Source organism: Lissotriton vulgaris, chromosome 3_1 (genome assembly GCF_964263255.1).
Source record: "Lissotriton vulgaris chromosome 3_1, aLisVul1.2, whole genome shotgun sequence".
NCBI classification, from domain to species: domain Eukaryota; kingdom Metazoa; phylum Chordata; class Amphibia; order Caudata; family Salamandridae; genus Lissotriton; species Lissotriton vulgaris.
This window is the reverse complement of record NC_141689.1, coordinates 204273698-204562055: the sequence shown is the minus strand read 5'-3', so window position 1 is coordinate 204562055 and position 288358 is coordinate 204273698. Positions and strand designations below refer to the sequence as shown.

The 288358-nt window shown below is 44.3% G+C and overlaps 1 non-coding gene across 1 annotated transcript; it reads left to right on the top strand.

The window, feature by feature from the left end:
* The first annotated feature begins 149505 nt into the window (after positions 1–149505).
* LOC147726216 (U6 spliceosomal RNA) lies at positions 149506–149612 on the top strand. The gene has a single exon (XR_015309690.1). It is a non-coding gene; the product is annotated as a U6 spliceosomal RNA (small nuclear RNA).
* The last annotated feature ends 138746 nt before the right edge of the window (positions 149613–288358 follow it).

Sequence of the window (288358 nt, the reverse complement as noted above, 5' to 3'; positions counted from 1 at the left end):
TCCATGTAAGCATGCAAGCAGCATGTTATCTATTTGCTAAAAAAATAATGTTCGCAATAGCACAGAACAGGAAACATAATAATAGTATAATCAGCTACTCACCAAGCCCCGTGACCTCAACACCTAGCAGGTCATGCTCCCGGTCCAGAATGTCGGACCACCGGTGCGTCAATTGGTTATGGGTGCGCCGAACCCCAGAGCAGCAAAACACTCCACAGCGCACCCTCGCCAACTTCTGGTGATGCTCTTGGAGCCCATACCCGGACCCAGACCTCCCGCCTGCTGCCAGGGTTAGGGGAAGGTGGCGCTTGGTGAAAGAAAACAGTGCAGCCACCTCCGCCTCACCGAATAAGGCCCATGGCTGCACCCCTTGTGGGCGTCACTTTCTGTAAGGAAGGCAATCCTCAGCCTCTTCCCCTGGCCCTTAGTTTTTTAAGGCTCTTCGCCATAGTTCTGGGTAGGCGGGCGGAAAAGAAAATGTAGGAAGTAAGAAAGTAATAAAATTTAAAAAAAGCAAGTAAGAGAAAAAGAGTGAAAAAAGCACTAAAAATCACACAGAAAGTAGAAAATACAAAAAATATACAATCAGGAATAGAGAGGGATAGATAAAAGAAAAGATCATAAAAAAGTTTCAAGAAACAAAGGATTGAAAAGGTATAAGGAGGATAGAAAAACAGGCCAAGAACCATAACAAAAAGTGAAAATCAAGATGGCCGTGCCCATTGGCGACTGTGTGGTAAAGAGTGCGTGACATTTCCCTCTGACCACGCAATAAGCATCCCTGAATACTCAATACATGTTCCCGAATGTCAAAAATGCATCGTGAACAGCTGGAATAAGCAACTCCGCTTGCTCGCGGAATTCCACGTAGCTTGCAGAGTCTTTTTGCAACTTCGCGGAGTTCCACATAGTGCGGCTATTGGAACTCTGCTCATGCTTACTTTCTGCTCATTTCTGACCTCTATTCTGCCTCCTTTTGCTTGTTTTTCACCTTTATCTTGCCTCTTGCTACTCATTTCTGACCTCAATTTACCTCTTTCTGCTTGTTATAGACCTTTAATCTGCCTCTGTATGCTTGTTTCTGATTATGCCTCCCTCTGCTCATAGCAGGCCTTTATTGTGCCTCTTTCTCCTCACTTCATACATGGACCAGGGTGGAGGTCCCCAGGTCCATGTATGGCTCCAGGAGGGCAGCTTTGTGTTTCCCCAGTTGTGTTTTGCATGGGATGCCCTGGGGATGGGGTGGTCCCCTGGGTCAATAACAGCCCGGGGGGGGGGGGGGGGGGACCGGCCCTTTTCCACTCTTGGCAAAATCAAATTGGTGGTGGTCCCCAGAGCTGGCAGATTGCAAGGCTAACCTATTTTCTGTTATGTAGCCCTGGGTAGGGACTCAAGCAATCCACGTGGCCTCCCAACAATGTGTGATTGCTCGGGGGTTTTGGTGGTCCCTGGTGCACATTGAACCCGATGGAGGGTGGCCTGTGTGTCCCCTCCTTTTATATTAATACAGCCACAAGGAGATTGTGGCCCCCAGTCTCAACGAGCCTCAGGAGGGGTGCCCATGCACACCCGCCTTTTATTAAAAAATGCCCCCAGAACGTAGTCCTCCTGGGAGGTCTTTTGACGACAACCTCAGGACATCATGTTGGTTTTTAAAAAATGTTTTTTGCCTTGAATTCATGAATGTCACAAATTGGTGGCAATTAAAAAAAATGCTTTTATGCCATTGTGGGGTTCCAGGGGAACGCCAAACCAAGGCTTGGGTGTCAGAGTATTCCTAGCCTGTCCGATTTTCTTTTTTATTGGTACTCGGCTGAATAGTCGCCAGTAGGTAATTATAGTTAGGATTTTTTTCAATGCAAAATCTCAAAATTCTATTGTGAATAACTTTGGCGTCGGTTGACGAATCTGCCTGAAAATTTCCTCAAATTTGCCTCGTCAAGCTCCGGTCCTTCCCCGAAAGTTTAGGGGGATTCGTGAAGTGGGGGCCGAGATAAAAGGGGGTCCCAAAACGTGTTTTCCCCATGTTAATTTCCATAGGGCGGTCAAACTCACTTTTAGCCCGAATGGCTAAATGGATTTCCACCAAACTTGGCAGAATTGTAGGGACTGGTAGCCCGATGTGCCTTTGCTATGTCTCAAGATATGTGCTCCAGTTGATTTTGAGTGATTTAATTTCAATAAAATATATATATCTATGGCAGCGCCCCGGTACGCGCACTGGGGAGCAATCTGGACGCGCTACGCGAGGTGCGCACGGAAAGCTGATTGGCTCTCGGGTGTCTGTAAACATTTGAAACAGTCCGGACCGGCCGCCATCTTGTGTCTCGGTAGGATAGAGACACAAGAGGTGGAAAAAAAGGGGGAAATGACCATAAGGGGGCAGGGATAGACCCCCCTGACCCCCTAGGTTTGATGTGGGGGAGCACTCGGTACGCGCACCGGGGAGCGGACCAGGGAGCAGACCATGGGAAGAAAAGAACAACAGAGTTTTAAAAAAATTTAGCCTTTTCTTATAAATTGGAGGTAGTTCTAAAAAGAACTGTTTTTTTTCTTCTTTTTGTTGTTTTATGTTTTTTTATTGTTTTTTTAAACATTTTTAACTTTTTGGGGGTTTTCTGAACAGTTTTATATTTTTTTTGTATTTTTCATGGGGAGAATTGAAAAAACAGGGAATTGAAAATGGCTCAACTGGAGCAGAAAAAAAAAGAAAATAAATAATTAGGGTTTATTGGGGCATTTGTGGTTGTCCCCAGCAAGGACGATGAGCTTTACGCTCTGTTCTCCGTAGGAGATGGTCTTCCCACAATACTTACAGGTTATTCGGAAATCCGCAAACCGTGGCTGAATGCAAGGCATCGTCTCTCTTGCTTCTTGTCCCGACGGAGTGCGTTGCTTTCTTTTGGAGGAGGTGCTTGTAGTTTGGGGAGGGTTTCTGGCCAGTTCCCTCATCTCTGCAGCAGAATAGTTGATTGGATGCTTGCGCTGCATGTGTCTAATCATTGTGTTGTTTCCGAATGAATATTTTTTATTAGGGTTCCCCCTAGAAAATTCCATGCCACAGATTAGGCAAGTCACCTTGGCTGCATTTAGTTTGTTCTTCCCCTCTGGGATCGAAAAAAAAATTCCCATATAATGTGTGGTCTTGGCTGGTATGGGGTATTGTGTTCTTCAAGCCATCTTCTCCTCCCCCTCCTCCTCCTCCTCTTCCTCTTCCTCCTCTTGTTGACCACCAATGTAATCTTGTGGTGGTCCTCTTGGTGGTTGTGGTGGTGGTGTTGGCGCAGATGCACCAGCTGCTGCTGCTACTGAAGCCATTATATAGATCAAAAAGGTACAGAGAGGTACAAACAGGTCTTCCTAAGTCAAAGGACAAAGTCAGAATAAGGAAAAAAGGTGGGGTCTTTCATCATTTGGAAAAAAAAAATTCCTGAACAAATGAGAGGTGTTATTTTCAGCTCACAAGACCAGGGATTTCATCATTATGAAACCAAAACTGTTCTGTACCAATAAAAAGTGTTATTTTCAGGTCCCATGACCGACGAGCTTACGCGGCGCGCCCCCGGGCGCGTCGGATGTTTACGTTGCGCGATCGTATTCGCTCGAGTGCTTCCGGGTGCGCTTACGCCGTGCATATCACGTGGACGCGGCCACGTGATACGTCACAATCATGTTTTTGTTCGCGACATTGGCGCTAACGGGATGCTTCCCGGTTCGCTCACCGGGGTGCTTCAAACGACTACGCTCTCCGGGCGCTCACCGGGGCGCGCCCCGCGAGCGCTCCATGGTAAAAAAAAAAAATAATTGTTTAAAATAAAATAAAATATAGGATTAATTGATTTTCAAAAATATTACATTTAATAGCTATAGACATTTGCTATTAACCACATTTTGAAATTAAAAAAAAAACATAGGTTTGGGGCATTATATATAGTTAGGAATTAGCATTTAAAAAACCTATGAAATTCACTGAAAAAACCATAGGTTTCACACCAATAAACTGACACAAACGGCCCCCGCGAGCCGCGAGTGCTTTTCTCCTGTGGATGGAAATCTAGGTATGGATATTGGAGCGGTAATGGATATGCGGGTGCACCCTCGCATCGTCAGAACCCGCCTGAGAGTGCCTCGCATTGGTGTTTTGTGAGCGGCAATATATATATATATATATATATATATATATATATATTCCAGCTCCGTTGCACCAGTTATCCGGGTCACTCGCAGACGGGTGCCTCTCGTGGTGGCGCTCCACGTTAATAAATTCCAGCTCCGAGTTTCTCTCGTTGTTAGCAGAAAGAAAATCCGGCACTCACAGGGGAAGTGTTCAGGTTGATTTTAATCAGAAACACTCAGCAATCTGCTGAGTGTTTCTGATTAAAATCAACCTGAACACTTCCCCTGTGAGTGCCGGATTTTCTTTCTGCTAACAACGAGAGAAACTCGGAGCTGGAATATATATATATATATATATATATATATATATATATATATATATATATATATATATATATATATATATATATATATATATATATATATATATATATATATATATATATATATGTATATATATATATATATATATATATATATATATATATATGTTCCAAAAAGTTCCAAGTAACGGTGCTCTCAGCCCACAAATCCACGCAACACCTCTCAAAGCTCCAAGGGTGTTTATTTAAACCAACAACATGTTTCGGCTGCGGACAGCCTTGTTCACGTTAGTTTTCAATGTGGACAGTTTCCGGTAAATAAAGTTTCATTTCATCATCATAGAAACAGGACTTGGTGATACATAGCATGAAATTATAAAGTAACCACATTTAAATAGTCATGTGCATGACCCTCCCATACTGTATTATGTCAGGTAAGGTTCAACTCATATTGTAACGATAATACACACCGAGGGGCAGAGGACGAGCGAGAGGAAGAGGCGGAAGAGGAACAACCGGGGGAAGAGGCTTTTCCAGAGGTGGGAACAAAGACAAGGCAACGGGAGAGGCAAGAAACATCGTCACACGATCCAAGAGAGGCCAATGAACAATGAAGAAATGGTAAACAAAACAGTGATTAATTTATCTAAAAGAAACATTTCATACCTAGAGAAATCCACTCTTAGTTTAGGCCTTTCATTTTGTCCATCCATGCCATTTGACTTTTGCACTACACGCATTGATATTTTTAAGTTTATTCGTAAACTCAAATTAAAAAAATGGCACAAGTTGAAAAGATTGAATCACAAATATGAGAAGCGAGGTCACAGCTCTACCATCAGAGATGATAATCTGTTGATTAGTGATGTGGACAGTATAATTAATATCATCACTCTTGATCAAGGCCTATCAGCCGATGAGGATGAAACCAACTTGGGATCAAACACACAGATGCTCAAGGAAGCTGTCTTTGTGACCGATGATAGTACATTATCAGGTTTCAAACCCAGATCAACTTTCATCCCTACCATGCCGCATGATAATCTCGATACCTTCAATGACTGTGTCAATAAACAAATCCGCACACAGAGGAACAAAAAAGGTAGAGGAGCAATGAGAGAACAAAACCTCAGTACACAAGAAAGAAAAGCCCTGACTTCCCTAATGGATGACAAAACCATTGTCATCCGTCCAGCTGATAAAGGAGGGAACATAGTTATCATGGACCGTGAGATGTATGCAAGAGAAGCCCTAAGACAATTGAGTGATACAAAATACTATACCACGACCACCTATGATCTCTATAACAAAAGCATATTGACCTTATGGGAGAAACTAATTGAATGGAAAGACCAGGGCATTTTAGAATGGGAAGAGTTTAGGTACCTAAAAAATGACCACCCAATATTACCGGTCCTATCTCTTCTTCCTAAGCTCCACAAAGACACTACCAACCCTCCTGGAAGACCCATTGTGTCCTCGAGGGGGTGTGTTTCGGAACATGTTTCCAAATATGTGGATTTCTTCCTTAGAGACTGGGTACAAGAACTTCCCAGTTATATTAAGGACACAAAAGATTTTTTGAAAAAATTGTCACTGGTCCAGTGGAAGGAAAACAATCTTTTAATAACTATGGATGTACAATCATTATATACGATAATTGACCACAAACAAGGTTTACATGCCTGCGCCACTTTTCTAGCCGGGCGTCCTCTACGGTTTAGAGAACATAGCAAAATGTTATTGGACATGATGTCGTATTGCCTATGTAACAATTACTTTGTTTTTGATGGTATCCTATACAGACAGACAACTGGGACGGCGATGGGTTCATGCTTTGCTCCCAGTTTTGCGAACCTCTTTTTGGGCTACTGGGAGCAAAGCATCAATTCAGACCCTAATCTCAGGTCCTATTGGCCACTCGTGGATACATGGTGGAGATACATCGACGATCTCTTTGTGATCTGGAGTGGCTCCCCCGAAATGGCTAACGAGTTTGTTAACAAACTCAACATCAATGATCACAACATTGTACTCACGAGTAACATCAGCAAGAGTAGTGCAGAATACCTGGATGTTAAAGTTGAGGTGATCCAAGGTACACTACAAACCTGCCTATTTAGAAAATCTACTGCAGGCAACAGTGTACTGCATGCCCTGAGTAGTCATCCAGAAACGCTTAAATGGAGCATCCCCTTTGGTGAACTACTCAGGGCAAAAAGAAACTGCAGCACAGATCAGGGTTACGAACAGACCAGCCGTGATATGATGGCAAGATTTAAAGAGAGAGGTTACCCTGCCTGGGTGATTAAAAAAGCCAAAGCACGGGCAGATGGTATCCCTAGAGCAGACACGCTAGTTGACAGAGACAAGGAAACTGAGACTGACAGTGAGGAGGATCAGACACGTCTCATTCTCACCTACAACACCGAGTCTAAACAAATTCGCAAAATTGTCTCTCAAAATTGGAACATCCTCACTGCTGACAGTGTGATCGGTGAGGATCTATCCAATACGCCTCGTATCACCTACAGGAAAGGCAAGTCCCTGCGGGATATGTTGGTGAAAAGTGATATCACTGTTTACCCCAAATCCCAGAGTTTTGGCCTATTGGGATTCTTCCCTTGTGGCCACTGTAAGGCCTGCAGAAACAGTTTCCACAAAAAATCAGTCACATACAATGGAATAACGAGAAAACTGACACAATTTCTGACATGCAGCACCGACTATGTCATATATGTCATTGTCTGCCCTTGCGGGTTATGGTATATCGGTAGTAGTACCAAACAAGCTAAACATCGTGTGCTTGAACACTACCGTGCCATAGCCAACAAAAACGAAAAATACCCTGTGGCAAGACACTTTGCCGAAACTCATTTCTCCAATCCAGCTGTAATGAGCTTCCATATATTGGAACAGATTGAGAGAAGTCCTCGGGGGGGAGACAGGACACTGAACCTTAGACAAAAAGAGTCCAAATGTATCATTGAATTCCAGACCAAGACACCGGGGGGCCTTAACCAGGATGAAGAGCTAGCAGTCCACGTTAAAGCATGAGCACTATTATCTGTGTTAGCTTCCCCGTAGTTATTTGCAAACATCAGGCTTCTTCCATGATTGAGTATGCGATGTTTATTTATTATGATGTTTTGAGTGAGTCTTTTTAATTGTTGAAACAAATTTATTGAGCACTGAACTTTGGCAATTTATGTTTTTTTGCTTTACAGATTTGGTTCCACTAAGAACACGACTGCAAATTAATAATCTCACGTCCTTCTAATATGGACACACTTCTATGGGAGCACCTCACTTCCTTCTCTTCACTTGGCATCTAGACAGTTTCCGTTAAGGTAGGCCCCACCAATGGGGGCTACCACACTTTGGACTTGGTTACATGTTGCCTTCCGTATGGGAATTTGTTGGAATTCATGTGTCGGGACACTTGTCAGGCACAATGCATCATACCCTTTTGTTCCATTACTCCGTGTATTTTACAAACATAGTCCCCTGATCAGAATGCGTCCAGTGCGCACCACACTTTTGTGCCTTGCATCCTTGAAGTAGAACGCAGGTAACACTTGTTTCCTCACAGTTCTTATCTTGTGCAGCTCTTTGCGAGCCCGAGATGTAGTGGGAACGGGCATAATATTACCACCCATGACACGTTGTATCTCCGACAACACGATTAGCTTGTTGTCTGACACCCATGTCAGCCACGTTCTATATCACACACTTACGCGATTGGGCCATGCCAGTGTATCTGGGAAAGCCATCTCTTACTTTCCAGGCTGTACATCCCGGCAGCCCGATTGATTTGTGAAACACTGGTTTCACGCTAGGTTCCCATAGCAACCTGTAGTTCCGCGCTGCCGTTTAAACTACCATCATGGCGGCAGAACTCGGGCTGGGGTGCATTCACTTCAATATGCATGTCCAGCTCAGGGGCACTCTAAACATACTCTGTTCTCCTGTGTATTCAACAGTAGAGTCTTTTGTATTTATTTTCATATTTTGCAACTAACATTTATGCACGATGAAAATGTATCTATTTTATCGTTACAATATGAGTTGAACCTTACCTGACATAATACAGTATGGGAGGGTCATGCACATGACTATTTAAATGTGGTTACTTTATAATTTCATGCTATGTATCACCAAGTCCTGTTTCTATGATGATGAAATGAAACTTTATTTACCGGAAACTGTCCACATTGAAAACTAACGTGAACAAGGCTGTCCGCAGCCGAATCATGTTGTTGGTTTAAATAAACACCCTTGGAGCTTTGAGAGGTGTTGCGTGGATTTGTGGGCTGAGAGCACCGTTACTTGGAACTTTTTGGAACATTTACTTCACCGGCAAGCTCGGCCGGCGTTGGTGCCACTTCCCGCGGGGCCGCCGTCAGCGTTCGAGCTGACTTTGGGAATATATATATATATATATATATTATATATATATATATATATATATATATATATATATATATATATATATATATATATATATATATATATATATATATATATATATATTTATGTGATCAAGGCTTTGGAAGGCTGAAACGTGTCATGGTGGACGTGCAATGCAAAGCAATTAATAAACTCACCTTGCACTTTCAACTGGGTCGGTTCTTGTCTGATTCCTGTAATTTGGGACTGTTGGGTTTCGTATGGGGAAGTTCTTCGGTATATATATATATATATATATATATTATTTTTTTATTGACTCAGTTCTACCTCTGAAAAGAGGGGGAAATAGGGACGCTAAATTGCGCCTATTGGAAACTAGATTTATCCTTGAGTTCAACACTAAGAATCCTGGAGGTTTAAATGCTAACGATGATTTATACAAATGCCTCTAGTTAATGTTAACCTGTTTTTAAACACATTATATTTACTGTATATTAACTCCACATATCACTTTTGAAAAATTGTGGGTTTCTGATGAGTTCCCCCAGAAAGGGTTTCGACTCATTTAAATTTGACTCTGCAGCCTGCTGTAAACTGTAGTATGTTTTTAATGTTAGCACTAGCACTTATCACTCAATCACATTCTTTGATCTGCAGTAACCTTAAAAGGGTAAATCATCAGTGCGTCATTATATTGGATTTATGAGCTTGTGCTGTAGTGGATTATGCCCACTTGGGCACTATTTTCTTAACAATGTAACCTACACTTGACTCTCGAAATGAGATAACTCTGGGTTTTTAAGGTATTTACGAAAATAGTATGTTGTACATAGAGTGTATTAACTTACAGGCACATGATGAAAGAATTTTTGTCTAGATTAAAGTGTATATATATGAAAGAAATTTTTGAAGTGGAGTTGGAAATTTTAAATAGTGTATATATATGAATTTATTTATTTATATGCATTTTTTTGAGTTCATACATCCCTCAATTTATCATCTATATGCTTTAGAACCCGTAGGGAACCATGCCCTTTATCCTTCACCAGTTCAGTGTAGTATGTTTTCACTGTTTATTAAATGTTACCAGCACAGCTGTATCCATTTAGGCACTTGCACTTTAAATTCCCTTGTTTGTGTCCATGGCACGCTATGTGATCAAGCCTCTTTTGAGAGATTTTATTGTGAGTGATGAAAGGTTATACTAGTCTACAATAAGGTGTAGCAGATTGTTACGTGGATGATGTCATCAGTGATGCCATCAGTGATGTCATTTGAGATGTCATTAGTGATGTCATCAGTGGTGTCACTGACCATGTCATGAATGATGTAATATGTGACATCATCAGCAGTTGATTGCTGGCACGCAAATTATAGTTAGTACAACTAACTATAACAGAGGAATTTCAATGGTTTTGTACGGGTGAAATGTCCTGCTAACTATAACACCCCTAAAACCTATGTTTTTTTCAGTGAATTTCTAGAGTTTTTTAAATGCAATTTTTTTTAAGTGTTTATTATGTTAGTATATGTGTGAAAAGTGTATATATTTTTGTAATTTATTGTAAGTAATTAATTTTATGTTATTTAATTATTGTGTAATTTAATTCTGTAGCGGGTTGTGGGATTTTAGGGGAATCGGGTGGGAAGTAATTTAATTATAATTAATGAAATATGTTAATTAATTAATTGGTATTTATTTAAAATAAATTGTTAATTAATTGTTAATTGGTAATTAATTAATTCTTAATTGATAATTATTTTTTATTAATTGATTAATTCATAATTATGTGAATTAAATAATTTATTTTCTGTAGCGGGTCGTGGGTTTATAGGGGAATAGGGTGGGAAGTAATTTAATTGTAATTAAATAAATATGTTAATTAATTAATCAATATTTATTTTGATTAAATTGTTATTTAATTTTTAATTGGTAATTAATTAATTCTTAAATTATTGTTTTTTATTAATTGATTAATTGATAATTATGTGAATAATTTTAATTTATTTTCTGTAGCAGGTTGTGGGTTTATAGGGGAATTGGTTGAGAAGTAATTTAATTATGATTAATTAAATATATTAATTAATTATTTGGTATTTATTTTGATTAAATTGTTAATTATTTTTAATTGGTAATTAATGAATTCTTAAATGATTATTTTTAATCAATTGATTAAATGATAATTATGTGAATAATATTAATTGATTTTCTGTAGCGGGTTGTAGGTTTATAGGGGAATAGGGTGGGAAGGAATTTAATTATAATGAATTAAATATGTTAATTAATTTATTGGTATTTATTTAGAACAAATTGTTAATTACTTTTTAATTGATTATTAATTAATTCCTAATTGATAATTATATTTTAATAATTGATTAATTGAAAATTATGTGAATAATATTATTTTATTTTCACTAGAGTGTGAATAGTAAAATGTACCCCTTTGCTATCCAACGCTTTCCCTACTGTTGCACTCTCTGGAGTGGGAATATTCATTTTTACCCCTACGCTATCCAACGCTTTCCCTACTGTTGCACTCTCTGGAATGGGAATATTAATTTTCACCCCTACGCTATCCAACGCTTTCCCTAATATTGCACTCTCACGAGTGGGAATAGTAATTTTTACCCCTACGCTATCCAACGCTTTCCCTACTGTTGCACTCTCTGGAGTGGGAATAGTAAATTTTATCCCTACGCTATCCAACGCTGTCCCTACTGTTGCACTCTCTGCAGTGGGAATAGTAATTTTTACCCCTACACTATCCAACGCTTTCCCTACTGTTGCACTCTCTGGAGTAGGAATAGTAATTGTTACCCCTACGCTATCCAACGCTTTCCCTAATGTTGCACTCTCTGGAGTGGGAATAGTAATGTTTACCCCTAAGCTATCCAACGCTTTCCCTATTGTTGCACTCCCTGGAGTGGGAATAGTAATTTTTACGCCTGCGCTATCCAACGCTTTCCCTACTGTTGCACTCTCTGGAGTGGGAATAGTAATTTTTACCCCTATGCTATCCAACGCTTTCCCTACTGTTGCACTCTCTGGAGTGGGAATAGTAATTTTTACCCCTACACTATCCAACGCTTTCCCTACTGTTGCACTCTCTGGAGTGGGAATAGTAGTTTTTAACCCTACGCTATCCAACGCTTTCCCTACTGTTGCACTCTTTGGAGTGGGAATAGTAATTTTTACCCCTGTGCGATCCAACGCTTTCCTTACTGTTGCACTCTCTGGAGTGGGAATAGTAATTTTTACCCCATGCTATCCAACGCTTTCCCTACTGTTGCACTCTCTGGAGTGGGAATAGTACGTTTTTACCCCTGCGCTATCCAACGCTTTCCCTACTGTTGCACTATCTGGAGTGGGAATAGTCATTTTTACCCCTACGCTATCCAACGCTTTTCCTACTGTTGCACTCTCTGGAGTGGGAATAGTAATATTTACTCCTACGCTATCCAACGCTTTCCCTACTGTTGCACTCTCTGGGTGGGAATAGTAATTTTTACCCCTACGCTATCCAACGCTTTCCCTACTGTTGCACTCTCTGGAGTGGGAATAGTAATTTTTACCCCTACGCTATCCAACGCTTTCCCTACTGATGCACTCCTTGGAGTGGGAATAGTAATTTTTACCCCTACGCTATCCAACGCTTTCCCTCCTGTTGCACATCCAGGAGTGGGAATAGTAATTTTTACACCTCCGCTATCCTACTGTAATAATATTGTGTATTTTTTATTAATATTGTGTTAATATATATGTTTTAACAGCTATGATAGTATTTAATTTTTTTATAAGTTAAATTAGTTATTGAATAATTTTAAGGTAATTTAAGTATTTTTAAGTATTTTTAGCTATTTATTTTTAATATTTTTTTAATTTTATAATAATTTTCAGAAATTCAATATTTTTATAATGCATATATATATATAAACGATATTTTGGGGTCGATATTTCGGTACTTACCTGTTTGTAGATAGGAAGTCGATATTTTGGAATCTATATTTTGGGTAGTCTATATTTTGTCCCTCGATATTTAGTCAGAGATCCCCTGTAAACAGTTGAGTGAAAGCGTTTTGGTTACATTGGTGATTTTTAGGAAATAATATTGCATTTTAAAAGTTGACACAAACTTTTCACATAGAATCACCAATGTTATCCTATGGGAGGAAATTCACTTAGCAGGTAAGTAGTGTTATTGTTACTTTTTCTTACTCAGTGGTGGATCCTGGATGCAGCACTGGTGCATCTCCTGTAAACAGTTGAAAGAATTAAGTTATACAGGTTATTTTTAAGGAATATTTGTAGTTTGTGAAAATTGAGACTTTTTTGGTGAAAACCTATGGAATGAAATACAAGTTACTGGTAAGTACGGTTAGAATTACTTTTAGGGTCAGTACTGGGCTAAAAGATGCATCACTAGGGGTTCTCTCCTGATAACAGGTGAGTAAATTGGAATTCGTTGTTCGGATGATTTTAGGTTAATATTTTAAAGTTCCAAAACTCCAAATTTAGAAGAATTTCCAAGTGAAACCAGTCAACGTTAGACTATGGAAGGAAATTCAAGTTGCTGGTAAGTACAGTTAGAATTACTTCTCAGGATAAGTTCTGGGCTCAAAGATGTAGCACTGAGGTCTCTCCTGATAACAGGTGAGTAAATCGGAATTCATAGTTCGGCTGATTTTAGAGGAATATTTTACTTCCGGCCCTTTACCCCTAGAAACCCCACAACCCTCACACAAAATTATTTACACAATTGCCATAAAATAGTTTACAATTAATTAATTAATATTTATAATCAAATAATTATTGATTAATTCAACATCAATTAATTCCCACCCTTTACCCCAATAAACCGCCAACCTGCACCTAAAATTTATTACACAATTTCTATATTTAAGTCTCAATTAATTAATTAATACTAATTACCAACTTATTTTTAATTCATTAAAAATAAATTACTATTTCCCCTTTACCCCTATAAACCCCGCAACCTACCCCTTAAAGAATTCCACAATTACCAGAATGAATTAGCATTTAATTAATTAATATTAATTTACAATTAATTCATAATAAATTACTCCCCATAATTAACACTATACAATCTCACTTAAATAAATATGAATACATACAAAATAATCCTTAATTTATTATAATTAAATTACCTGCCACCCTTTTCCCCTATAAACCCACAACACGCTACAGAACTAAAAAATACAACATTTTATAAAAATAAAATTGAAAAACTTAACACATATCTTAAAAAACATAAACAACTCTATACAAAAACTACATCACATACATTTAAAATATATACTAACATACATAGCACTAATTACAAAATCGATGTTTTAAACAACTATTTTTTTCCAAATGATAATAATGACTTCTATATTTTTATAAACTATATGTTTTACCTTAAAATCGATATTCTTGACCACAATATTCTTGCTGTTGATATTTCTAACTCACGGTATTTAGGACTCGATATTTCTGTAGTTCGACATTTCCAACTCGATATTCTGTCTGCACACCCACCTGCCTGGCATATTCCTCCACCCGCATGCAAATTCCTCCCGCCACATTACTATGGTGGGTGGACCCCGGACGGAAAAGCTGTTAATATGGTGGCGATGTCTGGTAGACACTACCATCCATATTAGTATGCATGTGGGGACATGGGGGACGTAGCAGACCTCCAGGGATTTGGGGGTGTGGGGGTTGCACATGGGGGGTACCTATGGTACCCCCCTGAATTTAAATGTACAATGGGGCAGGCATCACACGGTGCCTGTCAAGTTGTGCATTGAAATGCACAACTTCCTTTTGTGGCATTGCGGTGAGCGGTGCTTTCAGCACCGCCCGCTGCAATGTAAAAAGTGCGGGATGCGCCCGCAAGTGTGGAAGGCGCATCCTAATTGTAGGTGCGGGACCACCACACACATTGCGGGTGGTCCCGTTTCTCGGGGCTGTGTCCACCCTGGGCTCACGAAGCACACTTTAGGAGTGACTTAGTAACATAGAAAAATAGGATTACCTAAATGGCAAATGCACACCTTCTTCCCAATTCCTACTGTAGTGTTTTTAAAATGCATCACAACCACAGTACATTATTTCTCTTGGCAGCTATATAATTGTGTTATATAAGATGTTTAACTACCATAACATTGGTGTTTTTGTGGTCTCGCAGAAAAAATAAACAGACCAATTGGGTGAAAAAACGATTTTGCTTATAACATTCAGAGGGCATAAGACCTAGAAGTTGCAGTGTGTGTGGAGTCCTACAAACAGCAACTCTGGGGTCCAGCAAATGATGAAAATACTGGGGGGCTTATTTACAAGCCCCATGCACCACTTTTGGGTCACTTTCAACATGGGATAAATGCACAAAAAGTGGCGCAAGTGGCTTGTAAATATGCCCTTGTGTGTCTATGCAGGAAAGGCAAATTAGCTTCAGCCATCAAACCATGGAGTTAAACAACTGTGGCAGTTTAAGAAAAGCAGCAGATTTCATTTATGTCTGAACAAATGCACAATGCCTCTGTTGTAACTGTCAGGTGGGCCACTTCTACAGCACAATAGCATTGTCAAACGTACAAGCATATACACTTAGCAAGATACATGTGAGGCATGTTTGTGGCAATGAAAATGTTTTCATGCATATGTTGTGGCACTAATATCGGATTTAGTAATTCTGACATTTTTATAGATTAAAAGAAGTATTTTGTTTAGTAAGTTATACATGCCACAGTGTTTCTCGTCAAACGTTTGAACATAATATATAGGCAGAGTTTGCTTGCATCATGATTGTTTAAGCAGTGGCGGATTTTTGTTGACAGATTCTTAAATAACACGCATCTTACAAATTGCTTAAATCACATCTGCGGGTGTTTCTTCACTTCGCTTATCTGGGTTAAAATGAATTCCCAAGCTAATTTACAAAATATACATACTCATGCCGTGTATGCACTGCCTGCACATTTGACAGTGACTAACAGCATCCTGCTACATACAATTCCCATAGTGATAAATCATTCGTTGGTGTAAATGTTGTAAATAATGTGATTGCGAAAATGCCAGGCGACAGCAAAACAGCAGAAAAGTGACTTACCAGATGCAGAGTGTACGCAGTGCTGTGCAATAAAACAAATATATGGTGCTTTCCTCCAGGAAAAGCATTGATGTTAGAGATAGCTATTATTAGGGAAAGAAGTCTTGGCAGTATGCACGCAACTGACAACATTCTCCCCGTGTTCTGAGTTTTTGTGTAAAAAGGTGTAACTTAAGGTTCAACTAAATTTGTGCAAATATGTACATCATCACTAAATAGCTTTACACCACTGAAATATTTACATAATTCACGAAGCTTCAGCTAATCTTTCCTATGACAAGTCTTGTGCAAAAATGTTCTCTATACCAGTAAAACTAGAAATATTAGTGAGATTTGTATGTACTAAATTACACATCATTTTTGCTTGCAGATGACTGTTACGAGTGACTTTTGAATCCAATGTATGCCCTCCAATTACATTTCCATACAATAAATGGTTAACGAATTTTTCAAATAATTCTGCATACTTTTTGTAACTTTTCATATTTTTGAAAATTAATCACAATTTTACATAGAAGAGCCAGTGCTTAATTTGAGCCAGTGGTTTCCGGCTCTCAAAACCGGCACTTATAACAGTCTACCACATGGTGGGGTTGATTGTCTAATTGATCATGTGCACAACAACAGTTGTTTATTAATTCAATATACAATTAAAATGACTAACACCTCCCACCCACGCCATTCTTACGGCTTTCAAGGTCTGGAATTAACTGGACTGTCACACTTGTAGGAGTGTGTTGGTTAGTAGTTGTGATGGTACTGTTGTTGGCAGCGCCGACAGGGGTAATGAATAGTGCAGTCTGGCACCAATTTTTCACACAAATTAAGCTCTGCCGTCGACTCACCAGTGTTGACAGATTTTACTTTCAGGTTATACACAGATTTTCATATTGGATGAATTCTAGAGAGATACCTTACCAGTCAGTCAGTCAAAAAGAACGTTTATGTAGCCCAATTGGTCCTTAAACACATAAAAACATCCATAAATACAACGCCTTGTTAATGTTATTTAAAATGAGAGTGTGTATATATATATATATATATGATAAAACCTAACATAAAATTCAGAATTATAGGACTCGTTTATTGTTCCATCTTTCTGTGCAAAATGCAATTTATCTTATAAATATCTAAAAGAGACTTAATTTCTATAAACCTTTGAAGACTTTTTTAGCTTTGAGCATAACCCTCCCAATAGCGCATGCTATGTTGAAATTGCACATTTCAATTAACAGTTCTACAGGTTGTGCAAGATTTTTGATACCATACTTTACAAACATTGGGCGTAGGAACATTTTCCTTGCATGACCGACCTTTAGGCAGTCCAATAATATGTGCAAAATGTCACTTACAGTGCCCGGATTACAGGTACACTTCCCTTTTGAATTAATCATAGCTCTTTTTACACCATCATTAGCATAACAAGGATTGATGCCATCCCTTAACCATAGTAATTTATTTCTGAGCCAACGATTGGAAAGAACAGCTATATAGGGGAACTGTTGTCATTTTGCCATGAGTTAACCATAAAACAGATAGATTTTTTAACCACAAGATATTGTCAGTCATGATCTCGAGATATTTCTTTCCCCAATGCCCTGCGTTCCCTCTTAGCAGCCTCAATTCTTTACATGTTGTGAGCATGACTAGTCTCTCATGCCTCTACAAGTCTTTATTATGGTTTTGCTCACCCCCTTTACCCACTTGAATTCACTCTGAAGTATCCAATTTTTGCACCACTCTGATATTTTGCGCTCCTCCCCGCAGCCCAGGGGCTGCCAGAATATTAATAGTGCATTGCGTGCCATTATATACCATGATATCATTCCGGTCTCCAATCTTACCACCTGGATCATTTAAGACCTGGGTAGTGACAGTAGGTTGTTCAAGCATTCCCCTCTTCAACGTCTTACTAATTTTTACCACTTTCATATAAGAATTCTGCTCCACATTGAAACTGGGGTGGTATCATAGCCACATAGGCTTTTGGAAAAGGTCTATCCAACATTTCTCCATAATCTTTATAAAAAACATTCAGCCCACTAACAGAAGCAGGTGCCCTCATTCTCCAATCATCCAAATGTGTATGCCATTTTAGGTATTTCTTAAGCTACATACTTGTATTCGTTACTCATTTCCAACTTCGTTGAGTCCAAAAGCCAACAAAATGTTGTCATTTGTTTACCAACCTCAAAACCTTCTTTTTTTCCATGTTCACCACAAGTTTTTGGAGGCTACAATGTTCACAAAACTCATTCAGCTTTCTTTGCAGACCTATCCCAGTTTGGTTATGGATTACAAGGTTGTCTGCTAGGTAGGCATGCAATGTGTTTCCCAACCAGCTTTGGGTAGGCACCCCACGCTGCGCCCAGACCTGACACTAAGTCTGCTATGAACAGGGAGAAAAGTAAGGGGGCCAACATGCACCTTTGTGTTAACCAGTTTCCGATTGAAAATCACCTGGGCCCAAATATAGCTAACGCAAGGAGACTTTTGGAGATGCCGCTCCTAGTCAACGTCTCTTACAATCGTTTCCGGTCCACCAAATCGAAGGCTGCCTGGAAGTCAATGAAGCAGGTGAACAAACCACCCCCCTGCTCCATAGACCTCCGTGCAATGGGCCCGAAGGCAAAACAATGGTCAGCTGTAGAGTGGTTCTCCTTAAAATCCCCCTTTTTTGGTGGGCACAATCTGATTAACTTCTGCCCATTCCTTGAGTCTTTCCAAAATTATTTTTACTAATTTATTTTTCTACTACATGCAGTAGGTTAATTAATCTGTACCTCTTTGCGGCTTATATGTCACCTGTTTATGGATTGGTCTGATAATATCCCGTCACCAGACATTAGGTATATGCCCTGAGCCAAGTACCAACAAATATTTGTGAAAAAAATTATGCCCACCAATTGGGCTGGGTCTTTATAATCACTGCTAGGAGGTTATCTGGGCCAGCTGCTCGGGTCAGAGTTAGTTTAGCTATAATGCATTTTACATTGCTGGCTGTAAAAAGGGCCTTAATGTCATCCTCAGTGCCTAGCAAGATGGTAATTCTTAGCCTTGCTGGTTCTACACATTCCCCATAACTTTGTCTCAGGTACACCTCCAAAGAGTATTCCATCACCACACAATTCAGAGCTTTCTTGGACCAGCTTCCAAAACCTTGTTATATTTTTCGATTCTATTGCTGCCAATAAATTTCCCCAGGAGCTCTCTTTATGCATTCTATTTTTATTCCTGATGACCATTTTCATATTTTTTCCTTAGCTTCTGAAGGTAGTGGAGCATTTATAATTCATATTCTCCTGAGTCGTCTTTCCCCTATTCTCATACTTGCTTTTAATTTTCGACATTCCTCATTAAACCTGTACTTCACTTTTCTCTGGTTTCTCTACTCCTACATTCACCAGAACTATTCCTTTTTATTTTGTCCCTTAAGCACTCAACTAATTGGCTAATTTTATTTTCAAACCATCCAATATTATTAGTGTTGGGGGCAAGGCAGACAATTTTTCCAAATGCACCTCTGACATTCGAGTTGTGAACCGCATAGGATGGTCCATTTGTATGGGGATGACTATATCACTTTGTTTATTATTTGTCCCCACTATTTTCAATTTTAATGGGAAGTGATCACTTCCCTCAGCTCTTTCCACCTCAAAACCCCTTTTTTATATGAAAGTTCCAAGCATGCAGAAAAATATATTCTATAGGGCATAGTTGATGGCCTATCTTAAAAGTACGGTTGGCCAGTGGATCTGCCTCCGTCCTTCCAATGTACAAACTGAGCCCATTGAGTCCACAATATTGGATAGAGCCATGTCTCGCGCTGCCACATGAACCGTACCAGATATCTTACCAGTGTACATGAGACTGATGTTTGCTGTACTATGTGCCTTTTTGTTCTTGAGCAAGAGTGTTACTACAACTAGAAGTCTCCAGGCCATCCTAATAGAGAGAAAGCAGAGCTGGTGCTCGACTTTGAGGGCATCTACAGTGTCTGTATCAAAACACTCGCAGAGGAGCCAGGGAAGACTCAGACCATGCGACAGGTCCTAATTGCTTTGTGTAAATGCATTGGGGATGAGGGTATGCATTGTGGGGACAAGAGAAGGTGTGTGAAGGATAGGATCACTAAGAAACAGGGCCCAGATCACACATCGGACACAAGGCTATGGAGTGGCATATCATCAAAACAATGCATTCCCATTGACCTCATGGACTGTCTGCACTAGAGCACTAGTAGCCACATATTTAAAATATAACCATGCCAGAAAGAGAACGTATGCCAACCACTCACAAGGGGCCTTCTCCCTCCTGCCGAACCACATCTCCAGATCGAAGCAACAGTATCATATTTCAACAATAAATCATGTTGCTCTCCCAAGCTCTATTAGGGAGATTTACTAAGATTTTGTGCCTTGCAAATTGGCACAAAATCTGTTTTTCTCAATTTACTTTCCAGCGCTAAACTTGCTTAGCACTGGAATAAACAGAAAAGTAACGCAAAGCAACGCATGGTCCTGCTTCGCAATAATTTATGCCGTGGGGGCATGCAAAGGGTGGTGAATGGAAGTTCCCATGTAACCACCCAAGGTTTCTCACACTAAACCAAATTTACTAAATAAAGTGAACAGGAGTTAGTGAGAGAAAACTGTGCCCTTTCAAAGTAGGGGTCAGGAAGGAGAAATGCTTTCATTTCCAGCAGCACTGATGGTGCCATCCACTTACGTAGCCCTTTAAACATGTCTCAGACCTGCCACTGCAGAGTCTTCGTGTGCAGTTTTAAACTGCCATGTCGACCTGACAAGTTAATAATCTTGCCCGGCTCAAACCTTCCTTTTACGTCACCCCTAAAGTAGGCACTGACCAGCCCAAGGGCAGTTTGTAATGTATTTAAAAAGTTGGAGATGTACTTTTAAATTATACATTGCCTGGTAGTGAACAACTCTTATAATAATGTTTCACTACTGCAAGGCCTATCTCTCACATAGGATAACATTTGGATTACCTTATTACATTTTACAATTGGGAAGTGATTGGACCCTGAAGTTTGGTGTCTCTGGAATCACAATATAAAATCACAACTTAGGGTGCTTCCTGTTTAAAGACTCAGGGATTTCAAAATTGTACCCCCTCCTTCTGTGCCTGGTCCACTGGAACGGATCCAGGTGCTTGCTCATGCTTCGTGGGGGCGCGGGAATAGCTGTTGATGTAAGCCGAGTGAGGACAGAATATTTGTTAAGGAGGCTACCTCCACATCTAAAGGCTTGTCCATATAGAGGTTAAAGTTTGTGCAATGTAGAGATGTAAGAAATAATCAATGTATTTTGGTTTATTTTCCAATAGATGACACAGTCGGTCTACCCGGGGGTGCTCCCACCAATCAATGTTAAAATGCTCAATCAGATTTTTAGACACTGCTTCATAACATTCCTGTTTGTTAAGTTGATGCATCCCCTTCTTCATATAATCCTCTGCAGATAGAATCATAACATTGGCACCATTGTCAGACTAAGGGATGACAATGCTGTGGTACTCCTGCAATGTTCTTAATTACATTAATGAATAGGATTCTGCTATCAGTCTTTATGTGGAGTACCAAGATTTGTATTCATGAAAAGACAGAACCACTGTATATTTGCAACAAGTCAATTTAATGATTATACGTTTCAAGATGGGTGAGCTGTTTACATGCTAGGAGGATAGTATTTCAACTATTTTCGATGTTGATGTAATATAGACTTAAAAAGCTGCTAGTAGCCAAACCTACCCAAAACTGATTAAAGAGCATGACGCCGAAACACGGTGGTTAAATATTTTAGCATGTCTGCATGAATAAATGGAGTATTACTCTTTAACTGGTGTTTGAGTCATTGGTGCACCAGAGTGTGTGTTTCCAAACGTGGTGTGGACTGGAAGATGAGTGCATATATATATATTTGATGTGAACAAGGGCGCCTGAGCCCGAAACGCGTCATCTGTTGACTGCTGCTAGGTTAAAATAAAACATCTTGCCTGAGAACAGAAGCGGTTCGTGTCTCTTTCTTCGCCGCCGAGGCTTTGGTGGAGGTGGAAGGAGAAAACCTGTTTGCGATATATTTATATATATATATCTATGTAATATATTTCAACTCCCCAACACAGATGTTGGTGTGCTGCCAAATCACTGTTGGTGCTACTGTGCGAGGTGTTGGCCCAGCCTCATATGTTTAAAATATCTCTTCATTCTTGCAAAGAAGAGAGCAGCACTCCGAAATTGAAGATCTTATGGTGGTGTTATCCAGAAAGAAACATCAACGTCATTTGTCGATTTGCAACCTTGTTCACGACGCTGAATGCCATTTTTTGACATACATTTATAGTGTCACATGATATGTGTGCTCAACATAGAAAAAGGAACAAAGTGGGTCAGCTCAAATCATTATTGTCCCCATCTGTAAACATTTTCATAGAAGTAAATTCATTACGGTAAACTCTTCATCTTAAAGTGCATATAGCGATAAAAAAACAAATCAAAACCAGATATTTTTAAATTTCTTTCCCATGACTTAGCAATTATTACACATTTCGGAAAACTAGACACCCGGAGGAGTCCAGCGATGTATGGCTTGCATAGGATCCCCCAACATTTTCTTACCCACAATCCCCTGCAAATCTCAAATATAGCTTAAAAAACAAATTTTTCTCAAACTTATGTGTTGGAAAATTCTGGAATCTGCATGGATACATATATTTCCTACCACCCAGCATTCTCCCAGGTTTCCTGATAAAAACAGTACCTCACTCACATGGGTGGGTCAAGTACCTGTAACAGGCAAGGGCCCAAAACATATTGATGAGACATCAAAATTACCTACCACAAAACAACCTAGTTTTGCAAGGGGGGGTCACCTGGGTTTTTGGCCCCGGGCTGGGCACCCATCTTGGGAAACTAACAAACCAATACATCATGTTTGACATGCTTTACTAAAATATGATGCATCATTAGGCCATTTATGAATGGATCAGTATGTATAAATATTGTTAGCAATAATCCTAAATTCAATTTGTACTACATGCTTAGGCAAAGAGAAAAAATGCATGTCTACCAAATTTGTTATTGATGTCATGTTCTATTGTCCCTCTTTTTATTGACTGAAAATGGAAAATATTTAAATTCATTTTTGCATAAAAAATATATATTTTATCTGGTCACACATTGTTTATTTAGCATAGGCCCACTTTTTACTCATTTCCTAAATGTATATTCACACATAAATGGCACAAATGACTGTTTTTTCAAATGTCATTTTCTATAAAGAAGCTATAAAGAAACCTTGAAGGATCTACACAAATGACCACTTGCTGAATTCAGAATGTTGTCAACTTTTCTAAAATGCATAGCTTTCTAGGATCCATTATTGCTTTCCTACCCATCTCTGCCATTAACTGGAAGAAGGTTGAATGCACAAAAAATAGCACAAATCGGCTATGTCCCAGTAAAATGCCAAAACTGTGTAAAAAAATGTTGGTTTTATGACACAAGTATGTCAGTCCCTGAAAGCTGGGTACATTGTGATTTCAACACCACAAAACCTCTGTTTAGCTGTATTTTGGCTAATATCTGGGTCCCCTCCAAGGGAATGCACAAGCCCTCGGTACCTTTTGAAGGGTGTTACCCAGATACCGGTCCCAGGATGCTTGTTTCTGGGTCAGGGAAGACCTGGCTTGGCAGGTCGGGCTGGCCTGTTCCCATGAGGCACAGGGTCAGACTGATTTGCAAATAGCTGGGTCTGAACTGAGGTGGCAAAGTGAGCGAAAGAATGATAATGGATTCAACCCAGATCGGTGACTGGGGGTGAGTGTCTGAAAAGTTTCAGCACTCCGTCCATCAGATCCTTGTTTTTGCTTTGTTCTCCCTAAGTTTGCAGGGTATGCCCAGACGTGGGTCCCTTGCTCATTTTGCCACTGGATTCAAGATAGCCTAGCTGGTGAAGGGTGTTACCCAGAAACTGGCCTCAGGATGCTTGTTTCCGGTTCAGGGAAGACCTGGCTTGGCAGTTCGGGCTGCACTGTTCCCATGAGGCACGGGGTCAAGACGGATTTGCACATAGCTCGGCCTGAACTGAGGTGGCAAAGTGAGCTAACGAATGATGATGGATTCAACCCAGATCAGTGACTGGGCGTGAGTGTCTGAAAAGTTTCAGCGATCTGTCCATCATCTCCTTGTGTTTGTTACCTTTAGAATCCCCATGATGTTGGAGGAAAAGGATGCACATTTGGCTTGGATACCTTTTGTGGTAAAAAATGTACTGGGCCTAAGCGCAAACTGCCCCAAATAGCCAAAAAAAGGCTAAGCACGGGGGGAGGCCTAGCAGCAAAGGGGTTATTGGGAGTGTGACTTCCCCATAGCATTGGGAATGGGGATGGGAGGGGGGTCTAGGGAACGTATGTTGAATTTTGTGAACTTTTGCAAATGTTTGTAGATCAGGATGCTGGTGGTACCACGCTAATCCTATTAGTTACAGAAATGTTTAAATCCACAAAACAACTATGACTACATAGAAGAAGATTTGCCCCTTTGCAAACATCACATTAGTGACCTGGAACATACTGGGGATGATAACGCCGTAAGGGCAAGCAGGTGTTGCACTACTTACAAAGGCGCCAGTTAGACATTTCCTTCCTACAGGAGATACACCTGCCCCAAGACACCACCCACCTTTGAATCCACATGGGGAACTGATCATTAGTACACCAGCTTCAGCTCCTGTGCCATGAGGTCTCAATATTCATACTCAAACAAGTGCCATTTCAGTTATCAGGAGTGCATGCTGAGACAGCGGGCAGATATCAATTCCGATTGATGGGGTTCCTCCTTATCTCTAGTTAATTTATACTCTCAAAATATAGACAGTCTGAACTTCTACAGTGAGCTACAGGCTCATATTGATTGGATAAAGGCAGACCACAATTGCATGGGGGGCATGTGAACATAATGCTTGACCCCAATTGAGACAGCACAGTGGATACTCCTGGTACCAAACCATGTGCACTGGGAGATCCGGAGTCATCAACACCCCACGCATCCAAACTACACAAACTACTCAGTACAACACCTGGACCCGCCTGGACTATTGGCTCTTCACACCCACCATGGCTCCTTGGATAGCCTCTATACAACATTTTCCACAAACATTGTCAGATCACTCTCTTGCGCTCCTTAAGCTCCAAATCAAAAGGGCGAGAGTGGTGGAGAGGCAGTGGAAGTTCCCAGGGATGGTACTCCAGGATAACTTATTCAGATCGGAGCTCTGTATGGCAATAGTGGAATACTTTAAGATAAACAAAGGGACAGTCAAGACCTAGGCCACACTATGGGAGGCCTTCAAGTCCTATACAAGGAGGGGTCTGCATGGCCAAGAACGAGCAGATCCTTAAAGACGGATGTATGTCGTTACAAAGCATACTTTTACAACGCATTCCATTACAACGCATGCCATTACAACGAATTCTTTGAAACTACCTTTACAACGCATTCCACTACAACGCATACCACATTTACAACGCATACCATTACAACGCATACCATTACATTGCATGTATGGTAAGTATTGGATAGTGTAGGGGTAAAAACTACTCTTCTAACTCCAGGGGGTGCAACAGTAGGGTAAGTGTTGAATGGTGTAGGTATGCGTTGTAATGGTATGCGTTGTAATGACTGCGTTGTAAAGACATGCGTTGTAGTGGTATGCATTGTAGTGACATGCGTTGTAATGGTTGCGTGGTAATGGTATGCGTTGTAATGGATGTTGCGCTGTAAAAGTTTCATTGTAAAGGTAGTGCATTGTAAAAGTTGCGTTGTAAGTGTTGTTTCCCCTTAAAGACTTCTGACACACTTTATTCCAGGCAGAGAAACAGTTATCAGGGATTGATCAGGCTGAGACTGCGCACAGGACAGCAACACAGCTCCACAGCTGCACCTTCAGAGAAGCAGCAGAGAGAAAAACACACTATTTGGGGACATTGTCACAGCTAAACACTACGGCAAGGGCGAGAGACCAGGATGCACACTTACCTGACTACTCTAATCCCTAAGAGGCCAATCACACATAATAGCCCGCAGACACTCGAACTGCACCTACATTTCAGATATACTGGGTGTTCAGAATGTAATACTTACCAACTACACAGACGTATACACCTCCTGGGTCACAGACTAGAGCGCTTATCTGGCACGCTACTTGTAGGAGATTGCCATGGTGTGGCTTAGCTCAGTGCATCAACAATTCCTTGGGGAACCCTTCACTGTGGAGGAGATCGTGCAAGTGATAGAGGTTATGGAAGGCATGAAGGTGCCGGGCCTCTATGGGCTTTCAGGTAGTTTGTGTACAGAATATAAACACATAATAGCCCTACATCTCCTCGAACTCTGCCAGGAGGTGTTGGAGAAAGGTGTCCTACCTCTCATCCTCTGCAGGGCAGTGAAAATACTGCTCCCTAATCCCAGGAAAGACCAGCTCTGTTGCGGCTCCTACAGACCTCTCTCCTTGTTAAATTTTGATAATAAGATACTGGCTAAAATTATAGCAACCCGTCTCTTCCTCCTGCTAGAAAAAATGATCTCCCCCGGTGCAATCAGGATTCACCCCACATAGATCCATGGCCCTAAATCTGCACACACTCTTCGAGGTTCTCCACAGAATCTCACCAACTCTACCAGCCGCTGCGGTGATGTTGAATGCTGAGACAGCGTTTGACTCACTGGAATGTCCTTTCTTGCAGGCTACCCTTTGTAAAATGGGACTTGCTTTGATATTCACAGCCCTTATCACATGAAATGTGAGCGAGAACCTGGTGCCCATAGTATGGGAAGTCATCCGATATGGAGCCCTGTCTAGGCTAAATAAAAATTGGGGTAAATCTGAGCTTTTTCCTTTATTGTGGTCTGCAAGCAGCTTTGACTGTGAGTTTCCTTTAGTGTGGACTGCCCCAAGTGCCACTTGCCATCAGCTGATTTTTCCCGATACTGGCGAACCATTTTTGAGGAACTGGCTCACCAGACTCATGTGGCCCTCACGTTTTTGCCAACAATAGTGCTCCTTGGGTTTGTTCAAGACATCCCAGCTGCCTTGCGCCTCTTCATGGCTATTGCACTTCTGCTTGCCAAGAGGGAGATTGCCATACACTGGGGCAGAAAACATATTAGCTTCATACACTACAACACAAATTGTGAATTGTATGCCCACATCTCGCCCACACGATATATGGAAAACGCGATACAACTATCTTCTCACACTCTAATAAAGCACACTGCCCGTGCTTACGGTGTTAGTGTAGGGACAAATTAGATGCATCCGAATGATCCGCAATGACACTCGCACTGATTAGCTTTGAAACCTTGATTCCACAACTAGAGGTAAAGGTTCCTGCCATTACTAATTGTTCATCTATATGAGGAAGAAAACATTTGATATAGAAAGCAGAACATCAGTTGTCAGCATCATCATTCAGGCCTTGTGTTGCATAACCAGTAAATGCCTAATCTAAGCTTGTCCACTCCAGATTTTGAGTCCATTTCTTTATAACTTGAGGATTTTGTAACTACTATTAGTTTTGCATTAGCCAGAAATTACTACTATTGCTATTTTTTGTGTTTTATCACTATCAGGAACTGTTGTGGTGTGATCATGAGTACTCTGGTGTTGATTCTTCATAAAGCTTTGATATAATATAACCCACTAACTCAGTCTTTGTATTTCCATTTAGGTGCCTATGATGGATAATCAAACATTGAGAATAATCCTGCAGTTGGAGCTCAGCTGGGTGGAACCGGAAGTGGGAACTTGCTTGTGAATTTGTGATGCCTTCCCTGGTATTGCTTCATCTATATTCAGTTAAGACAACTATGGAGTTAAGGGAACTAGTTAACTTAGTAAATAAGTAAATAACTGCTACTACAATTTATCTAGGTTGCTGTAGACAATTTAGGTCATGGCAGCAATCCCTCTAAGGGTCAAAGATACTTAGAGAAGTATAATTCTCCACTTGAGCGTTACACTCTCTCGCTTACAAACAGATAAAAAGGCTGCATAAAAGCTGAAGGCAGCAGTGCGAACTAAAACAAACTACGACGGGCATCAATTTTTATGAAATAGAATACTTTCCCCTTTATTTATTTTTTTACAAATTAAACCACCCTCTACCCACACAACATGCCCACCCCTTTCCCCAAGCAAACAGACCCAAGCCCCAATGTCCCAAAATCGCGGTACCATTCGCCCATGATTCAGAATGGAAGAACGCACTCCACGTTCACATTGCGAAGCGAACTGGCATGCTGACAAACTCCCCCCAGAAGCAGAACTCGACATAGCATGATGGAATTTTTTGTGACTATGCGAAGGCCTAGTGAATTTCTGCTGTTAGGAGACCATGTTGATCACTGGGTTTCAGCATTTGTGGCTGTGCTTTATCTCCTGTAGTGAGTTCTGCCTGCAACCACTGTCCTTCTTTCAGGTCCATAAACACTGGACAATCTGAAAATGCCCAAAATTGAATGATCCACAGCCTCCTCTCATAATCTCAGCAATCTTAAACCCATATAGGATACTCCTATGTGGACATGTGTCAAGCCATTTACACAAATAAGCATACATTCCATTGATGGCCTGTAACCCGAAATCTCCGTCATGGAAGGAAAAGAAGTGTTTTTACAAAAGCTAGAAAAGAGATGTGCCTGTTTCTGTTCTGAATTGAGCGCATCTGAGTAACAGTGTTGTACATTTTTGCTTGGAATAATATAATATATTAATAGCATTGTCAGATAAAATCATAACATTTTCATGGAAATTGAAGTCATTTGAATATTCGTGGGGTCCTTGATTGGTGTTAATTAGCAGTACCGCCATTTACCATTGGTTATCCAGAGCCATGTTGCTGTTGTACTCCTGTGAGATAGCCAGTTTGCTCCCATTGAACATTTACATCTTGGGGACTGAGTGCAAGTAGGCAAGCAGTAGATGGTAGGGTTACAAAGTCAGTTTATCATATGATGGTATACAACACTATAATCCAGTCAGTTCAGTAACTTCGAAGAAGAACAAGACTATTTACAGTTAATTAAGTAGAACATCTTGCATTCTGATGCACTCGTGCACTCCTATAGGCCACTGATTTGTGCCTTTTATTTGAGTGCACTGTCGAAAATAAATACATTTTATTTGAAATTTCTCTGAGCCAGCCATGATCACTATTTCTGAAGCTGTGCTGTCTGCAGCACACAAGCTAACTGGAAGAAACACCTTCAGACAGTACAATCTCATGAATATAGATGCAGAAGTGAGCCCTTCAAGAGTACACTTGTTCATGTTGAAGTTCCAAAAGTGACCAGAGTTTTGTGTTTCTGAGACTTGATCCTTAAGTATTTGGATCTGTGATCAATGTTATCCTACTGTGTTACATTTGAGTCAAATGGAGGATCTTCAGTGCTCCTCTGCTCTGTTTCTTACCATGATATTCCCATGAGAGATTCAGGGGACATTTTATTTCGCCTAATCAATACAAACACATGCAAACTGATACCAAGCAGTGCAAAGTATTAGAGCAATAGCTACTTTACAGTGCAAACGTTTTTTGTGCTTGAAAAATGCCAGTTTCTTGTGCTTTCCTTGTGCTATTTGATACCATTTTTCATAAAGGACGCATCATATTAGAAGTACGTGCTTGTGACCGTTCAAACATGCTTGGTTTTTGATGCTCTATCTACTAAATTAGTCAGTATAGGCTTTGCATTAAAAAAGAATATCTACTTGGAGTGGGCCTAAGGTTGGAGAGCTGCTGTTCCTTCAGTCATTGCATGTGTGCTGCACTGTACAGCACACATCCAATATGTGTAATGCTACAGAAATTGGTAATTGAAAATGGTTTTGTACTGTAAGAGCATACCTCCAATACAAACATATGGTAGTCATCATGCACATGCTTCTACACCATGTGGCATGATGTGTGTGTGTGAGGCGCTAGGTAGTTTGTTTGCATGCCAGCACAGTGAATGAGAGCAGTAGGTTATTTTTGATAAACATAGGTCTCTACTTGCACAATGTAGCACAGAAACTTTGCTTTCTGCTATATGTTGCACTGAAATTAGTAAATCTTCCACTCAGGCCCGTGTAGGGGTTGCTGAGGTTGCTGGGGTTGCTGGGGTTGCTTGCCACAGTCCCCCGCATCGAAGAGCCACCTTCGGTGGCAGATCGTATGGCTGAGATACCCGCCACCCCCTCTCAACACAATCCCCAAATGAGGGAAACCGGAAACAGTTCTTGAAGTTTTTGGAAGTGGGAGGGAGTGACCCTCCCGGCCGTATTTATTAAAAACAAAAAATTAAAACGGTTAAACATTAATGTACAATTTCATACCACATTGCGATGTTTGGCTAACTTTAACAGGTTCTCTAATACAGAGGTTCTCCTAGCCGATCTAACATCCTACAAAACATTTACTTGAAATATTGAAATTGTACATCCTAACGTTTAAGGGCCAACGGCAAGGTCGTAACCGGTGTCAAGATCCCTAACCAGACATACCCCCCCCCACTTGGGAGGGGCGACCGCACTGAGGCGTACTCACGTGCAACTACTACAATTTCCCTTGTCTTGACGGGGGCACTTATCAACTCGACGCCATTTAAAGGTCGTTCGAACTCGTGTGAGGTATCTAGAAGGTATCGTAGACCTCCCCCCAACCCCACACAACTTACCGCATCTGCCGTCGCAGATGTCACTGGCCCCGGGAAATTCCCCAGGAGGGGGCTGTACCCCCTCCTACACAGGAAGGGGCCTTGACCGCCTTTCCTCTTCTTTCGGCGACCCATCCTTAGAAGGGACCGCCTCCCCGTTGAGGGGCCAAAGGCCACCTCCCCCGAGCGCTCCCATCCGTGTTGGGTGACGCCCACTCATAGGGATCTTCCAATTAGTGCTCACCGATCATGACCTTACCGCCTACCATCTGACCGAAATAAATACGACAAATGCTACTTAAATGGAACTACATTGGCCACTATGACCGAAAAAACCTGTACTAAATGGACCTTAAATCCGAAATTCTTTAATCACACAACCTGAAAATTACACCAATCTTTATTACACACTAAATATCAACATAACACCAAAACAACCTGAAAACGAAATAGAATAACTGATCAACTTTATTAAAACAAACTAGCTGTCCTCAGGGGCTGGTGGGTGGGTCAAAATTGGCTCTTCGTTCCGTCTCGAGCTCACGTGCAGCGAGGAGGTGCAGCTTCAGAGCACAGGAACAAGAGGATGTCTTCTGGTCTTGCGTCTCCTTTTATCCATCTTCAGGGCGGGCGTAAACCCGCCCCTGCCTGCCCCGAGGGCGTGGCCGGCGGCGTCAGTGTCTAGGCCAGCCCACTCAAGGGCGTGAAAAAGCGGGCCCCGGCTACGCCGCTTCGGGCATACCAGCCGAGACGCGCCTCCCGCCCAAAATGGCTTCCCGGGGGGATCGAGGCACTCTGCCATACGTTCGGGGGGACCGAGTGGTCGCCCCTTTCCATATGGCTGAGATACCCGCCACCCCCTCTCAACACAATCCCCAAATGAGGGAAACCGGAAACAGTTCTTGAAGTTTTTGGAAGTGGGAGGGAGTGACCCTCCCGGCCGTATTTATTAAAAACAAAAAATTAAAACGGTTAAACATTAATGTACAATTTCATACCACATTGCGATGTTTGGCTAACTTTAACAGATTCTCTAATACAGAGGTTCTCCTAGCCGATCTAACATCCTACAAAACATTTACTTGAAATATTGAAATTGTACATCCTAACGTTTAAGGGCCAACGGCAAGGTCGTAACCGGTGTCAAGATCCCTAACCAGACATACCCCCCCCCACTTGGGAGGGGCGACCGCACTGAGGCGTACTCACGTGCAACTACTACAATTTCCCTTGTCTTGACGGGGGCACTTATCAACTCGACGCCATTTAAAGGTCGTTCGAACTCGTGTGAGGTATCTAGAAGGTATCGTAGACCTCCCCCCAACCCCACACAACTTACCGCATCTGCCGTCGCAGATGTCACTGGCCCCGGGAAATTCCCCAGGAGGGGGCTGTACCCCCTCCTACACAGGAAGGGGCCTTGACCGCCTTTCCTCTTCTTTCGGCGACCCATCCTTAGAAGGGACCGCCTCCCCGTTGAGGGGCCAAAGGCCACCTCCCCCGAGCGCTCCCATCCGTGTTGGGTGACGCCCACTCATAGGGATCTTCCAATTAGTGCTCACCGATCATGACCTTACCGCCACAAGGCCGGATAGTTGACCGGCTATCCGGACTCCCCACAAAAACTCCTACCTAAAGGTCATGTTTCAAAGATTTTAACCATGCTAAGAAGTCTCCTAAGAATAACTCATTCCCCACCCAAGACAAATGCACACCATCCCCCGAATACATCCTGTCATCATTAATACAGCCATGGGAAATAGAATGCAATGTCCTGGAACGGAACAACCTACTCACTTTATTGTTAAGCTTTCTAACGGAATGATTCAAAGCAGGTATAGAGATAGCCCCCCGCCACACCTTTCGTGGAATCAAATGGGACCATGCAATCGTACACCCCGGAACTCTCCTCGCCAACAAACTTACAGTGGAAAGCATTGCCTCCAGGAGTAGTCGTCTACCGATGGTGACCAAATCATTGCCCCCAACATGTACTATAACTATAGACGGCGGTGACCTTGTCCGCCCTAACAAATCCTCAAAGAATGTTTAAAACTGGTCAATACAGAGACCGCCCCTTCCGTGGAAGGACATCCTGTACCCGTATTCCCCAGCTACGTGAACCAAGTCACCTGCTTTGAATACGTCTGCGGCACGCCTCACGTATGAGTGGCCCACGACCCACACCTCCTTTTTCACAGCCGGTGATGTCTGACCGCTGGCCCGGTGTAGGGTCGACTGCGTAGTCCGCCCCGCCTCGTAGGCTTGCGAAACTGAAACCAAACAAAAACAAGAAGCGTGAGTACAGAGTACATAATTACAGCTTCACAACATGTGCAACCGCACGTATCTTTTATAACAATTGGAGGACCAACGCCCCACTCGTTTCACTTGTTCAACATTAAGACCCCTGGCTGTAGCTTCCGTAGCAGCCCCTATCCGAAAGGAATGGGTCCCAAAATCGCCCGGGTTCAAGCCCGCAGCGGCAATTGACATCGCAAGCACCCGCTGAAACTGAAATTTCGTCAGTGGGGTGGCGTCCGCGTGTCTTAACAAAGTCCCCCCCCATGATGCCACCCTTCGTGCTAGGTAATCCTCTAAACACTTTACCGGACATATGGAGGACCCAGGAATCCTGCGTATGATGACGCAGTCACCCAACCCATCTTGGTCCGTCTTGGACCTTACAAAGGAGACAGTCATTGTTTCTCCCCTGATCTGAACGTGTTCCTGGCACAAACCCCCCGCCACATCCAGTTTGTTCCTCGCAACTAGTTCGCTTACCCGCATTGCCCCGTGAAATGCTAGCGTAAAAGCGGCTCGGAACAGCACCGCCTCAAACTGAGATGAACATGTGGCAGGGAGTGTAGCCAACAACTGGGACAATCTATCCAAACCTATCGGGCGCCTTAAATCCACTCTGCGACCCTCCAGGCGTTGCCACCCACGCAGCGCTTTCTGCACAACGAAAGACGCTGTAGGGTCTCGGATGGCGTGTGCTCTGGCAACAAAGGAAATGGCAGCACGATGCCTCTGGGCCGTAGCCACCGATTTCCCAGCCCTACGTAAGGACAACAGGAAATTCACTACCCATTCCTCGTGACCCCAAAGTCGCTCTCTAACAGTCCCCAAAAAGGCTAAATAGGCCCTAAACGCCCCTTCGTATGCCTTCCTCGTCCTTGGTGCTAGACTCTCTCCCACGAGGTGACGAAGTTCGGGGCACCTAGAGACCAGAGAGCTTCGGGAAATGGTGCCGGCTCCGGGTCCGCTGAGGGAAGGAAACCTGAAAAAGCCTGCATTTGAAAACGAGACAGTGCGTCAGCCGCCTGATTCAACACCCCTGGAACGTGTTTTGCTCTGAATAGCACGTTCAATTGCATACACAGTAAAACAATTTCTTTAAGCAGTCTTAAGATCAGTTTACAACGTGCTGCCTGACTATTGATGCACTCGACCACGGTCATATTGTCAGACCAAAATATGACAGAGTGATCCTTGAACCCATCAGGCCATGTTCTCAAGGCCACCAAGATGGGAAACAGTTCGAGGAAAGCAATATTACTCGTCAGACCATTCTCATGCCACCATGTCGGCCATCTTTGTGCCGACCATTTTGTGCCGAAAATGGCGCCAAAACCTACGCTTCCCGCCGAATCTGTCCACAGCCCCAGCTCTTCAGAAGACACGGCTGGTTTATTCCAGACGATTCTACCATTGAAATCCGCCAAAAATGCTAACCAAATACGCATGTCCTGGCGGATCTCGGCTGATAGTCTCGTGCGATGATGGCCTTCTTTAAGGCCAACCATCGCTTGGGCAATTGAACGGGAAAACGGGCGGGCCATTGGTATTACCCTCAGGGCAAAATTCAACTGTCCCACCACCTGCTGTAATTGTTGCAGCGTAACTTTTGATGCATTTATACACAGTTGCAGCGCAGCCCTGAACTTCAACACTTTCTCGGCTGGCAAACGGAAACACCCCTCAATGGAGTCCAACTCGATCCCCAGAAACTCGAGGCAAGTCGTAGGACCCACTGTTTCACCCGGCGCCAATGGCACACCAAACTGGTTCATCAACACACAAAATTCGGCCAAGGCCCGGCCACATTCAAAACCCCCGTCAGCCCCAAGAAACAGGAAATCATCAAGGTAGTGCATTACATCTTGGAAACCCGTTTTCTTTGTGAAGACCCATTGTAGAAAACTACTGAATTTCTCGAAATAAGCACAGGATATAGAACACCCCATTGGCATACACCTATCCATGTAATAACAACCCTGAAACATGAAACCTAAGAGACGCTGGTCGTCTGGGTGTACCGGGAGCAATCGGAACGCTGACTCGATATCTGACTTCGCCATCAGCGCCCCGGGCGATTCAAAATGGCTACGGCCTCATCAAAGGATGCGTACCGCACCGAACACACTTCTGGGTCGATTGCCTCATTTACGGAAAAACCTCGTGGAGCCGATAAATTATGAATTAGTCGGAACTCTCCAGGGTCTTTCTTGGGGACTACCCCTAAGGGGGAACAAACAAAATTCTGGACCGGGGGTACACTAAACGGGCCAGCGACCCGACCTCGAGTCACCTCTTTCCGGATCTTTTCCTGTACTACGGTTGTATGCTGCAAGACGGAAATTAGATTTTTACACTTATCCACACCCTGAAAGTCCCCTACCGGGATGCGGAAACCATACGAAAAACCGTTTCGCAGCACCCCAGCAGAAGTACGATCCGGGTAGTCACTGAGCCAAGGAATCATTGCCAGGGTATCAATGGGAGTGGGTAAAGGCGCCCCTCGGACTATATTAGACCTGTTTGGCACCTCCTCTCCCCCCGTTATCACCCGTTCTGGCTCTGCACGAGGCCTCAGGATGGGACGACCCACAACCACTACATTCATGTTTGAATTTACACGATCCCTGCGGTCTCGTACATTTACCTCTGTTGTAATTAAAACAGAAACCCTTTCTTCCTGTATTGCCGGTAGGTTTCGAGTGATCGTCGGCACCCGAACCTGATCGAAAAGGCGTCCCCGCATATTGTCGGGAGGATTCGCCCACATTACTTCCTACCAACGGCATTTTCAACATTCCTGACTCTTTCATTTTATCCCAAGTCAAGGCATCATAACAATCCCAGGTTAAACTTTTATTATGCTCCTTTTCTTTTCTGAACATATTATCGTAACAAAACCAATGATTACCCTGGTGCGATGTCGAGTACCCCATGATTCGTGATTGGTAGATTGGGAACTCGGAAAGCAACTCAGGTCTACGTTCCCCCAAGATTGATGTAAAGATTCCCCAGGCATTGCCCCAATTACCGATATTCTCATTCACTTTAAAGGCGGCCATTTTTGCGCGCCAAACACTCGGATGCATGAGATCCTTCTGACTCTTTACATGCTCCACCTCATAATGATCAACAAGCAATGAAAAAATGTTCACATACTCCCCCGCCCAAATCTTTTCCTTAATTGCCAAAGGAACATGTTGCCCCAACTTTTCTCTCCGAGAGGGTGTTGACTCATCCCTCGCGATCGGCAATGGCCGCTTACCTGCACCTGACGCTGCCTCTGTGGTCGCAATCGTCCCTGGTGTCTTGTCCCCTGCTGCAGCTGGCACGGGCACCTTGGCTGCTTCCCGTTTCTCACGCAATTGCTTTATCAGCGCCTGCGCTTCGACAGCCGTGGCGCCCTCGTTACCTTTACCCAACCACGCTGCCAATTGTGCTGCCAACTCGGGCGGCATATCATCCTCGGACACGGGGGTGATCAGATTCCCCTCCTCTGGCACGGGAATTGGGGCCTCGAGCGGGGCACTGGGACCGGGGATCTCATCACCCGCTGCCCCCCTCCTGGGCCTCTTGTTTTTCCCTCCCGGGGCTGCTCCCGCCAAAGGACGTTTTGGACCCCTTTCCTCATTCTTGTCCACCCGCTTCTTTAGCTCGGACATCTCCTTCATGAGAACACGCAGCATCTGGTCGGTATTCATGCGCTTTCCAACCTTCTTCAGCATTCTCCAACAAAGTAACTGAAAAACAAACAAGAACGATTAAAACGCTCAAAATTGGCTCTTCGTTCCGTCTCGAGCTCACGTGCAGCGAGGAGGTGCAGCTTCAGAGCACAGGAACAAGAGGATGTCTTCTGGTCTTGCGTCTCCTTTTATCCATCTTCAGGGCGGGCGTAAACCCGCCCCTGCCTGCCCCGAGGGCGTGGCCGGCGGCGTCAGTGTCTAGGCCAGCCCACTCAAGGGCGGGAAAAAGCGCGCCCCGGCTACGCCGCTTCGGGCATACCAGCCGAGACGCGCCTCCCGCCCAAAATGGCTTCCCGGGGGGATCGAGGCACTCTGCCATACGTTCGGGGGGACCGAGTGGTCGCCCCTTTCCATTCTCCCACCTCGCCGCAAAGACCTGGAACACCCTCCCTGCCCACCTACGGCAGACCCAAGACCTGATGCCCTTCAGAAGACTCCTCCAGACCTGGCTTTTTGAGCAGAAGCAGCACTCTACCACCCCCCAGTGCCTTGAGACCTTCACAGGTAAGTAGTGGGCTTTACAAATGTTATGATAGATTGATTGATTGATTGATTGATTGATTGATTGATTGATTGATTGATTGATGGAAATCTTTTCGAGGGCATATAAGTTCTGACTGAGGAGCCATGTTTATCACCTTTTATCTGAGAGATATGTGAGCAAGATGTTGTGATAGTGTCGCGTTCTAATCTAGGACCCCGATCAATACTGTGACCGTATGCCCCTATACGGCTATAATCCATTTATTCCCCTATAATGGCATAAACGATCAAGAGTGATATTTCAGAAACTCGTCTCTGGCCTAACACGATTTCAGAATCTCTTCCTCTGCAGCTTCCTCTGCAGCTCATTAGAGCAAATGACACAGCAGAAGCCACTATCGAAGATTCCTAGATTACACTCCGAGTTCTTCAACAAGATAAAACTCAGCAACCTGGGAAAACCCCACTTGCTATGTTTTGATTAGTAATAGAACTCAAATGAGCACTGAGAGACGATCACTTCCTAGTGACATCTTTATTGACGTCTTATGTCCAAAAACTTACGTCAAACCAGGCACCTTTCAGGTATAAATATTACCAACGTTGCCTTAAGCAAACGCTGATGTTACTACTGCCGCTTCTGCTGTCTCAACGACATCGATGATAGCGATGGTGTGGTGAACATAGGAGCAGAACAGCTGTCCCCTTCAGAGCACAGCAGATGCAAGCTGCCCATGGACGCTGCCCCTCCTCTTCCTCGACTCGCTGAGAGAGATGCTGTCTTTTCTCCTGCCGAGAAATCCAGCTCCGGCGTTTCCAGCCTACTCTTGCGAGTGACTGGGATATCAAGTCCTGGAAGGAGATACAAGACCTCCAACATTCTATTCCAGAGGTATGGTGTTGACTAAGCCCTTAGAAAGAATTCTTGAACAAACCTTGGCAAAACCAACTTAACTAAAACTGCTACTTACTTACTCCCTCCCAAGTATTAGGCTTAGGTCAGGTACACTGGGGTAGGCGTAGTTAGAAGCACCAGTTGAGTACATTAGCCTAATGTATATATGAATGTATATATGTTTTATTCATTTTAAACCATTGTATGGCTAAGAAACCATATCAATGCTTTTACAGTATTATTTCGCAATCCTCATTTTACTGTACGCACTTTTTATAATAACTAGTCTTGCAATTGTGGCAATTCATTTCTCTTGTATGAGAAGAAAGACTGTTCAATAAATAATACCTTTTATTGAAAACGCCCGTCTCTCTATTCTCTGCATATTGGTGAAAGTAATCTGCACAAAACTGACTGAGCAAAATAACTGTCTATTGTTTCACACGACTCTAGAGATTGACTCTTATTCTAAGGAGCAAAGTTGTCATGTTCATGCGGTTGTTGGAAAACTGAATCCCTTCTTGTCTGTACCAGGGAAGCTGATCACTTCCTAGTCAGTCAAGAAAGTTTCCAGTGACCTCTGAGCTAGTTGGTAACAAACCCAATTAAGTTTAGCATAGTCAGTGGAGACCTGGAAGATCCGCACTTCTACATCTGTACTACTGTTTATGTTATTCCAATGCGCAGGGCCTATTGGGAAAATAGGAACTACACTACAATAGAACACTTCTTTATGGTGAACCACCCAGAAACAAATGGTTTAGTGACGTCGTTGAATAAGACAGCATGATGAGAACTCTTCCCGGGAATCTAAGGAGGAAGTGGGATATTCTGCTGTGTCTCTTGTTCGCTTATCATAGAATTGCACAAAAAGGGACAGGGTTCAGTCTCTTTGAGCTTCTGTATGGACACCTGGTCCAGGGTCCACTCACTCTAGTCAGAAAGAGGTAGACAGGAACCTCATCCCTGCACAGAAGGATGCAGTGGACTATGTAATTGTGCTTAGGAGAATACAGCAGTCAGGCATAGGAGAAATTTCAGATGAGTCATGTGCCCATGAGAGACTGGTATGACAAGAAAGCTAAGTTATCTGGGTATCAAGATGGCCAGAAGGTGTTGGCGTTGAAGCCTATTTGCCCTGGGGCTTTGGAGGACAAATGATGTGGGCCATACTAGGTAGCTCAAGCTCAGAAGTTTTTGAGGGCAACTAGTAGGAGGACACAAGAGCCACAAGGGAACCCAAGAGGTTATTCCATGTGAATAGGCTGCAGCCAGATCTCTGTAGGGATTACACCTCGAATGTCATAGGGGAGCAGAGGAGGTCGGAGGTAGAAACTGTGCCTGTACATAAACTGCTTCTTAGTAACATGAATGATAGCTCCGTGGGAGGGGTTCAGTTAGCCTCTGTAACAGAGAGAGTATTGAGAGGTGCTGGGATGGTTCCCAACCTCTTCTTGTTGGCTCTGGCTTAACACCTCTCTGACCATGACCAGGGGCATAACTTCAGGGGGGAGGGTGTTTGGGAAGTTTTGCACCCCCTAAAAAATTTGATCAGTTGTAAATAGTTGGGCACAGCTGCTTTCAGTCAGGTATGGTGAGGTTTCTATCAGATTTCTCCCACACGCACACACACACACACACACTCATTCATCAGCAGGTGAAGAGAAGAATGTACTAGATGTCAGATCAAGTTCTAGGATACAACAAGGTGGAAGTGATCAGGATTTTAGATGGGAGATTGAGAGATTGCATAGTCCATGGTCATAGTCCTTTGGTACTCAAATCGTGCCCAATCAAGATGCTACTGGTTTGTAGTTCTGTTTTGACTACTGAGCCATCTATGTTGTGACAAAGACTGTTGCCCATCCTATCCCTTGAGTTGGTGGGTTTTTGGATCAGTTAGGTGTTGTTTGGACTTAAGCATCTTTCGATCTGACCAGTTGGTACTGGCAGAACGCCTTAGCACCAACTGCCAAGTTAGACACCGAATTGTCTGTGTAGCCTATCTTGATATTGCAGTGCTCAGCAATTCATGGGCGGATCACCTGAGGCCCCCGGCACCGGTGTTTCCTATGATATAGAAGGCAACATCAACCATCAAGGTGACAAAGTTTCAAGCCAGGCAGTCCTCTTTAGTCTATTGTGGGCATGACACAGGTGATAGGCAGGCTTACCATTGGAAGCCAAGATCCGGTTTGTGATAGAGTGAGAGGGGCCCAATTCAGACAGGAGGGAGGGCCTTTTTAGGACTCACCTGCTGTTACAGGCACTTTGTGGAGAGTTATGTGAATATAGTTGCACCATGCACAACATTGGCCTCCAAGAAGTAGTCCAGTAAAGTAACTAGGACTGCCAAAGGACATTTGAAGAACTGAAGAAGGCTCTGTGTAATGCATCTGTCCTTAATACAGCTCATTAAAGCAAAGTGTTTATTGTACGGACAGATGCCTCTGACCAAGGAGTTGGAAATGTGTTAGTTCATCCAGATGACATGGGTAGAGAGAATCTGGTGACCGGTATTAGTAGCAAAATACTACCCAGGGAAAGAAACTGGGTGGCCATTGGGAAAGGGTGCTTTGACATAATGTGGGCCTTGCAGAAGTTCCAAACATACATGTTTGGCACTAGGTTTGTTCTGAAAATGGCTCATAGACCAATGAAGTGGCTATTGGCTATAAGTGGAGAGAATCCCAAGTTTTTCACATGATCAATATCACTGCAAGGCTAGATATTGTTTTAGAGAAGAAAGCCAGAATAAACCAAAATCATGCAGATGGACTTTTTGGGGGCATTGCCAATGTGATGACCTAACCTCTCGGGTTAGGAGTTGTTACAGATTAGTCTGATCTAAGAGGGATGACTGTCAGGATGTAAAACAGCCATGCCTGGTGATGGATGTGCACCACTCACCTGAGTGCCTTAGCTCAATCTATCAATTGGGTATTTATGAAGCGCAAAAAATCATCTATGAGGTTATCAAGGCGCTGGCATTGCTAACTGCTTCATGCTGATCTGTAAATTCGAACAGCTCGGCATTGCGTTCCTTCCTGAAGTGCTTGAGCAATGTGGCTATTCTGATGTGCAGGGGAAGGTTGTTCCACACTTTGTTCGACAGTCGTGAGATGGAGCATCTTCCATTGTTGCTTCAATAGATTTGAGGGGTGTCTGTGAGGAGTAGTGATTTGGATCATATGTGTCTGCGAGGTTGGTGGAAGATCAAGAATTTGATGATGTCTGCTGGTCCTTCGTTGTGAAGCTGCAATTATATGTAAATTCCTGGCACTGATCTTTGGTCATGAGTGAACATGGTAATGAATTCTGTTTAGACTGGGGGGACAAACCAAGTGGTACTCTCGTACATTTTAGAGGGCTATGAAGTTAACTGGATTTAAGTGTCACATGTATCGTGGTCGCAATATACTTATTTTTGTGTTCAAAAGATTCAGTAAAAATAACAGGGCTTTTTCCCTGTGTTACTGGAGTAGGACCTACTGTTCAAGTTCTGTAAACATTTGTTGCTGTATACTTAACTCACCCTTACCCTGCTTGGAGTGCGTAAAGCTCCATACTGCATGTGGTGCATGTGTGTTTGTGCTGTGTGTATCTGTGGATTGCACAGAAATTTAAGGGATGTGGGTTCCATGTTGGAAACAGGTGGCATGTAGAGGGTGGAGTGGAAATACAGTCTTTAACATGCAGACTTTAAATTGCACAGCCTCTACCATGCATCTTTTACTACACATGTCTTTGCCAAGCAGATGCCTTTAGCATGCGTTGAGACAGTTCTGGTGCATGCAACAGAAGTGATGCGTCAAATCTGGACTGTAGGGGGAATTGATGCATCAATTCCAAGACGATTCAGGTCTGTGGGTGATGTGTGGAAAAACTAGGTGCACAGATATGATGCATTGTGTACCAGAGGTGGTACTTCACTTTGTGAGGCTGCCCATCATCCGGCGTAGGTGCTGGGGGCTGCGCGGTGAGACTTCGCAGGACTTCATGTTAGCCGGCATTTAGTTCCAAGAGGCTGGCAGCTGTGCGCAGGTTTTACCAAGGTTTGCATCGTCTGGTGTCATTTTTTGTTTTACAGAGTTTTATAAAGCGCAAACTTGACCCGAATCGGGTATTAGAGTGCTTTACATAGCACCAGTTGCATTGCATGAGGACACATTAATTTTTGTTAGGCACAGGGAGATTAAGTGATTTGCCTAGATCCTGAGGATGTTCAGCGACATTGCCGAGACTCAAACCCAGTTCCCCAGATTTGAGGTCAACCACCCTGGCCCTAGACCAACTCCTCTTCCCCCAGTTCTGAGAAGCTGTCAACTGTTCAGATAGACTTGGCGAGGCGATGCATCTTCCGACGTTGGTTCTGAGAGGCTTTGCATTGTATCATGCTGGTTCTAATAGAAATCAGGTGCAGAACCCACTTTTGAAGGCCTTTGACTTAAGGGAGGCAATTCAGACAAGGGTAGGACTCACAAATGGCAGAGTTCAGCAGCACCTGCAGAGTTACAGGAATTCATTTGTGTCCCTGAGACTTCTTTACAGGTGGCAAGCACACACAAGACATTGAATAAACTTCTGAAGTAGGAAAGACTGTAAAGTCCAGTCCTCTTCCTCTCCAAAGCAGAAGCAGCAACTGCAGGCCAACCCAGTAAAGCAACATATAGCAAAGGTGCGGTACTCCTTAGCACAGCTCTTCAGCTCCTCTACTTGGAAGAAGTTCCTCTAGACCTTCAACTCGTCTCCTTGGCAGAGGTTCCTCTTGATACAGAAGTGTTCTAAAGATCTGGGGTTTTAGGTCTAATAAGTGTACCCTTTTTTCACTTTGAAGTCTTTATAAGAAATTCTCTCTTGCTCAGTAAAACCAGTTCTGTCCTCCCTGGTCCAGCCACACTACAGGGGGTGGAAACAGCCTTGTGAAAGGCAGCCACAGCCTATTCCGGTGTCAGTGACAACTCACCCCACCACTCTAGCCCACGAGTGAATGCACAAACAAGGCCAGGCCAGTCTAAACCAGACATTGATTCCACAGGCAGGCAGAGGCACAGGATGGTTAAGCAAGAAGCTTCCCACTTTCTAAAAGTGGCATTTTCCAACACACAATTTCAAAAAACAACTTTACTAAACTGTGTTTTTTTAAATTCTGAGTTCATGGAAACTAAACTTCAAATCTCTATCACTTCCCAATTGAAAGTTACACTTCTAAGATGTTACAATGCAGCTCCAATGATAGCCAATGGGAGAGATAGCCTTTCAATAGTGAAAAACGAAATTGGCAGTATTTCACTATCAGGACATGTAAAACACACCAGCACATGTCCCACCATTTAAGTACACAGCACCCTGCCCATGGAGGTACCTTGGGCCTACTTTACAGGTGACTAACATATAACCAAAGGGATGGGTAGTGTCACGATTCGCCCTCCCCGACCTCTGGTAAATCACTGCCTGCCCTGTGTTGAGAAACGGGATGAGAAAACTACATATCCCATGAACCTTTGCACCGCGCGCTCCTATGACGCGACGCAGTGAAGGATTATCAGGAAGTCAGGCGGAAGATGCGCTGCTGATTATTCCTGCTTGTGCCTTTGGTCGAGTGCTTTGGACTTGTGTTGCAGTATCGTGGAAATCGGCAGAGGCAAGTTTTGCATAGCGCTGAAGAGAGACGCCGCCTTTCGCGTGTGGGTTCAGCGTTGCTCGTCTTCAGAAACTCAATTGTGGATTATACTGGTGGGGCTTCGGAAGCGCCTACAACGTGGTGTTCCTTGGGTGTTGCCGCTCGTTTAAGGATTAACTGGAGGGGCTTAGGAAGCGCCCGTGTGTCCTTCCATCGTTCAAACTCCAGGTTTTTGCTAAGAACCGAGAGGGACATTTACAGTCATATTGTCTTTCCAGAATACGTTTGTTGTGCACGTACCGGGAGCGTCTTGCTTCGGTTAGCGCAGGACACCTTGTTTTTGGTGCCGCCTTAACTTACAGTACTCATTTACCACTTTGAAGCGCTTACAGAGCTGGATCTGTAAAGACGCTATCCACATACTTTGAGCTGGGCTTATGATTTGTTTTACTAACTTTTGTATTATAGGGAATGTTTGAGAGATCCTGGGGTAGTCGCGTCTTGCACACCCTGAGGTCAGTCCTATCAGCATTTCCTCGGAGGAGAAAGACCTTGTTGTTATTTAACACCGCTACCAGGAATGGGATCGTTATTTTGTTTTCATTGAATGGTGTTCTGGGGCAACTTTAAGTTATCTGTATCCTTCATAAGGGTAGGTGTTCAAGCTGGCCTAATCATTTGGAATCAAGGAAGGGAGGGAACCAGGGGGTTTGCTAATGATCTCTGCATTGTATTTTCCAGTAATACACCAGGGGATATAGAAGCCGCCCTTAGATCCTTCCTGCATATAGGCACGCCTGTGAGATATACAGGTGAGGTAACAGGGGTTTGGTTACATGATATTTGTCACGGTTTAGGGTACTGCAGTACTTATCCCTTGTTTCTGTGGTTACAGGTTACGGTGACCAGAGCCCAGCTGTTCTCCTCCGGACCCCAACTTTTCCCCCGCTTGATCACCTTAACAGTCTGGGCACAATTACAGTCAGACTTGGGTTGATCTAGAGGTGGGCCCCCTTATAGCATCAACCCCATCCTGAGGAGCATCCTGAACCGGACCTGACAGAATAATCGGCCTAAAAGTTCCGCTCCTCCTGGTTGGGTTGATACAAGGGATGGCTACCTTAGATGAGGTGGTGACAGCCTTAGGCTTAGTTCAGGTCGAGTTGGCCGCCTCTCGCCAGGAAACGGCTGCGTTGCAGGCACGCATGGATGCTATGCAGCGGAACCCGTTTGATGCTGGTAACCCTGCCCCTCCCCCAACCTCGTTGGTAGTCGAAATGCCTTCTCCAGTTCCTTTGGCCCCCCCCAGAAAGGTTTATGGGTGATAGAAAGAAAGTGCAGGTGTTTATGACCCAGGTGATGATGCATTTCACCTGTAAACCCAAATGTTTTTTGACCAATCAATCACGTGTTTCCTTTCTGATCTCCTATTTGGGAGGGGAGGCAGCCCAGTGGGCTGTACCTATAGTCAGGAACAATGATGGAATCCTATACGATTGGGATCTGTTTAGAGCCGAATTTGAGAAAACGTTTGATAGAAGAGCTGAGACCTTCTCAGCTGATAAGGAGCTGTTGGTTCTAAAACAGGGCAATTCGGATATCGTGACTTACCTAAATCATTTCCGTAGATTAATCGCTGAAACTGATTGGCCTGAAGCCAAACAGATGGTTCTGTTTTACCAAGGGCTCACAGACAATCTCAAGGATGTAATAGCACAAGTTGAACCCCAGCCTACCACATGTGCAGCATTTATCGATTTGGCCTTGCGCTTGGATCACCGATTGAGAGAGAGAAAGGGAGAGTCTGGAAGAAGAGACAGACCCCCGGTGTTCGGGGAGAAACCAACTGGTGGGGATAAAGCTGAAGGTAAACCCGAACCTATAGACGTGGGGGTGGTGAGAGCATCCCTCACTACCAGTGAACGAGAGCATCGTCGCAAGTTTGGGCTGTGTTTGTACTGTGGGAAGAAAGGCCACTTTTTACGAGAATGTCCGGTGAAACCGAAAGGAGGACGCTATCGTACGGGTCCGGGGGCAGTATCCACTGTCGATAAGAGTTCGGAAAACTCCGAGGCTTGATTCCTAAAGAAGGGAGGGACTCAAGTGTACATTTCATCCCTTCGATTACAGAAGAAAACCGAGTAGGAAACCAGTTGTTCTTCATAGACATTGAACTATGGATTGATCAATACCCAAAGTATGTACGAGCCATGGTAGATTCCGGAGCAACAGGTTGCTTCATGGATTTATCAGAAGCACGGAAATTGGGAGTGACTCCAGTAGACAAACCCATCATGGAGGAAGTGTTTGCAGTAGATGGTCATGTGTTGGAATCAGGTCCAATCACACAGCATACCCCGGAGTATGAGATGTGGTATGGGGGTGATCATAAGGAACTGATTTCGTTTAACCTCATCCAGGCTCCTAATTATGGTATAATATTGGGACTCCCTTGGTTGAAAAAACACGAACCCCAGATAAGATGGAACGAACAATATTTGGAGTTCTCCTCTTCCTATTGCCACGACCATTGCCTTCAGGAGAAATCCCGACCATCTATGGTGTTGGCAGTCACTCACACCGTTTCCACGGCTGCGGAAAAAGAGGTGGACTTACCTCAGTATTACCATGAGTATGAAGAAGTCTTCAGTAAAACCAAGGCAGAAGTGCTTCCCCCACATAGGGAATACGACTGCCGCATCGATCTAAGCCCTGGGTCAGTGGTTCCATGCGGTCGTATTTATGAACTATCCCAACCTGAAACAAAACACCTACGGGAATATTTGGACAATCTACTCTCTTTGGGATTCATCCGACCATCTCGGTCCCCAGCAGCTTCCCCCCTTTTCTTTATTCCGAAGGCAAATGGGGAATTACGGTGCTGTATTGACTATAGGGCATTAAATGCCATCACCATCAAAAACCAATACCCCCTTCCGTTAATTCCGGTATTACTGGAACAAGTGAGATCAGCCAGAATATACACAAAACTAGATCTCAGGGGAGCCTACCATTTAGTACGCATACGATCTGGTGACGAATGGAAAACCGCTTTCAAGACCAGGTATGGGCTTTTTGAATATCTTGTGATGCCCTTTGGGCTATGCAATGCCCCAGCCTCATTCCAATTTTTTCTGAATGAGGTGTTGCGAGACTACCTGGACATCTTTGTGGTCGTCTACATTGATGACATTTTAATCTACTCTAATGACGAACCAGAACACATCCAACACGTGAAACAAGTACTGGAGGCTTTACGGCTAAACCATCTCTACTGCAAACTGACGAAATGTGAGTTTCATGTCACAACCGTGGAATTCCTAGGGGTTATGCTCACTCCGTCAGGGCAGATAATGGCTGAAAGGAAGGTGCGTGCCATTGCAGAGTGGCCCCAACCCGCCACTGTCAAGGATATCCAGAAGCTCCTGGGTTTTGCCAACTTCTACCGAAGGTTCATCTCTCACTTTTCGGATCTGGTGACCCCGCTCACAAAATTAACCCGGAAGAACACCCCTTTTATATGGGGAACTGAAGAGCAAACCGCGTTTGATCTGCTGAAAACAGCGTTCACCTCTGCTCCGGTACTGATTCATGCGGACCCAAACCTCCCTTTCGTGGTATAGGCGGATGCATCTGAACTGGCAGTGGGGGCTGTTCTTTCCCAGAGGAGTGAAGATACAGGTCATCTACATCCCATTGCCTTCATGTCACGCAAGCTAAATCCGGCCGAACGCAATTATACAATTGCAGAGAAGGAATTGCTTGCTATTAAAGACGCCTTCACCGAGTGGCGGCATTGGTTGATGGGTGCCACACACCAAATCACAGTTTTTACAGACCACCGAAATCTTCAGTTCCTAAGAGCCGCACGTCACCTCACTCCTAGACAACTGAAATGGATGCTTTTCTTTTCCGGGTTCCATTTTGTGGTCACCTTCCGCCCGGGATTTGACAACCGGAAAGCTGATGCTCTTACCCGTCAAGAAAGCCATTCCACAGCGACGGAGTCTCCTGAAACCAGCATCATCAAACCTCAACAGGTGATAGGGGTGATCCATACGTCGGAGTTTTTACACAAGGTTAAGAAAGGCATCCAGACCTTTGCTTGGAAGAAGTGGATTCAGTTGCACCCGGAATGGAAGATACGTCAAGGCCTGCCAAGGAAAGGGTCTCAATTGCTTCTCCCCACTCTTGCTTTGAGGCAGCAAGTATTTAAGTGGTGCCACGATCTACCTTGTGCAGGACACACTGGAGGGAAGAAAACTTTGGAAAAACTACTACGCGTTTATTGGTGGCCCACCATCCGGCCGGATGTGTTTGCTTGGGTTCAACGTTGTGAGGTCTGTTCGCAGGCCAAAAGCGATCATAGACCAGCACAAGGGCTGTTGCAAACAATGCCCACGCCTGTGAGTCCTTGGGAAAGCTTTTCAGTCGATTTCGTGGTGGGACTCCCTCAAGATCATGGGATGTCGGCTATATTAGTAGTCGTGGACTATTTGACCAAGATGGGCCACTTCATTGCCTGTAGAGGGGTACCAACGGCTAGTCAATTGGCCCAGTTACTGCTTATCCATATTGTTCGGTTGCATGGCTTACCTAAGGTCATTGTTTCGGATAGAGGGGCACAATTCACCGCTAGGTTTTGGAGGGTCTGGTGTGATCGTTTGGGCATTGCTTCATCATTGTCCACCAGCTTTCATCCGCAAACGGATGGACAGACCGAAAGGTTAAACCAGACTCTCAAGCAATACTTGAGGTGTTTTGTGGATACCTCTACGGAAGCATGGGTGGAGTGGTTATGGTCGGCTGAGGTGGCGTATAATGATGCCGTTCATTCCTCTACATTGTGTACCCCGTTTTTCTGTACGTATGGGTTCCATCCCAGATTTGGCCCCTTGAGTGTGCCAAGGGTTGAAGCCCCGATTCCACAGTTGCAGACAAGATTGGTGCAGTTACGGAAGACTGTTTTGCAGGCCAGAAACAACCTTGTAAAAGCTAAGCTTAGGTACAAAGCGCAGGCCGATAGACATCGTAGGCCTTGTCCTGGGTACAAGAAAGGGGATTGGGTGTGGCTGTCCACTAGGAACATTCGTTTCAAAAGGTTCAGTGTTTTCAATCCTCGATTCATTGGTTCTTATCAGGTGGTTCGTCAGGTCAACCCAGTCGCAGTGAAGCTTAAACTCCCCTCACATTTCAGGATACACCCTGTGTTCCATGTTTCACTGCTCAAGCCTGCCCGGGGTCCGAGTCGTGCCGCCCCTGCTCCTGTGCGGGTGGAACAGGAGGTGGAGTACGAGGTGCGGCGCATCTTGGACTCTCGTAGAGTCAGGGGGAGGCTCCAGTATCTGGTGTCTTGGAAGGGTTATGGTCCTGAGGAGGATTCGTGGGAACCGGTGGGTGCGGTTCATGCGTCTAGACTGGTGCGGAGGTTCCATTTGTTGCACCCTGGTAAACCTGGTAGCAGTCAGTGAGCATTGTGAGAGGGGGTGTACTGTCACGATTCGCCCTCCCCGACCTCTGGTAAATCACTGCCTGCCCTGTGTTGAGAAACGGGATGAGAAAACTACATATCCCATGAACCTTTGCACCGCGCGCTCCTATGACGCGACGCAGTGAAGGATTATCAGGAAGTCAGGCGGAAGATGCGCCGCCGATTATTCCTGCTTGTGCCTTTGGTCGAGTGCTTTGGACTTGTGTTGCAGTATCGTGGAAATCGGCAGAAGCAAGTTTTGCATAGCGCTGAAGAGACACGCCGCCTTTCGCGTGTGGGTTCAGCGTTGCTCGTCTTCAGAAACTCAATTGTGGATTATACTGGTGGGGCTTCGGAAGCGCCTACAACGTGGTGTTCCTTGGGTGTTGCCGCTCGTTTAAGGATTAACTGGAGGGGCTTAGGAAGCGCCCGTGTGTCCTTCCATCGTTCAAACTCCAGGTTTTTGCTAAGAACCGAGAGGGACATTTACAGTCATATTGTCTTTCCAGAATACGTTTGTTGTGCACGTACCGGGAGCGTCTTGCTCCGGTTAGCGCAGGACACCTTGTTTTTGGTGCCGCCTTAACTTACAGTACTCATTTACCACTTTGAAGCGCTTACAGAGCTGGATCTGTAAAGACGCTATCCACATACTTTGAGCTGGGCTTATGATTTGTTTTACTAACTTTTGTATTATAGGGAATGTTTGAGAGATCCTGGGGTAGTCGCGTCTTGCACACCCTGAGGTCAGTCCTATCAGCATTTCCTCGGAGGAGAAAGACCTTGTTGTTATTTAACACCGCTACCAGGAATGGGATCGTTATTTTGTTTTCATTGAATGGTGTTCTGGGGCAACTTTAAGTTATCTGTATCCTTCATAAGGGTAGGTGTTCAAGCTGGCCTAATCATTTGGAATCAAGGAAGGGAGGGAACCAGGGGGTTTGCTAATGATCTCTGCATTGTATTTTCCAGTAATACACCAGGGGATATAGAAGCCGCCCTTAGATCCTTCCTACATATAGGCACGCCTGTGAGATATACAGGTGAGGTAACAGGGGTTTGGTTACATGATATTTGTCACGGTTTAGGGTACTGCAGTACTTATCCCTTGTTTCTGTGGTTACAGGTTACGGTGACCAGAGCCCAGCTGTTCTCCTCCGGACCCCAACTTTTCCCCCGCTTGATCACCTTAACAGTCTGGGCACAATTACAGTCAGACTTGGGTTGATCTAGAGGTGGGCCCCCTTATAGCATCAACCCCATCCTGAGGAGCATCCTGAACCGGACCTGACAGGTAGAGCCTGTCAAGTGGGTGCACTTGCCAGGTCGACATGGCAGTAAACTACAGGTGCACACTCTGAAGTGGCAGGTCTGAGCCACATTTGAAAGATTACTTGTGCAGGTGACACAAGCAGTGCTTCAGGCCCACTGATAGCATTTGATTTAAAGCCCCTGTGGACACACAGTGCTCTTTATTAGGGACTTGCAGTAAACAAAAAATGCTATCATGGATAACGAATCATAATCTTAATTTCCCCAAAGAGCACATGCGCTTTAGCACTGATCAGCAGTGGTAAAGTGTCCAGAGTCCTAAAGCCAACCAAAACAGATTAGAAAAATAGGAGGCAAAAGGGTAAATGTTTGAGAATAACCCTGTTGAAAGGTCCAGGTTCAACAGGAGGGGGGCACAAAAGTTCTAACATAGAGTTTCTGATTATTTTCTCTAATATGTGCTCTTATATATTTTCTTTTGTTCGGAGTGTGACTCCCCCATGGGGCCCTCTTTAATCTAAGTTAGGGTAAGATATGCCTCAACACGTGTGAATGTGGACAGAATGCTTCCTTGATCACTTGCATATATTTGCAGTGGTGCAAGGTGTGCACTTTGACAAATTACAAAAATAGTCTTAATGGGCATGGAATGGAAACATGTACACTCTAAGTTTGTGCTATGTTTGTCATTGTTACATTTTTTTTTACATTGTGTCTTTAATATGTGTATTGCTCTAGGGTAATTACGATGTGTCTTCTATGTTTATATATTCCAAAGGACCAGAAGTAATTGCAGACTCAGCGATCTCTGACCAGCAGAATTATACTTATAAGTATTCAATGGTTGCATGGATTTCACTGGAGATAAGAGTTATGATAGTAGGGATCTAGGTCTTAAAAAAAGCCTGGGACTCCTAGTTGGGCCACTTGATGGGCTGAAACATGTCTATTACATTTTAAATTTCTGGGTGCAGGCCATAGGGATGTTTAAGTTTTCTATGTATTGGGTATAGGTCCTGGTTCCACTAATCATCCCCACAAATCACTCCCCATAACAAATATTTTCTCCGGGGAATGTGGCACGGCTCCCAGAGGTATGTGGAGGCAATGCCTAACAACTCTTTGTGAATCCCAATGGTCGTTTACCTATTATGGGGCATAACAAGGTGTAAGGAGAATTCCAAATAAATGGGAATTTCTCTCAAATAATTCAAGTTTGCATTTTTTGGTTGTAGTACATAGGATGGGAGGACACAAACATAGACAGCCCTTCTCCTCTCATTCCCCTGTACCACCTTCCACATATTGGAATTCAGGTTCATTTGTATGCATTGATTGTTGACAAAGCTTGTATGTCTGTCTTACTTAATGTTTCACATAGTCAACTGTGTGCCTGAGGTCACAGGCCAGGCCATGCATTCAACCCCACATGTCGATGGACATCTTACTTTAATAAAAAAAACACTGAAAATATTAAAGGTTAAAGTGACGTTAAAGTTAGGTGAAAATATCAGTTAAAACATACTTTTTCAAAATCACTGAAATTCACAGGTTATAGTTATGTCAAGTAACTATAACTCATGCCCTACATTAACTATAACTTGAGCCTCCCACCATGTACTGCTAATTGCCTCACATATTGCATGACTCATTACATGTTCCATGACATGATTGATTACTTCACTGCAACATCTGAAATGACATCATTGATGACAAGACTATGTATGGCTGGGGTGCGAGTTATAGTTACTTAATTTAGGGATGGTAAAGTTATTTATAGGGTTTAGGGGTGCATAGGGTGGTAAAGGTATTTTTTAGGTTTTCAGGGTGTGTAGGGTATAGGGTGGTAATATAATTTTAGGATTTAGAGGTGGGTAGGGGTAACGACTCTTAAGGTTAACTAAAAAGACAAGATTTTTGGGGTTCCCCCAGTAAAGGAAAAAAAAAACAATTACATTTTTTTTAATTGGAGGTTCACCCTCAAAAAAAGAATTAGATAGAGATTAAGGCTTATTCTTTTGAACCTTTTTGGGACCTGTTTCAGTGGAGGCTGACAGTCAGGTGTGATCCTCAGTTATTCGTTTGGCCTGTGTTGGGGGAAACTCAGAACTGGAGCCACTTCTGCTGTGGCATATTGTCCCTTTGATAAAGGACAGTGCAGGAGAGGTCCTCAATGGAGCTGACACCATCAACTCAAAATTCAAAGGCCAGCCATGCATGGCAAGACCAGTGGCCTCTGTGAGGATAATGAGAGCCCTTAGAAGTTTGTTTGTATGCCAAGGCGAGTGAAACCTATGAGGCAGAGGAGAGAGCCTGAAGGGAGAGAAGCCCAGTGGTGAGTGGATCTCAGTAACCAGAATGTGAGCACCAAGTCCAGTTAGGAATGTTATTGCAAGAGAGCTGTCTGCTCTCTGGCAGAATTTGGTAATCTATTTTGAGGCTGCCAGGAAGTTGACGGCTGTCATCAAGTGACATTGATCTCATTAAGATAATCACATTTGTCTGTGACCCCCATATGCTGGGAGGTAGCCACTAAAAACTGCTGGGGTCATCATCCACTGGCACTAGAACTGTGAGGGCCATCACCCAATTAAATTGAGAATGTGGGCTGTCTTCTGTGTCAGTGACACATTGTATGCCAGAAGGGATCCACCAAAGCCTGTAATGGCCATCGCCCAGAGGATCCAACCAGATGAGGGTTGCTGGATGTGACCCTCAGACACCAGAAGGGGGCCACTAGGACCTTTGGGGTTATGGCAGTGTGAGGAACATCCCATCACCCCCTGCAGAGGGACTCAGACACAAGATCAGAAGCTGAGATGCAAAACGCCACTGCTTCGTCCAATTTCCTGGGATGGCCGTGAAAAGAAATTGCTGCAGCTGGAGGCCACTGCCAGCTGTAACTACTTTATAAGCCCTGTTTCCTCTGCACGTGGAAAGCATGATGCATACTGCTTGCTGTGGACAGCAGGGATGGAGGAACAAGTGCCCTGGCTCCTGGACACATTGGGGATCTCTGTCCACTAAGAATGTGGCATGGCTGCAGGCCCTTCATGGTGACTTCTGTTAGCTCAGCGATGTTCCACCTGAGATCTGACTTTTTAATGCCAAGGCCAGAATTTATAGCAAATGCTACAGTGGGCCCACCTGGGGTCACCTCGCAAATTCCTCATGGGATGCAGCGTGGATGGATAGAGGAAAGGAGAAAATGCCTGCAGGAGGAGAGCACTGTCTGTTACAGTGCTAGGATGCCAGCCTTAAAAGGATACAGTGTATTTATTTAATGTGTCATGATTTGTGTGTGCAATAAATACTGATTGTGGCAGTGGACTGAACAATCACCTTATTGGGGACACTGAAGGGTATTTTGCGTTGTGAGCCCTCACATACTTTACAACTACCTCCCTTGAAAGAGCCTTGGACTGCTCAACCTGTGTTACCACGGAGAGACAAGTGCTGAATGGGTGGTACTTGGCCCAGTTACTCAGAGTCCGTATTAGGTAGGGCCCGAGGACATTAGGAGTAAAAGACCACAACCACCCTGGTTAGGCCCGTTAACTCCGGCATGTCCCGTGGCCCCTGAAATCGAGTCTGACACACTGTTCTCAGGCGGAGACATTCAATTAGATATGCTAATCCCACTTTGTGAAAAGTAGCTAAAGTTACACAGCAAACTCGTTTCTAAGCCTTAAATCATAGTGAGTACACACATTCTACAAATATAGTGTTCTTCTTTTCTATACATTAGGCACCCTATTTTGAGGGGTTGATCGATAATTTATAATAATAAGTTTTCCTATATGGTCAAATCACTTTTTCTTGCCATGTCTTACCTGTAGTACCTTTATCGGCATTCCAGCTAGAACACAGCAGTGCTCCTAGCAGCCATACATTTTTATCACATATATGTGTGGTGTAAATACAAATTGCAGCCCACATTTGACATTTAACCCACATGCTATTGATGCATTCCTTGATACATCTATTTTGATGGACTGGGCAAACCTTATTTGGTAATGCCTTAGTCGGCTCTAGTGCCCTACTAAAGACTGTGGTGCTGGAACAGTTCTCTGAGTGGGGATGCTGTTCATTGAGGTAGGGGTTGTGTGCAGTGCCCATGCTGTTTACATAAACGTTGTTAGATATTTTGTAGTTTACTTTAGTAATAACATCATTTGTGGCCAGCATGACTCGCAGGTGGAGGGGCGGGGTGCATGGGGAGGGGGTCACGCTGGGGGAATTTTAAATAAAAACGTACCTTCTCCGGTCGGGTACCTCCATCACGTCCTCCTCGCAGGTAGCAGCTGCAGACAACTCCCTCCACTCCCCTATGCCAATCACAACGCTTCAATGGCAGCGTTGTGATTAGCTGGGACGTCGACCGCACAGGCATCTATGGGGAGGCTGTTTTCTCCATGCAGGCTGCATGCAGATACATGGAGAAAAGGGAGAGTGAGCATGACTGGTTTAGACAGGCCTGGGGCCGACCAAATAGTCAGCACCCACAACATCAGGCTTGCCTTTCCTCCCCTGGACTCCAGCAGACCCAAAACCAACCCCCCCCCAACCAAACCCTTCTTCTGCTTGCTCACAGTGCAACAACCAGAAATATAAAATGGTATATGTAGCATTTTTTGTTTCTGCTTCTCATACTGCGAGAAAGCAGTGAGGCGACGCTCCTCCGCCCACAGGGAGGAACCGCCACTGATACATGTCTTCATTCATATGTACTAGAAAACCTCAGGAATACCGTGCCATTTTATTTTCAATTATACCTTAGCAAGAGTAACCCAAAATTAAAAAATAGCCAACATTTGCAGTCAGAGAAAATAAACCAAGATCTCCATGATGTTCTAAAAATTAACATCTCCTTTTCAAACAAAGTTGCATGTCAAGAGAAGTTTGTAATCCATCCCAGAGTAGCATCTCATAAAACAATAGATTGCATTTTCTTAAATCACCATCTAAACTTTATCAAGCTTATCTACGGGCGCCCGCTCCCCCCACCCTCCGGACCCTTACTTCCGGCACTTTTGAGTAGTGGAGTCATATTGGAAATGGTACCAAAGTTAGCAGGAGAGCTATATAAACTGGGGCCCAGTATGCACCACATCCATGTCAATGAAATAACTGCAACCATTGGAGAAGAAATGGGTTTAAGAATGTTTTAAACCGATGCACTGTAACTTTATTATAAAGGCATGTGAATGGAATGTCCAACTGGACATGAAAATATATCTGGTATTTTCATAGAAAAAACAAGTGAAATGCTCCACGCGTGTGATGGGAGAGTTCTACATTGTCAGAAGTGACATAGCTTTAGAGAGCTAACGCTACTGTGTGTTACTAGGGACCGACGTGGATGTGGGTGTCACCTTGGGGTTGAGCTACAAATATTTCAAGCAAAAAGTGAGAGCAGTAATAAAAAGGTAAAAAAAACCTTCTTTGATATGGAATTTGCAAAATATGGGTAGAAAGAGAAAATCAAACTGAAAATGCTGAAATGACCTTCCATGTTCTTAGGATAAATGAGGCTTTTAGCAGCTGAAGAGGGTGTTTCAAAGAATCATCTATTCGCATAAGTATAGGTAACACATGAGAAAGTCAAATCAATCAATTCTGAGCTGCACCATTTGCGAAAAACAACACAAAACATCAATGAATTAATCACCGAAGCGCCAGGCACAAAACCTAGGTGGTACTCTGCAATCAACGCACAGCTGGCTATACACACAATGTCGATTTTTGCCACTTGAAATATTGATGCATCACCGTAAAAACATTTTGAACTGAACTAAAATGGAATTGATTGATTTTCATTATGTTAGGTACAGAAAATGAAATTCTAAGCGGGCCAATCCCATGAAATGTGCTTTCAGTATTCCCATATAGTTGAGATGCTTGTTTTTTCAACTATTTTTAATTTAAATGATTGTGGTTATTAGGAAAAAAAACTGTTGGACAGTAAAGAAAAGTATAGTTTTTCTTCCTATAAGCAACCCTTCTTAAAAACAGTATTCATCTTCTTAAATGTTCTAACAATAATGATACATGGAAAGTTCCTAAAAAGTATACTAGGAGATGTTGTACTATTTTGCTCTGTACTGTCACTGCATTTACATTATATAGATCTTTGCTGTTTTCTTTTGGATTTTTGTTTATTATGGTGGGTACTTCCTCTTTTTTTGGTGGTCTCTTGAGTTATCATTATTGAAAATGATTTGAACCATTACGAACTAAGGGCCATATACTCAAGGCACTTCGGAAACCCGAGGCCGCACCCTATTCTCACGGATATGGTGCAGCCTCGCGTTTTCCCCTGCAATAGCGCTAAGTTTCACAACTTAAGGCCAATGCAGGCATCCTTGCACCAGAGTGCTAGGGTGTCTGCAAGCAGGGAGGTTTGTTTATGTACAGGAAGGTGTCCCTTTCTGCAAATAAACCAACCCTAAATGCCAGTTTGTAAAGTACATGTGTGCTGCTTCAGGAGGTGTCCCTTCCTGCACATAAATAAACCATGGCAATTTTGCTTTTTCCATGTGTGCTGCACAAGGCAGCACACATGAAAAAAACAAAAATGAGGAGAAATAAAGCATTTCTCCTCGTTTTGCAACCTTAAGATCAGTTTTTCCTGGTCTTAAGTTTGGTGCTACCTCCTTTTTACGCTGCCCTTGTGAATAGGCAGTAGCATGAAACTCAATGGGTGTCAAGGTAGAACGCCCACCGCAACACTTACTGCATCCCCTTTCACGCTAAAAACATGGTGAAGGAGACCCTATTCACAAGGCAGCGTTAATCTGCATTAAGTCAATTGGCTTAACGCTGCCTTCTGAATAGTGCTAAGCACCTATTGCCACAACAACGTAACTGAAAGTGACGTTGTAGTGGCAATGGGGGATTGAGAATATGCCCCTGAAAATCATCATAAGCCAGGTTAAACGTTTGAATTATTTCCAAAAACGCAGGCAATGATTTACGTGATTTGATTAAAGAATACTGCAATGCAAGTGCTAAAACAGAACTAAGATATAAGGGAAACAATTCTATTGAAGAGGCCATTAAGTTGAGAGAAGATGGATTTTCTGTACCCACTCCTGTATTACTAACAATCATGAGCAAAAGGTGTAAGAAATTTCAATATTAGTTGAGAGGGTTCCCAACTTAAGTAATAACCACAACCCTTGTCAAGGTGACCTACCAAAGTCATTGAATACTCCTGAGCTCAACCCACTGGTAGGTGTGGGACAGAGCAGACTGACTAAACTTAAATACAATATGTAAAGAATTTTGCAGTACCAAAACAGTTGTAAAGTCAAACCACAACTCAAGACAAATTCCAAACAAATAAAAAAAATCCTGTCAATTTTAATAAATAAAATGACAACAAACATCCATTAAGGGGAACCAGAGTCATTAACCTTTTTTTCATTTTTTTTTTCAAAGTTGTCTTTTTATTAAGTATCAAATAAGACCAAATACAAAAGACTACAATCTTAACACCTTCAGTGCTGCAGCAATTCCCCCTCTCTGCTACTCATGATTTATTCCCATTGTTCATGACGAGCTCAGCTCGTCATGAGTACACGACCAGTGTACTGCATGACGAGCTGAGGTCGTCCTGAGCTTCGAAGGGGTTAATAGTACAAGCCATGGTGAGTTCAGCTTTTCAACGTCCCCAAGCCGGTCGCTGTCCCGCACAAAGCAAAAAAATGCTAACGTCCTAAACAAATACCCCACCCCCCCAAACCAACAGGATACCCCCACGCCCCCTCCTGTCCTGTCCGAGATATTAACTTTTAAAATGTAAGGTTTCACCCAGTGAAGTTTTTCACAGTCACTTTTTTGGAGCTAGGATTCAAAGCAAATTCCATCCGGCCAGGCACCTTCTCCATGAGATTTGCTTCTGCAGAAAAACTCTTACCAGGAGCAACCTGAAAGTGTGTTAATGCACCTTCGTTGGATTGACTTTGCGGGTTGGTCCCAGTCCTTGGACTTTCCTGAAACCAAAATGTTTCTAAGTCTCAGGTTTCAGGAAGTGATAGAAGTAGTACGCTTTACACCAACCAAGTATCCTTCACCTTGGGGAAGACCTTGGGGGTTCAGACTCACTCCTGCAGAGGCCACTAACAGAGTCCAAAGCAGGACCAGTTGGAAGTGGTTAGCTGGGCAGTTGCAGGAAAAGGCCTCTCACAGCTTGTTGTGTGCCTGCAGCTTGAACAGGAGGTCAGACTTCTGACCCTTGTTGTGAATGTAAGAGGTAGAGTAGGTTCAGCCTTCTATGCTTTTCTCAGGTTAGAGACAGCAGGTCCAGTCCTAGTCTGTTCTCCAACAGAATCAGAACGTTTTGTGAGGATGGTATCACACGGTGAGACATTTATGGCTGATACAGTTGTGGGTGGAAGTGATTCTTGGCTTCTTCCTAAACAATGGGGTAAACATTCCCAACGGTAACCCTGCCCTCTTTTGCCGCATTTCTTGTGTGCCCTCCTGCAAACAACTCCATAGTGCCCCTCTGCAGTGTTTGTGTGCCCACCCTAGAAGTGTGGTCAGAGTAATATGCAACAAATTTGGTTGTAATCTGAAACACAATTCAGTGTGTCATTTAAAATAGATATCTCAGGTAGGTATACATCTGTAGATACTATTATGGTATGTTACATTGAATCGTATGGCACTCTAATCTCCTCAGAGGATATCAGTTGCTTGGGCAGATGTGTTGGTATGTGGTCACCAAGGTGCTTATATGTAGAGCCAGGTCTTCAGCTTCCAGCAAGTGGTCAGCTCTTGATGTCAGTGCCTATCTCACGAGCGTCAATCAGAGTTCCAGGACATAAACTACAACTCCCAGAAGTCTTGTATGGGAGGAACGAGGGAGTACTTGAGGCAGTTGACGCCGGTTAGTGGCATGCGTAATTCAGATTCCTGTGCGGATGTTGGAACTAGGCGGCTTTTCCTGATTTTGCCTTACCAGCTTGGGAAGAGGGTTTCCGACCTGCTGGCCCTCGGCTCACTTCTGAAACTGCAGACAGCAGTCTGCAGGCTCTCTTGGTGAGAGTCATTTCGGGAATTCAAAACTAGTCTTCCTTTTTAGACTGGCGGCACACGCTGGGTGAGCGCGTTCTGCATTTCGTTTTTGCTGAAAGGATTGTGGAGCGGCAAAAGATTCCTTCAGCATCTTTAATTCCTGTTTGGGCTCGGCCTTGAGTTACAAAAATAATGGAAAGGAGTATGAAATTCAGCCTTTCCGGAACCCACTTGGCATGAGGTACAATATGAAAGGACCGAGCTAAAGTCTTTATTTAGCCTTCGGTATTTATTTAGTCCACTTCTATTTTATTTGATTCTTTTTCTCTGAAATCCCCTGCACAAAACAATTGCAAAGGATTGGGATGTGTCTTCAATATCTTTTCAAATAGAATTATCCAAGGTGGCCACCACCTGACTATTTTTTATAACAGTTAATGAACATGACCAACTTACCTATGAAGGTATTTCATATATATGTGACAAGGACCCGCTTGGCTCTAACTGAACGAGAAGGCAGAGCTGGTGTGTGATACATGAAATAATCATCAATATACCCACTCTGCAAAGCCCAAGTTTCTTTAAAACACAGTACATGAAACCTAGATATGTATTTCCTCCATTCAGCCATGCCCATCTTTTTCTTCAACCCCGTACTATTCCACGACACAAGCTCAACCTTTTCGAGTCTACTATAGTGCTAAGATTCTGAAGTGAACTAGTTGGCAAAGGTGTTTGAACTGATAAAAAGAAGTTAGTCATGGTTAGGTTATTGGCCAGATAGTGGAAGGGTAAAACAGAGACTACAGAATTTGTAGGAAGAACATCACAGATGCTCTTCTTCCCCTTTTGGGGGAGTTAATCATGACGTTTAGGTCATTCAGACTTTCAAACCGATTGCCACAACTCTATACATTACTGTTGTGTGTGCAGGGTATAGTGTTAGAATTAGAAGGCTGACGGTGCTCAAAGGATTCATTGTTGGGAGTCTGTGGAAGTAACCTAAGGGAACAACAGTGATTGTCTTAGACAAAATATGAGTAGCAGAAAATAGACTAAGAATCTTCTCGGCCAAAGCAGACTGATGAAAAATTCAAAACAAAGCCATCCCCCATGTGTGTCTTCTTTGCTCTACCCACACCATTTACACATCTGATCATGATCATATTATGAAACATAGCATTAGTTAGACAAACCGTGCACCCCAACCATGGTATTCATTTGCTTTTAAGCTGCCCCCATTACTCCGGTTTGCCTTCTAAAAGAGGGGGGAACCCTAAAAAATTGAGTAAATATGAAGCTGACTCAGGTGGTAAGTACAGATACATCAATGAGGGCTCAGCAAACCTATCTGGAGTAATCCAGTGGTTTGGAGAACCGGCATCAAATGAAGTCCAAATTAGGAGGGTCTGAGTAACTTTCTGAGGTCTAGGTAGAGATGTAGGAAACATATTACCAGCACTTACAGAGCCTTTAACCACTGAGATTGCAGGCTCTTCAGTTTGGACATGGGTAACTTGTAAGATTTAGTAGACTGCACCTTTGCCAAGGCTCTCAGGAGCCCACACTATTCTCTAAGAGTACTTCTACTGTTGTCAGTCTTGTGGTAATAATAGATAATTGAGATGTTATATGCTGATTGAGTGCCAAATTCAGATCCTGGCACCGATTAATGACCACATTCTGAAATTTCTGAAGTTCCAGGTTTTGGAAGATTCTAGTGCCTGGGGATACCATAGAATGCAGGCAGTTTAGTAATTTGGACTCTTGCCGCTCAGGATTTTCATTTCTTTTTCGGAGGTGGACAAAGGACCTATTGGAGGATATTGGAGTAATTGACGTGATGATGTCCACAGAACAGCTGTTTAAATTTGCACATCTAAAGACGCTCCGAGGGCCCTGACTGATATCTTCTAAGTTAAAAAAAAGTTGCTGATCACTTGGCTGATAACTTTGGAGATTGGCCAATGATGACACGGTTTTGATACTTGCCTGAATTTTCTCCTCTGTATTGTAACTGGGTAAACATATTCTCTGTCTGATATGTGATTATAACAGACTCAATACCACCCGCCTGAAAAGATTCCTTAGAAGCATCCTTCCATGCTTTTGTAGTCTGCCGAAAGGTATTTGCAAGAAGTGAAGTAATAATGTTGACAACTTAAGACTGAGTTGCCCAGTGTTCTGAAACACTTCCTAGAAAAATATTTATAAAAGTAAACGGAATGTGTGTGCAAAGAATCTGTTGCCAAATTTGTGACCAGCATCTATAAATATCCTTAGTATCTGCTGGAGCAGCTGAACAGGACCAGCATTTAAATGAGATAGCAGGCTCTAACATATGCAATGTAGCAAGAGTGATCAAGAGTCTATTATGGACCAAAAATAAGATTTAGGTGTAATTGGTTGCTCTAGAAGATTTCATTATTTTTTTAAAAATCTTCTTCCAGATGGATATTGAAAATGTTGTCTGTAAATTAGTTTTCCATAACCGCTCCACCTCTGTTTTATCTCTAGTATCTGGAGGAGCTTTCAGATGTTTATAAAATTGAGATTGGAAGGGAATGTAGACAAGATCTTGTTTATACTGGATATGTGAGAAGGAGTAGAAATATGAAGAAGATTATTGTATGAAGATTGAATTACAGAATGTAAGGATATGGATTTGGCTTGATATGAAAATGGAAAGGAAAAACAAGATTGAGCTGCTGATAAAGGAATACAAACATCATAAAGCTGCTAAACACATTTGAGGCAGTTAGCATAAAAATCTTTAAAAAAATGGTTATATTGTGTAACTTAACAAAATTATGATGCCAAATTGATGACTTTATACATTTTCTTTAGGATTTTTACAATAGAAAAACATAGTTTGAAAGACCTTGCATGTATTCTTAAAATACGGAAGAGATAATGAGGAAGGCCTAGATGTGAAAGACAACATTTCTATAAATGAGAAAGGATAAAAAAGGACTATTTAAGATCAGTCCATAAGGGAGATTGTACAGAATCTTCTTCCTGTAACATAAGACAAGTTTGTTTGAGGAAAAAGGTTAAATGGGATGTATTGAAATCGGGAATATTACCCTTTCCCCCATATGTTAAGGTCTTTTGAGTTTTTGGGGAGATCATCCAAGGCTTTTTTTATAACATGAGAATTTAGATAGGACAGACTATGGGGCCTATTAGGATGGCGGATGGACCAGCGTCTGTCTGCTGCCTCCGAGGTGGAGGGACCGTCCGCAGGGGCAGAGGCGTTCCCTCCGTGCAAATTAGGATGTGACCGCCACCCTGGCGGTCACATCCCGTATATTTTACATTGCGGCGGGTGCTGCTTTAAGCAGCACCCGCCGCAATGTAAAATATGCATGTGTAGCTTTGGCATGCACACTTGGCAGGCACCGCATGGTGCCTGCCACCCTGTGCATGCCAAAGCAGGGGGGTTACATAGGTACCCCCCATGTGCACCCCCACCACCAACACCCTGGGGGATTGCAACGGGCCCCTAAACACGAAGGACCTCATGCTTTTCCACGGCGGAAAAGCATGTTTTCTGCCCCATCCTAATATGGTCGGAAGGCGACCGCGGCGGAAAAGCGGCGGACGGTCTTTTTGTGCGCCGCTGACCCCCAGCGATCCTAATGTGGCGGGGGGTCTACGAAGGCACCGCAGCAGTGAATCCACATCCTCCAGTCCGGCGGTGGCTTCCGTCAGCCCGGAGGATGCGGATTCACCGCAATCCTAATCGGCCCCCTATGTTTTTACATATTGGAAATGAGGATCATTCACATGCATATTCGAAAGATAAAATAATATTATTGAAACTAAGATAATTTTTAGACAATTCAAGCGACCCCACCAAGAAAAAATAATGGCCTCCATTAAGATAAAACTGAATTCAATAGAGTATGTAATGTTTTGGAAATTTTAAAGATATAGTATATTCAATGGATTCAGTGTTACACTGTCAAAATGTTTAATTTTAACTGAATTCCATGAAAAGACTAAGAAGCAAAATCGGCATGATAACATAATCTATTTAGGGGAAGAATTTCACATTTGTCAGCATTCAACTTAAAACCTGAAACAGATGCAAAGTTTTCAACCTCTAAGAGAAAAGTTGGTAAAGATCTTTGTGTATGAAAGACAACAACAAAAATATCAGCGTAACTGTCAACTGTTTAGCACCATAATTAAAACCTATGATGTCTGGGTTTGAACAAATTTTTATTAAGAAAGGTTCTAAAGCAAGTATAAATAATAGAGAAGAAGAAGACAATGTTACCGTACACCTCTGTAAAGTGGGAAAAATGGAGACATAAGACCATTGGCTAAAATTGAGGATTCAGCGAATGACTACAACAAAGAAACATAATTAATACATTTAGAACCTAAACCAAACCCCAGAAAGTATAGAACATTTTTTAAAGTCAACTAACTCTATCAAATCCCTTTTCCACATCCAAAGATACAACTGGTAAAGGATTTATGTAGTTTAAGCTTACCAAGAACAATATAAAATAATTTAGTATTGTCTGAAAAAGGCCCACCTTTGATGAAACCCAATTGTTCTTTCCCATTTAGCTGAGGTGAGAAAGTACCTAAGCGGAGAGCAAGAATTTTTGCAAATAGATTATAATCTAAATTAGTAAAGGAAATCGGACAATAATGATCTTTGTTGTCTTTGGGGTGGAGAGACATTAACGCGTCTTGAAAAGAATTGCAAATAGAGAAAAAGGTGGTGTAATTTTGGTATGAGAATTTTAGAAAAATATTACTCAAAAACTATAGTGAAACCATAAGGTCCTGGAGCTTCACCACGTTTAATAGAACAAATAGCATCAAAAACATCTTGAATTTGAATATTAGTACCCACTGAGGAAAAATCTAACTTAGGATTTGAAGGAAGAGAAATAGACAATAAATATTTAAGAGAATCTTGCGGGGTACATTGAAATTCCAGGGTATAAAGGGTCTGAAAGAATTTAGTAAATTCCAAAAGTATAGCTTCATTTTTATCAACAGAACTATTAGTTGGAGGCTAAAAGAGAATCACTTTTAGTATGCTATTTTCGAATCTCAAAATAATTAGCAAGATGTTTTCCTCCTTTATTCTGTCTACCATACTATTTGGAACTAGATTTAGGCAAATATGAATTAGCAATTTCTGTTGGCTGCTTATTAAACGTCAATATAATATAGACTATTTCATCAAGAACAGTGTTAAATCTTGTATTATAAAAGGAGTGTTCTAATTGTTTAATACGCGAGGATAGTAATTTTAAATTATTTTAAGATAATTTCCATTTCTGGCCACAAACAAAATGATGAAATCTCTAGAAGCAGCTTTAAAAAGTATCCCAAATAGTTTGAGTAGAAATGCCAGGAGTTTCATTCAACAGAAAAAATGTATTGGCAAATTGTTCAAAAGCTTCTGTAAACTTGGGGTCTGAAAGAAGTGAGTTATTAAATCTCCATCTTCCAATGCTGGGAGTGGATGGAAGGCAATCTAAATCCATAGTGTCTGGGGCATGGTCCGAGATTAATATGTTTCCTATATTCGAGTGTATGAGATATTGAGCAAGTGCTTCATATATAAGCAAATAGTCTATTCATGATTGAGAAAAATGAGCAGGGGGCAAAAAGTATATTCTTGAAGAGTCAGGATGCATAATCTCCAAACATCAGCAAGAGATCTTTGAAATATTTTAAATTTAAACTGAGAATGCAAAAGTAAAGGAATTATTCAAACTTCAGAGGGCTCTGTGTAATCGGGTCAAAAGACTGTGTTACAATCGCCACCTACTAATAAATAATCAAAAAAATGTCACCCTTTAGGCTAGAAATATGTGATAAAACCGTTTGACATTTTATAGGGGTGTCTAAACCTTCAACGTTCCATGAAATTAATCTCAAAACAATATATTATTAGGTTCAATATGTTAAAACAAGCAATATTATCTATTAAAATGCAAAAACAGCACCAGGATAATAAGATATACATATGAAAATGTAATCACATAGAAAAAAAGATAGTATTTGGAAAATAAAATGGAATTGTAGAAAAAGAGGTATAAAGAATCAAATTAATGGAAAAAAAGAATAGAATAAAAAGGAAAGAAAAAAGAAATGAAATTGGAATGAAAAATTAAGAAATTAATAATGTTGATAAAGGAGTTCTGAGTAAAAAGAAAGAAGAAAGGAGGTAAGAGAATAGGAAAAAGATTAAGGAAGAAAAAGACAAATGCCATATACAAAATGGAAGTAGAAAAATTGACATACCAAAAAACATACACAAAATTTCAGGGTGGTGAAGACACAGAAAGGAAGAATACAACCGTCCAGAGATCTAATGACGGAAATGGGAGGGAAGAAAAACACTTTCCAGATGGACGACGAGTCACATTGAGAAATGAAAAACAGCACTTGACAAAAGAAAACACCTGTTATACAAAATTCAACACAACACAATATACATTACAAGCAACAAGGAATAGACTTAAAATTCTATAAGATAAAATCAAACAGTAGATCACGTAACTTTCATTTTTTCCTGTCTGCAAATCTCCCAAAAACATTGTAGGAGAGTAGGGTCCTCATAGGTTGTAGTTTTATTTTTATAAGTAACCTTGAAAAGGCAAGCATGTATAAGAGCAAATCTGGCATTAATACTACGAAGCGCATGTCCAAAACTTCTTCTTTCTATCTGCCGTTGCTTTAGCGTAATTTTAGGAAATGAAAATAGTGAATCCTTGCCTTGAATTTTTTCCTCTGCCTTTGACTGCTTGCAGTACTTTCAACATTCTGTGTATTAAAAAAAAATCAGAATAACACTTCTTGGCTTATTAGATGAAGATGCAGTTTGTGGACTATGTCCTAAATGATGAGCTCTATGAACATCTAATGCTGGCGTATCAGGAAGACCAAGAATCTTTGGAAGAAAAGATTTAAAAAATGAGAGGACTAGAGCCTTCAGGTACTTCTGTTAATTGGTAAATAGTCAGGGTATTGTACCTGTTATGATTTTCAATATTCTCAACCTGTTTCTGAAGCTGTGAAATTTGCAATTGCATGGAGGGAACTTGACTCACAACATATTGAAAAGAGTGACTCTCTAATGGAGTGACTTAACTCTCCATAGTAGACCATTTATAGTCCAAATTCTGAAGCAGTATATGAGTTTCTTTTATGTATGGTCTGAGTGCTTGTATTGCCTAATAGTTCATTACAGCCATTTTCGTTTTTCACTATTGCAAGGCTACCTGTTCCCCATAGGCCATAGTGACTCAGGGAATAAGGTAGAAATTCGAGTTTAGGATGCCTGAACTCAAAATGATAAAATACATCTTTTAGTGAAGTTGGTTTTAACATATTGTTTTTGAAAATACCACTTTTAGAAAGTAGGTATTTTCTTGTCTAACCAGGCAAGCGTGCCTCTCCTTTGTTGTGTATTCCTTGTCTGAAGTTTGAGTGACAGGGACTGGGGATACCGGGAGACAGGGGGAGTCAGCACAGGGCTGAATAGTGAGATCCACATGCAGATGGGTGGGAGGAGTTGCACCTGGGACCTGAATAGGGCTGTGCCTTCTCTCCACAACGCTGGCTCCACCCCCTGTTGTGCGTCTGATGTCTCTGCCCTGCACTGTGAAAGGAAAGAAGCAGTCACGTAAACAGAGTGCTCCAGGACTGACCAGAACTGGTTTGAACTAGGCAAAGGCCTCTCTGCCTTCAGAGAACATAGAGAAACTGTGTATAAAAAGGGGGACCTAGATCCCAGAACTTTAGATCACTTTTGGGAAACAAGAAGAAACTTATGCTGAGGAGAGGAACCAGAGAGACTGAGGAGAGACTATCCCTAATCTGAAGTGCTGCTTGGGGTATTGAGTTGTAAGCAGGGGAAACCCAATTAATCCTTGTAGGCTTGGGCACTGTATGGTTAAAGTCAAAATGTGATACAAGGGATTTGATTCAGGCAACACTGGAACTTAGTTGTGAGTTGTACTGATGTAACACACTCAACGGAATCCACAGGATATCATACTAAAAATACAGTCGAAATAAACCAATGGAAGGATGAACAATGGAACACACAGAGATGGAAATTCGGAGAAATTTATATTTACTCAAAAAACATATTATTGAGGAGACAAATACAGAAAATTAAGTCAAGCAAATAGTTATGAACAGAGATGAATAATAATTAATCTGCAAATTCACAACTAAGAACATCAACTCCTGGTGGATTAAATGAACAACCAAAATTAATTGATAAAGAATGGTTGTATATTAGTGCCAAAGCAACGTGACTGGAGGTGATGGGAGTGTTGACGTTTCGGTCTAAGGGGCAGTTGTCATGTAGACCATCATCTGGACAGAATATTTCTTTGCTGAAAATACTCCCTATAATAAAACAATGAATGTAAATTAATAATATAGTATGTACAAGATTATAGAAACATACAGCTAAAAACTCATGTGTGTCAAATTAAAATTAAACGTCTAAGCTATACAAAACAAAACACCCCTTCCTGGTAGTGTTTTGCAAAAATCATTAGACAGTTCATTCCAACAATTTACTTTAAAAACTGATCAAAGTTAATCAACAAATGTTCAAAGTGTTAAAAGAATAAACAAAGCATAATTCATCATATATCTTGTTTCTGAACACTTGACTTACAGAACAAGAAAGATTGACATTTTGACTACATAGAAACAGGAATGAAAACATCCCTCAAGAAACATAGTGCATATCTTGTTATATAATTTATCTCTGAGAGATTGTCTAGCAAAGCATGAAGTCTTACTAGTTGGGCACCTTCAAAGCAGAGAAGACATGGATGCATACCTCATAGAGGGGAGAAAAACCTAGGTTATGTCATGTTGTACATTTTATCTCTGAAAACCTAGCTAACAGACATAAAAGTCTTAACAATTAGGTACCATCGGAACAAGAAAAACATCTTAAATACTCAGAATTTAAGTCTTAGTAATTACAGGAAATAACACAGCTGATATGTCACCTGAAATATATGTGCTTTAGCGTTGTGGCCTTGGACAGTGGGTTGGCGCAGAACACAATATCACAGTGCAAAATCTGGAAGAATATAAAACCTTAATTGAGGCATGATTACTAAAATCGAATGAATACCCTGGATTTGTTGTTATAGTGAAGTGCCTACCTTGGGTTTAGAAGGAATGTGACCACATGGGTTGATGGATTAACGTGTGGCACAGTATTGAAATGAAATCTGAAAAGTGCAAATTAATAATTAATAAACCGTACTTAGAAGTGAGGGCCAAAGGTTTATGTAAAGAATCTAATGCCTACCAATAGTTAAAAGAAATAGGGCCACTTCCGTTGACCGAATCTCGAGAAGCACTTAGTGAAAGCGACGTGATGCACTCGTTCTGTAGAAATTAGACATAGTGTTTTTACGGCTAGTCTATTAATTCAGAGCAGTCATTACAACTAAACTAGGCCTTTACAGTTAAAATAAATGGCTTGGGGTATTGGCCTGCAGTGTTTGCCTGAATGCCAAAGAAAGGAGAGAGAAACTTTGTGTGTACTTTCATCAACTTGTGAAGGATCTCCAAGGGCTTGAGGTAGAGCTTGCCTCCAGACTTCACCCACCAGCTCCTCCAAGAGTCCTTTGGATGTGCCTGCAGTTGCGTTGGTCTTCTGAGGACATGCGTGTCGCACGGAGCTGGAAGCGCGACTCATGGAAAAGAAGCGTGTCGCCACCACAGCCGCTGTCATCACATCGCCGGAGAAGAGGATCGACGTCGCATCAGACGCCGCCACATCAATGGAGAAGCGGGTCGCCACCGCTGTAGCTGTCGCATCATCGCCAAAGCTCCTCGCATCACGGGTGAAGAGGATTGACGTTGCACCAGACGCCGCCGCATCACCTGGAAGTTTCTTGCAGGGCTTGTCGCAGGTCAGAAGAATCATAGAGTCGCCGCATGTCCGCCAACACCATCTTTGTTTCTTTGCACCGGATCTTCGTCGCATGAAGGCACTGCTGGTCGCATCACCACGGAAGCACAATGAGAAACCGATGCATCACCTCCCCTCGCAGAGAAGAACTGAGGCATTCCCTACCCATCAGTAGGGACCCAACGCACCACCGTCCTTGCGTATAAGGAATTGACGCATCACCTTCCCTGCAATACTTTCGTTGTACAGCGTTACACATACTAATGTACATTGAACTCAAAGTGTTGCATTTTTCATCTTAGGAGAACTAAGCTAATTCTACCATTTTTGAAGTACAGTATTGTGGATTTTTGTCGTTTGTGGCATTGTGTTTATAAAGGATACTTATTTTTAATATACAACTGGTGTGGTGTCCATCTATCGTGTTGTCACTGGGTTACTGTATGTGTTCACAAGTTCTTTACACACTGCCTCTGAGATAAGCCTGTCTGCTCATGCCAAGCTACCAAGGGGGTGAGCAAGGGTTCTTTTAGTAGTGTACCATCCTTACGCCGACTAGACGCAAGGGTCCCTATTTCTCAAAGTTACCTACCTCTGCGAACTAGAGACCTAGAGACCCCCAAATCTAACAGTGCTCAAATGTATTTAACATGTCTGTTGTGATATATATCTGAAAAGTAGGATAGGTTAAGGTTAACATGTCTGTTGTGATATATATCTGAAAAGTAGGATAGGTTAAGGTTAGGTAGGTTTGGATACTTTTAAGTTAGAATTCTATAGGTAATTTAGCATAGGTTACTCTAGGCATATTTTAGATAGGATGACTTAGTCCAGTTTTGTTAGTTATATATTTTTTTAAAATCTATGATATTTTAAATAAATATTGTTTTGCACTTTTACAACTGCTTATTATTAACTGCTAAGCAGCTTTCATATATACTTTGGTTGTGTTAGGAGGGTGCTTTTGGATTTCAAGGCAGTGCTTGTATACATGAGTTAATAGGCGAGACACCTATGGAGAAGATCCTGTCAAGTGTGCAATGGAGTCACTTAGGAGATATATATTCAAGCATGATTGTGTACTGTACATGGCACTCTTTCTGTGAATAGACACACAGGTCAAAACTGGTATTCACCTATTGTTGCACTGTGTGTCTAGGTGATGCTACTTGTACTGTAGGAATGGTTTTCTCAACCCCTAGTCACCAGTTTTGACTGTGTGGTGACACACAATGGTGCCTGCCACTTACACCCACACCCTTACACCATTTTGCCATGGCCTCAGTGTAGTTTGGTGGTTGCTATCCATTGGAATGAGCACACCTGGCCAAACAACTTCATTACTCCTTGCCATTGACTACCGGATACGAGTGGCATTCTATAATATATTGTTTGTGCTTCTCGGGTGCTGGGTCAATTTTGTACATGATTTTGTACTTGATGTAAGGCACTTATTCATGCTGTGTAGGAGTTCTGCTTCCTCTCCATACATTCCAGGATGGTGCGGATACCCCGCAGCTGGTTGAGTACCTCACTGGTGCCACTTTGGCAGGGCAGCTGTTCATGCCTCTGCCTCATGACATAAGCGATATCAGCCAGGGTCTGATCTAATCTATGAAACAGAGTGTAGGTGCCTCTTATAGTCTCCAATGTGTCCTTATTGGGACTAAGGGACCTAAAAACTCCCTCTAGGATGCCCGCCATGGTTGGTCTTCATCCGTGCCTGCACCTCATCTACCAGCTCCTGCAGGACTCTTACCACACACCATTGGAATTAAACTTGAGGGGTCCTCAGATTCCAGGGATGGCCTTGGGCTGGCCGATGGGGTTTGTCTGAAGGTAGGGAGATCCTGTGGAGACCATGCAATGCTGTATGCCCTTCCAGCAACCGCTGATGGTGTATCAATGGAGGCCTGGATTTGCTGTAGGGCGTCTTGGTCCAGCATTGGCAGGCTGTCATCCTTATAAGGTTTTTCATCCTGGACAGGCAGCTGGTCATGGGGTGCTGTTTCATCCTCTGGTGCCTAAGGAGACCCACACACCTGACGGTCGAAGTCCGGATGACTGTCGTACAGACTCTATTTCCCGCTTGTTGTTCTTGATTCCTGTCTTGCTTATTCTCATTTGCTGCATATCCGTATTTGATGTGAAGCGCTCTGATACCCTCGGGTCCAGCTAGCGCTATAAAAAACTTCAATAAATAAATAAATAAATACAAATGGAAAAGATATATGTTAATGGAGATCCTGACAAGTTAGACAACAGTTGTCAGGTTGACATACAGACTTTCTTCTAATTCACTTTCAGTTCAACATTGATGCATAGGACATACACTACTCATAGGTATTGAAGCCAAGTTGCACTGTTGTAGCCTTTCAGATGACAATATCTCTGCATTGTTCACACAACCACTGTGTGACATTTGTGCCCGTTCATGACATGGTACACATTGAAACAAGTTGCACAGCTTGTTGGGCCTGCCATGGCTTCAAGGCTGGTTTGAGGTAAGGTCCAAAACTGTCTGGGTGTTTAGCTCACCTTTTCATGCAGGCTATACTGATTGTGCTTTGATGTATTGATACCACTACTTTGCACATTGCACCAAGTCCTCAGGGTGGATGCATTCCCTTTGGCTATTATTCAGCCCTCATCTCCTGTGAAGGTGATATGGGTTTGGTCATGTATTGGATTCGATCCTTTCACACAGTACACCACATCAATCTGCCTTGTTGTGCTGTCTTGCATGCACATTGTGCATTCATGTGGCCAATGGGTTCAGTTTTTCACACTTAACAACACAGCCCTACACATTGAACACCCTTGCTACACAACAGAACTGTGTGAGGGCATTAACCTACCATGGGTTTCCTATTTTGTATAATAATGCAACTTTCTTGCGCACACAGTTGGCTTCATACTTGTGGACAGTGGGCACTGTGTACTGTGTACTGACTCAGATGGGATGGGCCCAGTCAAACTAGGTAGATAACTAGCTCTGCAGAATTTCACACATTGTTAGACTCAGTCATGCTCACTTGTAAATGTTTATTCCTCCACTGGCAATCCTCATTTAGGCACAGGGTCACAACTTACTGGCACACAATGATGGGACCCACAGCATACATTGACTCACATGTGCCTACAACACCAACAAATTGCATGAACCTATCCAATGGACTGACATGGATGCCTCTATTTGAGGACTATGTATCAAGCTGTACCCCACATGTTAGTAGTGCTGGAATTGGTGACCTGTACCTAGCCAGATTTGCCACACAACTAGATCCACCAACCTCACCCTTCGACTATCCCTAACTCCTGCCCCTTTGTGGTGGTCATTTAGTTCATCGTATACCCTCACAAATACCTGTTTCACACCCTCCAACTTTGACATATGTGCCATTGTGAGAACTTTTTCCTTCAGGCTGCCACATGCTACATTTTCACAAAGGTCCACCACACATCTATGATCTTGTACACCAATTGACTCTTCTATGTCATGCCTTCCCAGCTGCAACTCAAGTATGGCAATGTTAGACACAGCAGACCATGTGTGTGGTTTCATGCTGGCTTGGAGTACACATGTGCCTTCTGATCTCCTTTTCAAGCAATATATCTCCATTCTGATGCCATGCCAGTAAAATGTTCTCAGTCACAATTAAAAAGCATTGCACTACATGGGGCCGACATGGGCCACACAGCATCATTTAATTCAACATGCATTGGCCTCTAGTGTTTCTTGCTTACACTTCATCCCCACACCCAGTATGAATTGATGCATGACAGGAGTTCAGGTGGTCCCTACAGTGTAAGGCAGCACCTGTGTACTCTTACTCCACACATCAGGACCGTTGTGTGAAATGTAGTGTCATTCTAGTGACTATACAAATGTCTCATTACATGTTCCTATGTGTTGATACTTTGCATGCCCCACACCTGTGAACCCTCTCAGGTGAGTAGTTTTTTCTCTGACAAGACCATTCCACTCCATAGTTTTCCAGTCCTGTTTTGTGTGCATGGACCACATAAGACACAATTGCCTCATGGTGCAAGATGGCCTGCATTTTTACAGTCAGATTGGGCAGGCTTGAGATATCCATGCATTATGTGTTGTTCCAGTCCATGTTTTGTGCTTTGTATTGTGGGACTTGGAAGTTTTGGTGACTCATGTTCTACGTTCCACTACAAATACCAGTATACAGAGGTGTACATGGACTAGTGCTACACAGCACACATGGAAGGGACACACTTGACAAAGCCGGAGTGAGCAGTGCCATATGTGACATTGCAGTGTGACTTACATTTAGGTGATATTGACCGGTACTGGAGTGAGATTCTTACCCGTATCCTTGTACACAGTGCAGTGGAGTGCAGGTACATAGCTTGTCGTGCTGCACAGCATGACCCTTTTGCCCACATTGCCCCTTGTTGCCACTTACCCAGTAGGTGTTGCTGGTCCTTGTAGCCAGCTTTGTCCTGTCCAAGAGCTGCTGCCACCAACTTCGCTGGGATGAACACTGCCACCCGCTCCTCCAAGGCATCCAGCGCCTTCATAGCTGCTGGACCTCCTCCGGTCTGCATGGCTGCATTCAGGTTGTTTCATCCTGTGCTTATAGTTGTGGCAGCATTTCTTGCAGTCAGTGGCTGTCTTGTTCGCTTGCCCCACACTGTTGATCTTGGCCTTTATGGACTGCCAGATGGTCTTTTTTTTACCTAATGGCATTTTGGGACTAACAAAGAGCTGGTGTTCGTGCTATGTCACCTCCCTGATCAAGATGTAATTTCCCTCCTCACAGAAATTGCACTTCCTCTTCCCCTGCGAGTCTGTCTGGACATCCTAGCTGGTTCTGAGCAGGGCCGGACTGGGAACAGAAACCGGCCCGGCAAACTGCTCAGCTGGCAGAGTGGGAGTGCAGCTGAGCTGTTTGCGAGGGCTGGTTTTAGCTGATTTTTTTACAGGGGGCCGATATTGCCGACCCCGGTAACAAAAACGGCCCCCAGGGGCAGAAAACCGACCCCCACCCTAGTGGCCTACCGGGGAAATGTCCGGTGCCCGCCATGGCCAGTCCGACGCAGTTCTGAGGATGTTGGGGTTGTTCCCCCGACTGCTGTTCTCTGCTCCATGGCTGCCTTGTGTGAGGTGTGCAATTATTTTATACCTCGAAGCTTAATTTTTTATCTGATTTCTGAAGCTTGACACACTCAAAAGTGACACATAGGTGGTTACTGTAACTTTACCGGCCTCTAACCAGCCTACCATCACTTTCGCTGCACATATGTCAGTTTGTGTTAGGACATCTCGCCCACGGTTGCGTCAATTGTGTTTGACGCACCATGTGGGCTATGCCATGGTGCGCCGTATCATATATATATGGTGCATCAAGCCATTCTGAACTAACTTACTGCAGCACAAGTTGTTCTGATGCAGTGATAGGTCCATTTTTATAAATGAGGCCCTTGATATGAGCAGTTTGCCTAATTTCCCTTTAGTTAATAGTTAATAATATAAAAGTTCAGAAAAATTACACGTAATTCTTAAAATGTAAAATTGCACATGCTACTTTATTTTGGGTGCGAGGATGCATTTCCAGGTAAAAAAGGCATGAAAATCACAAGTGCCCTAAAGAGCAGCTGCTTGGGTTCTGGTCGCTCAAATTTATATATTGTGGTCACACTAAATTATGTGATGTGGTGTAATAAAAAAACGTAATATCTGGAATTAGAGCGTAGGAAGGATATGTACGGGAATATATTTGAAAGTAAGAGAAGAAAGTATGTGGAAAGTAATTCATACAAGTTCATAAATGTTTAATCATAAATTGATGTATTGTATGCATATTTATGTGATGCGCAAACTCAGGCTTGAGAAACAGTCCGATGTGACATTTTGAAAGGTTTCCCCAGGACTTTTCCCCTATACCGGTTGCAACTTTGCCTCCTAGGGTGCTGATTACGAACAATGACACCTGTTTTCGTAACGTGTTAACTCACTAGCACCGTGATTTAAAAAACATTTTATATGCAGATTGCTAGTGACTGTTTGCCAGTTCTTTGCTGCTGTTTAATTTTATATTAATAATAATACCTCTGATAAATATTACTACGCCTGCAAATTATTTTTAATGATCATTTTAGCATTTATGGGCAATTTGATTTAATCTTCTTCGTAAGGATGTCAATTAAGTATTGTAATTGCCACCCGGTTGCTTTTACACTGTTGGGCCTTTCGGCAGACACAGCGTTCTAAATTTAAATCTCAGGCGTTTGCCGTCTTTAATTGTTAGAACTGTAATTGATTGTCATGTACAATAAGCAGAAGACAGCTGGGAGGCAAACAGACCTGCAGGGACTACTTAACAAGCAGTCCATTCAAGAGATCAACCCCCAGATGAACAACAATTGCATAAATGAATGTCAGCAAGGTTTTGCTGTTGATTTCCGAAACCTTAAACATGGTAGCATAATGCCACGGATCTCCCAGAGCAATGCAGATGTTTACACAATGTTAATCCTGGAGACTTTCATCACAGGTAGTCAGGTAATGCTTGATTAAATTTTAGTCCTTAATGGTCCCTCTTCTTTGCTTCTTGACTAATCAAATTGATGTCCTTGAGGGCTTTATTTAAAGTTTGGCAGACAGGAAACTCCGACAAACTGTGACAAATGTCCTGTCCACCGATTCACATCCACCGACTAAAAAGTGCGGTGGAGAAGCATGGGCCACAAGGGCATTTACCCTGGGCGATCAATTCCTAGAACTCACAAACTTTTAAAAGGAAAACAATTCGAAATTCGTACTGCCATTTTTTTTTCCTTTTCAAATTATGCACCCGGAAGTGCTAACGGTCCACAGGTTATGGGGTGGAATATTACCTCGCCCCGGGTGCTTGCAATACACGCTACGCCACTACTGCAATACACTGTTAATACATAGGAAGGGACACCATTTGTGATAGAGTATCATATTTGCCAAACTCCCCCCCCCCCCAAAAAACGAATTCTTAAAGTCCAATTGATTTTTTTTCAGCCACATGTACAAACTAAGGGGCAGATTTATGTTGCCTGACGCATCTGTGAAAATCGGCAGAGATGCGCCAGGAAAGATACGGCACGCAAGTTTATCCTTGCGCCACCCATGATACAATGCGGCGCACCATGGCGCAGGAATAAACAGATGCGTGTCGCATCTAGGGCGTAATGTTTGCGGAGTGCTGAAGTTGTGTGGTAGTGCGTCAAACCTTACGCCTGCTTCAATCTTGTAGATTTCACTGAGTCACTTTTCAGGGGCGTTCCTGCGACGGAACGCCCCCCCTGTGTGGAAACGCCTACATGAAACCTGACGCAAGAATAGCCAGCAAAAAGGAACTTTCCAATTGAGGTTTCGATGCATTTTTCTGTACTTTTCCCTGAAAAATTGATCCATGTGGTACAAGTGGCTGCTGTGTGGTATGTAATATTTTGTGGAAAGGACTCGTGCAAAGTGCAATCCTATTGTCAGAAATTATATGTGGTGAAAATCTGGTTCTTTGGACTTGCCAAAATTATCTGCGGTCAAATTAAAAATATGGTCGGAAATGTAAAAAACATTTTCTGAAAGTCCAACAATATCTAGACCAATTTATATTTAGAAGCAGATTTTTTGGGAGGCAATAGAAGAGAGAAGAATATGTGGCTAGATTTGGGTGAGTCAGCCTGGATGTGACTAATGATGTCTATATGATGTCTATAAGTACAGTTGTGAGCAGACACTGTGTACATCCTCATGAAGGCTATCCATGAATAGCTACAGGAAGTGAGGAGGGGCTGGCTTTTGTCACTCATCATTGCAGTCACAAGGACTTTGTAGCAAACTTAATCATCATGTAGCGGAACCATAACAATAGCTAAGACACACATACACACACAGACACATGTACTATCTATCTATATATGTATATTTCTTATATATATATATATATATATATATATATATATATATATATATATATATATATATATATATATATATATATATATATAGAAGCAGTCCTAGTCCCTTCCGATCATGGCGGAACCATACCGGTCCAGACCTCAGAAGCCTCACGCCCAGCAATGAAATACAGCCTCAAAAATACCAGGCATCCAAGAGTGGATAGCAGGGAAGACGGTTTATTTGAATAAGGATGACGCGTTTCGCTCCACAAGGGAGCTTGTTCACATATATATATATATGTCTACATACATTCAGGTCCCTCCCATTCAGGCCCCCCCTGCTTTTGAATAGAGCAGTACCCTGTGAAGGTGGCAGTCCCCAGAGCTTTGACTAGCCCAAGGAAGGGGACCAGTGTGTGCCCCACTCCTTTATTTTGATCATGCCCCCCGGGATTTGGCCCACTCCAAGGTTAGTCTAAAGCAAGTGCAGGGGCCTGTACTTGTTTTTTTTAAATGTTGCCATAAATTCATGAATATCATCAATCAATCAATTAGGTGTTTGTTAAGTGTGACTACTCACCCGTAAGGGTCTCAAAGTGCTGGGGGGTTGCAGGGTCCAGTCCATCATGGAAGGGGTCTGTCGAAGAACCAGGTTTTGAGGTTTCTTGCGAAGATGGGGAGCGATGTTATCTGTCTGAGGTGGAGTGTAAGGTTGTTCCATGCTCTGGCCCTGTGGAAGGAGAAGGAGCGGCCTCCTGATCTGGCCAGATATTGAGGTTTCTTGCAAAGATGGGGAGCGATGTTATCTGTCTGAGGTGGAATGGAAGGTTGTTCCAGACTCTGGCCACATGGAAGGAGAAGGAGCGGCCTCCCGATCACTATCCACAGAAAACAGCACCTGCTCCCACGAACAAACTGGACCAGACTAACCGATGACCAGCTAGCCTCATCACTCAGCAACTCCACCCTAACCATCGCGGAAAAAGAAGACCCCAACCCCACAGCCAAAACCCTGCACAGATGGTGCAGGGTTACTATCAGTATATTCGATAGATACCTAGTTGACCTCAGTCCGACGTCAAGTCTATAGGATATATTATTCCAATGCGCAGAGCCTATTGGGAATATAGGAACTACACTACATGGCGCCTAACATTTGGTAAGGCACTAATTTAATGCTAGATACTAAAGTAACTCAGTCGTGCTTTTCTCAGAGAACCCTTTTTCCGTAATGCTCCAATAGATGTCTGGAGTGGGTAAAAGGATAATATCCGCCATAGCTGAGTAGGACAAAAATCCTATGTATTAGTCTTTGTTTTTTTAACTTTGAACGATACAGTGTTCCAGAATATTGTGCACCTTATCTTTGTTTCCATAAATCTTGATTTGCAAACTTTGAGTCAACAAAACGGCAGACGAAGATAATCCCGGGGCCAGTGGAGCTACAGGAGACAACGCCGTACAAGCTTTAAACTTTACAGGTTTCTAAGAGACTGACAATGATGCTATAAGCATCCCAGAAACTTTAGGGAAAGCCATCACTATAAAACTCATAGGAAATAGCCTGTCAGCAAGAAGTGGTAGGGTAGTTTTTGTGATAAAGGCACATGAATATCATTAGACAGAGGTATTCTATTCATGGATAGTCTTCCCTGAAGCAAGTTTAGGAACAAAAGTGTTTCCCTTCTACAAAGAAGATGAAACACCAGAGGAATACAGGGGCATATTATCAAGCCTGTGCGCTAAAATTATCGCCGCTTTATCGGCCGAAAACGGCCGATAAAGCGGCGATAATGGGCTTGATAATATGCTCTATGGAATTCCAATCGAAGCACATGTTAGATGTGAAGACATCTAACATGGGCTTCGATTGGCATTCCACAGAGCATATTATCAAGCCCATTATCGCCGCTTTATCGGCCGTTTTCGGCCGATAAAGCGGCGATAATTTTAGCGCACAGGCTTGATAATATGCCCCACATTCTTTTTGAGGATATAGAAATTCCACTAACATACCAAGAGCATGCGGTCTGGTTTAAAGGCGCACTAAAACATATACATTACATTACCAAGGTCGGTCCACTAGGTAGACCAGGAGCGACATGTCTACCCAACTACAGACCTGACCCTGACAGTGAAGCAATGTCACGCGATGAATTACTAGGTAATATACAGAATTTAGTAGAATTACACAGTTAAAGGTCTTTAAAAAAACACTCCTACTCCTCCTAAAAATAAGTTGGAGGACACTAAACAAACTTCTAAAGAGAAGCGTTCTCAATCCCGAGGTAGGTTCCCTCAAAAGGGGCCCTCTGAAAAGAAAGGAAAACCTGATCGATATCAATAAACTGATACACATTCCACTCGTACCTTTCAGACTTTGTCACAGAAAATCCGAAAGAAGAGGACAGTCCGAACAAAAGGAAGAACGCCTCCAAAGATGATCAACATGTTCAGAAAATTAAGAAAACTCAATTCACCAAAAAGAAAGTAGCAGGTCTAAAAATCAGACATCAAGTATCTTGAGGACACAACTCAAGAACGGGGAATGGGCTCAAATGATATTGGACAGCACACCAGAAGTCACCATAGCTCGCAAGAACTTGAAGGATCATCTAGAGACAGTGGACTTAAATGAGTTCATCCAAGTTGAAACTGCAGATACCAGGGTTAGTGTCTCACATAAGTTATATGAAGTAACACTCCGGATGGAGGGGGACATAACTAGAAAATTAAGAGCACTCTTTTGGGAGTGGCTCTCTCTGGGTTATGACATTCTTCTAGCTGAACAAGACTGGCCACCTGAATTTGTCAGGGAGTGCCCACAATGGGAAGAAATCATGATGCCAGCTTTCTCCAACCACATACCAATATATTTAAAATATACCTATGCCAGAAAATGGGCATTAGCCGAGGCTCCTGCATTATTTAAAATCATGTAGAATGGGATGAGGATTCTCCTCACCATACAATCCAGTTAAAAAATCAACCAACTGCACAAAGACAGTGCCCAGTTAAGCAAGACGCTAAAAAACAGTTGAGGGAGATATTAGATCAACTTGAATACCAAGGGGTGATTGAAACATGAACCTCGTCAATGAACAATCCTTTGTTTCCTGTCTCCAAACCAGACAATACATATTGTCGTCTAGTATTGGATTACAGACATGTAAACTCTTGTTGCAAAACATTTGCAGTACAAAATGTACACAGTGCAGCACTAATGAATAACATTGTGCATAAAATATATAAAACCACATTAGATGGTTTCTTCTGTCAAAACATTGCACATGAAAGTAGGTATTTGACCGCTTTCTCAATTATGGGGACACAGAATCAATTCTGTCGTCTCCCACAGGGGTTTTTTGACCATTATTTGAAAACACAAGCATTTCTACAATATGAACAACAATATCCTCTGCCTACTGAAATTCTGCCTCTAGAGCAGAATGAATGTATAATTTATACTGACGGATCAGCCAAACCCGCTACAAGGTAAACAAGCTTATGGTGCTGCGTGCGCGATGGTAAATTCTGACCTATGGTCACCAAAACACAATCTCTAGGAGATTGTACAGCTCAGCGAGCTGAACTACAAGCATTCAAGATGGTGCTTGAAAATACTGATAGCGAATTCCCCACACTCATAGTGTGCGATTCGTATTATTGTGTTCAATCTTACAATGAATACTTGCAAAACTGGATTCAAGGATGCAAAAGGTGGTACAATGAAGCATAAGTTGCTTTGGGAACAAGTAGTTCAGTTAGGCAGAGAAATACAAAAGCTCACGTGATACATACACTGAGTCATCAACGTGATGGCGTTCACGTTGCAGGGATTTCATTGGATGATAAAGCTGCGAAGGCAGCTGTGCAAATGGCTTCAGTAGCTGCAATCACTCATCCAAAAACGAAAATAGTGGGTGAAATAATGCAAGCTGTCACTGCTTCAAGCAAAGACAGTGTTAAAACATTACCAAAAGGCTTTCCACTCAAATAATCATACATAACTGATGCAAATAATGTTCCGTTTGCTCGAATCCCTGGAGTGGGGGATAGAGTAATTCCAAACATGGAACATAGATTAGGACTAATTTTAGCAGCACATGAAGGGCTCGCCTCTGTACTCGCAGGTGTTTCCGCCACAGTGTCATTATTAAAAGAGCGATACTGGTGGCTGCGCATGAGGAAACAAACCAGAACATATGTTTTGGAATGTGAAATATGCCAGAAGATTAAAGTATCAACAATGAAACGTCCTGCGCAGACGCCCCTGTTAATTTCAGATAAACCATTAGCTTGAGTTTACCTGGATCACTGTGGTCCCTTACAGGGGGATGGTAACTATAAATAAATCATGGTCGCAGTGGATTTGTGCTCAAGATTAATTTGGATGTGTCCTCAGCGCTAGGCTGACGCTTGAACTTTTATAAAAGATTTACGAGTCTTTATCGGCACATACACAGTCGGCACGCTACATTCTGACCGGGGTCCTGTGTTTAGCTCTCGAGCTTACAAGGAGGCCATGGCCAAATTGGGTGTTGTATTGTGGTATTCTAGTCCATTCCATCCTGAGGGAAATTTGGTAGTGGAGAAAAAAAAAACAGGACATAAGGCAATCTATAATAGCTAGGATATTAGGCCCGGGTGATGGGTGGGTTAAACATCTAATAAGTATCCAACATAGTCTTAATAATCTGCCATGAAGTTCTCTAGGGGGAATCACTCCATATGAAATCCTTTTTGAACAAGAATAATGATTTCGGATCTCGATTGTCACACTTTAGTGGTAGAACAAAAACCCTTTGATATCAAAGTCAGTTTGGCTGTTTTGCAGGACTTAAATAAAATAAGAAAAAGTCAAAGTAACGTGCTCCTGAAGCCAACAACTACTGAAGAAAAACCTTCCTTCCCAGCAAGGCCTGTCTGGATTCTAAAGATTGGGGATCTAGTCGGAGAAAAGATTGCGGACAAGACAGAATTTGGGCCTACTTACAGACAACCGGTACCTGTCCGAGCCATCCACGGATCAAGAGCAGATTTACTGCCACCCCTTGCTGGTAAGAAGCAGAACAGGTTTGTGTCCATCGACCTGGTAAAACCACATCATGTGGCCGATCAGAAGCAGTATTCCAAGTGGACTTCAAAGATGTAGCAGACGTCCGAATCTGGCTACTATCCAGAGGTTCAAACTGAGAGACTCATCACCTTTGAAGAATCTGCAGTGGGAAAAAAAGGACTATGCAACAAAGCCATGGAACTTGTACCTCTTGAGACCCAAATAACAGTTTGTCAAGAAACGCCTGTCTACAATGAAATAGCATCTAACTATACCAATGTTACAAGTGATCAAGTACTTACAGCGATTTCGACGAATCCTGAAGTAATCCCTACAATTGACAGAACTGCCTCTTGCTATTTCATTAACTTTGATACGTTTTCCGAGGATCCCAATGAGCCTGAAATGACGCCAGCAAAAAGAACTTTTAAAGAACAAGCAACAGAACTTTTTCATCAACTGGAAAAGACTTATCTGATTTCACTGTGGATTGAACTTTGGAATGTGTTGGGTGTGCTTTTTCTTTTACTTTGGTTGACGCTTGTAATAACTTTGGGAATGCTGATAAATGGAAGATATGTTAAAAAGGACACAGCGAGTAAGAACATCAACTTACTCCTCAAGCCACACAAATCATCTCATTGTGAACAAAGAGACTTGTCATCAGTCAACATCACAGCCATTCCTATACCTGGTGGTATAGCTTGGGACAAAACTGAATATGACATTTTTGGTCCGGAGGAGCTGTTGAAGATTCCACACCAGTTCAATATTTCCTTGAATGACTTTGTTTCATCTCGTACCTTTTCTGATGATTGGGACTTCGAGACTGTTAATAATATGATGTCAGACTTAGATATGTCTGCTGTATTTACAAATCATGAATACTTACAAGATTCATCAGATTATGAACAAATATATTGCTATAATCACTATGGGCATCATTTTTTGCACATATCTGTAAATCCTAGAAATGCAAAAGGGTAGCTCAAAAACATGTTATGGCAAATTTCCATACTTTTCAGGTTTTAATGTTTCAAATCCAGAATCATTTTTACTTTGAAAATGTTAAGAGGACAAGAATGAAAAGTATGTTGACAAATACTAAGCAAATGTATTCTGCTGCCTTTTATGCTCAGCTGTCTTCATTAGGTTTTGACTTCTGGAAAGACAACAACTTTCTGGAGCACAAAAGACTGGCAGGTGCCGGGCTTGGAAACTTTATTTAGAGCCTGCATCATCCCAGAGTAAATAATGTTTTTGAATTACACTGTCCAACAGACATCTTGTCTTGGGTTAGCCAAGATCAAGGAGTTAAACAAACAGTAAATACCTACATCTACACCTGATATTAATAACACTTCAGAGGGGGTGGTCGACTTACATACTATTTTGCATCACAACAGAACAGATCCAGATTGGAAAAAAATGGTTAATCTGGCCAACAGACACAAACAACTGTCAAAATAGATTCCTGAATTATACACAAGGGTTCACATTCACTAGGCCACATCCAAGATATGTTCAGAGACAGCATCCAGGAATAGTAACAACATACAGTGTAGGGAAACTGTGCCTTGAATGGCTACACAAGTCTACACTAAAGGAAGTAAAACAACACTTATCTTTACTTAAAGATGGCGCTGATCTGAGGGACTTCTTACAAGGACCTATTAAATCGCGTCATAAACATTGTATATACGCCGGTACCTATTCTGCTTATAAGGAAGCATGGAAGATTACGCAAGCAGAGACTGCAGAACGAGTAGGAGAAATTGATCGTATTAATTTAGAGAAATCTCTGTAGTTGACAATGGGTTAACGACTGTCGTTCAGGATACATTCTTTGGACAGCATAGTATCCTCTGCCATAGGCATAATGAAACAGGACTTGGTCATGTTGCAACATGGTCAGTCGCAATTACGTTCTATAATGCTATTGGCCTGGACGTTACAAAACCTTTGTTCAGGCTATGTGCCTTGGCGTTTAATAAACACTACGTCAATGTTTTCAGAATTCAATCTCACTGATAAACAGATCAAACTGGCACAGAGGGGAGCAGACTATATGGTGCTGAGCATTGAAAAACTGGAAAGATTGCCATTTACAGTCGCTGAAAAAACAGTCATTAAATGGATAATACACGGTAAAATCACTCTGCCTGTTACAATTTTCCATTTTCAGTATTGCTTAAAACATATACCAGCAGGCATATATGAAAGGTTGGGTAAAGAATACATCAAGACATCTTGGCAATTACCTTACACACACAAATGTTTGAGTGGGGTAAAGAAGTGTTTCTTAGTGGTCTCCTTTGTCAGGATATGAAATTACATGGGGCCTGCGATGGTTCCCCTAACAATTTATCCTACCACCTGCAAAGTTTACCAGCTGCAGTGATTGATCCAATTTTTAGGCAACTTTCTAATGGAAGTTACATTATGTTGAATGATCACAGCTGCTGTGGCATGTTGCCAGGTTTAGCCTATCTCGTAACTGTGTCAGCTAGGGTCACTTGCTGTATGCAAGTATTGTTTCCAAAAACCAAGACAGACCAGGAGTCGCCTTTATGGCTTCACTGAACATCTCTTCTATACAAATTGATACTTTAAACAGAATGAAAGCAATTCTTTTACAGAAAACTGTGCCATTGACCTCGGCAAAAGAGACCTATGATCTGCAAGTCGCAAGGACTTCTGCAGAGATACACACCCTATTAACCCCTTCCGTGCTCATGACGAGCTCAGCTCGTCATGAGGCACGGTGCTCGTGTGCTCATGATCAGCTGAGCTCGTCATGACCACACCCGTTCATATTGGACCCCAGCACAGGAGAAAAATAGGGCTAGCAGCGATGTGGTTAACTACAAACTGCCCTGTACATTTCTCAGAAATGTTAGGTCGTATCTTAATCATTTCTTATAAAATTGATATTGTACATGTATTTAAGACAATTTTTTCAGGACTGTCAGCACCTTTTGAAGCAGTCCTAGGAATATTTCCAAACTTTGTGCAATCAGTGTTTGGTGAATTGCCTCTCATTTTGGGACTTGCTGCAGGGATACTATGTTTGCTCCTACTGCTTCGATATGGCAAGCCAACTCACCAGCGATACCCAGTTCACCGTGGAAACCACTCTACTGGCGATGAAGTGTCGTAAGCGCATATTCCAAATTTTGGGAGCAACTTGTTTAAGAGAATTGAATACCACATGGTTTATGTCATTCAGACTAATCTGGCATGATTGCATCTTACCTGTTCTACGATGCCTAAGATGTGGAGAAGAAGACGTGCAAAACAGCTGTCTGACACTCCCATCAGTCATGCCAACGAATGTTGATACTTTGCTTGGACCAGTGACGGCTCATGCACTGTGTTGTCCCCAGCGGCTGCCAATTCTGATGACGGCATACACATACTCAAAATACTGACGGTGAGGCACAAGAGGAAAGCGGCACACATGTACCATCCAATTCGAACATTGCTAATGAGACCGACGCTGACGTTGATGCTTGACATCTATGTGCGATTAATCTTCTTAACGAGGTAATCCAACATTCACCTACAATGGTAGACAAATTCTTTATAGACTGAGAAGATTTGATGTTTTCTCCGAACAATAATACTGAATTTTGATTTGGCACGCAGTGTTCTGAGAGACTCTGAATTTGATCTTCATTTTTCAAAACAAATTTTCTAACTTTGGAACTCTAGTTTTTCTATGATCAAAATTTGTATTTTTTCATTTTTTGGAACAAAGTAATCTGCTTAAAGTAGAGCTATTCCTAGAGAACTAGAATTCTTTGAAAACTTCCAAGAGACAATAATTGTCCTTTTCCACAATCAACCAGTTTATATAATCTGCCATGGAATGGTCTCGACTTTTTCTTCTGCAATTAAGAGCCATTTCATAAATGTATTTTCATGATTCATTCGGATAGCATTTTCAAATTTCAAACTATATGCTTTGAATGAAATATTGCTTTAAATGCGTACAGCACAAACGCTTTTCGCGTACAACCAGTACCAATGCATTTTTATGTATTTTGGGTGGGTTTTAACACATCATGTTTAGATATGTTTTTATGTGTTTAGAACTTAGTAATGTTGTACATAAGAAAGTGGAGTGGGTGTTTTGTGGCGTTTAAAGCTCCGAGTGATTTTTCCCGATTCATGATGTGCGTTGTACTTCGCCAGAACAACTTGCAGTTGGTGGGGCACGGTGGAGGTGTGCTCTGATGGTCACATGACCTAGAGTTCCTCCATACTTAAAACTAATGCCATTTCTCACACGCAGCGGACTCGTGCAACAGGTGCACGGCGGGCGCGCCAAAGGCGCGCCCAAGGCAGCCCGTCTGCCCCCGTCCGTGCCCAACAGGGCCCAGGGGCCATGAACCCTGCCCAATATCCCACAGAACGGATTGCCTATTCTGTGGATCAACTCAGTGCTCTTAGGACCCATGACAAACAAGGTTATACACTGCTCGAATTGGCCAGTTTCTGCTCCAGTTTCTGCCCCAAGTTCAAATTCTCCCTTGACTCCCCACAATCATATCGCCTCTTTTTGCCTGGGTCAAAGGTCAACCCCTCATCAATTACCCAGTCCACCTTAAACTTCACCTTTCTTAGCCTCAACTGCCGCTCCTTACCCAAGCACAAAAGGGACATCTATTTTCTTCTAACTGACGAACAACCTGACGCCCTATTCCTTACAGAGACATGGCTTCGCGAAAGCTCTGGCCCTGACATCACCGAAGCTTTGCCACCTAATTATGCTATCGTCAGGGAAGATAGACTAAATAAAATCGGGGGTGGTATAGCAATAATCTTTAAAAACACTCTACAATGCAAATTTGACACTCTTAATTTCCCTAACTGTGAGGCAGCCCTCTTCAAACTCTCTCTACACCCCAATTTCACCTACTCAGGCTTGCTAGTTTATCGGGCACCTGGTCCTTTGAACTCGTGGGCTCTATCATTCCCTAATCTTACAGCCTCTCTCCTCGTGAACTCTAAAAACTCAATCCTAGGTGACCTAAATCTACATCTAGAGGACCCACATAACTCTACGAGCAGCAATCTTATAGCTGATCTAGCTGCTATTAATATCACGCTCTGAAACTCAGGACCCACTCACAGAGCCGGCCATCTTCTTGACCCAATCTTTTCCGACCTTCCCTATATCCACTGCACTCCAGCACTTCCTCTGCACTGGTCGGACCACTTTTTATCCAAATTCAGTTTCGCCCCCCCTATCGCTCCTCCCCCCCCAGCTCAACCCTTAATGTTTGCAAAATAGATTGGAAAAAATTTGACATAAACACCCTTAATCAGGTCCTTGACTCTTATCCGCCTTCAGCTTTTTCCAATACGGACTCAACTCTAGGAGATGTAAAAACTTTATCAGGAAAGATTGACTACTGGCTCACGGGTGGCATTAACACCTGTCTCCCCCTGTCTCAGAAAAAACGGAAGGACCAAAGAATTCCAGCTCCCTGGTTCGGCGAACTGTTAAAAACTGCAAAATCCAAATGTAAATGCCTAGAACGGAGTTGGAGGAAAGACTTTTCCCCTGAATCCAGGGATGCCTACAAAATAGAATTAAAACAATATCAGAAGTTATGCACTATTGCTAGGGCTAGCTTTGTCTCTAAAGCTATTTCTGAGGCCACAAACCAATCCAAAACCCTCTTTGGATGGGTCAAAGAACTGGCTGGCTCTGAGACCACAGCTAAACCGCCCCCCCCCCCTGAACAATAACCAGTGCGAAGAGCTTGCTCAATTCTTCACGAAAAAAATCAAAACTGTTTACCAGGACATAGCCAACTCTCATTTTAATATGGCCCAGTACTCACAGACAACCACCTTGAATACCACTACCTGCCCCGCAACGTCTGAATTGTCTTGGACTCACGTACACCTGGATTCATGTCCACTACTCAACCTGGACGCTCTGATAAAGATATTAGGTCAATTAAAATCCGGTTCACCCAAAGACCTTCTCCCTATCCCAATATTAACACAACTGGACAACTCTCATTTATCTATGATTTGTAAAACCCTAAACCTTTCTCTGCAAAGCTCAACTGTCCCGGCTAGTTGGAAACACGCCACGGTGACACCTCTCCTGAAAAAACCAATGGCAGACCCAAGCGACCTACCCAACTACCGCCCTATTTCTCTTCGGCCAGCCTTCCCCAAGATCCTTGAGAGGCACAGTTCATCGAATCCAATCACATTCTTCATCCCTCGTAATCCGGCTTCCGATCTGGTTTCTCCACTGAAACAACACTACAGGGAGTTCCAGAGAACCTGCGCCAACATCTTGACAGAGGAGACACAGCTGCGCTTATACTACTTGACCTCAGGGCAGCATTCAACACTATCTCACATACCATACTCACAAAGACACTAACTTCACTGGGCATCTGCGGCCCTGCACTGAACTGGCTCTCCTCTTTCCTTACACACCGCACATTTCAAATTTTCTCTAACATGGCAACTTCCAAAATTCATGCGTCACCCTATGGCGTTCCCCAGGGCTCTGTGCTCAGCCCCCTCCTTTTTAATCTATATTTTAGACCGTTGCCCCATATCGCGGAACAGGCAGGTCGTACCCTATTCACGTATGCGGATGACTCCCAGATCACATTCTCCCTTTCAAACCTGGCCCTGGCTCCACATCCCTCCTGCAGTCAGGCTTAGGGAAAATTGCCACCTGGATGAACAACAACCTCCTTAAATTGAATGGTTGTAAGACTGAAGTCCTGATTCTACATCAAAGACAAGACCTATGGAGTTCTAAACATTGGCCTTCCGAGGTGGGCAGCCTTCCTCTCCCGTCAGACCATGTACGCAATCTGGGTTTTACCATTGATAATGCTTTGACCATGCACCAACAGGTAAGCCAGGTCTCGGCCATCGCCTTTACAATCTTGCGGTGGCTCAGGAAAATCATCTGGATGCTGCCAAGCGACACCCAAAAATCTGTGGTCCATGCCCCTCTAACTTCCCGGGAGGACTACGGAAATGTCATCTACCTTGGGGTTAACATGACAGTGACAAAACGACTGCAGTTGGTTCAAATCGCCGCCGCAAGACTACTGTGAAAAATTCCCAAAACAGCCCACCTCCGAGAGCTACATTGGCTCAGGGTAGAGAGTCGCATTAAATTCAAAAGCCCTGAGCTACATGTTTAAAATCAAATTGGGCTCAGCTCCACTTTACCTACAATCCCTTGTTCGTCCCTACACTCCCTCTCGCCACCTTCGGTCCTTATCCCAAGGTAACTTTAATGTTCCTAGAATTAGACTCACTAGAATGGGCGGCAGATCTTTTTCATACCTATATCCCACACTTTGAAACTCTCTCCCCCTGGACATCCGCAAAGAAACTAGCTATGTTCGCTTTCGCAGAGTCATCAAGAACTGGCTTTTCAATCAATAACGCTGTTCACTATTTTAAACGTTAGGTTACCTAGCACCTTGCCTGTCCAGCGCCGGGAAACCCTTTTTGGGTAGCTGTCGTGCTTAATAAGCTTAATAAATAAATAAATACATAAATAAATAAAGAAACATAGGTACAATTCCATTCTCCTTATATAGGCATAGAAATCAATCCCTTATTTAGGCATAGCCCATGCTACCCAAATACAGGCATGGCTACTTCCACGAGTACCAAACATCACAACGATTTCTTGGAAACCAGCTTAAGCAGTTAGGGAACTTCCCTTGCTTGAACATTCATTTGTCCAAGATCTCAGTTACTCTACAAAGAACAACTATTCCCTTGGGGTTCTTTCCTGACATTAATATGCCCAACTTTACTATGGCATTCCTAAACACCTTCAAGGTATAAATATACCTTCACTTGCTCTAGCAAGATACGGTGGTTTGGAGCAGTTTCGAAGACCTACTTGCCCTACGCAGCTTGCTACAGCAACTGCAGAAGGAAGCCGTCTCTCCAGCTGACGCACTGATCAGGAAGCTGCCTTTCTCCTGCCGAGAATCCAGCTCCAGTGTTTCCGGATCCCCTTGCGGGGTGTTTGGAAATCAAGCCCCGAGACAGAGATACCAGAGCTCCTTCATTCTAAACTAAGGTATGAAGCTGATTAGAAGCTAGACAAACCTTTGATAGATTCTTTGCAAAAACTAAATCTATGCTACACAATACTTACTTCTTCCCTCGTACTAGACTTAGGTTAGGTACATTGGGGTAGGCGTATTTTAGAAGCACCAGTTGAGTATTTTAGTCAATGTTATTTATGTATGTATTTTTATATGGCTTAGAAACTATACAATGCTCTTACAGTATTATTTCATATTACTGTGTACACTGTATGCATTATACTTTGCAGTCTGCATAACGATTGTAGCAGTTCACCTCTCTTGCATGAGAAAGACGACGGTTCAATAAACCCTTTTTTTTTTAAAAACGCCTGTCTCACTATTTCTCTGCAACTCTGTTGAAACAAAGCATGCACGATTGACTGAGTGAAATACTGATCTATTGTTTCCACGACTCTGAGACATATATTCTTATTCTTGGGAAACAAAGTTGTCATGTTTATGTGGTTGTCAGAAACTAATCCCTTCTTGTGTATTTGAGAAAGTTTCTAGTGACCGCTCAGTTAGCTGGCACACACACAATTAAGTTTAGTATATTTGATAGAGACCTAGTTGACCTCAGTCCTACGTCAAATCTATAGGATATATTATTCCAATGCGCAGAGTTTATTGGGAATATAGGCATCCCGGGACACTGCATGAACCGGCCGTCGGACGTTGCGGTATCCGGGGCTCTTGAGGGCTCTAGGCATAGGGTCACACAGTCTGTCTCTCACAATACAAATATTTCTGAGGTTGGTGGTTCCCGGGGCTTGAGGGGGGTCGTTGAGGCCCACACACTTCTAATTTTGAAGGAGGGAGCATTGGACGCGAAAGTGGTGCAAAGGCGTTCTGGTACACAGCGTTTTGTTTTACTTTGCTTTCCTTTTTGGTCTTGTAGAGGATTCTGGGTTAATACAACAGTTTTTGTACAGCCAGTACCTTTCAACTCTACCCCCAAACGGCTTTCTGCCTGTTACCATAGTAACAATACATAGAACACTTAAATGAGCACAGAGGTTAGAAGTTCACCACACTATGTTGGTAATGGAAAAAAGTTACTGTGCTGGAGTTTTGAAACTTTTCCATGGGAACCGTTAGTCGTAGGCATGGACTCTGGTAAAGATCTGGTAAAAAGTTAGCCTCAGAATTATACTTCAAATTATAAATATCATTTGTATTGGGATCGCTCACCCCCCAAAAACAAGACGTATATACTTTTTTAAAATTAATTTTTATTAAAACAATAAATAACTGGAAACGTAACTTAAAGATAACAATACAATAAATAACAAGAAACATTACTTTAACAAAACAATATAATAAACAAAATGTGATATGGAGTACAACAGAAGTACGGTAGGTAATCTGTAAAACAAAACAGAAAATTAGTGTTTAAAATGAGATCGATGTGACTAAATGAGGTCAAACATTACAAGTCAAATTAACAGTTGAAGATATTTCCTTCTTTTAACATGTGCAGGGTGCCTGATACATTTCACTTGTCTTAAAGGCTTGCATTCAAGCAGTGTCTGTATGGAAGACCCTACTGCATCAGATTTACATTACAGCTCAGCAGGTCTTTAAAATGATTCAGAGATGAGACAGAATTAGGTGAGAGATCAAATCATTATGCAGGACAATATACTTTAGAGCTTATTTACAAGACTCTTGCGCCAGTTTTGTGTTATTTTTTTAATCGGAGACATTGTATATCTAGGTCGCTCTGCTTACCTTGTGTAAACACTATGGGCAACAGAGTTCACAACTTGAACTCAGCTTTGGTTGGTCACTGCAGAGTGGACAGCAGCGTCCATAACTTTAAAAGAGAAAGAGAAATAATGTGAGAGGGAGAGAGAGAAAGAGAGAGAAAACGAAATTAAAACTGTGAGAGAGTGAAAGTTATAGATGGAGCAGTTAATAGTGTAGAAAATACTCGTAGCTCTACTTTTGCCTTGGTTGTGTGTCCAAGTATGTGCTGGCTCATAGTGCACCCTCCAGTTTAGTGATATGAAATATAGTATATAGAGTAAGTCATAGTATAGTTCATACAAAAGTGGCATAAGGGGCTTGTAGATTTGCCTCTCAGACTGTTGTAATCTATCTATTGTCACTGGTCGGAGGTAATTGTATATTCCTACGCAGTGAAGCTGCTGCACACTATCCACTCTCTCCTTTCTCAGATGACATGTCGTTGTTTCAGAAAGAAGCTTTTTTGCTCACCTTGTGCCATTGGCGTGATTCAAAGAGGGTGCACCACGTGTCGTAGCATTCTTCTCAAACTTTGTTATGATGGCTGCGCATCATCGCTGAATCCTTGAGCGTTGAGTTTTAGAGGTGTTGGGGAGCATGCCAATTTGTGAAACGCAACCTTAAAGATAAAAAGCAAGTTAACATTGTGTGTAATTTGTTTATCAAAGGAGAGAGGAAGAGAGAGAGTGACTGCACAGAATATTCGCAGCTCAACTTTCTGTCACCAGTGTGTTTTTCACCACGTGCTGGGACATAATTAGGGGTGGGCGTAGTACTCAGCTCCATCCACATAGTGTGCGAAGTGTTGCCTACATCACGATTCGCAAAGTAGGCATAGTAGGCAACACTACGCACACGCCATGAAGGAGCAAAGTTGCCTGCCACTCACCTCTCTCCGTCTATCTTCTAAATGCCCTTAATATAATTTTAAAACATTCTAAAAGTAGAAAATGGCTTAACTGCGATGCAGCGTCCCAGGGCTCCCTCTTCCTGGTATCTTGCCGACTTCTTCCTCACAAATGCGCTTGCGCGGGTGCCCACGCATGCGCATTTCTTGCTACAAATGTCATGAATGATGTAATATGTGACATCATGACCAGTGAATTGCGGGCGTGAGAGTTACAGTTAGTACAACTAACTATAACCGAGGAATTTCAATGGTTTTGTATGAGTGAAATGTCCAGCTAACTATAACATTACTAAAACCTATGTTTTTTTCAGTGAATTTCTAAGGTTTTTTTTAAATGCTAATTCCTAACTATAACCTGCCTGAAACCTATGGTTTTTTCAGTGACTATAGATATAGGTAGATATAGATTTATAGCTATATATATATAGAGAGAGAGAGATAGTGGCGTGAATGTACGTGGACATATATATTTTATATATATATATAGGAAATATGTATATATATATTTTTTCACTTGTATATACATTGTTTCAATTTTTTGCTGGTTTATTTTTATAATGATTTTATTTGTCATGACTTCAGAATTCAATTGTGAATATGAGAGAGAAATGGATATTGCATTCATGCAGTTATATTGTTTTCCGTGACCTTTAAGTTTATATGGGTGTGCACTTACCAGAAGTATTGATGAGTATTTCATCTATGTCTATGCACCATGTGATTCACTAAGGAGGTGGAGCATCACATACCAAAAAAATTTATTTAAATGTTTGCTGACCAGGTGTATGGTGTGTGATCAAGAGCACTAGTTGCTCGAAACACTGCCTGAGAGGATGAAATAAATCTCCCTTACTGCAGCCTTGGGTCCGTGTCTTCATTGCAGGATTTTGCTGATATGAAGAGTCTGTTCATATATATATATATATGGGTGATCAAGCCTGCTGGTCAGGCGAAACGCGTCCAGGGCTCTGACAAATAAAATATAATTTGTCTGGTACACGGTCTCGCCAGCGTGTGGTTTGTCTACTCGTTGAGGTGTTGTTCTAAAAGACCCGGCAGCGGAGGTCTTTGTTACAGGCGAGACACCCGTTGGTTTGGCAGGCGGTGACTACTTCCGAGGCAAGGAGTGGAGATATATATATATATATATATATATATATATATATATATATATATATATATATATATATATATATATATATATATATATATATATATATATATATATAGAAATATACATATGTGTATATATAGATAGTGCATGTGCCTGTGTGTGTATGTGGTGTGTGTGTGTGTCTGAGCTACCGTTATGGTTCCGCTACATAAACTGACAGCTCTAGTTGAATATTCCATGATCTTGGAAGTTCAAGGAGGTTTTGAGAGCCCAATTTCTCTAACATCTAGTGCACGGTGTACAACATGATGATTAAGGTTGCTACAAAGTCCCTGTGACTGCAATGATGGGTGACAAAAGCCAGATCCCTCCTCACTTCCTGTAGCTATTCCTGGATATCCTTCAGGAGGATGTACACAGTGTCTGCTCACAACTGTACTTTTTCAATGCATATAGACATCATTACTCACATCCAGGCTGACTCGCCCAAATCTAGCCACATATCCCTTTCTCTTCCATTGCCTCTCAAAAAATCTGCTTCTAAATATAAATTGGTCTGGATATTGTTGGTCTTTCAGGAAATATTTTTTACATTTCCGACCATATTTGTAATATGACCACAGATAATTTTGGCAAGTCTAAAGAATTAGATTTTCACCACATATAGGGGGTCATTATGATGGCGGATTTCCCGCATACTCCGGGCCGGCGGAAGCCACCACCGGCCCGGAGGATGCGGGAAATCCGCCGAGGAGGCTTGAAAGACCCACCGCCAAATTAGGATGGCTGGTGGGTCTCACAATCTGTCCTCCGCTTTTCCGCCGCGGTCGGAAGGCGACCACGGCGGAAAAGCACTAACATGGCTGGCGGTATCTATCAGACACCGCCAGCCATATTAGGATGTAGGGAAAGTAATGCTTTTCCGCGGCGGCTTTTCCGCCGTGGAAAAGCATACGGACATTCACTTTGGGGGCCCGTTGCGGGCCCCCTGGGTGAAGGTTGTGCGGGGGTTGCACATGGGGGGTACCTATGGTACCCCCCTGCCTTTGCGTGCACGAAGCGGCAGGCACCGCGCGGTGCCTGCCGCTTTGTGCATGCAAATGCACTGCTTTCATTTTTTACATTGCGGCGGGTGCTGCTTCAAGCAGCACCCGCCGCAATGTAAAACATACAGGATATGACCGCCAGGGTGGCGGTCACATCCTAATTGCCATGGAGGGACCGCCGCTGCCCATGCCGACGGTCCCTCCTACTCAGGGGTGGCGGACGGACGCAAGTCCGTCCGCCATCCTAATCGGCCCCATAATTTCTGACAATAGGATTGCACTTTGCATAGGTCCTTTCCACAAAATATTACATACCAAACAGCAACTACTTGTACCACATGCATCAATTCTACAGGGAGAAAAACTGAAAAATGCATGGAATCCTCAATTTGAAAGTTCCAGTCCTTTTTGCTGGCTATTTCTACTACATCAACAAGGGATAACCAGAGGTGACAGATACAGTCCCCGTATGGCGTTGTTGGAGATCCTTCCGTGCTGGGTTTGGGCTGCGGTGTTGGGGTCTTCTTTTTTCGCGAGGGTTGGGGTGGTGTTGCTGAGTGATGAGGTTAGCTGGTCATCAGTGATTCTGGTCCAGTTTCTTCATGGGAGCAGGGGCTGGTGTCTGTGGATGGTGGATGGTCTGAAGGTGAAGTGGACGCATTGATTGTCAGTCCATGGGAGTATGGTGCTGTGGCTGAGGGTGATGGAGTTTCCTGTTGTGAAGAGGGTGTTGAGGGTTTGTGCTGCAGAGTGCAGGGGTTCGGTCACAATCTGGGGGAGTCCAATGTTGTGGAGGTTGTAGGAAGTACAACAACCATATCAAAAACAAGAAATCCAGCTTCTTCCGCGAGGCAATGGTCAAATCCAAAAACAGACCCAAAGAACTCTACAACATAATCAGACAACAAACAACAAAGCCCCTGCCCTCAACCTTACAGGCTTCCAAAGAACTCTGTGACAACTTTGCCAACTTCTTCAACGATAAAGTCCTAAAAATCGAACTATCTCTAGACATCAACAACCCACACCTCCAGAAGAGCTACTCGGCCTCCCCAGTGGCACTCCCACCCGACTCCTTTCCCTCCCTCTGGCTAAGCTTTCGTCCCGTCCAGGAAACTGAGATAATCTCGCTGATTTCGACCTCCAAACCTTCAGCACACATTTCAGACCCCATTCCCCCATCTTTAATAAAAAAAAATGAAGCTTACCTTAGCGCCCATCTGGGGAAGAATCATAAACAGCTCCTTACAAAGCGGTGTGGTCCCAGATTGTCTAAAAATGGGACAAGTCACTCCTCTTCTGAAAAAACCCGGTCTCGACTCAACTGACTTGAACAATTTCAGACCGATATCCAACCTCCCTCTACTCGCGAAGACACTTGAACATTGTGTACTCCTGCAACTGACTCAACATCTGGACAACATCAATCTCCTGGACCCCCTCCAATCTGGCTTCAGACAAGGCCGCAGCACTGAACCGCAATGCTGAATATCATAGACGACATCCATGGATCTCTTGACGCTGACAAGTGCTGCCTCCTCATACTCCTTGATCTCTCAGCAGCGTTCGACACGGTGGACCACAAGCTCCTCATCAGGACTCTTCAAGAAAGAGCCGGCCTTGGCGAAGTAGTTCTCAAGTGGTTTTCCTCCTTTTTACATAACCGTTCGCAATTAATAAAAATCAAGAACTTCACCTCAGATACCCAGCAAGTCAACAAGGGCGTCCCTCAAGGATCAGTGCTCTCCCCCCAGCTCTTTAACATCTACATGGAACCACTCGCCAAGTTACTCAGGAACGCAAACATCCACTTCCACCTCTACGCGGATGACACACAGATTTACCTGGAAACCTCCTCTCTCAAAGACATCCACAGACTCAATGATGTCCTAAATGAAGTGCAAGACTGGCTGACAAAGAATCACCTGAAACTCAACCCCGACAAGACAGAAACTCTCCTCATCTCAAACAAAGAAGATAACCCTCAAATCACCGAGTGGCTAAAGTCGATCGATGCTCTCAAAGGTAACCTCACGCTAGCCGACTCTGTTAAATCCCTGGGCTTCACCCTAGACCCCAAACTAACCCTGACAAACCACATCAAGAACTCAGCGAAAAGCGCATTCTTCAACCTCAGACGTTTGAACAAAATTAAACCTTACATTCCCAACAAGGACCTCAAACTAGCCACGCAATCTCTAGTTTTATCAAGACTGGACTATGGGAACTCAATCCTAACAGGCATCCCCAAATCGCACCTGGCACCACTAAAAACAACACTACACGCGGCAGCAAGAATGATCACAGGCTGCAAAAAATATGACCATATCTCCCCGGCACTCAAAGAACTCGAATGGCTCCCTGCGGAAATGCGAAGTACCTTCAGAACGGCCTGCCTAACCCACAAGGCCCTCCACACCGGCAAACCGGGATACCTGGCTAACAAGCTCAAAAAAGCAGGCCAAGCCAGAAATCTGAGAAGCTCTAACTCCCTGCTGCTCATCCTACCAAAAACCAGAAGAAAGAGAACTGCGGACTGCTCTTTCTCAGGAAATGCCCCCAAAATATGGAACGCCATCCCCCCGCACATCAGAACTCTACCGTCCTATGCAGAATTCAAGAGCCAACTTAAATCCTTGTGCCTTATCCGCTCCCTTGGTTGTGGATAACTTGGAGCTGCAAACACCCCAGAATCCTTGCGGTAATGTTGAATCCAGCACCAAGAAGCCCTGCTGTCCGAACTTTTCTTCCTTCCAAATTGTCTCTCGCCGATTGCTTTTATTGGGTTTGTCTCATGCTGTTCTCTTTTTCTTGTCCTCTACTGTGAAGCGCTCTGATACCTTCGGGTCTTGTTAGCGCTATAGAAAACTTCTAAATAAATAAAATAAATAAACAAGAGGGATATGGTGCTGGGGTCCAGAAGGTTGTCGAGGTGGAAGTTGAGATCTCCCAGTAAGATGTAGTTGGTGGACACAATGGCATGCGGGGAGATGATGTCCGTGATGGAGTTGGCGAAAAGTCTGCGGGTCCAGGGGGTTGGTAGAGGAGGGTCCCTCGGAGGGTGGAGGTAGGGCTGGCCAGTATCTTGAAGTGAAGGTGTACCATCAGGTCTGTGGGCTCATCCAGGAGTTTGCTCAGGTGAAGGGTGGATTTGTGGACGATGGTAATTCCTCCTCCCGGGATGGTGGGGTGCTCCTTCCTGGAGATCATTTATTCTTGAGTCAATGGTGATGGCGATGTTCGGTCCCGAGGTGGTGTTGGTCCATGTTTCGGTAAAGAATGCTACGTCTGGGGTGATGCTGTCAAGGAGGTCCCAGATTTCAGGGGCATGTTTGTGGAGGGATTGGACGTTGAGGAGGATGCACTGCAGGGTTTTCGGTTCGGTTGTGTTGAGGTAATATGAATTTTTATGGTCAATTGTGTCCCCTATCGTAGACCCCAACGGCTCCATGTACCTGCTTCTAGTACATGTAAGTTCCCTCCACAACCAGCTATGAAGACGCAAATACATTTGCGTCCAACGTTAACATGTCCTCTTTCAGATCCACCATGAATGGGTCCGATATTCAGTTCCTAAGTGTGCCTTGCCAACGTCTTTACATGGTGCACTTTCACGTTTTTCTGGCCCTGGCGAGTTGGGCCTTGTTTTCTGCCATTCAAGCTTTCTCCTGCCTTCTGCCTCTGGAAGCTGCAGCCTGAACCTGCATCTGTATCCATGACCTTTCACTCACTCCCTGCGCGGCTAGCGGTGCCTGGCTCAGCCTGCCGGCCTGCCAAGACTGTATTCAGCCTTCAAGTTATCTGCTCCGCTCCTCGAAAAATACATTCCTGTCTAGTAGTTTAGGTAAACATCCTTCCCAGCTGCAGAGCAAAGGGCCCGGCCTTTCTGTCTCCATGCAAGTAATTCATAGCTTCCGTTACCATGGTAGGCCCATGGCCCCCTGCTTTACACGTAGACACGCAGTTGCATATACATGCATTAAACAGTCAGTATAGAATAGCCTCTGCCCAAGAGACCTTTCCTTCTAGATAATACAGTTCCTCAAACACAAGATATTAGATATGATTTGGGATTAGGTTGTTCTGACACTCCAGACTTCTGTCTCCACATGTAGGGCTAAATGTCAAGTCCCCTTCACCCTCCAGTTCCACGTCAATCATACGTCATGCTGCTGCGCATCACATGTTCTTGCTGACTCTGCAGGATCCTTCTAGGTATCCACCCACTTATGACACCTTTATGTGACGTTTCTAGCACACACCTCTGTGTACGCCCTAGTGCACGCCCCCTGTTACGTATTTCTGCTCTTATCTTGTTTCTCTCAGCTGTTACGCCTTCTGCATTCAATGTACTGTATGAAATGACTATATATACGATTTCTTGTTAATAAATCATTGTACATGTCCATTGCAATTCCCACCCTGAACCCTCGTGGCGATGGGTCATGCTACCATTGGTTCGAACCAATTCCTTTTTAAGGAATAAACCCCACTTTAAACCTCAGATACCACGGACTCTGCCTTCTTATTTTGATTGAGTTATTCTTATTGAACTTTACCGCATAAATTCCGTATAGGTAATTAAAATTTACCACAGTGTTCTTGCTGTGGTTTGCACTGGGTCCGTGGTCGTGGCGGTGCTGTAAGTGAACCAGCAGCATTGACAGCTGAAGGGTCCCTAGGTGTCGGATGGTGATGATAACTTGCAGTTGTTGTTGCGGCCTGGGTTGAGAGCTTGGTGTGCCCTTGGGTCATATCGTTGGTGGTGCAGAGATCCAGGGTTTCTGGCGCTGGTCGTAGTCGGGTTACGGAAGGAAGCAGATGGGCTTGCCTTTGGCGCTTCGGCAACGCGCCTGCGCCGCGGTCTCCATTACGGGGAGGGCTGCTGGATTGGGCTGGTCGCACTGGTCGTGCTGTGGGGAGGGGGGGGGGAGCAGCTGCGGGTAAAAACAGGCTGAAAAATCAAAAGGAAAAATGCAAAAAGAGAGAGAAAAGTACAAATAAGGCAGCGAAATAGCAAAAAAGAGTGGAGGAAAGACACAGAGGACCTCGAAGGAGAGATTGAGATGAAGGTAAAAATTTGTGAAAAACGGAGGGAAAACACAGAAGGAAAGTGAAGGGGAAGCTTGAAATGGGGGGAAAACAACAGAAAATGGAAGAAAGACCCAGAAGGAGAGTGAAAGAGGGAGATAGAAGTAAGGGAAAAACGCATGAAAAGGAGAGAAAAAGTGGAGAGAGATAATGGAGACAGAGGTTCACTGGACCACCAAGGATGAGGCGCCTGTGAAACCTGGAGGTGGAGGAGGGCCTGGAACACCAACACTCAAGAGTTCAGGGGCTTAGGGGAAGGCCTCACTTAATGGTAGAGTTGCGAGGGAGGGAGAGAAATTTCACTGACAATGAGTCAGTGGTCTTGCTCGCCTGTCCCCGCAGTGGCCGCCATTAAGTTCGGGTCAGGGACGGCTGGACAGCTGGAAGGCAGGAGCAGGGAGGGGAGGTGTTTTAGGCCAGTCACACTGGTCATGGGGGGGAAGAGTCATGGATGGAGCAGGGGTGGGTAAAAACGGGCTAAAAAAGGCAAAAAGAGAGAGAAAAGTGCAAATAAGGTAGCAAAAGTGCAAGAAAGAGTGAAGGAAAGACACATGGGACACAGAAGGCGAGTGAAGGGGGAGCTTGAAATGAGGGGAAAATTACAGAAAATGGAGGAAAGACCCAGAAGGAGAGTGAAGTTTGGAGATAGAAGTGAGTGAAAAAAAATGAGTGAAAAGGGAGATAAAAAGCAGAGCGAAAGAATGGAGACAGAGGTCCACTGGACCACAACGGATGAGGCTCAGGTGAAACCTGCAGGTGGAGGAGGGCCTCGAACACCAACACTAGAGAGTGCAGGGGCTCGGGGGAATGCCTTACTTAATGGTGGAGCTGCGAGGGAGGGAGAGCAATTTCACTGACAATGAGTCAGTGGTCTTGTTTGCCTATCCCCGCAGTGGCCTCCCTTAAGTAGGGGTCCGGGAGGGCTGGACAGCTGGGAGGCACGAGCTGGGAAGGGAGCTGGATTGTGCCGGTCGTACTGATCGTGCAGGAGGGAGGTGCCACGGGGGGAGCAGCGTCGGGTAAAAACTGGCTGAAAAATGCAAAAGGAAAAAGGCAAAAAGCAAGAGAAAAGAGCAAATAAGGCAGCAAAAGTGCAAGAAAGAGTGGAGGAAAGACACAGAGGACACAGAAGGAGAGTGAAGGGGGGAGCTTGAAATGAGGGGAAAATGCCAGAAAATGGAGGAAAGATCCAGAAGGAGAGTGAAGGGGAGATAGAAGTGAGGGAAAAACGAGTGAAAAAGGAGAGAAAAAGCAGAGCCAGAGAATGGAGATACAGGTCCACTGAACCACCATGGATGAGGTGCAGGTGAAACCTGCGAGTGAAGGAGCGCCTCGAACACCAACACTAGAGAGTGCAGGGGCTTAGGGGAAGGCTTTACTTAATGGTGGAGCTGCGAGGGAGGGAGAGCAATTTCACTGACATGAGTCAGTGGACTTGCTCGCCTGTCCCCGCAGTGGCCGCCATTAAGTAGGGGTCAGGGAGGGCTGGACAGCTGGGAGGCAGGCTGGACTGGGCCAGTCATACTGATCGTGCTGGGGGGAAGGGCCGCAGTGGGAGCAGTGTTGGATACAATTGGGCTGAAAATTCAAAAGTAAAAAGGCAAAAAGAGAGAGAAAAGAGCAAATAAGGCAGGAAACGTACAAGAAAGAGTGGCGGCAAGATGAAGAGGACACAGAAGGAGAGTGAAGGGGGGAGCTTGAAATGAGGGGAAATGCCAGAAAATGGAGGAAAGACCCAGAAGGAGAGTGAAGGGGGAAGATAGAAGTGAGGTGAAAAACCGAGTGATAAAGGAGAGAAAAAGCAGAGTGAGAGAACGGAGACACAGGTCCATTTAACCACCAGGGATTTTGCGCAGGTGAAACCTGCGGGTGGAGGAGCGCCTCGAACACCAGCACTCGAGAGTGCAGGGGCTCAGGGGAAGGCCACAATTAATGGTGAGCTGCAAGATAGGGAGAGCAATTTCACTGACAATTAGTCAGTGGTCTTTGCTGCATTTTCTTAATGGTTTTACACCATGGCGGGGACCCAGGAGGACCCCGAACCCATTGCTCTCTTTTCTTTATTTTTACTTTTTTGGGGGGACTCAGTGAAGCCACGTTCCAAGATGGCTGCCAACACTTCCTGGTTGAAGTGTTGCCAGTCAATCAGAGCAGCCTATTTCCCTGCACGAGCTCAGATTTCACAAAGACTTTGCGACTAGAGATATCTCTACAAATTTAAACTTGAATTCCCCAAAAACTATTAAACAGATTTACACCAAATAATCAAAAGGCACTTCCCTAAACCAACATCTACTTCCCTGCCATTTGGTGCAAGACCGTTCAGCGGTACGAGCTGTAGGTGTGGCTAAAGGTTCGAATGGGAATTAATATTACAAACGCAGCCTTATTTCGCTCCCTAAATTCTCAGTCCCCACTGCACAGATAAGCCCCAAACTTTCCATGACAACCAAAACTTACCTTGACACTTTTTTCTAAAATGTCATGAAAATTGGCCAAATGACGCGAAAGTTATAGGCAAGTCAAAAAATGCTTTTCCTCTGGAAACTAGGTCCTAACTATAACTACCTACTGGCAACCGCCAGTAGGTAATATAGATATATATCAATATAGATATCCATGTACATATAGATATCCATATACATGTATCTGTGTAATTAAAATTAGGTTATAGTTTTCATAGGAAAAGAGGTTTTTTCTAATTGACTAACACTGGGCTACTTTATTACATTTAATAAGTGCTAACTTTAAATTGGGAACAGGGACAGATATGCTGTTTAAAATAAAATGATTTCTAACTTAAAAACCTCAATAATGTTAAAGCTGGATTTTTATGACACAGTTCTGAAAATGCCACTTCTAGTTGTACTTTTCTTGTCCCAATCATTTGTGCCCACTGCCAGTGTCCTTTGTCACATGACTGTGGGTGGCTCTGCTTTTGGCATCTGAGTAGACAGTAACACAAAGGGGTCTTCGGTGTAGACAGGATAGGCAATCTTGGTTGGATTACTGAGAGGGGCTGTACCTAGACTCATCTGCAAGTCAAAGGGCTTTGCACACACACAAAGGAACCTTACAGGAGGTCTGTCCTGCCCTGCCTTTTCTCACCACAGACAGTTTAGAGCATTGGCAGGGGAAGGGACACAGCTTTCCAGACCCAGATGTGTTTGTATGACAGGGAGTTCTGACACAAAGACTGGAACCAGACATAAATAGTGGATTTCTAGATCCACTTTTCAGAACACTCCAGGACCTGTGGAAGTTGCAGAAGGACTGCCCCGCAGCCAGAGGACAGACCTGCTGCTTGAAGTACTGCCCTGCTGCCTGGGAAGGAGAAATAGACCTACTTGCCTTTGTCTTAGGCTAAACAAAAGGATTCCAAAGGTCTGTTATCTGACCTCCTGTGTGATCCAAGGGACACAACAAGCTTCAGAGGCCTCCCTGCAACTGCCCAGATGACCTGCAGCAACTGGATGTTTCTGGACCTACAAATGGACCTTGATGAGCACTTGCTTCCCTTGGTTCTGGACCCTTGGCCAGCATCAGAATATACTACTCCAAAGGAAAAGGTGAAAATCCTAAATTTTGGATCCTTAGGACCGCAAACAGGTCTATTTGTGCTAAATCTCACCCTCCTGAAACAAGCTTTTCATGCCAACAGTAACTTTCCAAGCCACCCAGCAACAAGACACATATTGACCATGAGTGGCGCTTTGTGCCTTTTGGTGCTATTTTTACTAACAAATGTAAAATGTAATATCTACAATTTAACTGATTGAATTTTGTCATTCTAGTATCATTTTATTTACTAAAATGTACTTTATTATTTTTTGGTTTGTAATTCTTCTTGTGTTGTGTTTTTCACTTTATTATTATTGGTGTGCTTCATAAATACTTCATTGCCTCTAAGTTAAGCCTAACTACTTTTGTGTCAAGCTACCAGAGGGTTAAGCATAGGTAAGTGTCTTTGGTGGTTCACCCTGACACGGATTGTGGTTATTAGCTGAGTAGGCTTCCACCACACTCATCTAATAACTCAATTTCTTACAGGTGCTGCTTGAAGAGTCTCTATGAAACTTTTTTGAAACATATGCTTCCAGGATCTTGAGTCTTTTGTGATCAGCACCCTCATTTCTTCATTTACTGCAATATTCACTGCTGAAAACTCTTTCAGTCTATGATTCTATCGAGATAGTGTTCAGGTGTGCCACATTTTTGTCACTAAATACAGTGCTACAGTGATACTAAATGCAGTAAATACAGATCACTCAATAGGCAGAATTGGCGCAGCTCTGGCAACCCCAACCCGAAGGATCTAAAGAGACCAATTGCCTGACCGTAACATGGCCGCCTAGCTGAAGAGAGAATCGTTGTCAAGGGATTACAAAGGTCCCCCAGCATGCCCAGGGTGGACAGGGCGACCTCAGAGTACTCCTTGGCCAGACCCTGCGGAGGTAGCGGACAACATGGTCCTGACGAAACACGTTTTTCTGAGCATGTTTAGGGACTTTAAGACAAAACTTCGGAAGGACCTCAGCCTAGACATCCAGTAACTGTTTATAATCATGTAACTTTTTCTGAACTACCTACCCCCTACCCCTGCCCGCTCTAATCCTCTCCACTTTCCTGCTACTGATTTCTGCCCTTACCTGTCCTCGCCCTAGTCCCCATCCTGTTTACCTGTAAATTTTCCAGCGTCATTTGAGAGCTAGCTATTCTGTTATGCCCGATGGAGCTACCTGGTTTAGCTATAGGGGAGACAGGTCGGGGATTCCCTCCTTGGACATCACCTACCCAGTCGGTCTTTAGCCAGACTTCCTTTCGTCTCTCCTGTCGTCTCTTCCCACTTCCTCCCTCTATTTATTATCTCTACTTCTCTCCTCTTTTAATGTATTGAGACTAAACTTTTCTAGCTAAGGCCCGATGGAGCTACCTGGTTTAGCTATAGGGGAGATGGGCTGTGGACTCCCTCCTTGGTCGTCGCCTACCCTGTCGGCCTTTAGACAGTTTTCATTTTGTCTCTCCTTGTTGTCTCTTCCCCTATCCTCCCTTTCTTACCTTCTATGTCCCCTCCCCGCTCCATTTATTTTGCCATCCATGTTCCTTAAATTGTTTCTTATTGAGACCTAGCTATTTGGCAAAAGCCCGATGGAGCTACCTGATAGCTATAGAGGAAATGGGTTTTGTGACTTCCCCTCAACCGTCACCTACCCAGCCGGTCTTTGGGCAGACTTTCCTTCTTCTTTCTGCAGTATCTCCTCCCATCCTGTTTTTCTGCAAACCTCTTCCCTGGACACATGAGACCGAACTACTTTGTCTGATGCCCGATGGAGCTATCTGATTTAGCTATAGGGGAGAACAGACCGTGGATTCCCTCCTTGGTCATCACCTACTCAGTCAGGGTTTAGACAGACTTCCTCTTGTCTCTACGGTGGTCTCTTCCCTTATCCTCACTTTCTCACCTCACCTACCCCCCACTTCTTTTCTCTCTCCTTTCTCTCCTCTCCTAACATATTGTTGACATGTTCGGTTTAAAGTGTAATTGTTGATCTTTTTCTGTTATACTGTTAAACTACATTGTTACACTTCCATTCGTGCTTCCTGCTGCCTCCTCCCACATCATCCTTCTTTTTATGTCTCTCCTTCTCCCTTCTCTCAATGTATTGAGACTGATCTTTTTTTTTTGTCTGATGCCTGATGGAGCTACCTCGTTTAGCTATAGGTGCGATGGGTCGTGGATTCTCTCCTTTGTCTTCACCTTACCATCTCAGTCCTTAGACAGATCTCTTTTCGTCTCTCCATATTGACTCTTCCCTTATCCTCCCTTTCTCACCTCCCCTGCCCCCTCCACTACATCTCTCTCTCCTTTCTCCCCTCTCCTAATTGTATTGCCTATTCTTTTTTTTGTGGGGGGATTTATTGTTTAAATGTTGAACTTTTTCTGTTACATTGTTGATTCTCATGTAAAGCGCTCTGATATCTCCGGGTCTAGCCAGCGCTATATAAAACTCTTTAAATAAAATAAAATAAATAAGCTGCAAGCTGCTACTAATGTTGAAAGTGCATTTCAGTCTACAAGTAAGAATGTTGTACTGAAATGAAATAGGAAGATTTTTAAGAACTCATAGAAAATGTGGCCTTCCTAGTTTTGCTTTAAATTTATTGACTTGACTTGACTTGGTCTAGATGTTAATTGGAAAACTGTGAGAACTTCAGGGGAACATTGACGAATCAACTGGCACCCATTTTAGCTTTTGAAAATATCATGAGAGAAAACTGTTTTCTCTCAAATATGGTTCATGAAATCACAACAGAGAATCACCATTTATCAAAAAAATCACATTAGAATTTACCACAATGCCAAAAGGAATATGGTAACTCCAACAAATGATGTATCTTGTGACAAAAATCTGTAATCACCCTTTATATGGGCTGCTTTTTATGATCCTCAAAAACTGGGTTTCACTACAATGTATTTCAATGGGGATCACATCTTTGAGTCCTGTAATGGCTACAATAAACTATGTCCATGTTGTGGCCAGCCAATCACGTGGTGTTCCCTGTACCCCCACCCTCTCCACATCACCCTTTGAGGTCAGGTGTGCTCATTTTGCCCCTTAAATATTTTTTGGTCATTTTCAGGAGAAAAGGACTATGTCCTTGAGTCATTTAATGCTGCCACTACATACAGTTCAGACTCTGGCCAACCAATCAGGATTGATTAGTCCCTTTAAAAGTGGCCAATCAGAGAATATATGAACACCAACAGTCCAGATATTACTAGATTGTGACCCTTGATTTCTCAAAAATGGTTGATGTATTTTCACCAAATCACAAAAACACGCTTCCTAAGTGAATATGAAGATTTTTACCACATTTGGTGTAATTCTGTTCAGACATTTGTTTCTGTATTGCTCCTTTAAATTCCTATCGACATTTTCTGTATTGGGAAAACGTGATTTGGGACCCAAGAATAAGAATAGCACTTTACGTGGGGACTCTGATCTAACTACAACTACACAATGGTGACCATCAATGTGTGATATAGACATTTCGGCGAGTAGGTAGTTATAGTTTGGACCTTTGGAAAAGTATTTTCTGACTTGCCTAGATCTTTGGTGTAGTTTGACAAATCTTCATGAAATTTTCCTGTGATTCTTGTTGCAAATGGAAAGTTTCAGGGTGATCCGTCAACCCCAAACTGCTGAACGGAATTACACAAAATTTTGCAGAAAGGTACACATTGGTCTAGGGAAGTGCCTTTTTGTGATTTGGTGTACAAAGGTATATTAGTTTTAGGGATATTAACCAAAATCCAAATTTATATAAATAGGTATGAGTAGGATCTGTGACCCTTCCCAATTTCGTGTTGAGATCTGATTGGCTGCCAACACTTCAAACCAGGAAGTGTTCACATCCACCTTGGGACTCAGCCTGAGCCAAGTCCCACCAAAAAATGTTTACAAGAAAAAGAGAAGGGTCCAGGGTAGGAGTAAACTGACATCCTACGTCTCCTGGGGCCTGGGGGACCCCCCAGCTTAAAAAAAAAACCTTTCTTTTTAAAACACATTTGACCATAACCTGCAGGTTCCACAGAAAAAAGAAAATAGAGAAGGACAGACTCTATTTGGACTTTGCAGAGATGTTATTCTGCCTTGTGGTTCCCTCTTTGTCTACAGCCTGCAGAATTTCCCTGGCAAAAGATTCCAGGCTCCAGAAAAGTTACTAAGTGGGAACTTATAAATCTTGTCTGGGCAAATGTACCAAAATTATCTAACTGGCAAGGGCCTTTCCTGGGTGTGATGTTCGAATTTATTTTGCTCAGAGCTTTCCTGTCGAAACTTCATGACTTCACCGGGACCTTGTCCAACGGCTAACCATCCTCATGGAGCCCATTCCTGCCACAGCCTGCTGCCGTGCCGCGCTGAAGATACTGGAATTTCATTTTTAAGAGTCCCAAGATGAAACCTCCCATTGGGTTGAACCTGGTTTCTTTATCCAACCTGTACTCCGTTGTAGTCAGCCACAATTTACACCTATGTTTCACTCTACAGTGACCAGATGACTGTAGTTGGCATTTAGGATTTTTGGCGCTATTTTTTATTTAAAACTTTAAAAATTCCTCACTAGTTCCCCTTATTAGATTTTTGTAATTGTATCTACTGAAACCTAATTCATTTTTTCAAACTTGGTTAGGGATTTGTATTGTGTTGACTTCTACTGTTTTGGTACTGCATACATACTTTATACATTTCCCTAAATTAAAACTGTCTGCTCTATGCCATAGCTACTTGGGACTTGAGGTTAGGTTAGTGACTTTGAGGATTGGGATTATTTCTCAGGGTGGGTAGTTACCCACCTTTGCTAATAACTGAATTTCTTACACTGGTGTTGAGGTTCATCCTGACATTCCATAACTCAGAGATCCAAATTAGTTGACCACATCTTTACAACTGAGGACAATTTCAAGCATCAGCTAAACTTCATGTGTTAATTTTAAGAAAAGTCTTTAATTAGGTTGATGCCATAGATATATAATTGCTCCCCTGCTCCGTTTTTATGTCTATTGAATAAAAAAGTAGAAGGGTGAAGAAAAAGGGGAAAGCACAAAAGTAAATGGAATGAGTGGACCCCAGAGAATACTATGCACCTAGACTGCAGGGAAAAAGAATAATAAAGAGAGAGATTTCCCATCCAGCACTTCGGCAGTCACTCCATTCACTGTTCATAAAGATCTCCAATTTCATATTTTGATTGCAGCTGTTATATATCTACGGATAAAAGCGTCCTTACTTTTACTTTTTGATCGCCTCTTTATCCTGACTGTTACTTCCTGCGGTCAGTTAGCATGTATTTATTCGGTGCGTTGAAACCCATCGCATCTTACGTCTGGGCGCCCGAATATAGCGATTTCCAATTATGCTAAATGAAGACGTTTAAAGGCCCCTTAAGGATGATCGCTTTCAGGCCCTGTGAACGCCAGGTCGCGCGTGCCAAGTTCCAGCAGCCGTCCGCTCAGCCCATTGGCCAGCGGCGGGCGACTTTGCAGTAAACACTCGAGCTTAACCCTGGCGGAGTGCGGCGCCCGGGCCCGCAGACAGCTGTGCCATCTGTTTTTGATGCCACCACGTTGATCCTCAAACTCAATAACGGAGCCTATTAGGAAGCCATTCATCAGAGTGACGCAGAAGCATTAAATATGCATTTCAATACCTAGCTTGTTTAAATATTTAACCCTCTTCAGCTTTTGAAGGATGGATTTCAAACTGTAGTGTGTTTATATGTGCGGAAAACATTGATTTCCATATGCATGCGCGCATTAATTCATGAGGACACAGGGAAATGCAACGTTGATAAATGAAACCACCCTCAGTGGTAGACAGTAGCAAGGGATTGTTTTATAGAGTTTTTTTTATACTACTGCATTTCAATACAATTTAGCTCCTTTTAATAGCATTGGCGGCGAGGATTAGAATTCAAAGTGTATTTTTTAACCAATGTATTTATTCAGTATCAATTTGCATCCAAAGGCATACTCACTCGTGAATGCGCCTGCATGTGTCGGGTACGCTTCTGAGATGTTGTCAATAACCGAGAGAGGGATATGTCTTTGTGAATAATGTAATTTAGCACTCATTTCAGGCGATCTCTGTAACTGATTTCATCAGTTTAGCAGATTTTTATCTACTTACTTTATATTCAGTTTTATTCAGTTTCATTTACTCACTGTCCTGTTTTATCCAGACTTATGTATTTGATTATTTGAGTATGGGTTGATTTTCTTACAACACCTTTGAGAATTTGGAGTTTGACAACCCTTCCTTATCCCTTATCCTGTAATGTACTTAACTTAGTTGCGAATAGTATCGGCCTAGTGGCCTTGTTAACAGGCTGTGATTGCGTGCTGCATATTAAAAACCAAAGAAAGCATGTAAACCAACTGAGCCCCAAATCACACAGGTGTTTAAACTAAAGGAACGATAGAATTGTGAGGTATAAAAAGCTGGTTGATATTATTTTAAAGCATAGTATTCAACATTTGTTTCACGCTGTGGTACTGAACGTAGCATGACACACAACAAAACAGAGCCATATACTGTTCCTAAAGCAAGGGAATTAGAAGCTTTACACCAGCCAGCACCTGACATTTTTAAAGAGAGAGCAGGACATTGCAGGGACCACCATCCAGAACTAAAAGTCCACAGCTTCTAGGTCTGCTTTACCTGATCTTCCCTATGCTGTACAGGTGGAATCTATTGTCATGATTAGGGCTTCATGTGAGACACTCACTCGCCATAGTAAATTGTTTCTTAGGGAGATAGAGCACATAGAGGAGAGCACCCATCCTGTTCGGCAACTACTGCCCCTTGAAAGAAAACAGTCAATACACCCCTTACAAATGCAACCATGCAACCCAGAACACAACATGCATCACATAAGGCTATGTATCACCACGCAATACATACATGCTGTGGGAAAGTAGGATCTGCTTCTTATGGTTACCCTCACTTTTTGCTTGATGTTACACTGTTTTTCAATCAATCAATCAATCAACCACTTGTAGAGCGCGCTACATACCTGTGAGGGTCTCAAAGGGCTAGGGAGAGGAAGGGGGACCTCTACTGATCGAACAGCCAGGTCTTGAGAAGTCTCCTGAAGGTCAGCAGGTCTTGGGTCTGTCGTAGGCTCACTGGGATGGTGTTCCAGGTCTTGGCGGCGAGGTGGGAGAAGGATCTCCCGCCAGTGGTTGTTCTTCCGATGCACGGGACGGTGGCGAGTGCGAGGTGGGCAGAGCGGAGCTGGGGGTTAGGGATGTAGAAGGAAAGTCTTCTATTGAGGTAGGCTGGGTCGGTGTCGTAGAGTGCCTTGTGTGCGTGGATGAGGAGCTTGAAGGATATCCTCATGTTGACGGGAAGCCAGTGCAGGTTTCTCAGGGGGGGTGATGTGGCTGTGGCATGGAACATCGAGGATCAGTAGTGCCAAGGCGTTTTGGATGCGTTGCAGTCATTTGATGAGTTTGGTCGGGCTCCTGCACAGAAGGCGTTTCCGTAGTCGAGTCTACTGCTGACGAGGGCCTGGATGACGGTTCTTCTTGTAGCTGTTGGGGTCCACCTGCAGATCTTGCGGAGCATGTGGAGAGTGTTGAAGCAGGAGGAAGAGACGTCATTAACTTCCTTGGTCATGGAGAGTGGTGCAGCGCGTCTCCAAAAATTCTTCATAACCCTCACTTTAACCCACGGAGCTATTCACTAATTTCTCACAAATGGGCCCACAACTTCTACCATTCATTCATTCATTCACACAGTTATTCTGCTCAGAGGATTCACTGTAGTCCAAAAGGAGAGCTGTGGGGCTATAGCATAGTGCCTAAACTTGGGATTTGTACATTATTTACACCTGCAGTTTTGATTTTAATACCATGAATTTTCCTGAAGGAAATATTTAAAACAACCACTATTCATTTTCGATGGATCAGCTAGTAAAAGTTAACTAAAGGACAACACAACCTATTTAATTCTCCATTTATCTAATCTTTATTTAGAGATTTTTAATCTCCTAGCATGATCTCTACGTTTTACTTGAAAGAATAATTCAGTTATGCATTAATAATCCTGAAAGAAAAGTTAAATTCAAAAACATTCATTTATTAGCATGACAGTTTAGGAAAATAAGTCAAAAGTATATTACCCAGATGTAGAGACGCAGACATCTGCACAAAAGCAAAATAGTTCCCAAAGAAACACCTCTCTATCTCTCTCAATGTTCCCTTCTCATAGGACTTCCCACCCATTCAAAAGTTAAAGTTTAGAAAAATGTCAAAGTCCCTGCGCCATAAGAAAAATTGTGCAGACCGACAGCATCTTGGGGTGCAAAGATTAAGACGAATAGCAAGCTCTCTTTAAAGTTCCAAATCTTTTTCACTAACTTATCTATCTAAATTCGCAACTGTTATGTCCGAGAATGTCGGTGCTTGGTCAATTTAGAGTTGGATGAGCATCACCTCATCTCTTTACTGTTCAATTTGTGTGGAGTCATCATTATAATTGGAAAAATAGTGGTGCCATTGTTCAAGTTTTACTTCCTTCGAAGTGTCATTTAAAATTGTAATTCAATGCCCCATTCCCACGAGTCATCTTGCTGACTTCAATAAACTTGGCATATATGCCATGTCGCAGGCCACGCTGTCCTTGACCCATACTGCTCAGGCACAAGCAGCTCGGGCTTCCAATCGGTGCATGCGTACTTAGACCGCCACCTCGGAGTCACAGTCAGCTTCCATTTTCTTTTGGTCACATAGGCCTTAATTTAGGAACTATTATGGAAACAAACACAAATAAACGTACATTTAGGAAATAAAGCCTTTCTGTTTACCTCCAACCTTCTAATAATACCCCAGTTAGTATTTACCTAGCTTTAAGCAACATATATGCGTGAATTTACTTACCAATCTTCATGATTTATGCCACAAATAAACAGACAAAAAAGCATATTCAAGCAATTTTTCAATTAGATTACGACAAATGCGTACCCTTTATGACACAATATACGACAAATTAGTACATTATTCTTGCCAATTTCATGCAAATTAATATCCCACGTGTATTTGTGTGCGTGCATTCTATTCTATGTTGGTTAATTTCAAAACCACACATTTAGTACATATTACTGTTATGGAAAGTTACTTTCACAAGGGGTATACAAAATTTTTGTTTCCACCTTGCTCCATCAAGAGCGTTGAGTCGAGGATGATTCCCAGGTTGCGTGCGTAGTCGGTGGGTGTCATGGCTGCCGTCGGCCACCAGGAGTCGTGCCAGGCTGATGGGCTGGAGCCGAGGATGAGGACCTCAGTTTTGTCCGAGTTCAGCTTCAGTCGGCTGATCTTCATCCAGTCGACGACGGCCTTCATTCCTTCATGGAGGTTGGCTTTGGCGGTTATGGGATCCTTGGTGAGGGAGAGGATCAGTTGAGTGTCGTCGGCATAGGTGATTATGTTGAGGTTGTGCTGTCGAGCAATGTGTGCTTGCGGAGCCATGTAATTCTTGAACAGTGTCAGGCTGAGGGAGGATCCCTGAGGTACGCCGAAGATGATCTCGGAGGCTTTGGAACAGAAAGGGGGGGAGGCGAACGCTCTGGGTTCTGTCGGAGAGGAAGGATGTGGTCCATTCCAGGGATTTGTCCTGGATCCCTACAGCGTGGAGGCGTACGCGTAGTGTGCAGTGGCAGACGATGTCGAAGGGGGCGGAGAGGTCCAGGAGGATGGTGGTCTCACCGTTGTCCAGCATGTTCCTGTTGTCGTCAGTGGCGGCGATGAGGGCGGTTTCGGTGCTGTGGTTCCTGCGGAACTCTGACTGGGGAGGGTCCAGGATTCCGTTTTCTTCAAGGTACCGGGTTAGCTGTCTGTTGATGATATTCTCAATGACCTTGGCTGGGAACAAGAGCAGAGAGATGGGCCAGAAGTTCTTGAGGTCGCTAGGGTCTGCCTTGGGTTTCTTGATTAGGGCGTTGATCTCAGCATGTTTCCAGCTCTCTGGGAAGGTAGTGGTCTCGAGGGAGAAATTGATGACATTGCGCATGTGGGGTGCGATGGAGCTGCTGGCTTTGTCAAAGATGTGGTACGGGAATGGGTGTGACGGGGAGCCGGAGTGGACTGTGCTCATGGTCTTGATGGTGTCAACCATGCTCACACTGGCCCAGGCTAGCAAGGGGTCGTGGTCAAATGTGTACGGAGGGTCTGTTGTGTTGCTGTCTGTTGGGGCTGTCTGGGTGATGAAGCTGTCGTGGATGTCTGCTATCTTGCAGTGGAAAAAAGTGGTGAGGGAGTTGCACAGGGCTTGCGACGGCGGGATGTCGTTGGTGTTGGAGCTGGGGTTGGAGAGTTCTTTCACGATGTTGAAGAGCTCCTTGCTGTTGTGTGTGTTGTTGTCGAGGCGGTCTTTGAAGGAGGTCCTCTTGGTAGTCCTGATGAGGTGATGGTGGTTGCGGGTGGCTTCCTTGTGGGGTCCGTGGCTGTCCGGAGTCTCTTTGCTGTGCCATTTCTTCTCTAGTTTTCGGCGGGCTCACTTTGAGGCTAGGAGTTCTGGGGTGAACCAGCTGGCCCTCTTGCTGGTGTCTCTGTGGGTTTTTTTTTTCAGCGGGGCAAGGGGGTTGGCACAGTTGTCGATCCAGCGTGTGAGGATGTGGGCAGCATCATCAGTGTTGGAGGGTTCGGTGGGTGGGCTGAGAGCGAGGTTTGTGTGTAGTTGGTCTTCGGTGATTTTTCTCCAGTTGCGGCAAGGGATCGGTTGGGTGCGCTGGTGTGTGGTGGGTTTCTGGAAGGAGAAGTGGATGCAGCGGTGGTCGGTCCAGAGGAGTTCGGTGGTTTGGCTGAAGGAGACATGGGGGCTAGCTGAGAAGATGGGGTCAAGCATGTGGCCAGCGAAGTGGGTAGGTGTTGTGACGAGTTGCCTCGGTCCGAGGTTGGCGTAGTTATCGATCAGGGTTGTCGAGTTGCTGTCGTTGTTGTTCTCAAGGTGAAAGTTCAGGTTTCCGAGTAGGATGTTGTCGTGGAGGTCAGGGCGTGTGTGCTGATGAAGTCGGCGATGGAGTCGCTGAACTGGGGTCAGGGTCCAGGGGGTCTGTAGATGAGGGTGCCTCTAAAGGTGGAGTTGGGGTCTGTGTGGATCTGGAAATGCTTGTGTTCAGCGGTGCTGCGAGTGTCCTCGGTGCTGGTCGAGACCCTGATGCTGTTCTTGTGGACAATAGTGATTCTTCCTCCTACTCCGTTGGTGCGGTCTCTGCGGGTGACCTTGTAGCCGTCTGGGATGGCTATGGTGATGTCGGGTGCAGAGGAGTCGTTCATCCATGTCAGGAAGGCGACATCCGGGGATGATGTGTAAAGCAGGTCCCAGAGCTTGACGGCGTGCTTGTGTGCGGAGCGGGTGTTCAGTAGGATGCATCGGAGGTGGTTGATGTCTTGCTTGGCGGGTTGTTTGGCTGCTCTGAGGCTGGTGTATCTGCAGTTCCGGCAGGTGAAAGGGCCTTGCATGCGTTTTCGGGGGGGCCTTGAAGCAGGGTTTAGAGCATAGAGTGTGCTGGCATCATAGCGGTGGTGGCAATCGTGGTGGGTGCGGGGGCCAGGGGTTCTGGAGCTGGGCGCGGCCCTGGCCCGGACAGGCGCAGATGGGCTTGCCTTAGGCCGTGCAGTGGCCGCCAAATATGGGGATGTGGGAGGGGGGAGCAGCTGGGAGGCGGGAGGCAGAGGCAGTGAAAGGGAAGTGAGGGGGCGTGGCAGCAGGAACAGGAGTGTCAAGTACCTAGGATATGGTACACATGTACCCAGGGCATAGGTACCCTAGAGGCCTCCCATGGGCTGAATCATGTATTATGCCACCCATGAGAGGCCATGCAAAACACTAGCATAACGAAACTTGAGGGGGCCCCCCTACCAGGCATGTGGAGGGGCCCCTTCCGGGCTCAATCAGACACTCTGCAGCCAGAGTGCTGTGCTGAGGGCCCCCCTGGAGCTTTGGGGCCCCCTGCACCACAGGGGCTGCGGGTCCTCTGTTACGCTCCTGATGCAAAATGGAACTACAGGCCTGACATTGCAGCTTGTGTAAGATGGTGCATGCACCACTTACTTAGTTTACTATATCTATAGGTCACTACACTTAAAACCTGTAACTAACTCCTATAGCAGGCCTTGCCAATCCTGAAGGCAAGGTGCTGGGTTTTACATGGGAGGGTGCCCCTGCATGAGCAGAGCGGCCCTGCAGCCTTCAGAGACTATTCTCCCGGTTGTCGGCGAAGCAGCCAGACATATAGGTAGAGTTGCATTAAATGCTCACGTAAAATGCTATCTTGAAAACGGCTGCAACAAACCATGTTGTTTTTGGTATTAAAAACCTTGGAATTATACCTGCACACTGGTGACCGGTGTAGGCGGTATGATTCCACCCTTCAGAAGCAATCTTCGTAGGGTCCCTGGTCTTTCGGTACCTGTCTTCTCGACCCGGACAGCACAAAATGTTGCTGCCAACCAGAGACACATTTCTGCCCTCCTGCCTCTGAGCCAAGCTTGAGCAGGGGAAGGGAGGACAATAGGCATCCTGTCACAGGTAGGTGTGCCCATCTCCTAGACAGATTTTAGTGTATTGGGGCTGGGTGGGTGTACTTCCAAAGTGCCTGAAAGTCTGAATGAGGGGCACAGTTGTAGTCCCTGTGCATAGTCCAATTCAAACCAGTCATGGGAGCTGTTGGCTTCTGCTCTGGTGCAAAACTGGACAAGGAGGGCCCCCTGAATCTGTCCAAATCTCTCCTGGGAGTACAAAAGGGTTTACCTGGCTGTAGGACCCTCGATTTTTTACATGGATATGATTCTGCACAAGAAACCACTGACCTTCGACTGTCTGAACATTCTGGACTTCGCTGCCTTTCAACTGGGCCTGACTTTGTTTCCCTCTCACTCCAAAGCATCGTCTGTGCCTGTGCACCATACAGGCTCTATGCAGGACCTGTGGAGCATCAAGGACAACTGAAGTATCTGACCTTGGGGTGAAGTATTCACTCCCCTGCATTCACAAGCACCGTAATGCACCTGACTAGTCTGCAGATCCTGAGCTCCTGCGACTCCGAGGCTCCAACAACACAGGAGAATGGTTGCTATGTTCCTTGATATCAATCTGCCCTGTCACCAAGTTTGAGGCCGGTATCCCTCGTGGGGACCGCATAACCCGAACTCCTGTGCACTGCGTACGTTTGCAAGTTCATATGCTTTTTGGTGTTCCCCAACTAAGTGCATTGGGCTATCAATTGCCCTAACCTCTGAGCACAACCTCTGAGCACATGTCCTAAAAAGGACTTTGGCCTCCTTGCACACTGTGCCCTGAAAGATGTTACTTTGTGAAACTGCTAGAGGTCCCCCTTGCGACTCCTGTGCCTTTGACCTGTGGGTCCATTTGAGGGACAACACTGCTTTTCTTGTGTTCCCTTGGTTTCTCCAGGCCTGCCCGGACTCCCCTTGATGTGGTGAGTCCCCTGGTCCGTGCTGGGCCAGACCGTAACCTTCTTTGACCTTATTTCTGGGTTGCCGCTGCCAGGGCTTGTTGGTGACCCCTCAGCACTCGACATCCTTTGTAGGACAGCTCGTATCTGGCTCCTGGTTGTCCTTGACATCTACTGGTCCTTGCAGCTGTAGAGTCAAGGTCTCCATCTTCACACCTGGAGCACCTTACATCAGTGGGGATTCGTCTACCGAGCCCCCGGTCACTCCTGAGTGACCCACACTCTGTTACCTCTGCTTTCAGGTTCCTTCCATCAAGCTGTGGGTTCCACCGTCCACTTTTCTTCTTCCCAGCAGAGTTTGAAGACTCCCATTGAGAATGACAGTGGTTTCCTATGCCACTTCAGCCCTCTGCACCCGGCTTCCCTGGGGTAGGTAACTCTCGTACTTTGGTATCCATGGGTGGGTTGACTCTCCAACCTTCTATGTTCTAAAGTAACCCTGGGTGTAGTTCGCGTAGTAGCACTACGCGTAGCTGCGTGAAGTGCACTTCACAGTACACAAGCTACTCGTAGCTACGCGAACTGCGTAGTGCACTGTGCAAAATGCTGTTCGCACTGATTGCACAGTGGCGGATGCTTGACCGCACTGCACAATCAGTGCAAACCGCATCTTGCACAGTGCAATCGGTTATTTTCTGCCGCTCGCAGAGATTTCTACTTGAGTGGCAGCTACTCAACGTGGACTGGTAGTTTCTCATTGGTAGTGGTCGCGAGCATACGCGACTACTCGCAATGAGAAACCTGACCTCCCCGCATTGAGAACCTCGCCGGGAGGTTTATTTTCCACGCTCGCGATCAGCAACTTGATGTTGCTGATAGCGAACGAGAAACAAGTCTCGCCGGGATGTCATTTTGCTCGCTCGTGCTCGCCAACTTGACGTTTAGGACCGCGAGCAAGCAAAAAATGACTGCTACGCTAGACGTGCTTGCACTGTGCTACATGCAATTCGCAAAGTAGCGCAAACTACGTGAGCGTAGCGTAGTACTTCGCCCAGGGTTATTCTAAAGGATTTCTTCGTAATCCACTGGGAAGGGTCCTTAAACTTTAAAACTGCAAACTTGACTCTCCCATAGAATTGTACATAGCCCGCGTTTGTGTTCTCACACTGCACCCGTCCTCCGTGGGGTCCCTATTTACTCACTGTGAGAAGTTAGCCTGGCATATGCTGTCCACTAGTTTTAGTGGGCACCTTGCACCAGTACAAACAACCCCTTAGAGGTGATAGGTAAAATACAACCTTATTTGAAAACTATCCAGAGTGGTAGCTATGGAGAGCAGCCTTCAGGCTACGTCTTGAAGGTATGTAATGCAGCATGTTTTACCAGTCTATAATCTCTTGAATGGATAAATGAAAGGAGAACCACACCAGGTATATAAATAAAATAAATGTATTTATTACTAAACACACCCTACTAGTCTCTTTATTAGGCTAGAGGTCAAAGCACATATGTTACCCTTAATATATCACAGTAAATGAGCACAATATACGTTAGGCCCTAGGGGCAAACCAAACCATATATTAGGAAAGTGGTATAAGAACCACGACTTGACTAGACACAAGGCCTGGAACCTGTAGAATCACTCAAACCACAAGGAACCACCCAAGGTAGAGACACAGGGGACCCACAGGGGACGCGTGCAGTGTGAGAACACAGCCGCGAAATGCTGTTAGCTTCTATGGGGAAAGTCGGATTTGGAAATTTAAAGATTGAGGACACTTAGGAAAGGACTTAGAGCAAACCCCTTTGGACTTAAGGGGTTCTAGGGCCAACACCCACAGGAGCACCGGTGTACTCAAGTTACTTCACCCAGGGAAGCCGACTGCATAGGTGTCTTTTGGTGTTGGAAATCGTCGTTGATTTCAACGGCGATCTGCTGCAAAGTGCTGCTGCCGTTGAGAAGAAAAGTGTCCGGTGTGATCCAATCCTGGATCGAAGATGTGAGGAACCTGAAAGCAGAGGGGACAGAGTCTGGGTCACTTGCCAGTGACCAGTGGCACGATAGACGAATGCCCACAGATGTCGAGTGATTCAGATGTGAAGAGGTGAAGCTTGACTCTGCAGCCACGAGGACCAGGAGATATTGACAATAATCAGGAACTGGATTCAAGCTGTCCCACAAAGAATGGCGAGTGCTGCAGTGCCAGTGCCTGGATTGAACCCAACAAGGTTTGGCAACAGCAACCCATGCAGGAAGAGAATAGAGTCTTGGGTGCAGACCAGCAAGGTCTGGGGGACTCACCAAGTGGTGGAGAGTCAGGGCACATCTGGAGCAATCAGAGAAATCCAAGGAAAGTCTATGTTGCCTTCTCAGGGACCCACCAGTCAATGGACCACGGATCGCAAATGTACCTCGAGTGAAAACACAAAGGGCCGGCTCACGGAACACTTGTGGATTGCAGGCCAGCAATCTTCAGTGGAAAAGGGGCTTGGGGTCTGGGCTACAAGTAACCCAATTTACTGCCTCAAGGAACGTTGAGAAGCTGATGGACTTTCAAATGTGCATGGTGTCCCGGGGTTCCTGTTCCACTGAATCCACAAGGGTTACGGGTCTCAGCTTTGCTGGGGTCTCAAGTCGGCCTTGGGGAAGTCTTGAAATCCACCTCTTGGGTTACAAATCCTTCAGAGTCCGGTGGGAGCTATGGAGATGCATACTAATCAGATACATATTTGCTACCTGCCAAGCAGGGGAGTAACTCCTTTACTCCAAGGGAGATTCTTCAGTCATCTAGTCATGTAGATCATCGAAGTTCTGGGATTTATGTAGCAGACTTTCATCCAGGTATAATTTAAAGTCCTGTAGTCAGGGGTTCCTTTCTTATATCCAAGGAAGGAGTTGGACATACTCTGGGGACCCACCTATGGGAGGGTCTGGAAAGAGGGGTGGATTGATAAGGCCTGCCATATGGGTGACTGATAGGTTTATATGTGTAGTGATTTAAGATTTGCTTTGTCCAGTTTTGCGCCAAAGCAGGGGCTGATGGCCCCTGCAACTGGTTTGAACTGGGCTATGCGCAGGGACACCAAATGTGCCCCCAGAGCTGCCTCCAAAGCACTCTCAGAGTGCACCCACCCAGCCCCAATACACTAAAGCCTGTCTGGAAGGTGGTGACATCTCCCTGTGACAGGAAACCTATTGTCCAGGCCTCTCCTGCCGGAGTTTCGTCCAGCACCAGGATGCCAGACTCGTGTTTGTAGCATCCATTTTGAGATGCCTGGGTTTTTTTAAACTGGTACCGGGTGTACCGGTGTGTACATGTCTCTCCCTCTAAAAGGTGGGACCATACCCTCAGGACTGGTGGGGATGTATGATTCCAAAGCGTTTGACACCAAACACAACCTGTTTCCTAGCAGCCATTCCAAATTTAGCATTTACCGTGAGAGCCTGGCATATGCTGTCCACTAGTTTTAGTGGGCACCTTGCACCAGTACAAACAACCCCTTAGAGGTGATAGGTAAAATACAACCTTATTTGAAAACTATCCAGAGTGGTAGCTATGGAGAGCAGCCTTCAGGCTACGTCTTGAAGGTATGTAATGCAGCATGTTTTACCAGTCTATAATCTCTTGAATGGATAAATGAAAGGAGAACCACACCAGGTATATAAATAAAATAAATGTATTTATTACTAAACACACCCTACTAGTCTCTTTATTAGGCTAGAGGTCAAAGCACATATGTTACCCTTAATATATCACAGTAAATGAGCACAATATACGTTAGGCCCTAGGGGCAAACCAAACCATATATTAGGAAAGTGGTATAAGAACCACGACTTGACTAGACACAAGGCCTGGAACCTGTAGAATCACTCAAACCACAAGGAACCACCCAAGGTAGAGACACAGGGGACCCACAGGGGACGCGTGCAGTGTGAGAACACAGCCGCGAAATGCTGTTAGCTTCTATGGGGAAAGTCGGATTTGGAAATTTAAAGATTGAGGACACTTAGGAAAGGACTTAGAGCAAACCCCTTTGGACTTAAGGGGTTCTAGGGCCAACACCCACAGGAGCACCGGTGTACTCAAGTTACTTCACCCAGGGAAGCCGACTGCATAGGTGTCTTTTGGTGTTGGAAATCGTCGTTGATTTCAACGGCGATCTGCTGCAAAGTGCTGCTGCCGTTGAGAAGAAAAGTGTCCGGTGTGATCCAATCCTGGATCGAAGATGTGAGGAACCTGAAAGCAGAGGGGACAGAGTCTGGGTCACTTGCCAGTGACCAGTGGCACGATAGACGAATGCCCACAGATGTCGAGTGATTCAGATGTGAAGAGGTGAAGCTTGACTCTGCAGCCACGAGGACCAGGAGATATTGACAATAATCAGGAACTGGATTCAAGCTGTCCCACAAAGAATGGCGAGTGCTGCAGTGCCAGTGCCTGGATTGAACCCAACAAGGTTTGGCAACAGCAACCCATGCAGGAAGAGAATAGAGTCTTGGGTGCAGACCAGCAAGGTCTGGGGGACTCACCAAGTGGTGGAGAGTCAGGGCACATCTGGAGCAATCAGAGAAATCCAAGGAAAGTCTATGTTGCCTTCTCAGGGACCCACCAGTCAATGGACCACGGATCGCAAATGTACCTCGAGTGAAAACACAAAGGGCCGGCTCACGGAACACTTGTGGATTGCAGGCCAGCAATCTTCAGTGGAAAAGGGGCTTGGGGTCTGGGCTACAAGTAACCCAATTTACTGCCTCAAGGAACGTTGAGAAGCTGATGGACTTTCAAATGTGCATGGTGTCCCGGGGTTCCTGTTCCACTGAATCCACAAGGGTTACGGGTCTCAGCTTTGCTGGGGTCTCAAGTCGGCCTTGGGGAAGTCTTGAAATCCACCTCTTGGGTTACAAATCCTTCAGAGTCCGGTGGGAGCTATGGAGATGCATACTAATCAGATACATATTTGCTACCTGCCAAGCAGGGGAGTAACTCCTTTACTCCAAGGGAGATTCTTCAGTCATCTAGTCATGTAGATCATCGAAGTTCTGGGATTTATGTAGCAGACTTTCATCCAGGTATAATTTAAAGTCCTGTAGTCAGGGGTTCCTTTCTTATATCCAAGGAAGGAGTTGGACATACTCTGGGGACCCACCTATGGGAGGGTCTGGAAAGAGGGGTGGATTGATAAGGCCTGCCATATGGGTGACTGATAGGTTTATATGTGTAGTGATTTAAGATTTGCTTTGTCCAGTTTTGCGCCAAAGCAGGGGCTGGTGGCCCCTGCAACTGGTTTGAACTGGGCTATGCGCAGGGACACCAAATGTGCCCCCAGAGCTGCCTCCAAAGCACTCTCAGAGTGCACCCACCCAGCCCCAATACACTAAAGCCTGTCTGGAAGGTGGTGACATCTCCCTGTGACAGGAAACCTATTGTCCAGGCCTCTCCTGCCGGAGTTTCGTCCAGCACCAGGATGCCAGACTCGTGTTTGTAGCATCCATTTTGAGATGCCTGGGTTTTTTTAAACTGGTACCGGGTGTACCGGTGTGTACATGTCTCTCCCTCTAAAAGGTGGGACCATACCCTCAGGACTGGTGGGGATGTATGATTCCAAAGCGTTTGACACCAAACACAACCTGTTTCCTAGCAGCCATTCCAAATTTAGCATTTACCGTGAGGTTATAATGCACTTAAGAGTATATGGTCTGGCTGCATCACGAACAACCCCGGAGAATAGATTCCGAAGGTTGCAGAGGGCCCGGCTCATGCATGGGCACCATCTCACTTGAAGCCCAGAACCCTGCCTTCTGGATTGATAAGGCCTGCCATATGGGTGACTGATAGGTTTATATGTGTAGTGATTTAAGATAGATATAGGTAACCTATATCTAAATAAGAGGTGCATGCACCACCTTACCCAGGCTGCAGTAGCAGTCCTGTGGTGTCATTTTTGAAAGCTTCCCAGGGCTGGCATAATACATGCTGCAGCCCCTGGTAGGCCTCTGGGTACCTATGCCCTTGGTACATAGTATATCATATACTAGGGACTTATAAGGGTACCTTAGAAACCAATCTGAGGTGTACCTAAGGTACCGGGAATCAATTTATAGAGGAAGCAGCTAGGCTGGAGTCCTGGATAGCAGGGCCGCAGCCAGACTAAAGTAAAAAAACAGTGAAACATCAGCAAAAAAGTGGGGGTAACAATAAGAAGCAAATCCTACACTCCTACACTCACCTTGGGTGGTTCCTTGGATGTCCCAGCAATTCTACATCCTCTAGACACTGTCTTGACTCGAGTTGTGGTTCTTATACCACTATTTTAGTATGCAGTTTGGTCTCCCCCTGGAGGCCACTGTGTATTAGTGCTACTTACGATTGTTTCTGTGCTACAGTATTGTGTGCGTTGTGTTCATCTTTGCATAGCAGATACTGTGAGATATTTAAGGTGTGTTTTAATAATAAATACATATTTTTATAACTACTTGTGGCTCTTCGTTCATTTGACCAATAAAACAAGCTGCTTAACATTACTTCAAGACTAAGCCTGAAGGTTGCTCTCCACAGTTACCACTTGGATAGCTTTCTAAGGTTATCTTTGACCTCATAAATCACCATGAGGGTTGTTTGGACTGGTGCAAGGTGCCCACTTTAATTAGAGGACATCATATACCAGGCCAACTTCTAACACATGGGGTGAAAAGTGAAAGGCCCCAGTTGTTGCAGACTGAACAGGTCCTACACCGAGGTGGTTTGTAGTTTCCTCGCCCTGTGCCCCTTAGTAGAATCTCAGTTCCCACTGCCAATCCCATATGGCCCAGTGAGGGCCTAGAAACCATACCCTACCGTGGCTGCATATATACTGTGATTTCACATAAAGCACCATGAGTACTTTGACAGATGTTGAATTTCTTAGGAAAAAATCATGGTCAACTACCAACTGATTGACAAGAAAGGATAGTGAATATTTTGGACTATGCTCTTTAGAATTCCTTCCTTCCAAACATCGACAATTTGTGTTGATGACCGATATTTATTCATTACATTATAAATTTGCTTAATTGAGTTTGTTTTTATTTTGCTTTTCAGGTATTTTTTACTTCATTAGGTGTTTAACTTCAATGTATTTGTCTAACTACAGTGCTTTTAGATATTATCTTCAAAAGCTGTGGACTGATTCAGTTAAGGACCCTAGAGGCTTGAATCTATCAAACGTTGAACGTACCTCTGGGACCATAAATTCAATAGTGAATGAATGAATGAATGAGTACAGACTTATATAGCGCATGGCTACCCGGAGGCATCCCAGCGCTTTACTCAAGTTTATTCAAGGTGTAGGCCTAATTATTTTGCCTGTGTCGGTTTTCAGTGTATGAACTGTGTTTCTCTTAACAACTTATACTCATGGGTAGACAAGCATCAACATGTCTCTCAGCTAGCGCAAAACATCCAGAAAATGACATTGACATATTCTTTCATGGATATGATTTACTTTATATTTTCTCAATTTTTTTAAAATCTTATTTCAATTGTCCAATGTACATATCTTCATCTCAGTTCTTATTTTACATGTTTTTTTTGGATACTATCATACAATAAATACTTTATACGAAAATTAAACATACATAGAAAACTAGTGAGAGGAAGTTATTTACACATATTCATTCTGGTTCATAAATCATAAATCTTAAACGTCCTACTACTTTGTGAGTGTGTATCGGGATAAACAAAACACAACTTATCCTCGATAATCATTCAGTGAATGGTCCTAAAAACAGTGCTGTGCTCAGAGTGCATTTCCAACTGTTTTTTAATGTTGGAACCACCTCAAGTTGGCTAAACTGATAAGTCACTATTTCAATAGCAATTTTGTTTGGTGATGCTCTGAGCCACATGAAATGAAACAGTGAATTGAGGGGGTGCTGACGAGTTTCGACCTTCGTGAGGGCAACCAGGAGGATTCTAGGAAGGTCTTCCTCAGGGCTGGGGTTTTATGTGTAGGACACTGTGATCTAGTGTGCGAGATTTCTCTTGGAGTGAGTCCAATTGTACTTGTCTACCCACGAGTATAAGTTGTTAAGAGAAACACAGTTCATACACTGAAAACTGATGCAGGCAAAATAATTAGGCCTACTCCTTGAGTAAACTTTAGATATTCTGTAGCACATACAGCTTCTCTCAATCTTGTGGGCATTTTCTTTCTGTTCACCAAGCTACAAAATGGCAGAGCAACTATTTTATCCATGTAAAAGACTTTGGCTATAGTGTAGTATGACATTGTTAATCTTTGAGATTTCACCCGATGCAAAGTGAAATGAGAATTAATTTCTTACCTTTTATCCTTTTGAATGTCTGCTGCAATATGATGATAATAATGGGTATAACTATTTGTAAATGAAATGGTTTTAATTTACTATGCATTAATAGAATTTACTGGCCTTGAACATAGTTATCAAAGGTTGGGTTGCTTTTGCACCATGCGGCAGGATGCAAAAGCTTCGCAACTCTTGACATGCAATTTATCAAGTCAGGCAAGGCCCCCTTGGATGGGCCTGAGTGGCCTGATAAATCCAGATTAGCGGGATACAGTGCAAATCACTGTGTTGCGTTACTCTGCCCCAGGGAGGCATTCCATGGGTGATGCGTGGGTGATCCCATGTAAAACCCCTGGATTTTGACACAACCCAGATTTGACCTGGGAATACGACAAAATGCTATGCCTCCCCAGGTGAGGAGTACTGCTTCTGAATGTATTTGTGCAAGAAGGTGCCCCTTCCTACACAAAAACAATTGTGGCACCAAAACAGGCACCCTTGCACATTATGCGCCAGGGCTAGGAAAAGGCAGGAAGGCGCCATACAATGTTATGTTTGGCACATTCCTTCCCTTTTCATATAACACAGTGCAGCAAGGTGACTTGCTGCGCTGCATGATATAATGACAAATATGGCCCTTTGTCTGGGGGCTGCATGAGCTCGACTACAGCTAACAAGGCAGCTGTGGATGCTCTCTCCATGGCCAGCCTTCACTTTTTCATACAGGATGACTTTGACAACTTGTGGAGTGGACCAACCATTTATTACATGTCTCTTTGGTTAGCTGTACTTATATATTGAGGAGCAAAGATGAAAACCAGAGGTCAATATGAGAAGTATAAAAAGTATGTTTATCTAATTGTGTGATAGTTTAAACTTATGTCTGCAACTTAAAGCACAGGGGATTTTGTGGTGTTCTAGGTGCCACCTTGTGAATGCACTAACTTAAAAGTATATGCTCTAGAAAAGATAAATGTGCTGTACAACAACTGTGCATACAGCACATCATTGCATATAAAACATATATGTACATCTTGACATCAGTGTTTTCAATTTCGTGTACATCACTAGTGGGTATTCAGACAACATGTGTGTGCAATGCCAGAAATACATGTGCAGTAACACAATTGTGTAGAATTTAAAGTGTAAGTAACATCATGCAATAAAGACTCTGCCCTCATTTATGAAAAGTGATGCATTGCTGCAAGAAAACGGCAATGCATCACTTTTCATTGCGCCCTCCTTGCGACCCCAATGATGCGTCATATTTACAGTATGACACATCATGTCGCAAGGAGTTACAGATACGTCAGTATTTGTGATGTATCTGTAGACGGAAAAATGACGCATTGCTAGAGTGTGTCGCAAAAGTGAAGCAACTCCAGCAATGGGTCATTACTGATGGGCAATGCACATGTTCAATGTGCCAGTGTCAGTCTTAAGGCCTGCCATGAGGCAGGCGTAAAATATTGACGCATTTGTGTCCTAGACGTGGCGCAGTGAAATCTTACAGATTTCACTGCATCATTTCTATGACAATTTCTTGCATCGGACCGTCCCCCTGCATACATTATACCTGGCGCAGGTATAATGTGGCGCTGGGGTTTACAAAATGACGCATCTGCCTAGATGCGTCACTTTGTAAATATGGTGCAACAAGGTGCATTTTTACGCTGCTGGTGCGTCACGAAAAGTGACGCACTGGAGGCGCAAAAGTGACCTGAGGGCTCATAAATAAGCCCCCCCTGAATGTAAATTGTGACCAATTAACAACAAATGCCAACTGAGTGATGCAAGATGCTGGGACGCAGGAATAAACAAAGGTACAAATCCGCCTCTTTCACAGGTGCAAAGTGAAACATAACATACGATATTCTAACAACAGTTTGGTCTGCACCTGGATACCAGAGATCATATAAGTCATATCATGCATATAAAGAATGTTTGGAAAACACCGAGAAGGACCTGTTTCCATTTAATAAAACAGCAATTTTAATGAACACTAAATATAAAATAGGTGTGCGATCTAAATGCAAAAAATGACACACGAATATACAGAAGCAAAATATGACACTAAGATAACAAATAGAAAAAATTAGCAGCTCAATACCTCCCTTAAATATAATGTGCTGGTCTGCCAACAGCCATTGACGGTCCTCTGGCATACCACATATGGTTCTAGTTTGACAGGCTTGTGTCTGACTTTATTGCAAGAATCTACTATTTTCAATGAGGGCAGATGTTTTTCATACAAGACTGCATGGGGTGCTATGGTATAATCAAGTTGTACATTAATTAGTGCTTCCTCAGGCAATGTTATCTGTCCCTGTGGGATAAAGGAGATAATTATTTTCAAACATTTTAAGTAATCACAGATGCATTTCACACAGTTTGGGGGCCATCACCGTGAAGTGCTTGACATGTTTTCAGAGCAAGGCAGCTACCAACATCACTAAAGAAAAACCTCAGTTCTGCGGTAATTAAAAAACAAAATATCTGCTCTGTTGTGGGACAAAAAAAAACTTCTCCTTGTAGCCCGAAAAAGGAACTATTTTTCTGCTGTTTTTTAATAATTTTATATATCTTTCTATTCAGCATTTGCATGTTAACACAAGATGAAAAATTATGGAGTGTGGCAGCAATGTGTAGCAAGAAGCGGTGTGAGCACTCCATCCTCAGCCTTCTATTCCCTCGCCACTCCCAGTCCCCCATCCAACAATACCCATGTTTCATCATGCAGAAGGAAAGATTAGGAGATCGGATACCAACAGGACAGGGCACATCTTCAAAGGTTCTGACATCTATCATTGAAATGGTAACTTCTTTTCTGCAAATGTTATTCTTGGCTTATTCCTCAGGAAATAATGTTATTTGTTCCAGTGGCAGAACAGATCACAATTAGTTTGTAAGACTCTGTTTATTCCCCAAACAGCCCATAGACTATCCCTGGACCCTATTTTGGGTGGCATTAGGACTCTCTGCCTGATGTCTCTGCTATTCACAACCACATTGTGTGTGTGCTTTGACTGTAACATGGTACTGGAAAAATCGTTTCATCCAAAATTTACACCACATGCATATATGACGACAAAATATGGCTGCTAGGGCTACCACCATGCTCTGACTGGGTTGAAGTTTAAAGGTGCTGCAGTTACACATGGCAAGGAAATGTGCCTAAGCCATATAAGAAAGCACCATTCTAGATAGCTTTGGGTTGCCCTTAAAGGCTGGAATGGACGCTGCAAAGACTGGATGCCTAATATATAGAATAGTGACAAGCAACACTTTTAAATGGTATATTAATATACAACATAGTAATCAAAGGCCTAAAAGCTGTTTTCATTGTGTTAGGTATTATCAAAGGTAGGCCTAGGTATTTACTTTACATGCCTACTTGGGAAAACCTTAGTAAATAATTCAAGATTATTTTTCTCATAAGTTTCGACAATTGATCCAATGGTGAATGTACTTTGTTCTGTATGAGCCACAACTGGATTATAGACAGTCTTGTGCTCCTCACAGCTCAAAAGGCTAACGTGCATTCTTGGCTGGAATTGTGGACTCTGCCTGGCTGAGGTCAACATGTGGTCCTCTGGTATAAGAAGATAGAAATTGTCAACAATTGGCCAAATAGCAGGCATTAAAGCTTTAGAAAGGGTTCAGAACAGCTGGTGGAAAAAAGAACAACCATAACTCTTCTTCCTTTGAATTTTTGATTCCACATGGGACTAAGAAAATGTGCTCGCGTTCTTCATCAGAGCCCTACGAGGCCTTTGACTCCTGCAGCAAAAGGATGGAGAACCAACTCTGACCCTAATAAAGGGAGGGGGAGCTAAATAGAGGAGTTGGTAGATGCCTGCCTGGAGCTCTTCCGGAGGGAAGTATGGTTCAGCCTTTTTATTATCTATTGCTTCTATGGATTTTTACAGTAAAGTGAAGAAGTCCTGAAAAAGAAGTTGGTGCTTGGGAGAGAAAGTGACCACAATTGGGTAGGGAAAATTCTCCAATCACTGGTGTGTGCACCTTATAAGACTAGCACTTCACCCCACCCCCTCAGAACATTCTTTGACTAGGAAGTCTACCCGTGAATAAGATAGTGTTCCTGAAAGAAATATGACTCTTGTCATAGAAGAAGACTCAAGAAATCCTGATCCTGAATCTTTCTGGCATGGAGGCATTTCAACTGTTTTCCATGGGTCAAGTCATTGGTCTCATGTTGGCCTGCTCCAAAAACACACAAAGCAGAAGAGAATATATATATATATATATATATATATATATATATATATATATATATATATATATATATATATATATATATATATATATATATCCAGCTCGAGTCCCTGCAAGAAACATTGAGGAAGGCAGAGCGCCGAAACGCGTCTGTTGCAAACTTAAAATAAACTAACCGAAAACGACCCCCGGAGTGCGTGGTTTCTTTCCTCTGTGAAAGTCTGGTGGAAACCGTGAGCTGAATATATATATATATATATACCACAAACCTCCTTCCGTCGAAAGAAGAGTAGAAGCCACACAAGGGGGAAAATTTCAAGGGAGCCGCTTTATTGGTGTCACAGCAACAGGCAAATGCATTTCGGCCGCAGGGGCTTCTTCGGTGCCCAAACGCTGCTGTAAATGGGCACACTTCAGCCTAGAACTGCTATAAACATCATGTCCAGTCCTGATAGGCTAACATCATGTCCCTCCCACTCCAGCCGGAGTGGACAGCCCAACCTGCAGTCCGCGGCAATACAAACGGACTGCATGTCCCAGAATGCAAAGTTCCAGCAGCGGGGGTTTACGGGGAAAAGATGCGCCACACTGAAGATGAAAACTGGAAGGTAAGTTCTAGTGCAGAGCGTGCCTCTTATTAAGCTGTAATACAGTCCAAAAGCACTCCCTTGGGTCCCCCAGCCGCAACAACCTTTAGCCTCCAGGCTTCTGCTCAGCAAAGGTCCAAATGACGAAGCACCGGGCCCGGTGTCAGGCGGGAAGCCCTTACACCGCTTCTTTTTCTCCCTGGAGGCGTAGGGTGGACCCCGGACATCTGTGCAAACAGAGAACATCCAACAGGCAGCCGGAGCCGCCACCGCCAATGATACCGGAGCCACTTGTGGTGCGGGGGCTTCTAAACCGTGCCACAGGCAAGCACGGTAAATTGTATGCCACAAACCTCCTTCCGTCGAAAAAAGAGTAGAAGCCACACAAGGGGGAAATTTTCAAGGGAGCCACTTTATTGGTGTCACAGCAACAGGCAAATGCATTTCGGCCGCCAGGCCTTCTTCGGTGCCCAAACGCTGCTGTAAATGGGCAAACTTCAGCCTAGAACTGCTATAAACATCATGTCCAGTCCTGATAGGCTAACATCACGTCCCTCCCACTCCAGCCGGAGTGGACAGCCCAACCTGCAGTCCGCGGCAATACAAACAAACTGCACGTCCCAGAATGCAAAGTTCCAGCAGCGGGGGTTTACGGGGAAAAGATGCGCCACACTGAAGATGAAAACTGGAAGGTAAGTTCTAGTGCAGAGCGTGCCTCTTAAGCTGTAATACAGTCCAAAAGCACTCCCTTGGGTCCCCCGTGCCGTAGCAGTTCTAGGCTGAAGTTTGCCCATTTACAACAGCGTTTGGGCACCGAAGAAGGCCTGGTGGCCGAAATGCATTTGCCTGTTGCTGTGACACCAATAAAGCGGCTCCCTTGACGTGCAGTCCGTATATATATATATATATATATATATATATATATATATATATATATATATATATATATATATATATATATATATATATATATATATATATATATATACATACATATGTACTAAATACTTTACTAGGCCATAGGCCATCAAAGTAGCATAAAACAAATTATAAAAGAATATACAATGCATTATTTTGGGGCAATACACTGAGCATACATTGATTTGCATGAGCACACCTCAAAGTCCAATTGCACAAAGTTAGCACAAAAACACCAGAGACTAAAACCTGTGGTGGCCCGGTCTGCCATGCCAGAGGATGAAATTCATACATAACAATTGCTTACAATTTGAATTAGATAATATCACAAGTCATACAGCAATCGAATAAGACTACATAGATGACCACAGTTACATTTGGCACCTACACCATAAATACTTATGCATCAGTTATCAGGTTAAAACTCTGTCTTTAATTGTATGAAATATATTCGATTAAAACAGCAAGAATAAAAACGTTAAAAAACATTTAAATAGGTGGGCACCCAACTAACAGCTTTGCAATTAAGAGACACACCACTTGAGAGGTGTTGGAAAGAAATCTTACATACAGTACACAATTCATTTTGCTCCAGTAGCCAGCATTTCACATTCATAAAATTCGATTCTAGTAGTAAGAACCGACACAGCCTTGGACAAGAACGTCTGTCAAGTAATCCAAAAGGAGAACAGAAAGCTACTAACTGCAAAAACAATTGGCCCGGAGGTGTCTGTTTTTAGAATCCTGATATTCTTCTGGTCACAGAGACTTGGCTTACCGAGGACTCATTACCGGACATTCTCTCTGCTCTCCCATCTGAGTATTACATCATAGCTGAGAACCATCCAATGGGTAAAAGGGGTGGGGGGGTAGCAGCCATTATTCGTAAAGGCAGTAGCTTTGATACTGCTAGACCTGTCTGCCGCATTCAACACGGTCAACCACAGGACTCTGTTGGAGAGACTCGGTGAGGCCGGTGTGGATGGCACGGCTCTGCTATGGTTTCATTCCTATCTGCGGGACAGGAGAAAGGCTGTATCCCTCCCCCCATTCCAATCCGCATTTGCTTCCGTGCCCCAGGGAGTTCCCCAGGGCTCCTTCATCAGTCCCATTCTTTTTAACGTGTATCTTAAGCCCTTGATCACGTTAATAAAGTCCAACAGGATAAAAACAATCAACTATGCTGACGACACCCAGCTCATTCTCTCTTGGGAGGGAGAAGACTCCATCCCCTTAACATCCTTCCACGACTGCCTAAGAGAGACGGCTGGGTGGTTGCACAAAAATTCCCTACAATTTAACTCCTCCAAAACTGAGGTTCTCTTTTGCGCTGGAAACAGAATACCTCGCCCGTTCCCGAGCGATTTCTGGCCTCCGGAAACACCGGATAAACCACAGCCAGTAACCTCGGTCCGCAACCTGGGGGCCATGCTCAATAACAAGCTGAGTATGGAAACCCAGGTTGCAAAAACAGTGGGGACTTGCTCAGCCTTTTGCGTTCCCTGCGTAAAATTATGCCACTCCTCCCCGCACAAGCTCGGGCATTGATAGTCAGGTGCACTATTCTTAGTCGCCTCGACTATTGTAATGCGTTGTTACTTGAGTTTCCAGTTGTGCTGCTGGATCGGCTTCAAAGAATTCAGTCGGCCGCTGCCAAGCTAGCTCTCGGCTGGACCAGGAGATCCTCGGCCACAGCGGCCTTAGCCGAGCTACATTGGCTACCTCTGAAGCAGCGTGTGGCATTCAAGGCCCTTTGCCTTGTCTTTAAGGCTCTGCATGGAGTCGGGCCCAGACCTCTGCAAGCCTTGTTTTCTTGGTACACTCCTAACAGAACCCTGCGCTCTGCCTCAGCCTGTCTGGTAAAAGTGCCTAGATACAACAAAGTCAGAACTGGGGGCAGATCCTTCAGGGTCGCCGCGGCTAAATTATGGAACAGTCTGCCCATTGACATCCGCCAAATTTCACAACTTCTCCCCTTTCGGAAACGAATCAAGACCTGGCTATTTCCCTAACTCTATCCGCTTGCGACTCGTTCTTTCTCCTCAGTTAAGAGTATTCTCCAGCGCCAGGAAACCTGCAAGGTGTCAGCTGCCCTATATAAATACTTTAAATAAATAATAAATAAAAGATCACAAATTTGCGCTGCTGCCTTCCCTGTCTGGATGTTCCAATGGTTCCGTATTGACCTTTCTGGTAGGTCGCTCCCCCACCACACATCTCCTCCTGTGTGCCCTGACGCTGCTGTTGCTGTAGAAGTTGAGGCCCTCCTCCAACCGCAGGCTAACACCTGCGCCTCATCCCTGGTGGCCAGTAGTAGGCCCTAGGTTTGTATATTGTGCCGGTTTTGCCTTCTGTCTCCCCCTCGCTGCCCTTGATTGTGCCCATTTTGCCTTCTGTCTCCCCTTGCTGCCCTTGCTATTGCTGTTTTTTCCTTCTGTTTAGGTGTGGTATCCTGTGCCCGTTTTGCCTTCTGTCTCCCCCTCGCTGCCCTTGAGTGTGCTCATTTTAACTCTGTCTCCCCCTCGCTGCCCTTGAGTGTGCTCATTTTACCTCTGTTTTCCCCTTGCTGCCCTTGATTGTGCCATTTTTTCCTTCTACTTTAGGTTTGTATCCTGTGCCCGTTTTGCCTTTGTTTTCCCCTTACTGCCCCGTTCCTTCTGCTGCGTCCCCTGCAGCCTGCCCCCCTCACTGCCATTCGCTGCCCCTGCCTCCCGCCTCCCAGCTGCTCCTCCCTCCCACATCCCCATATATTGCGACCGCTGTGCGGTGAGGATAAAGACCCTTCACCTTGCAGGTAGGTCGCTCCCCCACCACACAGCTCTGCCTGTCTGCCCTGATGCTGCTGCTGATGTAGAAGTTGAGGCCCTCCTCCACCCGCAGGCTACCACCTGCGCTTCATCCCTGGTAGCCAGTGGTTGGCCCTAGGTTTGTATCTTGTGCCCGTTTTGCCTTCTGTCTCCCCCTCACTGCCCTTGATTGTGCCCATTTTGCCTTCTGTCTCCCCCTCGCTGCCCTTGCGTTTTTTCCTTCTGTTTAGGTGTGGTATCCTGTGCCAGTTATGCCTTTTGTCTCTCCTTTGTTGCCCTTGATTGTGCTCATTTTGCCTCTGTCTCCTCCTTGCTGCCTTTGAGTGTGCTCATTTTGCCTCGGTTTACCCCTCGCTGCCCTTGATTGTGCAGTTTTTTCTTCTGTTTAGGTCTGTATCCTGTGCCCATTTTGCCTCTGTTTTCCTCTCTCTGTGTCCCCTGCATCCCCGCCTCCCTCACTACCATTTGTTGCCCCTGCCTCCCAGCTGCTCCTCCCTCCCACATCACCATAAATGGAGGCCGTTGTGCAGTGAGGAGAGCGACCCTCGACCTTGCTGATAAGTCGCTCCCCCACCACACAGCTCCGCCTGTGTGCCCTGACGCTGCCACTGCTGTAGAAATTGAGGCCCTCCTCCACCCGCAGGCACCATCTATCTTGTGCCCGATTTGCCTTCTGTCTCCCCCTCGCTGCCCTTGATTGTGCCCATTTTGCCTTCTGTCTCCCCCTCGCTGCCCTTGATATTGCCGTTTTTTCCTTCTGTTCAGGAGTGGTGTCCTGTGCCCGTTTTACCTTCTGTCTCCCCCTTGCTGCCCTTGATTGTGCTAATTTTGCCTCTGTTTTCCCCTCACTGCATTGATTATGCCATTTATTCCTCTGTTTAGGTTTGTATCCTGTGCCTGTTTTGCCTCTGTTTTCCCCTCGCTGCCCCGTTCCTGTCGCTGCGTCCCATGTGGCCACGCCCCCCCACTGTCATTTGCTGCCCCTGCCTCCCGCCTCACAGCTGCTCCTCCCTCCCACATCCCCATATATGGATGCCTCTGCACGGCCACACCTCTTGCATGACAAAGGCGTGCCTAAGGCAAGCCCGTCTTCCACGTCTGCACCTGGACTGCGCCCAGCGCCAGAACCCCTGGTCCCCGCACCCACCACGACAACCACCATGGCTACAACGCCAGCACACTCCACGCTCTCAACCCTTGAAGGACCCACACCAGCTTCAAGGCCACCCCGAAATGCACACACGGTCCCTTAACCTGCCAGAACTGCAGCTACAACAGCCTCAGAGCCGCCGAACAACCTACCAAGAAAAACCTCAACAACCTCCGATGCATCCTATGGAACACCCGCTCAGCACACAAACACACCATCGAGCTATGGGACCTGCTCGACACATCATCCCCGGACGTCACCTTCCTAACGGAGACCTGGATGAACGACTCCTCCGAACCCGACATAGACATAGCCAACCCAGACGGCTACAAGATCACCCTCAGAGACCGCACCAACGAAGTCGGAGGAGGAATCAACATCATCCACAAGAACAGCATCAGGGTCTTGTCCAGCATCAACGAGACACTCAGCACTGCTGAACATATGCATTTCCAGATCCACACAGATCCCAACTCCACCCTCAGAGGTACCCTCGTCAACAGACCTTCCGGACCTTGACCCCAGTTCCGCGACTTCATAGCCGACTTCATCAGCACGCACGCCCTAACCTCCACCAACTACATTCTCCTCGGAGACCTCAACTTTCACCTGGAGAACAACAACGACAGCAACTCGACAACCTTGATCTATTACCTCACCAACCTCGTACTGAGACAACTCATCACAACGCCCGCCCACTCTGCAGGCCACACGCTTGATCCCATCTTCTCTGCAAACCCTCCTGTCGCCTTCAGCCACACCACCGAACTACTCTGGACCGACCACCGCTGCATCCACTTCTCCTTTCAGAAACCCACCATACACCACTGCACCCAACAGACCCCCGGCCGCTGCTGGAGAAAAGTCACTGAAGACCAACTACACGCAAATCTTGCTCTCAGCCCACCCACTGAACCCTCCAACTCCGACAACACTGCCCGCAACCTCAGATGCTGGATCGTCGACTCTGCCAACACTTTCCCTCTGCTGAAGAAACCCCCCCACAGAGACACCAGCAAGAGGACCAGCTGGTCTAGCCTCCAAGCGAGCCTGCCGGAAGCTAGATAAGAAATGGCACAGCGAACAGACTCGGAAAGCCACGCAGCCCACAAGGACGCCACCCGCAGCCTCCATCACCTCATCAGGACAGCCAAGAGGACCTCCTTCAAAGACCGCCTCGACAATAACGCACAAAATAACAAGGAGATCTTAAACATTGTGAAGGAACTCTCCAACCCCAGCTCCAACACCAACGACATTCCACCATCATAAGCCCTGTGCGACTCCCTCGCCACTTTCTTCCACCACAAGATAGCAGACATCCATGACAGCTTCAACACCCAGACAACACCAACAGACCGCAACACAACAGTCTCTCTGCACACCATCGACCATGACCCCCTGATAGCCTGGACCAGCGTGAGCATCTATGACACCATCAAGAACATGAGCACAATCCACTCCAGCTCCCCATCAGAACCATTCCTGCACCACATCTTCAAAACAGCCAGCAGCTCTATCGCACCCCACCTGCTCAACGTCATCAATCTCTCCCTAGAGACCGTGACCTTCCCAGAAAGCTGGAAACACGCTGAAATCAACACCCTACTCAAAAAACCCAAGGCTGACCATAGAGACCTCAAGAACTTCAGGCCCATTTCTCTGTCCCGTTCCGGCCAAGGTCATCGAGAAGATCCTCAAAAGACAGCTAACCCGATACCTCGAAGAAAACATGACCCTGGACACTTCCCAGTCAGGGTTCTGCATCAACCACAGCACCAAGACTGCCCTCATTGCTGCCACCGACTACATCAATATACTGCTGGACAACGGTGAGACTGCAGCCTTCATCCTCCTGGACCTCTTTGCCGCCTTCGACACTGTCTGCCACCACACACTACGCGCAAGCCTCCACGCCATAGGGATCCGAGACATAGCCCTGGAATGGACCACCTCCTTCCTCTCTAGCAGCCCCCAGAGCGTCCGCCTCCCCCATTCCGATCCAAAGCCTCTGAGATCATCTGCAGCGTACCCCAGGGTTCCTCCCTCAGCCTGACACTGTTCAACATTTACATGGCCCGCTTGCACACGTCGCCCAACAGCACAACCTCAACATAATATCCTACGCCGATGACACTCAGCTGATCCACTCCCTCACCAAGGACCCCATCACCACCAAAGCCAACCTCCACAAATGAATGAAGGCCATCGCCGACTGGATGAAGACCAGTCGACTGAAGCTGAACACGGACAAAACGGAGGTCCTCATCCTCGGCTCCAATCCCTCAGCCTGGATGACTCCTGGTGGCTGACGGCACTGGGGGCAGCCCCGAAAACCACCGACCACGCACGTAACCTGGGAATCATCCTCGACTCAACGCTCTCCATGACCAAGCAAGTCAACACCATCTCCTCCTCCTGCTTAAACACCCTCTGCATGCTCCGCAAGATCTACAGGTGGATCCTGACAGACACAAGAAGAACAGTCACCTAGGCCCTCATCAGCAACCGACTCGACTACGGAAATGCCCTCTATGCGGAAGCCCTGACCAAGCTCATCAAACGACTGCAACGCATCCAAAACGCATCAGCATGACTGATCGCTGACGTACCACGCCAAGGCACATCACCCCCACTTGAGAAACCTGCACTGGCTACCCCTCAACAAGAGGATATCCTTCAAGCTCGTCATCCACACCCATAAGGCACTCCACAAGACGGGCCCAGCCTACCTCAACAAACAACTTTCCTTCTACACCCCCAACCGCCAGCTATGCTCCAGGAACCGCACACTCGCCACTGTCCCGCGCATCCAAAGAAAAACCACTGGCGGAAGGTCCTTCTCCCACCTCACCGCTGATACCTGGAACACACTCCCACTAAACCTACGACAGACCCAAGACCCGTTGACCTTCAGGAGGCTACTCAAGACCTGGCTGTTCGATCAGTAGTGCCCCCCTCCCCCAGCAGTGCCCCCCCCCCCCCAGCATTATGAGACCCTCATGGGTATGTAGTGCGCTCTACAAATGTTTTGATCAAATGTTTTTTTTGATTGATTGATACCAAATGTTTTGTACCAACTTGCAACATGTTTGAACCAGAGTAATCTTTTAGTACCACTGATCGTCAAAATCTCCCTCAGGGAATTGCAATAGTCAGAGAGCTGTGGTGTTCTCCATAAGCGTAGCCAGTATATTAGGGATTTCAATGAGGCCAAATCACCTATTCTTTTTATTACTATGTCAAAAAATAGTGGGATCAGGGGACTAGTGATAGGTACAGGGATAAGGGATCTAACAAAGGTGTTTTCCACAGTATTGACTTTGACCTGTGACAGAGGATAAGGTCAATCTTATCTAATTGTTGTTCCCAGCTGAGTGTGCCACTTAGTCTTATCCCAAGGTAGTCAAAGTTTTTCTCCTTCTCCAGTGGTTCGTATGCAATCATAACCTCACGTGATTTCCCCTTTTCTTTCCCAAACACCATAAAATTGGTTTTGGCAATGTTGAGCTCCAAGCTCCTGTCTTTGCAGAAATCTAAAAACGTATCCATTAGCATTTGTAGGCCCATTGGAGTTGTGGAAATAAGTAAAGAATCTCCTGAAAAGAGCAGGATTGGGACTTGCGTGCCATTCATAACGAGAGAGTCGTTCCTGCAATCCAATAATCAGTTGGCCACATCGTTAATGAACAGGACAAATGGCATGGGAGCTAGAACCCACCACTGTATTGGTATCCTATTAGTTAGTTCACCATTTTTACCACATCTTACCTGGGCATAGTTGCCGCCGTGGAGTCTAGCTATCAGGATCACCAGATCTATCAGGGTCTCTAGGTCAAGCACTATTTTCCATAGCTTTTCGTGCAGTACTAAGTGGAAAGCAGCTCTAAGATCGACAAATGCTGCATAGAGTTTCTGTTTTTTCAGTAGCACATATTTCCAAGTTAACAGAGTAAATCTAAAAGCCTGGTCACTTGTACTAATTTTGGAGCAAAAGCCGGCTTGGTACGGGGACAAGATCGCCTTCTCGTTTATCAATATTTTGAGTTTGTCCAGGATTTGTCTTGCAAAGATCATTTGTAGGTTATCAATCAGACTGATGGGTCTATAATTGATGGGGATGGAGGCGTCTCCTTTTTTAGGTCTCGCCTACGCAGCGCTCATGCGCTGATTAGGAGATAGACCTCTTGAGATCAATGCAGCTTTGGGGGCAAAAACATGCATGCGTTGCATTGGTTGCAATGCATCCCATGCACATCTTGGAGATTTCCTTTCAGGAGCGCGCGGCGCCGTTATGGTGGCGCCATATGGTTGCACGCTCCTGAAAGGAAATCGCCCATGCCCCCTCCCCATGCTGCCACTTTCACTGCTGCGCGGCTTTACTGCCGCGCGACCAATGCTTTTTAGGCTGGTTGCGTCTTCATGACTCCGCAAGCGTAAGGCTTGTTCATACTGCAACAGCAAGGAGGTGCTCTTAAGTTACCTGGCTTGTATCAGTTGAGAGTATTTCGGGATCGGTAAAAGCTAAAGCTGCAAAATAATTTTTATTTTCAGTTCCCCCCGGGCACAAGCAGGCATCCACTTCTGTCTTTTTGCTACGATCAGCTGCGCTGACAGAAATGGATGCCTGCTTGTGCTCCGGGGGAACTGCAGGACTGCCAGCAGGTACGGGCAGCAAGTAGATTCCTCAATTGGTAGCAACAGGGCATGATGTGAGCTCTAACATGTCTGGGCTGCGGCAGAATGCTGGGTGCAGTCCGCCTTGTGGCTGTAGCATTTCATGCTGAGAGGTGGTCTATACTGCAACCGCGGCTTCCAAGACATATTTGTTTGGCCCCACTGTCACCTGGCCGAGGGCTTAAATTAATGGGCAGCACTGTACATCTGTAGTCCTGCGCCATGATGCAACCAGTGTGCATGTCTTCTAATTGCAAGATAAGTGCACGGGATGCGTGTAGCATTTTAGGCCTTGTGGAGCCACCTGCCGCCCAGAACAAAACAACTGACTGTGAGGACAGTAGTACGCCGCCCTTGCAATGATGACCTGCCGCACCGACCCCATGCCTGCCTGCACCCCAACCGCATAAGAGAGGTCCTGGGAAGATGTAGCGCAAGACCACCAGACTGTCCGAACCCGACTGGTTAATTATCATCACAAGGAACAGCCCCATATCCACATAGCATGCTGCCCCCCATAATTTCCTGTTAATCAGTAGAGCTGATTGCGCACAATTTTTGAAACTGTCAAGTCTAGGGCTCAGTGTCACTCCCCAGGTCCCAAAACAGAGCAGTGCAGGCCACCTGCTGGTGCACTGATCTTCCCCACTGAAGCCTGGGTAGGAATAAACCCACATACATGCACATGAACAAACATGCACATCCAAATGTCACTCACACAGCCCAGCGGTGCACAGCCATCCTGCCCTGCGATACAACACCAGCTTGCACAGAGGGAATTCTCCCAAAACTCCTACCAGTGACCTCCTGTCTCAGGTGCTACATCACCCCGCCCACAGCCCTTCCCAAACCCTAGGGGGTTACTCCACTCTCTCTCTGTGCTACCTCGGCCCATCCATAAACTTACCCAAATCCTGGGTGCTACACAGCATCCCCTCTCAGCCTCACCTCAGCCGGAGAGCTTACTCTCCCGGTCCAGTTCGCCAGTCGCCACCACGGAGTTGTTTATCTCCCCTGGCTGTCTCTCGCCCAACCAAGCTTACTCGCCCACTGACTAGCGTCACATGCCTCTGTGCCTACTACCTACTGGCCCCTCTCATAGACCAAGCTCACCCGGCCCCAGATGTCAAGAGCCATAGTGACCCCACACTAGGTCCGTCCCATATGTCACTGAACTGGCCCTATTCGGCTCTGGAAAGGCTTTGTCCGTCTCTTACAGCCCTGGAGATGCCCTCCTCCCACTCCAGACCAGCACCCTGGGCAGCCTCGCTCCTATTCGCTTTCCCTCGCTACTAGGGCTTCTGGGCGCTCGACCCCGGGAATCGTGGTATCTTAAACCCAGGGCGTTAAGTGAGATGAGAAAACTTAGCATAGTGTGCCGCCTGACTGGTACTTTTATGTTTTTCTCAATGCATCCAGATGTATGATACTACAACAAGTAACATCATACTTACCACAAGTCATGACTACTGCCTTTGTTAATGGTTGATAGTTACATAAGATAAATAAGCAGCAACTATGGCTTGTATATAATATTGAAAACTCTTTGATTTAAAGCCTTGATGACACCACCACAATGTTGCTGCTCCTGACTTTCAAAACGAGAAAATTACTCTCTTTAAAGGATTCCCTTCCCCTTCAACCAGGGCACAAGTCCTAAACAGATCAGGGTCAGCTTTTTATTGCATTCCGATTAACAAATGCGTGCTGTAAGTCAGGGCCGGACTGAGTACCGGGCAGTTTGGAATGCTGCCGAGCTGGGGGCTGATTTCACTGCAGTGGGGGGTGATTTTGTTCATGGAGACCTGCGTGTGCTTCGAAATAATTAAAGCAAAACGAATTTCGTTTAGCACACGAAGGTCTCCATGAACGAAATCTGCCCCCAGCTCAGCAGCATTCCAAACTGCCTCGTAGCCCTGCTGTAAGTCCTTGAATTTAACACAAAATATTTATTTTTATGATACTTCCTATATATACCACGAGCCAGGGCCGATCTTGACAGGTTGGGCTAGGGGGGCATATGTTGTTTGCTGTAGTCTGAAGGAACAGGCATGGTGTTATGTGTGTGTGTGGGGTGTGAGCGTGGGTGGAGGGGTACATTTGTGTGTGCGTTTGGGCCAGACAGTGGGTTGTTCATTGAGTCCAAGTGCATGCTGTGGTGGTTTATGAGTGTTTTTGTAATACTATGTGAGTGGACTGCGCATGAAGCGGTGGGGTGTAATGTTTTTGTGAGCGTATGTGTGGGATACAAAAGTGTTTTGGAGTGGTCAGGAGCAGGTTGGGGCGTGCATGCGTGTGTGGATAGGTGTATGCGTGCATCGCGTGTCTGAGGCGGCTGTAAGTTTTCCCTTGTGTGCACTTTTGCTCGTGTATTTTTGCAATGTGGCCAGACCTGGACTCAAGTGGATGTTTTGACAGTGAGATGATTTGTTAGCATGTGTGCTTTTGTGTGTGTGTGTGTATGTGTGGGAGTGCGTTGTATTCCTTGCACTGGGAGGGCAGATAACGTCGCTGTGTGTGCGTGGGACTGTTTTCCCTGGCCACGTTGTTCAGGCAGGGGCAACGGCTCGTTTTTTTTTTACCCTAGTCTGGCCGTGCTATCAACGGCCTGCCTTCATGACCAGGCGATGCTTTCCCTTTGCACGAGACCTGTGTGCATGACGTCACAGCATTAGTATGTGTTTTCCAGCTGCATCTGTGCACTTCCCTCAAGTGTTTCAGGGGGATGTGGAGCTCTGCGCATTGCCCTGGCTCCAATTATGACCGTGTGTGCCCCTTGAAGTAATTGTGCCCCTGTGTGTGTGAGCTCACCGAGTGAAGCAGAAGTAGCACTATGTTACTTGGTAAATGAACTTGTATACAACCCACTCCCTGCTGGTAACCCTCCCAGGTGCCCTCCGGCAGCCCTCGCTCTCCCATGTTCAGCACACAGCCCCAGGCACCCCCTCCCTCCAGCCTGCCTATTATCAACAAGCATTGGCATAGCCAATAGATCTCGCCTTGAGACCTTGTAAGTAAAAAAAAACTGAAATATAAGACTGCACGTTTACATATACTTCGCATGTAGGATGCACTAAATGTAAACGTGAAGTCTTACACTTCAGTTTTTTTTACTTACAAGGTCCCAAAGGCGAGACCTATTGGCTATGCCATTGCTTGTTATGTATAGAGATTATCTCAGCTCCACCTTCAGGTGGACGGATTAGCCCCACAAGCCGATATACTATTTGTGAAGAGTTTTATATACGGAGCCCATATCATGTGTAACAATTTATATAAATCTCCTGGTATCTATTCAGGGTCAGGGGCCTTTATTGCTTTAAGTCTGTTTATTGCTGAGAGGGTATCATCCAAGCTGGCGACTATTTCTGTGCCAGTAATAGGCATAGCAGGGAGAGTGTTAGAGATGCTTTGGTCAGCTCTAGAGTTATTTATACAGCTGGCGTACAAGTTCCTGGAATATAGTGTAGAGAAGGGCTCAACTCAAACCTCCGGCTGGATATGATAGCTAAGAATAATTGTGTTTTCCATGTTTCCTTTTGCGAGGATATGCCAAAAAAAAGCTGCTGTCCTTGCATCTGGCAGCTAGTACCAGGTCCAGCCAATATTTATGTGCAAAGTCACGCTTAGCTTCTGCAAGTGCTTTTTGTATCTATTGTGTGCCACGTCACGTCAAAAAGCTTTATTCGAGGTTTGAACTCATAAAAGCACTAACATGCATTTAAAATACAATATTAAAAATGTTACCTTATAAAATACAGTTTTTAAGTAAAATTTGTATAAACATAAACGGTTGATCAAGGAAAGGGAGCACAATAAAACTTTTATACACAATTGCACAAATGCCAAATTGAATGCCACAACATGTATGCTCTAAAGAAGGAGGGCCCTCCGTCTTATAGACCATGCCCACCCCAGGTACTTGGCTGTTGCTAAAACTACATGCAAATGGGTGGAAGTGCGGAGGATTCGTAGAGCCTCCATACCCCTGGATGTCCCTAAATTTTTGCAAACAGGGACTAATCAGACTTTTCTCGGGGTGGCATAGGCTTTACAAGAAAATAGGAAGTGGCCTATATTTTCATTTGATGCACCACAAGCTGGACAGCTTGTGCCAATTCTACCCCGGGCTGGATGTGCTCCTTAACCGCTTGCTGCAATGCCCCCTTTGCAAGTTTATGTTCGCGATTAAACCATTTATTGTTCATTATACCAGCGGGCCTGCTACCTGAGCTATTTTTAGTAAATACGGTTTGCACTGCCCCATACAATTCATTGTGCACTGATAGTATGGAAGTTTGCCCCGGAGAGCATACACAATCCAAACTGCTATGCAAACCAGTCAGAAAGTGTATAAATAACTTGTAGATCATAGCACACAGGTCCGCATCTGCGAGCGCTTTGGGCCAGGTGACTCGTTTACGGTTGTTGGTTACAAGTGGCTCTTCCACCTTCGAGATACATCTAGGTAGCTTCCTATCCAGGGTGGTGCCCATAATTTTTAATAACAGTGGGTTGTGATCGCTATATGACCTCGGGACAATAGACACATCCTCGACTAGTGTCCAGATTCCAACGTCAACTAGGATGTAATCAATTATGCTAGTACTACTGGCACCCGGTTTGAAGGTGGTCTGCCTATTTATGTCCAATGTGGTCTTTCCAATACATGCTCTAAGGCTCTAGCCTATAACCAGTGATGCAACCTGCAGGGAAACAGCTGTTAAACGATGACAATTTTTGGTTGTTGCCAGGTTAGGCAAACCCCATATCTCGTTCTCCTCCTCAAGTAAAGTACTTAGTAAGGGAAAGGGTTGAAAAGCGGCATCCCCAGCTACTAGGATTTTAGAGTTGCTTTGGTATGCTCCCACCAGATCATCTAACAATGATAATACTGGTGATTCGCTGCTGTAGGATTCGGACCTGGCATAGATATTAAACAGGAAACAACCTTTACAAAGCAGTCGCTAGACCGCAATGCCTTTACAACGACCGCATTGTTACAAAGCAATGCTATTACTACGCAAGTCATTAAATCGACTTGCAGTAGATGGCGCTCTAACATAAGGAATAGTATAATTTACTATTACCTCCTCGTAAGTCTTCCTCGCCCCCTGAGTTACATAGTGAGCTTTAGCTCCACAACAGAACCCTCCAAAGCAAAAAGAAACCACCTCCCACCCCCTCCCAACATGGCCGACCAGTCCCACCTGACCTCTATAAGAGGCGGACCGGCCCAACCAACAGCCTGTTTTTTTTGTTCTGCGCGATTCTCTCCAGAGCGCTGTTCAGGTAAGATGGGCCGGCGTGAGCTGGCCCTGGGGTTTAGGGTGGAGGACCTGCTCTAGCGGTCTCTGGTGCCTTATGCCTAAATAATCCCCCCCCCTCTTCCTTCCCCCGGTCCTGTGGGACCGGTTAGGTGCTGCTATAGCGTGCCAAGGGTCTACAGGGGGGGGGGGGGGGGGGGGCGGCCGGGGGTGTGGAGGGTTGTACATGCCCAGGTCTCCCCCGGTCGTTACTGTTGGGCCCTAGCCTTTCTGTGGGCTTTTTGGGTTCTGCGCATTCTCCTGTGTGTTGTACATGCTGGTGGTTGTAACTACCCTCAAATAAGAGGTGTTTCTTGTGTTCCTGGCTCCCCTGGTTGGATATGCGCCTGGAATTACGCTCTGCCTACATGCCACGAGTTGTGGACATGGGCGCTGACTCTCGCCTAAAGTTTCAGCCGTCTCAAGTGTATGAGCATTTACATTTGTCGGCCCCACGGAGACGGATCACTTCTAATATGTGAGTTCTCTATCTATCACTGCAGACATACTCACTAGAGCTTTCTGTGTGGTCATAAAGGTGATTGCTCTTATGAGATTTGGCGCTGATGAAGACGAGTCCGGTGAGGGACTCGTATTTAATTTTTGTAATTTGAAGGTGCGCCAGGGGTTTGCGCCATGTTTTTTTAAACAACCTCAGGCGGCAGAGGGCGCTGTGACACTGCCTGCGTGTGTACTTCATCTTCTCCCGGTGCAGCGATAGACTCACGAGGGGGTTTGATACACGCATGGGCTTGGATGCGTGTTCCACTTGTTTCGCTATGCGCGGCGGGCTGGAGCCTTACCTGTGTCAGCGGCGCTTCTGCACGGTGGACAGCCGGTAGTGCCGCTTGTCCGGCTTCTAGATGGGGTGTCCCAGAGGTACACAAAGGTGCCTACCTTTTTGTCGATGGGCGGTCCGGACCGGGCGCTCCCCTCCTGCGGGCCTGGGGCGCTGGTCGCTGCCGAGTCTCGCCTCTGCCTCCCTTCGTGGATTGTGGCTGCCCTACGGGCCGCGGCGGTTTGCCGCGCTGTGGTTGGCTCCGGGCGCCTCCCGCCTCTCGGGGGCGGGGTTCTCGTTGCCTCCAGGTGCGACCGAGGTTGTCCTTCTTCGGTCTTGGATTCTCCGGCTACCGCAGCGGTTGGGACGCGGCGTACTGAGTCCGGAGCGCCATTTCCTGTAAGGGGCATCGCTCACAGGTGAGTCTTGTGCCTTCGGTGCAGACGGTCCGCACAGGCCAGGGTTCGGATCCTGCCAATGCGGTAGAGGTATCCCACGTGGAACTTTCTGACAGTTTTTTGTGCCCTGTTATTCCGGGCTGTTGGCATACAACACGTGGTGAAGGGGTAGTGTTTTATTCCTTCTACGTGCAGCCATAGGGCCTGTGAGGTTGTCTCATTCACAGTGTGTCTGTGCTTATCTGGCGCGCTCTGAGGGGGCGCGGTGCGGCATGGGGACAGATCCCTTTTGTCCGTGTTCCCTATTCTGGCGCCCTGGGGGACTCGCCCTGGGCCGTCTAGTTGCGCCGGTCGCGAGTGTTCCACTCGTGTTGTCCCGTTCTGCAGCTATGGTGAAGCGAATCAGACCCTGGTGCAGAGGTCTGGCCCGGGCCCGGGGTTCGATTCCCCGCCTCGGCGGGTCTTGGACTCGATATCCCAGGGATCAGTTATTGCCTCTGGGCATGGCTGGTTTTTTCTTTCTCTCCGCGTCGGCCCCACGGGGCTTTGGTAGCCTGGACTCCTCCTTGGGCCTCAGGGAGTTGGCCGGGTTGGGTCTACCGGGGCTAGTGACTCAGGGGATTGATGCGTCTACTGCAGGGGCTGGTGTTTGACCTCGTGGTCGCAGGTTCAAATACCGGCGGGTCCACTCGGCCTTTCATCCATCTGTGGTCAATGAGATTATTTCCATTGCGTTGGGTAACGACTGACATCTGTTATTCAGCACCAAGATTCCCGTAGGGGTGAAGGGGCACCTTACTAGAACATGTGTTTTGTTATGAAACAGCGGCTTTCGTGCTTACGCCTTGTGCCCTTGCGGGGGGGTTGTGCGCGATTTTCGCTTCATGTTGCGCTTCTGTGTAGTCCGGCTTGGCCCCTGCGCAGTTCAGGTGAGGACGTCCCGCCCTTGCATGGGTGGGGCCCTTCGGCGGGTCCGGTCCCGAGTTTCGGCGGTAACCGGCCTCGTGCTGGTTCTGCCGCTCCCTGTCTCACCCTTAGAGACTGACTTTTGGCCCTCTCACTCCAGGGGGTCCCCTGGGGGGGGAGGGGGGGGGCGGGTGCCTCCGTTGCATCCCGTCCTGGGACGTGGCTGTCCCGGTTCTTGGGCTCTTCGGGCTTGCTGTCCGGTCTTACGGATTTTCCGCGGGGGAAGCGATTCTATCCCCGGCACCGGAGGCAGGTTGGCCCAGCACCATTTTGACTCTGGGCAATAGCTTGCTTAATCTTCCCGACGGCACCCAGTGCAGGGAGGCCTTCGGGTAGCTGAGCGCTTTACAAACACTGGATTTCCATTTTAAACCCACCGTCTCGACGGGTTGGGGTCCCGGCTCCTTCCCTTGTCTCACCTGTAGGTTTTTCTGGGACCATGGATTGGCCTGTGGGGCCAGCCTGCGTGTGGGGGTCCCCGCTCTCGGTTGCAGGTGCTTCCGTTGGGCTTGCCTTCTGGCCCTAAGGGGGGGGGGGAGCTGTGCTCCTGGCCCGCCTGGTGGATCTTATTCGCCGGGTGTGGGTCTTGGGGTTCCCTGTCTGGCCGTGCGCTTCCTCGCGGCCTCGTTTTTGTCCCCCCCCCCGTGGGTGTGGCTTCACATCTGGCGGTGTCTCTCATCCGTCGGCTTCCTGACATATGTTCGGGGGTCCCTTCGGTCCTCGTCTCGGGCTTGTCCTCCTTCGGGGGGGCGTGTGCCTGGTCCCGGTCCTTCCCTCTGGTTCTTTCGGGGGGTGGGGGCGTCCTTTGGCGCCGGGTCGTTTGGAGGTCGTTGAGTTCTCCTGCGGCCGCTCAGCTCCTCGTGCATCGGGGGTTGCTGAATGTCTTCCTGGCCTGCCGGCTTTTTGCTGTGCTCGCTTTTTTTGCTGTGCTCGCTTCGGCAGCACATTTCCTAATATTGGATGTGGTGACTGGCTTGGCCCCTGCACGTTTTCGTGTGGCGTTCCATTTGCCGGTGCTTAGGTCCCCAGGTCTTGGTCGGGTCGGGCGCCCTGGTGGGGGTGTCACCGGTCCTGGCCCTTCGGGCTGTCTTTCCCCCGGGGTCCGACGGAGTCGGGTCTGGCCTTCGTTGCCTGGTCTCGCCGCCTGCCCCGGTGGTGTTTCGACGCCTGGGGCATCCGCTCGGTCTGCCTCCGATGTCTCTGTTCACGGAGGGGGTCTCGGCCCTCCGGTCCGGGTTCTGCACCTCCTTCCGGGTCCTTGTTGCCTGTCTTTCGCGTGGCCTTTCGGTCTGATGTACGCGTTTCCCCCGTGCCCTCTGAGATCGCGGGTCCTCGACAGGATTCGCTTGGGCAGGGCCGGGGTGTTCGTGGGTGCTCTACTCGGCAGCGCATGGCCTTGGTTTGGAACGTTACAGTGGTGAGGTGCCTGACACCCGCGCGTGGTTGCCACGCAAGTCGTGGTGCGTTCCTGGTTTTAGTTCCCGGCGGGGTCCTCCGCCCCGGGTACCATCTCCTATAGCGAGCTGTGGGTTCGAGCCTCCTGGCCGATCCCGGATCTTCCCATACCATGGTTGGGTCCCCCGCTCTCGGCGTCGGTGTTGAGCCGGCTCTTGTCGGCTGGCCGGCCTCCTTCTGCAGGCCCGGTTCTTGGGCGGTGGACGCTGCTTGCTTGGGGGTTGTGGCTTTTGCGGCTGGGTTCCCGCAGGTCTTCCACGTTCTCTGCCTGTGCCCGGCGCTGGGCGTCCTTCTCGCGTTGGCGCGGTCGGCTTGGTGCTGTCCCCGCATCCGTGGTCCCCTTGCGGGTCTTGGTTTTCCGGTCTGAGGGTTTTTCAGGGGCGTGGCCCCTTCTTCCCTGTGGGCCCGGTGGGCGGCCTTGCGGGCCGTGCGCTGTCCGGTGTTCGCCGGCCTGGTTTCCCTGGTGACTCGGTTGGCTCCGAGGTTGTTTATCCTTCGCCCTCGGACGCTCTGCCGGTTTCCCACGGGGGTGCTCGCTGCGGCAGCACATATACTGATATTGGTACGGTACGGGGGAGATTTGCAGGGCCCCTGCGCAAGGGTGACTCGCAGATTCATGCGGCGTTCCATATGAGTTCCCTCTCTCGGTCCACGTGTTCTTCGGGGTCCGCACTTTTGGGCCCCGGCCCTCGGTGACTTTGCGGTTCCGCGCCTTTCAGGTGAATTTCCCTGGTGGCAGTGGTGTCTGCTGGGCGGAGGGGCGTGCGGGGGTCGTTCCTCCGCTCCCCGCCCTTCTTGCGGGTTTTGCCGGACGTGGTTGTTCCTCCGGCATGTCCCCCGTGTCCTTCCCGGGGTTCCTTCCCTGGGGTCCCGGGCTCGGGTGTTTTTTTTTGCCGCTTTTCCCTGCCGGCGAGGTTCCTCCCTCGTCCGTGCTGGTTGTTCGGCGTGCTGTTTTGGCTTCTCTTGGCCGCACGTCTTTCCTTTCCCGGTGGGATTGCCTGTGGTGTGTCTTTGGCCCGGTTCGTTCGGGCCGCTAGCCCTCTTTCCACCTTGGTTCGCTGGCTTCCACAGGCTGTCCTCCTTTCCTACGCTTCGCTGGGTTCGGTGGATCCGGCGGGGGTCCAGGGTCGGTCCACGGGGAGTGGCTCGGTGTCCTGGGCCCCCTTCAGGGTGTCTCCTCTGTGGAGATTTGTCGGGCGTCGGCGGTGTCGTCCCCCGCCTTGTTCGTGGGACTCTTCGGTCCCGGGGGACTTCGCTGGGGCCGTTCGGAGTGCAGGTGCTGCGGCTCCTGGCTGGCCTACTTTCTCTTTATATCTTGATTTCCGGTTTCCTGTGATCCCTGTTTTCTTGTTGTTTATTCTGCTTCAACCTTGGGTTGGTTTCTCTGCATCACCGTGTGGTGTTGTTCTTCTGGTGGTCAATGAAGCCTGGTTGGCTTGGGTATTTGCTCACTATGTAACTCAGGGGGCGAGGAAGACTTACGAGGAGGTAATGCCCCGGTTACTTACCGGTAATCTTCATTACTCCAAGTATAGTCTTCCTCGCCACATGAGTTCCCTCCACCCTCCCTGTCTGGCTATCGGCTTCATTGTTTGCTTGGTAGATCAGGCTGTTGGTTGGGCCGGTCCGCCTCTTATAGAGGTCAGGTGGGACTGGTCGGCCATGTAGGGAGGGGGTGGGAGGTGGTTTCTTTTTGCTTTGGAGGGTTCTGTTGTGGAGCTAAAGCTCACTATGTAACTCATGTGGCGAGGAAGACTATACTCGGAGTAATGAAGATTACCGGTAAGTAACCGGGGCATTCAAACACCTTCCCTACTGTTTCGTAGGCTGGAATTGAAATAGTAAATGATACATTCCTAATGTTACAGCGCCGTCTACTGCAAGTCGATGTAATGACTTGCGTAGTAATTGCATTGCGTTGTAACAACACAGTCGTTGTAACGTCCACGTTGTTATAGAATGCAATGTATTTGCATGCTTTGTAGCTTGCTATATTCATATTAAACACAGTTAGGTTCAGGCCTGTTGGGAAAGTGAGCTGGATCCCCAGTATGTCTTGTGATTTTATTGCCAACCGTTTAAACTGACAAGCTAGGGCATTCCTTACAAGAATTACCTGCCCCCACTAGCTCTACCCTTTGCTTGCGAGTTAGCTTCCACACTATAAGTTGTGTAGCCATTGACATGCACTCTGTCCACTGCCCAAGTTTCCTGGAAAATGCAGATATTTTTGCCTATCAAGGAATGTGTTGAAAAGAAAGAGCGATTTCAAAGTAGAAGCTGGTAGAGATGTTTTATTCAGGATCCAAGCACAACACCAACAGTACAGCAGTAATCTCTATCTCAATATCCCACCATTCTAGCATGCATCATCGCATTCTATGACATGGTGACATTCTAGATATGACCAGAGACTAGGAAGCCTACCAGATCATAACACATCTCCTTCCGAATGAAGAAAACAAAACATTGATAAAAAAAAGGAAGTAAAGTTAAAACTAAGCAAAATAAGAGTAATAAAACAATGCAAAACAACGAGCATAAAAAACTTTGCAGATCACAAAAATACAAGGAAACAGAAATACAGAAATCTTACCATCAGTATAGAAATAATCCTTAAACTTGGCAGGTAAGTTTTTACATCTTCCAGAGGAAACATCATCAGTGCAGCTGACGTCCACATCTAAGGAGACATGATCATCAGAAGAATGATCTAAAGGAGGCTCACATAGACTTGAAGATGTATCTGAATTTTTTCCAGAAAACCTCACAAGTCCAGACATGCTCCATATACAACCTGTGTCAACTTTCACTACATTTTTCTTAATAGCGACAATGGTAAAGGGACCAATGAAACCAGATTTCCCTTTAAAGATGTGTTTGGGATTTTTCACCACGATTTTGTCACCAGGATTCTATTTCCTCCACTTAACACAATTTTTTTAATCATAACTGGATTTGTATTTTTCTTGGTATTTAGAAATTCTGGCACGTCTATTTTCAACAGAAATGCCACTTCCAATACCAACTGGTAACCAAACTAGATTTAACTTTGAAACAGTATTTCTCCCTCTCAAAGCCACAAAAGGAGACTTCTGTGTGACTACATTGGGAGTGGTGATGTGTGCCCACCATGTATCTCTCAAAACATTATTAAAAGTCAGCTTAAATTCTAAAGCACGTTGGGCACAACGTTTGACAACATGGTTCATCCTCTAGGTCAAACCATTAGCCTGAGGTTTATACAAAGCTGTTTTCTGATGAATAATATTGTGATCTTTCAGAAATTTGCACATTTCATGGGAAACAAATTGTACCCCATTGTCTGTGACCAAGAACTTGGGTACACCTTCAATGGCAAAAACATCTCTGAGAAAATCAATTATATTCTTGGTGCTTACAGTGGACACACATTTTGAAGTGTAGTCCACTAATAAAATAACAAAACGCTCATGATGAGGTAATGTTGCGTGCTTATCTAGGTTCCTGATCGATACTGTGACCTTATGCCCCTATTCGGCTATAAATCCATTTATTCCCTATATTGGCATAACCGTTCAAGTGCGATTTTCTGAAAAGTCATCTCTGGCCTCACACGAACAGAGCCACATTCCAGCATGACTCTCTGCTACTTCCTTTGCGACCAATTAGTGCAATGACAGAGCAGCAGTCACTATCTGATATTCCTAGATAACACTCCGAGTTCTTCAACAAGATAAAAACTTAGCAAACCTGGAAATCCCCGCTTGCTATGTTTTGATTAGTAATGGAACTCTAATGAGCAACTGATAACTGTCACTTCCTAGTGACATCTTTAATTGACGTCTTATGTCCAGCAAACTTGCGTCAAACCCGGCACCTGTCAGGTATAAATATTACCAACGTTGCCTTAAGCAATGTGAGAGATACGAACTGCGAGTTCGTTGCCTGTTGCTGATGCCAGCTGCCTGCATGACCCTGTGTTGGTAAAAACTAGCACTCTGTCGCTGCAGCCTGCTATCCTGTGGTGGTGAAGCTGCTGATTACCATTATCGCCGCTACAGCGCGAACTATGGTGCAGTACGCTTGAGGAGCCGACCAGCCGTCCTCTGCGAAGACATCCAGCCCAGCTGCCCGCGGACGCTGTCACCCCTCCTTCCTCGACGCGCTGAAGAGAGAAGCCGCTGCATTTCTCGTGCAGAGAAATCCAGTCCCGGCGCTTCCGGTTTACCCTCGCGGGTGACTGGGATATCGAGAGAGACCCCTGAAGGAGATACCAATCCTCCATCATTCTATTCAGAGGTATGGTGTTGACTAAACCCTTAGACGAGAATTCTTGAAACAAACCTTGGCAAAACCAACTTAACTTAAGCTACTTACTTACTCCCCCTTCTCACGTGTTAGGCTTAGGTCAGGCACACTGGGGTAGGCTTAGTTAGAAGCACCAGTTGAGTATGTTAGCCTAATGTATATATGACTGTATATATGTTTTATTACTTCTAAACCATTGTATGGCTAAGAAACCATATCAATGCTTTTACAGTTCTATTTCGCAATACTTATCTTACTGTACGTACTTTTTATAATAACAGTTATTGCAATTGTGGCAATACATTTCTCTTGTACGAGAAGAAAGACTGTTCAATAAATGTTAACCCTTTATTGATAAACGCCCGTCTCTCTATTCTCTACATACTGTGAAAGTAAACTGCACTAGACTGACTGAGTGAAATCTATGTCTATTGTTTCACACGACCCTAGAGATCGACTCTTGATCTGAGGAGCAAAGTTGTCATGTTGCACGGTTGTTGGAAAACTGAATCCCTTCTTGTCTGTGCCAAGGAAGCTGATCACTTCCTATGCAGAGAAGAAAGTTTCCAGTGACCTCTGAGCTAGTTGGTAACACAACCCAATTAAGTTTAGCATAGTCAGTGGAGGCCTGCAATATAAGCAGTTCCACGTCGATACTACTGTTTATGTTATTCCAATGCGCAGGGCCTAGTGGGAAACTAGGAACTACACTACATGGCACCCTAACGTTTGGTAAGGCGATAAACTAACGCAAGACTTGTAGAGTAACTCAGTCGTGCATATTTCACACCCCTTTCTCCCGTAAATACTCCAATAGACGTCTGGAGTGGGTGAAAGGTTAAAATCCGCCCGACCTTAGTAGGAAGAGATTCCTATGTAAAGCTCTGGTTTATTCAACGTTGAAGGATACAGTGTTCCAAAATATTGTGCATCTAATCTTTGTCTCCTTGGAGACCTACTCTGCAAAACCTGCATTTATACAATGTCAGTAGAAAATAACGGAACCACTGGGGGCGCAGCAGATGCGACTCAGCAAGGTCCCGAATACACAGACCCGGATGCAATAATCATCCCGGCACATTTAAGAAAATCTATAACTTCAAAACTTATAGTAAACGGACTGACACCTCAGGGTGGTACAGTAATTTTCGTGATAGAGGCTCACGAGTATCGGCAGACAGAGGTATTCTATTCATGGATAAACTTTCCAGCGGTAAACGCTAGACCAAAAGAGTTTCACTATTACAAAATAGAGAAACCTCCGGAAGAGTACGCTCCTTTCGAGGAGATTGAAATTCCACTTAAATTTGAAGAGCACCTGCTCTGGTTTAATGGCGCCCTAAAACAAAATGATCACATAACCAGGCTCGGTCCTCTAGGTAGACCAGGAGCCACGTGGCCGGTTCTAGCCAGCTACACACCACATCCTGACATTGCAAAAATGTCAAAGGAAGATCTCTTAGTTAACATAGGAGAATTAACAAAAGCTTATAGAGAGTTAGTAAAATTATTTATTAAAAATAATTCAAACACTCCTAAAAAGAGCTGGGATGGAAATAAACAATCCACTCCCAAGGAAAAAGTTTTCCAGTCCAGAGGAAGGTCTCCTCAACGGAGGGAAAGAACTCCGACTCGAGAACGCCAGTCTCCCCAGAGGGAGCCCTCTGAGAAAAGATATAACCTTAGAAATAGGGATAATCTGAAAAAACCTGATAGATATCAAAGTATTGATACACGTCCCTCTCGATCTCTTCCACAGAATTCGGAAAGAAGAGGACGGTCAGACCCAGGAGAGCACACCAAGTCCAAAGACAAGGAACCTGCTCAAAATAAGAAATCTCAATTTCAGAAAAAGAAGGTAGCCAGTATTAGAGTAATCAACCATGCCGAGAATACTGAGGACACAGTTGAAAAACGGGGAGTGGGCATTGACAATGTTGGACAGTGCAGCAGAAATCAGTATAGCGCGCAAGATCTTGATGAGTCATCTGGAGACAGTGGACACGAATGAATACATTCAAGTTGAAACTGCCGACACCAGACTTAGCGAGCCCCATAAAATATACGAAATAACATTGCGTATAGAAGGTGATAAGACTAGGAAAATTAAGGGTCTATTTTGGGATAAGCTCTCAATAGGCTATGATATTCTGTTAGCTGAAAAAGATTGGCCCCCGGAGTTTGTCAGGGAGTGCCCTCGTGGCGAAGAAGTGATTATGCCTGCCTTCTCGAATCACATTCCGATTCACAAAAAATATACATATGCAAGGAAATGGGCAGTAGCCCAGGCACCTGCATTGTATAAAAATCATGTAGGATGGGATGAGGATTCACCGCCTCACAAAATCCAACTAAAAAATGAACCAACTGCCCAACGGCAGTATCCCATAAAGCAAGAAGCTAAAAAACAAGTCAGGGAGATCTTAGATCAACTTGAGTACCAGGGGGTGATTGAAACATGCACCTCTCAAATGAACAATCCTTTGTTTCCTGTCTCCAAGCCAGACAATTCATATCGTCTAGTTTTGGACTACAGACACCTTAATACATGTTGCAAAACTTTTGCAGTACAAAACTCGCATAGTGCAGCCCTAATGAATAACATAGTTAGGAAAAAATATAAAACGACATTAGACATTTCTAATGGTTTCTTTTGTCAAAACATTGCACCAGAAAGCAGATACTTGACCGCTTTCTCTGCATTTGGGTCACAGAAAAAATTCTGTCGACTCCCACAGGGGTTCAAGAACAGCCCAGGACTATTCTCAGCTAGGGTAACAGAGTTACTACAAATCTATGATGATGAAGCATTGTCTTACGTAGATGATATTTATCTCACAGACGACGACTTGGATACTCATTTGAAAAGAGTGAACACCATCATACTTGGGTTCGCAGCAGAGGGTTACAAATTCAACTTTAAAAAGTCCCGAATTGCCCATCTGACAGTACTATTTTTAGGGTACGAATTATCAAGTGAAGGGAAAAGCCTAGCGGACAACTTCTTAGAGAAGTGCGCTGTACTCCAAGCTCCAAAAACGCTGAAGAACTTACAATCAATACTAGGTTTTCTGAATTTCGGAAGAACTTACATACTAAATTACGCAGAGAGGGTTAAACCTCTCTACGAACTAATAAAACCTGATTTAAAACAAATCAATTGGACTCAAAAACACACAGAAATTTTGAGGTCACTGCAAACAGACATGTTAGCAAAAACAAAATTAGATACACGTGACAACACGATCGATCTTGTAATCCGAGTCATCCCAGGAAGATGCGGATTCACGTACCTAACCTCTAATGAGGGAGAAAAGGTACCAATTTCAATTAAATCTCACTTGTACACACAAGCAGAAAAAGCATTCAGTCGCACAGAAAGAACTGTGAACGCAGTGCAAATCGCATTAGCAAATGAAAGAGAACTAGCACACGGCAAACGGATTAATATCCTTACAGCAGAATCCGCCTTCGAGGCGCTATTCAGCCCAGTAAACCTGCCTACAGTGTCACTGGATCCGAAATGGATACAGTGCATAGATTCTCTAGGAGCGGAAGACGTGAAATACTATTTCGCCCCGCAATTCGAAGAACTGAATGATTTAGAATATGAAGAAGAATATCCTCTGCCAATCGAAATCCTGCCTCTCCCACAATACGCCTGTATAATCTATACAGATAGCTTTGTACAGCATTTCAACGTAGAGAGCAAATCCTACAATGCAGCGTGTGCGATCATTAAAGGTCGTTGGCTGTGCGGTAAATTCAGACCGAAAGTAACAAAAACTGAATCTGTAAGAAACTGTTCGGTTCAGAGAACTGAAATCAGATCTTTAAAGATGGCGCTCGAAAATGCAGAACGTGAATTCCCGACACTTATAGTGTGCGATTCTCATTTTTGCGTCAACTCTTACAACAATAAACTGCAGAGTTGGATCGAAAACGACTACAAAGATGACACAGGTGCCACAATAAAGCATAAATTGCTCTGGAACGAGGTAGCTCTTTTACACAAAGAACTACAAAAGACTCACGTGATTCACGCACAGAGTCTTCAACGTGATGGCGTTCACGTTGCAGGGAATTCATTGGCTAATACAGCCACAGCGGAAGCAACTAACCCGGCTTCCGTAGCCACAAAAAAACGTACAGATAAGTACATAGACGGGGAAACCATGCTGGCAGTAAAAACGACCGTAAAAGGCGACTGTGCAGCACTACCCGTAAACTATCCACTCAATTATGCATACATCATCGATGCAAACTCCGTTCCTTTTGCTCGAATCCCTGGAGTGGGGGATAGAGTAATTCCAAACATGAACAGGAGAATATTTTTAATAGCAGACGCACACATGGGTTTGGGTCTAAGGCACAGAGAGATCAAGGAATCACTGACTGAATTACAATCAGTATTCTGGTGGCCGGGAATGAGTGTAGAACACCAAATATATGCAAACAACTGTGAAAACTGTAATAGGGATCGCAGTAAGGAACCTTGCTACCGGCTACCAATCAGAAAGAGCGTAACGCTGCCTACACCCCATCCTGCGTCCTATTAATAGTGAAGACGAAAAGCACTTAAATAATGAGGCCTCCAGCGCTCGGCTGACGCTAGAACGGTTATAAAAGATTTGCGAGTCTTTATCGGCACATACGCAATTACCACGTTCCATTCTGACCAGGGTCCTGCTTTCAGCTCTCGAGCCTCTAAGGAGGCCATGGCCAGCATGGGAATTGGGTTGCGGTATTCTTGTCCGTCGCACAAGTGTGGTAGAAAGAAAAAAACGGGATATAAAGCAATCTATAACTGCGAAGGTATTAGGTTCAGGCGCTGGGTGGGTCAAACATTTAATAAGTGTCCAGACTAGTCTTAACAACATGCCAAGAAATTCTCTAAAAGGTTTCAGCCCATACGAACTATTGTTCGGAATTAGAATGAACGTTCAGGACCTCGATAGTCAGATGTCAGTGGTACAAGAAGAAAAAACGCACTTTGATGTAAAAGACCGTTTGGCTGTTTTACAGGAACTGAATGAAACAAGAAAATCATTAAGCAACATAAAGTTAAAGCAACAGCCAAGTACCACTGACGAGGCACCACCCGCAACAGCCCCAGCAAGGCCTGTCTGGATTCCAAAGATTGGGGATCTAGTCAGAGAAAAGATCGCGGTGAAGAAGGAATTTGGGCCTTCTTACAGAAAAGCAGTACCTGTCTTGGCAGTCACCGGAACAAGATCAGTTGTGCTACCGCCCCTTGCTGGTAAAAAGGAGAACAGAGTCGTGTCCATCGACCTGGTAAAACCACAAGCATGTGGCCTATAATCAACAGTAGGCCCAGTGGACTCCCAAGAAACAACAGAATACCCAAACTTGCAACAATCCAAGAGGTTCAAACTGAAAGACTAATCACATTCGATCAGCCTGCAGTGCACAATGAAGGACTATGCAATAATGCCATGGAACTCGTGCCTCTTGAAACACAGATTGAAACAGTTCGTCAAGAAACAACACCAGTCTACAATGATGTGGCATCAGAAAGTGCTACCGAGAGACAGATTGAAAGAACAATCCCATCAATTGACAGAACTGCCTCTGGTTATTTCATCAACTTCGACAACTTCTCTGAAGATTTAAATGACCCCGAAGTGATGCCAGAAACAAAAAAGTATTTTAAAGAAAAAGCAACGGAACTCTTTCATCAACTGAAGGAAATCTACCTCATTTCCCCTTGGCTAGAGTTCTGGTTCGGTCTAGGTGTATTTTTCCTCCTGCTTTGGCTCATCATGGTACTGTGTTTGGGAAAATTCATTGAAGGAAAATATATTACAATGGACACAGCAAGTCAGAACATCAACCTAGTCCTGAAACCACACAGATCATCCCACGTGAAGAAAAGAGAACTGTCAACAGTAAATGTCACAGCAATTCCAATACCTGGTGGGGTAGTATGGGAGAAAACAGACTATGAGATCTATGGTCCGGTCGAAATCCTGAAGTATCCTCATCAACTAAAGGTTTCCTTAAGTGACTTTGTGACTCCAAGTACATTCTCTGATGATTGGGACTTTAACAGTATTAATGACATGATGTCTGATTTAGTAATGTCAGCTAGATTCACAGATCATGATTATTTACAAGGTTCATCTAGTTATGAGCAGTTATTCTGTTACACCCACTATGGGGATCATTACTTGCATAAATCTGCACAGCCTAGAAATGTTTTTATGTATAATCAATGGGAACATTGTTCTACACCACCTAAAAGCAGTTCTAAAGCATTTTTAGAGAAATTCAAATACTTCTCAGGGTTTAACACCAGTGATGCAGAAACGTTTTATTACAAACTGTTAGATAAAACAGGAATGAAAACAATGCTGATAAATTCTAAATTGATATATTCAGAAGCATTTTATGACAAAATGATGACATTTGGTTTTGATTATTGGAAAAATAATATTGAAACGAAAACAATTTGGGGTACAAAAGATTGGCAGGTGCAAGGCATTGAAGCACTATTTAGAACCTGCATGATACCTGAACAAATGTTATTTTTAAATGACACAATACACCAAACATCTTGTCTTGGCCTAGCTAAGATCAAAGACCTTTAAACACCGTCTATACCGAAGCCAAAACCTGAAAACACAACAGCTGATATTGAGTTAGACGTGTCACAAATTTTACATTTCAACAGAACACATCCTGATTGGAAAAAGTGGTTAATCTGGCCTACAGACACAAATAGCTGTCAAGATAGATTCCTGAATAAAACACAGGGGTTAAAAATGACCAGATTAGACCCTAGATACTCCCAGAGACAGCATCCAGGGATTATAACAACATACAGTGTAGGGAAACTCTGCCTAGAATGGCTAGCTACATCCACACTGGCTGAAATTAAGCAACACTTGTCTTTATTAAAAGATGGTGCTGATTTGCGCGAATTCATTCTTGGACCACGCAAACAGCGTCAGAAGCGTTTCATAGCGACCAGTATCTATGCTGCTTACAACGAGGCTTGGAAAGTAAAGCAAATTGAAACTGCTGAAAAAATACGAGAAATTGATCGTATTAATTTGGAGAAATCACTTTCTGTGGTAGACAATGGGTTAATGACTCTGTCTTCCAGAATATATTCTTTGGACAATATTGTATCCTCTGCCTTTGATGTGATAGACAGAGATTTGCTAATGTTACAACATGGCCAGTCTCAATTACGCTCTATTATAGAATTAGGCTGGACGCTGCAAAATCTTCGTTCAGGCTATGTGCCTTGGCGTTTAATCAACACAACGTCATTATTTTCCAGTTTTAACCTTACTGATAAACAGATCAGTTTGGCACAGAAAGGAGCAGATTATACAATCCTGAGCATCGAAAAACTCGAGAGATTATCATTGACAATGTCAGAGAGTCCTGTCATTGAATGGATAATACACAGAATTATCACAATTCCGATAACAACTTTCCGATTTCATAAATGCCTTGAGTACATACCTGCTGGCCAATATGAACAATTGGGTAAGGGATATGTAAAATCCGAATGGAAATTACCATACACTCATTCTTGCTATAGTGACAGTGACAAAAATGTATTTCTTAGTGGTGACAACTGTAAACGCTCACTAAGCGGTATACTTTTGTGTCAGGGTATTAATTTACACGGAGCATGTGATGGAAATTCAAACAACCTTTCATGCCACCAGCTAGTCACACCTGCAACTCAGATAGAGCCCTTCTTTATGCAACTCGCAAACGGGAGTTACATTCTTAGAACGGATCACAGGTGCTGTGGCCTCGCGCCAGGGAAAAGTTATCTAGTACAAGTAACGTCCATGGTCAAATGTTGTATGCAAGCATTGTTTCCGAGCGGGCCTCCAGACATAGTGACTCCCCTCTGGCCTCGTCTGAATCTCTATTCTATACGAATTGATACATTAAGCAAAATGAAATCTGTGCTTTTACAGACAACAGTGCCTATAACGTCATCTAAAGAGACGTATGATCTTCTAGTCGCAAGGACGGCTACTGAAGTCCATGACCTTTTATCAACAAATTGCCCCGTGCATTTCGTAGAAATGTTCAGCCAACTCCTTAACATGTCTAGTGCTACAAGCATCCCAGGCATATTTAAGACAGTCTTTACGGGACTGCTAACACCCTTCCAGGCAATTTTGGGAATCTTTCCTAATTTTGTGCACTCCATCTTTGGCGGCATACCACTATTTTTGGGACTCATCGCAGGGATTCTATTTTTGACCATCCTGCTACGTTATGGCAAGCCTCGGCTCAGACATAGCTCCCATGGGAATGGAAGAGACAATCCTAGCAATGCGCTACAGGGACAGGATAACTAACGTCCTCGGATTGGCCAGGCTAAGAGATCTAAACATGACCTGGTTCCTTTCATTCAGACCGATATGGCAAAATTGCATTTTACCTGTGCTACGGTGTATGCTTTGCGGCGAGGAATGCGTGTTGGACATCTGTCTTTCCCTTCCATCAGCAGTACCAATGGACGTCGATACTTTGCTCAGTCCAATAACGGCTCACGCATTGTGTTGTCCCCAGCGGCTACCAATCCTGATGACGGCATTCGTGGAGACTCCTGTACTACAGCCAAGTGGTAACAGTGGAGCGAGTGACAAAAGCAACATCATCCAGGTACAACGTTCTGTGAGCATTGCTGGTCCTGCCTTCGATGACAGCAATCATTCTCACACCTGCCAAGTTACAGCGCTATCTAATTTGGTTGAACTATCACCTGATTTTGTAGACCAATTCTTTGCGAGCCTGTCTGATACGATGTTCTCACCCATAGAGAAACAATAATTTTTGAGAAGCTTTCCGACACACAGCGTTCCCATGAACTCTGAATTCGGCCTTCAGTTTGATCAACAAAAACTGCCAGGAGCTTTGGAAATCTATTTTCTTTGAATTGGACAATTTTTCTAATATTGACCTTTTTTGGCACGAATAATTCTTTGCTTAACGTAAAAACTATTCTTAGAGAACAGAAGCTTCACACTTCTATTTCTAAACACATCTAGAGACATAACAACATAACACCAGCCTCTAGCACACATGTTATTACAATGCATTTTTATGTGATGATTTATCTCGCATTTCTTCTGTCAGAGATACTTCATGTGTAATTCCTTTTGCATAATCGTTCATTGATTTCAAATGCAATAATTTTTTGAATGATTACTATGCTTTAAAAAACGTACAGTACCTAAATTCCATGTATTACAAGTACGCCTATTTCGAATGCATTTATGTATTTTGGGGTGGGCAATGTTACACATGCATCTTATTGCTTAGTTTTAGTAATTTTGATGGACATGAAAACGTGGAGTGGGTGTTGCGTGCTTATCTAGGTTCCTGATCGATACTGTGACCTTATGCCCCTATTCGGCTATAAATCCATTTATTCCCTATATTGGCATAACCGTTCAAGTGCGATTTTCTGAAAAGTCATCTCTGGCCTCACACGAACAGAGCCACATTCCAGCATGACTCTCTGCTACTTCCTTTGCGACCAATTAGTGCAATGACAGAGCAGCAGTCACTATCTGATATTCCTAGATAACACTCCGAGTTCTTCAACAAGATAAAAACTTAGCAAACCTGGAAATCCCCGCTTGCTATGTTTTGATTAGTAATGGAACTCTAATGAGCAACTGATAACTGTCACTTCCTAGTGACATCTTTAATTGACGTCTTATGTCCAGCAAACTTGCGTCAAACCCGGCACCTGTCAGGTATAAATATTACCAACGTTGCCTTAAGCAATGTGAGAGATACGAACTGCGAGTTCGTTGCCTGTTGCTGATGCCAGCTGCCTGCATGACCCTGTGTTGGTAAAAACTAGCACTCTGTCGCTGCAGCCTGCTATCCTGTGGTGGTGAAGCTGCTGATTACCATTATCGCCGCTACAGCGCGAACTATGGTGCAGTACGCTTGAGGAGCCGACCAGCCGTCCTCTGCGAAGACATCCAGCCCAGCTGCCCGCGGACGCTGTCACCCCTCCTTCCTCGACGCGCTGAAGAGAGAAGCCGCTGCATTTCTCGTGCAGAGAAATCCAGTCCCGGCGCTTCCGGTTTACCCTCGCGGGTGACTGGGATATCGAGAGAGACCCCTGAAGGAGATACCAATCCTCCATCATTCTATTCAGAGGTATGGTGTTGACTAAACCCTTAGACGAGAATTCTTGAAACAAACCTTGGCAAAACCAACTTAACTTAAGCTACTTACTTACTCCCCCTTCTCACGTGTTAGGCTTAGGTCAGGCACACTGGGGTAGGCTTAGTTAGAAGCACCAGTTGAGTATGTTAGCCTAATGTATATATGACTGTATATATGTTTTATTACTTCTAAACCATTGTATGGCTAAGAAACCATATCAATGCTTTTACAGTTCTATTTCGCAATACTTATCTTACTGTACGTACTTTTTATAATAACAGTTATTGCAATTGTGGCAATACATTTCTCTTGTACGAGAAGAAAGACTGTTCAATAAATGTTAACCCTTTATTGATAAACGCCCGTCTCTCTATTCTCTACATACTGTGAAAGTAAACTGCACTAGACTGACTGAGTGAAATCTATGTCTATTGTTTCACACGACCCTAGAGATCGACTCTTGATCTGAGGAGCAAAGTTGTCATGTTGCACGGTTGTTGGAAAACTGAATCCCTTCTTGTCTGTGCCAAGGAAGCTGATCACTTCCTATGCAGAGAAGAAAGTTTCCAGTGACCTCTGAGCTAGTTGGTAACACAACCCAATTAAGTTTAGCATAGTCAGTGGAGGCCTGCAATATAAGCAGTTCCACGTCGATACTACTGTTTATGTTATTCCAATGCGCAGGGCCTAGTGGGAAACTAGGAACTACACTACAGTAAGAGCTCAAATGGGCCAGCAATATCTAATCCCAATTTAGTCCACACAACATCAAGAATCTCCACAAGAATGGAGATGCTCCAGAGGACGGGATTCGCCAGGGCTGCCCTCTCTCCCCTCTCCTGTTTGCTCTAGCAACCGAACCCCTGGCGGTTTCTGCTCGCGCCGAGTTGGAGCAATGGGGAAATATGGTAGGTGACACCGCGAACGTAATCTCTCTCTATGCTGACGATGCCTTATTCTATTTAATGTCCCCTGCCGATTCCCTTCCCGCATTGATGCAGACTTTGGACCGTTTTGACGCGGCCTCTGGACTACGTATTAACCTTAGTAAATCCTTGGTTTTCCCACTGACAGGTTGTGCTCCTGACCCGGGTGCAGATCTCCCGTGTTTGGGCCTCAGGTGCTGCAGGAGGTGTTCCGCTATCTCGGCATACAGGTGGCCTCAACTGACGAGGCCCTGCTGACCTACAACGTTGACCGAGTACTCCGGGCTCTCCACAAGTCTGTCACTTTCTGGAACACGGTTCCTCTCTCCCTTATGGGGCAATTGGCGATCGCCAAGATGGTGATGCTTCCCAGGATTCTGTACGTTTGCAGAACACCCTGTGTCTGTTGCCTCCCCGAGTGTTTCGTACACTCGACTCGCTCCTTACGTCTCTACTCTGGGCGGGCAGGCGTAGTAGAGTCGCTCTGCGCACGGTGACCCGGTGCTGGGAGGAGGGAGGTCTTGAGGCCCCGAGATTTGACTTATATTACTATGCGGCACAACTTCTTCCAGCCGCAAGGTGGTTCGCAGATGAGGGGAACTGGGAACTAGCACTACTGGCGGGCACTGCAATCGAAAGGGTTCTGAGGGAGGCCCTGATGCAGGGAAAGGGCGCAGATGAAACTTTGCCCTATGTGGTGCGCCACACGGCAGGAATCTGGCAGCGATTCGTTGAGAAGGTGTTGCGACGGGCCCTCTTCCATAGAGAGCTCCCGGTGTGGATCTTGGCCCCGGTACTCCGGATGGAAGAGAATATGTCCTATCGACCTCTATCCAGATGACTCTTTTGTGTCCTTTGAACGGGCTACAGAGTTTTTTGCGTTATGTAGGGGGCAATATCTCCACTATAGAGGGCTCCAGGATATAGCCAGAACGACGTGGCCTCAGTTCCCGGAGGCGCCTCCACTGACCCATACCCTCGACATCATTTTATCGTGTGGTAGAGGTAGAAGGCTGATTTCCCTGCTCTACTCGGCCATGCGTCGGGATTCAACCCCCCCGACCGCGCCATCTTGGGCGGCCTGGGAGGTGGATTTGGGAGTAGAGTTGGAGCCGGGCCAGCGTAAACGAATCGTGCTTCTGACCCGAAAGGTCTCGTGTAATGCCTGCTTCAAACTCATACATTTCAACTTTGTCCACCGTACCTATATGACCCCGGTCTCCCTAAATCACATTTCTGCGGATAGGCGACATAACTGTCCTAGGTGTGGTGCGCAGAGGGCGGGATTTTTCCACCTAGCGTGGGAATGTCCTCGAGTCAGTACCTTTTGCAAGGAGGTGGTGGACCATATCAGTCGGGCTACAAAACTCATAATTACACTAGATCCGCTCCATTGTCTTTTGGCCCTGGTACCCAAACCCAAAAAGAAGAATTTGTCATATAACTTTTTACAATTACTGCTAGTTTTGGCAAGGCGGCGCGTAGCTATGACCTGGATGGGTCAAAGGGATCCCGAGATATCCCTCTGGCTGAGAGATGCCAGATAATGGTCCCTAGCTGAAGAGACGCACATGCAACGCACTCATCGGGATGGGAAATTACAAGATGATCTGCTTGCTTGGAGGTTGATGTGTCTGGAGGGGTTGACGGATGATGATTCTGATGCCACTAGCGCTGAACTATTCACCCCTGATGAGTCTGAGTCCGAGAATGCTGAAGAGGGAGTCGGGTTGGAGGGCCCGGGTCCGGTGTAGTGCCCCACTAGATGCATGCTAATATTCCTTGTTGTGTACAACTGTGATTTGCTCTGGTCCCTAAAGGTCTTTTCCTGGATATAATGACTGCGCCTTCTTGGGCCTCACATGGATAGCCTGATTCTTTAAGTACTTTACTAATGATGCCACGCACAGGGGGTTTGTTTCTTGTTCTATGTTAAAACAGTGTTTTATTACAAACATCAGAGAGAAAATGCCTATCCAGAGGGATGGGAGTGAGATCATATAAAGGACATCGAAAGAAGAGAACTTTGTAAAAATCAGCGAATACACTGATATCTATGTATCCTTAATACACGGCTAAGTTTTTCTTGACACGTGCTCTAATTCTACGCCGCCCAGCCTTCGGAATGTGGACCTATATGGCTGTGTATTGTCCTGGAACCTTGCACATCAATGATCTTGTATTTGAGTGGCCTGAACAGCCATGAGAACTTGTGCCTGTCTATGGTTTCGCAATAAAAATATTTTTCAAAAAAAAAAAGAATCTCCACATGAAGGACTGGGTTCTTTAAGACCCAGCGGTGCCAGGGGACAACACCTGAAACCTTCGTGGGTAACCTGCTCCGGCGTACGAATGACAGAGACACGGGACACTTCCTTCGGCGTCAAAGATTCAAGGTTTATTTACTGCAGGGAAACACAGAAGTCACAGGAAGTACAACGAGTGTAGTTCGGGGAGACTGCTTCAAATTGGTTCTGTGGATCGCTCCTTTTATACACGATTCTCCCATAGGTTTACACGGTACACAAAGGTTTACGACCCAGTTCCCACAATTATCCCCGAGAGGGGTCGCTTTGGTCTCTTTGATACATACAAGGTCCGGAACATAAGTGCGGAAACATTTGGCGGTTCCCAACTGTAAAAACCCATCTTCCCACCATTAGTATATTCCAATCAGCAGTAAAACAGATCGAAGAAGGAACAAGAACAGGTGTGGAGGAAGATGGAAACAGTGGGGAGATTGGAAAGGGTGTAAAAGGGGAGGTATCGGGGAACACGAGCTACAGGCATCAAAGGGACGTGCCTAATGAGATGCACGGCTGAGACAATAAACCGGCACGGCGAGATGAGCCTCGAGCGGGGCCATCTGCCTTACAGTATCATCCCCCTCATCATAAAGACACTTACAAAGGACATGTGTCTTCCGCAAATATCTTGGGAGCCCCAGGGTCGCGAAGCGGACAACGTCCGTTCGCTGGCTACTTGAGGGCAAGATACAAAATGGATGCCGTATCTAAGATGGTGTCATGGATTGGCAGCAGCGCAGGCTCACACACGCCACTAACCTTAGCTCAGGGTGTCCGGCAGAAACGACTTCAGATGCTAAGCTCTCCTTCCCCCACCAGACACGGAACCCACAGTGGAAGCGAAGCACACTGTGCGCCCACGTACCTAGCCGGGGAAGGGGAAGTGGAGAAAATAATAAATGGGTAGCGATGATTCTTTGGGATCCCCCGGGAGTCTGGTCACCAAGATGCGTAGGACAGCAGGAGAGGACCCACCTGATTAGGGAAGAGTAAGAAACACAATCAACACTACACTTCATGTTCCTCGAACAGTATCTGAATCACCAGGTAGGCGCTTCACTCACCAGAATCACACAAAACCCAGGCCGTAAAGAAAAGGCACCACAGCAAGCCTGCAAGGTCTATGACTTGTACTGTCAAGAGTTCAGGACTGTGGTATGCAGGATTCAACAAAGGATATGGAAGGTAACGGTTGTTAAATGACACAAACCGCTCTTAGTGTTCTGCCACAAGTTAAGTACAGTGAACCAACTAGGAACATCAAGGGAAATAATGTCTCGGTCTCTTGTGGTAGCGATTGTCCGTTGAATCAAAAACAAAACAAAACAGTTCTGAGACTACGTCTCCCAGAAACCCTCTCTGGAGAGAACGTACAAGGAAATAATAGCGCAGCGTGTCTTCAGGAAGAATACTTCCCAATACGAGGTAAAGTACACGCGATACGTCCCAAGAGTGCCCTAAACTGACTAGCTAGGGACGATCAATACAGTCAAACAATAAACGAAAACGAGCCCGTTTTCGTTTCTCAAGTACTTATCCGAAGAGCGCTGTAAGTCCAACGCTGGTTTGCATCACGGCTTTTCAAACCCAGGAACTCTTCTTGCTTCTCACTGGAATCCGGCGGGGAACACCTTCCGCCACTCCGATCTACTCAACAACCAAAATTGACAAGCACCGTCCGTGAGGAGGGGAGGGGCTAATATGCCTTAGGTCTCATAGCATTTCCTGCTTGCCCCTTGGAATGCTGGTCAAGGTAGTTCGCTCTACCTCTTCTACAAACGTCCCCACAGGCATACCATCTTCGGGATTTTGATAGTAGTACTATCCCTTGACCCCCGGGCACCGTAATCGCTACAGATGGAACCCGTGGGTACAGATGAAAAACCCACGTAACAAACGAACGGTTTAAGTTAGCACAGCGAAACTGCGCACACTTACTAAACTCGTCATTTGCGGTTCGTAGATACCAGACTCGACCATATTCGTGCGAGTCAAAAACACCACTTACAATTGTCACGGAACCTCAGATGCTCCTTTTGCCCTCATGTAGGCAAGCACTAGTCGGAATCATACTCGATATTCATCAGACCATCTAGATGTTGCTGTAGCATAGCTCTGTCCAACCGAGTTCCATTGGTAACAGGCGGCTGTCTCATACACGTTGTAGCACAGAGGCCACATAAGGCAGGACCGCACTGCACACAAAGGCAACACGTGAACAGGAACGCCACAACGACTCCGATGATCATCAGAATCTTCCAACCCCAAGTCGACATCAGGCCCCAAAACCACCCAAGTAGCGTCCAATCCCCTACATCCACGTGTATGGATTCAGAGATTTTATGCAACTTTGAGATGGCTTGATAGACAGTCGGAGCGTTATCAGGAATGAAAATACAGCAGCTCGAATGGATCACCTTACATACCCCACCTCGATCTGCTAAGATCACGTCTAAAACCATACGGTTTTGTAACGTCATAAGTCTATCCGCCTGCAGTTCTGTGGTGATATTACCAAGGGCACTGGCAGTAATATTAGCTGTCGATTCTACCACTCGAGTCAACTGTCTCAGGTTCCTACTATTAACCATAGGTCCCCAAAACGGGAGGAAACCCTTGAAAAAGTCTCCTGCCTCTTGACCGGCAGTATCCTCTTCGCTAATTACGCCTCTCACAACTCTAGTCTTGTGATAATCTGCATCTACAGTGAACGTCGGAGGCAACAAGTTTGCGATAAAACATGAGCCCATGAAGTCAGAGGGCAACCATGCATACGCACGATCATGACAGACAAAGTAGGTACCCTTGGCAGCCAGAAACACAGGGGACGAGATCATCGGCAGCATGTAATTTTCAGTGCAAGCACTCTCTCCAAGTCGGGCTTTCGATCTTCGGCCACGACCCATTAGACAAAAATTACCAATGTGGGGTACGACCCATATCGGAGGCGAGCTTTTAAGCTGTTTATCACTCGTGAGCGCACTGTACTCGACCTTACTCAGGACCCTATAGGCTTGTACCTCTTCCACTGGAATGAGCGACCGCTCATAGATATCTCTATCTAAGTCTTCTATCGCTATAGACAAAGGCTTATAGTACGAGCCAGGGCCAAGGTAGGGAGAACGTGGCTCTCGACTGGGGTGAGAATCTAATGCGCATCGAAACATTGTTTGAAATGCTCGAGCAGACCCTTGGGAACTATACGGTAACACCAGATATGGAATTCCCTTATCCGTGGTATGTGGCATCAACCCACACACCCAACAATTAGTAGTGTTAACCACTAACTGGTGCTGGTGAAGGAGCTGAATAAAGGAATTGTTGCGGAATTCTGCACGTCTAGCCTGCTCGTGTTCGGGTAAGATATGAAAAGAATGGGGAGATGTAACGGTGGTAAGTTTAGGGTCAGGAGTAGGAGTAGGTATGGCAGGAGATAAGAAGCAAGACATCATGTAATACACCCCACCCGCCAATAATGCAGAAACAGTCAAAAGCAATACGAAAATTTGAAACATAAAACATTTGGTACGACTAAGTTGTTGTAGCTTGAACCTTTGCGCCTGAGCTTCTTCCAAGTCCATCAGCTTCGAAAATGCCATCCCCTACGACCGTCCGCAACGTTTCTTGACGCACTTCGTTCTGTGTAGCAGTAGTCAATCCCTAGGAGTTCCTAGGAACCAACGGTCTTTAACCTAGTGTCAAGACCTACTAACCAGAAGGAAGTACACGCGCGGCCCTACGGCCTTTATTCACAATTATGTGTATGCAAAATGTCTCTCAGCTGTGGAAGCAAAAATATGAGGAACGAAACTTAATGTATATAAACAAAAATAATTACAAAAGTACGAGTGTTCAAACTGATCGTGGAAAACGGGATAATGCAATTGTCAAGGGACAAAACAGGATCTTTTATTAGTCTTTAGTGCTGGATCGCAAAAAGTATCGAGTTTTCCCAGGACGTGTCTGTTCGTCAAACAAGGGATCCGTTGAAGAGACAGCGTTCTGTTGATCAGTTGAATGTTCTGGTCTTGAGTCTTTTGATGACAAATGTTCAAAAGTGTCTTTCTGCTGCACTGAGGGTTCTCCGACAGGTTGTGCGTCGCTGAAAGGTACAAACGCCGGCAATCCTTCGGTTTCAGTTGATGCAATGCCTCTCCTCACCCACGAGTCTGCCGGCAACGGAATAGGGACTTTTTTTGTATGGGTGGCATGCACCCAGTTTTTCCGACCCTCTAGACGAACAGCAGTTCTCGTGGCAAGGAGGACCTGGTAGGGTCCAGTGAATCTGGGCTCCAAATTCTTCTTGCGCGTAAAATTGCGCGTCACCACCCAGTCTCCGGGCTGGAGCTGGTGGCCTGGACCCTCCGTCTGCGTCGGCAATGCTTCGTAAACCTGTTGGTGAATTAACCTCAGTTTAGCAGTCAAGTCATGAAGATAATCAATCAACATTGGGTACTCAAGATCACAGAACACACCCGGCCTAGGGACCCCCCAAACATTTGCAGGACGACCGAACACTATTTCATAGGGACTGAGCCCTATTCGGGAGTGTACGGTTGCCCTTGTTGACAGTAATGCTAAGGGTAAAGCGTCAGGCCACGAGAGACCAGTCGTAGCCTGAATCTTCGCTAGCTTCAGTTTAAGGGTGCCATTGTACCCTTCAACCAAACCAGCTGACTGGGGATGATTGGCGCTGTGGAATTTTTGATTAATTCCAAGGCCCTTACACACACTCTTCATCACACTCCCCACAAACTCACTTCCGTTATCCGACCATACAATCCGAGGCATTCCGTACCGAGGAAAGTATTCCTTCAGTAGGATTTTCGCAGTGGACAAAGCAGTGTTGTCCTTAAGAGGGTAGGCTTCGATCCATCGGGAGAATGCGCAAACCACAACTAAAACATACTTCAAGTTATTGCATCTCTCCATATGGATGAAGTCTAGTTGGATCACCTCAAAGGGACATGAAGGGGGAGCAAAACTACCAGGAGGAGTTGGGGTTCCCTTACCAGGATTGTACAACATACATACCATACAATTCTTAACCAAGCGTTCAGCACATTTCGCGATACCATCATTCTTCCACACAGGAGACAACAACTTACAAATACCTTTCACGCTAATATGTGCTAACCCATGCGCCATTGTCACAACAGGCAGCACATACGCATCCGGCAACATCCATCTTTTCTGTTCCGACAAATCAATCCAACAACCATTCGCATCCAACTTTCCCGTACTTTCTTTCCACTTCGTCTTTTCAGTCTCAGTGGCCTCATTCTGAATTGCTTTCACACTCTCGATAGTGTCCTCACACATACTCGATTCTGTAGGCCACCTAACCGAACTCGTCACATACATTCGAGTGCTAAGGTTCCGGGCAGTCTCCTTAGCAGTCTCATCCGCAAACGCATTACCACGACCAACATCATCCGTCACCTTACGATGCGCACTACATTTAACAAGCGCTACCTGCTTAGGCAACGTAAGTGCATCCAAAAGATCATTCACAAGCTGACCATGCTGAATCTTTGTACCATGCGATGTCAGAAAACCTCTCTCTCTCCACAACCGTCCAAAGCTATGGGCGACGCCAAAAGCGTATTGGCTGTCGGTAAACACATTCACACGTTTCCCTTTCGCTAACACACACGCTCTAGTTAGAGCGATCAGTTCTGCAGCTTGGGCAGAATTCTGATTTAATCTTGCAGCCTCAACAACAGTATTCAACGTTACAACAGCATATGCAGTAGTCACATCGCCATTCGGTAATTTAAAACATGAACCATCCACATACAGCGTTCCATCTGGATCTTCCAAAGGAGTGTTTTTAAGGTCCACTCGACCTTTTGTTTCTTCCTCTGTCCTCAAATAACAGTCGTGTTCTGTTATTTCATCTGACTCTGAACTAATTGGTAACAAAGTCGCCGGATTCAGAACATTGCAACGTTTTATCTGAATGTGGCTTGCCAACAGCGTCAACTCGTACCCAGACAACCTTGCACTCGTCAAGTGCTGAGTTTTTCGTATGATTTAAAAGAGTGTCGACTGCATGCGGAACCATCACCGTAAGCATATTATCCATGACCAGTCCTGCTGATTGTCGGATGGACACCGCAGCTGCCGCTGTTGCTCTCAAACAACTCGGCAATGCTCTAGCTACCGGGTCCAAGGTCGAGGAAAAATATGCACATGGACGTTGCTTACCACCAAAAGGTTGCGTTAAAACACTCAAAGCACAACCTTCCCTCTCGTGAACATATAATGTAAACGGCTTACTGTAGTCAGGAGTACCTAACACAGGGGCCGAACACAATGAATCACGTAATTCAGAAAAACTTTTCTGACATTCTTCCGTCCATGGTAAAGGAGTTGAAACATCCTTGCACGTGAGAGCTACCAATGGTTTCGCTAGCAATGAAAAATTTGGAATCCATTGCCTGCAGTACGATGTGATACCTAGAAAGGCACGCACATCTCTTTGGGTTGTTGGCACAGCCATTTGCGCAATTGCTGCAATTCTCTCTGGGGTCAACCGCCTTCCCTCCTTTGACAATAAGTGACCTAGATAGGTTACTTCTTGACAACAATATTGGAGTTTAGAAGGTGACACCTTGTGATGTAAATCGCAGAGATGTTGCAGCAACGACACCGTAGCAATTTTGCAAATGTCCTGAGTATCTGCAGCTACCAATAAGTCATCAACGTATTGGATTAAGGCCGCACCAGCCGGCAATGAAAACGCATCCAGTTGACCCTTCAAGGCTTGACTGTAAATCGATGGACTTTCACAGTAGCCCTGAGGAGCGCGTTTGAACCGGAAGCTGCGTCCACCAAGAGAGAAACCTAAAAGGTCTCTGCTCTCTTCTGCAATGGGAATGCTGAAGAACGCATTCTTCAAATCGATCACCGAAAACCAAGATGCAGAAGCTGGAATCAGAGTCAGTAGTGCCGTGATGTCAGGCACAACGGGGAACTGAGGAATCACAATTTTATTCACCTCCCGTAAATCGATAACAAAACGATAAACAGGTGGTTTCGAAGGATCAGTACGTTTTAGAATGGGCAGTACAGGGCTGTTGCACACGTTTCCCCGTGTTTCTTCAATTACGTCTTTCTCGATCAAATCATAGATGATCGCCAACAATGCTCGTTCACCATCAAGAGAGATACGATACTGGGGAATACGTGGCAACCGCACATTAGATTTCAACTGAACAACATAAGGGGAGATGTCAAGCAGGCCCACGTCATTGGGACCTGTTGCCCACAAAGATGCAGGAAGAGAACTCAATTCCGGTGGAAGCTTATCGAGAGACAAGTACATAGGAGAGACAACCCTCTCTCCTAAAGTAAGCTTTACACCCGCAGGAGAACAATACAGAGTTGCATACAAGCGTTTTAGCAAATCCAGGCCCAAAAGATTTTCACCACAACCCGTGGTCAAAATCAACGGAGCTTGCAACTCACGAGGCCCAATTGTAAGGGGCAAAGGGCGTGAAACTGGATTGCGAACAGGGGCGCCAGAAAATCCAACGGAAACATTTGTTAAGCCAGACAAAGGTGCGCCAGGGAGTTTCGAATGCTTTATGGAACTTTTCGCTGCACCAGTGTCCAACAGAAAAGGCTCAACGACGCCTGATGTAGCAACTGCGACGTAAGGCCCTCTCTGATCAACCGGAACTGATACCACTCCCTCTCCTTGTCTATGGCTGTCCCAGTAATTACTGTCGTCAGTTCCCTGATCGACGTAATAATCGTCTACATTGTACTGCGCAGATCGTCCTTGCGACGATCCACGTTGATCAAAACAATTATCGGAATTTGATGAGTTATCTGAACGGTCATTTTGAGCACCACGACCTCTACCGCGTGATGTCTGCTGTGAACCACCACGACCTCCTCTAGATGAATTACCGCTATTACGATCGTTTAGAGCAGGACAATTGAATTTTAAATGACCCTCCTGTCTACAATAGGCACATTGATTGTACCCCAACGAAGATCTTTGGAAAGAGGAGTCATTTCGGGATTGTGATCGATTCGATTGTGGCTGCGATCTATTTTGCTGCGGAGCATTCTGATTCGAACGCGGGGGATAGGCCTGCTGTAACAACACTTTAGTTTTGAGTTCTTTCGTCTTTTTATCGGCGCGGTCGTTCTCCTCTTTTTCTCTGTTCTCATAATACTGTGCCGTAGCCAATATTTGAGCCGAGGTAGAAACGGCCCACGCACTCTCAGAATTCTTCAATTTATTGCTCAAATCGGGCAATAAGTTAGAGACAAATTTGTCCACAAACAACCATTGACCACCCTCAGTGCTCATATCCTGACCACTATGATCAATGAATGCCTCCTCGAATCTTGTAAAGAAGTCGGAGACACTCTCGTCCTTCTTCTGTCTACAAGCTGACAATTTGTCCCAATTCACCCTCATAGCTGGCATAAGAGTTTTCATTAGCGTGATTATTCTTTGAGGAAGAGCAGCAATCAACTGCTCGGGTTTAGCACCACCAGTTTGCAACCCATCCGCCGCTACAATGGCAGCCCAATCACCACCTAATTCGTTTGGATGATTCTCCTGACGAATCTTAGCCCATACCGGTTGAGGTACGACATTGCCGAACAACATGTCGATATCGGCAAGATTCATTATCGTAGTGTCTATGAGCTGCGATAATTCTTTATAGTACCCTGCAGGATTTTTGCGAGGGTCAGGCAAAGATTGCTTCACCTGTAACACTTCAGAGCGCTTCCATGGGAGATGTATCCATACTCTCTGGAAGTGTGCCAATACCGGAGGTTGAGCCTGTGGATTAGCTGGCATCCACACCGGTGGAACTTCCCGCATGGGAAACTGACCGGACGCATCGAAATGACTCTCAACATCCTCAACGAACAGGGCTTGGGGTATAGGAGTGGGACGAAAAGATAGCAACCGCTCGACAGCACGTCGAACGTTGGTATCCACTATCAGTCCAGTCGAGAACTGAAGCTGCAAATCAGACAAAGTGGCCAGCACCTCGTCAGGTGCATCGGCCGATATCTGATCACGAAGGACCTTACACATTTCTTCGAACACGTATCTTTGCGTCGGTTCATTGAATTGGCAAAACGTATCAAGTACAGTACGTGGTGGATTTCTAAGAGGATGCGTCATCCAACCCATTGCCATATTGTATAGCGTAGCACGTTCCCTGTTACCGGGAAGCTGACTACGTCTCTGAGGACCATCTGAACCAGCGGACCCAAGAACAGGTCCGAGAGAATGGAAGAAGCTAGCCGCAAGAGGAGAAGTACGACTACGAGTAGGGGGAGAAGTATAACACACAGGACTAACAAGCGAAGGAGTAGAGACAGAAGCAACAGCAGGAGTTAACAGAGCAGGAGCAGTAGCGGGAACAGGAGTATGTGGAAGCGGAGGAGCAGTAGGGATAGCAACAGGCAAGGGAGCAGGAACAGTCGGAAGAACGGGTGCAGGTTGAGGAACAGGCGGAGGAAGAATAGGTGGGAGAACAGGTACAGGGGGAGCCACAGGGACAGCGGCACCCTGTACATACGGAGGTGGCGACTTCATAAGATAGGACATTAAGGGATCCTCAACTATTTCTTCCTTCTTTTCCGACTCCGTAGGCAAAGCAGGATAGCATTTATCTATAGTCATACGCTGTAGCCTATCGAACACTTCCTTTTCCTTAACCTCCTTATCACGCTGAAACTGCTCTGCTTTCTTTACAATGGTAGCAACACCATCTCTTTGATTTTGTTTAGTCTGTCTGATTTCTTTCTGTCGGGCTTCTTTACGCCAAAACCGAAAGGTGTCAAACATGGCCGGCCTTGACTTTTTCTCGAACAATTTAGCCTCTAGGTTATCTAAGATCGGGGTCTCAAAGCTACCATGAGGTGGCCAACTAAGGACACCGTCCTTCTTAGTATAGCGAATCCAATAATCATTAAAGGTAATCGGGCCGAGCCCGTGTTTGCTGTACAGTTCATAAGTCGGAGTTCCAACCGGAGGTATCGGACACGAGTCCTCCAGTCGGGAATCCGCACCACAACGTCTGAAACAACTAAACAAAGTACTGCGACCAGGCATCTTGCACACTAGCCGAGTTTCACAAACTTCAAGGGTTACGGGATTTACCAAGTCCCAGCAAAAAGCAAAAACCCTCGGTTTTTGGCGACTGCAGACGTCAAATATCACAACAAAGTACCAAGAACTACAAATGCAATGGAACCATGCAACCACTAAGCAACCACAACCAAGAACTCTGGGAGCGACCCACAAATACTTAACTCAAAGATCGATGGCGTCACCAGGAAGGCCCGTCAGTCGTCTCGCTATACCAAGGTCTACGCCAGGCGCAAAAACAGGTCTACAGTCAGGGCAGCAGTCCGTCGCAGCCGTCAGGAGGCGGGAATCTTCGCGGGAAAAGTCTTCGGGCCACTTGTTTCGACAACAGGATCGATGAAGCGGAGTGCACCTTCCCTCGGAGATTTCACACGAAGTTCCTCACGATCGTCGGGCTTGGACCGGTACCACTGATGCAGTCCCACATTGGGCGCCAACTGAAGGACTGGGTTCTTTAAGACCCAGCGGTGCCAGGGGACAACACCTGAAACCTTCGTGGGTAACCTGCTCCGGCGTACGAATGACAGAGACACGGGACACTTCCTTCGGCGTCAAAGATTCAAGGTTTATTTACTGCAGGGAAACACAGAAGTCACAGGAAGTACAACGAGTGTAGTTCGGGGAGACTGCTTCAAATTGGTTCTGTGGATCGCTCCTTTTATACACGATTCTCCCATAGGTTTACACGGTACACAAAGGTTTACGACCCAGTTCCCACAATTATCCCCGAGAGGGGTCGCTTTGGTCTCTTTGATACATACAAGGTCCGGAACATAAGTGCGGAAACATTTGGCGGTTCCCAACTGTAAAAACCCATCTTCCCACCATTAGTACATTCCAATCAGCAGTAAAACAGATCGAAGAAGGAACAAGAACAGGTGTGGAGGAAGATGGAAACAGTGGGGAGATTGGAAAGGGTGTAAAAGGGGAGGTATCGGGGAACACGAGCTACAGGCATCAAAGGGACGTGCCTAATGAGATGCACGGCTGAGACAATAAACCGGCACGGCGAGATGAGCCTCGAGCGGGGCCATCTGCCTTACAGTATCATCCCCCTCATCATAAAGACACTTACAAAGGACATGTGTCTTCCGCAAATATCTTGGGAGCCCCAGGGTCGCGAAGCGGACAACGTCCGTTCGCTGGCTACTTGAGGGCAAGATACAAAATGGATGCCGTATCTAAGATGGAACCCGTGGGTACAGATGAAAAACCCACGTAACAAACGAACGGTTTAAGTTAGCACAGCGAAACTGCGCACACTTACTAAACTCGTCATTTGCGGTTCGTAGATACCAGACTCGACCATATTCGTGCGAGTCAAAAACACCACTTACAATTGTCACGGAACCTCACACAAGAGACAATGGTGCATGGCAGGGAATGCAAGATTTATTATTAGCAGCACACAATACACAATCCTTGATTACTTCCTCTATCAAGTGATCCATCCCAGGCCACCAGTATCTTTCTTTCACCCGAGCCTTAGTGAATTTTCTGCCCGAGTGTACCTCATGCCCAATATTGATTATTCTGTTCCTAAATTCTACAGGAGGGATTACTCTATCTCCTCTCATAAGATTACCTCCATAAAATGACAACTCATCTCTAATGGACCAATATGGCTTCATTTTCTGGTTCAGAGTCTTATAGTCAGGCCACCCTTGACTCATCCATAACATGAGAGAAGAAAGGATTCCATCTTTCTTCACACCATCCATCCATTCTTCATTTGACAAGGTTGACTCAGCCACCCAACACACCTTCTCAATCTCAGACTCACTCTGTTTATTCTCAATAGTTAGGCGTGAAAGACAGTCAGCAGATGTATTACTCTCTCCAGGTATATACTGCACACGAAAGTTAAATTATTGCAGACCCTCAATCCAGCGTTTGAGTCTGGGTGTGATATACTAACTCTAGTGGCATGAAAAAAATTTGAATCAAAGGACGATGGTCTGTTCCAACCAAAAATCGAATGCCCCAAAGATAAAACTTAAAATGCTGAATAGCCCAAAGTACACAAAGAGCTTCTCTCTCAATACACATAATAATTTGCTTCTGCATCCTTAAGAGCTCTAGAAGCAAAAGCAACTCCTCTCCACCCTCAATTTGGGGGAGTACCACCCCCAACCCCTTGAGGCTGGCATCAGTAGTCAGTACTGTCTTTCGCTTCACATCAAAGTGCCCTAAAGTTGGCAATTTCCCAATCTCAGTCTTAATGTCAACAAATGCCCTCTGACAGTCATCCGTCCACTCAAAATGTGTGCCTTTCTTAAGTAAAGCTCTGATGGGTTCGGCAATGGTGGCAAAACCCTTCACGAACTTAGAATAAAATTCAGCCAGTCCCAAGAATGACCTGACTTGATCTTTATCCTTGGGTGCAGGAGCTTCTACTACACTTTCTGCTAGCTCTAATTTGGGCTGAATCCCATCACCAGAGATTACATGTCCCAAATAAGTGACTGACTTCAGTCCCAAACGGCACTTCTGTTTTTTCACAGTAAAACCCCTTTCTCTCAATCTCTCCAACACAGATATAAGAGTAATACTGTGTTCAGTCTCATTCTTCCCATAGACTAAAATGTCATCCTGAAAGAACATGATGTTAAGTATTCCCTTCAGGACCATCTTCATGACCCTTTGGAAGCATGCTGCTGCTGATGCCAGTCCAAAAAGCACCTGGTGGTAGGCGGACGACAAGTCCAACAGCCTAAAGACTTGTGCCCCTTTAAGCACACTAAGTGATTCAGAAATGTTTGGTAGGGGTTGGCGATCTACCCAAATCCATTCATTTAGGCCCCTCAAGTCCAAACACATTCTCACACTGGTACCACCATCCTTGGGGGTCAAAACAATGGGGGCCAACCACTCTGAACCTTCAATTTCCTCAATGACCCCCAACTCTAAGAGTCTTTTGAGTTCAGACTCTAATGGTGCCATCATCATATTGGGCACTCTTCTGACTTTATTAACACAGAGTACAGCCCTATCCATGAGGATAAGCTTATGCTCAAACCCCTTATGACATCCCAAGGTGTCTGTGAAAACTTCTGGAAATTTCTTGAAATAACTTGAGCCTTGATCTACATTTTCTCTATCTACTATCATAACTTGGTCCTTGGGATCTTGCACCCTGGGGTTAAGCAAAATGCCAAAATCAAGCTGATGTCTCCACCCTAAAAGTTATCCCCTCTTACAGCCACATAAACTTTACCAAGTGTACATCTCCCTTTAAAACAATTGTCGGCTGCTACATAACCAAGAACATCAATTTTTGCACCACCATAACTGACAGGGTTTATATCAGGCAGCAATAATGTTACATAATCCAACCCTACTATCTCGTCCCATTGCTTACTGCCAATCATGGTAAATGGTGATCCTGAATCTGCAAGGACTATAAAGTTATAACCATCTACTGTAATGTCACATTCCGAAATTATTATTCTTCCAGAATCAACTTCTCCGTTGTTTTGTTCAATCTTATTCACTACTTCTTCAGCATCAGTTTCACCCTTGCTTTGATCAATGCTCAATATCTTTTTTTTTGTCCTCATTTGCCTTAACCCTCTTAAAGAAACACCGACCACCTTAAGTAACCTTTCTGAACGAGTTCAGGGGTCTTTGTATGTATCTAAACTCAGACCAAGGCACGATTGATTGACTTGGGGAAGGAGCATCGAGGGGAGAGGATAGATTGTTTACTCCACCTAGGTCTTTTCCGACCTGCCGGACCGAATTGATAACCTGGAGACCCGTTACACTGGTCCATAGAGTATAACAGACATAATCATAGGACCCGGGAGAAAAAGAAAAAAAAACGGGCATCCTATCTCCACTGTACCAGTAGATCCCAAAATGCAAGCTTTTTCTTACTACAAGATCTAGCCAGGTCCACCCTAGATATTTCATAGAGCGAGGTCAGCCACTCTGAATGGGTTGGAGCGACAGAGTCTACCCAGTGCTTACAGATTTGTCTTCTAGCCATAAGGATTGCATAAAAGAGGGAAGATCTGGCAGGGCCCGTGATGATGTCATTGAGGCCAAAGATGATTAAAGGGAGACTGATGGTCAAAGAGACCATCAAGGTGGAGTCCAGAGACTTCTTCACGTTGTCCCAAAAGGGGCGAATGGCGGGACAGTCTTTGAACATGTGCACATTAGACGCTTCTGGAAGACCACATTTATTGCATACTTTCCCGGACTGAAATTTCGATAGCTTAAGCGGAGAAAAATACGCTCGGTAGGCTGTGAAGAGATGGTTTCGCTTCAGCTAGGCAGGTTTTGCTATTTTATGCAACATACTGAATGAGTCCATCCAGACCTGATCACACTGTACATTTAACTGATCTCCCCATAATTCATCGGCGAGTTTAAAGTCGCCATCTACCTCTTCCACGATTGCCCAATACCACAGTGAGACCTCCTTACTAACCCCGGGCCTCACCACTAACAGTTCTTCCAGATTGCTATCCTTCCCCAGAAGAATATCCTGTCTAGTCTGTGACTGAGCCCAACTATTCATCTGAATATACTTGAACCTGGATAATCATGGACCCACTTTCCCCAGTAGATCTTCCCAGGAAAGCAAATAACCCCCTTTTCCATCAGGTCTCCCCACGTTGATATTCCAGAGTCCCTCACCGGAGTGATCAAATTATCCTGGAAGCAAGTGGGTGTACCAGGGGGAGTCCCACAGTGGTGCAAATTTTGGGAAGTAGCTGAGCCCCGCTTTTTTTCTTATTGTTGCCCAGCTTCTAGCTATCGAGTGGAGGACTTTTAATTACATTTTTTGGAAGTATTTTTGGTCCCCAAACTTAAACATAAAACCTTCCTCCGGCAGATCTGCTCCCCTTAGCATAGCCCAAAACAAATCTCCTCCCGATGTAGTAGTGGGTGTTTTAAACAACATTCTCGAATGTGAGAGCTGGAAAGCCCAGGCGTAATATTGCAGGTCGGGCATCGCCAAACCACCTTTTTCCCTCCTCCGCCTGAGCTTTTTCCATGCGAATCTAGTTGTTTTATACTTCCAAATGAAGGAATTTTATTCCCGTTGACATTTCTCTATTTGCTTGGTGTCAAACGCCAGGGGGATAAAATTAAAAAGGAATGTAAGTTTAGGCAGAATAGACATTTTTACTAAATTAATCCTCCACAAGATGGATAAGGGGAGTTGAGCCCATAACTTCAGCTGCTTTTCGCACTACTTAAACACTCGGTTGAGATTGTATTCAGGAATTTTTCCGACCTCCTGTATAACTCTGATCCCCAAATATTGCATAGTGAAACCGATATCAAGTTGTGTATTACTTATATTCCAGGCCATGATTTTGGTCTTGTTGGCATTTATTTCATAGCCCAAAATGTTGCCAAACTCCTCGGCCCGATTGATGACTGTTGAAAAGGCAAGGTCGAGGCCACCGTTAGTATAAGGATATCATCTGCATACAGAGCCACCCTCCTTTCCCACTCTCCAAATGTAAAAGAAGCGATGCTATGGTCTTCTTTAAGTGCCTGTGCAAATTGTTCAATATACAGGTTCAAAAGGAGAGGGGAAAGGGGCAGACATGTCTTGTACCCCTAGTGATCTTAAATATCTCTGTCAACGAACCATTGACGAGTAATCTGGATATCGGGGCCTTATATAAGAGTTCCATAGCTCGGCAGAATCTTACCCCTAGATTAAATTTCATAATGACCTCAGACAAATAGGCCCAGTTTACCCTGTCAAAGGTTTTGGTTGCATCGAGGGTTAAGACGGCCAAAGGGAGAGGGAAAGTAGATGCAATATCAATAGCGATGACCAGATCGTACGTAAGATCCGCTTATTTGTGCCCTTTAACAAAGCCCTTTTGATCTGGGTGAATGATAGTATCAGCTACACCCCCCGACCTGTTTGACAGGATGGCAACTAAGAATTTATAATCATTATTGAGGAGTGAGATAGGGCTGTAGGACCCACAATCAGTCGGGTCTTTACCATGTTTTAAAAATCCCTTAAGGAGTATGTTGTTATAGACTTTCACCAATATTGGAATAATAATCTCTTCAAGTGAGCGATACAGCTCCCCTGGAAGACCATCTGGGCCGTCCGCCTTCCCTCGTTTGGACTGAGAAATAGTACTTAGGGGCCTATCACGAAGTAGTCAACACTGTCTCGCAACTGGCATCTTCTTTGCTATAAAATAAACCAACAAGAATAGTGGGTCATTTTGTTAATCTTGGCAAAACTAGCATGTACCAAGTTGTTTTAGTCATGTGTTGGTCATTCGCTTTTCTATTGTTTTTTTGACTTTCACCCATTTTACACTATTTCCATCTACTTTTCCTTCAGTTATAATTAGCTTTCTGTAATCCCTACAATAGAAGCTAACACACTTCATCTTCAAAAGGATACAACAGATTACCACATTTTAAATATCATCATAGATAAAAAATGGTATTTAAATGGAAAAAAAATTAGATTTAGTTCGATCAATTTGATTCTTGTTGTTGTCTGGATTTCATTCCAAATTCACACCCAGATTTGTAATCACAATCAGTAACAAAACCTTTTTTCGACCAATAGCAGCCATAAAAGTACAGATGATAAAACATTTTATAAATACATAAAGCAGGGTTATGAGGTTCAAGACACATCAGGGGACAATACAGTTTGTTTCAAGGAAAACACCACAGAGGGTACAGGCTAATGATAAGATACATAAAATATATATAAACGGCCTGATGGGTCACAGACGAATGATTAAAAAGATTTTAAAAGTTTTTTAAAACTTTTTTGTCCCTTTTTCAGATACCAGATTGGTAGGGCAGTGGGTGGGAGCTTTAGCCCGTTCAAAATGTTGGAAGGTTCACCAAGTCTTTAGCATCTCTAGAATGAAGATTCCAGTGTCCAAAGCAACAATTTCCTCTCTAACGGTTGCAAAACATGAGATTCAAAATTTTGAATGTGATGATATATTATGTTAAGTTAGGTAATGGTAGGTAGTGTAATGTCATGTGGGCGAATTCCAAACCTCCTGTTCTGCTTTTGCAAATACGTGCTGTGTGTATTCGTGAGGCTCAGTGCGGGTGTCTGGTGGGTAGTTAGAAGTGAAAGTGGTTGTTAAGATATGTACGTCCTATGTTGTGCAGTGTCTTGTATGCATACAGGAGAAGTTTTAATTGGCACAGTTACTTTAAGGGGACCCAGTAGAGGTCTCTGAAACGTGGCGTGTTGTGGGTGCGCCGTTGGAAAAGCATGAGTCTTTTTGCAGCACTCTGGATGGTCTGGCATCAGAGGAGGTGGTTGAAGATTCTAGCCTAGAGCGAATTGCCGTAGTCCAGTCTGCTTGTGATAATTGATTGTGCAACTGTGCATCTGGTTTTCTGGAACTCAATTTGAAGATTTTGTGGAGCATGTGGAATATGTGGAAACAGGAGGAGCTAACTGCATTAATCTGTGCTGCCATGCTGACTTTGTCATCATGGATGATTCCTAGATAGTTTTATGGTTGGTTGGTGTGGGTTCAAGCTCTAAACAGAGCTGGGTGGCGTCTCGGGGGTTGCACTTGTTCCAGAGGACCAACACTTCCATCTTGTCAGTGTTGAGTTTCAGGCAACTGGCTTTCATCCACTCTGCAATGTTTATCATGCATTCTGCAAAGTTTGATCTGGGGTGGTGGACTTGTCTGACATTGAAAGGATGTGTTGGGTGTCATTGTTGTAGGAAATTATGGCAATACTATGTTATGTTATGTTGATTTGTATAGCGCATTAATCAACCAAGAGGATATCTTGGCGCTCAGATGGTGTCAGCCATCAGAGATATGTAAATGTTGAACAGGGTTGGACTGATTAATGAGCCCTAGGGGACTCAGCAGACAAATGTATTGGTTTCTGGTGTGTAGGGTGGAAGTCTTACACAATGTGTTCACCCTGTGAGGACGAAGCATATCCAGTTGAGGGTCGGTCCTCAAATGCCTTTGTTGTGCAGATTTCTGATGAGGGTGATGTGTGATACTGTATTGAGAGCAACTGGAGGGCAGTGTTTTATACCTACAGATCTTGTCCATGGCTGTGATGAGTGCTGTTTACCTGCTGTGGTTGATCCGAAATCCTGACTGGGTGTGGCCAAGTAGGTTGTGCAGCTCAAGGTGGTTTTTGAGTTTTTTGTTGTTTGAGGCTATCAATGCCTCAAGGAAAATGAAAGAACAGTTTCAGTATCAGGGGGATGGGTCTTTAGAATGTTCTGAGGAACCTTTATATTTTGTTCACACACACAGGTTAGAGGCAGTGTTCCAAAAATATTTTCTTGAGAAACAAGCACCAAGTAAGTGTGGGTTGTATGTACGTACAATGAACTGTGAGGAATCAGCAAATGGATTTGGGGTTTAAGAACAGAACAAGAAGAGCTGTGAGGTGTGTTCATTTAGGACCATGGTAGATTGGTCTTTGGCTGCTAGGGACTGGTGAGAACCAGGCTGGTCTATTTCAAACACTTCTGAGTCACAATAGGCAGACGTACTATTTATACAGCATGAAGGCTTAAAGATGCTGCCTGGCAACCTTTCAAGTTGAAATAACAAAATAGGACAGGACACGCACTACCAGGTGCTCCAATGTTGTACAAGATGTAGCGTGCTACTGGTGATTCACTTATATGTGACCAAGTAGCATCTCCTGGTTAGGAGATGTCCGACTGTGCACAACTGTAATAACCCAAAGCAAATTGGTAAAAGTTCAAGCACAATGTGAAAAACAGGAGGTTTGAATCACGTAACCATGATGAATAACCATGGGCGAGTCTCGTTCAACAAATGCACTGCCATCTTTAAAATGTATATCAAGTCTCGCCTCAACAGGCATGACATTTGATAAGAAGGAATATCACACTTTGATGTATTTAACATCAACACAAGAACAGACTGGTTTATTTGGAGGACTATTTATTTGTGTTTGAACTTTTAACCATTCGCTTTGGGTTATTACAGTTGTGCACAGGGGGACATCTCCTAACCAGGAGATGCTACTTGGTCAACCTTTCAAGTTGCACTGGTGAAGCGGTTGTCATAAAGTTCATTCCCCCACCTGTGTTATTATTTATTCTGCAGATCCTTGTATACCAGACGTATTGCCTGTTATGTGGACCTTCCTCTTTGGCTTATGTATTGTCTTTGTCAATTTGCTGTGCTTTTCCCTATTTCCTTCCTTTATCACAAGCATCTTGATGTGACACTTAATTGAAGGAGTTACTGACTTCTCTCCTGTTTGAGTTAGAATGGCTTGTGTCTTTCCATTGGCTGGCAAGGTAAACCTCTTTCCAGGGAGCCTCAATGCATTAACCTGTTGTAACAAGAGACTTAACAACTGAGAGAGCTACTATAATATTCTAAAGAATACTGGGAGGTGCCGCTGTGTGCCCCTTTCTCTCTGGTATTTGTCTTAGTCTGCCTTTCTTTATATGGGCAGAGCTACATGCTAGAAGGTAGGGCAGATTGTCATCAGAATCTGTCAGATGGCACAGAAACATTCTGACAAAACACATGGGCACAATTGACAATGTTTTTTTTTCCCATTGGGAGGCAGGGTCAACACCCCCAAGAGCCCAAGAACTGGCTAAGAAAAAAGAGAACATAGAAAAACAGTCTTCTGAAGGTACTTCTTGCCTGGAACAGAATAGGATAGCTGTTGGAAAATGACCCTTTCTGAAGAGCTCCCCAAATGTTGTGTCTTCTCCTCCCCTTTTTCAGACCTTGTTTTTGCTGGCTTTAGGATTCTGGGCACTTTACCACTGCCAATCAGTGCTAACGTGTATGCGCTCTCTGCTTAAAACATGGTAATGTTGGTTTATCCACAATTGGCATATTCCGTTTTCTTATAAGTCCCTAGCAAAGTAAAGTACATGTGCCAAGGCTATATACATTAAATGATACTAGTGGGCCTACAGTGCAGATTGTGCCACCCAATCAAGTAGCCCTTAAACATTTCTCAGGGCTGACATTTGCAGGGCCTGTGTGTAGTTTACACTGCGATGTCGACTTTCAATTTAAAACCCATTACCAAGCCTTAAACTCCCTTTTTGTGAGCTACCCCTAAGGTAGGGCCTAGGTAGTGCATACGGCAGGCTGGTATGTACTTAGAAAGTAAGACATGTACCTCTAAGTTGTACATGTCCTGGCAGTGAAACACCCACATTTGTGTTCACTACTGTGAAGCCTACCTTTCTCGTAGGATAACATTGGGGGTTCCTTATTGCATTTAATAAGTTATAATTCCTAATTAAGAGGGAGTAGATCGGTAATGTCTAATACCTATTGGATTGTAATGATATATCCTCTCTAATATTAAAGTCAAATTTATATTTACAAATTTGGCATCTTCCTACTCTTAGCCCTGTGTGCCTGCAGCCTGTCTCTCTTCAGTCTGGGGTGGGTGACAGCTGGACTTTGTGTATTCCCTCTAGACCGCCACACACAAATAGAACTTAGGTGTGACTTGAGGGGTCTTCCTGGGAGGATTGGAGGGAGGAGCTAGGTACAACCTCACACTTACACCTGAATAGGCTGTGTCCTGTCCACAGACAAATAGCACAAATACCCCCCTGCAGTGGGTCTGGAGGCAGGGCAGTAAGTGAGGAACTCTGTGCACTTCAAAGCCTTCTTTGAGATCTCCCTCATTTCAAAGGCATCACTGGGTATAAGAACTGGACTTTAGACCCTACCAACGTAGTACACTTCTGGACCTGAGGACACTCTATCAAGAAGGACTGCTGTGCTGAAGGAATGCCAATCTGCTGGACTGCTGCTCTGGAAGAACTGCTTACTGCTGTGCTGATCTGCTGCCTGTTGCTCCCTCTGCTTGGGTGAGAAAGACTGGACCTGCATCTCTTGTCCCCAGAACTCAGAGTGACTCCAAGGGCGTGTTGGCTTGCCTCCTGATTTGAAGTCTCGGGGACATAAAATACTTCCAACTACCAAGGCTTCTTACATCTGGAACATTGTAAGTCGGCCCAAGGTGTTTGCTTAATTGGAACTGATGCATCCTGCGAGAACCAGCTTACCACCCTTGGGCCTGACGCATTTCCGCTGTTGCATGGAGAAATCTGATGTATCGCCTTCGCAGTCACCAACACATCGCCTAGTTTGCATCCTGCATCTCTTCGTTGTCATCGACGCAACAAGGTACTTTCTCAGAGGGCCAAGCCCGGTTCTTGTAGCTGGCCTGCGCTCCATCGCTATGTCCTGAACGTTTGACTTTGTCCTGGTACAGCGCAACCAGATATCACAAATAGGCGCATGTTGCTTCAAAGCGCTACGTCACAGTTTATTCTGTAAAAATTCCTATCTCAAGTTCTACTTATTTGATTTTTGTCATTTGCGTCTTTTTGTATTCATCAAATTAAGTACTATTTGTCAAACATGTTGTGGAGTCTATAGGTTACGCCTGACTGATCTGTGCCAAGCTACCAGAGGGTGAGACCAAGTTAAATGAGGGTGTGTTTGGGATTTACAAACACACCCTATGTCTACGATTGTGGTTTATGCTTGGAAAGGTTGCATACATCTCCCAATCAAAAACCCAACTTCTAATAATAATGTACAGACAGGTGGAAGTGGTGCAGAGATTGGAATGGCCAAACCACTAACTTAAATAACTTAAATAGAAAAAAACACAAAAACACATCAGATAAAGCAATATAAGCACATGTGGAATAGATAAGGCATGTCAAACAGGCTTCTTTCAATATAGAAAAAAAGCCTGGAGGCAAAGGTCAATGGACAGGTTAGTAGCCATAATGGAATAATGTGCAGAGTGGAAACAACTTCAACAATGGTTGACCTTAGAAAGGAATTGTTTTAGGGTTGCCAAAAAAAGGGTCCACAAGGGGTCAGTGTTAATAGGGAAGTACATCCACTAGAAAACATGGAATGCAAAGTAATTTTTAATGTTGAAAAATTCCCCCACAAGCTGCCGGAATAAGTGGCAATGTACCCCAAACACCTGAGCGGAGGCTGCTGCAGCAAAAGTCATAAAGAAGCCAACGTCAAATGGAAGGAGCCGCATGAATCCATAAAAGGAACGCTGAGAGCTAAGTTAGAGTGCCTTGAGAAGGAATAATGCGGCATACCACCCACAGTAAGAAGAACAGGGTAAAGCTCACTTTATGTTGGCCTCATCAAAACACTGAGGAAGAAGACAACATTCTACAAAGCTCTGATTTAGTTCTATTCTTTAAAGTTATTTATTTATATGACAAAATTGCCAGAATTACATCCAGGTGACAACAAGTTTGTAAATAAATGACAAATATAGTGTTAAATGGTGTGACCTGTAAATTATCCTTTATTTGTTGTCCTTTAGGTTATGATAACTATACTAAAAAATTGTTTGGAGATACTTAATACATAAAGCATATTTTATGTATGAGGTCATCAGTGATGTCATGTATGATGTCATATGAAGCTCAGGAATGTGGGGAAAGTTATGTTTAAAGCACACCTGCCCGTGGAGATGTATTTTGTGATGTGATCATTGTTGTCCCTTATGATGTCATCAGTGATGTTGATGACTTTCGCAACACAAGAAGGACGGGATAGTTATGGTTCGTACCAAGAAACATAACTGGTGAATTTCAGGGGTTTGAAAAACGTTTAAACCAGGCCTATAACCAATTTTTAACTGTTTTTGAAGTGATAAGTATATATAAAGATAGATAGATAGATAGATAGATAGATAGATAGATAGATAGATAGATAGACAGACAGATAGATAGATAGATAGATAGATAGATAGATAGATAGATAGATAGATAGATAGATAGATAGATAGATAGATAGATAGATAGATAGATAGATAGATAGATAGATAGATAGATAGATAGATAGATAGATAGATAGATAGATACTATACCCATCCTTAATATGCATAGATGCGAACTATAGCCCTGCAAATACTGCATTTGTTTAAGATCAAATATAGGTTGCACAGACGTCAAATCTGCACGCATTGCGACTTATGATAAGGAAACGACATAAAAATTAACAACCCTGAAATATCCAAACACTTTCACAATTCATCTACCATTTCTCCTTTCCCTACAAATTCTACCAATTTATTGAGATGACCTAGTTGACAAATTCCGTGAACATTAATGCACTTGATTAGATATGTCAAATTACGTTTTTTTCAACCTAAAACGATTATCACAAAACTGCTTCTGGGTACAGTAGAAAATAAGTAATTTAAAATGTCAAGTTACGGCGACAACATGATGTACAAGCAGCTTCATATCCTTGCATCCTAAGGGCATGCCTAGAGTTCTATTAACCACTGTAATATTGTCAGTAATGAAAAGGGGATAACGCATTCCACTAATTAAAAAGTCCCAGTGGCTAAAGAAAGACAAACTATCGACAACCAAACAATGTGCTAGACTCTAGGGTCTGTCAGACTTTTATTGGTCATAGGTTAAAAACATTTGCTGGAAAACACCAATTCATTTTTGATATGGTGTAGTTAAGTGTGTACTTTCATTTTATTTTTTATTTAAGTTTTTATAGTCCATAGCCATACTCCGAAGGCACACTAATTTCCTATGCATCTAGTTGTTTTGTATTTTACCTCTCTTGCTTATCTCATTCTCCTTCCTGCACTTTCATGTACAGCACTCTCTCCACTGCACACCTCTCTTTCTTCCATACACCTCGCCATTCTTCTTTGTACTGCACAGTCTTGCACTGGCCAGCTCACAATTGCCCATCTCTCAAAACACATATGACTGTTCTTGAAAATAACATTAGGCATTGTCTGCAAAAGGCGCACCTTTGGCTCCGGTGCTAATATTGACTAGAAGGTAAAATTATGTTTTGCCTTATAAGCACTTCCTTCCATTAGCATTGCGGCTGCTTAGGCCATTTTTTATTTAAACTGTGAAGTGTTCATGTAGGATTGGCCCTGGCCTACTTTTCAGTTGACAGACAGGTGCAATTTGGGTTAGCAAAGTCTGTGCACTCTAATTCTAGCTCGCAGCATCCTTGCTGCACCTTACATGGGCCCCCACTCTGGTTTGCCAGTGTTCCTGAGGAATTGTGGTCTCTACAGAACTTTCCGATGCACCTCAATTCTAGCCTTCATTATTCTTGGCCATTATATTTCTGTATTTTAGCCCAAGCACAGCCCAGGAAAAGAGGAGCATACTGAGCTAGAGCACTTCAGTTATTTTTAGCACTTCCGTCCACACTTACACCAGCACCCTTTGCTGTTGCAAACTTACACGGCCCTGGCAACGAACCTTTTCCATGATTAGCAGCAAACTTGGAATCTCAGGCCGGAGAACAACATCCAGCCACATCAATGTACCGCCACTCTGATGCTGGTCAAGCCAGAGATGATTTACTATCTTTAAATATATACCAATGACAGTGCACATGGTGTATTGATGAGCTTGTGTTCTCGTGGCTGAAACCACTTCCAGGTCTTCTTAATCCTCTGCTCCATGGTTCCCAACCTTTTGATTACTAGGGACCCTCACTAAATCATTACTGGAACCTGGGGACCGCTACTCACAGATTATTGGAATCTGGAAATCTCCCAGGAGTTATTACTGGAAGCCGGGAACCCCAGCCTAAGCATTGTCAATGATTTGAACAGCAAAACAATACACAAGAAATACCCAAAAAAGCATTCATCTAAAAAATACACAAACAATTACGCATTTTATTTAATTGGCAAACACATCCATAAAAGAAAAATCTAAATTTAATTTGAATGGAAAGTTTGAAGCTATTCTATATGTAATTGAGGCCGCTCATAGTCCATACTATATTCTCTATGATGCTCCCGCACTGCTACCAGGAATCATTCTGAGGACACTAATTTAATTTTTAGCCCCCAGTTTCAAATTCCCTCATGTTTACAGATCGTTTTAACATTTTCAAATGTACATTTAATGTTTTTATTTATATACACTTTATCAATCTTTTATTATCATTTAATTTCCTAATTGGTCGCAGACCGCCTGAGGAGGCTTCCCGACCACATGTTGGACACCACTGCTCTGCTCATTCGATGATGTGATATGATGAGTGGGCCTTGTCGAGAGTGGAGCCCGAGTTTATTAGATCGAATGCAACCAGTATTAACGTTCAGACAATCAACATGGATTTACTCCTTTTAGCACATGTGTAACACTTGGCCAACAGGTAAGCCTACAGGAACAATACGTTTTATCCTGCAGACCACTTCCTCCCATAGCCTCACACGCTCAGCGTCTCTCCCAGCTGCCCCCCTGGAGGCAGAATGCGGGGGAGAGAGGGTGTCTAACTCAGTATACATATCATGATGGAACACACAAGGATTTCTGCAAGCAAGGTGTCTAAAGTTCAAGTGGAGTACATGGAATACACAACAACTGGAGCAGTAAGGTAAACAAAGAACAAGGGCCCCCCGCAAGTTACAGCAAACGACCCCCCAAAAAAATGACAATGCCACCCATGGGGTTCTGGTTACTCACCCCAAATACCACACCAACAGCTGGACATTCAGTGATAAAAATAACTTTAAAAATATAAACATGCTCTGTGGGTATGATGACAGCAGACACCACCAAGATGTAAATTGATTTACGAAATAAGGGAAGAGGATAACTTTCCTGACTTCATGAAGAAGTAAATCAATGAAGACCTAAAGAGCAGGTTCTTCAGGGGATCTCTTTGTGGGGGGCTTAAAGAAGGAAGCTGAACCCTGAAAAAAGAAAAGAAGACTAGAATGTCACCATCACACCATTCCTTCATCCTTTGATTAAAAACTCTGGTCCATATTTATGAATTTTGTGGTGCAGGGCAGTGCAGCAAGTGCTGCGCTGCCCTGCGTGACAGGGAAAGGACAGGAATGCGCCATATTTATCCACTACTGCACATTCCTTTCTTTTTCCTTTGTGCTGGTGACTGTGTTGTACCCAGGATTGTTTTTGTGCAGGAAGGGGCGCCTTCCTGCACAAAAACAATCCTGAGACTTTTTCCTTTTTCTATGTATGCTGCAAAGAGGAAACAAATGAGGAGAAATAAAGCTATTTCCCCTTGTTATTGTTCTCCCGGGGAGGCGAATAATTTTGGCACATTCCCTGGTTTGAAAATCTAATAAATCTGAGAATGCGTCAAAAACAATGGGATTTACATGGGAGCACCCATGCAACTCTCATAGAATGCCTACCCAGGTCAAAGTAACCCAACACAGAGCTTTGCGCTGTGTAGAGTTACTTCATCGTCTACGAGCCACTCCAAGCCTTGCAAAGTGGCTTTGCATGGCTTAAAAATTATGACTTAAGGTTTGACAATATTGCATGGTGCAAGAATGCGGCAAACCAGGTCATCTGTGTCTTCCCTTCTCAGGTGTACTTCAGTTGTGAGTATTTTGGAACTTTTACATTTTGGCTGAGAAATAGTCCATGTGCGGTGGTGCCTCCCATGCATTATTGGTAAAGAATTATTGTCTAATTTATTTGAAGTATTCATTTAGTTACTGTGAGGTGCTGGATGTCTGAGTTTGAATCCCAATGCCCCACCCCATTTATCAGATCATGTGACCTTAAAAACTTCACTGAAAATCCCTTGCACCTTGTTCCCTTTATCTGCCAGAAATGGAAGTGCCTGAAGAAATTTGCCCTACATTTGAGGCATAAGCACCGCCCATATATTGCAATGAGTGGGCATTTCAAATTCTTGGGAATGGAGGTTACTCCTGCTTCACTAAACTGTGCTTTTTTACAACCGGTTTAAAAAAGAAATTAGGTAGTAATCAGATTGTACATACTGTGAAAAATTGAAACTTTTGCTAAACAAGCAGGGCTTGGCTTGGCGTGCGCTGGGGTTGGCGGCTCTCCTCGGAGGCTCCTCGTAACGGAGCGAAGATCCCGCATTTATTTACTTTTAAAAACATAGAAAAACGAGTAAATGAATGTCAGAATACCAGCGGAACATGATGGGCTCAACTCCGCTTTACTGAAACACTGCGGTATGCCTGAATTTTGTTTATTAATTCTGCAGTAGATGCGACAACATTGCGCCCACCATTTTGTTTTCGCAAACTGCTGCAAATTGCTACTCACGAATATAGCACCATGAACTTTTAACTCAAATGCTTCCTAATATCGTTTTGGGGGTTTGTTGTGGTAGCTCTGAAGCCTATTAAGTTTCACACGGTCCTCTAATCCAGTCTCCCGTCATTCCATTTGAAATGCATGAGGGGATGTGATTATTGCCGCATTACAGTACTTTACCACAACCTTTCATAAGTATATATCTGTGTTTTCATAGCGTATACCTGGATTTGTCACTTTAAAAGCTCACCCACTTCACAATTATGAGGACCCTTGTCCACACAACTTGCTCAGGATTTAACCATCATTTGCTTAAGTTCGCTTCACATCTCGTCTCTATCATCTCTAGCTGTGTGGTCTGCTTCTCAGGTCTTTTGGGTGGAGTGAAAGGTTCTTTTCTCAATGCTTCTAAACCAAAACTTACCTACATCAAAAATTCCAAATTCTTTACTGAACTTTCCAAGCTGGAAAACTCACTTCTAGAAGAGGATATTAATGAAAAAATGGATGCAGATCAGGCTTTACCTAACAAGCCCAACGTAAAACGCCTAAAAAGGATCCACCTTCGCCACCTAAACCAGTCTCAACTGTCTCCATGGAACTATTGCTGCAGGAAATAGGAGTATTGGGGCCCTTTGTCAAGGAAACTAATTATAAATTACAATTTCTTTTGGATAGCTGGTACCAACTAGATGCAAGACTTACCGTAGTGGAGCAAAATGTTTCCTGAATTAGCGTAACTACTAAAACGGTCACCCACTTGTAATCTCAGGTAACAACACTTCTTCAACAGGTCGAGAAATCTTAAAAATCGTAATAGGAGGAACAATATATGTATTCATGGTCTTTTGGAAGGGCCAGAAGGTACGGATCACTCAGCTTTTACAAATCCTTTCTTCCCAAAATGTTACACCTACCAGAAGACACTGTACTTAATATACAACGCGCACATAGATTAGGCCGTCTTCCTTTGGGCACTGCACCAACGCAGAGACGGAGTGGAGTCTTCCTTTACTTTCCTGAGTACAGAGATCTCTTAAAAGTACTGGCAGCAGTTAAAAATGATCTCTTGGTCTGGCTCAACTCTGTTGTTTGCCCAAGATTATGCTAAAGCCATAGCAGCCAGACGCAAAGCCTTCTTGAATATGAGATCGGACCTCCGTTCAATGGGAGCCAGATATGGTTTCTTTCACCCTTGTCTTTTGAAAGTCGCCTATAACAACAAACCAACTACTTATGAGGACCCATTACATCAGCAAAATTTCATTAACTCGCACAAAACTGTTCATATGGAATCTTCTGGATCCTCCTTCAGGCTGTTATATGGACCTCCTTGACTTTCCTCCATAGTCATTCATCACCCTTTGTAGTCTAAGACTACTGGATGCCTTTTAGTTTCTTCACAATGTTCTTCCTCTCTTTTCTTTTCAGGCATAAGTTCTATGATGTTGTTGCATTGATTTAGATATATTTGATCATTCTTAATAGTTTTTATGTTCATTGTTCAAATCGTTACTTAACATTTCATATATTGTTCTTTGCTTTCACAGTCTTTCTCATCGCAATGACTTGATCTTCCCCCGGTTCCGTTCAGGTTCTCCTGGATGTGTCGTCAGCTCTAAGTGGTTCCATCCCCAGCTCAATGCTCCCTGTGTGTAGGTATGTTTTTCTTGTTGTTTTTTTGTTTCTTTCTTTTTGTCCTTGTTAGACCTGGCAGCATTTGCGTGGGTCTCCTTCCATTTTTCGCTGTTGTCTTCTCTGTTTTGGCTGGTATTAGATGTTCTGGGTGCTGTGCCACTGCCATTCAGTGCCACAGCGCAAATGCTCCCTGTGTAAATATGACTGTGAATTGGTATATCCCTGATTGGCTTATTTGGTTTACCTGTTAATCCCGAGAAATGTGGCCTGTGTGTCCAGGGCTGGTAACCCAAATGCTGCTTGTGGGCCTGCAGCGCTGGTTTGTGCCACCCACAGAAGCAGCTTGTAAAGTGTTCCTCAGACCTGCCACTGCAGTGTCTGCGTGCAGTCCAGAACTGCCATCTTGACTGTGAAGTGCACACATTTACCAGCCTCTGAACATTCCCTTTGCACCATGTCAGTCACCCCTATGGTAGGTGCTTTGTGTGTGTAAGGTAGGACATGGCTTGATATGTGTAGCATGTCCTGGTAGTGAATCACCCTCCATTTTGTTTTTCACTGCTGCAAGGCTACCTGTTTTCCATAGGCTAGAATGGGCAGACTGGCTATTACATCTTATAGTACTATCTGACTCAGGGAACATGGTAGAAATTCGAGTTTAGTATGCCTGAACTCAGAATGATAAAATACATATTTTAGTGATGTTGGTTTTAACATTCTGTGTTTAAAAATACCACTTTAAGAAGGTGGGTATTTTCTTGCCTGAGCCTTCCAGTGTGCTCTGCTGTTATGTGTATTGGCTGTCTGGGTTTAGGGGGGCAAGGCAGGCTGAGTCAGACCTGGGTTGAATAGAGATATCTGCATTGAGTACTGGGAAAGGGTAGCTCCTTGACCTGAATAGGGCTGTGCCTGGCAAGGTGAATGCTGTCTCCACCTCCTACTGTGCGTCTGATGGCAGGCCCCCTCTTTCTGAAAGGAAGGATGAAGCCTGGTAAACAAAGTGCTCCAGGCCTGAGCAGAACTTGTTCTGGCTGGGTTCAGTGACTATAGACTTTTGAAAACAAAGACTTTAGGGGTATAAATATCTGTGCCCAAACCCCTGATAATTATATTGCTCCTGGATGTCAAGAAGAACCTCTGTCCGTGTTACTGAAGGAATCGGCAGGAGAGGACTGTCCTTGTGCGTGTGTGATTTTTCTTGGAATGACCTGCAGTAGTTCCCCTTGGACTTGGAAGAGGAGGGAAAATGACTTCTGAGAGACTTTCATTTTGCTAAGCAATCACCCAAGGGCTAGAAGAAAGCTAGCCTCCTTCTGGAGTCACAGGCACATCTGACTCCCCCACCAGCCTCCTGATTCCTCCCAGCGAGTATTTTTATCTGCAGATGAGGCCCCTGTGAGTTCCAGGGCCTCTAGTTCTACTACAGAGAACAGAGTGCTGAAATCGTTGCTAACGCCCATTTGTGAGCTGCCGCAGCTGAAGGGTGTAAGAAAAATCATTAAGCTGCTGCCGCCGAGGGCTCGCAAACCAAAGATCATCACATCACATGCTTGTGGGCCACAAAGTGCTCGCTAACCCTCTGAGATCATCGCATTGCACGCTTGCGGGCTTTTCGAAGACTCGCTAACCCCGGATCATCGCAACGAGATCATCGCATCACGACATCGCAGAGTGGACGCCTTGCGTCAGCCATTTTCCTCGCATTGCACCCGTATCGTCGCTCCCTCACGGTACACCATTTTGTTTCATCACAACAAGATCGCACACGCAACAGGATCGACGCATCATCCTCCCTTGCGACAAGGATTCAATGTTTCGCTGACCTAGCGTGAATAAGTCTGTTGGTTTGTCCCGCGCACACCCGCAGACGGCGCATCATCCTCCCTTGCGGCAAGGGTTCAATGCATCGCCAGCCTAGCTTTGGGAAAATCATCTCTACAGCTGTTTGCGACATTTTGCTTGTTGTGCTACGAAATCCAGGTACTTTGTAAGTAAAAGAGTCGCAGAGACCCTGCTTTGAACTGAACTTCTATTTGAACACTTTGAACTCTTTCTTTCCCCAGCTTTTCAAGAGTAACCCCATTTTTCAGTATTGTGGCTTTTTACCGTTAGTGGTCTTGTGTTAAGTCTATCTATAAAGTTACCTATTTTTTATACCTACTTGTGTGGTGTCCCTTTGTAGTGTCCTTCACTGTGTTACTGTGTATGATCATAATACTTTACACACTGCCTCTGAGATAAGCCTAGCTGCTTGTGGTACGTTACCAGAGGGTTGAGCAGGGGTTATCAAAGGGTGTAGCCCCCTTACTCTGACTTAGGTAGAAGGGTCCCTACTTGGACAGTGGCCAGCCATTGCCAACCAGAGACCCCCATTTCTAACACTCCTCCTGTTTCTTCACCTTCTGAAGATTTTTTCTTGTTCCTTTCTTTTAACATTGTTATTTTTTATGTTTCCCGGTTTGTTTTTCATATGTATTTTTGTTCTGTGTGCTGCACTATTTTTTTCTACTTTGTTCTTTTTCAACCTATTCTCTTCACTTATTTTTTTAGTGTGCTTATTTTCTTTTTTCATATCTATATCTACTTATCTAATGTCTTTATTTCTACACAACATCAACTCACTTTTCTTCTTTTTTTTTCTTTAGCTTCTCTTATAACGCTAACCAATGTTTTTGTACTGAACTCGATTTTGGTGTTTCAAATTTGGATTGTTTCATTTTTGATTCTTCCACCTCTTCTTATTTTTGCTTAAATACTTTCTCTATTTCTCAGTGTCCTAATTGTATTTCAACTTTGCTCCTCTCTTCTATCTTTTGTAATGTTATTCAATGTTTTTGGAATGTATTGGACTGTTGCACTGCTAGTTTGAATCATTCTTTTGTTGTTTTTTCTTATTATATTGAATTGGACTGTTACTTTTTGCTGTTATAATTATCCCACTTTAATGTCTCATTGCATTTAAGTTAGTTTCATGGAACATTAGGGATCTAAATTCTCCTATCAAGAGACAGAGAGTTTTATGACACTTGACTAAGTTGAATGCTGATATTATTTTCTTACAGAAAACCCACCTTACAGATATTGAATCTCTAAAATTGAAAAGGGGCTAGGTGGGGAGGTTTATTTTTCTCCAGGAGATGACAAACGAAACAGAGTGGTGATACTATGTCATAAATCCTTACCAGTTACATTGTTATCGCAAGAATCAGATGATGAAGGGAAATGGCTTATTGTTAAACTATCACTAAAGGGTGTTCTAGGTTCTCTTCTTAATGTTTATGTACCTACAGGAGGAGATGCTTCTTTTTGGCCTGTTTTGGCAAAACATATCTCTCAATTTATTGAAAATAATTTTATTTTGGCTGGAGATTGTAATCAAGTGTTTGACCCCTTTTTATACAGAAATTCAAGTGTCCTTCGTACCCAACAAGTCACATAAATCTGTTACCCACACTATACATCAACACAAATTGCTTGAAGCTTGGCGCCTTTGTAACCCGACCACTAGAGAATATTCCTTTTATTCCTCAACCCACCATACCCAATCAAGAATTGACTATGTTTTTGTATTTTATAACATTTCACAGTCCCTTACAAATGCAGAAATCAGCCCTATTCTCTTATCGGATCATGCACCGGTTTCCATTGGCTTTGATATACTCCCCAGGAATAACGCCTCCAAAAGATCGCGTTTTAATTATGCACTCCTCTTGGACTCCAACTTCACTACAGCTTTTGCTTCATTCTCAACAGAATATTTTCAACGGAACAACACAGACTCCCTATCTCCTGCAATTATTTGGGATGCCTTTAAGGCATCGGCAAGAGGTTTTATTTTAGATTACATGGCAACAAAATAAATAGCTGCGCGTAAGACTACCAGTGATCTTCTTCAAGGGGTTTAGGCAATAGAACATTCATATTACACATCCCACTCAGAAGTATGTTTAAAGACCCTCATCAATGCCAAATTGGAGTTTAACAAAAAATCAACAGAAGATGCCTCACTTTATTTATTAACCCCTTTGCCGCTGGGCTAATTCCCTTGGGGCACGGCGGGAGGAGGGCCTTGTGCAGCACTGCGGTACTCATGACAATCCCAGCTCATCATGCTGCACAGCAGAGCTGTGCTCATGACGAGCTGAGCTTGTCATGACTCCGTCCACCCCTGTGGAACGCCCGCAAAGGATGGGAATTAGCCCCGCGTGGGCGTTCCACGCCAGTTATGATGAGCTCAGCTTGTCATGAGCACAGCTCCACTGTGCCTCATGACGAGCTGAGCTCGTCATTAGCGCCAAAAGAGTTAAAAACCAGCGCAAAATTTTATGGAGGTGAAAATAAGCCAGGGAAATTTTTTGCCAATTACTGAAAGATTCACCAAAACAAACTAAACATTTGATAGAGCATTCAGTCTTAAAATTTAAAGATGCTGAAATTTTACATGAATTTTCCCTTTTTTACAAATCTTTGTACTTGTCAGAAACCCAACCTATGGATCATTTACTATCGCAATTCTTCTCTAACATCCAAAAGCCTCAACAGACCCCTTTGGATCTCTCCCCTTTCGAATTTGACCTTTCCCAACATAAACTTCCAAAAGCCCTTCAGTATCTCAAAAAAACAAAGCTCCAGGACTAGATTGCTTAACCGTTGAATTTTATACCTATTTTTCTACACTTTTAATACCCAAACTACATTCACCTATAAATTTCTACTGCACCTCGAAAAATTCTTCTGGATCATTCTCTGAAGCTCATATCTGTCTTATCCCCAAAGAAGGTAAAGACTCTAAATACTGTAAAAACTATAGACCTATTTTGTTGGGTAATAACGATTATAACATTTTCTCCAAGGCTTTAGCTATCCATCTCAACTCCTACCTTTTGAAGTTACTAGGTAAGGAACAATCTGCCTTTGTCAGAGGACGAGTCATTACAGATAGCACACAGCTCTTTTCTGATATCTTATCCAAATCATCGCATCTTGACCATCCTCTGGCGGCAACTGCACTGGATGCCGAAAAGGCTTTCAATAGAATTAAGTGGAATTATTTTTTTATACCCTTAAATGGTTTGTATTTGGTCCCATTTTTCTAAATTAACTATCTCTTCTGTACTCTAATCCATGCGCAGCAATCTGTGCCAATGGATTAATTTCCTCATTTTTTGACTTAGGTAGAGGAGTACGCCAGGGCTTCCTCTTTCTCCTTTCCTTATTAACTTGGCTCTAGAGCCATTTTTATCCAAATTATGTCAAAACCCAAACATTTATGGATTTCAAACACCAAATGTTCACGTCAAACTCGCAGCCTATGCTGATGACATTCTTCTTTTTTTGTCCAAGCCAGAAGAATCAATTTCAGCTTTTCTAGAGGAGGCATAATCTTATTCACTTATTTCCAGATACAAATTAAATAATGATAAGTGCGAAATATTACCGCTAACAAAACATTCTCACAAAATATCAAGCTTCTCAATTTAAATGGAGTCCAAATCATAATAAATATTTATGTTTATACTTTACACCCTCAATCTCAGAAATTGTAACATTATGTATGAATAAGTGCCTTCAAAAGATCACAGAACTGACTTCTAAATGGCATCCCCTTTATTTGTCTTGGCGGGGCCTCTTCGACACCATAAAGATGATGTATTATACACTATCTCGAATATTCCAACCCCCATTACTTCCAAATTAATTTAAAAAATAACTCAATTTTATCCTTTTTCTTATGGAATAACAAGAAATCTTGAATGTCTTTACTAGAAACTAATTCGACCTAAAACAGGGGGGGAGTTAACTTCTCAGATTTCCAGGCTTATCACAAAGCTTTCTGAGTGACTGTTTTTATCTCCTTATTCATTCTGTGAATATCTTTCTTTTTCATGTAAGCCGCAGTCCATTTCTACTCCTGTGCTGAAGTATACTTCCAAAATACTCAACTTACCTTCCCACCCTACTCTTGAGCATAAAGATTCCTTTTTGAATTCCACAATTTGGCATAACAATGATTTATTGATTCAAAATAAACCCTTTAATTGGAGGGCTTGGAGACACAGGGGTTTGATATGGATTCATCAATTATTCTTAGATTCAGGATTTTTGCCTTTGGCTACGCTCATGCAGGTATTCAACTTACCAACTTCCTTTATTCATAAATACAATATACTTATACAAGCTGTATTGGAAGCTTATTCTCATCTCCCTGACACGTGAGCCACCTTCCATAACTCAGAACCCTCTTTACAACTTTATACCATGTTAATGACTAAACCCAAAGCTTCTACCATCTACAAACACCAACAAGGTATTGATACTGATAGACAGAAAACAAAATCGAGAGGCTTGGGAAAAAGACTTTGCAGTATGTTGGCCACTCTCACTTTGGAAAGGCATCTGGTCCAAATTAGGCAAGGCCTCCAGAGCAGCAAATACCACTCAAATATTATTCTTTGTTTACAATAGACTTTTATTTACGCCAGCCACTTTATGTAAGCATTTTTCCACCACAAAATGTTGGAACTGCTCTTCCCCTAACGTTGACCTATTTCAATTGTTGGTCATGTGTCCATAAGTACAAACTTTTTCGAAGCAAGTATGGTCATAAATTAACTTGATATATGATACTACATTTCCTTTTTCTGTTATTCATATCTTCTTGGGTAGTCTCTCTTCTATCTGGGATGGGGTTTCACTTAATGTCAAAAGTATTGATCTATTGTTAGCGATTGCCTTTCAACAAATTACTGCCAATTGGAAAGACTTCTTGAAGATTTCATACAGAGCTTGGTGTTATACTGTTTGCCATAATCAAAGGTTGCACACTGCCTTTGTATACCCACCTCAAATGGCTACAAAACGTGCTGACTTGTGGTCACCCATTTATTGAATATAATGCCAAAAGATGTTCTATATCAAAACCGTCTCAACAGGAGGTTCCCAAGCACATTGACTTCCATAATTTTTTTTCATCTTTCTTAAATTGCATATGTTTCCTTTCATGTACCTTTTATTTTATTTTTTGTTTCCTTTTATGTTTCACTTCTGTACGATTCGTCCAATTCCTTTATTTTCTAAGCAACAAGATTGGAATGTGATGTTGTAAGATTTATAGTGTATACTTTGTATGATCACCTTATCTTCTTTTCAATAAAATTGTTCATTTGAACTTTTTTTTAAAAATTGAAACTTTTGAAAAATTCCAAAATGAGAGAGAGAGAGAGAGAGAGAGAGAGAGAGAGAGAGAGAGAGAGAACGGCAGAGTGTTTTTTCTACAGCAAGTGTTGAAAGTACCTTTCAGAAAATTGTGCACTCAATAAACCATTTCAAGCACAAATGACATTCATTTGCATGTCTGTATGTTGTATTTCAATGATGGCAATCTAGCCAAGGGATGCGGAACGCTCCATTAGGTCAAAGACAAGCATGAAGTCACCGTGTGCTAGGAGAGGTAACTGATTTGTGCTTAGATGGAAATGGCATGCTGCCTTTTTATTCTTTTTACCACCTCTTGGTCTGCAGTGTGATGATGGCTTAACTGTGATCTGTCAGGACCACTAGTGATGGTGAGCTTGTTTGCAAGATAAGCAGGAGGGCTGGTTGTGATTGCTTTGTAAATGCTGAAGCCTATTTTCAAGACAGTTCATGCCAGCATGGGGAGCCAATGGAGTTCAATTAGGATGGGAGTGATGAGATCTTATTTCTTCAGACCCTGGATGAGATGTGTTATAGCATATAGGATGCTTTTAAGGGTTGCCAGTGTGGAGTCTGGGAGGCCTTGGAAAAGAGAGCCACCGTATAGATGAAAAACTACAAGGGTTTGAGTATCAGTTCTAAAGTCCCTTTCTGGTCGAAACAGTTCAATTTTCTGCAGAAGAGAGAGCTGCTACCAGGCCATTTTTGTTTTTTGGCAATGTCCTCCTTTTGGTTAAGGCTGTCAGGCGTCATCTTTAAATGAGTTCAGGAGGTCATTATCTGTGATGTGTACAGTTGTTTCTGTGCTAAAACGTAATTTGTAGCCTGTCTCATTGTCATGCAGTAGATGGTTAGTAGTAATGTGATGTTGTAGTTGAACATAGACTGCTTTTGGATGACCTTCTCAATTAATAGTAGTTGAGTGAGGGGCTGTTAGTTGAAGAGGTCATTAGCAACTTGTGCTGCAAAAAACCCCATGTCTGAGACTGTGTGCTTATTACTGTCCCCTTTAAAAGTTATTAGGACATAAAAGTGTATGTGTCATAAAATAAAATATAATCAGAATTTGATTTCTTATGTTCTATAACAACATTGAGTTTTTATATAGCTCTTCTAACATCTCCTCTGCTATGTCTAAACACTGTAAATACCATATTATATTGTTATCCATTTTATGGTGCTCAATAAAACAAGTTCTGAAAGACATAAGGCTGAATGTGCCTGATGAAAGTCAAACTATTGACCTTCCCCACACTGCATTTCGTAGTGTCAAGTGTTATATTCAGCAGAGCCCTCCCCCTGGTGTAATTGTAGAAAATCAAGTTCTATTATATTTTCGTGTAGACATCAGAAAAGTGCTTTGTGCTCTAGATGTGGCCACATTGTTGATTGGAAGTTACTGATCAATACCAATCATGAATTGCCAAGTACTGTATTGGGTGTGCTGTGGTGAGACCACAGCATATTTCTTAACGGTTTTGATGAAGAGGTTTCTAGAAAGCAGCATGAGCTCATTAAACAAACTCTTGCCATTCTGATTGTTCTTTCCACAAGGCTTTGGCTTTTTGGCAATAAAGCGAGTTCTTCAAATGACAAATGGAAAAATTCTTTAGAAATGTTCTCATCTTCTCTGTTTCTCATCTTCTCATTAGCAAGCTGCGCTCCACTGTTGGTGACAAGGGTGTTCAGAACACCATCAATGGAAAATGTATCAGTTAGGAAGTCTATCAGGAATTTGGCACTGCTATTTGTTTTCTAATTTGGTGGTGACCCAGTGAGAATGATAATCTACTAATAAAGTTATGTATTTGCAATGAATTTCTGGCAAGTTAACAGGAGCCACAATATCTGGACCCATTATGTACCACTGTTTGGAGGGATCTTTCACAGCAGAAAGAGATGTTCTGTGAGAACATGTGTTTTTGTCACTCAGTCCAGAATAACAATCTCTCACTTTGAATTCTTTAATGGAGTCCATATAGGGGAACCAGTAATCTGGCCTAACCTTATTCTTTGTGAGACTTCTACCCAAATAGCATTTGCGGCCCATGTCAGCAATGCATTCTCTAATTCTTCAAAGGGTACAGTCTACATTTTATGCACCACTGAAACAGCGTCAGACTATAATTTAATTTTAAACTCGAAATTTCATAGTAGCCCCAACTTTTCAGAGATTACTTCTGGGAACTCATCATACACTAATACCAGCTATAGGTCTAATAAAACCTGTTCTGCATTGTTCAGATCAAGCTTAATGCCCGCATTCATTTGATGTTTCCGACCCATTTAGGTTGGATCCTTGTTTGGCTATATACACCTTCCGTACTGTGGACCTAACCTTAAAGTATATGTGCATCCCTAACATTGTACCTAAGGGTATGAAGTCCTTGTTGTATATGCCTGTGTTTATGTCCCGGCAGTTCTAGTGTATATGTCTGTAGGAAATTGAGTTATTAGTTGAGAGGATCAAAGTCCCACTCAATCAACAGCCAGAATCCTTGTCAGGGTGAACCAATAAATACACTAAATTAACCTGTGCCTAACCCTCTTTTTGCTTGGCAGAAAGCAGTCAGGCTCAATTTTGAGGCAATGTGTAAAGTGGCCCCACAACACATGAAAAATCCCAAACCAATCTAGAACAATTATTTTAATATAAAATGATACCAGAATGATACAAATCAAATTAGTAGAACCAGAGATAATCAATGTTGATGTTTTAAGTGAAAATAGCACCAATGAAAGTGCCAATTTTGATTATCTGATGAAACTGGATAGGAACAAAGTGATATGTTCAGGCCAGTCATGATGGACCGTGAGGCAAATTAAGGGACCTGGGGGCATATTATCAAGGGGGTTTATCTCCGCTTTTTTGGCTTTAAAAGCCAAGAAAGTGGAGATAAAATGATCTCCCTATTACCTAGCTGTCGCTAACACCAGTTAGCGACAGCTAGTAGGAGATAGCGACCATATTGGGCCCTCACTTTGCATGTCAGTGATATTTATCACTAATGACATGGAAAGTGGGCGTGCCAAGATGTTAGCGACTGAAAACAGTTGCTAACATCGCTATCTCCTATTACCAACTTTTGGAGATATTCGCGCTAAGCGTGAATATCTCCAAAAGCTAACACCTGCCCTGAGCAGTTCTTAGCCATGTTATCCAATGGGAGGTGGATAACATGGCTAAGAGCAGTAGCTCGGTAATGCATGAATATCGCTGACTTTTCAGCGATATTAATGCATTGCGGCCGATTTTCATCGCATTTGTGGTAAACCTTGGTAATACCAAGGTTTATCTGCGATAAAAATCGCCGCAGGTCGGCGATAAATTTTTGTCTCCAACCAAGCAATAGCCATAATTATTGCTATTGCTTGGTAATATGCCCCCTGGTTAGTTCTGCATAAAGTTTTACCTTAAGCCCTTGATATGATGCTTTGCATTGATTGGTGTTGGTCAGGAGCTATGTGGTGCTGCAATTTAAAGTCCTGTGTCGAGTTGCGTTGCATTGCATCCGTTCCAGTGAGGAGCAGCAATGCCTGTGATACAACGTCCTGTATCATGGTTTGCTAAATTCATTTTTACTGACGTTAGGATTCAGTACACTTTTTCTCTTCTAAACTGTGGTAAAGTGCTTGTCCTTTTTTCCTTAAAACATGGAACAATTGGCATATATCTTATTGGCACATTTAATGTACTTGTAAGTACCTGGTAAATTGTACTACATGCACCCAGGGCTGGTAAGTTAAATTCTACGGACGGATGGAATTGAATTCCACCAAATGATTGAGTAACGGTGGAGCAGCATTCTTCCCCTGATCTAGGGCAAACTTAATATGATCTGACCCTTCTAACTAAGCTATTTCTGTGCTGTGAAGCACCAGTAACCAGATTTACTGAGAGGCAGAGGTTTGGGCCCCTCCAAAGATTCAGGGCCTGATTCACAAAGTTAAACTTAGAAGTTGGGTCTAAACTTGATCCAAGCGTTAGCGCCAAGCGGTGGGACATGCCTTTCAGCCTCCCAGCCTCCGCTTCCGGACCGGGCTGCCCAACCACCTTGTTTGCCCAACGAAGATGACTCAAAGTGGTCCCTATTGGCTGGAGGGAACTGGGAGCGACAATATGGCAGCTGGTTGTGAGCGGCTGCGTCCTGTCTTCTCCACTACTTCTGGCTGCACTTCTACCCTTGGCCACCTGCTTGTTTGTCTATTGGGCGGAACTGGCAGCAGAGCGAACCTGCTTTGTGTGGAGGCTGCTGCCTTCGCCCAGCTGTGCTGCCAGTGCAGCCCTTTTGCTGCTCTTGGTGGTCCAAGGACTGCTATCAGACCAGAGGGACTTAATGGCCTGGAGCTAAGTCCCACCGCAAGGGAGGAGAGGGGGTGTCTCATGGCCCGGCTGGCCACCTTTGAGCCCCGTTCTCGAGCTGCATTGAAAATAAGCATCCAGCCCCAGGGCCCCACGTCACTTAAATCGGGGTTTTGCTGGTAGGGGGAAGATCTCACTACTTGGGTGTCTTATCGGGTGGCCATCTGGAGATCTTCCCGGGCTGCCTGGCTGCCTTGTGCTGGGCCCTGGTCCCCACTGCAGAGACTCTTGATGGCCTACTCAGCTGGATTCACCTGCGTCGGGTCAGGCAGGAGCGGCAGAAGGCTTCGAGCCCCCTGAGAAACAAATCTGAAGGTGAGCCACACCAACTGGCCTGCTATTTTTCCTCGCATTTGCAATCAACCTATTTATCATTTCTGCAGCTGAACGTACCCTCTGTGCTGCTATCTGGTCCCCTTATCGGGGCCTAAGAAGTGAGGGCAGAGGCACCATATACCTGTGTCCCCACCGGACCCACGAAACCAGCTTCCAGGCATCCATTTCAAGGACATGCCCATTTACTACTGCCTATCTTCTAAAATCTGAAGATCGCTGAGGCCCTACAACGCATATGTACGACAAGTTATAAGTCAGTCAGGTATTAAAGGAGCATTAAGAGATATCGGACTCCCCTCGATCTCTTTGGTGCCATCAGATTGACAAACATCAAGGGGACACAGTTAGGACAGTATCTTCGGTACAAGTCCCCTGGAATCTGGCTTTCCTAATTGGGACTTCCCACAGATTCCATAGAGGGTGAAGGCCAAGTAACCAGCAATCATCCATTTTGACAAAAGCACTATCCACACCACACTAGGGCTCCCCAGTCTATCACACAGTGACAGATCTTAGACTTCATCCTCCTGGCACACACAGAGGGACAGACCATTGCTGGTCTGAGACTCAGGCCACCTCCAAATTCTGATGGATATGGCCTCAGTCTGGGCAAAGAAAGATCACAATTCGAAAGATATGTTAACAAAACCTACCAGAGAGGCCCAGTAACCCCCTCCTGTCTTAAGGTTCTGATTTTATATCTGTTTAAGGACCTACAATCACTCATGCATGATTCATCAAATGACCTTAAAGAAGGGCATCATGACCAGGAACCAATTGGTAAATGGGTCTTGGCCATTGAAAACCATGAAGCTAATTGCGACAAAAAAAAAGACATTTACAACAAGAGTTCATCCGTTTGAGAGAGCAACAGATAAACTTGCAAGCACATATGTTGACTTACAAAATAGGTTATGTTAGAACTGGGAATTCTGGTTGGCTAAGGCTTGCGCCAAAGCCAGGCAGAAACCACCACTCTAGTCAGGGCAAGGGAGTTACACACCATGGATAACCCCTGCTCACCCCCTTGGTAGCTTGGCACGAGCAGTCAGGCTTATCCCGGAGGCAATGTGTAAAGCATTTGCGCACACACACAGCAACAACATCCCAGGCACACTATAAAGGGAACTCCACACAAGGTTATAAAGGCCCCCGTCCTGGCGCTCCCTTAGGGAACCCTCCAGGCCCTGAGACAGGGTTTCGGGCACATGGAGACATCCAGTCCCTCCCACTCCTTCTCCTCAGAGACAGGACGTGGGTCCCTACAACCCTTCCCATTCTACTGGGACCTAGCTGGGCTACACATGAACCTCTTCCCCCACACAGGACCGGAAGATACACAAGCCACGCCTTTTGGAATCACTCCCCAATGCCTCTGCAAGACCTCTAGCCTTCTGTGCAAGCTCCTTATCACCAAAAGAACTCACACCAACTCGTCCAGTGCCACTGCAGGACCTCCTGCACATCACCAGAGGTACACCTCATGTGCAAGCTCCTTATCATCAAAAGATCTCACACCTACTCCTCTAGTGCAACACACCACTCATCCAGACTCCCCTTCCAGGCTGGTGAGACAGTTCCTCACTGCCCCTGACTCTCAGAATGTCAGGGCGCGCTGCCTAGGCAGCGCCAGTCAGGGGTGCGCCATCTGCGTAAAACCTAAACGTTGCAGCTGCCCACTACTTGCTGGGCAGCTGAGAACCATCGCAGGGGGCCTAATTGCTGCAACTGGCACTAAGTGCTGCGCAGCTGTGGAAGCCAAGGTAGGGCAAAGATTCACAAAGTACATGTCCCTTGAAAGGAAATACCTAAACGGTGCAGCCGCCCACTACTTGATGGGCAGCTGTAAATCCGCAAAGGCCAATGGGGCATGGTCTCTCACCAGCCCGTAGGAACAACTGACTGTGCCCCCTGGAGCCATTTGGCTCTTCAAAACAGGACATGACCACGGGTGGAGCCACTCGAGGCTCTGGAAGCAATTTGGGCCACTGTTGGAGCCATCTGGCTCTGAAACAAATAATGCCTCCATGGAGCGCACTAGCACTCTCCAAATAATCATGCCCCCAAATAACGAGGAACTTTTCCCCTCGGTGGAGCACACGGGATCCTGGAACAACTTAAGAGCGTTGGAGCCATCGGGCTCTACCAAGTAAACGGGCCCCCAAACGTGGGAGCCACGGGGCTCAGGAAATCATTAATAAAACGTTGGGGCAGCCCACTGCCATCCAGGGCCGCCCTGAATGCACCCCTGCCACTGTGCCTTTCTCAGGCACCAACATTAGCCCCTACGGAGCCCCCCAGCCCTTCTCACTCACCGAGCTGCTTTTTGTCTGGCGGGGGCTCCTTCGGGCGGTGGTGCATGTGGGGCTCTCTCTCTTTTTATGTATGCTGTTTTTTGCATAGAATATGAATATAGGAATCTGTTACAACTTTGTGAGCTGTATCATAGGTTTATAAGAAAATGCAGTTAAAAACCCTATTTTAAAATACATACATACCAGATGTGATACACACAACGATTCTCTCAAGTGTTATATGTGAGACACTGTTCGGAGTATTCCTTGAAGAGTTACAATCACTCACCAGTCAAAGAAATCCTGAGCAAGTCATGCTGAATATTGGAATGTTCTTTCCAGTGATCATTTGATGTTAAGCGCATGCGCGCTAGCGGGTTTTCCCGCTGCGCGCTGAAATTTGAAAATCGCGGCTTTCGTGACAAAGCCAGCTCGTCATGCGCGCAGCGCAGGTAACTCCCATGACGAGCTGGCTTTGTCATCCGCATCGAAGGGGTTAAACAGGTTTGCACGATGTTAAGCAAGGGTTGTGAGCGTTTAATCCTCCATACTAATATTTTCATTCAATCCCATCAAAGGGCTGATTTTCCTCATTTATTAAAGATACTACAGTGCCAGTTGGTTTATATGAGCGAAGCTTTTTTTTATTGATGTCAATACAAGGCTTCATCCTCTTTTGGCTCATTTTTCATTTATTCATTATTGCAATTGGTTCTTACAACAAAGGACAGAACAGCCGACACGTATTTCGCCCCGTTTGGTGAGTCGAGCCAGGTCTTTCTCAAGGCTGTTGATTAAAGAGAGCAAATTTACATGTTGGATCGGCCATACAGGAAGACCGAAAGAATAAAAAGAAACAGTAAGTGAGAAGTGAAACCTGATCCCAAAACCAGTGCTATATAGCAACGCATGTTTTCTAGTGTTCTGTGCCCGAATATATAGAGTCGTTAGGTTAGAAGCTTAAATTCGATATTAGGACGTTGTGACCAAAAATAATTAAAGAAGTCTTATGTAGGAACTGCAGGATGGAATGTAATCAAAAATATGTACATGCAGTGCATTCAAATGCAAATCAAGACATGGGAAAATAAGAGGAGAAAAAGGGATAGAGTGCTGGCAAGCATCAATGGGCTTTTTGTTTGTAAGTGATTATGAAGAGAAAGTAGAGAGTACTGAGTGCACTGTTGGTTTGAATACGAAGTATATGCATGCATGGTAAGAATCTCAACATGCAAAACCATGCTATCTCTTGTGCTTAAGGCAATAAAGATGATAGAGTTATCTAATTTGCAGTTCTTTTTTCTGTTTAACCAGGCAGCAAAGTGTTATATACATTCATAGTCACGTGGTGATGTATGTATCATCAATAATCTTATTTGAGATCTACCAACAAAAACACATTGTATCAGCCTGTTTACATACCCTTTTCAAGCGACAATAATGTTTTATATAATTGAAATCTAGGAAACCCTCTATTTTTGTGAAGTTGTCAGATGTCATTAAAGGAACAAATACAATCTCCTACGAGGGTTTGTGCGAAGATTTATAGGATCATTCTCATTGTTATATTGCCTTTGTCCTACTATTCAAAGATTCTAGCCATTTCTGATTTGCATATGATCAGCAATATAAACAGGATTATCCAAGCGTGGACGTTTTTCTTTAAGATACCCTATGTATTAAAACTCCTAAGGATGGCCCAGAGTTTATAAGGCGATAGCCTGATGCCTAATATCAATCATATTGTTTAAACAATGTTTAGGGATTCCTGGACCAAATTCTCTCTTCTCAGTTAAAGGTTTGCACGATGTATTCATGCTCTCAACTAATGGGTTTCACACAAAAAACAACAATCCTTAGAGAAAATCGTGCAACATGTGTCATGTGCTTAGAAACAAACAACATACTTAACAATCTGCGATTATTCTTTTGCAAGATATATTGAGAGCAGCGTCAAGAGTGATAATGCCTTTTAATGCCCAAACTATCTTATCAAAGCTGTGTCACCACTCAAAGCCCCTCGGGCTACCAGCATCAAATGAATTGCTGCTAATTCACTTTATAATGATACCGGGGCAAATGTAATCACTTCTAAGGGTGATGACAAAACCTTATTTAATCATGAGCCCTAACTCACTTTAACAACCAAAATAATTCTTCTTTAATGAGCAGGCTCGTCCCGCGCAGCCTCCTCTTTGTATCGCTTTCTATCCTAACCATTTTAATGCATTGGATTTGTAGTCACTGCTAAACAATTATTGGGCAGCTAATAAGGTTAAGGCTCCTCTCATAGATTGCATGGAGATGCTGTTCCCATTGCAGGATGAGACACATTCTGTTTTCATTTCCTTATGTGAGTACCTTTGTTCCAAAAAGGCTCTGATGGAGTTAGGGTGGATTGATTATGACTGTGCATGATATTTCTTGGTCTACAAATGTGCATTTTGTGACTGGGTACACTTTTCCTTTGGGCATGGTGGTTTTGTACCAAAGCAAAGGGATTATTATGGAGCATTAAGGACTCTTTAATTATTTCTGGAGGGAATTTGCTTTGGGCTGTGTTGGCCACCATTACTGATGGACGAATCTATGCATGTGTTGGTTATGCGCATAAGTGGATGAGTGAGTAAATAGCCAAGTGAATTCGAGAACTGCGCAGTATATGAGTGTGTGACTGAAAGGATTAGTCGAAGTGAGGAGAGTTAATACATTAGTGAGAGACGTGCCTTTAGTACCGAGGCAGATACTCTTGGCTGTTTAATGTTTCTACACAGGGCAACATACCTACAGCCATCTATGCATTCACCGATGCACAGACATCCCCGAGCTAAGAGTGGGGAGGGCATAACTGGTGTATTTCTTTCTAGCATTATTACTTGCAAAAACTGAAATTTATTTGTAATTTTGAGTAATTATGTGAGAAGCGTAATCCAGCATTTAGCACTGTTTTCATAATGCAAAAGGCACCCTTGTGTCCAAAATGGGCCCAAGGATGCATTTTGAATTAAGAAAATAACATTAAACGTAACAGTACATGAACAGTAATATGCAGCTCGCTCTCCCTTAGTCTGTTGTTCCTGTGCCCATGTGGCAGGATTTTTGCACCAAATTACTCTCAATTATTCAAGGTGGTATAATTGCACAATTTTGGTAAATTTGCAATCACAAGAGTAACGGGTAATTAATGAAATTACTCTGATGTAATTAAAATGTAACCCAGGACTAGCTAAGAGGCACACATGCACACACATACATACAGACTCAGATACATATTGACCATGCAACACCTGGTATACAAAGACCCAGGGCTTATTTATGAGGCCCTGCACAAGTTTTGCACTGCTGTTGTGTCACTTTTAGTGACACAACGGCAGCGTAAACATGCCCCCTGGTGCGTTCTATTTACAAAGTGACGCATCTTAGCAGATGCACCACTTTGTAAACCACTGTGCTACATTATAGCTGCGTCAGGTATAAAGTATGAAGGTGGGACGTTCTCACTCAAGTAAGCCTCGTAGAAGTGACGCACTGAAATCTATGAGAATTCACTGTGTCATTTCTAGGATGCCATTGCGTCAATATCTTACGCCTGCCTCACAGCAGGCAGAAGACTGACGCAGGGCCTTTCACATGGGGCTTGCTCCATGTGAAAGGACACACTGCTGGGGTTGCATCATTTTTGTGACACACTCCAGCAATGCGTCATTGTTGCGCCTACAGATACCTCAGAAACACTGACGTATCTGTAACTCCTTGCGACATGATGCATCATACTGTAAATATGACACATCGCAAGGAGGGCACAATGAAAAGTGAAGCATCGCTGTTTTCATGCAGCGATGCGTCACTTTTCATAAATGAGGCCTGTAGTGAGTTTTTTGTTGCTTTTTTATAGAGAACGTAATGCTGCTTTATGGCCATTTGTGGGTATGAAATACCTCAAAACAGAACAGAAGTCAGCATCAAACCGTAGGCTTCGGATAGGCAAAGAGGACTCAGCACAGTAAAGCAAGGAAAGTAAATGAAGAAGAAAAGAACTGTAGTATGTATAAATCTATATGGGGGAACAGATAGTGTGAGGAAAGAACGTTAGGAATGGTAGAAGATAGAGAAATGTCAAGGCAGGTTTGAGCAAGCAAGGTAAAAACACGAAGGATAATAAAAGAAGAAATCAAGCATACAGACACAAGTGCTGCCAGGTCTTCACAGTCAGAAAGACTTTGGGAAAATATGTTGGTCATGTTTCAAGTTGCTCTTAAGTGTTTGGTCTTTACAGATGAAGGGGGAGATTTACTAAGATGTTGTGCCGTGTTTACATCACAAAAGTGACGCCAAACGTCTTTTTTTTTACCTAATGAACTTTCCAGCGCCAAACCTGTTTAGCGCTGGAAATAACATAAAAGTAATGCGAAGCAGCGCGCTGCTTCAAATTACTTTGCGCCGTGGGGGCGTGCCAAGGGTGGTGCATTGACATTCCCATACAACCACCGAAGGTTTCTCATGCTAAACTCAATGTACTAAAAACAGTCTAATGCGTTTAGCGTGAGAAAACTGCGCCCTTTTTCAACTAGGCTACTTTGCATGCAAGCTGCACTGTGCAGAATTCATACAAAGTGGGAAAAGCTTTCCCTCGTGTCTAGCATAGTATTTTGTACAGGAAGGGTACCCTTCCTGGTTAAAACCTATATCAACACTCATGCACACACCGAAGCGCTGCAGCGCTAAGGTGTGTGCATGGGGCACAGCAGCTGATTAAAGCACTGGTGCAAGGGAAAGGGGAGGAGAACGCCATATCTTTGAAGATATGGCACTCCCCTGCTCCCTCCCTGTCGCGCAATGCAGCGAAGCCTTGTGGAGGGATACGCTGCATTGAGCAACTTTTTTGTAAATCTTCCCTGAAATCCTATTTGAGGTACAGAAAAGAAGGCTAATGTTACAAATCAGCAACGGCTGATGTTGATGCTAATGGTTCTTTGGCCTAATTTGAAAGAATGGAATGCTTCAGTTCTGTGGACATTCAACCATTCCCATCTATGGAATGATCATGTGCTGGAAATAACGCAGTGCTCTATCCAGGCCCCTCTGCCTCGTTGATGGAATTATGCTTGTGGCTTTGAAGATCAATGCCTTCATTTCTTCATACTGATCAATGACAAGCATGTATTTTCACGACCAATTTACACCACACACATTGGCCCTGATTTCCAACAAGATGTGAAAGCCTGCACTCATTGCTTTACTCCGAGGTTTGAGTGCAGATTTCTATTTTTTAGGGGTGGTGGGGCTGAAAATGTTTGCAACAGGTTTCACAAAGAGCTGTCATTGTTTCTGTTAGACCTGACATCATTGGCTTGAGTCTCTCCTCCATTTTTTCTGTTTGCCTCTACTGTGTTACGATGTTTTGCTGGTATATGCTTTGGGCGCCGTGTCACTGCTGATCAGTGCCATAGCGCAAGTGCTCCCTCTGTTAAAATGATGTATCTATTGTATCCATGTTTGGCTTATTTGGTTTACTGTCAGTCCCTAGTCTAGTGCACCAGGAGTGCCGGGGCTTGTAAATACAAATACCGCTCGTGGGCTTGCAGCACGTGTTGTGCCACCCACAAGAGCGGCCTGGTAAACGAATGTCTACGGGTCGGTCATTGCGAGACCCACGTGCAGTCTTGCACTGTCACGTCGGCTGCGCAGGTATACCTACTTGCCAGCCCCTCCAACCTTCCCTTAACTTCATGTTAGTCACCCCTATGGTAGGCCCATGGGCAGGGTGCATTGTAAGCGTAAGGTAGGACAAGCCTGACCAAGTTGGCATGTCCTGATAGTGAAGTGCCGCCATCTTAGGGCTTCACTATTGCGAGGTAGCCTGCTCTCCGTTGGATAGAATGGGCCGCCGGGATTATTAACGCTATAATCCTAGCTGGCCCGGGGAGCATGGTGCAATGTCGAGTTTGGTATCCCTGAACTCGGGGTTTAATTACGCATCCGTTGGTGTGGATGGTCTTTGGACTCTGGGTTCGAAAATAGCACTTTTAGAAAGTGTCTATTTTCTTGTCTAACCATATCTGGTCTCTGCTGGTCTTGCGTGTGTGTGACAGGAGCTGGGTGGCTCCAAGAGGTCTGGATGAGTCAGTGTGGGATGAGTGGGACATTACGTTGAGAAGTAGGGGGAGAGTAGTTGTTGATAGCCTGCCTTGCCTGATACAATGCTGGCTCCACCTCCTGCCGAGCGACTGATGGCTCTGTACCTGCCATGGACGATCCTAGCCCCACCTCCTGCCAAGAGGGCGATAGCTCTGCTCCTGCCAGTGTCAATGCTGGCTCCACCTCCTGCGGGGCGTCTGAGGACCCGGCCCGGCTCAATGAATAGGCCAGGTGCTACTGCCTAGCTCCACCCACCACAGACCCAGGGTGTTGGGAAACCCCCGGCATAGACAAAGGGATCAAAGACGAAAAGGGGTATAAGAGAAGGACCCCTGAACTAAGAAATCAGATCACTTCTGGCAAGGAACCCTGTAACCAAGGACAAGAAGCCTGCTGATCTAAAGGACTGCCTACCCCTTCTGCCGGTGTGCTGTTGTTGGGGGAATCCTGCGGTGCTTCTTTATTTTTGCCAAGGAACCAGGCGAGAGGAACTGTGTGTGTACTCTCACGCTTGCTAAGAAAATCTCCAAGGACTGGAAGAGTGCCAGTCTCCTGCCGAAGTCACAGGGCCAAAAGACTTCACCTGCTAAAAAGTGCTATCCGCTGGAAGCTTGAATCCAGCACCTCTGAAAGAAACAGCAATCACAACGACCGGACGCTGGGCCCAACCGACGCCAGCAGCAACGCCAGTGAGTATGAGTACGGCTCTAACTCCAGAGGACCTCGTGTCTGCCCCGCTGCTGATCGCATCAACCGTGTGCCCTTCGACGCCGTGAGCGCTGCTCACTCTGTGCAACTACATCATCGACAACGCCTGCTGTGGCCTGATCGACACCGAAGACGCGACGCCGGAGTGCTCGACGCCGCTGATCATCGTGTGCTTCATTTTCCTAAGGTACTGTGTTGTTGGGGGTCCGTGTGACTCCAGGCCCGACGCAGCGCTCCTCGCGGTCGACGCCGAACCTGTGGATTACCTTTGCCCCAGCGTTGTGTAGCTCCTGTGTGAGTTACCCTGTTGCTAAAGAACTTTATTTCCAAGAAGAAGATTTGCTTGATACTAAAAGACTTTTGTGCTAAAGAAGAAACTACCTGTGAACTATCCTTTTTCCTTCCCGAACGTATTTATTCCGATTGTGTACAGTTTTGCCGTTATTTTGGTCTTGTGCTAAGCCTTATATAAAAATACTTATTTTTATAATACTACGGTGTCGTGTCCATTTGTAGTGTATTCACTGTATTACTGTATGTGGTCATAATTGCTTAACGCACAGCCTCTGAGATAAGCCTGTACTGCTCTGCCAAGCTACCAAGGGGGTGAGCAGGGGTTATCGAAGGGTGTGATCCCCTTGCCCTGACTAGGAAAGGAGTGTCCCTATTTGTCAGAAGTGTATACCTCTGCCAACTAGAGACAGCCGGTTCTAACATTGGTGGGTCAGCGGTGAGGATTTGGACTTTGCATTTATGACCCATGTACAGTGATTAGTGTGCGCTACATAGTGAAAGCAGACCATAACGCAGTCACAATCTGATCCGGAAGGATCCTATTTTTGTTCTCCGCTTTCCTGAAACTTGATTTTCTGAACACTGCCAGTTTCATCATGAGTGACAACGGAGTCACTGCCCCTGCTATCGTTGTTGTTGAAGAGTTCGAGAGGAGTAAGCTAAAAAGATACAAGAAAGATGAGCTGAAACACTTTTGCAACCAGTTTGAAGTTCCTACCACCGGCCTCTCGAGAAAAGATGATTTTTATAAAGCATTGCAGGCCTGGTGGGAATCCAGAAATCCCTCTGATGTGGTGGTGGTACCCACAGAGGAAGGGGATGAGGAGGTGCCAGTGAATGGACCTGTGGCCTCTCCCGGAAGCAGTGTTTCCTCCAAAGGTCTTTCCCCTGAAGAAAGAGAAGAAAGGGCGAAAGAGCGAGCTTACAACATGGAGATGGCAAGGCTAAAGATAAATGGGCAGTTGGAGTTAGAAAATGCGAGAGGTAGAAGGGAAGCTGATTTAGAGATCAAAAAGTTGGAGTTTGAACGAGAGAAGTTAGCTTTGGAGCGTGAAGCCAGGTTGAGGGAACTGGATATCCAAGCTAAAAAGTTAGAGTTGAATCCCTCTGGTGGCAGCATTCCATCCGAGCCTGCAGAAAGTAAGTTTTACTTCCCGAAAGATGTGATCAAAGATTACAATAAGAATGAGGATATTGGTCAATGGTTTAAAGCATATGAGTTAGCATTGTTGGCCCACCAGGTCCCTGAGAAGAATTGGGGAGCGGGGTTGTGGGGTCGCTTTGTGAGTGAGGGAAGAGATACCCTGTTAGACATGCCTGTTGCGGATAGGATGTCGTATGCTCATATGAAAGATGCTTTAATGTTGCGATATGGTTTAACCCCCGAGCAGTACAGACAAGCTTTTAGAGAATGTAAGAAATTGCCTGGTACGACGTGGGTTGAATATGTGTCTTATTTTTGCAGAGCCATGGATGGTTGGGTAAAGGGCAGCAAAGTGGAAAGTTATGAAGCTCTTTATGATTTGTTTGCGTGGGAGCACTTGTCTAATAACTGTTTTCCAGAGCTGCGCCAGCACCTGATTGATAGCAAGATATCTAACCCTAGAAAACTTGCTGAGGAGGCGGACCGCTGGGTCAGTACCAGGGTCCACAAGGGTCCAGTGGGAGACTCAGCCAAAGGTGGGCAGGGTCCCCAGCAGAAGAGTGGGGGGGACAAGGGTAAACAGAAGGAGTCTCCGAAAGGGCCCCAAAGTAATCCCCAAGGGAACCAAGGGAAGGGTTCCCAGCCTCCCCCTGAGAAGAAGTCAGGGGCCCCGATGGGTAAACCTGTTCATAGGGGCCCCCTAACCTGCTACGGTTGTGGGCAGGTGGGACACCGGTTTTATGACCCCCAGTGTCCCAAGAAGGATTCAAATGCACCGCCGCGTGCACCCCCTCGTCAGTTGGCAAGTGTAGCCTTGGGAGGGGAGGAGATGGTTGTCCATGGTGGGAGGGGTCCCGCAGAAATGTCCCTGGTCTCGCTAGGAGACATGCAAATGGTCCCTCCACCCCCTCTGCCTAGTAACACTAGTAAATATAGGCAGTGGGTGACCATTATTGGCCATAGAGTGGAAGCTCTCAGAGACACCGGAGCGAGTGTGACAGCTGTCCAGTGTCACTTGGTGTCCAGAGAGCAGGTGGTTCCCCGCGCATTCTACCCCGTGATCGCTGCCGATAACTCCCAGAAAGAGTGTGAGGTGGCTCAGGTTTCCTTTGACGGGGGGGGAGTTTCAGGTACTCTTCAGGTTGCTGTGAGGCCCGCCATGCCTGTCGACTGTCTCCTGGGCAATGATTTGGAAGACTCCCCTTGGGCTAAGGTGGAGCGAGCGGCGCATTTGAAAATGTTGGGTGTGCCAGAGTGGGTGTGTGCAACCACTCGATCCATGACAGCGAGTAAGGGTGTTGATGGGGTCCCGGAGCCTGAAAGTACGGCCCAGGACCCAGCTGTGAAGAGAAGAGGCAGGAGGCGCGGGAAACCGGCCCCCGTTGTTCCCGTGGTCCAGAAGGAGGTAGACCCTGAGGGGGATGCCCTGGAGCCCACCGGGGAACAAATTGCCGAACTGGGAGATCTGCCCGAGCTGACCCACTGGCAGCAGGATGGTGGTCCCTCCAGGGAGGAATTCTGTGCGGAACAGAAAGAGTGCCCTTCTCTTGTGGGCATGAGGCAGCAGGCCTCAGCCCAATCCTCAGGTGATCAGTCAGGGTCACATTTTGTGTACTGGGAGAACGACCTCCTGTATAGCGAGCCTAAGGCTGCTGAGCCTGGGTCAGCCCGTGTGCTGGTGGTACCCCAGCGCTTCAGAGCCTTCCTACTGGGTTTGGCTCATGACGTACCGTTAGCTGGACATCTGGGGCAGGACAAGACCTATGACAGGCTTGTCACCCATTTTTATTGGCCTCAGATGCGTAGGGATGTAGACATCCATTGCAAGACTTGTCGCACTTGCCAGGCAAGTGGGAAAAACGGAAGGAAGCAGAAGGCTCCCCTCCAACCTTTTCCAGTGGTCAGCACCCCCTTTGACCGGGTGGGTATTGACATTGTTGGGCCCCTGGACCCCAAGACAGCCCTAGGCAACAGGTTCATCCTGGTCTTGGTGGACCATGCCACAAGGTACCCGGAAGCCATCCCTCTCAGGACAGTGACGGCCCCCGTGGTGGGACGGGCACTGATGGGTGTTTTCTCCCGGATGGGGTTCCCCAGAGAGGTGGTGTCCGACCGAGGCACCAACTTCATTTCGAACTATATGAAGTCTCTGTGGAAGGAGTGTGGGGTAACCTACAAGTTCACCACTCCTTACCACCCTCAAGGAAATGGGCTGGTTGAGAGATTCAACCGGACCCTGAAAGGCATGATTATGGGTCTTGAAGAACCAATGAGGCGGAAATGGGACGTCCTCTTGCCATGCCTGTTGTTTGCTTACCGTGAGGTGCCGCAGAAGGCTCTAGGGTTCAGCCCCTTTGAGCTCTTATACGGTCACCCGGTAAGAGGACCTTTGAGTCTGGTCAAGGAAGGCTGGGAGCAATCTCCTAGGAAACCTCCCCAGGATGTATACAGCTACATGCTGGCCTTTTGGAACCAGACTCGGCGCTTCAGAGAACTTGCTCAGGCAAATCTGGAGGCCAGCCAGGAGGAGATGAAGCGATGGTACGACCGGAATGCCACTCTGGTAGAGCTTCAGCCTGGTCAGGAAGTGTGGGTCATGTCCCCTGTGGAACCTTGTGCGCTCAAGGACAGGTGGACTGGACCGTTTAAGGTTGTGGAGAAGAAGAGCGATGTCACCTACTTGGTGGACTTGAAATCTCCCAGGAACCCCTTGCGGGTCCTGCATGTCAACCGTTTGAAGCCCCACTTAGAAAGGTCCGAAGTGGGCATGCTCTTAGCGACAGATGATGGAACGGAGGAGGAGAGTGAGCCTCTTCCTGACCTCCTGTATGCTAAGGAGCAAGACGGGTCAGTGGATGGTGTGGTCCTCTCTGACACACTGACCCTTGAGCAGAAACAGGATTGTCGCCACCTGTTGGGACAATTCCCGGATCTGTTTTCCTTGGTTCCGGGTGTCACGCATTGGTGTGTCCATGACGTTGACACCGGAGACAGCCCTCCTGTGAAGCACAAGGCTTACAGGGTGACTGACAAGGTCCGAGCGTACATTAAGGAGGAGGTCTCCAAAATGTTCGCGTTGGGGGTGATTGAGTCCTCTAGCAGTCCTTGGGCCAGCCCAGTGGTCTTGGTCCCGAAGGCTGCCGCGCCTGGTGCTTCACCAGAACTCCGGTTCTGTGTGGATTACCGAGGGCTCAATTCGGTCACGAAGACTGACGCGCACCCCATCCCCAGAGCTGATGAGCTCATCGATCGGTTGGGGGCTGCCCGGTACCTTAGTACGTTCGACTTAACGTCTGGGTACTGGCAGATCGCCTTGACTGATGGGGCAAAAGAGAGGTCAGCATTCGCCACACCAGATGGGCTTTACCAGTTCCGGGTGATGCCCTTTGGGATGAAGAATGCCCCCGCCACCTTCCAGAGGTTGGTCAACCAGGTCTTGGCTGGACTGGAGGAATTCAGCGCCGCCTACCTGGACGACATCGCAGTGTTCAGCGCCAGCTGGGAGGAACACTTGCGCCACCTCCAGGAAGTGTTGTTGGCTCTGCGCGGAGCAGGCCTCACAATCAAGGCCAGTAAGTGCCAGATTGGGCAGGGTTCTGTGGTGTACTTGGGGCACCAAGTAGGGAGCGGCAAGGTTGCCCCCCTGCAACCCAAGATTGATACCATCCTGGCGTGGGCACCGCCCAAAACCCAAACACAGGTGAGAGCCTTCTTAGGACTCACGGGTTATTACAGGAGGTTTGTCAAGGATTACGGTAACATTGTGCACCCCTTGACTTCGCTGACTTCCAGGAAGCAGCCACGAAACGTGATCTGGACTGATGCCTGTCAAACGGCCTTTGACACCCTGAAGACTGCAATGTGCACAGCACCTATACTCCAAGCACCCGACTTTTCGAGAGAATTCATTGTTCAGACGGACGCTTCAGAGCATGGCGTGGGGGCTGTTCTAGCTCAGGTGAATGAAGAGGGCCGAGACTTGCCTGTAGCCTTCATCAGTAGGAGGTTACTTCCCAGGGAAACGAGGTGGAGTGCGATAGAAAGAGAAGCATTTGCTGTGGTCTGGGCGCTGAAGAAGTTAAGACCCTACCTGTTTGGGACTCACTTCCGGGTTCAGACAGACCACAGGCCCCTCAGATGGTTAATGCAAATGAGGGGTGAGAATCCAAAACTGTTGAGGTGGTCCATTGCTCTACAGGGGATAGACTTTACGGTGGAACACCGCCCTGGCACAGATCACGCCAATGCTGATGGTCTGTCCAGATTTTTCCGCCTTAGTGATGAGGACTCCCTAGGTTAAGGGTAGTTCTCCCCACATTTCAGCTGGAGGGGACACGTGTTAGACCTGACATCATTGGCTTGAGTCTCTCCTCCATTTTTTCTGTTTGCCTCTACTGTGTTACGATGTTTTGCTGGTATATGCTTTGGGCGCCGTGTCACTGCTGATCAGTGCCATAGCGCAAGTGCTCCCTCTGTTAAAATGATGTATCTATTGTATCCATGTTTGGCTTATTTGGTTTACTGTCAGTCCCTAGTCTAGTGCACCAGGAGTGCCGGGGCTTGTAAATACAAATACCGCTCGTGGGCTTGCAGCACGTGTTGTGCCACCCACAAGAGCGGCCTGGTAAACGAATGTCTACGGGTCGGTCATTGCGAGACCCACGTGCAGTCTTGCACTGTCACGTCGGCTGCGCAGGTATACCTACTTGCCAGCCCCTCCAACCTTCCCTTAACTTCATGTTAGTCACCCCTATGGTAGGCCCATGGGCAGGGTGCATTGTAAGCGTAAGGTAGGACAAGCCTGACCAAGTTGGCATGTCCTGATAGTGAAGTGCCGCCATCTTAGGGCTTCACTATTGCGAGGTAGCCTGCTCTCCGTTGGATAGAATGGGCCGCCGGGATTATTAACGCTATAATCCTAGCTGGCCCGGGGAGCATGGTGCAATGTCGAGTTTGGTATCCCTGAACTCGGGGTTTAATTACGCATCCGTTGGTGTGGATGGTCTTTGGACTCTGGGTTCGAAAATAGCACTTTTAGAAAGTGTCTATTTTCTTGTCTAACCATATCTGGTCTCTGCTGGTCTTGCGTGTGTGTGACAGGAGCTGGGTGGCTCCAAGAGGTCTGGATGAGTCAGTGTGGGATGAGTGGGACATTACGTTGAGAAGTAGGGGGAGAGTAGTTGTTGATAGCCTGCCTTGCCTGATACAATGCTGGCTCCACCTCCTGCCGAGCGACTGATGGCTCTGTACCTGCCATGGACGATCCTAGCCCCACCTCCTGCCAAGAGGGCGATAGCTCTGCTCCTGCCAGTGTCAATGCTGGCTCCACCTCCTGCGGGGCGTCTGAGGACCCGGCCCGGCTCAATGAATAGGCCAGGTGCTACTGCCTAGCTCCACCCACCACAGACCCAGGGTGTTGGGAAACCCCCGGCATAGACAAAGGGATCAAAGACGAAAAGGGGTATAAGAGAAGGACCCCTGAACTAAGAAATCAGATCACTTCTGACAAGGAACCCTGTAACCAACGACAAGAAGCCTGCTGATCTAAAGGACTGCCTACCCCTTCTGCCGGTGTGCTGTTGTTGGGGGAATCCTGCGGTGCTTCTTTATTTTTGCCAAGGAACCAGGCGAGAGGAACTGTGTGTGTACTCTCACGCTTGCTAAGAAAATCTCCAAGGACTGGAAGAGTGCCAGTCTCCTGCCGAAGTCACAGGGCCAAAAGACTTCACCTGCTAAAAAGTGCTATCCGCTGGAAGCTTGAATCCAGCACCTCTGAAAGAAACAGCAATCACGACGACCGGACGCTGGGCCCAACCGACGCCAGCAGCAACGCCAGTGAGTAGGAGTACGGCTCTAACTCCAGAGGACCTCGTGTCTGCCCCGCTGCTGATCGCATCAACCGTGTGCCCTTCGACGCCGTGAGCGCTGCTCACTCTGTGCAACTACATCATCGACAACGCCTGCTGTGGCCTGATCGACACCGAAGACGCGACGCCGGAGTGCTCGACGCCGCTGATCATCGTGTGCTTCATTTTCCTAAGGTACTGTGTTGTTGGGGGTCCGTGTGACTCCAGGCCCGACGCAGCGCTCCTCGCGGTCGACGCCGAACCTGTGGATTACCTTTGCCCCAGCGTTGTGTAGCTCCTGTGTGAGTTACCCTGTTGCTAAAGAACTTTATTTCCAAGAAGAAGATTTGCTTGATACTAAAAGACTTTTGTGCTAAAGAAGAAACTACCTGTGAACTATCCTTTTTCCTTCCCGAACGTATTTATTCCGATTGTGTACAGTTTTGCCGTTATTTTGGTCTTGTGCTAAGCCTTATATAAAATACTTATTTTTATAATACTACGGTGTCGTGTCCATTTGTAGTGTATTCACTGTATTACTGTATGTGGTCATAATTGCTTAACGCACAGCCTCTGAGATAAGCCTGTACTGCTCTGCCAAGCTACCAAGGGGGTGAGCAGGGGTTATCGAAGGGTGTGATCCCCTTGCCCTGACTAGGAAAGGAGTGTCCCTATTTGTCAGAAGTGTATACCTCTGCCAACTAGAGACAGCCGGTTCTAACAGTTTCCAATACATCCTCTTAAATCCCTTTATGAGTTCTCATTGATTTCATACAGATCCATTCAGGTATGTGTTGTGTAATTTTATGTACCTGTTTTCTTCTTCATTTTTGTATACCACCCCTACCCTACCCATGCCTTCACTAATTATGTGTTCTCTGCCTATGGAACTGCTTCATAAATTGTCATTAAGTGTGATCTTCAACTTCGGTGAAGTTTTATGGCACTGCAAGACTGGAAGCTAGATGCTCAATCAGTGGGAAGTTAAGGTGGTTTTCGAAGCTTTGCAAGAGATATTTCGGACAGGCTCTGAAAGAGTGTTCCAATATTTGGCTGCAAGAAAAATAAATATGTGCCTGTCAAATCTAGCTATCTAATCCTGGAAAGGACCACGAGCCTTGCAGTCAAGAATGTCTTGAATATTTAGATCTTGAATAAGCAAAAGCAATATAAAATAAAGGCAAGTCCTGTGTTGGCCAAGGATGAAGTATGTTCCCGAATAGGTAATGAGTGGAGAATACTGAGGCTTTTCAAAACTGTTTCCCTAAAAGTCAGACTATGAACAAGAGGGCCATCCAAATTCTGAAGGAAATGAAGATGATGGTTCTTATAATTTATAAGAGCCATAGAGAGAATATTGCAATGGTGCCATCTCTAATTGATTAGAATTAATTACTATCCGGCAAGAATGAGTAAACAAAGGGAGGACCTGTAGGACCCTAAGGGCACCCTAGTGGATAACACAATATGTGCTGCAGTACACAGGTGACATTTAACTTACCATGCCGTGGGTCTAGGGTCAACTCCATATAGTATGTGTGTTGACATTTTTTATTGAAATTTGCAGATAGAAATACAAATTTGTTGACAAAGTAAAATGATATAATGAGAAACAGATGAAAATATAAGTGATAATGAAACTTACATAAGATATAGCAAATATGGGGAAATAAAGAATAACATATATTCCATAATCATATATAAGATAAAATAAGAAAGAATAATAGGTAAATTATAATATAAGAGGAGAAGTGAGGAAAATAAACGAAAAGGAAAAGAGAAAGGAAGAAAGAAAGAAAATAAAAGAAAGGAGAAGAGTACAAGAACAACAGAAACAGCAAAGGAATGAACTGGAAGAAAGGAAGGGGGACGGGTACCCACAGTAAAGTGATAGAGAAGGAACCATGGAAGGAATAGAATTAAGCAGAAACCATATGTGTAGAAGAAGAAGGAATGGATGTAGAGTCATCATCCAGAGTAGTCTACAAGAAAGGGGACCAAATTTGAAGAAAAATGAAGCTTGATCTTGTAGATTATAAATTGTGCATTCATGTAAAGCCGTTTGCATCATTGCCACCAACCACTCTTCCTGAGAGGGATTTCCAATGACGCAGTATACAAATTTTGGCCGTGGCCAAAGCAGTGTGTAGGAGACAAATTTGTGGTTTGGAGAGTTTTGAAAAACTACAAATATCATGTAAAATAATAGTGGCAGGTGTAAAAGATAAGGGTAATGACATTGTAGAAGCCAATATCTTCCTCACAAATAGCCAGAAGGATCTAGTCCGAGGACATTCACAAATCCAGAAGCAGAACATCTCCAGCAGGACGTGTGTGATATCAACATAGCTTGGTGTAATTTACAGGAGACCAATGCCATTCATGGAGAATTTTGAAAATACAGAATTTAAGACGAGCTTCCCGAACACCTTTATGTAATCCTTCTAAAATTTGATCCCATTGAATAGTGGAATATGCAACTGATAAACGGGATTGCCATTTCATCTGAAGAGCTTGTGAGAGAGGCTGTGAAAATAGAGGATGTAGAAACGTCTTATAAAGACCAGATATCCCACCTTTAGGATTTCCCCATAACTGCAAATAAGACAACATGGGAGATACTGAAAGTAGTTCAGGTGGAGAACCTAAATGTTTTGTGATACTTTGTGGAAGTTGAGTATATTTATGAGATTGTGTAGGAGGTAAGTGAAAATCCTCTCAAATTTGGGGAAAGGTTTTAAGGTTCCATCATGAAAAAGTTGATCTATTGAAGTAATGCCAGCCTCTTGCCATAAAGGCCAGGGCAAGGTGTGACAACCAATACGAATAGCTGATTTAAGCCATAAAGGAGCTTTAACATGAATTCGCGAATTAGATTTTAGTGTACAATTACCTCTCTGCCAAGATTTATGCATTACAGATAAAATAGGGTTTTTAGGTTCGGAAGGACTAGATTCTGGACAGTATAAAAGGGATAGACCTAAACTAGGAGCCAAAAGGTGACGTTCAAGTGGAACTCATTGAGAAATGCGTTTAGATTTGGGCAGGAAAAATGAGAGTTGGGAAATATGAAGAGCGAGTGAATAGTGCTGAATGGAGGGAAGTCCTAAACCCTGTGGAACTGATGGCCCTTCCATTTGGCCAGGGCAAGGCGTGGTTTAGCTGTACCACAAATAAAAGATTTTATTTTGGAGTCAATGGATCGAAGGGTAGGTAGGGGAATGTGGAGAGGAAGCATACCTAGAACATAAAGAAACCGTGGTATAGTAACCATCTTAACCGTCTGAACTCGTCCCCAAAGTGATAGTCCTAGAGCTTTCCACTTATCAAAGTCTCTTTGCATTTGTCTAAATAAAGGAGTCAAATTATCTGTGACCATACTATCCAAACCTCTCTTAATTAATATTCCTAGGTACTTAAGACGGGATGATTGCCAATGAAAAGGAAAACCAGAGATTGCTAGTTTTGTAGTGCCAAGTGACATGGGTAATGCTTCACTTTTATCCTAATTTATTTTGTAACCTGAGAAAGAAGAGAAATAGTTGATAATTTGAAGGAGAGCAGGAAGAGAACGAGGAAGGTCAGTAAGAGTAAGAAGAATGTCATCTGCATATAAATACATTTTAGAATGGCTAATTGGTGGAGGGACGCCTATAACTTAAGTGGATTGTCGTATTGCCGCAGCCAGAGGATCCATCGCTAAGAGGAAAAGAAGAGGGGAAAGCGGGCATCCTTGGCGAGTGCCACGACGAATTGGAAAGGGGGTGGACAAGAAACTACCACAATTAACTTGAGCCAATGGACTATCATAGAGCAGACTTTATCAATAAATTGATCGCCCAAGCCAAACCTTTGCATGACTCTAAAAAGGTATTCCCTTTCAATACGATCAAATGCTTTTTCCGAATCAAGGGAAAGAAGTAATGCATCCTCTGCAAGATGTTTAGCTGACCCCAAGGCATGAGATGAAGTGCGGAGAGGGTTCCTAGATGAGCGACCTGGAACAAAACCTACTTGTGAATTATGAATTAAGGAAGGTAAAACTTTACGAAGACGAGATGCAAGAATACTAGCTAGTATTTTAATATCAGTATTCAAAGAGAGATATAGGCCGATAACTTCCACACAACAAGGGATCTTTACCAGGTTTTGGTAAGACAGCTATAATGGCTTTGTTAGAAAGAGATCCGAGAGAGGATCCCTCAACAGCTTCTTGAAACGCGGCATGCAAAGTATCTATCATATTCTGACCAGTCCATTTATAAAATTCAGGAGGAAAACCATCTTCCCCCAGAGCTTTATGGTATGGTAAGGCAGTTATAGCTGAAGAAATCTCATCCTTTGTAATAACACCATCAAGTGAAGCCCTACCGTCATCCGAGAGTCGTAGGAGAGATGTCGCATCTAAAAAATTGGACATTTTAGGTTTATCTATATGAGTACTTGGAGAATAAAGAGATTTATAAAAGGAAGCAAATTCATCAACAATTTCTTGTGGTCTAGTAAGTATATCGCCATAACTGAATTTAATAGCAGGAATCGCCATAGTGGCCTCCCTCTGACGCAGTTGTGCAGCTAGTAACCGACCAGCTATTTCCCCCTGCTATTAATGTCTCCCTTTCATTTTTTGTAAGGCGTATTCGGCCTTAGAAGTAAAAAGACTATTAAGAGACATTCGTGCTTGTTCCAGTGATTTACGATTCTGGAGGGTAGGATTTGAAATATACAAATGAGAAAACCGTTGAATGTCCTGCTCAAATTCTGCTTGTTTAGCGGCATTGTTCTTGTTAGCAAGAGCGGCATCACGCATAAGTTGCCCTCTAATGGTAGCCTTAGCTGCTGCCCAAACCGTTCTTTTAGATGAAATTGAATCCTCATTAATAGTAAGATAGTCTTGGAGGTGAGATTGTAGAAGAGCTTTACCTGCAGGTGTCCTATATCTATTTATGCTCAATCTCCATGGTTTGCGACCTGGCCTAGAGAGACCTAAATTGAGGGACAAAAGAACGGGAGAGTGGTTGGATATAGCTGCTTCCAGGATTTTTCGATTCTGTAACTAACTGAACTGCCTTTTTTGAAAGAAGGAAATAGTCTAGATGGGAAAATGTGCCATGGGTAGAAGAAAAGAATGTGTACTCTTTATCTTGTGGAGGACTAAGCCTCCAATGGTCAACTAGACCATTGTCGGTGAGATTATCATATAAGATGGCTCTATCTGAAGTGTTAACATTGTCAAGACTGCCTGTTTTGTCGAGGACAGGATCTGGAGCCAAATTCCAATCCCCTCCAATGAGAAATTGAGAGGCATTGATTTCTGTGAGAAGACAATTCATTCAAAGGAAAATTTGTTTTTTGGCACCAAGTGGAGCGTATATAGATCCGAGACAAATAAAAGAGTTTCCATTTTTCAATTTAACAAAGACATATCGACCCTCCAGATCAGACCATGCCTTGGAAATCGTGAAAGGAAGTGATTTTCGGACAAGGATAGCTACACCACATTTACGAGCAAGATTAGGGTTGGTGGGATCAGATTTAGAAATGCTACTATGAATAAACTTTCTGACCCAATCTCTGCTGAGTTTACTAGATTCAAGATCATCCAGATGTGTTTCCTGCAGTAAAGCAATATCCACATGTTTAGGGTGCAAATATGAAAGGACTTTTTTCTGTTTAATATAATGGGTGAGACCATGAACATTCCAGGAAACCACTGAGAGAGGATGAATAGAAGACATAATAGAAGAGTTGTAAGAATGGGATAGAAAAAAAAGAGAAGGAATAAATATACAGAGAAAGAAAGGATAGTCAGAGAAACTAATAAAAGAGAGAAAAGAAAAGAGGATGTGAGAAGTGTTTAGATAAGCAGAGTAAATACCTAAAATAGAAAAAATTGAGAAAAAGAAAAAAGGAAAACAAAATAGGAAAATAAAGATGGCACCAAGACTGTGAACCGCGGGTCTGGGCCACTCAAGCAACGCCGTGGGATGGAACTCCGTCCGAGGAAAGAAAAATGTGGATCAAATGAATAAAGTATAATATGGAATATATGAAAGTTACAATAAAGTAAAATAACAGTATCATACCCATAAGAAACCATAAACTATTACTGTATAATACAAAGCCATGAAATAAGCAAATTGACATCTACAATATGTTGTAACTATGGTAAAAGATTAGGAAAGGAGTGCAATAGATGAAGACAAAAGTTGTTGAGAATAATGAAAGACATAATACATAACAGAAAGAGTGTACAAATTAGAGTTAGAGAAGTATAGAAGATAAAATACAAGGAGAGAGAAAAAGTGATAAAATGTAATATAGAAAGGAGGAAGAAAAATATAGAGCAGAGAGAGAAGAGGAGGGGAAGAAAACATATATAATATTACATTGGAACAAAAGATAAAAAGGAAACAGCAAAGCTGACATTGAAACAAATAAAACAATTAAACAATAATACTTACTGCAATATTTGAATAACTAGGAAACTAAATATGCAATGTCAGATTAAGCGATACTAATATCACCAGAGGGATGGGTTTAACCATGAGGAAGAGACATGCAAGAGATGATTACTATAACCTGAACATGCAAGAAGCAATACAGTAGTATTTAGAAATGTGCTTCAAAAGCGGAGAACTGTGCGGACATGAGATTACACAATAGCATTAATACAGGAATTGCAATATAAGATAAGAAACAGAGGTAACTACATTAAATAATGCAATAAAGCATCAAAATGAACCATGGAACAGGCAAAGTGATACCAGTCAGTATCTATAATGAGATTTAGAAGGGAGAACAAGAAATCACAAAAATATACAGGTGGATCGGAAAAGAGTATTCAGTCAGCATCTGACGGCTTTTTGAGAGGTGATCGAGATTTTTCCCTCTGTGGTACATTAGTAAGGGTGAAGATGGAGTGCAGAGCTGAAGCCTTATGGTCCTGGGATCGATTCAGATGAGTGAAATCTCTACCACGTTGTCTGGAATCACCAAAGGTGTTTGAGTGTGGCATTGGCAAATTTAGGGATGGAGAAGTAAATGACGGAGGTTGGTCACAATGAGAAGATTGAGTGGAGTGTGGAGTGTGGAGAAGTGTGGCTCACTGGTTAGAGCAGTCAGACCCTGAAGCAGAGGTCAGACCCGGGACCAGGGTTCAATTCCCGACGCGGCAGGGTGTTGAGTTCAAATGTCCACGGACTCGATAATTCTCGCTTCGGTGCCTGACCTAATCATGGGTTCACACTCTGCAACTCTGGGCATTAAGCTTGCTTAATCTCCACAACGGCCCCCCTGTGGCGGGATGCCTGGCTTTCACCTTGGGGATGCCCTGTAGGGGCTATCTCACAGGGAAAAACCAGGACGGGTTCCCAAGGCAAGCGCGGAGATACCCCTTTGGGGGTCGATTCTGGCGCTATATAAGAAATATAATAATAATAATAATAATAATTTCCATGTCGGTAGAATTGATGTTATCCAAAAATTGTAGCATAAGTGCAGGATCGTAAAATTCTTTAGATTCTCCATTTCTGGTGATACGAAAACGTGCAGGCTCAAACAATCCATATTTGATGTCCATTTGACGCAATTGAGGCCGCATGGAGATAAATGCCTTCCTTCGCTCGTTCGTCTCTTTCAAAAAGTCTGCAGCTACATGTATGGTATGACCTTGTAAAAGAAAGGAACCACGAGAGCGAGCCATAGACAAAATGTTTCGAGTTTGTTCATGCCGAAGAAAACATGCAATAACTGGTCTCAGCCATGCAGAAGCATCTGAACCTGGAGGACCAATTCTATGAGCACGCTGAATCTCAAGAGGAGCAAAGCAGATACCAGTCAGAGTGGGAAGAGTGTAATAGAGAAATAACTTCATGTCTTGTTTCTCACTGTTTTCTGGAAATCCAAAAAAGCGGACATTATCTCTACAACTGCGGTCTTCCAAATCAATGATTTTGCTATGTAAAAAAAAGGAGGTCTTGATCTGAACTCTGAACTGAATCTAGGTGGCTTTCCATATCCAGAATTTTAGAGTCAATTTTGTCAATCCTTGTATGAAAAGTAGTGAGCTCTGCTTTTATTGACTTAGTTTCTGCAGCCAGTGATGTCAGGGTGATATCTAGCCCCTCCAGTCGGAGATGAACCCCAGAAAGTTCCTGCAAGATTCGTTGCATAGTGTCAGATAATGTCTGAGGTGTCTGAGGTGAGGTGTCACAGCTTGGGGTGGGGGAGGCGATGAGGATATGTTACTTTTCACTGGCAAACTGGGAGTTTGTTTTTTGTCACTTCAGTGAAGAGTGGTTGTTTAGGCGTTCTGTTACCATTCCTGTTGGTAGACATTGTGACACACGGTTGCACAGATGCTCTACAAAAACAAATTGATGGAATATTACGATATGAAGCAATGGTGAAAACAATGGTGCATCAAATGACAAAATAAAGGACTGCAGCGACTCAGTGAAGAAAAGGCCTACAATCAGAGAAGAATTAGTAGCTATATTAAATAACATATAGCATCAGGCCTGGCGTTGTTAGAATGTGTCATTCATGACGCATAAATAAATGATACACATTGAAAATCAACAAGCTGGAAGCGAAAAGCGCTGCAACAGATGAAATAGATCAAATACAGACTATAACCCATATCTAGTAAAATGGAAGAAAAGCACCTTAGCAGTATTACATGAAAAACTAGTTTTGTCAAATATACAGGCGCAGTACATTAATAGAAAGCATTATGCGCCATAAAGTAACATGGGGATATGACAGAATACGCAGCAAAAGTTAAGTAAGGCAAATGAGGATTAATGTAAAAGTTCCTGTGTAATTAATGAAAGATTGTCATAGCATTTGAATGCACACAAAGTATGAGGAAGTGCAGTCTTGTGAGGCAATTGAAAGTGAGCACTCCGTGACAGAATATCTCATGAAGCCATGTCGTAAAAGAGCAGGCTGGAGTCAGTTGAGCAGGAATTGAATGACATGTAAAGAACAGCAGTAGATTTGTTTGCCCTGCGCATGAAACAAGAGGAGACTGTCCAAGGCGCAATATGTGATGAGAAAGTAGCATAAATGATGATATTTGCCATTTTCCATATAAAACCAGGCAGAGCTAAGTTGAATGGAATAATGCTGAGAGGCACCGCTGGAGAGACATGGAATGAAGGTAAAAGCTGTGGGGCTCTGTTGTACAGTAGGGCAGAAAAGGAAATGTTAATTGAGCGCCAGCTATTAAGTCAGGCTACAGGAAATGCACTGCCGGGATCGTGAGGCAGACAGGTGATAGCTATACAGAAATAGCGTTGGCCATCTTGTAATGGGGAATTTAAAATAAGTGATAGGCAGTGATAGGTGAACCGGCACCTTAATAGTCTCTAAGCAAAAACTATATAAAACGTTAGTGATTAACTTGATTCAGCCTATTATGAAAATTAGTAATAGCGGCCATTTGTAAATGGTGAATCTAAAAATCGTAAAGGAGAGTGCAAAGTAGTTTAGAAAGTCCAGAGTTGCATAGAAAACAAGTGCAAACCTCAGGGAACAGAAGAAATTAAACTTTTACAAAAGTAGCATAAATTCAGGAAAATATACCCATATATATACAAGTGGAATTAGAGCACAGAAATGAATTTGCTCATTAAGACACACTAATCTTGTTTTGGAGTTAATTCAGACATTTTCTAAGATATAATTATTGTGTCTAATATATGTCATTTTCTTCCTTTTTTCCAACCCCGTTTTTTCGCCCCATTGTTGTTTATTTCAATTGTAAATATGTGGTATATGTATTTGTATGTTTGGTTTAATTGTTGGGCATTTAATATTTATTTAAGGCATATAATTACAAGTCCTGATGATGATCCCATACTAACAGGGATCGAAACGTCGTCGACATTTTACACTTGATGATTTCTTACACTGTATTGAAAAGATCACGCAAAGTGTATTTTTACCATTGTCTGTCAAAATCTAAAGCACTTACAGACTGCCCTGTTTCCCTTTTGTTTGCCTTATATGTATGTTATATGTGATAGGACACAGGCTGTGTCCCGCTTGGCAATTGTTTTTCATCTCCCTTGTCACATATAAATATTTATACTATTAAATCTTGTCCGGCTGGAAAGTAAAAATATAGATTTCAATTTTGGTCTATATTAATTTTGAATGTTATATTTTTTGTTAATGTTTGGGACCACTGTCTTTTGAACATTATACTCCCAAAGGACCCAGACCTATTGCTACTTTTGGGTTCCCTTGTTCTCTGTAACAATACTGTGGTGAGAGGAGGCGCAGCCTCAGTCGACGCAGAGTTCTCGGAGCTCGTCAGCAAAGAGGACGTTAACCCACCGGACTTGAAACAGAGAAGAAAGATCACCGCTCTGCTGGAAATGAAGCCACCAGTGCGTTCCACATGCCCTCCGGTTACAATGGAGCATGAATAGGTAGGTCCAGGGGTCCAGGTGTGGGAGAGTGGCTCATCAGGAATCCATCCCACAACGGAGCTCAATCTTCAGGCGGCCATCTTCCTTTGTGGCCAGACCATGCCCCCCCTCCATATAGTATGAACACTTACTCGAAAATGAACTGCGCCATACTGGATTTAGAAAATGTCTTGATGTTTTAGCAGTAAGAGCGCATACACTGGACATTGGGTCAGAAGTGCTTCAGTGTCATAGTATAGAAAACACCGACGCAAATCAGTAAAAAATGGGGGTGACCACAAAAAAGGGGCAATTTCCCACAGACAGGAATAATGAGGTTTGTTTGAATGGGGAGACTGTGGGGTATGTAAGGCATATGAGAGAATGTAGGAGTATGGGAGGGCTTTGGAGTATGCAAGGGGTTGTGAAGTGCAATGGTTTTGAGAATTAAAGGGTTTTTTTAATAGAGGGGTTTGGTGTATGGGAAGGTTTGGATTTTTGAGAGGGATTTTGCATATAAGATCACTTAAGGGAATTCGGTGTGATTGGGGACGTTCGAATGTGGGTGGAAGGTGAATGGATAGTATTGAGTGTAACAAAAAGAAGGTATGTGGAATGGGGTCAAGGGTTTTGATGTGAATGAATGAATGAAAAGATTCTTATTGTGCGCAAACTTTGCCCAATGGGCGTCAAGGCGCCTACATCAAAAAACAGCTCGTCACCACATGTAGCGTTCACTCATTGGTAGGCCCTCCTGAAGAACCAGGTTTTAAGTACCTTTTTAAACAGATCAATAGAGGGTAACATTTTTATCTCAATTAGGATGGAGTTCCAAAGCTGCTGGGCAACAACTGAAAAGGCCCTGGCTCCCCATCTAGACAGCCTAAAGCGGGGCACGACAAGTTGGAAAAGTCCAGCGGACCAGAGGCCTCTAGTTGGAACATAGCGAGTGAGTAAGGAACTGATCGCACTCGTTGATCCCTCCGCCAATGCACTATAAGCCAAACAGAGAATTTTAAAAGAAATTCTGTGCTGCACAGGAAGCCAATGAAGGTCTTTCCTGGCCTTGGTGGCAGATGATGACTTAGGAAGAGCCAAAACAAAGCGTGCAGCAGCATTCTGCACAATTTGCAGTTGGTGTAAAAGGCTCTTATTAAACTCCATATACAAAGACTTGCAATAGTCTAATCTGGAGCCAACAAGAGCGACTGCAACTTGTTTGCACGCCTGGGGGGAGAGATAACCACGGATTCTATTAAGAATCCTAATCACACCCCAGCATGTGGCCATGGTCCTGTTAACTTGTAGGGACAGAGAGAGTGAGGTGTCGAATATCACACCAAGATTTCTGGCTGATTGGGATGGAGTGGGGCAGGTGCCAAGAGAAGGAGGCCACCACTCGCTCGACCAAACATCCTGGTCCTTTCCAAAGACCAGTACCTCTGTCTTTTCGCCGTTAAGCTTAAGGGAATTGATAGTCATCCAGTCTGCCACATACTGCATGCATACCCTAAAGCTGGAGGTGGATGTCATGACAGAGGAATGTGCCAGTGACACCATAATCTGGGTGTCATCGGCGTAGGACACCACCTCCATCCCCTGCGATCTTACTAGTCTAGCAAGGGGGGCCACATAGATGTTAAACAGGGTCGGGCTCAATGCCAACCCTTGTGGCACCCCACATTGCAAAGACTTGGCAGGGGAGAGGTAGTTCCCAAGCATTTCTCTCTGCTCCCTTTCAAGAAGAAAGGAATTCAAAAGACTCAGGGCTGGCCCAGTAACCCCTGCCTCCCTAAGACGAGATGTTAAAATGGCTGGAGACAGGGTATCGAACGCAGCCGTGAGATCCAGCAGGACCAGAACAGTAGTTTGACCAGAGTCCACTTTGCGCCGGATGTTGTCGGCCACAAGGGTGAGAGCAGACTCTGTGCTGTGGTGTTTTCGGAATCCGTGTTGCGTGTTGTCTAAATATTCCGACTCATCGAGAAAGGAGGACAGGTGGAGGTTGAGATGTGCCTCCAATATTTTTGCTGGAGCAGGGAGAAGGGAGATAGGCCTGAAGTTTTTAAGAAGGCCGGGGTCGAGAGACGGTTTTTTGAGGAGAGGCTTCACAATAGCCTTCTTCCATACCGTTCGAAAAGAGCCCTGGGCAATAGCTTTATTCATAGCCATGAGCATGGGAGGAAGAAGACTACTTCTACACTCTTTAAGTTTTTTAAGAGGTAGAGGATCCATGGGGGAAGCGGATTTAGTCCTGTCCAGTAAAAGGTTCAGTCCCTCCAGAGACAAAGGAGGAAACTTCATAAGTGATTTGGGAGGGTCTTTACATGAAGAGTCAAGATTAGATATGACAGGAAAGATATTCTGATCCAAAGAGTGACAATCGGCTTCCAAAGAGACATGGATATCAAGGATCTTCTTATGGAAAAAGTCTGAGATGTTATTGCAGAGCTCCTGCGAACTAGCTACAGGATCCGGGAGTTGAAGGGAGCATAACGAGTCAGCGATTTTAAACAGCTCCCTAGAAGATGTGAGAGAGCTGGTAAGATTGGAAAAATACTCCTGCTTCTCCTTGACCACTCTCTGTTTATACTCCCGTAATGCAGACTTGTGAGCCTCTCGATCTTTAGGATCCCAAGATTTCCTCCAACTTCTCTCAGTGCTCCTGCATCCCTGCCTCAGAAGTCTCAGCTGGTCAGAGAACCAAGGTGCAGTGGGCTTCCGCCGGGCTACGTAGCACAGAGATGCGGGGGCAAGTTTATCCACAGCATTGGAAATAGAATCCATCAGATCTTGAGCTGCCTCAACTGCGTTTTTTCGGGAGAGAGATTCAGTAGAGGAGACAAGAGAGGCAAGAGCCTCATCCGTGATGTTCCTAAAGTTTCTCCTAAGAGTACGTGAGGAGGTAGCCTGGATGCCAAAACAAGGGGCAGGAAGAACAAATTTCAACGGTACTGCAAAGTGGTCTGTCCAGACCAGCGGCAGAGGAGGGCCAGTAGAAAGTCTCAGGTCATTAGAAAATACCCCGTCAAGTATATGACCAGCCTTATGAGTGGGACTATTCACAAGTTGAATAAAGTCACAGGCTCCAAGTGACTCAACCAAAGATAAAGTATCTTTTTAGTTGGCCTCATCGAGATGAAAATTAAGATCGCCTAAAATGGTAAAGCAGGGCTTACCAAAGTAGGGTTCAAGAATTCTCAATAAGTCAGAAGAAAAGCCAGATCTGAGACCAGGGTGCCTATAAATCAAAATCCCTGTAAAAGAGGCCGATGGGGCACACGTGATACAAAAATAAAGAGCTTCAAATCGATCATGAGGCATGGAAAGTAATTTAATTGTGCAGGGAAGAGAGGATTTTGAAATAATAGCAATTCCTCCTCCTCTGCACAGCAGTCTATCCTGCCTATGCAAGGAATAGCCATCAGGAATGGCCATAAGCAAATCGTGACCGGAGGTGTTAGAGGCCCAGGTCTCCGTAATAAACACCCAGTCCGGCTGGCGCTCATCCACAAAATCGTGAAAGGCCACGTTATGCTTGATGAGTGAACGCGCATTGATAAGAAAGCCAGATCTTAGGGAAGTAGCTGGCTGGGTTTGAGGAGGAGATGGTTTAATAGGATCAAAAGATGAGAAGTAAAAAGAAACAGAACATGTCCTACACCGGAGAGAGTGCAGTATCCCTTCAGGCGAGAAGCGATGTGAACAAGGTTGAAAGCTTGGTTTAAATGAAAGGATTTCAGACATGTAATATTGCCTACTAGCCTTAAAGAGTGGAAGAGAAGTAAAAGCCTGGTCCAGCCCGACCTGCAGCCCGTCCTCAGTGCGGACGGGCGCAGATGGGCTGAACTCAGGCGTAACTCCGGCGTCAGTCCGGCGATCCCGCTGCGCGATGAAGGGGCTGGAGTGGGAATTTCGGCAGAGATTAAAATATGGGTAAAAGAAGTAGTCAGGACACAATGAAGCACTGGTGTCGGAGTAGACACTGAGTAATTACACTTCCCTGTAAGGCAGACAGGACAGAGTGCATGCCATCCAGGATGCTGATTACTTGTGCCAGTTGTTGGCAGTGCCATCTACCATACAGAAAGACTGTTTAAAGTTTCAAGAGACTGGTGCTGGGTTGATGGGGGTGGGGGAAAGATGCCCAGGGCAATGGACACCTTAGCCTATTCCCAGACTGGATGTTGCCTAATTTCTGGGGTTACAGGAGTGAGTTGACTGATAGTGCTTGAGGTGGTGGCAGACACAAGAACAGACTCTGGGATGTTTTTGCTGCCACCGAAAGACAGGGTTCTCATCTGAGATAGAGGCCTGACTCATCCGGGGTTGTGGTCTCCTGGCCAGTTCCTTCACATTCACTGGTGCTGGGTCCTGTGGTGTCTTTATCTCCACCCTCAAATTACCAGCAGCTATCCTGGTACTCTCAAGAAGACTGGCTAGCTCCAGAAGAAGCTGAAAGAACGAATATGCACACATTAGTTACAGAACCAAGAGTATAAGTATCAAAGTAGTACAATAATAAAGTATTTATGATTCTGAAATATTGCTTGCTTATTCACGACAGTCAAGGATATTCAACTACCCTTATTATTAGTCTTTTTTGTGCCCACCCACTTAATTTAATGTTGAGAGGATATATGGAACAACTGTTATGTAATAAACAAGCAAAAAACGATATAACGTTGGCCCATAGGTTTTGAATTTTTCAATGGAGCCCTGTTTTTATGCAGCAAGTATGTTGATCCCGCTGAACCCTGAAAGTTTCTTAAGATCTAAAGATCTAAAAGGTTTCTAAGTTCCAATCTAAAGAGGAACTTTTTGAATTGAAAAATTCTCTCCGAGTTGAAAAAGGCTGAAATTGTGTTCACAGTTGTGGAACTGAAGGATGGATACTTTGAGGCAGGTTGGTCACACCAGAGCTCTGGAACTTTTGAGTTTTTAGGTTGACAATGTTTCTAAGTCCCAATGTAGTAAGGGACTTTGTCATTTTTTTAAAAAGAAAAAGTGCTGAAATATCTTCTAAGTGTCTTTCTGCATTGTGATTTTTTTCTAACTTTTTAGCTTCCAGGCTTTAATTGATTGATTCTTCTTTACATTTCCAATCAGGGCTCCATCGTGGCTGGCCTCAGATTTTGCTGGGGTCCCAGTCTGGTGTTTTGCCCTTTTTGCTGCTATATTTATATCAAACTTAAAAAATTCATATTTTTGGTCAATTAATGTTTTTTTTTTATCCCTTGGGTCTCAATATTTTTTCTCAAAGCTTTATTTATTCAGCATGACTTGAAATCAACATTTTACATTTTGATGAGAGCATCAAACAGACATTTGACATCATTCATTCAATTACATGTAACCAGTGTTCATTTTCTCTAGATACGAGGCCCTTCTATCTCCCTCTCATGTTTCGAGCCATGACCCTTTTTAAAAATGCAACCGTGAAGAACAAAAGAAAGAAACCTGCCCCAACATTGTGGTAAACAACGCCCCTCCCCTTACCCCACTCCACTTCCCGGGTGGTGTTGTATCATTTTTCAGAATGCCATTTGGTAGTCGGACTTGCGTCAGAACAGAGGTCCGTGCCCTTTTTCAGCCTTGCAGGGCCAAGACCGACTAGACATGTATCTGGAAGTGTTCGGACAAAGTTGAGAAACCATCTTAAAGCTGGAAAAGATGTAAGGCTCTTATAGATGGTGGGCATACCACTGATGGGAGGCCACTTGTAAGAAAGGAAACCAGAAGGCCCCATCCATACTCCAAATTTTTATAATTATCTCTAAAAATGTCTGCTAATCTTTCCATTGTAAGTACTCCCCAGAGCCATGAGTGGCATTGTGACAAAGCTGGAGCCTCTCTCTTTTTCCAAGTTGCCGCTATTGTTGTTTTGGCCGCCCCTAGACAGGCCCGCCCACAATATTGCTCCATTTGCTTTTGTCTGATGCTCTAACCCCTAGAAGAACTTCCTCAATAGAGATCAGTATGGGGTAGCTTAGCATTTCCCTAATATATGTCAGAATTTCCTCCCAGAAAGGGGAAATAGTTGGGCAAACCCACCAAGGCAAAAGTTCCCAAGAAGGCCACATCCGCACCAGCAGAGATCAGAAGAGCTAGGAAAAATCTTTTTGAGTTTAGAGGGGTAGAGGTACCAATCATAAAGGGTCTTGTAGTGAGCCTCTCTTAGACTCTCTGAATGATTGCTCTTGGTTATATCCGACCACCAATGCTTCCGCTCCTCTTCTGAGATGTCTCTCCCAATTATTTGTTCCCAGTAAGACTTGTAGCGAGCCCGTGGCTCATGTTTTGCCAACAACAATAGACCGCGCCTTTCATGGTACGCACCTTCTGAACCCATCTTTCTATCAAGGTACATTCTCTGGTGGTGGCTTCATTCATACAGGGTTGGGATACCCAATTTTTGAGTTGGAGGTAATGAAAATGTTCACTGCTCGGGACCTTGAATTCTATTTGACAAGTTTCAAACATAAGGACATCGAAGTTGTGGAACATGTCTGAAACCATCATTCATCCCTCCTCCGGCCATATATGGAATGGACCTTCTCGCATAGCTGGTGGGAAGTCAGGGATAAAATGGATGGGCGTATATGGTGAAGGAAACCATGTCAACCCCCCTCCCTCATGACTTCATCCCAGACCCTAAGCGTGGTGCGTGTCGGGTGCTAATGTATGCATTGGCCGGTCTCCCTTTTTTCGATCCCAAGGGAATATCCCAAATCGTCCTGCCCATTATCGCTCTATCGATGTGTAACCAATGCTTATCGGATTCTCTCATGGACCAATCCACTAACACCATCAATTGGGCCGCCTTGAAATTTAATGAGAAATCCAGTCACGCCGCTCCCCCTCCTTCGTTGGACGTCTTAAAATATGGAATGTAAACTTGCTCTTTCCCTTGCCAGATGAATTTGGTGATTATAGAATGTAACTTGGGTAAAAGATCGCGTTCTAGATCAACCGGGAGTGCCTGGAACAAATAGTGCAGTTTTGGGAGCAAAGGCATTTTAACAGCGTTTATCTGTCCTAACCAGGAGATGTATAGAGGCTTCCACCATTTGAGATCCTGTTGCATTTGGGTCAACATTGGGGGATAGTTGGCCGTGTAGAGATCTTCTTCCCTCAAAGTGAGTTGAATACCTAAGTACTGAATGGGGGGTTTGGCCCACTGAAAGGTGGACTGCCCCTAAAGCTGCTGGGCTTCTCCCTCTGGGGTTGTAAGGTTCAGTATAAAGGATCTTGACATATTTATCTTGAAGCCCGCTACTGCTTCAATATCATCAGCAAAGAGCGAGAACATGTCTTCCATACTCCCGAACTGTAAGCATCTGATCCCTGGGTTTGCTCTGAACTGAAATGCCAGGGGCTCAATGCTAAGAGCGAACAGCAGAGGGGACAGCAGGCACCCCTGTCGGGTACCCCTGCTCAGGGTGAATGGAGGCGACCCATTGACCTGTACTTGTGATTATGGATGTTTATAGTTAGCCCGGACCATTGTTAAAGAAGCTTTGACCGATTCCATATTTTTGCATGGACTGAAATAGGAAAGACCAATCCACCCTGTCAAAGCGCTTCTCAGTGCCTAAGCCCACGAATAGCGCCAGAATTATTAAATTTGGTGACTTTTTTGATTAAATGAATAGTCCTTCGAATGTTGTTGTGTGTTTGTCTACCTTTTATGAAGCCTGATTAATTAGAGTGGATTAGTAAGGGCATTACGGTGTCTAGTCTTGTGGCTAATATGGCAGAGAAAAGTTCAGTGTCCAGGTTTAACAGTGCAATGGGTCGATAAGACGCACAGTTATGTGGATTTTTCCCTGGTTTGGGAATCACAGTGACCATACCCATATAATTTGAGACTGTTGAGTCTTCTGCTATTGCAATAACTAACGAGATGTGGTGCGGTGTATGTTCTGAAGCAAATATTTCATAAAATTGAGCGGTAAGCCCATCAGGCCCTGGTGATTTGTAGTTTGAGTTTTGAAATTGCTTTCCTCACCTCCTCTTCAATGATAGACCCATTTAACTGATCATTCTCTGCTGGCAGTATCTGGGCGAGCTCTAGTGAATATAAGTATTGCTGTTGCGAAGTAGCATCTGGCTGTGTACCTGTGTAAAGATCCCTGTAGAGCCCACCAAAATAGTGTGCTTTGATGTTGTCTTTATGGGCTAGGGTACCATCCCTATTCCATATGCACCCTATGTATTCACGCTCCCTTTTCCTGCGTAGCTGTCTACCTAGATGAGTACCTACTTTTCCTCCATGCACATAGGATATTTGCTGGCACCTTAACAGCTTCTATTCCATCCTGTTTGTGTCAATCGCCTTGATTTTCCCATTCACTGCTGAGTTGTCTCTTCAGTTTTTGTGATGGTGTTTTCTTATGGTATCTTTCTACTTTCTCCAATTCCTCCTCCAGTGCTAATCATTCCTCAGCCCTCCTCTGGTTTAGAATGGAGTTCAGTTTTAGGAATTTACCTTGAATGCATCCTAGTTAATCTGGGCTGAAGTTGCCTGAGGGTGAATGAGTTCAAATAATTCTGAGATGAATTTCCTCACCTTGTCCCTCATAAGTCTGTTTCTGGTCACTAGAACTGGGAAGTACCATCTGTGTGTGCTTGCCCAGTTGTACCCCCAAGATTGTGATTTGGAGTTTCTTTGCTGCTGGAAGGGATTGGCCTTTAAAAATTCAATCTCGCCTGGAGTATGTTGAGTGTACATGTGAAAAGAAGGTATAATCTTTGGTGGTTGGAAAGAGCATTCAATATGCGTCCCGTAAGCTAAGAGCTTGTATTTTCTACTTGAAAAAGATGCTTGTGACCGCCCTCTGATGGTGTGTGCTATCCATTTTGGCTCTCCATGTTGCAGTATCGTTGAACCTTCTGCAAAATCGCCTATATGGTCTAGGAGTGAGGCTAAGAACACTGTTTGCCCTGTATTTGGGACATATACGGAGATAAACGTGCAAAGTCTGTCTCTCAGTTTCCCCTTCACTATGATTATTCTGCCCTAACGATCTGTCTTAATAGCCTCAGTTGGGAATTTCTTAGAGCTTTGAAACAGCAGGGCGACTCCCTTTTATTTAAAATTAGTAGACAATCTATAGACTAAGTGATAACTTTTATGGCAGAGTCGCATCTCTTTGGTTTTTTTAAGGTGCGTTTCCTGCAACACAACCACTTTGATCTGGTGGTCCAGAAGGTATTGTTGCCTCTTAAGGGTCAAATGCTTTTTCTGTTCCATGAGGCTATTGAGACCATTTGATAAACCTCCAGGCACTGTTCTTCCCATGTCCTCCCTGCAAACCACCAAACTCCCTTTTTCCTCCCCTGATTGTTGTTTACATTCTCCCCTTACAACAGTGAAGAGCGATCCCGCACTCACCACTTGTAGAGCTTGTCCAACTGTCCATCGATCCCACCACTAGGTATCCCTCCCCAGATTTAGAAAAAGAAAACTAAACTCACCACAAACACTATGACAGACAGCCAACGGGCTTCCAGCCAGTTCAGTATTGATAGGAAATGGTATGGTAACGGGAAAACGGGCAGCGTCCAGAGCCCCAACTGCTGGATGATTTCTGCATAGAGTTCCATTTGTAGGGAAATCTTTAGTATTAAGGTCCGGTACAATCGGTCATTCATGACGATGGTGCGCAAATTCTGTTCGGCAGCATTAAGCCTGCTTCCATCTTTCTTCTCTTTGTATCTACATCCCCTAGAGCAGGGTGCAGATTTTCTCCTAACCGTTGTGTGACAGTTCTAAGTGCTCATTTTATGCTCGGTTTTCCTTTTGTGATTGTGTGCCATTGTTGTCTTGGCCTTGGCGTCTCATATGAGCCTTTTTCAAAGGGCCATGGGTGTTTTCATCTTCGGACAGGAAGTCCCAAAATGCGAAGGCCCTGTTCTGGACCTGAGACATGTTGAGGTTTAATGTAGAATTCAAAGACGAGGTCAAATGGGAATGTCCATCTGTAGTGTATATTGTCTTCTCTGAGTTTGGTTGTGATCAGCCTTAGTTGTTGCCTATGTGTCAGTGTGGAGGGTGCAAGGTCCTGAAATAGCAGACATGTGTACCTCTGGAACAAGGTCACCTCTTTTTTCCATGGGGCTTGCAATATTGTTTCTTTTGTTTTAAATGAATGTAGCTTGATGAGGACTTCCCCTGTGAGATGACAGTGGCCCGCCTGCTGTTTTCCGAAGCAGTGAACCCTGTCTATTTTAATCTTCATCTGGTGCGGACTTACGATTACTGCAAAGAGCCCCTCCACAAAGGCCTCCAAGTCCGGTCCCTCTGCACCCTCCTCCAGGTCTCTCATACGAATGTTCTCCCTCAGATACCTGTTTTATAGGCATCTGGAGTTCTAGTTGTTTTTCCTGTACTCTGCTGGTGTGAATGTCCAAGTCTTGTGTGTGTTCCTCCACTTCAGGAACTCTGGCCCCCACAGCATCCATATCTAGCTGAAGGGTTGACATGCAACAGGTCCTCTCTGGTGAGTGCCATTGTGCTTGCCTGTCCACTTTGGTCTTGTTCTTGCACCTTTTCTGTTACAGCAAAATATGTGGAGACCTTGCATGGCACTTATTTTGGTGGCATATGGGCAGCTAAGAGAGTCCGCCTTACTAGACCAGGTTGCTCCCCTTCAGTGTATGGCTTCTTTGCTGGGAGGAAATCTGTATTACTGACCGACTATTGTTTGGAAGCCAGATCAATAGAATCTTGCATTAACTGCAGTCTGCGATGGTTAACTTAATGTGAGGCGTGTGAAGTGGCACTTCAATCACTTCTCCATAGACAGTGCTTTTGCTAAGTAAAGTAGGGAGTCAGGGTATCTCCACAATTTCCTCCAGCATGCTTTTGTGACTCCATCCTGAAGACCAAGGCCCCCGTTGTTTCCAAACATTTATTTTGTAGGCGCCATCTTGATGTCAGGAAAATGATGTGAGTCTGAAATCCTTTTGCCTTGGTCATCACTTTTATTCTTGAGAGTAGGGATTCAGCGTGTCTCCATTAGCCCCCTGGTCAAGCAACTGTGGCTCTTTCCAACAGCTCACTACTCCCACTTCTGCCCATCAGTCACTTTTAGACTCCATCTAAGAGTCAGGCAGGCCCTCTCAGCCCAATCGAGGCCTCCGGCAGTCTGCGCCCCATTATCTGAAAGTCCACGGGGCCCACTCTTCGGCTGCCCTGTACCCTGTATTGCCGGTCTCGTGGGCCTGCCTACCTCCTCTGCCTTGATTAACCAGAAGCGGTACAAAAGGGGGTGGTGATGAACGGAGCTTTGTTCGCCATAAGTTGGCAGGGTATGCTCAGATGTGAGTCCCTTGCTCACTTTGCTACTTGATTCAAGCAAGCCTGGCTGACTGATTTGCATATGGCCATGTCTGAACTGGGGTGGCAGAGTGGGCCTATGAACGGTGATGGAGTAAACCCAGATCTGTTGACTGGGTGTGAGTGTTTGATTGGTTCAGATGCTCTGTCCATCACCAACCCCTTTTGTACAGGGAGGTCCCCGCTCCAGAGCCAGGATTCCGCGCAGCAGACCGAGCGGGGCGCCGCTGGGAAGGAAACCCCACCAGGCTCACCTCCTCCACTGCTCCATGCCCGCCGAGAGTTTGTCAGTGCTCTGCTGTCCTTCTGGGCAGGCTCCTGAGCTCACTCTATCTGCAAGCCTCTCTCAGGCGCCACTTTCATTGCCATCTTAGTCCTGCAGGTGACACTAGCCCGGATTCCAGACGGCTCAATTCTGATGATTCCGCTGAAGTCTTATGGTCCACGGACCCTCTGCCATATCTCCCAGCTGTCCAGGACCTGTTCTGGTATTTTTTGGAGTTATATCCATAGTTAAATGTCTGCTCTCTGCCATAGCTGGTATTATTCCCTGAGTAGGGCATTTGGCCATCCAAAATAATAAAACAATTTCTTACAATATTCATTCTCACTGTTCCATTAACAATATGGCAAATCTGTTCTTTGACTTCAATGACTATTGCAAACATAAAAAGATGAACGTAGTCCTGAAACTTTTCAACCACTCACCCCCAGTCACAGATCTTTTGCTTACAATGCCGCTCCAATTTGGACCTAACCAAATGCAAATCAGTCTTTACCCTTTTCCTCATGGGAACAGTCCAGCCTGAACTGTCAGGCCAGGTCCTCACTGGACTGCAAACAAGCATTCTAAGACCGGCTTAGGAGTTTCAGCCTTCATTAGCGCGGCATGCTTCAATCTAGGGGCACAGTTAGCAAGGGACCTACGTCTAGGAATACCCTTGGCCACTTAGGGTGAACATAGTAAACAGAACAAGATGAAGGACAGAGTGCTGAAACTTTTCAACCACTCAACCCCAGGTACAGATCTGGCTGTAATCCATCATTCTTTTTGCTCACTATGCCACCCCAGTTGGGACCCAACTATCAGTCTTGACCCTTTTCCTCATGGGAAAATTCCAGCCCAAACTGTCAGGACAGGAAACAAGCACCCTAGGACAGGTTTTTGGATTTCACCCTTCATCAGCCAGGCTAGCTTGAATCCAGTGGCACAGTGAGCATACCCATCTCCCTTTGGGCAAAAAATGCTACACAAACAAATGATGGACAGAACACTGAATAAATCTCTATGCCACCCTAGTCTAGATCCAAACCTATGCAATTCAGTCTTCACCCTGTTCCTCATGAAACATTTGATAAAATTCAACATGAATGCAAAAATCCCAGACTTAAATTTCTGACATAAAAATAGAAGCTACGAAATGTAATGAAAGTTTAATACCCACATGGAAAGTGTCTCAGTACTCTTACTTACTTAAGTTCCCCATTCAAGTTAGCACCAACCATCACCAGAATGAGAAGTATCATGCAGCCAGCAACCGATGTTCCCGCTGAATTTTTAGGGAGGACATTTCTAGTTTTTTAAGTGCTGTGAGGCAGTCCACTGCTGAAAGTCCTACCACCATTTCTGAAGGGGGTTGCTGCCATGCTTAGGGAAGCCCGCTATGGTTCTTGCCTGGCAATGGTCCACCAGATCTTCTTGATTAAATGGGGGTATTAAGACAAAAAACCTATTTCCAAAAATGTTTTCTCAAGACACAAAATGTAATAAATATTCCTATGTAGTATTGCCCACAACTGAGAGCCTGATTCACAAATGGCCTTTGTACTCATGGCTGGGGCCAACGAGTCTTGGGGTAGTCTCCACACTTGGGACGGAATCTCTGCAATGAGCATTCCGATTGTGAATCAGGCCCTGAGTGTTATCACCTGTATTTCCAGCACCCTGCATCACAGTGAGAATTTTAACCATGTCACCACCAATGGTGCAATCTATTCCAAAAGTCAGCCTCACCCCTCACTTCAGGCCTAGAAGTTAAAGCCTCCAAATCCCCAAATTGACAGCTAAGAACAAAGCCATTCCCTTGTTTCTTCCCTCCGAAAGCCTTTCCAGTGGGAGTTTCCCTTATATGGAAATCCCACAAATGCTCAGGAGCGTTTGTTAGATTTCAGCAGAAACACATGACCCGTGGCTATTTGGACTAGGCCACGCCCTAGTCATGAGGCAGATGCTTGGCTTCAGTTGTCTGTGAGTGGTGGAGCCTCCGATTGCAGCACTGCTCCAAATCGGCTCAGGAGGCACCTGTCTCCAAGAACCTGCATTCCTCTAAACACCTTCCTCCGTGATCTCATCTTCAGTGACCTGGCGAACCTGGAAATGAAAAACAAAGTCAAGATTAACAGCACTGCAGCAGTTTAGTGCACTTTCTTTGTGACTATGCCTTTGCTCGAAAACTGGACCTTCAGTTGTACTAATACTACAAATCCTTGGAGGATTTTGTTTAATGAATGAGTTTCCTTGCACCTAAAATTCTTCACCCTGAGAGAATTCGAAGATGTTTTTTCTGTTCAGTCCCAATCCTCTCTTCCTTTGTAGGGCAGGTGTCAGTGCTTAATGTTGGCACCTGTTCATGAAGGAAGAAGGTGGGCATTCACAGCTCCTGCGGTGGTCAAAAATTATGAGGTGAGTACTCTTCCTGACACGGAGAATGTTGTTGAATGATAATTGTTTTACGTGCTTTTGGCCTTAAATAGACAGAAATATGATCCACCTTACTATAAGTATATAATGTAGTATTTTGTCTGGTGGATGTGACATCTGTTATCTATCATGGCAATTGAATGCTAACTACTATATAAAATAAGCCAAAGATATACTTCGCATATTTTTCATACTGATGTAATGTATTGTGACAACATTTCTGGGCAAAAACATGCATGGGTACCTATTTTAATTTCAAAGCTAATTCATGACTATGTGATGGAAGGATACTGCAACATAGTGCTAAGGCCTTACAAATGAGTGTTTCTATTGATGGCCTAGGCCTTTTTTCTCCAAGTGATTGTAGACCATTGTCTTGTGTTTTCTGGGTGTTTGCATTTTAAAATGTCAACGACAACAAAGGACACAAATTAATAATTGTATGAATGTGGTTTGCTTCGTTATTTAAATATGAATTATATATATATATCAATTTGCATAGAAGAATGAGTGAATATATACAAATAAATATTTGGATGGAGAATTTAGTAGCAGTGTAATTGACTGTTTACTTTACCATTTTATAGTGTCTCACTAAATTTAGTGGATAGTGATTAAACTGCGTGAATATCTGTATCACTTTGACTACCCAAAGATGTGTGAATAGTTGATTCAGTAGATATATGAAGTTAAAACTACATGTTCTAACAGTTGTTTGGGTGAGTGAATATCTTTATGGGTGTGGTGATGAGCAAATATATTTCTCAATGGTACATGTCCAACAGACTACAAAAATAAAAAAGGCAGTGTATGTGTCAGTTGTTGTATATAAATAAGTATACAGAAGACTCAATGATTGTGTGAGTGACTGTATGGATAACTGTATACTTGTAATAATGAATTATAATACACTAAGTATGACTTACTATCTAAATGAATAGATGAAGTGGTGTTTGTATAAGTGTGGAGCTTAGTAAGTATGTTAGTATGATCCATTGTTTGCATAAGTGAGTAGGATAACTTCATATGTGAATAGGTTGTGTGCTGGTGTGTAATGTCGATATAGGTGTATCAGTATTTTAGATAGTGTTCTATTTTTCATTGACATCATGTATGAGTGAATCTACAGGTAAGTGATTAGATGTGTATATACATCTAGGAATCACTGAGTGGGTTTTTAGATACTTGTATTGCTGTGTCAATGGATTCAAATATGATACTCTGTATTTTACAAAGAGTGATAAAAGATTTTACTAGTGTATGAAAAGGTGTATGTGATTGTCACGTGGATAATGTAATCAGTGATGTCATCAGTGATGTCATTTGAGATGTCATCAGTGATGTCACTGACCATGTCATGAATGATGTAATATGTGAATCATCAGCAGTGGATTGCGGGTGCGCGAAATATAGTTAGTACAACTAACTATATATGAGCAATTTCAATGGTTTTGTATGAGTGAAATGTCCAGCTAACTATAACACCCCTAAAATTTATAGTTTTTTGGGTGAATTTCAAAGGTTTTTTAAATGCTAATTTCTAACTATATAAGGCCTGAAAACTATGTTTTTTTCTGTGTATTTCAAAGGTTTTTTAAATGCTAATTCCTAACTATATAAGGCCTGAAACCTATGTTTTTTTCTTTGAATTTGCAAGGTTTTTTAAATGCTAATTACTAACTATATAAGGCCTGAAACCTATGGTGTTTTCAGTGAATTTGCAAGGTTTTTTTTAATGCTAATTCCTAACTATATAATGCCTGAAACCTATGGTTTTTTCAGGGAATTTCAATGGTATTTTAAATGCTAATTCCTAACTATATCAGGCCTGAAGCCTATGGTTTTTTCATTGAATTGTATTAATTTTTGTTTTTTATACTGATTTACTACATTTTTGCAGGCAGGTGTTCAGAGGGCACGCCCCCTTTTTACAACACTCTGCAGCGCAGCTCCATGGCGTTTACTGGAGATACCTGTTGTACTAGTTCCCTCTAGGGGACCTCTGTATTGAACAGGAATTAATTCCCCAAGTTAAACTCTGCAAACACGCCCTGTAGAGTGTTCTAAATTGGGGGATTATTTTCCCTTGCATACTGGGGGTCCCTAGGGGCCAACTAGCCCTCAATGAGCCTCCATTATGCGCCAGGGGGCTGCGTTGCTTTTCCCCGGGGGACGGCGGTCCCCGGGGCAGTGAAGGGGGGATTGGGCACCACCCCCCCACTTCTTTATCACTATGCCCCTGCGATTTTGTCCCCCTGGGGGGCAATTTGAAAAAAAAACGGGTTTAAAAAAAACAATTGGCCTTGGGTGTCCTTGTGGGACCACCTGGGCAGGCCTAGGGGATCAGGGTGTTTCTACCCTGCCCCCTTTTTGTGTCTACACGTTTGTTTTTCTGCTTTCTTGTGACTCGGTCTACTGAGCACAAGATGGCTGCCAATACTTCCTGGTTTGAAGTGTTGAAACCCAATGAGCATGCAGCTCCTGCTCGGAAAGTTTAGAACTCAAAAAGGGGGCAGGGTAGAAGTACCCTGACCCCCTAGGCCTGCTCAGGGGGTCCCTCAAGGACCCCCGAGGCCCCCCCATCTTTGAAAAAAAACATATTTTTTTTGCCTTGGGTGTCCATGTGGGCCTTAATTCTGTGCTCCTTCTGGAATCGAAGGACACATGGGAAGTGGCGCATATGCCAGAAGAGCGTACTGGCAATAACGTTTTGTTGAAGAAGTTCAAGTAAATGTGCTCTCAGGACCAAAGGCACGGAATCCAAAGTTGTTGCAAGATTCTGTTTTAATACATTACCTGTTAATTGTCTGTAAAGGTCCTGCAATGATAATTTTATGCGATTTTATGCTGTAATATATATTTTAAAAGTTTCTTTTATATGTGCTATGTTGTAAGATTTTAAATAATCATCACAATAAAATACTTTACTTTACTTTTCTTACATTACCTGTTTCGGCTGACAAGCAGTCTTGATCACATGTAAAGTAACACCCAACCCTGAGTCTTTAAAAGACTGCATGGGAAGGGAACAGAAACAGGACATAGTGGGACTTGCAAAAGGATTCAGCCATATTGGAGTATGAACATTGTTGCATAAATAAGACATTGACATTACAATAACAGTAAATGATATATCATACCCAGCGGACATGAATGTCAGCAATGTAAAAATACACTTAATACCGATACGTGAGCATGTTGTTGGTGAATAACCCAAGAACGATCAAGTGATGGCATAGTGCCTGAAATGGCCCCAGTAAACTCAAAGGCATGGTATGAAGGATTCTGAATGCAACCAAAGTGGAGAGATGGATCCGGCAACAGCCAAAACACAGCGTAGTTAAAATACATAATCAAAATCAGATTGAAGGGCCGTTGTTTTGAGACAGACAGTACATGGGAAATACATCTATCCAATTTACATTTAAGCTTAGTCCCAATTGTCAGAATACCAACAGAGATAAAACAGGAGGAGAGTGATTTTGAAGAAAAGAGTAGGGAGCCTGTGTCCGTGACAGTTGTGTGATTGGGTCCCATCCTTTCCTCCTGCTTAAGGAAACAAAAAAAACTAAAAAATTAAATGTGATGCATTTCAAGAATTAAACACACCGATAGTCTGTAACCAATGTCCTAGATAAAAATCATTAGCATAAAACAGGAAGCTAGGGAAGAGGCAGGGAAGGAGATGGTAGAGGTGGAAGAGCCACATTTATATAGTCTTCCCTTAAATGGATTTATTCAGTCCCCTCAGCGTTTTGGTTTGGAAATCAATGATGTATTTTGATTCCTTTTTTTGAGTTTGAGAACTTCGCCCCCCTCCCCTCTTTTGTTGCTCGTGATCTGTTCTTTGGCAGAATAAGTGAGGTTAGAGGAGTCCGAGAAATGCTTGGCTTGAAAATGGCGGACCACAGGATACCGGGGATCATTATTGGTGATGTACCTGATTTATCCAGTATTCTCTTTTTGGCCATTAAAGTGGTACAGCCTATGTACCACATTTTGCAAGGGAATTCAATGATGTAAATGACAAAAATGGTGCTGCACGTAAGAAACTGGGAGATCTGTTTGGTAATTTTCCATCAGGATAGTTCTTTTGGCATGTAGCTGTTTCTGCAAGCCTTGCGGTGGCCACATGGAAAGAAGCCCTGAAGATTGTGCTCGTACCTGGTGGGTTGGGCAGTGATATCACTATGGACCAGCATATCTCCTAAGCTGGGTCCTCTCTTGTAAGTGATATTAGGTCTGCTCTTAATGATGTTACATATGCTATGATATGATCAGGGATCAGGATGTCCCAGTTTTTTGCCAGAATCTTTTTTGATGTCACAGGCATTTTCATTATACGTCAAAATGATTCTGGTTCATTTTTCTCTTTTCCCTTCATGTTGGTGTTGTCCGAAAGTGTCTCTATCCTTCTGATTTTCTTGGCTCTCTCAATGGCTTTATTGAGTACCCAACCAGAGTAGCCTCTTTCCCCGAATCTGTTAGTCATGATGCCGCATTCATAAAGGTATGCTTCCACAGTGTTGCACTTACACTTAGCCCTAAGTAATTCCCCAAATGAGAGGCTCATTTGGACGGTGTCAGGGTGTCTACTAAGGGCGTGCAATAAGCTGTTATCTACTGTGGCTGTGATTTCTGTCCTCAAATTAAGGTACTCAACAGCGATTTTGCTAATGTTGCTGATGAGGTATAGGATGCGGTCAATGTTATTGATTTTATCAATAAAGCCAGTGGCTTCATTCTCCATGCCCTTCCAGATGATAAACAGATCATAAATGTATCGAGCCAGATTATTACCTGTTTATCTCTGGAAAGACCATGTGGTTGCTGAAGACCTCCTCTTCCCAACGACCTAAAAACAGATTTGCAAAAGTCAGCGCGAAGCAGGAACCCATCGCAGACCCCAGTACCTGCTTGTATATAGTGCCGTCAAAAAGGAAAATGTTATTTTTGAGACAGTGGACGTGGTTTGAAGATGGTCCTTGCGGCAGCATCATGTTGGTATGATTTCTAAATCTCACATGTCTCCTTTGCAGAAATTGATGGCAAGCCTCTAAACCCTGTTTGTGGTCAATAATGGTGTAGAGGGAATTGACATCAAGAGTGATGAGTAGAAAATCATCCTCCCATTGTATACCTTTTAGTTTCCTAAAAAATCTTTAATATCAGTGACATAGGAGCTAAGTTCAGTAACAGGGTTCCTGAGAAAAGTGTCTACGTATTCCGAGACATTCTCAAGGACGCTATCCCTGGAAGACACAATAGGACGCCCTGGAGGATTAAGGAGATTCCTTGTGTACTTTGAGAAGTAGCTCAAGGACCGGGAGTTTGGGAATGTCCCCGTTAAGGAAACAATAGTCTTCCCATTCCAGAATGCCCTTGTCCTTCCACTGACTGAGTTTATTCCAAATCTCAGTGATGCTGTTGGTATAGAATCTTATGTCCTTCAAGTGTCTGTTGGCTTCTGCAATATACATGTCCCTATTGAGCAATACCACGTTGCCCCCTTGTCTGTGGGGCATATGACAATCCCAATGCTCTCAGCGAGAGAGATAAGGGCCCTTCTTTGTGTAAATGTAGGATTAGGAGTGGCCCTATTCCTAAGCGTGTTTTGTGTTGGTATTCTATGAGTGGCTTGCTCACAGTATCGTGAAAAGTGTCTATGTTGTCATTTGGGAGTATGGGATATAAAGTGGACGTGGTTTGAAGATGGCCCTTGCGGCAGCATCGTGTGTCATGCCTAATTCATCAAGGACAGCTTCCACATGGTTGGTGGCACACTCATTCCCTGACCCTTGTTGTAATTGGTGAAGAGTAATAAGGGTGTTGATGTCACCAATATTGAGACCAATTTCAGTGAGTTTCTCCACTGATTCTTCCAGTCTGCAATCACTCGTAGACCTGAGACTGTGCCATTTTTTTAGCTTCAATTTCCTAACAAATTTGTACAGGTTTACTCTAGTCTCCCTACTAATAGTACACCAGGAAGCACGTGTGTGGAGTGGTAGAGAAAGGGGGCATGGCCTCCTACCAGGTCTCAGTAATCCTGCTGTGTGGAACTTACTGGAGGTAACAGGAGGGATAGTTGGCCCCCGAGGATGGCCTTGGGAGCCAACTACTCCTCCGGTTAGCTTCAATAAGTCCCACACAGCAGGATAGCTAAGAGGTATTCGGAGGCCACAGTATGTCTCCACCACTCTGCAAATGCAGCTCATGGTATAAGTGGAGATGTATTCCACTTTACTCCTGGGGGACTTCGGGGGCAAAGAAGCCCTACCTTTATCTCCTGTAACTCCTACACAGTGTGATTCCTAAGAACTGGTCAGAGGCACAGCCCCTTTCTCCACCACTCTGCAAATGTAACTACTAGTTAGAAAATCCATAGAAATTCACTGAAAAAAAACAAGGGTTACAGGGATGCTATAGATAGAACATGGAATTTTAAACACCTGAGAAATTCACTGCCAAAAATAGAGGTTACAGGGACTTTATACTTAGGCTCAGGTATTACTTGTATAAAACCAGTTAAATTCAGCTGTTACAGTTAGTGAGCTATGCACTGTGTATGACCTCACATCATTCATGACATGGTCAGTGAAATCACTGATGACATCACTGATGACATCTCAAATGGCATCACTGATGACATCATCTGTAGAATCTCTTTCACACCCACTCACATCCCATATTACCTTTCATACACCCACTCCAACTTTCACACTACTATTCACAAACCCATTTACATACCCATATCAGTAGTTACACAGCCACTCACTGATTCATAGATCAACACACAAATCCACTCGCTCACCAATATAGCCACTCATATCCCCTAACCACTTATTCACCCTTACAGTTACTGATTTATTCATTCATATACCATACAGCCACTCACACACTGAGTCAGTCACTCATAGATTTACTCACACACCCATACAGTCAAACACAGCTACTTACTCACTGATACAGTTACACACACAATCACTTACCAATACAGATACTAATTATTATTATTATTATTATTATTAAAAATTTTTATAGAGCGCGTAGTCACCCTGAGGTATCCCAGCGCTGAAGATCCCTACTTCTGTGGGTTCGGCAACAGAGAAGGGGGGAAGACAGGTTCAAATGGGGGAATTTAAAATTTAAGGAAACAGGTGAGCTTTAAGCCGTTTCCTGACGCGTAAATAATTGGGTTCTTTTCTCAAGTCTCGGGGGAGAGCGTTCCAAAGGCGTGCGGTGTGGACCGAGAAGCGTCTTCCACCCGAGCGGGCTTTCATAAATCTGGGTAGGATGATTAGGGACTCATTGTCTGAATGAAGGGATCTTGGGGCTTTGTAAGGTTTTATGAATTTCCTAAGAATAGGAGGGCCTTGGTTCTGCAGTAGCTTAAGCGCCAGGCATAGGACTTTGAAAATCCACAGTCCCTCACTGGGAGCCAGTGAAGGAGCTTCAGAGCAGGTTTGGCTGAAGCTCTGGCCGGGGTGTTAGTGAGGATCCGGGCCGCCGCATTTTGGATTTTCTGGAGTTTGTTTAACGTTGCTTCAGGTGCGCCCAGGTAGATTGCGTTACTATAGTCGAGCCTGGAGAGTATGAGGCCTTGGATGAGAAGTCTTTGTGAAGTGGGTGGTAATAAAGGCAGGATCTTTCTCATAGATTTCAGTAGTCCAAAGCAGGTACCGGCTACTTTTTTGGCCTGCGTGGTAAATGAAAGATCAGTTTCGATCCATACTCCCAGGCTTTTTACTTCCTGTTTTGGATCTGGGGGTGGGGGGGCCCAGACAGGGTGGCCAGGTGTTCAGGGGAAAGGTGAGACCTTTATGACCCAGAAGGAGGATGTCCGTCTTTGATCCATTCAGCTTTAAATCTGAGTTGTTCATCCACCCTTGTATCTGCGTCAAGCAGTTGAATAAGTCCGCAGGTTGTTGCCTAGGGTGGGATAAGGAGACGACTAGTTGTGTGTCGTCCGCATAACTGATGATGCTCACTCCGAACGGGGTGACAACCTCCTCCAGTGGGGCCATGTATATGTTAAACAATGTAGGGCTCAGGGAGGAGCCCTGAGGCACCCCACATTGGAGGGGTGTTTCGGAGGAGCAGGTGTTATTTTCCCAGATCTGAAAAGAGCGTTGGGCCAGAAAGGAGGAAAGCCAGGATAGAGCAGTACCTTCTACTCCCACCTTTTTGAGCCGTTTGATCAGGAGTTGGTGGTTGACGGTGTCGAAGGCCGCACTCAGGTCGAGGAGGATCACTGCCACTGATCCTCCTTCGTCCAGGAGTGCCCTGGCCTCCTCCACCGCCGCCAGGAGGGCGATGTCAGTGCCCTGTCCTGGGCGAAAGACTGTCTGCGAGTTTTTTAGCAATTTATTCGACTCCAGAAACTGGGAAAGTTTCTTGTTCACCAGTTTCTCGGCGATCTTGCTGGTCCCAGGGAGGAGGGATATTGGTCTATAATTAGCCAATTCCGCTGGATCCAAGGAGGGTTTCTTTAGAAGCGCTTTAACGACTGCCGCTTTCCAACTAGGGGGAACGATTCCCTGTTGAAAAGACGCGTTAATCAGATGGGTGAGGGGGGGGATGATGATGGGAGCTACTTCCTTGAGGATCCGTAGTGGTGCAGGGTCCCTAGGGAATCCGCTTTTGATGGTTTTTAGCGTGTTCTCGACTTCTTCGATGGTTATTTGTCCCCAAGAAGTTAAATTAGGGGAGATCGAAGTGTCAAGGGGATCGCCAGTGTCGCTCAGATTGGAGGGAGGGATGGAGTTAAGGATTTTTTGAATTTTTTCTTGGAAAAAGCTGGCTAGCTGATGGCATTTTTCCTGGTCTGTTTTGTGGTCTGGGGGGTTTCTTGGGGCAGGATCGGGATGCTCACTCACCTATACAGTCACTGGCACAATCACACACACACCCATACAGCTGCTCTCACATTAACTCACTCACCCATACATTCACTCATATACTCCAACACTCACCTGTACTGCGTTTCACATAACCAGTTACTCACCCATATACCAGTGACACATGCACTGACTCATCAACACCACCATACACAGACTCACTCACCCATACATCCCCACACAAACACAATCACTAACCCATATATTTACTGAATCACCCACTCACACATCACCCACCCACACAGACACTCGGACTCAGACAACAAATCACTCACCCATACAGAAACTCACATACCCACTTACACAAAAAATACAGCCACTAAGACACCAACTGACAGACAAATGCAGACATTTGCACAACTAGTCACTCACCCATACATTCACTATGACATCTAATCACTCACTTATTCAGTTAGTCAACCACCCACTGAATCATCAAATCAGCCACTCATATACACACTAATTCACCATTGCACCTTGGTATATAATTTAACACTCAAACTTGTTTTTCACAACTCACAGTCACCGGATGATGTAATCAGTGATGTCATGTGATATGTCATCAGTAATGTCATAAGTGATATCACTGACTGTTGGACTTGGCCCTTTTTGGCAGATTCACCCCTAAACTTTTTGCCTTGTCTGTAACCTGGTGTTGGTGGTTTTGGGCCTCTGGGCACTTTAGCACTGGGGTCCAGTGTAAAGTGTGTGCAATCTCTGTGTACATGTGGTGATATTGGCCTACCCTCCCATAGGAATGCATTGGGGATTTACTGATCAGTGTGTGTCAGTGGTAATTCATGGTATGGGGGGAGCAGAGTGGTCAAGTTTATTATGTGTGACATGGTGAGAATAAATGCTGCGCAATGGTGTGCGCAGATTTATTATCACTGTGGGAGAAATGCCACTTTTAGAAGTTGGCATTTCTGTGTGCTGTGTCTGCCTGCCTGATGTGAATTGCATGTCTGGATTGTACATGACAGGGGCTGGGAGGTGTGTGTGTCGCTCCAGGGAGGGCATCGGACATTTGTGATGGAAGTAGTGGGAAAGCTAATCCCCTGACTCTGAAAAGGATGCTGCCTGCCCCAGTGAATGCTGGCTTCCTCCCATGGTGTGCCTGATGACGAGCCCATCACCTGACAAAGGGGAAGAGGAGCTTGCAAAACAAAGTGCTTCAAATACCCCCTGAACCAGTTGCATCTGGTACCCCATGCCCTGCACTACAGACAAAGAGAAATAGTGTATAAATGTAGGGGCTGTGACCCCATGTTTGGTGTGCGTTCCTGGACTTGTGAGGGGCTTGCTTCTGCTGGGGCCCAGGAAGAACCACCATGGGGGCTTACCTCCCTGCTGGAGGGCCCTATGTGCTGGCCTCCCTGGGCCCAGCTGTGCCCCTGGACCTGGAGTAACTTTTTCTGGACTTTCAAATGCAGACTCTTTCCTGCAGCCTGCGCCCTGGGAGCACTTTGCTTTTATTGTAACCAGCGCTTCGCTCTTTGTTGCTGAGTGGAGCGCTGTATCTCTATTTCCTCCCAAGGAGAAAAGCGTGGGCTGTGCAGCGCGGCGCCCCAGCCCTCTGATAGTGAATCCCCATTGTGGGGATTCCCCCATGATTCCAAGAGGAGCGGGAGGCCACCCCGCATTCTTCGTATGCTGAGCGGGAACCCACCCCGCTTTATGCTTGTTAAATGGAGCGGGTGCCCAACCTGCATTTTGCCGCCTTCTAGGTGCTTATTTTTGAAGAGCAGGTGCCCACCACACTTCCATGTTATTTTTATAGCGGGTGCCCACCCCGCATGGCACCGAGAGGAGGAGGAAAGGGAAACGGCTGCAGCAATCAAGCAGCAACCTAGTAGCCAGGCGCGTCCGCTTGCTGGTGGGAGGGTCCTGCCCACGTCTGGGAGCCTCGAGGGCTCCACTTCCACAGTGCACCAAGGAGGGAGGTCCAGGCAGTCAGGGGAAGTGCTGCAGCGGCCGGTGGGGCTCCCATGGCAAAGGGAGAGCCCCACATCTAGCTGCCCGTGGAGAGTGAGGCGGATGGGGGCTTGAGGTACATTTTCGGTGCCTACCCCCGCCGCATGGGAGAAGTGGCGCCAGTCCCGAGTGCTATAAGGAGACCAAGTGAAGTCGCCCAGAGAGTCCCGGTAAGTGGGGGCTGAGCTGGGAGCAAATGTAGTGTTCCCAAGGCACGCTTAGTGCCAGTACCTTTCTCTGTTCTTCACAGCTGCACTGCAGTTGTGGGCAGCTGCAAGAGGGGCCATTTTGATGATAGGCATCCCGGAGTGGGACTCTAGAGGCACCAGAGGTGCCAGTGCTTAGTAGTTTTCCTCAACTGTACCGCTGTTGTGGACAGCTGCAGCATGAGGTAATTAGGAATCCCAGAGTGGGGCTCCAAGGGCATAGTGGTACCAGGGCTCTCTGATCTTCACAGCTGTACCACAGTTGCAGGCAGCTGCAAAGTTTGGCCCATATTTGAATCAGAGTCCCTGAATGGGACAGGAGGGCACAGTGAGTGCCAGTGAGTTTCACAGCTGCCCAGCAATTAGTGGGCAGCCGCTACGTTTAGGCCAGGGTGTAGCGAGGAGTCCCAGGAGGGGACCCAGGAGGCACTGTGGTGCACGCACATAAGGCACTTTTTGCTTTAGCTGCAAGTGGCAGCTTAGCGCCCTGACATTCTGGACATATGGCATTTTAACCCTAGAGAGGCCAGTTGGCCTGGTGTCATTGTGAGTGAGAGGGGTAGAGCGCCGGGCTCTACAAAACTACACAATGTGTTCTATGCACATTGTGATTGCATAATGTGATTTATGTGATGTAACTTATGCACCCTGTTTTTATGCCTCTAATGGTGTTGATGCGCATGAGGTTATGGTGTAATTTGTTTATGCTGGTGAGGCCTAATGTGTAATGTGTTTATGCTTAGGAGGGTGTCTATGCTGATGAGGTTTAGCCCTAATGAGGGTTTTTGCTAAAATGGTAATGCTTAGGTCATTATGGTACTAGTAGTTACTGGTTGTAGTCTATGTTTATTATATTTCCTACATTTGCTAAGTTCACTTTGTGATTGTTCTGACGGTGATCCCAGTGGCCCTCTCAGGTGTATATAATCCACTGTAGATATTGCCCGGTGCAGTTGCACAGTGTAAATGTGTGATTACTATTCTATGTGTTTATGATGATACAAAGGCTAATATTGATATAACCTTGTGTGGAGTTTTTTTTTGTAGTGTGCCTTGTGTATTGCTGCTGTGTGTCTGTGTGTTGCGCAAATGCTATACACATTGGGCCAGATATAGGTAATCTCAATTTACCTACTCTTAAATACCGAATAACACCGATTCGGTATTTAAGAGTAGGCAGTCTGGACTCTGCTCTAAACAATATTTTACTTTCCTGCGAAGGCATGGGACTTTCTCAACTGGTCAGTAAACCCACACACTCGGCTGGAAATCAGCTCGATTTAATTTTCTCCTCCACCCAGTTAGTTTTCCTGAGCGACATCCTGCCTATGTGCTGGACTGACCATGCGCTTATCAAATTTCACATAGCCAGCGGCAGAGCCAACAAACCGTCACTCAGTGCCGCACCTGACCCTCTGTATAGAGATTGGAAAGCCTTGGATAAACGGAGACTGGCCGGCCCCGTTTTTGAGGTGGAAGATAGCTTCTCCACCGCCCGGTCGGTGGAGGACAACTACTTGTCCCTCTGCACCAAGATTACCAATACTTCAGAGCGTCTCGTCCCTCTCAAAAAATGCAAACCAAGTAGAAGAGCAGCCGCCCCCTGGTTTAACGACTCATTGAGAGCCCTTAAGCTGGCCTGCAGACAATCTGAGAGAAAGTGGAGACAAGGCTATCTCGACTCCAACTAAATTCTCTGGAAAAACAACCTTCGGGCGTACAAAACTGCCATTGTCCAAGAAAAGGCTAACTACTACTGTTCTACTATTACCAGCGCCACCAACAGTTCAAAAAGTATTTTCCAGATACTTAGAAATCTAACTCACCCAGAATGCGCCACGTCGACGCAGCCTCCCACCCAAGCCCTCTGCGATAATCTGGCAACTTTCTTCATTAATAAAATCAATATCATTATTCAAAACTTGAAGACCCCCCCCTTACTGGGAGATGCCACCACCCAGGGAGCCAGTACCTGCCCTCATGATTTGCCACCTCGATCCTCCAGCTTACCGGCTAGACTGCGAGAATTTCCTAAGATCTCTGAACCCGAGTTTGAAAACTTGGCGCTCGGAATCACCTTGGGTTCCCCGCTCGACCCTCTGCCTCCAAAAATTTGGAAAAGCTCTGGAACAGAACTTTTTGGCATCCTGCGCCAAATATGCAACCAGTCTCTGCAATGTGGCTACGTCCCAACCCCGTGGAAACAGGCGCTTGTAACTCCGCTCTTGAAGAAACCCTCCCTGAGCCCAGATTGTATTTCTAACTATCGACCCATCTCCCTACTGCCTTTCCCTGTGAAGGTAGTGGAACGATGGGTCAGTTCTTGCCTCTCCATTCATCTTGAGCAGAACAACCTTTTAGACGATCTCCAGTTCGGTTTCCGCCCTGCCCACGGCACCGAAACTGCAGTTTTAACAGCCATGGAGGATCTTCGCATGCGTGCAGACAGGGGCCAGCCAGTAGCATTAATACTGCTGGACCTGTCTGCCGCATTCGATACGGTCAACCATAGGACGTTGTTGCTGAGACTCTGGGAAGCTGGTGTGGAAGGCACAGCTTTGCTTTGGTTTCATTCTTACCTGCAGGACAGGAGACAGGCTGTCTCCCTCCCCCATTCCAATCCGCCTTCTCACCTGTGCCACAGGGAGTCCCCCAGAGATCTTCCATTAGCCCCATCCTTTTTAATGTGTACCTTAAACCACTGATCACATTAATTAAATCATTTGGGTTAAAAACAATTAATTACGCAGACGACACCCAGCTCATTCTCTCCTGGGAAGGAGAAGACTCCATCTCTCTGACCTCCTTCCATGAGTGTCTTAGAGAAACGGCTGGATGGCTCCATAGGAACTCTCTTCAATTTAACGCCTCCAAAACAGAGGTTCTGTTCTGTGCTGGCACTACTCTACCTTGCCAGTTCCCGATTGACTTCTGGCCTCCTGAGACAAGGGAGGAACCTAAACCTGTCTCTTCGGTCCGCAACCTGGGGGTCATGCTCAATAACAAGCTGAGTATGGAAACCCAGGTTGCAAAAACAGTGGGGATCTGCACGGCTTTGCTACGCTCCCTGCGAAAAAGTATGCCACTTCTCCCTGCACAAGCCCGGGCGTTGGTAGTCAGGTGTACGATTCTGAGTCGCCTTGACTACTGCAACGCCCTGCTCCTTGAGTCCCCTGTCACGTTACTGGACCGGTTGCAGCGAATTCAATCAGCCGCGGCCAAGCTGGCTCTTGGCTGGTCGAGAAGGTCTTCGGCCACAGCGGCATTGGCCGAACTGCATTGGCTACCCCTAAAGCAGCGGGTGGCTTTCAAGTCCCTTTGCATTGTATTCAGGGCTCTGCATGGACTCGGGCCCAGGCCCCTGCAAGCCCTGTTTCAGTGGTATACTCCCGCCAGAGATCTGCGATCATCCTCGGCGTATCTGGTAAGGGTGCCCAGATACAATAAAGCCAGAACTGGGGGTAGATCCTTTAGGGTCGCAGCCGCCAAATTATGGAACTGCTTGCACATTGACATACGCCAGATCCCACAACTTCTTCCATTTAGGAAGCGCATCAAGACCTGGCTTTTCCCTTAGACCCCCCGCCTCTACATACCTCGGTCTCTTCCTCAGTAAAGTATTCTCCAGCGCCAGGAAGCCTGCAAGGTATCAGCTGTGCTATATAAATAATTAAAATAAAAATAAAATAAATAAGTAAATGGGATGTAGGTAATTTCTATTTTTAAATTACCGAATCGGTAAGATTCGGTAATTACCGAATCGGTATTTACCAATTCGGTAATTGCCATGCATTCCTATGGGCCTGTAAATACCGATTTGGTAATTGGGGGAAACATTGAAGGGTGGCAGGGTGTCACTTTGACACCCTGTTGCACCCCTCAATTGTGCATGTGTGCACATGTTGCAGACATACATGCCCTAAGGGCATGTATGTCTGCAACATGGCAGTGTTTGAAAAGCAAAAAAGCAAAAAAATATGTTTTTTCAAGGCTTTTCATTATTTACCACCAACTTCTAGTTGGTGGTAAATAACGAATTCTGAAAGCCCTGTAGCACTGATTACAGTGCAACCTACATCGCAAAATACAGATTCGGTAATTTGACTGATTCAGTAATTTTACCGAATCGGTAAAATTACTGATCTGTATTTTAGGTGGCCCTACATCTCATTTTCCAAATAATGGCTGAAATTCACTGGTTTTGCATGTTATGAGTGACACCAGATTCTAACTCTAAAGTCCCTGTAACCTTTGTGTTATTCAGTGAATTTCTAAGGTTTTTTATGTATTCTATTTCCTAACTATAACGCCCCTGTAACTTTAGGTATTTTCAGTGAATATATATAACACAGTTGATGGACAGAATGCAGAACTATATATATATATATACATATATATATATATAGTTCTGCATTATGTCCATCAACTGTGTTTTTTGCAATTTTCACCCCGAGTGGGCTGGGTATGCTCAGACGTGAGTCCCAGGCTCTCCACATCACTGGAGTCACGCTATCCAGGCTGAAGAAGGCTGATAGCCAGAAACCGATCCTTGGATGCTTCATTCCGGTCTAGGAAGACATGGCTTGGTAGTTCGGGCTGGACTGTTCCCATGAGGCACAGGGTCAAGGCTGATTTGCATATAGCCATTGTCTGACCTAGGGTGGTGTGGAGTGCAAAAAAACAATGGATTTAGGCCCAGATCTTTGTACTGGGGTGAATGTAAGACATTGTTCTGCATTCTGTCCATCAACTGTGTTTTTTTGCAATTTTGCAATAAAAATCCAACACTAATTTATGAAAATAGGAAACTATTTTATGATTACAATGACATCAAAACAACAGAAATCCAAAGTAGGGAACCAGAGATATGAATTTTTAAAGGTCACATGTAAAAATTTACTTTCTAGTGCCTCAAAGCCAAAAGCACCAACTTGGAACATCTGGTTGAGCATGACAGAGGGAAAGTCAATGTTGCTGGATGACTGCAAGTGTGCATGGTTTGGATATAATGAGCGGAATGGCCTGGTCAAGTATTTACCTTCTGACTTAGAGCCTGATTACGATTTTGGCAGAGAGAATTACTCCCTCACAAATGTGACGGATGTTCCGTCCACCAAATTACAAATCCATTATATCCTATGGAACTTTTAATATAGGATATCCATTACATTTGTGACCGACTATCCCTATCCGCCAAGATCATATTCAGGCCCCCTTTTTCTCTCGACGTCGAGCGATGCTCTTTGTCAGGCGGGGTTGCAGTTCGACAACGATGGCTTGCTTCCCTAAAAAGGTGTTGGATTAAGCCCTGATCTCTTGACTGGGTGAGAGTATTCTGCTTAATTCAGAGACTCTGTCCATCACCACCCCCTGTTGTTTAATTATTTTGTCCACCATAAGCGTGGAAGGGTATACTCAGACGTGAGTCCCTTGCTCATTGCACCATCAGGATTCAAGCAAGCCGGGACGAAGACGGCTGAAAGGCCAGAAACTGGTCCCCGGAAGCTTGTTTCCTTCCCAATGAAAGAATTGGCTTGGTAGTTTGGTTTGCCCAGTTCCCATGATGCACTGGGCCAGGGACAGACTAATTTGCATATAGCCAGGTTCTGAGCTGGGATGGTGCAGTGAGCTAAAAAACGGTGTTGGATTAAGCCCTGATCTCTTGACTGGGTGAGAGTATTCTGCTTAATTCAGAGACTCTGTCCATCACCGCCCCCTGTTGTTTAATTATTTTGTCCACCATAAGAGTGGAAGGGTATACTCAGACGTGAGTCCCTTGCTCATTGCAGCATCAGGATTCAAGCAAGCCGGGCCGAAGACGGCTGAAATGCCAGAAACCGGCCCCCGGAAGCTTGCTTCCTTCCCAGTGAAAGAATTGGCTTGGTAGTTTGGTTTGCCCTCTTCCCATGATGCACTGGGCCAGGGACAGACTAATTTGCATATAGCCATGTTCTGAGCTGGGATGGTGCAGTGAGCTACAAAACGGTGTTGGATTAAGCCCTGATCTCTTGACTGGGTGAGAGTATTCTGCTTAATTCAGAGACTCTGTCCATCACCACCCCCTGTTGTTTAATTGCTTCCATACAATGCCTCGATGATTCCTGGAGTTCTTGGTTCCCGTCATCGATGGGGAAGAGTTCTGGAGCTTTCACCGGGGCATACCTGGATTTCAGGCCGAGTCGCAGTTCGACATGCACCTGGTCAAACCCTTAAAAGTCCACTGGATGCTGGTCAACTGGGCTTTTCTTGGTGGAGTTGATGCCGGTGACTTCTTGAAGCTCTTTTGTGCCTGTTACTGTTAGAAAGTCCACTTCTCAAACTTTTAAAGCAAGGCAATGTCCTCTTTTGAGAAGCCCAGAGTTCGTCAGATGCAGTCCTTATGAGTTCAATCCTCTTTGGTGCAGACCAGGAGTTCTGCAGGGCAGTCCTTTTTCTTTTTGTTTCTAGGCAGGGATGTGAGTTGCTAGGCAGCTCCCCCTATTTATCCAGGTTTCTGGGCTGGCAAGTAGTGTTGTACCCCTGACCGATAAAGTGCAGGGTGCCACCCTCTGTGAGAACCATTTCCCCTGATGTGTTGTATTTTCATGTCCCAGAAAGCACTATGAGAGAAAAATCAAAATGGAGACAATCTCTCCTGGAACTTCATGTCTGGCTAATCCTACCCACAGGTGTGGCTAATTCCACCACTGTCCCCTTTCCAGAACATCTCCTAATTTAATTACAGGGGCTCTCATCAGGCTGGGGGAACAGGAAGTGGGAATTGGCCTGATTCCTGTCCTCATTGTCTTTCTCAATTTAAAGACTGTTTTTTCTACCCAGCCACCCTCCTGTCCTGGCATATGCAGGGAGCAGATCACCCCCATAAGTTTTCATTGTCTCGGTTCAGACCTCTACACACCTCACTTAGGCAGCTTGGCTCAGCCTGTCAACGGCTGGCCAATCAGGAAAGGCTGCTACAGAGCTGAATTGGCTAACTTTAGGGAACAAATTCTAAAGGTTCTTTCCTATAATAGTTATAAAAAATCCAAGCTGCTTGGCAAGCTTCTGGATTTATTGCAACAGATAGTCTTTAATATTGGTATATAAACGTATTCTATGTTAGCCAAGTGAGATAATGTACTACAATGGGGAACAACAAAATTGGCAGATTTTCCCTCACCGGGGCATATAATACTTATACCCAGGGCAGATGGTAGGTGTGATTTATATGTTAAAATAAAGTAGTTTAAGACTTTGGAAGTGCTTTGAATTCGAAAGTCGAATTTGAACATAGTTTTATTTTAAAAGCAGTGTGCAAGGGTAGGGCTGGATTTTAAAATGACAGCAGGCCCCATAGCTGTGCACACCTAAGTGCATTAAACTCCTGGGCTTCTAAACCTAAAAATACTAAGGACTTGCAGGTAGGTTGTCAATACCAATTGCATGTACACCTAATTATCATATATCATTTAACAGAGCACTGGCCCTTGGCCTGGTTATTAGAGCCCAGGACAAAATCAGAGTCAGTAACCACCAGAATCAGTAAAAAATGGGGGTGATCAGGGCAGAAAGGATGACTTTCTGATAGTTATTTTGTACTACCTTTTTTAATCTTTTCCAAACTTTGATTAGACACCCCAACATCATTATTTCAGGTCTGAATTATTTTCCCGATTTTAGTTTGGCTCCAGGAAAAAAGCCCAGGCCTACGCGGCACCGGGGGAAAAACATGTGCTGACTGCATTCTTCCATTTGTCCTTTATTCTAGATCACCAGAATAACTTTGATTAATAAAATAAGATTGGGTAAGGCAGGATTTTCATTTGTTCTCTATTTAGGGTCACCAGAATAACCTGTAATATTAATAAAAGACCGGATACAACTTTTGAAAAGATTTGTGATCCTCTACAATAGTGACCCAATGTGAGACAGGACAACCAATCATATCCTATCAACAGCTCTGTCCTTCACCAAACTCCATTATACTTGTATGTTGACCATAGTTTCAGGAACAACACAGGAAGAACTATGTAGAAACGTAATTTGTGGCATGTTATAACAGTGTCAGACCCTAATAAGGCTACATCTCAATCCTGGATAATAATGTGACACCAACAATACAAGACACACATATGGCCCAGCAACACTGACTGTCTATGTCCCTAAATACATGTAGGCCGACGGAAGCATTGATGTATGTCTGCAATGTGACAGTTCAACTGATGTGTGTAGTCAGTAACCCAAATAAAAAGGTGATGAATCCAGCATTTTGAAACTCACAAAGTCTAACACAAAGGCTGCCAATCATGTCATACACCAGTCAGCAACAGAGAATAACATCCAACCTGGACAAGGCACCACAGTGTACTCAGGACACACATTTCAACGTGGATCTCCCTCAGCTGTGAGAATAAATACAAGGGATACAACAACACAATCCCCTACAAGTTCTACACCTACACGTACATGTGAATGACAAATGTTTGGAAGCTAATCCTGTAGTACACAGCTCCTCATAACAACATCAATGTGTCCCACATGAGCATGACCCATACTGTGATACATATGTGTGAAGCAAAGTTAATCATGACATCTATTATGCCGAAACTATAGTGGAAGGCAGACAACAAATGACATAACAATGCATATTACATGTGTGAACTGTACCACAAGATTGAACCAACATCGCATGGGCAAGTAAGTGAACCATGAAAGGCCTGTTCCAATGTCATGATGTCCACCGATGACATATGCAGGGTACCATGGACATATGTCTGTGTCAGTGTAAACCATGTTATTCATGTTCCAACCTATCTATGGAGGGCCCACTAGCCAATTATCTCATCTCCACTCTTTCACTTCATACATGTAGTGAGAGCATATCACATAAAGTGGCCAGGATCCATCTCTAAAAACCATCACAGAAAGCTACAGGATCAACATGTAATTAAAGATGAAAAAGTGTACAATGATCCATCCCCATGCTCAGCATTTGCCATTACACAGAGGAATGGAGGAGTCATGTGTATAACCATTTAACTGCACATAACACACATGGACCAGAATGTATCTGTAACAGTGAGCAAAAGCCTTCCCAGTTGTCCTATTTTATTTTACTTCAAGTTAATCAAGGATTCTCCAGCTATGGGTCATGATACCAAATGCACACCCCGATAGGAAATGTAGCCAGGCGCTCTGCAAAACAAACAATATTGTCCAGCAAAACTTTGGTCTGGCCAAGGCTAGGTTCAGATGTCTCAACATGTCTGGGTGAGATGCTGTACATGCCCCAAATGGAGTGCAAGATGATACTTATCTGTGCTATTCTACATAATTTATTTTATTTTTTATTTTATTTTAAAAGATTTCTATAGTGCTAGCTCGACCCGTAGGTATCAGATCACTTTACAAACACACAGTTAAAAAAACACAGTTAAAAAACACAGAAGGAGATTGCATTACATAGTAGGCAGACAGGGGAGCAAAACCAGAGATAACAAGAGAAAGTAATACAGCTTGGAAAATAAGTACGTCGTGCATCGGAGGGGGAGAGAATAAAGGAAATAGGTGGTTCACTCAGATCGGAAACCGACTATCATTGAATTTCAAGAGAGGGAAGAGTCAACTCGGAAATTGAAGTCTAGGTTAGTTGACGCTGAGCAGGAAAGAATTTGTTAAGGAGATGGAGTTTCAGGTCCTTTTTGAAACAGGAGAAGGAGGAGATGCATCTGAGGACTCTAGGTAGAGCATTCCACATCCTGGAGCGTTGCCAGAAAACGATCGGTATTGGGTGGTTTTCTTTTTCAGTTTAGGAGGAATAAGGAGGAGTGAGTTGGAGCTTCTCAGAGTTCTGGATTGACCTGCTCTTACCAGTTTGTTGTTCAGGTAGTTGGGAGCCGGAGAGTGAAGGGTTTTGTGTATGATGCAGGCCAGCTTGTAAATACACCTTCCTTCCGTGGGAAGCCAGTTGAGGGAGTTGATAGCCGGTGTGATGTGATCAAATCGTTTTACTCCAGAAATGAGTTGAGCAGAATATGCCTTTTTGGATGCTCAGTTGTATGAAAAATATGACGAATAATACCTTTCTTCTCTCGAACGCATCCCTTTGCACTTAATGCATTTGCACTTTATTACGAATTAGTGGTAGATTGTATTTTAAGGAGCCTTTGAAAAAATGGATTTGATATTTTATTGTGTTATTCCCATGTACTTTAAATTTGCACACATATTAGTATAATAGATTTCCTTACGTGAGATATATTCAGAATGCATTTTTTATCTTTCTCTTTGATATGTGTATGTTAGTATGCTTTTATGGTGTTTGCCTCGTTGTCACCGAATAAAGCTGTTTTGACTTGACTTGAGTCGAGCAGCCATGTTCGGCTCTGCTCCTAGAGGGGCTAGGATAGCTTTAGGAGTCCCTGTTAGTATGGCGTTCCCGTCGTCGATTTCAGAGAGAACTAGGGATTGGACTACTGACTTGAGGTCATCATGGGGAAGAAAAGGTTGTATGGATATGTGGGAGGACGAATGTCTCATGGGACGGGGACCATCAACAGCAGGTGCCAAATGGATAGGAGGAGGAGATGTAAGAGGAAGTGGAAGAGGATGAGGATGGTGGAGACATCCAAAAACTTGATGACTGGCAATATGCGACATACATGCACAGTGATGTGGGAATAACTACCATATTGTGAATGTTCAACCGACAAATACATGTTTCAATCTAAGCTTTGTCTTTATGTCCATGTCACAGTCCCAGTAAATATCTCCTCACCCACATCTCGTCTAGGTTTGATGTGGGGGCTTAAAAAGGGCGTGCCCGGTACGCGCACCAGGGAGCGGACCGGGGAGCGTACCATGAGGAAAAATGAATGATAGAGTTTTTTAAAAATGTTGCCTTTTTTTAGAAATTGGAGGTAGTTCTAAAAAGAACTGTTTTTTTACTTCTTTTTGTTGTTTTATATTTTTTATATTGTTTTTTGAACATTTTGTACTTTTTTGGGATTTTCTGAACAGTTTTAGATTTTTTTTGTATTTTTCATGGGGAAAAATGAAAAAACAGGGAATTGAAAATGGCTCAACTGGAGCAAAAAACTAAAAGAAAAGAAAAAATTAGGGTTGATTGGGGCATTTATGGTTGTCCCCAGCAAGGACGATGAGCTTTACGCTCTGTTCTCCGTAGGAGGTGGTCTTCCCACAAAATTTACAGATAATTCTGAAATCTGCAAATCGGGGCTGAATGCACAGCATCGTCTCACTTTCCTCTGGTGCAGACGCAGTGGGTTGTTTCCTTTTTGAGCTGGTTCTTGGTGATCGGTGAGGGTTACTGGCCAGTTCCCTCATTTCTGCAGCAGAATAGTTTATAGGATGTTTGCGCTGCATGTGGCGTATCATTGTGTAGTTCCCAAATGAATATTTTTTATTTGGGTTTCCCCTGGAACGTTCCATGCCACAAATTTTGCAACTGACCTTGGGTGCATTTACTTTTTTTCCCCCTCTGGGAGAGTAAAAAACTCCCAAATAATGTGTGGTCTTGGCTGGTATGGGGTATTGTGTTCTTCCAGCCATCTTGAAGTCCCCTCCTCCTCCTCCTCTTCCTCTTCTTGAAGACCACCAATGATATCTTGAGGAGGTCCTTTTGGTGGTTGTGGTGGTGGTGGTGGTGGTGCAGATGCACCAGCTGCTGCTACTACTGAAGCCATTATTTTGAGCAAAAAAGTAGAGAGAGCTACAAACAGGTCTTCCTAAGTCAAAGGACAAAGTCAGAATAAGGAAAAAAGGTGGGGTCTTTCATCCTTTTGAAAAAAAAAATGATTTGAACCAATGAAAAGTGTTATTTTAAGGTCACATGACCAGGGGCTTCATCATTATGAAACCAAAACTGTTATGAGCCAATGAAAATTGTTATTTTCAGGTCACATGACCTGACGTGCTTACGCTACGTGCCCCGGGTCGCGTCGCGTAAGCGCGTTGGATGTTTACGTTGCACGATCGTATTCGCTCGAGTGCTTCCGGATGCGCTTACGCCGTGCGTATCACGCGGACGCGGCTACGCCACGATCATGTTTTCGTTCGCGATATTGGCGCTTACGGGACGCTCCCCGGAGCGCGCCCCGGGGCGCTTTATAAAAGTACGCTTTTCGGGGCACTCCTTGGGGCGCGCACCGGGAGCGCTCCAAAGCAAAAAATTAAAGAAAAAAAAAAATTTGGGAAAAATTGTAGGGACTGGTAGCCCTATTCTTAAGTGGTTTTTACGAAAATTAACTTTGAAAAAATATATATTGTGCCACATTGGGCAATATATATGTTAGAGCCAAAATGTAGCCAAAATGTAGCCCAAATGTAGCCCAATGTAGCCCAATGTAGCCCAAAGATGGCCACCAGAGACAACAAAAAAAAATATAGCCCAAATATCAGCCAGATGTAGCTAAACTGTAGCCCAATGACAGAATGTACCTGAGTGTTCTAAACAACTAGAGCGCTATCAGTCTTACTTATAAAGTGAGACTTATAGTTAGGAATTAGCATTAAAAAAACCTATGAAATTCACTGAAAAAACCATAGGTTTCAGACCAGTTATAGTTAGGAATTAGCATTTAAAAAACCTATTAAATTCACAAAAAAAAACATAGGTTTCACATCAGTTATAGTTAGCTGGAAATTTTACTGACTCACTATAACTTGCGCGTGTAATGCACTGCTGATGACGTCACATATTACATCACTCATGACATGGTCAGTGACATCACTCATGACATCACTGATGACATCATCCTTGTGACAGAGTGACAGACCTCCTTTCACTGTAATGTAACCCATGAAACACATATTGAAAAATAGAAATTAAATTTTTTTTAAAAATTGAGATACCCATACCAGTTACAACAACCAATTCAATAATTCCACCATCTATATACACATTCACTCATTTACCAACAGTTGTATATAGTCACTCATACATATACTCCCTCATCATATGTAGTGATACACCTATACATCCTGTTACACACCGACAGTCATCCAAAAGTTACTCACACACATACTCACACATGCAAATAAACTATTGAACATCCATTTATTTGCATATACAGCTATACACACACTACTACCTTACTTCTAAGGAAACTTACACATACTTACTCTCTTAAACAATCACTTATAGAAACACATACTTATTTAAACAAGAACTCTTTCAATCTCTCACTCTCACATATACTCACTCATATACATCAATACTCACATATACTAGATTAAAACATATGTAGTTACTGATAAAGACACTAATGAGACAGTCATTCACTCACTAACACACGCATATACACACTCATCCACCCATACAGTCCTGCACATATGCCGTCTTCAAAACACATACAAACAGTGAGTCAGTCATTGATGCATCTATGTGCTAAGTAACACTCCCACCAAACCATACAGACACTCATACTGATACTAAAAAAAACATCTAATAACCCATATACACACACATGTAGCTACTCACCAACCCATGCAGCCATTTATACACAAAGTGAAACACTGATACATATATTTAAATATTTAAACATTACTCGTTAATATATGTATTCACTAAGATACACTTTTTTAAAACATCCATTTACACACTTATTTAAACATTTATTCTTCCATCGACCTTTACATATACATATATAAAACATATTTATTTTTCAGAAAGGCACACATTCACTGGATGGTGTCATCAGTGATGTCATGAGTGATGTCACTGACCATGTCATGAGTGATGTAATATGTGACGTTATCAGCAGTGCATTACATGCGCAAGTTATAGCGAGTCAAACTAACTATAATGTGGAATTTCAATGGTTTTATGTCAGTAAAATTTCCAGCTAACTATAACTGATGTGAAACCTATGGTTTTTTTAGTGAATATATATATATATATATATATATATATATATATATATATATATATATATATATATATATATATATATATATATATATATATATATATATATATTCCGCCACTCCACTTCGCAAGCAGGACGCAGGCGCTCTCTTCTCCCGAAGAGACACATGGAGCACAGACCCAAGTAAGTAGAACAATTGTCGGTTTATTGAGCTGTTACTCAGTCGGCCATTACGCGTTTCGGTACTGACGTACCTTGATCACATGACACAGTAAATGGTCACCTGGTTTCTTATATACCAACATTTGCGTTTTTTTCTCTTTTGTTAGTGATGCAATTTAAAGTGACAGTGCTCTAATAATAATAACAAATCTGTACATTGGTTGTTATAGCAATTTTGGCTCCATATTGCATTTTGGCATACATTTCATATCGGTATAAATACCATAAGACACATTTTCATAGTAATATGTACATCTTCAATTCATTTTTACATGTATTTCTGTGCAAATTTCGCAATAAAGTGCATTGTATCACGGTATAAATACCCTAGAGCAGATTTCTAAAAGAGTGTAATAAATATATAAATAAATATATATACATTTGATTAAAAAGAACTCATTTCCTTTACAGCTCTATCACATTTTGTATGATTTGTGCAAATTCGCATGTGCAAGATAATACCTCTACAGATTTTCACATTACATATGTATAGTATCTCTGAAATTGATTTGTCGGGCCACTTGTATGTTCTGGACAGATTTTAATGTGATTTAAAAAGTCCTATTCAGAAGCCTCTGATAAGGACGGTGTTACAAAAGAAAAGAAACGTGTTGTCGTGTAAACCCTGATGACAGAAAAAAGAAAAGAAAACACCCTAAAAAAAGTGTAACAACATACAATTCACGATTTTTTTATCCATGAATTGTTTTATTAATAAACAGTTACTAGTTAAAAACTTTTTATGCTATTTTTGTTGTGTTCTGTTACGGCTATGTTTTTCGTGATACACTAAATTTCATTTCTATTTACCAAGGGAGTTATTTGTGGGTATATGTTATTGTTCTGTTTCTTTTACTATACTCCATTTTCACAGTATCGTTACTACCTACTTCTTGACTGTTATTATAGGCATGTGTACAGATCTTCAGTTATATTGAGCCCATATGGTTGTTTAGAATCTAGCTTTAATATATAGCTAGTTTCCAATCTTCTTAATTTTTCATCCCGATCCCCTCCTCTCTTACTTGGGGGTATTGTGTCAATGAGGTAGTATTTCAGTAATTTAACATCTCCCTGGTGTTTTTCATTAAAATGACGGGCAACTGGGTAACTCGGGTCTTTGTTTTTAATTGCACGTATATGTTGCAATATTCTTTTATGTCCCTGCAGTTTTGTGCTTCCCACATATCTTAAATTGCAGGGACACTCGAGGATATAGACCACATATTCCGTTTTACACGTTAGCATATGTTTAATTTGTTGGTCACCTTTTCCAAATGCTAGTGTAAAACTCTTTTTGTTCACCCCATTCAAGCAAGCTTTACACGTTTGACATTTATAGAAACCTTGTCTCTGGTTAAGCCAGTTCTTTTTGGCGATTTCTATTGGATTGTTCACTACTAATCTGTCTCTCATATTTGGTGCTCTTCTATGAGTGACTGTTGGTTTGCTTGGTAAGTGAGGACCTAATACTGGGTCATTCTTAACCAATGGCCAATTTTTTCGAATAATTCGACCAATTTCTTTGTTTTGTTTATTGTAGCTTACAATCATTCTGAAATCGTCATCTTGTGGTATCTCTATTTTAGATACTTTCGTGTTTGTCTTAGCTAAGGCTGTTTCTAAAAGAGAGCTTCTGTCTACCTCGTTGCTTTTTATTATTGCCTTTTCAATGCATTTTATGGAGTACCCTTGTTCTAAAAATCTGTTCTTGCTTGATTCTTGTGCTTTGGATAGTTCTTCTGGTGTGCTACATATGCGTTTGATTCGTAGCATTTCACCATATGGAATGCTTTCTATAAGATGTTTCGGGTGATGGCTGGTTGCATGTAATATGGAGTTTACAGCTGTTGGCTTTCTGTGTATTCTTGTCTCCAAGTTGCCATTCTCTATATAGACCTCAACATCTAAGAATGTTACATTTGTAGGGCTGATATCTGCAGTAAAGTTCAAGTTAATGTCATTCTGGTTAAGCTATCAATGAATGTTTCGGCCTCTAATTTAGTGCCTCGCCATATAATAAACAAATCATCTATATATCTCCACCAACATTTTACATGATCATTCAGTATGTTAATGAAGTTGCGATGGAGAATCAATTCCTCCCACCACCCCATATGGAGGCAGGCGTAGCTAGGGGAGAAACTAGCTCCCATAGCTACGCCTCTTGTTTGTTGGTACAGGCTATGTTGGAAGAGAAAGATGTTATTATATAAACAGAATTCCATCATATCTAATAACATTTTGCTATGTTCTGCATAAACAGTATCTCTTTGATTTAGATAGAATTCTGTAGCCCGCAAGCCATTTCTATGACTGATGCTCGTATATAGCGAGGTAATGTCCATTGTTATCAGCAGGAAGTCTGATTGCCACTTTATATCTTTTATTTTGGCCAAAAAGTCTCCTGTGTCTCTCAGATATGAGGGTAAATGTTGGACATGTTCTTGTAGAAAGTGGTCGATATATTGCGACATATGTTCTGTTAGGCTGTTTATTGCAGAAATGATCGGCCTGCCAGGCGGGTTCAAATTATTTTTGTGAAGCTTTGGAATGAAATATAGCACCGGTGTTGTTGGGGTGGTATTTTTCAAAAATAGAAATTCCTCTTTATTTATCAAACCTTTGCTTTTCCACGCAAGTAACTTGGCATATAATTTTTCATTTGTCAGTTTCAAAATATTTGGGTCACATCTGCGGTAACAGTCCTGATCCATAAGTTGCTTTTGGGCTTCTAGTAGATAGTCTGTTTTCTTCCAGATAACTAGATTGCCTCCTTTATCAGCATTTCTTATCACCACTTGTCTGTTCTTAGATAGTTTGCTCATCAGTTGTATGTATCTTTTTTCCATATTCCTTTTCTTCCTGTTTTTTGGTTTGTTTATAGCCATATTGAGATCTTTCAATTCTTTCGTGATCTGTTCATGGTAGATGTCTATCCCATCTCTTGGCATTATTGGGACAAACTTAGATCGAGGTTTGAAGTTAGTAGTACAAGTTGTATTTATTTCTGTTGGATTTTCTAACTCAATAAATGATTCACCGTCTTGTGTTTGTGTTGTTTCCATTTCCGCCAATTCCTCAATGAAATGTCTTTCTTGGGTATTAAACATTTGGTCTCTTTCAGTTTGTTCATTTATCAAAGGTGTTTCAGGTATTGGTATTTCTTTACCGCTTTTTATTAGATGGTGTTTACGCAGTTTTAATTTCCTGATCCCTTTGTAAATATCCATTCGCGTTTTTGCGTAGTCGAAGGTACTTTCCGGGGCAAAGGACAACCCCAAAGACAGGAGTTGTAATTCAGCTGTATTTAACGTTATGTCTGATAGATTCGTGACTGTAATTGCTGTTGGCGCCGTCATTGCATTGGGGGATTCTATTTTCGATTCCACCTGCGCGTTTGATATCTCCTTGTCGGTTCTCCTTTTCCTTGCCCGTCTCCTTTCTCTTCGTTTGCGGCTTTGGCTTTTGATTTTCCCGGCGGTTTTGATGTTTGGCGCTTTGGCCGAAGGATTTGTTTTTGTTCCTCGACTAAAAAATCAAGCTCTTCCACCATTGTTATATTGGTTGGTACTCGTCCAGATCTTATGTCTTCAGAGTCACTTTCGATTGCTGAGCTTAAGCTGGAGGTTGATGATCCTCCCTGAATGTTTTGTCTGGAGTCTTTGTTCGCACCTCTTATGCCACTGAATTTTGAGATTTTCATGTTTTCGTACTTTTTGGCGAAAGTGAAAATTCTGCCACACTCATAATCGTTTTTGTCTCGGTGATACTTGTATGTTTTGCGCTCTCTTATTTTTTCTTCCTCTTTTTGAAGCCTATTAGTCATTTCCTGTCTTAATTTATTTGCTTCATCTGTTTGTCCCATGTTTTTTATTTCTTCATTCAATTCGTCTATTTTTTCTTGTAGTTTTGCGCGGTCCAGTTCCGCGTACTTTACCAGAATTATCATCAGCTTTCTCGATGACTCCAGATTAGCTTCCGCCCATTCTTCCAGCATGTTTGGGTCGGGGGTTTCATAGCTCGGTGCCAGGAGGATACGCAAGCCCCTTGGTACTCGTTTTACGTCCAAATATCTTTGTAGTGACCTTCCCTCCCACCATTTGCTTTGCTCCTGTTTGCACATTTTCTCCAGTGCCCGAAATTTGTCCTTTAGTGTGTCACTTTTTGCGTTTGATGTCCCAGGTGCATTCTGGGATTTGGTGTTCAGTCGCGGCGTTACAGCTTCATCAAACATTTCCACCGCTTTAGCCTCTCGATCTTTCAATGTGTCTGACGACATTGTAACAGCTCTTACAATTTACCGATGGTTTATTGCTTAATCACTACCGCTTCTGGGTGTCCGTTGTGTCCAAACACTGCGGTCGCGTGACAAAGCTTACTTTCCTCGCCACCCAACTTGTTGATGCCGTGCTTTGTTAGCTCTTACCTTCAGCTTTTCGCCGGCACGTCTCGCGTCCTCCGACCTGGGACTTCCCGCTACTCCGCTTACTCCGTAAAGAACTTGCTGCACGTGTAGCACCGTTGGGGGGCCCTCCGTAGATTTACAATCCTCCTGGATAACTTGTGAGTTTTCTGTCCGTTGCCGGACGCCTCCTCTGTACTCCGGAAAAAGCCCTTTTCAGTTTCAGGCGAGGGGTCTGTGTAATACCGGTAGAGAAAGGACACCGGTCATCAATATTTCCGCCACTCCACTTCGCAAGCAGGACGCAGGCGCTCTCTTCTCCCGAAGAGACACATGGAGCACAGACCCAAGTAAGTAGAAAAATTGTCGGTTTATTGAGCTGTTACTCAGTCGGCCATTACGCGTTTCGGTACTGACGTACCTTGATCACATGACACAGTAAATGGTCACCTGGTTTCTTATATACCAACATTTGCGTTTTTTTCTCTTTTGTTAGTGATGCAATTTAAAGTGACAGTGCTCTAATAATAATAACAAATCTGTACATTGGTTGTTATAGCAATTTTGGCTCCATATTGCATTTTGGCATACATTTCATATCGGTATAAATACCATAAGACACATTTTCATAGTAATATGTACATCTTCAATTCATTTTTACATGTATTTCTGTGCAAATTTCGCAATAAAGTGCATTGGCACGGCAAGAATCATTTGTGGCATATATATATATATATATATATATATATATATATATATATATATATGCCACAAATGATTCTTGCCGTAGGAAGAACCGAAGAGACACAAAGGGGAATTCAGGTAAGCAGCTTTATTTTCTTAGAAGCATGTGGCATGACGCGTTTCGACATTGCTGTCTTTATCAAATGCCAGCTAACAGCAACACTTCCAGCCAGCGCACCTGATATGTAACCGTCCGTTCTGCCATTGGTGGCGCCTCCAGGTGGGCTGAGTCAGAGTCCATAGTCCAATGTAGCTGCATCGGCAAACTACATGTCCCAGCATACACCTCTTGCGGTGTGCAGGGTAAGCGTCTCCTCTCAGCTTCCGAGTGTCCCTCCTGGGTCCTGGAGAGAGTTAGGAACGTGGCTCAGGTTTGCTGAAAAGTGTCGAAGTAGAAAGAAAGCTTCTCTCCTGTGTCCGCAAAACACCTTGCCCGCATATTTCCCACAACCAGCCAACCTGAACTCGCGGGTGCAGTGACCCACGACTCCTCCGTGCAGTCACAGACTGCTGTTGTGCAGCGGCGTCAAAGATGGTTCTGGGTGCGGTGGAACAGAGTCGATCCAGTACCCTGGAGAAACAAAGATTGCCAAAGCTGCCCTTAAAACTCCGTCCACTTTGTAAGGCGGATCTCTTCCAGCGAGCCCGGGCCAGCGCGCATAATATGCCACAAATCATTCTTGACATAAGAAGAACCGAAGAGACACAAAGGGGAATTCAGGTAAGCAGCTTTATTTTCTTAGAAGCATGTGGCATGACGCATTTCGACATTGCTGTCCTTATGAAATGCCAGCTAACAGCAACACTTCCGGCCAGCACACCTGATATGTAACCGTCCGTTCTGCCATTGGTGGCGCCTCCAGGTGGGCTGAGTCAGCGTCAGTAGTCCAATGTAGCTGCATCGGCAAACTACATGTCCCAGCATACACCTCTCGTGGTGTGCAGGGTAAGCGTCTCCTCTCAGCTTCCGAGTGTCCCTCCTGGGTCCTGGAGAGAGTTAGGAACGTGGCTCAGGTTTGCTGAAAAGTGTCGAAGTAGAAAGAAAGCTTCTCTCCTGTGTCCGCAAAACACCTTGCCCGCATATTTCCCACAACCAGCCAACCTGAACTCGCGGGTGCAGTGACCCACGACTCCTCCGTGCAGTCACAGACTGCTGTTGTGCAGCGGCGTCAAAGATGGTTCTGGGTGCGGTGGAACAGAGTCGATCCAGTACCCTGGAGAAACAAAGATTGCCAAAGCTGCCCTTAAAACTCCGTCCACTTTGTAAGGCGGATCTCTTCCAGCGAGCCCGGGCCAGCGCGCATAATATGCCACAAATCATTCTTGACATAAGAAGAACCGAAGAGACACAAAGGGGAATTCAGGTAAGCAGCTTTATTTTCTTAGAAGCATGTGGCATGACGCATTTCGACATTGCTGTCCTTATGAAATGCCAGCTAACAGCAACACTTCCGGCCAGCACACCTGATATGTAACCGTCCGTTCTGCCATTGGTGGCGCCTCCAGGTGGGCTGAGTCAGCGTCAGTAGTCCAATGTAGCTGCATCGGCAAACTACATGTCCCAGCATACACCTCTCGTGGTGTGCAGGGTAAGCGTCTCCTCTCAGCTTCCGAGTGTCCCTCCTGGGTCCTGGAGAGAGTTAGGAACGTGGCTCAGGTTTGCTGAAAAGTGTCGAAGTAGAAAGAAAGCTTCTCTCCTGTGTCCCCAAAACACCTTGCCCGCATATTTCCCACAGCCAGCCAACCTGAACTCGCGGTTGCAGTGACCCACGACTCCTCCGTGCAGTCACGGACTGCTGTTGTTCAGCAGCGTCAAAGCTGTTTCTGGGTGCGGTGGAACAGAGTCGATCCAGTACCCTGGAGAAACAAAGATTGCCGAAGCTGCCCTTAAAACTCTGTCCACTTTGTAAGGCGGATCTCTTCCAGCGCGGCCGGGCCAGCGCGCATAATATGCCACAAATGATTCTTGCCGTAGGAAGAACCGAAGAGACTATATATATTCACTGAAAAAAACATAGGTTTCAGGCAGGTTATAGTTAGGAATTAGCATTTAAAAAACCTTAGAAATTCACTGAAAAAAACCATAGGCTTTAGGGGTGTTATAGTTATCTGTACATTTCACTCTTACAAAACCATTGACATGTCTCCATTACAGTTAGTTGTACTAACTGTAACTCTCACCCCCGCAATCCACTGGTGATGATGTCACATATTGCCTCATTCATGACATGGTCAGTGGCATTACTGATGACATCACTGATGCCATATCAAATGACATCACTGCTGACATCACTGATTACATCTTCCAGTGCATGTGTTTTGGTTAGATATTTAAATATGTTTTATATATATAGCAATCTGCATTGAAAACTGAGTTGATTTATAAGTGTCTGGATGGAGGATTTAGTAGCAGTGTGATTGACTGTCTAAGTGGCTAATTTAAAGTGTCTCACTAAATATATGGGATAGTGATTAAACTGTGTGCATATCTGTATCACTCTATCTCTTCTTGTGTAAACTACTACATAAGTTGGTTGCTAGCTATGTGAAAGGCTATATTAGTTATTAAATACTTAAGCTAGTATTTGTATGGGATCGTTAATGTGTATGTGATTGGATGAGAAGTAAGTGACTGTCCAAAGATGTGCAAATACTAAATAGTTGATTTAGTATGTATATGATGTTAAGAATGTATGTGGAAACAGTTGTTTGGGTGAGTGAAGTTTATTCTGCCGACAGTAGGGTTCACAACTTGAATTCAACTTTCCATCTACAATATGAACAGTAGGGAATTCAGCCTTAATTTATATAATGTAGAGACAATTCTACTGTATGTATTCGTATTTTTTTACATAAGTCACAAAAATCATTTGTTGGTATCTGTTCTGACAGCTGCATTCTATCTACATTGTGAGGGCTCACGTTTCAGGTGGAATGGCGATTGCACATGACGCATTCTGTGGAGTGGTGTGGCTCACATGACGCATTCTGTGGAGTGGTGTGGCTCACTGGTTAGAGGCGGCAGACACGGAAGCAGAGGACAGCCCGGGAGCAGGGTTCAATTCCCGACACGGCAGGGTTGTAAACCAGGGTCAGCAGACTCGATAATTCTTGCCTCAGTGCCTACTCTAACCAGGGATCACACTCGGCAACTCTGGGCATTAGCTTGCCTCATCTCCACAATGGCCCCCCACAAACGCCGGGGATGCCTGGTTTCACCTTGGAGATACCCAGGAGGGAACATCTCATAGGGAAAGCCAGGATGGGTTCCCCAGCGGTCTATAGCGCCAGGACGCCTCCGGGTAGCAGTGCGCTTTACAAGACACACACATTTACATTTACATTTACATTCCAATAGCCAAGAGACATTGCACCAGTGCAACCCGCCCGAACGACGAACCATTGCAGGATGAGCAGATGTTGAGTTCTTTACGTACCACTAACTCACTGCACCACAAGTAATCTCCACATGTCTTTGTTAAAGCAGAATTCACTAGGCAAAAAATATTGCTCCCAGTGCGGTCTGCCCGGACTACGAATCATGGCAGGTTACGTACACGCTCAGTCCCAAAGGTTCTACTAACTCAGTGCACCTTAATTCATCGCTACGTGGCCGTATTGAAGTAGAGTTTAATAGAGAAAAGACATTGGTCGGAATCCGGCCCACCTTTACCACTCATTATCGCAAGGTATGTACAAGCTCAGCGCCAAAGATTCTAATAACTCTGTGCACCATAAATCATGGCAAAGAAGAATGAACAGTTTTATGTCAGCAATGAGGCAAACTTTCACTTTAAAAAGAAATTCATGCAGAATTCAATCAACAAAAGACATTACTTCAATTACTGTGCCTCCTCCCCGACCATGTATCATCGCAGGGTACGTAAAAGCTCAGCGCCATAGGTACTACTAACTCAGTGCACCAGAAATCATCGCCACATGACCATTTTGAATGAGATGACTTATTTAGAAGAAAATATATCATTTTTTGGAGATATACTTCAACTTACTTCTGTGAATGGACAATCAATATTAGAAAACTTGATTTTAAAGACTTTTGCGACCAGTGCGTCCTGCTTGGACCATGCATCATCGCAGACTCCACAGAACTTTGTTGCTTCAGGTGCCACTAACTCTTTCCACCACTTATCATCACTGCGTGAACACACACTAAATTACCAATACTGTACAGCTCTACTCAATGTCACGTTGTCGTGGCCTCCTGCTTACACTGCGGTCAGCTGAGCTTACAAATAATTACACTGTTGATTTATTATTTGCAGACTACAATACCAAACTAGTATAACATTTATCAAAACCTACACAATATCCCTTTATTATGCTTCCTTTAACAACTTTTTTTTATATCACATATAGATGTTCTTGAATAATAAATTTCACGCTGCAAGTGCAAAGGTACACTTAATGATAGTCTACACTGTGGATAGCATTGCTCACAATTGTGAGCCTCACTTTTTCTTCATTGGAAATCTGAATTTCTTTTTTGGAGACAAAAATGGCTACACCACTGGAAGAATAACCTGATTCTGATAATGTTGTTGCTGAAAAATTCATAACCATTAATAGCACCCCACCCCTCAATAAACATACAATCCAGTATGCACCATTCAATTCTTTGAGTGCAGCCCGTTCAGACCATGCATCATTGCAGGATGAGCACACACTAAACACCAGACTTACTACTAACTCAGTGCACCATAAATAATCACCACAAGCCTTTATTAATGCAAAATTCAGTATTAAAAAAAATTATCCCCAGTGCAGCCTATCCGGCCCTTGCGTTAATGCAGGCTACGTATACATTCAGTCCCAAAGGTACTACTAACTCAGTGCACCATAATTCATCACTACATGGCCGTATTCAGGCAGCATTTAACTGATTCTTAATTCTGTAAGTATGGAGTGCAGTACCAAATAAAGTAACCTCCCTCAAACCTACACAAAATCGCCACTTGCCCCTACTAAGCAAGAATTTGCAAGACAAAAAACATTACTATCAGTACATCCTGCCCAGACCACACATCATCGCAAGCTCCACAGAACCTTGTTGTTTCAGGTACCATTAACTCAGTGGAAACCAAACTAAGTATAACGCCTATCATACCCTACACAATATCCCTTTAGTATCCTTGCTTCAAAAAATTATTTTATATCACTTATAGATTTAGTTGAATAATCAAATGAACGTTGCATACATGTTCGATCTTCCACTTCCACTATGATTTCTGATGATGCACTCCACCCTAAGATGTACACTGCGGACAGCACGGTTTACAACTTCAATTCCTCCTTTACATCTACACTATAGGCAGTACGAAATTCAACCTAGATTTATTTAATGCCCAGACAATTATACTGTATGTATTCAGATTTTGTTAAAAAAGTGAAAAAAGCATTGTTTTATAACTGTTCTGACTACTAGATTCTATATATACACTGTGCACAGTAGGGTTCACAACTTGAATTTACCTTTTCATCTACACTACAGACAGAATTAAATTCAGCCTCAATTAATTTAAAGCAGGGAAAAATAGTGCTGTTGCACTGCTAGTATGTGCAAACTCCTTACATTATTTCATTCTGTGAACTATGATAACAAAAAATGAAGCAAATTGTGGCAAAATGTACCTCCACCACCAGCAATAGCAATCACCTCTGGTAAATCACCTTCAGCATTGCCACCAGACATACGTCACCATTTTGAGAAAGTTAGAATGCACTGCGTGAAGTGGAATTGTTTAATTTGTTATGGGGAGCAATCAGTAGACCTAGTTTACAGAGCAATTGATAACCATCGATGCTAGTCCCCCCATAAAAGTTTATATAGTCCAGTATGCAACAGTGAATGGTTTAAGTGCAGCCCCCTCAGACCACGCATCATCGCAGGGTGAGCACACGATAAACACCAGACGTACCACTAACTCAGTAGACCATAAATAATTGCCACGTGCCCTTGTTAAGGCAAAATTCAATAGTCAAAACATATTTTTACCAGTGCGCTCTGCCTGAACCACTCGTCATCACGGGCTCCATACAAATTGCACCTACTCCAGTGCGCCACAACTCATTAAGCCTTTACGATAGAATGTTCTGCACATTATTTCACATACAATGTTTCTACCTTTGTACAACAGAAGTCATAAACCGGTATGATTAAATATCTGTATATGATATCATTTTTACTATTCTACTTGTTACAAACAGCAACTTAATAAAATGGATTTGAGCCCGTACCGACTTCAACTATCTATCTGTGTCTGTGTATTTATTATGTTTGTACAATGCTGCTCCTGCCCCCTAACACATTATATTGTGCTATAAATAGCGTATGCAACCAACTTACCTGTGGCAGTCAGTGTAGGCTATTCCTCTTTTTTTTTAAGGTATGTTTATATAGGGCAAAATCAACCCAAAACTTTACCAGCTATTTACCTGAGCACCATATTTACAATACATTTTCAGGCACACGTACATTACGTCATTACTCTACAATAACAGGATGTGCATGCAACTCAGAGACTCAAACACTGATTTTCAGCATCAAGTTGTACAGTGTACCTGAATAACCACCTACGTATATAAATTAGCTGCCCTTCATGTGCCAAAAACTACAACTTAAACCTTTCACAGCCCTATATTACTACAGCTACAACACTCCACTGAATGTACAATAAACAGTCATAATCGCAGAAATACGTCATGTCTACCATATTTTATGTGTGCAACTATCAACGAATATACAGTCAGTGATACCCCATACCTTCCATGTTGGCCAAGTTGTGGAACTTTACAGATATAATGACACATTAACATTTAAGACCCGGGTGACGTCAGCACTACAAAACGGACACCTGAATCACTTTTTTCATATAGCTCACAACGGAATCATGCCCATAGCTCAGGAACCATGCTTCAGAGCCTCGAGCAGCACTGGCATACGGCAGGCCAGCCCACTCCACTTACACTACCAGGAAAACACAACAACGCTACATAGCCCAGATTTTCATTGTAATGAATTCTTAGTTCCAGGTCTAGTTGTCAGAATGGCACACACACTCCCGCATGGCTGGTATACACACACACACCACAACCATCCAGCGCATCTGTCACTACACACGCGACCCTACCTATAAAAAAGAAGGGGTGCACGTGTTCTATGCCATTTTAGAGTTGCTACGATCCCAACCACTGTAATGGCCCGTCCTACTGGTTCAAATGCCTCATGTAGGCCCGAACTACTGAATAAGGTGGCCAACTACCACATGCATGGCCTCCTTGATCACTCAGTTAGTGGTACCCGAAGCACTGAGCTTGTGAAGAACCTGTGATGATGATGATGGGAGCACGAGTATGTCATTAGCCATACCGATATCAAGACTCAGCACGATATGTCAGATTTCTTGGTGGCAGATCGGGACTACATGATGTAGAAGGTGTCCTGTTCATGAAACCGCGAGCAGTGAGGCCTGGGTGCGTATGGGAGGGAGTCCATGAGCTGCAGCAAACTGGATACAAAAAGGTGACGCAGTGATTTAGACTTACGCAGTCCTATATAGTGAATCAAATTACATGTATATTTATTTTTTCCCATAGCAGGAATGTTTTTATAATCAATCAAACGTCCGGAATATAAACTATACAAATAGTTATTTTAAATATGAGAAGGAACATGTGTGAAAGGGCGATGTTATTCAACTCCACATTAGGATAGTAACAATTAGCAATCATAACATCTTTCTTTTACTATCTTTCAGATGTAGAGCTTCAGGGTGCATTATGGAAAGGGGCGACCACTCGGTCCCCCCGAACGTATGGTGGAGTACCCCGATCCCCCCGGGAAGCCATTTTGGGCAGGAGGCGAGTCTCGGCTGGTATGCCCGAAGCGGCGCAGCCGGGGCGCGCCTTTTCCCGCCCAAGAGGGGGTTGTCCTACACACCAACACCGCTAGCCTCGCCCTGGAGGCGGATTGGAGGTGGGTTCACGCCCGCCCGAAGAAGGATAAAAGGAGCGACAAGCCAAGGAAGCATCCTCTTGTTCCTGTGCTCTGAAGCTGCACCTCCCCGTTGCACGTGAGCTCGAGACGGAACGAAGAGCCATTTTTGAGAATTAACCGTGTGTTTTCTTCTTTCAGTGAGTTCGGAGCTTCCTGCCTAGGATCTTTTGAAGAGTATAAGCGGACGATGCCTAGCAAGAAGGTCGGAAAGAGGATCGGGACCGATCAGATGCTTCGTATGCTGATGAAAGACATGGCGGATATGAAAAAGCAGATGGCGGTAATGAATGGTGTGGGGGGGCCTAAGAGAGTCATCGGCCCAGCCTTGCCGGGAGTGGTCCCTAGCGGGAGAGGTAGAAGGGCCAAGAAGGGAGCGTCGAGGGGGGAGGCCCCGGTTCCCGAAGCGACCCCGCGCCCCCGGTCACCCCGATTGAGGCCCCGACTCCGGTCCCAGATGTGGGCCAACCGATCCCTGTGGTAGTCACTCCAGTGAACGGGGAGGATATGCCTCCTGAGCTGGCTGCCCAGTTGGCGGCATGGTTAGGCAAAGGGAACGAGGGGGCCATGGCTGAGGAAGCCAGGGCAATAATGAAGCAGTTGCGGCAATCGAAAGATGCTGCGAAGGCACCGTCTCCTTTTGTTTCCCCGCAGGCTCCCGTGGAACAACCAGTGTCGGGCGTTGGTTCGGCAGGAACTACGGTCACAGTGGCCGGTTCAGGTAAGCAGCCGTTGCCAATTGCGGGGGAGGGATCGGTACCTTCAAGGAGGGAAAAAGTTGTTCAGCATATCCCGATTGAGGTAAAAGAAAGGATATGGGCTGATAAATACGTGAACATGTTTTCCTTGTTGACCGATCACTATGAGATTGAACATGTTAAAAATCAAAAGGAGTTTCTGCATCCTAGTGTATGGCGCGCCAAGATGGCCGCTTTTAGAGTTGAGGAATCGATCGACAATTGGGGCAGAGCGTTTGGAATGTTCATTGCAATTATGGGGGAACGTAGGCCCGAATTGTTGGTGGGATTAGCCGTGTATCAGACACGTATCATGGAATTTTATGGAACATATGGTGGCCATCAATGGTTTTATTACGATAGCATATTTCGTAAGTCCAAGGAGCACGACTCATCCCTGACGTGGGATTGTTTCGACTCCATTTCCTGGCAGAGAATGGAGAAGTCAGGCACGGCGAAGTCGCCATCTTTAGGGGGGAATGTGGTCGAGTCTTCCCGCCATTTATCTGGGGCGCCCTTTCGGGCAGGATCAAGCAATGATCAGCATACAAGGAATAATGGCAACTCAGGTAAAAAGGGGGTCTGCTGGAGCTTTAACAGAGGCAAATGTACTAGGCCGCAGGGATCTTGCAGGTTTAGGCATGAATGTGCTGGGTGCGGGCAGTCCTCGCACCCCGAGACCATGTGGGGTAAAGCACAATGTAGGAACCAACTGTCGGTTCTGCAGAATACGGTGGTGGTACAAGCAAAGATTGGGAAGGAGGTGACCCGAGGTCGGGTTGCCGGCCCGTTTGACATGCCGCCTGTTGCCAATTTTGTTTGTTCGCCTCTGGGAGTGGTCCCCAAAAAGGACCCTTGGGAATTCAGGTTGATACATAATTTGTCAGCTCCAAGGGGTCTTTCGGTGAACGATGCGATTGACCAGGGAGTTTGTTCGGTGCGGTACGCATCTTTTGATGAGGCTGTCGC